This window comes from Dermochelys coriacea, chromosome 6 (genome assembly GCF_009764565.3).
Source record: "Dermochelys coriacea isolate rDerCor1 chromosome 6, rDerCor1.pri.v4, whole genome shotgun sequence".
Lineage (NCBI taxonomy): Eukaryota > Metazoa > Chordata > Testudines > Dermochelyidae > Dermochelys > Dermochelys coriacea.
In genome coordinates this window covers 99,815,607-100,035,073 of record NC_050073.1, presented here as the reverse complement: position 1 = coordinate 100,035,073, position 219,467 = coordinate 99,815,607, and the positions used below count along the sequence as shown (strand labels likewise).

The 219,467-nt window shown below is 41.9% G+C and overlaps 1 protein-coding gene and 1 long non-coding RNA gene across 2 annotated transcripts; both read right to left on the bottom strand.

Moving 5' to 3' along the window:
• Positions 1 to 35,158: 35,158 nt before the first annotated feature.
• On the bottom strand, positions 35,159 to 187,731 carry UNC79 (unc-79 homolog, NALCN channel complex subunit). The gene is given in 67 exon segments (XM_043517886.1): positions 35,159 to 36,184; positions 37,123 to 37,164; positions 42,937 to 43,014; positions 45,271 to 45,468; positions 47,093 to 47,279; positions 48,718 to 48,893; positions 54,074 to 54,163; positions 57,328 to 57,405; positions 66,807 to 66,911; positions 74,924 to 75,034; positions 75,624 to 75,692; positions 77,019 to 77,192; positions 78,180 to 78,265; positions 78,356 to 78,468; positions 79,838 to 79,876; positions 85,704 to 85,844; positions 88,120 to 88,222; positions 90,605 to 90,688; positions 92,570 to 92,686; positions 96,674 to 96,781; positions 99,268 to 100,473; positions 101,842 to 101,991; positions 104,016 to 104,178; positions 105,089 to 105,271; positions 109,535 to 109,821; positions 115,465 to 115,530; positions 116,592 to 116,771; positions 121,380 to 121,584; positions 124,207 to 124,388; positions 126,096 to 126,253; positions 131,796 to 131,944; positions 132,034 to 132,053; positions 132,056 to 132,115; positions 132,541 to 132,660; positions 132,663 to 132,684; positions 133,526 to 133,753; positions 136,548 to 136,709; positions 136,711 to 136,766; positions 138,197 to 138,219; positions 140,266 to 140,405; positions 141,888 to 141,904; positions 141,907 to 141,982; positions 141,984 to 142,010; position 142,124; positions 142,999 to 143,189; positions 144,680 to 144,865; positions 144,867 to 144,911; positions 149,743 to 149,917; positions 150,287 to 150,372; positions 150,374 to 150,491; positions 150,969 to 150,980; positions 151,197 to 151,207; positions 151,734 to 151,762; positions 155,093 to 155,133; positions 156,247 to 156,340; positions 162,824 to 162,883; positions 164,991 to 165,059; positions 165,062 to 165,106; positions 165,109 to 165,118; positions 165,849 to 165,871; positions 165,874 to 165,903; positions 167,908 to 168,000; positions 172,036 to 172,155; positions 172,158 to 172,205; positions 174,683 to 174,987; positions 180,635 to 180,755; positions 187,418 to 187,731. Coding segments are annotated over 67 exon segments (8,115 nt in total). The 5' UTR covers positions 187,440 to 187,731; the 3' UTR covers positions 35,159 to 35,983.
• A 12,624-nt stretch (positions 187,732 to 200,355) lies between these two features.
• On the bottom strand, positions 200,356 to 206,536 carry LOC122460869. Its single transcript, XR_006282452.1, has 3 exons — positions 206,118 to 206,536; positions 205,050 to 205,185; positions 200,356 to 204,458 (listed from the first exon to the last, which is right to left on the bottom strand). It is a non-coding gene; the product is annotated as an uncharacterized LOC122460869 (long non-coding RNA).
• Positions 206,537 to 219,467: the final 12,931 nt, after the last annotated feature.

The following is a 219,467-nucleotide window of genomic DNA, read 5'->3' as shown; positions in this document are numbered from 1 at the left end:
CTAGAGAAATACAACCTAGATGGAGCTACTTTGAGGTGGGTACTATAAACTGGCTTGAAAACAGTTCCCAGAGAGTAGTCAGTGGTTCACAGTCAAACTGGAAGGGCATATCAAGTAGGATCCTGTAGAGATCAATTCTTTGTCCAGTTCTGTTCAATATCTTCATCAATGATTTAGATAATGGCATAGAGAGGACACTTATAAAGTTTGTGTACGATACCAAGCTGGGAGGGGTTGCAAGTGTTTAGGATTAAAGTTCAAAATGAGCTGAAGCAAATTGGATGAAATTCAATAAGGACAAATGCAAAAGTACTCTACTAAAAAAAGAACAATCAGTTACACTCATACAAAATGTGAAATGACTGTCTAGGAAGTATTGCAGACAGGGACCTGGGGGTCATAGTGGATCACAAATTAAAATGAGTCAATCAACAGCAAAAAAACAACCATTGTTCTGGGATATATTAGCAGGAGTGTTGTGAGCATGACCTGGTAATTTTTCCGCTCTACTCCCCATTGATTAGGCCTCAACTAGGGGGTATTGTGTCCAGTTTTGGGTGCCACATTTCAGGAAAGATGTGGACAAATTGGAGAAAGTCTAGAGAAGAGCAACAGAAATTATTAAAGGTGTAGAAAACATGACCCATGAGGGAAGATTGAAAAAACAGTTTAGTCAGGAGAAGAGAAGACAAAGAGGGGACATGATAGTTTTCAAGTACACAAAAGGTTGTTACAAGGAGGAAGGAGAAAAATTGTTCTCCTCAACCTCTGAGAATAGGACAAGAAGCAATGGGTTTAGGTTGCAACAAGGGCGGTTTAGGTTGGACATTAGGAAAAACTTCCTAATTGTCAGGGTTGATAAGCACTGGAATAAATTGCCTAGGGAGGTTTTGGAATCCCCATAGTTGGAGATTTAAGAGCAGGTGAGACAAATACCATACAACCTGCCTCAGAAAAATCCTCTGTATCTTTTGGCCCAGAACAATCTCAAACCAAGATCTACTGACACAGTGCAGCCAGACGGCATTGGAGATGGATCGGTCATGTGCTTCAGATGGAAACTGATTCCATCACCACAGTAGCAATAAGAGAAACACCTGAAGGCAAGCGAAAATGAGGCTGCCCTAAAACAACATAGCGAAGAGCTGTGGAAGCTGACCTGAAAAACCTGGGGTACAGCTGGGGAACCATTGAAAGATGTGCCAGAAACAGACAGGAGTGGAGGAACTTCGTCACTGCCCTAAACTCCAGAGGCATAATAGGAACATGACAATGATTGACAAATACCTGTCAGGGATGGTCAAGATAATACTTGTCCTGCCATGAGTGCAGGGAACTGGACTAGATGATCTCTTGACATGCCTTCCAGTCCTATGATTCTTTTGTAAAACCTACTCCCTGGCCATCCAGCATCAGCAGTATCTGTAATGGACATCTCCCTTATACCAGCTTCAGTGGACTTAGCCTTATAGTGAGGGTAACCTCAGGCAGTTAATTTGTGGCAATTAGTTCAGGACTCACCCAACACTTTTTCTAGTATAAGAAGGATTGTTTTACTCAAGTGGAATGGCTGTTTTGAGATACACAGGCACAATAACAGGTTTCAGAGTAGCAGCCGTGTTAGTCTGTATTCGCAAAAAGAAAAGGAGTACTTGTGGCACCTTAGAGACTAACAAATTTATTAGAGCATAAGCTTTCGTGCATCCGATGAAGTGAGCTGTAGCTCACGAAAGCTTATGCTCTAATAAATTTGTTAGTCTCTAAGGTGCCACAAGTACTCCTTTTCTTTTTACAGGCACAATAAGTGATTCAATACCCATTGAACATCTCCTATTTGGTCAACGTAGCTCTGAGGTTAGAGCCTTCAGATCTCTCAAACATAGAGAACATCATTGGTACCAAGACATTACAGTGATGGGCATATTATAAACATAAAATAGAGGAGCCATTCTTTTTATCCCATTTCCAAGTCACGCATTTCATTGGACACAAAACTTAATGGGAAATTTGGCATCCTCCCCTAAAACAGTTTCATTCAAAGCATTCAATATTTACGAATTGATTCTCTCTCCAGTGCCCCATTTCTCTTTGCATTTCTTCCTTTCCACCACACCCTCCTTGCTGCTACAATTCGTATACCAAACATGGGGTGTTCAGCATGTGGCCTATAGGTAGCTGGTGAAGTTATTATACAGAGGGTGAACAATGCTCCCTTTTGCCCCAGATTTCTCAGATAGCTTATAACATCCTGGAATCTTTCATTCCCATGGGGCTTCACTCCTTTAATAAAGATGAAGTAGCTCTAACATACTCCCTTTTCTACAAATTGTGTGAGATCTGCAGTGTAAATAAACAGTGAGTTTAGCCCATTTGCACCATCTCAGGCCTTGGTTCACCAAGTTGCCCAACTGAGACAAGTTTGGGCCCCTGCTACTCTTAGTGGTGGAAGTGTAGAAATTTGTGTCTCTGCACAGCATTGAGCGTTCCCTGTAAAGCTTCAGAATGTTCTCCCAGCTCCCAAAGCATTTTATTACCTTATCTCCATTATTTAAACAAATGCAGAGCACTTCTCCAGACAGGTTCCAGGGCGCCACTTTATCAACATTAATGCAATAATAACCCTTTATCCACTGGATCCAACTTCTCCTTAAAAAAAATCACTGACTAATTAAAGTTCTGTAGATAATGGAATTTACATGCTACAGTACTAGATATACCATCCTCTTCATTTGATCCCATTCAGTTATGTTTCACCGCTTTGTTTTATTTTTCTTATGAAGTCATCTTGACACTTGCCATTTTAGTTTATTTTTAAATATCCTGTTTGAGGAGTCAGGGGTGATCGGCTTAATGGATACAGGCTGTTTTACACATTTGATGAGTAACTTCAGAAGCACTAACTCAAATGAATGGGGCAGTTGCAGCAATCCAGCCTTTGCGAATAATGACCTGTATAATTTGGCACCATTGTTTTGCTTTCCCAGATGTCTCAGGAAACCAGCAGTTCACATAGAGATAAAAATCAAGCCCTTCACTCTAAAGAGGCTGGATCCTCCAGAATACAGATGAGGGAGACTTAGAAAAAAAATTACAAGGAAGGTGCTTGAAGATAGTTGGGGTTTGCAAGATAAAAGAAAGCAAACAAACATGCATCCGATGAAGTGAGCTGTAACTCACGAAAGCTAATGCTCTAATAAATTTGTTAGTCTCTAAGGTGCCACAAGTACTCCTTTTCTTTTTGCAAACAAACAAAGTCCTCCTAGATTTATATCTTTGTATTTTCAAAGATCCAGTAACCTCTTGCATTTATCATATTTGCAAGATTGATTCTCTAAAAGTGATATTAAGAATGCACAGTCTGCCTTTGTGATCATCATTTGATTATAAATCCAGACATGAGGACATTATCTGGGCTGTGGGGCTCATAGAAACATGACAGATCTTCCCTCCAGTGAATTTATGGAGCTCTGACTTTCTTGGAGGCTGGCAGCACATTGCACATGCTGCTTGCTGTGAGACAAAAATGGAATGCTAACTGAGAATGGGAGGCCTGTTATTCAGCTGTGCTGAGTCAAAAATTCAAATAAAAAAAAGCTCCTGCCGAGAAAAAAAAAATCACATTTAATTAGTAGAGAATAAAATGGATGTGCTGAATAAAATAAGACCAGAGCTATTGCAGAAAGAAAATTAGATTAATCTGTCTGAGAACTGTATGACTGATTATTATCAATAAGTCTACTGAGCACTTACATAGCACTTTTTGGGCAAAGGTGAATCCCACTGTAAGCTTTCTTTGAAGCCAATGGGAGTGCGACATAGATTGAAACCTTCAAAATTGATGCAAAATGGTTATTCATAATAATGAGTCGCTTCTAATGTATATTATTTAAATTATTGCTCTCATAGATTCTAAGGCCCTATTGTAATCATCCATTCTTAACTCATAGCACAGGCAATTGAACTTCCCCCCCAAAAAAAATTCCTAGAGCACATCTTTTAGGAAAAACATCCCATCTTGATTTAAAAATTGTCAGTGAAAGAGAATCCACAATGACCCTTCGTCAATTGTTCCAATGATTAATTACTCTCACTTTTAAAAAAATTTACACATTAGTTCCCATCTGAATTTGTCTAGCTTCAACTTCCAGCCATTGGATCATGTTATAGCTTTCTCTGCTAGACGGAAAAGCCCATTATTAAATATTTGCTCCCCATGTAGGTACTTAAGGACTGCAATCAAGTCAACACATAACCTTCTCTTTGTTAAACTAAATAGGTTTCAGAGTAGCAGCCGTGTTAGTCTGTATTCGCAAAAAGAAAAGGAGTACTTGTGGCACCTTAGAGACTAACAAATTTATTAGAGCCTAAGGTTTCGTGAGCTACAGCTCACTTCATCAGATGCATTTGGTGGAAAAAACGGAGGGGAGATTGATATACACACACAGAGAACATGAAACAATGGGTTTATCATACACACTGTAAGGAGAGTGATCACTTAAGATAAACCATCACCAGCAGTTGGGGGGGAAAAAGGAGGAAAACCTTTCATGGTGACAAGCAAGGTAGGCTATTTCCAGCAGTTAACAAGAATATCTGAGGAACAGTGGGGGGGGGTCGGATGGGGGGGAGAAATAACATGGGGAAATAGTTTTACTTTGTGTAATGACTCATCCACTCCCAGTCTCTATTCAAGCCTAAGTTAATTGTATCCAGTTTGCAAATTAATTCCAATTCAGCAGTCTCTCATTGGAGTCTGTTTTTGAAGCTTTTTTGCTGAAGGATAGCCACTCTTAGGTCTGTAATCGAGTGACCAGAGGGATTGAAGTGTTCTCCAACTGGTTTTTGAATGTTATAATTCTTGACGTCTGATTTGTGTCCATTCATTCTTTACGTAGAGACTGTCCAGTTTGACCAATGTACATGGCAGAGGGGCACTGCTGGCACATGATGGCATATATCACATTGGTAGATGCGCAGGTGAACGAGCCTCTGATAGTGTGGCTGATGTGATTAGGCCCTATGATGGTGTCCCCTGAATAGATATGTGGACAGAGTTGGCAACGGGCTTTGTTGCACCCAGCAATATTGTTAATCTATACAACTATACTCTTAGCCCAGCAGAAGAATCTGTCCTATCTCGGGGCCTCTCCTTTTGCCCCTCCACCCCCATGAACGTGATACAGTTCTGTGGTGACCTAGAATCCTATTTTCGACGTCTCCGACTCAAGAAATATTTGCAACACACCTCTGACCAACATATTAACCCACAGAGACCTTCCTAACAACACTACAAAAAGAAGGATTCTGGGTGGACTCTTCCTGAAGGTCGAAACAGCAGCTTGGACTTCTACATAGAGTGCTTCCGCCGATGTGCACGAGCTGAAATTGTGGAAAAGCAGCATCGCTTGCCCCATAACCTCAGCCATGCAGAACACAATGCCATCCACAGCCTCAGAAACAACTCTGACATCATAAATCAAAAAGGCTGACAAAGGAGGTGCTGTTGTCATCATGAATAGGTCGGAGTATGAACAAGAGGCTACTAGGCAGCTCTCCAACACCACTTTCTACAAGCTATTACCCTCTGATCCCACTGAGAGTTACCAAAAGAAACTACAGCATTTGCTCAAGAAACTCCCTGAAAAAGCACAAGAACAAATCCGCAGACACATCCCTAGAACCCCGACCTGGGGTATTCTATCTGCTACCTAAGATCCATAAACCTGGAAATCCTGGATGCCCCATCATCTCAGGAATTGGAACCCTGACAGCAGGATTGTCTGGCTATGTAGACTCCCTCCTCAGGCCCTACATTACCAGCACTCCCAGCTATCTTCAAGACACCACTGACTTCCTGAGGAGAGTACAGTCCATTGGTGATCTTCCTAAAAACACCATCCTAGCCACTATGGATGTAGAAGCCCTCTACACCGACATTCCACACAAAGATGGGCTACAAGCCGTCAGGAACAGTATCCCCGATAATGTCACGGCTAACCTGGTGGCTGAACTTTGTGACTTTGTTCTCATCCATAACTATTTCACATTTGGGGACAATGTATACCTTCAAATCAGTGGCACTCCTATGGGTACTCGCATGGCCTCACTGTATGCCAACATGTTTATGGCTGACTTAGAACAACGCTTCCTCAGCTCTCGTCTCCTAACCACCCTATATTGGAAACCTACTGACCGCTATTCCTACCTACATGCCTCTAGCTTTCATCCAGATCATACCACATGATCCATTGTCTAGAGCCAAGCTCTACGATATAACCGCATTTGCTCCAACCCCTCAAACAGAGACAAACACCTACAAGATCTCTATCATGCATTCCTACAACTACAATACCCACCTGCTGAAGTGAAGAAACAGATTGACAGAGCCAGAAGAGTACCCAGAAGTCACCTACTACAGGACAGGCCCAACAAAGAAAATAACAGAACGCCACTAGCCATCACCTTCAGCCCCCAACTAAAACCTCTCCAACGCATCATCAAGGATCTACAACCTATCCTGAAGGACGACCCATCACTCACTCAGATCTTGGGAGACAGGCCAGTCCTTGCTTACAGACAGCCCCCCAATCTGAAGCAAATACTCACCAGCAACCACACACCACACAATAGAACCACCAACCCAGGAACCTATCCTTGCAACAAAGCCCGTTGCCAACTCTGTTCACATATCTATTCAGGGGACACCATCATAGGGCCTAATCACATCAGCCACACTATCAGAGGCTCGTTCACCTGCGCATCTACCAATGTGATATATGCCATCATGTGCCAGCAATGCCCCTCTGCCATGTACATTGGCCAAACTGGACAGTCTCTACGTAAAAGAATGAATGGACACAAATCAGACGTCAAGAATTATAACATTCAAAAACCAGTTGGAGAACACTTCAATCTCTCTGGTCACTCGATTACAGACCTAGGAGTGGCTATCCTTCAACAAAAAAAGCTTCAAAAACAGACTCCAACGAGAGACTGCTGAATTGGAATTAATTTGCAAACTGGATACAATTAACTTAGACTTGAATAGAGACTGGGAATGGATGAGTCATTACACAAAGTAAAACTATTTCCCCATGTTATTTCTCCCCCCCCACCCCACTGTTCCTCAGATATTCTTGTTAACTACTGGAAATAGCCTACCTTGCTTGTCACCATGAAAGGTTTTCCTCCTTCCCCCCCCTGCTGCTGGTGATGGCTTATCTTAAGTAATCACTCTCCTTACAGTGTGTATGATAAACCCATTGTTTCATGTTCTCTGTGTGTGTGTATATAAATCTCCCCTCTGTTTTTTCCACCAAATGCATCCGATGAAGTGAGCTGTAGCTCACGAAAGCTTATGCTCTAATAAATTTGTTAGTCTCTAAGGTGCCACAAGTACTCCTTTTCTTTAAACTAAATAGATTGAGCTCCTTGAGTCTATCACTGTAAGGCACGTTTTCTAATCCTTTAATCATTCTTGTGGCTCTTCTCTGAACTCTCTGAAATGTATCAACATCCTTCTTTAATGGGCACCAGAACTGGACACAGTATTCCATCAGTGGTCACATCAGTGCTAAATACAGAGATTAAATAACCTCTCTGCTCCTATGTGAGGTTCCCCTGGTTATGCATCCCAGATCGCATTAGCTCTTTTGGCCACAGCATCACACTGGGAGTTCATGTTCAGCTCATCATCATCATCAATGACAACTCCCGCCCAATTTTTTTTTTGAGTCACTGCTTCCAAAGATAGAGTCCCCCATTCTGTAAGTATGGCCTATATTCATTGTTCCCAGATGTATACATTTACATTTAACCAGATTAAAAATGTATATTGTTTGCTTGTGCTAAGTTTTCGAAGTAATCCAGATTGCTTCAGATCAGTGACCTGTCTTATTTATCACTCCTCCAATTTGTGTGTCATCTGCAAACTTTCAGCGAAGATTTTAATGTTTGCTTTCAGGTCATTGATAAAAATATTAAATATTGTAAGGCCAACAACTGATCCTTGTGGGACCCCAAATGGAAATAAACAGGGAAACATTATTGAGGAGTTTACAGTTATAGTTTGAGACCTATAAATTAATCAGTTTTTAATTCATTTAATGTGTATCATGTTAACTTTATATAATTCTAGTTTTTAAATCAAAACATCATGCGGTACCAAGTCAAACACCTTACTGAAGTCTACATATATATATATTGTCAACAATGTTACATTTATCAACCAAATTTATAATCTTGTTTAAAAAAAAAAGATATCAAGTTAATTGGACAGGATCTATTGTCCATAAACTCATGCCTATTTTCATTAATTACATTACCCTCCTGTAGTTCTTGATTAATCAATTCCCATATCAGCTGCTCCATTATCTTGCCCGGGATTGATGTCAGGCAAATTGGCTTATCCTTAACTCTACTGGCCATAATTTTTTCTTTGTGTCTTTTGGCTTCCCTTATCAATTTTCTACAATTCCTAACTTTTGATTTATATTCTCAACTTCCTCTTTTCTCAAATTCTTATATATTTATTTTTAACAGTTGCCATCGCTTCCCCTTCAAATCAAGTTGTTGGTTGTTTTTTTTTTAAACCATCACAGCTTTTTCCTTCAGTTGTGGGATTATGGCTTTTGGGGCATCAAGTAAGGTGTTCTTAAATTATTCCAATTTTTTTTTTAAATTCTTCCTCCCAACCGATTTGGCTCAATTATTTTCAGCTTTATGAAATTGGCTGTTATAGCACCTAGTATACACATTATTGGTCTGGACTTTATTCTGCTTGCACATTATAAATGTAATCAAGTCATGATTACAGTCCCAGTTTTGGGCCCTGCCACTACAGAAAGGATGTGGACAAATTGGAGAGAGTCCAGTGGAGGGCAATGAAAGTGATCAGGGGGCTGGGGAACACGACTTACAAGGAGAGGTTGAGGGAACTGGGCTTGTTTAGTCTGCAGAAAAGAAGAGTGAGGGGGGGATTTGATAGCAGCCTTCAACTACCTGAAGTGGGGATTCGAAAGAAGATTGAGTTTGCCTGGCTGTTCAGTGGTGGCAGATGACAGAACAAGGAGCAATGGTCTCAAATTGCAGTGAGAGAGGTGTAGGTTGGATATTAGGAAAAACTATTTCACTAGGAGGGTGGTGAAGCACTGGAATGGGTTACCTAGGGAGGTGGTGGAATCTCCATCCTTAGAGGTTTTTAAGACCTGGCTTGACAAAGCCCTGGCTGGAATCATTTAGTTGGTATGGGTCCTGCTTTGAGCAGGGGAGTTGGACTATATGATCTCCTGAGGTCTCTTTCAACCCTAGTCTTCTATGATCACTCGCACCTGGACTACCATTAACTTTTAGTTCTGTCATCAGTTCCTCTATCTATTAGAGGAAGGTCTAATAAAGCATCCTAGACAAATTGGAGGATTGGGCCAAAAGAAATCTAATGAGGTTCAATAAGGATAAATGCAGGGTCCTGCACTTAGGATGGAAGAATCCAATGCACCGCTACAGACTAGGGACCGAATGGCTCGGCAGCAGTTCTGCGGAAAAGGACCTAGGGGTGACAGTGGACGAGAAGCTGGATATGAGTCAGCAGTGTGCCCTTGTTGCCAAGAAGGCCAATGGCATTTTGGGATGTATAAGTAGGGCCATAGCGAGCAGATCGAGGGACGTGATCGTTCCCCTCTATTCGACACTGGTGAGGCCTCATCTGGAGTACTGTGTCCAGTTTTGGGCCCCACACTACAGGAAGGATGTGGATAAATTGGAAAGAGTACAGCGAAGGGCAACAAAAATGATTAGGGGTCTAGAGCACATGACTTATGAGGAGAGGCTGAGGGAGCTGGGATTGTTTAGTCTGCAGAAGAGAAGAATGAGGGGGGATTTGATAGCTGCTTTCAACTACCTGAAAGGGGGTTTCAAAGAGGATGGCTCTAGACTGTTCTCAATGGTAGCAGATGGACAGAACGAGGAGTAATGGTCTCAAGTTGCAATGGGGGAGGTTTAGATTGGATATTAGGAAAAACTTTTTCACTAAGAGGGTGGTGAAACACTGGAATGCGTTACCTAGGGAGGTGGTAGAATCTCCTTCCTTAGAGGTTTTTAAGGTCAGGCTTGACAAAGCCCTGGCTGGGATGATTTAACTGGGACTTGGTCCTGCTTTGAGCAGGGGGTTGGACTAGATGACCTTCTGGGGTCCCTTCCAACCCTGATATTCTATGATTCTATGATTCCCCTGTGTTGGCTGCAACAGTTTTTGGTTTAGGAAATTCTCATCTATAACATTTAGAAATTCCAATGATGTTTTAGTGCTGGCAGCATGAGACCTCCATCGTATGTCACTCAAATTGAAATCTCCCATGATCACACACACTTTTCCCCCTCTACACATTGTAGATGGTGTAGAAGGAAGTAGTCATCCTGTTCCGTAGTATGATTTAGTGGTCTGTAGCAGACACTAACTGGTTCCCCATCTTGTGCTTTATCTGTTAGACCATTGATGCATAAGTATTCAAGGTCTTTTTTTCCCCCAAGTTAATCAGTGACTTGAAAACAGGTGATGCCACTTTTGTCACAGAGTGCCACTCCCCATCCCCTTTTGCCCACTTGATCTTTCCTAAATAGTTTATAACCATTGATTTTAACATTCCAATTGTGCAAATCATCCCACCAGTTTTTAAATACAGAGTGTGGATGCGGACCATATAACACAGAGCTGCATATGCAGCTCACAATGGTAAGCTGAGAACCATTGAACTAGACAAATTCATAAACCCACATTATAGTACACAAGTCCTCTGACAACTATTTTTGTGCATGTTCTTCTTTAAGGCCTTGGGGGTTTTTTTGGGGTTTTTTTTTTTTAAAAAAAGATAGTTTATTTCTTTTAATTTCCAGAGTTAGAGAAACAGGGAAGAGAACTGTATTTCAGCGGTCCTAACTGTCACAAACCAGGGGAAAGCCTTTCAAACATTTAATCTTGTAATGTAGTCATATGTGCAAATAACATTTGGAATGGCCTTCTGTAATAGTTCTAGTTGGTGTACTTTTTAGAGTAGGACTACACTATCCAGAATCCTTAAGAAGTGGGGGTAGTCAATATTTTTGGAGAGTAAAAATTAAACTAGGGTTGCTGCTTAGCAGCAAACTTCAATGCCACCATTTTTCCACAATATATTCTGCATTCTCTTTTTGGTTGTTGATATTTTATTTTTAAACACCAACACGGGACCTTGATATTGGTTTGCAATTATGCTAGGTGCTGTACATACACTGTCAAGGCTGATTCCCCACTCTGGCACTTTAAGTGCAGAAGGTGGGGGCCTGCAAGAATTTCAAAAATTAATACTGGCCACTCCAGGCTTGTATTAAACTCCCAAGATTACAGCTTCTCTGACCTTGCATGTAGATAGGGTTTCTGTGATCCAACCAGTCATAGTTTATACAGGGTAAACTCATAAATTGTTCACCCTCTATAACACTGATAGAGAGATCTGCACAGCTGTTTGCCCCCCGCCCAAGTATTAATGCATACTCTGGGTTAAGTGATTTTATTAGATACAGAAAGTAGGATTTAAGTGGTTCCAAGTAGTAACAGATAGAACAAAGGGAATTACCAAGCAAAATAAAATAAAACATGCAAGTCTATGTCTAGTACAGTAATAAAACTGAATACAGATAAAAACCTCACTACTTCCAGTAAGCTCTCTTTTACGGACTAGTCTCCTAGTCTGGATCCAGCAATCACTCACGCCCCCTGTAGTTACTGTCCTTTGTTTTGGTTTCTTTCAGATATCTTTGGGGTAGAGAGGCTCTCTCTTTAGCCAGCTGAAGACAAAATGGAGGGTTCTCTTGTGGGTGGAGACCCCCCCCCTCCTCTCTCCTATGCAAAGTCCAGCTACAAAATGGAGTTTGGGAGTCACCTGGGAAAGTCACATGTCCATGCATGACTGAGTTCCTTACCAGCCAAGCCACATTCCTGGGAAAGCCCAGATGTGGATTGGCATCTCCAAATTCATTGTTGGCTTAAGGGCTTCTTGACTGGGCACTTACTGAGAATAGTCTTTTCTCAGGAAGCTGACCAACTGCTTCACTAAAACCTACTCAGAATCAAACAAGTATGCAGCCAATATTCATAACTTTGAATACAAAAATGATACATGGATACAAATAGGCTTAATAGATTCAGGAGATCATAACTTCTACAGAGATATGTTACATGGCATATATGTCATATATACATTTATAAGTATATTTCCATAACACCTTATGGGGTCACCATCACAGTGGTAATTTTTGAATAATCATTTTTGGTTTTCAGCTGAAATCTTTTAGGTTTTGGGCCAAAGCCCAAAATCTTTGGCATATTTGGATTTGACCAAAAAGTTTTCCATAGAAAGCAGAAAGCAGACATTTCATAAAGGGATTGTTTAAATCAAAAAACAATTTTTTTTGAAAGTCTGTATTTAAAAATGTTGACCAGCTGTAGCTGGTGCATTTTACTTCCTTTGCAGCAGGAAGGAAAGCAGTGACTGAGTTACAATTCAGAGCCACAACTTGGACCACGCCCTACTCCCGGAGCACAGCAACTCCATGCTGCCCCTTATGCAGGTCAGGTTGCCTGTGACGATCCAGCCTTCCATGACTAGCCCTGCTGATGTCAAAGGTTATAACTCAATGCGAGTATCAATCTGGCACTTTAATATGCACAAGGCCAGATTTCGATCTCACTTACACAATCATAGATCCAGAGCATGGAGCTACTCTGGATTCACAGTGGTGAAACTGGGATCAGTGGCATTACATTAGTGTATCATAGAATCATAGGGTTGGAAGGGATCTCTGGAGGTCATCTAGTCCAACCCGCTGCTCAAAGCAGGGCCAAAAGCAACTAACTCATCCCAGCCAAGGCTTTGTCAAGCCAGGACATTAAAACCTCTAAGGATGGAGATTCCACCACCTCCCTAGGTAACCTATTCTAGTGCTTCACCACCCTCCTAGTGAAATAGTTTTTCCTACTATCCATCCTAGATCTCCCCCACTGCAACTTGAGACCATTGTTCCTTGTTCTGTCATTTGCTATCACTGAGAACAGTCTACCTCCATGCTCTTTGGAACCCCCCTTCAGGTAATTGAAGGCTGCTATCAAATCCCCCCTCACTCTTCTCTTCTGAAGACTAAATAAGCCTAGTTCCCTTAGCCTCTCCTCCTAAGTCACATACCCCAGACTCCTAATCATTTTTGTTGCCCTCCGCTGGACTCTCACCAATTTGTCCACATCCTTTCTGTAGTGGAGGGCCCAAAACTGTAAATCTAAAGTAACTGAAATCAGAATCACTCAGACTAAACATGGACACATCAACCCACAGCTTAAACTACCGCTAAATGGTAGGATACACACACCCGTTCTGCTATACCTCAACTGTAAACACTTAAGCCATGCACTGGATACATGAAAACACTTTGTGCTAGTTGCACTCATCTGCCATCACATCCCAATGCTTAGAAACTAAACAGTCTTGTCAACAGCAAAAAGAAAAGGAGTACTTGTGGCTCCTTAGAGACTAACAAATTTATTTGAGCTTAAGCTTTCGTGAACTACAGCTCACTTCATCGGATGCATTTGGTGGAAAATACAGTGGAGAGATTTATATACACACACAGAGAAAATGAAACAATGGGTTTTATCATACACACTGTAAGGAGAGTGATCACTTAAGATGAGCCATCACCAGCAGCAGAGGGGGGAAAAAGGAGGAAAACCTTTCATGATAAGCAAGGTAGGCCATTTCCAGCAGTTAACAAAACATCTGAGGAACCAGTGTGGGGTGGGGTCGGGGGGAGAAATACCATGGGGAAATAGTTTTACTTTGTGTAATGACTCATCCATTCCCAGTCTCTATTCAAGCCTAAGTTAATTGTATCCAGTTTGCAAATTAATTCCAATTCAGACTTCGTTGGAGTCTGTTTTTGAAGTTTTTTTGTTGAAGGATAGCTACTCTCAGGTCTGTAATCGAGTGACTGGAGAGATTGAAGTGTTCTCCGACTGGTTTTTGAATGTTATAATTCTTGACGTCTGATTTGTGTCCATTCATTCTTTTACGTAGAGACCGTCCAGTTTGGCCAATGTACATGGCAGAGGGGCATTGCTGGCACATGATGGCATATATCACATTGGTATATGCGCAGGTGAACGAGCCTCTGATGGTGTGGCTGATGTGATTTGGCCCTATGATAGTGTCTCCTGGCCTACCTTGCTTGTCATCATGAAAGGTTTTCCTCCTTTCCCCGCCCTGCTGCTGGTGATGGCTCATCTTAAGTGATCACTCTCCTTACAGTGTGTATGATAAAACCCATTGTTTCATGTTCTCTGTGTGTGTGTGTGTGTATAAATCTCCCTACTGTATTTTCCACTAAATGCATCCGATGAAGTGAACTGTAGCTCACGAAAGCTTATGCTCATGCTCAGATAAATTTGTTAGTCTCTAAGGTGCCACAAGTACTCCTTTTCTTTTTGCGAATACAGACTAACATGGCTGCTACTCTGAAACTTGTCAACAGCAGTTTGCTCAATTTGCTCTCCCTCACTGTTCAGAGATAACTGAAGATCAGCAGCAGAAATATGAATTTTTTTTATTTCAATGCAAATGACTATGGAAACTGAGGCAGAATGTGCATCCATTTTCACTGATGGGTGTGAGGGAATATATAAGTTCCTATAATTTCCCTACAGATCCTCTATTGTACATGGGCTCATTTCATGCACCACATGCAACAGTTATTGACAGTATTCACAACTGTTTCAAGGGTGAAGTAAATTTATGTACACATATATATCAATTTAGTGAATACATCTTCCTTTAGTGATTTTGTATCTCTCCTATCAGGCATTTAACTCTTTATATTATATATTTATCTCAAAGTCCTGAAGAGGCTAAACTCTGTCATGTGCCACAACAGAGAGATTTAAAAAAAAATAGGGGGAAAGAAACATTATACCCAACACGAGGGCTTTCAGCAAGCTCAATACCAGTTCACTCACCAAAACATTTCAGTTTAAGTGAATTAGTTAAGGTTTTAAGTTTTCTTGCTTGATTACTAGAGAGAGTGAATGAAGGGCTCATGGCTATAGAGTGCTTTGAACATCTACTGCACTGCCCAAGGGCCAAAAGTGATTCTATTGGAATAATAATTTATTGTCTATTCCTTCAGGGCATTCCTTTCTGGAGTTGTCAGTGTGCTTTACAAAAATGATCAATTAGCCTCACAAAACCACTGTGAGGTTGTCTCACCATCAGCACGCCCCCTCATGGCTGGGCATGACATAGCACCTCTTACCTCATCCAGCACTCCCTGATGACAGTCGCTCTGCTCTGCAATGGTCTCTTCAGGATTCAGCCTTCTGACCATGGCATCCAATAAACTAAATTCAAGCACCCATAACTTCACCCCTTCCCAAGCTCCCTTCTCCAGACCTTTCACCCTTTCGTGCATCAGCAGAGTCATCCTCCTTCTCTTGCGCAGAGCAGCACTTCATAAGGCTTTGTCCAGTGGTCCCTAGTTCCAAACTCAATGGTCCTTTTCCTCCTTGTAGCAGGGTGTTTCTGCACCACTTTTTCCAGTAGCCAGTAGGGCAGTCCAGACCTTTCTCTCCTCTAGTTTCCAGTACAGGGACCTTGTGACAAACAACTGTCTACTCCCTTAGACTCCTTGCTACATTAACCTTCCTTCAGGCCCTTTCCCAGGCTACTGCACTTCCGCCTCTAGGCCCTTCCTTCACACTTTGGAAGCCAGAGAGAGACTGCCGAGCTCTTTCCCTACAGCCACCTTCTCATCTGGGTTTCCTCCTTTATGCTCATTACCCACAACTGGGCTGCATCTTCAGTTGGGCCTGACTAACCCTCCAGGTGCAACCAGGTACCTTAGCCAGCTTTAGTTAACCCATTTAGTACCAGTGGGCAATCCTCCTCCTCCTCCCCCACTACAGAATGTTCATTATCTTCATTTTACAGATGAAGAAATTGAAACACAGATGATTTGTCTCAGGTCACAAAGAGTCTAGAGCACAGGCAGGAATAAGCCCTATTTCCTCTCTTCTACTTCAGCCATGCGAGTTAGCTACAAGACCAGTCTAACCCAGGTTGCCAATAGTTATTCAAATCCATGTAACTATGGTACCTTTCTCAATTAATACTTACCCAAATGGAAAAAAAGATTGTTCATTTAAAGTTATCACATACAGGGCCTATTTTTCAAAGGGCACATCTAAGTCCTAGAATTCAGAATGACTAAAACATAAAGTGGTACTTTCAGTGTCTAAGGGTCAATTTAAGCATCTATAGGCAGGATTTGAAAATCCTATCAAGTATACACATTTGAAAAAAAAAAAATAGGGCTGTCCATGATAAAGGAGATCAAAGAATTTGGGAACAAATCAATTTAATTCAACATCAATATCATTTCTTTTGTTCCCAATTTTTTGTTCCTTAGCATTAACTTACAAGAGATTTTAACTCAACAAATTCAATGCAGGCCAATCAAAGCAAAAACCAAAACAAAACAAAAAACACTATCCTGAAACCCTCCCCTCTTTCCCACCAGCCTATCCACAATCATGTTTTAACCTCTAGGGATAAATCATTCTATTCTCACTCATTATATTCTCTCTGTTGGCATTCCCCATCATAATCTCTTCCATCAACATGAGTGCTTTGCAAAGAGTAATTCTTTCCTGCCACAGGATATTCTGCAGCTGTCTTAGCCAATGAATCTAATCAACATGCTGCAGTGAGCTAAATTACTACAAATGTGAGACTGATTGAAATTAGTGAGTCCTAACACTTGATCCTGGTATGAGAAAATGAGGCTTTGCCTATTTAAACACCAAGCAATCTCAACAAGCTACAGAAGAATAATATTCTGAGATGACTGGGTTGTGCTGTCAGTGTTGGATGAATTAATAAAACACCTAGTAAATCAATTGGAAGTGATGTGATAGGTATTGGGTTTTCACTCTTGGTACTATTTCTGCATATGAAGTCTTAAAAAGTTAGTCATCCCCTCTCTTTATTAGAGATGGGTCCCAAATTCCAGGTTCAATAATGGGGAAATTCAGATCAGCCACCTGTCTTCACAGATGTGGTCCACTGTTCTTTCTTTATTTCTGCTACAGTATGCTATGCTAACAAAGAGGCCTTGATGAATTCCAGATACCCCATCACAAGTTCACAACCCAGGAGCAGTGCCTCCTCCAGACGTTACACTTGGTTTGAACACTCCCTGAAACAACGCTGCCATAGCATATGGTAGGGACTGCAGAGATCTTGTTCACGGTGATCTGCTGAACCTGTTCAGCTCTATCACACCCCACTGCCATTGCCTAAAGGAGCAAAAGAATAGGGAAAGCGATATCTATCTTGGCTGTTTGTGTGAGAGACTTAGAGCTGTGAAAAGGAAAAAATATTCCCATTTGCCATGGGCAACAAGAAGCCATACAGTTCATGCCAAGTAAAAAGCTATATTCTTTAGTGCCTTAATGCACCAATTTAACAGCATCCAGGGTATGTGGAACTTCTGAAGATGGTGATTATAATGTAGGTGCAGGAGTTCAATCATTAATGGCCAGATTCTGCAACTCTTGGTCATACTAGGATGTCTATACTAGAGAGTCGTATCACTTTAGCTATACCAGCGTAATTAATGCAGTACAACCCAGCTAGAGGAGATGAAGATATAACTGAGTTTTATACTGTCTTCGTAGGGTCCCAGCCCAGAGCAAGTCCCACATGACTCTGCAGCCAACACATCTCATGACTGGATGTGGGGATGCTGGGCCTCTCTCTTGGCTATCTTCTCCCAATGGCTATTCAGACCCTGTGGGGGTCTGGTTCATTGACTTGGCTGCCAAGTTCAGTCCCCTTCCAGGATACCCAAGTCCAGCTGTAACTGGTCAGGTCCAGGCTGGCTTCTCCCAGCTGGTTTCTGCAAAGACCCTTCACCCAGCTCCCCCATAGACCTGTAGTAAAGTCCTACCCCATCAAACAGAATCACACTCTTCTTTCCCCGAAAAGCAGGCTTCTCCCTAGGCCTCTCAGCAGAACTCAAAACCACATACAAAATTAAAGCATCTTTTCCCCTCTCCAGGCTTGATCTTCTCATCTCTTGTGAGCTCCTTGTCAGGTCCCTATTCCTCTTCCAGAATACTGGGCCTAGCACCGCCTCCCTGTAACCTGGCGTCTTGTTTCAGGACCCACCTGTGATGCTGCCAGGCCAGGTGTCAGCTCCTGCCAATGTCCCCATATCTCAACTGAACATTGACAAATACATAGTTGGAAGAAGTCTTGCTTGCCTGTGTGTTAGTATTGTTAAAATGGGTATTATTATAATCCTTATAAGAATCTGTTTAGGCATTTAGAGTTCATTACATGCTTGTGAGCTACTGTATACATTGATCTCACCCCTAATATCTGTAGCCCATGTTGTAAGATAATATTTGAGAGGTTGTATTATGAGCCTTTGTGACTGTAAATCACCAGACGGGAGAGAAACATAATTGGTGCAAAGGACTGATCTTCCCAACAGGAAGTGTCAATTGAGACCAGATGGACTATTGCGGGACATTGCAACCAAGAGACTTATTATTCTGACTCCTCCCCATGAAGAGGAGTCATGCAAGGGACTCCTCCCATCAGCTGAGCTTTGCTACCAAAAGCACGTAGGAAGAAGAGAATAAAACCCCTAACAAGAAGAGACTGATTATCTCTATGCTGCTTGGACTCTGAGGGACAAAGTGTTTCTAAGCATAAGCAAGAGGTGCCAGCTGCTTAGCCTGGGCTAGCTCTAAAGGACACAGAGCTTGAGGATTATAAAAGCTTCTGTTTACCTTTTGAAATTTAAGAGAGTGTAACTTATTTGTTTATCTATCATGTAACAGGGTGGCACTCACCTCACATAAGCATCCCATTGTTCAGGTTGAGAGCTGCACCTCTCATAATTTATGGTGACCCATCACCAGTTTTGCTAACTCAGCCCTCTGGCCAAGTCACACACCGTCCATGTGAAACACAAACAAAGCAGGCCCCTTCCGGAGTAAACAGTCCAACAGAGGCCTGTCACAATACCTGTCTTTAAGCAGTTTCACAGTCTTTGCATAGTCCCAGCCCTGGTATCAAGCCATATCCCAGGGATTCCTCCCTGGAGGCAATGGTTTCACCCCCTCTGGGTCCTTCTGGACCCAGCTCTCCAGGTGGGCCATTAAGCAGTTCAGTTCCCCTTCCAGAGACATATCCTAGTTCAATATTCACTAAATTGCTGACCTTCTTCAGAATCTTCATTCCCCTCTCTAGGGTTAGGTTAAAAGAAAAGGAGTACTTGTGGCACCTTAGAGACTAACAAATTTATTTGAGCATAAGCTTTCATGAGCTACAGCTCACTTCATCGGATGCATTAGGTTAAACTCCCTTCTCAGAAAGTGGACCCACTCCACCTGTAGCCAATGGGGGAGACCCAGACCCTCCCACTACTCCAGGGACCCTATGAATAGCAGCCACATGCTACTGTGTCCTTTTGACCACTCACAATGCTACTACAGTTCCCTGGGCCACTTCCCCAAAGCCACAGCACCTTCACTCACATATGCTTCACCCTTACCGTAGGGCTGAAGTCTTGAACTCAGTCCTAGCAGCCAGCCAAAAGCTCCTTCGTTCTCCCCCAGTCCCTGTCCATGGTATTACAGCTCCCTTGGGCAAGCCAGGAGCACCATCTACACTCCTGTTACTCCAGCACACAAAAAAACAAAGCTATCTGTCTCCAGTTTTGCAGCTCCTTTTATATGGCCCTCCTGGACCCTGATTGGCTGCTTCTTGCAGCCTTTCACCAGTTGACTGCTTCCCATGCAGCCCCTCTTGGCTGCTTGGAGGACTCAACTCCTCCGCTCCTTTCTAAAATGGCATGTGGTAGGACCCTGAGGCCTCCAGCAGGGGGCCTCTGAGTCTGGTACACCCCATCATGTTTACCACTTTAATCTTGTAAATAACTAATATTTTCTTATTTATTGACAATCCTATAATAAACTATAAAAAGATTTATTAATCATTTTCTTCAGCATGAGATCTAAGGTGAAATTGACTTGGGGTAAGTGACTGGTCCTTTGGGACTTGGAGTAACCTGAATATTGCTGTGATTCTTGTTATAAGGAACTAGCTATCACATAGGCACACACAACTTGGTGGTGAGATAAAGCGGAGTACCCCACTACAATGGTAAAGGGAATAAGCATTACCAGAAAAAGGCAGCTTTATATGCATATAACTGTATCCACAGTTGGGTTTGCACTGATTTAACTATTTTTGTTTAAAAAAAAAATCACACCTCTAAATTATAGTTATACTGGTCCAAAAACTGTGTGTAGACCAGGCCTGAGTAGCCTCTTACTTTCCCAGAAGTCTCAGTGGAGCAATTCACAAAGTAAAGGCTGGGTCTCCACACAGGAAGAATTTGCACTGGTCTATCAGTTAGGGGTGTGGTCTTTCAGTGAAATAGTTAAACCATAAAACCCTTTCCCATAGAATATCAGGGTTGGAAAAGACCTCAAGAGGTCATCTAGTCCAAGCCCCTGCTCAAAGCAGGACCAATCCCCAATTTTTGGCCCTAATTCCTAAATGGCCTCCTCAAGGAGTGAACTAACAACCCTGGGTTTAAGCAGGCCAATGCTCAAACCACTAAGCTATTCCCCTCCCCCCATTGAATGTTACAAAGTGGCTCACATATAGTGGTCGCTGCTGTAAATGGATAGTAATACTTTTATCATCCATAATTGTGGTGTCAATGTTATTTGCTGCATGCTGTGGTTTTGTTTTTGTTTTTTTTTAAAAATCTCTAACAAGAATGTCAACTTAGCCGACATGGCAGCCCTTCCTTTTCTCAGGATATCATAAAGCATAAGCATTCTGAAGGTTACTCCACTGCCAGCTCAAAAGATTGACCTTGATGTCCTATCCTTTACAATAATCTTTAAAATCCATCATCTGCAAACTAAGTTTAAGTCAGAAACCTAATTAGTAACAGAGAAAATGAACAAACAAGCTAGGGGGAAAGAATCTCATGCAGGTGGCCAGAGCTTCCCTGAATAATTCCTTGTGCAATGGTCACGCTTCAGAAATTTAATTCTCCATAATTTCATTTAGAATGGAAAAAACCACAAGTAAAGTGATACAGGATTTTGTTTAGATTTTGACAGGCACATTCATCTAAAGTTTGTCTGTAATAGCTGAAGCTACCAAACATTGCTTCCAAAACATTTAGTGGTGTGAAACACGAAGCAATACAACATATGGGACCTACTCGGCATTTACGTCCTCTATTTTTGTCTATCAAGAAGCAGCACAAAAAATAAATCTCCCTGCTGCCAAGTTGATTGTATTAATCTGATTTCTGTGGTACTTCAGGCTTGATTGCTTTCTGATTCTTATTTATTATAAGTGATCTTAAAGTAGCTGAAATTTCAGTTACTGTTCAGAAGACAAAGGGGAGACCACTTGAATCTGCGGTGGGTTGCATGTTTCATTGCTTTAATTAAAAGTTGTTCTAAAAAGCCAAACACTTCTGCTGTAATTTCATTTCCCCTGAGTGCAAAAAAGTGTGCTTTACCATTCAGACTATTTGGATGCTTGTATTGGCCCTCAGAGCTTTTCAGAAGCTCTGTCGCTTATCCTCTCTGAGGCACAGAACCAATTAAAAGATGTGAAATTTCCTTTCAGCCTTGAAAATCCTCTCCTTGCTGGAACTATGTTTACCTTTGTGCAATACTTTAAAGATTACCCATTTTAGATTAGTATACCTACAGATGGGAGATTGCATTTATGGAAGCATATGGGAGAGTTAGATGCCCAACTCCAGATGTTTTTTTTCATGAAAATTGGATATCTAACTTCCCATTGTGCCTTAACTAGAGGAAAACAGTCTCCCTCTTGTTTGCCCTTCCCACATGAGATGTCAGCAAGCTTACCTTTCCCGCGCTCCATTCCATGTGATATCTAGGGGATGATTACTTCATATATGCCCCAAGCTGCTAGCAACAAGGTCATGCCTTCAGAGAATGATCAGTCAATAAGAGTTTTTTCTGGCAATGTAAGTCTTGCAACTGGATATCTAGCTACACCTTTTAGTAAGAGGAATTTCTGCTGAAATAGTCAGAACTGAAATTATTAGCTCTTATCTGTTTTTGCCAAGTTAGTTGCTATTCAGTTTCAGATCAACTTACCTCTGTACTACTATTAACTTTTACTCCAAATCAGGGGTCAAAAATAAATGACAGTAGCCTTCCAATTTCAACCCCTCCCCTCAACTTGTGCAGCTTTGAAAATTCTGATCATCCTTTTTTTTCTTGTATGCTTTTATCAGCAATGAAATAGTTAACTTTGAAACCTAATGGTGATGATTTAAATGGTAGCACAATTTTGAGATGAAATCTCTATCTTCCTAAAAAGATTTGGAAGGGGAAACAACTCTACATTCACACTCTGCTTCCCGCCATTCCCAGCCAATTGCTCCAAAAGCATAGGTCAGACCAGTTGTTCTAAAGGAGACTCTTGGTTATCTGTTTGTAATTTTAGGGCCTTTATCCCCTGAGATCCAGCCAAAAGGAAGCATCATCATACACATGTGGCCTGACATTCTCTCCAGTAAGCAGCAGTGGTTCATGCACGTTCCCCAGCATATTACCCAATCCTGTAAACTATCCAGCGCTTACATTTTCACTGAAAAATCAATATGCTTCAATGGCATTTTTTTTCTTATGACAGCAGTATTGTGAGTACCATTAATACCTTTCAGAGTAGCGGCCGTGTTAGTCTGTATCCGCAAAAAAAAAAGGAAGACTTGTGGCACCTTAGAGACTTACAAATTTATTTAACAATACATTTGTTAGTCTCTACGGTGCCACAAGTCCTCCTTTTCTTTCATTAATACCTTATTGATATTAATATGGGTGGACCAAGGAGGATGTGTAGGATCTAGATCAGGGGAGGGCAAACTATGGCCTGGGAGCCGCATCTGACCCGTCAGACCTTTTAATCCGGCCCTCAAGCTCCCACTGGGGAGCGGGGTCTGGGGCTTGCCCCACTCTGCATGTGCCATGGCTCCCAGAAGCAGCAGCATGTCCCCCCTCTGGCTCCTATGCATAGGAGCAGCCAGGGGGCTCCGCACACTGCCCCCACCCCAAGTGCTGGCTCTGCAGCTCCTGCGGCCAAGGGGGGATATGCTGCCGCTTCCAGGAGCTGCTTGAGATAACGCCACCCAGGGCCTACACCCATGACGTCCTCCCATGACCCATCCCCCTGCTCCAGCCCTGATCCCCCTCCTGCCCTCTGAATCCCTCGGTCCCAGCCTGGAGCACCCTCCTGCACCCCAAACCCCTCATCTCGAGCCCCACCCCAGAGCCCGCACCACTAGCTGGAGCCCTCCGCCCCCAACCTCCAGCCCCAGGCCAGAGCCCTCTCCCACACCCTGAACTCCTCATTTCTGGCCCCACCCCAGAGCCTGCACCCCCAGCTGGAGTCCTCACACCCTCCCACACCCCAACCCCCAATTTCGTGAGCATTCATGGCCCACCATACAATTTCCATACCCTGATGTGGCCCTCGGGCCAAAAAGTTTGCCCATCCCTGATCTAGATCCATATTGGACTGAAAATAGGGTTCAGGTTAAATGTTTTCAGTTTAGAAGCATTAAGTTTAAACAACACTAGGTTTCAAATTTCATGCTAGCAGAATCTTGTGAGTTTCTTTTGAATAGTGGAAATTTCACAAGTTCAGCTGTTCTCTGCATCCAAATGGGAACCAAAAAATAGACTCCCTCCAATTTTAGATCCAGCCTGGAACCAAAAAAACACAGAGATAAATTGGATCTGGAGAGTCAAATATGAAACCCATTAAAATTCAAAGGGTTTTGGATTGGAGGTTCCAGTTTTGGCTCTTCTCTGCTGTTTGTTATCAGCAGCTGTATCCCTTTCAAGCCAAAGCTTTGAATAAAGAGAGAAAGCAACATGTCTTAACACAGAGAACCCAGCCTGCTAGCTCCTCTGTTACACAGTGTGCAAGGGTTAACAGGAATGTAAACATCGCAAGATCAAAGCTTTGTGAAAGGTCAGTCCCTAGTCTCCAAAACTTTCCATTACTGAAGGGAGTGAGTCACTGTCAGGCTCCGTGCTTGCCAAATCCTTCTCTGGAGGTCAGAACTGTGCAAACCTTACAATTTTCACCTGCTGAAATCTGAACGGGGAAGTGAGGACCTCAGCTGATTTAATCTTCCTTCTAGTCAGTTTTTCCCCTGGGAAGCACCAGCCCATCCCCTTAAACAACAAATAAAAATTAGAGTCAGAATCATTGCTTCCCTTTCCAGAGGGCACCCAGGGGACATAGCGCAGCCAGAGCATCTTCATTTGCTAGCAGGTACATTCCTGGTGACAGAGGGTAATTGCTTCTATAAAGTAAGCACCCTGAGGGCATGGTAAAATCAGCACAAGTGTGCACAGATCTAAATCTTGCAGTCCTTACTCAGGCAAAACAATCCGTTGCCTTCATAAAGGAGTTTTGCCCAAAGAAGGATTGCAGGACTGGACACACAGTTCCTGGAAAGCTGCTACCAGTTCAGCATGCTCCTGTTTCCCTATCACTGGAATTTTCCCCTTTGATGGAACCAACACTAACAAGTATGGCCCCCAGTGCTTTGAGCATTCCCATGCAGAGGCCCACATGCCCACTGTGTAAGGCAATGACATGCAGTACATGGGCCTATGGATGGAAATCTGACCCAGAGCTACATTAGGACTCCCAGGAACTTCAAAAGCCATTTCCTTACAATAAGCAATATTTACCTGCAAAAATGGTACAATGTTGACTAAACCAGGTGTGTTTCTTTCAAATGCTTTCATCTTAAGTCTTTAGAACTATATTGTGGTTACGTTAAAAAAACTACATTGGAATCTTACCTGATTGTGGTTTGAAACATTACCTGCCCTCCTCCAAAAACTAACAATTGGCTAGAAACCCTAAAAATTAACAATTCCATTAAGGCTCTAGCTGGAACTACTGGCAGTGCCTCACCTCATATGGATCTCCAGGAACGATTGTGTCTCAGGCAGACACAAAGCTTCCCAAAGATCCTGTGAGGCACAAGAATGGCACCATTCTTCACAAGGATACAGATGTTGGCCCCTCCTTGGCCATGCAGCTGTGAGGGACAGGGGAGGGCAAAGCCAGGGCCTCCCTGCCTCTTCCTCCGCACCCTGCTTTTAGAGTGCTAGTACAGAGACTGCAATTGTGGTTGGCCCATAAACAGGGGGCAGAGGGGCACTAGCTCTAGGTATATTCTAACCAGCGCTCACAATTGGGCCCTAGACGTAACACAGTAAACAGACGAACAAAATAGCTTGGGGCCAAACAGAGCCATGTTGTGTTGCTGTAGATTTAGTTTCCCAGTCACATCATTCTGCTCAGCTTTGTGATACTTCAGGCAATTTTATTAAATTCCCTACTCCTAACGTCCTCATCTGAAGCAAAGCACCTTCAGCAGCTTAACGTTTGATCTCAGCATCACATATGGGGAAAATCAGTAGTCGTCTTGTGATTCAAAAGGAACAGAATAATTACCCACTGGGGCTATTTGTTCAGTATGTAGATGGGCGAATCGAATGAATAATTGGACAATGCAGATCAATTAAGCATACCTTAGGTAATAGAATTAATGTGCAAATTAGTATATATTAGGTGAATCAGACGCAATTCACTTTTGACAGGAAGGTTAAAAAAATATTGTAGCTAAAATATTGTTGCTGAAAAGGTTTGGGGACAGGAACTATCAGATAGAAGTTGCTCTCCTTAAGATCTGGGGTTCAAATCATTGAAGATTTATATAACCCTCGGGGCAGGTTTTTGCTCTAGGTTTGTACAGCATTTGTCACACAGACAGCTCTCACTAGATCATAAATAATCATTAGAGATGGGACTGAGGTATAAGGTTCTGATCAGGATCCAGAGAGCTACAGTGTTTGCTGGAGCAGAGATGCGGTGGATGGGCACAGGGAAGGAATGCCGAGAAGAAGAATATTATAAAGTTTGAAAGCTGTCACTAGATAATCAGCTGGCATAATAATATAGCTGCCCCCTGTAGCACTTTCTATAAATGCTTTGAAAAATCCATAAGAAGTGCTTGAATTAAGTGATATAGGATTTAATACAGAAAAAGACAGTGCCAGAAAGTTCAGCAGCTCAGCCAGCCTGGTCACCTAATGGTGGGGGGGCTGCTGAGAGGAATGTACACAGCAATGGCTCTTTGCACACCTTCTGAAAGTTTCCAAACACATTCCCTGCAGTTGCAGTCTAGCATGGGTACATGGGAAGGCACAGGCCTGGCTTTGCCTCCCAACTATACCCTGTAAGTGTGCACCATAGCACTGGCCAACCCCACCCCTTTGTGTGTGCACTTTGGCTCCAGGATGGGTGCCCTGGAGTGAAGGGGTTCCCCCTCTGCTCTGTCCTCCATCTCATATACCCACACAGGGCCAGCCACAATTTGGCTCCCATTTCACTTCTATTCAGTAACCAGGTATAGTTATAGATCTCATGTTCTTCTTAGCTCAGAGACTGCTGGCACTCCAGGGATACTACCCACCCCCAAGGGAATAAGGAGGAGGCAGGGCCATGTAGGGTGCACAGAGGAAGTGAAGGAGGCAGGATGTATGGGGGCATGCTACCCCTTCCTAAAGATGGCATGGCTGATCCTGTGCCCTTAGGAGCACTGCATCATCCCCAGCACTGTCCTGTTCCTTAATGGCACAGTCTGGGCTTTAATAAACACATCTGCAGGAGGAGGACTAAGGTATGGCAGCATTTGTCAAAAAGCATGCAATATAATGCACATCTATAATAGGGTAACACTAGAATCTATTAAATTTATTTGAGCATAAGCTTTTGTGAGCTACAGCACACTTCATCGGATGCATCGGATGCACTTCATCGATGTGAGCTGTAGCTCACGAAAGCTTATGCTCAAATAAATTTGTTAGTCTCTAAGGTGCCACAAGTACTCCTTTTCTTTTTGCGAATACAGACTAACACGGCTGCTACTCTGAAACTAGAATCTATATATACTATGATATCATTTGCCTGCATCTCATCCCCACTGTGACAGTCCTTATCCCTCACAAGCTAAAAACACTGGGCCAGATCCACAGCAGGTGTAAATCTGGGTAGCTTCATTGACTTCAATGGAACTACAGCAATTTACACCAGATGAGGATCTAACCCTTTGTCAGTATTTGTACAGAATTTCCTCAAATCCAGCAGCATAACAAAGATAAAGTTTTCAATTAATAATAATGATTTTTAAAATATGGGTTATTTATAATCAGCTTTATTGACATTTTCCAATGAGGCAAAAATTCTCAGGTTCAGAAAAGCTTTTGTAGAAAACCTGACTGCAAGTAATTTGATTTCATGGGAAAGCCGTAGAGCTGTCAGAAAAGCAAACCTGCCGAAAGAAAGACTTACCTGTGACATTTTTATTGTGTGTAAAACTTTACACACACGCTGTTGTACCTTTTTGAAAGGATCTAAAATATTACACAGCCTAACCGTTTTTGTTTGCCCTGCTACTGAATTATACATAGACAAAGCTGACCTAGAGTTACACTACGTCTATCAAACGCAGAGCTTCCCAGCCCATAGTCATGGTTTGTCAGCTTTGATGGGCAACTAGTTAAAAACAATACCAAAGTGTAATGTTAGCCGGTGCAGCTCCCGGATTGCTCAATAGTGAATTAGTATATTAGTAACATTTATCAAATCCAGCAAAATATTGGCAATTAATTGAATAATTTCCCATCATTTGGATCACAGATTTTTTTTATGTTAAATTTCCTTAGCAGTGAATGAAAAATCAGCCACTTATGAAAATAGTGCTTTTGTCTTTACTATTTGATACATACAGGGTAATAATACATGGCTTATTCACTGCTGAAAAAATACTAAGCACCTCTGCCCACACCCTGGTTCCTACTGAATTGGAACTGAACTCCTTGGAGCTAATCAGGTCCAGCAGACCTGCCTTCCTCCGAGCTGGTCCCGCACCACCTGACCAAATGCATTTCTGACACCAGCCTATAACCTCCCAGAAGCAAACACAAGAGGGGGCAGTATCTGAACCTTTTTTCAGATTCAAACTCCTTCATCAGAAGTGAACAGAGTAATTCTAGATTTTTATCACTGTAGCCGGAAGCAGAGTGTCTTCTCACAAGCTCTCCTCCTAAACATGCGCACACAACCTCTCCACTTAAGCAGGGACTTGTCCCTCACGTCCTAAACATGTGACATTGTAGCCCTAATAGTCTTGACAGCATAGTTTGCTGGAACTAGGAATGCAGGGAGTGCAGCAGCCCTCCCTGGCTTGAAGTGGTTTCCACATATACAGGGTTTACAGTTTGGTTCAATGGCTCTCAGCACCCCCACTATACAAATTGTTCAGCACCCCTTCTTGCCAGTGTCATAACCTGGTTTTAGGCCTAACACCAAGTTTAAGATCCACTCAGTTCACCAAAGCTGGGATTTTTAAAGGGGTTTAAGGGAAAGTCAATCGGGGGTGGGGATGGAATGCCCTTTGGACCCTTTGACAATCCCAGCCTAACTGGAGAGCCAACTACTGAGAATCAGATTTCCTGGGACTTTATGGAGGTGCACAATGGAAGAGCAAAGTGAAAATAGCCTTCCTGCCCCGCCCTGACACATCCTGAAAAAGGGCCTGATAGAACTGCAATCCCTGGGCTCTTGTGACCTTCCCAACTTTAATGGGGCTGCACAGGCTGTAGTTTAGAGAAGCATTTGGCCCCGCAACAGGTTTATCACTCCCATGGCATGTCAGGCCATATTGCATCATCACTTTTTAAGCAGAACTGAAAAAATGATGACATATTATGGCCCCTGGTTAGGACTTTTAACCAGTGACAAGTCTGTAATTAGCGGTCACTGAATGGGCCAGATATGACGTCAGAGTAGAAATTAAAATCAACTGAAACACCATTTTATCTGAAGTGTATTTTTCGATGTGGATAAAACTGTGAGGTGTTTAAAGAAACTTGTGCAGAAAATTAAGTAACTCCAGGTGTTCAGAGCATCCAATAACATTGTCATGCAGGACACAGAGTATGCAATTTACCAGTTGTGCTGCCTACATTGTGGTTTTAAAGTCATTTGATCCCAAGTGCCTGTTTGTGTTTGAAAATTTCACAGTTCAGTGCAAAATAAATTGATTCTTTTACTAGGTCAGCTCTGGTAACAGCCATTGATTTAAGAAGCTTATCACAACATACGACCAAATACTATTTCTAAGCTCCAGCTCTTTAAGAGGACCCAGAAGAGAGACCACAGCAATCCAAACTGACTCTTCTTGACAGACATACAAAGAGATATGAATTCTGGGAGCATAACAGAACAAGAAGATTAGTTTGTGTTATTTGGTAGCATTTTTATGGAACACCAAATGTTATTTACTTCCTAATCTGCCTACAAAATACAAAGAATTGCTACTCTGAGCTATTTCAGAGATAATATGAATGACTCACTTGAGTTGCATATTAGCCTCAAGCAGCCTAAAGATATATTTTAAACTGTTTAAACACAATTAAAGTAGATCATTCTCTTCTCCTTAAGGCTGCCTACATTGTTTCCAGAGATTTATATTACACTGTAAAAATTTCATTTTGTATACACTTCATGTTAAAGCACACATCTAGCCAAGTCAAATGTATGAACTATCAGTATTAGCTGGCATGATTAAAAATATCCCTAATAATCTGTCACTTCTGTCATCCCCCTTGGGGTTATCTGTTCATTTTGATTTTATGCCTTCTTCCAGGCTGTCCCTTACGCTGGAACAGCTTCCCAATTAATATATTCAGTCCTCACTTCCCTGCTTCAAAAAGACCCATTTGTTCCATGATGCATTTTGATTATAGTTAAAGATGGACCAAAACCAAAGCCTTAGATACTGACATTCAGATCTTACCTTTGTAGGGGGCTGAGCCAAAACTTTGGAAGAGTCTGGAAGTGAATCTGGATACAAACTCTGCGGCTCTGATCCATTTCTAATTTTATGGACTGTCCACCAGCATAGTTTGCATTACATTGTTCTGTACTGTAACTCTGGGTGGTTAGGCCTCTGGGGTAGGTTCTATGCACAGTGCTGCCTACGCTTACCACACAATAGAAATGATAATGATTGAGCAAATGTGGTTCTGCTCTGGATTGCAACTGTGTAAAAGTAACACTGTGGAGCTCAATGGTTGTCTTTCAATGACTCCAGATCAAGTACATTTCCCTTTACAAGTAAACTTGTGGGGTTTTTCTGAGCTGTCCAAATCACAAACTCACTAGGGAATCTAAATCAAAATGGGATCCTTTCTATCTTGCCCATTATCACCAGTAATACAGGTTCTGCAACCTACATTCTGCCCTCAGTCACACCTGTACAGAGTGTAGTAATTATCTCCAAAAGGTTGCAAGGGAAGAGGCAGAGACACTCCCCCCGTCATGAAATCCCCCTTCACTGCACCCCCCCAAAGAGTTCCAACACAAGTGCCTTTCGCCCACCTTCCTTTAAACAAAAAACAAAGACGATGCCTCCCTCCCACAGCGTTTACTTTGCTCTGCTCCCGTCTTTGGTTGTTCCTGTCCTGTGTGGTAGCAAGCTCTAGGTGCTAAGTGGAGTTTCAAGTCTCCCTCTCAACTACCTGCTTTGTCTCCTCTCTCCCCTACACATTTGTCTGTGTGTGAAATCTTCTCACTCTCACCTGTTTCACACAAACTCCCCCAATGTGTCCTTCTCCCTTTCTTCCAAGCCACCTCTCTCCTCTTGCTTCTGAGACTCTCATTCCCCAAATCCCACCCAGTCTCTTTTCCAAGATCCCCCTCACACTTGCCCACCGTATCACTTCTCCAAACTCACCTCAAACTCACCTCTCTTTCACCCCATCACTCACCCTCCTCTATATCCTGCCATCATCTTATTCCTTTCCCAACTCCACTGAGAGCTGCCCCTTAGACAGCTGTGAAGTGAGAGGCACTAGGGGATGACACAGTGTTAGGGGTAGGGTCCTGGTTAGGTTTGCCAACTTTCCAATTTCTTAAAACTGGACACCACGGCTTTCCCTCCTGTCGTTCGCTCCCCTCCTCCCCCTGGTCGCTCATTCTCACACACTCCCTTTCCCCCTCGGGACTCACTTGCCGCCTACAGAGCCGGGCTGGGGCTGACACAGAGCCTACCTGCCTGCCCATAAGATACAGGTAGGAGGCAGCCCCAGCTGAGAAGGGGCTGGCGCAGATTGATGACATGGTTCCCCCCCACCCTGGCCCCTCCTCAGCCCCACGTCCAGGGCTAGACTGGCAGGGGACAGGCTGGTGGTGGTGTTTGCAGGCAGCACCCCCCACACCTCTTTCCAGCACCCCTAAAGGCGGTAACTGGATTTTTGGTGTCCGGTCAATACTTCTGACTGGACATCTGACAAGTTCCCCTTCAACCAGACTTTCCGGGCAAAAACCAAGCAGCTGGCAACCCTATTCCTGGTGCCAGTCCCCCCATAACTGCCCCTTAGTGCCTATGTTACTTGCCTCCCCCCAGTGCCTGCCTCCCCAGTGGTGTCCCCTAGCACCCATCTTGCTCCCCAGTGCCCACCCCTCAGAGGTGCCCCAGTGTCCATGTCAACCCAGAGATGCCCCCCAGTGCCTACTCCCCCAAAGGTACCCAGTGTCTGCCCCCAAGTGTCCCCCAGTGCGTGCCCACCAGAGGTGCCCCCTAGTGCTCATGTCAGTCCCTAGTGCCTACGTCACCCTCTCGTGCCATGTCAGCCCATAGAGCCCGCCCCCCAGAGGTGTCCCCTAGTGCCCATGTCACCCCCTAGTGCCCATCCCAGCTGTCCTCCCCGGTGCCTGCCTGCCCCTCACAGCTCCTCCATGCCTGCCCCCCAAGGGAACAACGATTGCTGCACATCCAGCTCTACAGCGGCTGGGGCCAGGGGCCAGGCACAAACCCTAAGGGGCCCATTTCAGGCACCAAACCACAACTGGTTCCTGTCTGTCCTGCAGGAGGAGATGGCAGCCCCCTTCTGGCTGGAGGCTGCAATTGCAACAGCCTCTTGCTCCTAAAGCTTTTAACAGCTGAACAGCAACTTGCAAGAGGAAAAGGGGGGAGAAATAGGATGCTGAGCCCAGCTGCACTAAGCCACTCAGAATCCCTTTCCCTCCCACCCCTTCACAGTCTGCCAAAAGTTGAAGGAAGGCATTGCTGTTTCCCCGCCCCCTATCCCACCCCCACAATGAAAGTTGGGGAGGGAGATGTCTTCCAAGCCTCCCTCATTACACCCATTATCTTCAATGGGGTTACACAGGTATAAGCTTTGCTGTTGATAATGCGCCACAGGGAATGCATTTTAATACAGCCAGATGTAAAGTTATACATCTAGGAACAAGGAATGCCGGCCATAGCTACAGAATGGAAGACTCTAGCTAGGAAAGCAGTGACTCTGGAAAGGATTTAGCAGGTCATTGTGGATAAATAACTCAATAGAATATCCCAGTGCTGTGATACAGTAAAAAGGGCTAATGTAGTCCTTGGGTGTATAAACAGGGAAGTAGTGAGCAGGAGCAGGGTGGTGATTTTACCTCGGTATATGATATTGTGAATCCAATACTGGAATAGTGCATACAGTTCGGGTGTCCACATTTTTAAAAGGATGTTGAAAAACTGGAGAGATTGGAAGATCCACACAAAGGATCCAGGATTGGAAAAAATGCCACATAATGAGATTTAAAGAGCTTACTGTGTTTGGTTTATCAAAGAAAAGGTTGAGAGGTGACTTGATTACAGTGTGTAAGTACCATCATGGGGTGAAAATCCTGGGTACTAAAGGGCTCTTTAACATAGAGGGGAAAGGCATAACAAGAACCAATGGCTAGAAATGAAGCTGCTCAAATTCAAATTAGAAATATGGCACAAATTTTTAACACTGAGATGATAACCACTGGAACAATCTACCATCTCCTGATGTTTTAAAATCAACACTGGATATCTTTCTGGAAGATAGTCTTTACCCATCCTCAAGATACGGGGCTCAATACTGGGGTAACTGGGTGAAATGTAATAGGTTGTGATGTACAGGAGATCAGACTAGATGATCTAATTGTCCCTTCTGGTCTTAAACTTTATGTGTAAGCGGGGGAATAGTCCCGCTATTGTGGGGAGCTTTCCTAGCTTCTGCACTACTCCGTGAAGTGGGCTAGCGAAAGGATCCAAGTCCTCGCTCTCACTTCCTTTACCCAGTTGGCCTCCCTGCCCTTGAGGACTCCTCTTCCACTCTCCTGTCTGGCAGAGTCCTCGTAACCCTAACAAGGCTGGGCCCAGGATTCCTCGGGGGCTCGACCCCCAACCCTGCTGTGGTCACCTAGGACAGGGGCTAGGGTGTCCCCACTCCGGGGTACTCTCTCTGCACTGGGCACTTCTCTGACCCACTGACCATTACCTACAATTTAAGCAAATGCAAGTTATTTAATCAACAATGGGAAAGGTTAAAGGAACCCGCTCTGTGGCAGGGAACATCACAAACGGTGTCTCTGGAATGTCCGGGCCGTTCACAGTCTGTTCCTTGTAAGTCCCAGGCCTTCTTCTCAGGCCCCGGCTGTGCTGAAGGGATGCTGTGGGTTGGATACTTGCTCTGGTGGTGGCCACACGCTCTCAGGTTCTAAGTGGTAGGACCCTTCTTCCCAGTGTCGCCCCCGCCATGTCAGGGTTACGATCCAAGTCTGGCCTGCAGAACCTTTTGGCTGAGGCGTCTCCCTGTGCTGGGCCTGCTGCCCAGGGTCCCCCTCGGTCTCCCCAGCTGCTCACCGCACCCAGCTCCAGACTGCTCCAGCCCCAGCTGCACCACTTGGTCTCTGCACTGCTGCTGCTGCTGCTCTGCCTCCAGCTCCCTGGGCTGCTTCTTTGGGCCCTCTGGCTCTGGTTGCTGCAGCTCTGCTCCCAGGACTGGTCTGCTCTGCAAGGTGCTTCTGTGACTCTGCTCCCAGCACTGACCTGCTTCCTGGGCTGCTTTTCTGGTCCCCCCTGGCTCTGGTTGCTGCAGCTCTCCTCCCAGGGCAGCTCTGCTCTCTCTGGGCTGTGCCTCTGGCTTTGGGGGTGCAGCTCTGCTCCCAGGACAGGGTCTGCTCTCTCTGGGCTGCTTTTCTGGTCCCTCTGGATCTGGCACAGCTCTGCTCCCCAGCTTAGCTTGGGCCCCTGCTTTCCCCTTAGCTCGGCCACACTCTGTCTGACCCAAGCAAATCCAGCTCACACGGAGGACAGGACGGGACCTCCCTGGCCTCCTGACTCTCTGATTAGTCTGCCCGCCCCGGCATTCAGGCTGACCTGGAGCATTGGCCTCTCTCCATCGCTCCTGGGGGCTGTCAGTCTCAGGGTCCTGATTCCCCATCGACCCTTCCCCTTTTTTAGTACTGGCAGCTAGCCAACCAAAACACCCCCACTGAATGTTAGTAGGGGGGCAACATATGAATCTATGAGGGAACAGAATCTAACTCTCTCTCTCAACTGTGTTGGTTCTGCAAGGCTAACAGGAGTAAAAGAAATAAAATCTTTACTCAAGCATTTATTTTCTGGATCCCTGTCCCCCTCCAAAGGAGCTGGAGAAAAACACATTGATGCTGAGCATGGTAGTAAAGAGTACGTTTTAAATAGGATTTTAATATACAGCTGACTAATATTTATTCTTCTTTTAGTCAGTGCATTACAGTAATAAATATGAGAGATTGTTTATGAATCAACAGAATTAAATATTAATTACACGAGGTGATAAATTCTGGTCTTTTTAGAAATTCACCAAAAGCCACTGAAGTCAATGAAAGTCTTTCCATTGACTTAAATGGGCTTTGGATCAGTCCTTCAATGCTGTTAAAATTCATTTGTTATTAAACAAACTTTCTATGCAATATTATGCCATAGCTATAATTTGTTATCAGAACGCAAATTCAGGACCAAACCTTCTCCTACTGAACTCTATGGTAAAACTTCCCTAGATATGAAAAAGAGCAGAATTGGGCTGTACACTTTTTAATTGCACTGTAAACAAATATTCACAAAAGACTAAAAATACTGTATTCACAAAACTCAAGAGGTTTCCATGAAGCTTACAGGAAAGTACAGCACAAAATCAATGAAGTGAAAAGTAATTTTTTTCAAAAAATAATAAACCATACTTGATAGGTGTGGTAAACATAAAACAAAATGACAAAGGAACTGGCACAATTTAGCATCCTCATTTCTAAGTGTGCTTTGTAATAATGCTCCTCCCAAACTGCTGTTTTCCCAGAACATAATGAGAAAAAGCCTCATTGTAACATCACTGTTTTACAGTGACAAATTTTATTGCATTGCCAACTGTGAGTTTAAAAGAAAAAGCTGTAGAAAGGATCCCAAAACACCACCACCGCCCTTTTTTAATTTATTTTTGTGTGTGTGTGTGATCATCATCCAAAATAGCAACATAGCACTTTCACATGTCGGTGAATACGCACTAGTTTAAAAAAATAAAAATTAATTAAAGAAAAGTGAGTTTTGTTTTTGTTTCAAAAATAATATAAGGAACCATTTCAGAATCAAATATTTCAATGATTAGAAATATGTTTAGCATGAAAGATAGAGCCCAACCCTTCAAAAATTCTTGAGTGCAATCTCAATGACTTTACTGGGCCTGCTTGTGTGAGCAAGAATTTATATGTGTGATTACGAATTGGCAGGATCAGTCTCTTAGCTTTGCCCTGTGCAAACTTTTGCACAATTGTCCTAGGCTAAAAAGCATAGATAAAGTACTAATATATATAAAAATGAGCTTCTGTCTTATAGCTTTAACCCTATTATTGCTAGACCAAAAGTGAGGATTTGGAACAATTCACATAATTCATAGAGGATAAAACTGAGATGCAGCTTCAGATGACTGAATTTCCACTTGAGCCATTTTAAACTGGGTACACTGCAGCCACTTGCGGAGTACGGATGAGCTATTGTTCATTTGTCCTGACCCTTGTAACATCCTCAGGCTGTGGTGGTTCACGTTATTCTGAATGGCTTGAAGGCGCAGTTGGAGTCCAGCAGATAAATGCTATTAAAACCAGCAGAAGGTTGAATTTCTGTCTTTTATTCAATACATACATTAAATCAGGATGATGCAAGATTTTTTGCCAGGCGCTGATTTCGGGAGGAAAGGCTTCCCCCTGCATGACCCACCCCCTCCATCCCAGGTGTCTTTCTACCTCATCTCCAACCACCGACAAAGATGTTGTCACAATGAGGCATGGATTTCAGGCCACCATCCCCAAAATCACTACATTCTCAACAGCAACTTTAGGTGGAGCTTTCTGCACAGCCTTTATTCCCATCCACTCTTGACTGATAGAACCCATTGTGTATGCCTCATCCTCGTTTCTGTCACACACAGGGCCACTGAGCACTATTATCATCCAACGAGCAGACCACAGCAGGTCATCGTTTAGATTGACCTGATTTAGTTCGGGATTGGTCCTGCTTTGAGCAGAGGGTTGGACTAGATGACCTCCTGAGGTCCCTTCCAAACCTAATGTTCTATGATTCTATGAACGTCAGGTGCAATAGAACTGAAAGCCATCCTCTGAATCATGGGTTCTCAACCTGTGGGTCGATGTCAGGGGGTTATGGACCACTCTGTTTTCGTTAGCTAGTTAGATGAGAGCGAGGAGGGCTTCTCACCTAGATCCTAGTTAGATGGAAGTCATGGGTGGCGCAGTGTCTCAATACGGAAAAGGTTGAGAACTACTGTCCTAAATGATGCCTCAGCCCATTCAAATTTGGCATATTCCATGCTGGGCCACTGAATGTCCCCAAATACCAAACAGTTTGCATATTAAAACGAGATGTATGTTGAAAAAATAATATGGAGTTTTTATGATGCATTGTCAGATAGTTGGGAGCTTGAGCCCAATAGTCTTATTTCTAGAGTACATTCAGACAAAGCAAAGAACAGAAATACCAACAAGCATGAAAGAACAAGAGAAAATAACTTACCTTTAGATTTGACTGAATCATTGGCAACCACATGGGTATTAGCTGTACGAAGAGACAACAAATGTTTTGTTAGTATACTATATGGGCCTATAAATCTGTTCCAATTACATTGAGTCAGAGCAGGGTATATCTAACTCATTTAGCCCTTTGAATGGATGGTGACATACGCTGAAAGGACTCATCCATAAATATGGAAATGTCTTTGTAAAAGATGGGCATGCTGGACATGTGGCATTCAGAGGTTAAGAGCCAGCTTTGATCATTTGTATCCTATTTCACAATAAAGAGCCATTAATGGTACTATTTTAAGACAATGTTGATAGTTTAAAATAAAAATCCATTTAAAGGAATATTTCCCTGAAGGTGTTTTCTTAACACCCCGGTGCACAGGTATTGGAATGGATGTGGTCCGAGCACTGCGCAAAAAGGTACACACTGTTGCAGATGTTGAAGAGTGAAAAGGATTGAGGCAGAAATTCATAATGATGCAGAACATTTTATATTCTGATCACTGACCATTGTTTTATAGGTGAACAATTGCAGGCATCCATGCTATACTCACACATCTAATTTAGGCCCAAGACCTCCTTTCACCATGTAGCACGTATAGCAGGCAGTGAGCTGGGCATCTTAGTGCTGGGGCAGTGAAAAAGGAATTTTCCCTTCAGTATGCCAAGCAACTGTGGAGTTGCTGTACAGCTGTTACTGCAGCCCTCCATGGGGGGGGACGGGTGAACCCATGTAGCAGTGGATCTTCCAGCCTCACCCTTGCCTTGCCATGTCCTTATCCCTCATCTCCAACTGATCTATGTGCATTGGCCTAAAAAAGCCCTCCCTGCACCCTACTCCCAAGAGATGGAAGGCTCATTCATCAGGATGAAAAAGTACCTCTTAGGCTTTGACCTATGCCTGGATTTATTTTCTCCAGGACAGCGCCTCATCAATCTGCACTCAAACCTCCCACTGACTTCCCTGGGAACTCTATTTGCAGAGCAACTGCAGGATCAGGGCTTCATATGGTCATACTCCAGACACCAACAGGGTAGGAGGGCTCTGGGAACCCATAATCCAAGAGCTGATATTTATTTCTGGCTATATCTCTTAACAGAACTTTTATTTGAGAGTAACTTTACATGACAAGCCTACAGAAACCATTTCTATCCATGCTCTCCAATATTAGTTTAACCACTGGGCATATTGTTCTGAAATGCTTCTCCAAATGGCATCAGAATTTGCAATTTACCAATTATGCTACTGAGAGTTGTGGGTTAAACCTAATCAGTATTGACAGCATTAGATAAAGCATCATTCCCCCGTGTTCATAGAATGCTAATTGTTTGTCTGGCTGCATAACATACATTTCAGTGCTTTTTTGCTAGTGGATCATATGCAGCTCTGTCAGTACTAATTACTTGGTCCACCAAATAAAGAACCATATTCAATTCACAGCTTCTGCAGGCAGATGGATGCCAAAACAGATGGAGCCCAGCCAGAGAATAGGGGAGCATTAGCTCTGTAATCTCCTTCCCTGGGACCTTGCAGAAGCTCCTCCACTGGAGCTCTGATGACTCAGACCTATGTGGGGTTTTTGAGAGGCAGAAATAGGACAGTTAAAAAGAGTACCCAAATTCCATGGCATGCTCCCCCTGCTAACCTCACAGACTTACCACTGGAAATCTGATCAGGTGCTCATGTTGTTCCTATGGGAGCTAGCCAGTGGCAGCATGTTTCCTGCCAAAGGGGAAGGAAAACTGGTCGGGAAGCTGTGCAGAAACACAGTGTCTCTTATGTACCCCAAGATCCACACAAGGTTTAGGAGGATTGAACCCTCTGCCTTGGGGGAGAGGGGTGGTGTTAGAGGGGAGCAAATCCTCTCCCTCCCACTGCCACCTAGCTGGATGGAGGATGAAGAAATTGAGCTGGAACACTTGGATTTTTTTTCTTTCCATCTCTCAATCAGGTTTTTCTCCAAAAGGGGTAATATGGATTAAAAATCAGGCCAAAAAGTGCTATCTGACAATAAAAGGGAGAAGCTCTATCCCAGGGGGAAACATACACAGTTCAAGTGGGTGGGGAACATAACACCAATGGCTAAAAGTAGATGAAATCAGGAGGTGAAACTCTCGCTGCACCAGTCAAGGAGGAAGGGGAGTTGTGAGAAAGTGCTGCTCCCTGCCAGTGAGATGAAAGAAAGCTTCTCCTCTGCTTTTAGTTTAGGAAGATCTACAGTCCCCTATCTTGCTCCACTTTCCCTGGCTTTACCCTTCTCCCATCTCATTCCTAATAAGGTTCCCCACCACATCAGCATCCAAGTAAACACACTTCCCATAATCCACCTGGCAACATGTGACCCTCTGACTCCCCGTTGTGGTGGTCATTACAATTACACATTTTTCTTGTGTCTGTTGTGATGAAGTTGTACAGTGGCCTTCTTGAACATTTTAATCGCATCTGATTCCCTATTTAGAATAAGAAATACAGCAATAAACTTAATTAATGAAGATGGTAAGTATGCAGGTTTTAGTGGCAACCACTGTGCTAAAAAGGGGTGAGGTTGGTGGTGGTGATCTGATCTGCACAATGCAAAAAACTCAGGAAAAGTATACTAAGAATGTGCTGAAACTGAATAAAAAAAATAAGATTATTTTTCACTCCACTCTCTCCTCCTCACCATTCTTTAGTGATGACTTATTTTCGTTTGAAAGGCTTACATCTACATAAAGGACAGGAGCTTTGAAACATAAAATATATTCTGTCCCCTGCACTTAATTAACAACAAGGTCAAGGCAATACAAGATTTTCTAAATTGTCTGAAATATAATAAAAAACAACAATCAGCCAACAATCAGAGAGCTGTTATCTTTGCAACCTCTTCATGTAGGTTAGGGCCATGAACATTCAGGTCTTCTCTGCAACCCCTGAAAATAAGACAGTTTCAAAGCTGATTTGAGGTAAATTTCATATTTGTATCTCAATGTTTTCCAACCTTTTTTCATTTGTGGACCCCTAAAAAATTTCAAATGGAGGTGTGGCCTCCTTTGGAAATCTTAGACATTGTCTGCAGACCCTCAGGGGTCTGCGGACCACAGCTTGAAACCCACTGCTATAAATTATGGAGGTGCCAGTCATGGCTCCATAGTTAAAGTTGAGCTCTGAACTTAAAGCAGGGATTGAATCTCTTCAAAATGTTTTTAAAATACAGTATATCCTCCCCACAATTATGGAACTTACTTTTAAAGTAGAGATTGAATACTGACACAATGCAAAATACTGTGTTTCTAAAGATTGATTTAAACTAATCTGGGACTACAAACACGAAAAAGCCTTAATTATAAACATATGGTTAATGCATGGTGTCACTGCAGGGGAGAGTTAAGGTTGTTTGGTTGCCCTAACTGTGTATTTCCAAACCATAACATACTTGGATTTCTTTTAAGCTTATCTCAGATTTCCTAGATTTATAATGCTTGTTTTTGCAATAATTACAAATAATGTATTTTACTGTAAATTACTGACATATACTCTCAATCTTAACTCTATTGTAACAGTTTTTGCTTGGGAATTTATTGCAGAATTTGTGCTAGACGCCTTTTCTTTGGGTGGGAAGGCAGCTTTAAAATCCACCCTGGGCTTCATAGAATCCTGATTCATAGGTGCTGAATCAGTGCACCTCCTGGGAACCCTGTCCATGACCCATCCTGGGACAGCCTTGCCCACTTTTAGGGCCCCAACCCGCAGAGCTCAGGTACTGAACTGAGCCCTTTACCTTATTATAAATCTGAATTTTAACATTTGCTAATAGAACCTGAATCTTTTCAATCCAATCTGCTTCATGTTCAGTCATCCACTAGGAAGTGAAAGGCTATCTCATTCCAATGTCACCACCTCCAAGAGAGGATCTAAACACCACATTTACTGAAGGGAAATACATGAAGTGAGGCAGTGAGAGAGTATGTCTAAAATCTTTTCAGAAATTTCATTCTTTGATCGAGATATTGTCATGTAGTGAATGTTTAAGTAGCTCTCCACAATACTACAACAATATAACTCCATCGGCCATTAGTTTTAAAGGAGGCCTGGTAACAGGGGGATTGCCTTTCAGTTTTAGCTATTGTGTTACTGCTGGACACTAATGGCATTGCTATACTGCAACATAAGCCTGTGCTTGAGCCCGGGCTCAAGCCTAACCCCCCCTTGCATCTACACTGCAATTGTACTAACCCAGCATTTGGACCCAGGGTCCCAGGACCCTGCAGGGTTGGAGGGTCCAAGCTCAAATTAAGCCAGAACCCAAGGTACGAGCCCTATTGCTTTGCAATGTAGTGCAGCCACGCTTGACTTGGGATCTGGGAGTCAGCCGGACATATCCCACAATTCCATGGGACAATGTCCGTAGTACTCTCTATCCCAACAATCTGCAATGCACTCTATTGAAAATGGAAGCCATGCCCCCTTTGTAAACAGCAGCAGGTCAGCGTTAACTCTCAATCACCAATCTGCAAGCACACATTCAGAGAGCCTCCTGGGTTTGCAATGGAGAGTGAACTGATCAAGTCTTTGGCAAAGCGAACTGCTTTCTGGTAACATGCAGGGCAGGCAGTAAAGTTTTCCCACAGTGCATCATGGTCCTAGGGCTAGAGCAGCCACATTTCGGGGGGGAGGGAGGGGATGGGGATGCTAGGGAATCTGAGATATGGTTACTTTGACTCAGGTCTGTGCACTGCAATATGGACACCAGAGCTCTAGATTTCAGCATAGGTTCGAAAAGTCTTAACATAAAGTCAGCCCCAGAGCTTCCTAACACGGGTCAGATAACTTGAGTCCCATTAACCCTGTGCTTACTTTGCAGTGTAGACATACCCTAAGAGGCTGAAAAAGAATAATACACAGTGGCTTTCTCTAATGCAACGCAACAGCTCAACTGTACAAAGGAACACAACTCATCTAGACTCATAGGACTGAGGACTGCTTTGCTTGCTGTTATGTCATCTGAAAAACAGTTATCCAGAGGACTAAGTGGAAAAGCATCTATAATGCTAGAAGACTTTATTTATCCTATATGACCACCCCAGGTCTTTCCATTTCTTCTTTGGTTTGACTTGTTTTACTCAGATCAATGCAGGGAACACTGGTCATCCACAAGGGGAAAAATACTACTTTATTTAAACTTTGTACCAAATGCTGCAGGCCACTGATTTCCAAAGGAGTTTTGCACAAGCAAGGCAAGCAGGACTTGGCCCTGGACTGGTGAATAGCCTATTGTGCTTCCCTAAAAGAACAGGATTCACCATCTAATTATATTCAGTTAAGAAAGAAACACACACACACACACACACACACACACACACACACACACAGAGGCATTTAATAAAACCAGACATTATTCAGGCACAAGTCTTGTGTTATCACCCTGAAATAATCTGAGTGCCAGGACATAAATGTGATCTGCAAAGGAAGCTGAGTGACACCAACATTGTTAGGAATTACAGATTGGTCCAAAATGGAAATTTAAAATCTAGATTTTGAATGCTGCTGCTTGCAAAGTTCAGAGGTGTTTGAATGCAGACTTTGGATTCATTCTGTTATAGAAACTAGGAGTAAATAAGATACAAAGTCAAAATTCAAGGGCAGTTTGTGCTCAGGGTTTTGGTCTGTGCCTCTATGTTAGGAATTTTACTCTTTTAATGTTGTGAAGAGCTATATTCCTGCACTGACATTTAACCTCAGCCCCTTCTAGTTTCCCCTTCTAAGAAGTCTGTTGGAAAAAAGGTCCCTACGAATCCTTAAAGAAGTATTCACATGTGATTCACCTACCTTGACAAAGATAGTGGAATTGCATTCTTGTAAAGCCTCCATTAAACTAATCACATGCAGACACACCATTTCCACCATCTGAAAGAAAAAATATTAAATAAATATCCAGTGTAATAATATTGTGAACCCAGCCAATAGTTTCTAGGAATAGTCTCACTCCATTTTCTTGGCAGCTACACTGGGGCATAAGCTGTATGTTTTTTAACCACTGACATTTCAGGTTAAATATCACATGATGACATGCCGGACATTTCTATTTAGTAAGTCTTTCTCTGATGCAGAGAACCTATCTGGTAAAGTGCTCTATATATTTTAATTCCTATTGCACACCAAGACAAACGGTCTTCAGTTTTCTTCCTCTCAGTCATTGTTCCTTCTATATGTCCCTGTTGGATAGTTCTCATCAATCATTGAGTCAGAAATTGGTATTTTTATTGACTGAATTCCTTTTAAAAATTAACTTAGTCACAAAGATCAGATTTTATATTTTCCATCTGAAAGTGATTTATTGTTCTGAATTGGCAGAGGGGCCATGAATATATAATTCTTTGATTTTATAGCATAACATATGGCATATGTAAATATTAGCTCTTTGGTAGTTAACAGCATTTTATGTTTTATGTTCTGTAAATGCATAGGTTCAACAAGACAAATATCTTGAGATGGCAGTGAGTATTTGCAGTGCCTGTCTGAACTATGCATGTATTCCCCCTATATAACAATAAATTTAGCTTTTCAGTATTGCTTGTCTTCTTCGAAGAGCTTTACAAACACTAACTAATTGAACTTCAAATACCCCTGTGAGAATAAGTATTATCCACATTTTACAGAGTAGGTAGCCAAGGCAGAGAGTTTAATAACTTGTGCCAAGGGCCACAAAATGAGTCATTGTTAGAACTGAGATTAAAACTCAGGGGTTCCTAGTCCTGCACCTTTCCTCTTAGATTTGACCAAGCATCAGGCTAGTCAGAGGTAGAGGTCATGCAGAATTTCAGTTGATTTCACCAGGCTTACAGCAGCAGTTCCCAAACTGTGTTCAGTGGACTACAAGTGGGTAACAGAGCACTTAACTAGTAGTCCATTGACAGCGGGCTGGTCACCCAGGCTTCTCCACATTTCCAGAGGTTAAAATCACATTAAAGGACAGCTATAAATATATTAAGTAATTGCCTAATGTGACTTTAATGTAAACAATTGCTGTAGTTGGCACAAAAATATTCCAACTGCAATCCATGTGATTGCAAACGAAATGAAAAATGCCCAAACAGAGGGAATGGGAGGTAGTCTACATGATCATATATGAGCAGGGAGGTGCTCCACAAAGCAGTCTCTGCATAATAGGTGGCCCACATTCTAGAAAATGTTGAGAACCCCATGCTTAGAGGACCGGGCTATATGTGAGGAATCTCTTTGTCTTGGGCCTAGAATCATAACCTTCAGAGCCAAACCAGCAATTACCATTTCAGCTAATGGAGAATATCCATCACATTAGTAGAACCAGAAGCTCCTGATGAGTCTGGCAAGTGAGAGACAAGACCGCTATGTACCTTGCCCATCTTAAGCAAGCTGTTAACCCTGAGTGTGCAAACAGAGAGAACTATTATTCTAGCACTGTGCATGCTTTAGGGCCTGAACCTATGAGGTACTCAGCAATGGAAGTCAATGGGAGTTTATAGCACTTGGCACATATCCGGAAGCGCCGGGAAATTTGCATAGCATTGGGTCCTTAGTGAACTGCACCTACATTCTGCACCTGCATGGTAAGCAGTGGAACTGGATGAATGATTCATAACAAATAACTAATTAAACAAATTTGTTTAATTTTCTCTTTGTGAAATGTCTGAACAGACAGCAGTCTTCTCAAATCATTCATTACTCAAAAATATTTGCTGAACGATCTCTGTGGATTATGCTCACTCAATAACTTCTTTGCAACCAGTTGACTGTGAGAGTTCAGTATTGATCATTTGAACTGTTTTGACTGAATACATGTGTCACATGGCAAAAACTCAAACAAATATTTACAGAACCATTCTGAAGTATTTGATCAATTTTGCGATGCAAACTCATAAGCTCTAACACTGAATAGCACTAAGATCCAATAGAAGTGAATAGCACTAAGATCCTTGTTCAGACCACTAGAGGGTAAAACTATTACTAGCTATCTTTCCCTTTGAACTCTCAAAGGTAACATATACTGCACAGCCAAAAATAGCACAATTGCTTCACAAAATTATGCATAGTCCCATGTATTCAGTTTTAAACTTTAAACCTAGAGGGTTTGGCTTTATATACATCTGTAATAAACAAATTTGTATACAGCATCTGACTCACCACTTTGTTATGTGCCATAAGCTGTAGGATACTAGGTGTCACTCGGCTCCAGAACTCCAGAGCTGTAAGGATGGCTGTAAAGCTAAACTCATTTTGATTTTGGACCGTAGGGGCTACTGCTGTTTGTTCACAATACACTGTCCAGAGCTGAGCAAATATAAACGCATGGAAGAGGGAACACATGTGCAGCACTGATGTCTGTGGAAAGAGTAACAAGAAGAAAATGTTTTTCTCAAAAAAGGATAAAGTACATTCCCCATCAAAGTACCCCCATTAACATAAACCTCCATCAAATTAAATCCCCCAAGAAGTTCTCCCCCATCAGGTACTCACTAATCAAATCCACCATAACTATCAAAAAGTGTTTCTCTCATTGCAGTAAGTGAAAGGCATCTGATAACAGCTCATGCATGTTGAAATAATATGTTTATATTTACAGCCTAAAAGCCCAATCCTGCAAACATATCTGCACATACAGGCCCTTACCTGTGCAGACGTGTAAACCCACACACCTTCTGAGTGTGGTGTTCTGTCCCATCTAGTGGCACCGAGACCACTTAGAGAGAGTTAAATGAGTCTGCTCTACAGTCTTAGCTAACAGCCAGTTGGCTTTTAGCTCATGCTGTAGAGGTTCATGCACTAAGCTACAGAAGCCTCAGGTTCGATCCTGCCCGCCAACGACAGGGGTCTGTTGGCATTACAGATGCACTACGGGTATTAAAGTAAGGGTCAGAGTGTGAAGACCACTTTGTCCTTGGGAACCAATCCTGCTGAGTTTATTGGGGTAAAACTCCCATTGCCATCAATGGGAGGCCTGTAGGAACATGACCTTAAACATGCTACTGCCCAAGTCAGTGGGAGTGTGAGTTTCCCAAGGAAACATGTATCCATACAAAATAAATCATTTTACATCAATTTCTTTTGATCTGCAACCCAGCTCCATCTTACCAGAATATAATCACCCCAAAACACCTCCATGTTACAATCCCATAATGGGAACTTTGCAAGGCTTGCTGTGTAGTCACTAAAAGAAAAGGAGTACTTGTGGCACCTTAGAGACTAACAAATTTAGTAACTGTTCATCTTCAAATCACTTGACAAATCAAGCTGGGCTTGAGCCCATCTGTTTGCAAATATTAAGTCTTTTTTTAATCCTCACACTACCTCTGTGATGTAGATTAGCAAATCTTATTAGAATAGAATAGAATAGAATAGAATAGAATAGGAGATATTTAGTCACTTGCTAAAGGGAGAGTCAATGTGGAGCTGAGAAAGCTAGATTTAGAACTCAGAAATTCCCATCTCCCACTCCTGTGCTCAGACCACTAAACAGTGGTGCTCTCAGACAATAAAATATCTCTAGCAAGCTGATTTTTAGTGAATTTATCACTATGGATTTCTATGTCTATTGGGGCAGTTACCTTAAGAAAGACTGGGCAGGTTTGGGTTTTCTTTTCTGAATTATGATCATAAGTTTTTTATTATGCTTCCAGTTTCCTATATCTTATGAAGACAACAGCCTGCTAACTTTGGGCAGTTTTAGTATGTTGGGACCATTATTGAACTAGAAAGTGGGCAGTGTAATTTTAAAACATTCAAACAATACTGCTGGAATATTTTACATGTACAAGAGGTACCATCTGGGAATTTAAGCCACTTTAAATAAGGCATTAACATGAAGTTGCTTTTAAAATATCCAGAGGAGGAAAAGTTGTAAAATGCATTTTCACCTCCCTGAAAAAAACCCACAACTGGTTAAGTGTTTGCAATACTAATTGCATTGCATATGGGTGTATCATCTTAAACCCCTGGAATCCCTTACCTTTGATTGCTCTGGAAACCCAATCAGGATAACAATAAGGTGGTCTGCGATGTGGGAGCCAGCATCCAGAGGAATTGGCAGGCAAGATGAGGGAAAATTCGGACAGACGACATTGTGCGTCAGAGACCCCAGAAGTAGCCAGGAGAGTAAACGAATATGAGATACACATTCGATGAATTCTTTGGGCCTGTCAGAAAACAACTGATTTTTACAATGCAAGTAACCTTTGCTTTCTCTCATTAACCGAAATCCCGTATGTTTGCAAAATGCTGCTGTGCTTGCTAGAGTCGAAATCATTTGGGCAGCCTGTGGGAATGGCAGGTAGAGCCGCGTGTGAATGGGCTGCCCTGGCATGGCACTAACATGCCCAGCAGCACTTGTTCTGTCCTTGCAAAGCAGAAATTCTGCACCAGGCTGATGTGGCGAACTCACAGAGCCACACACAGTGATTATTGGGATATACATCATCGAAGGAGCTGTATATCATGATTCCTCTGTATATTAAAGACTGGGGTTATGGCACTGGGCTGTGATTCATGAGATCTAGATTCAGTTCCCAGCTCTGCCAGAGACTTCCTGGATGACCACGGGCAAGTCACTGGATCTCTCGGGATCTCACTTCCCCATCAGTAAAATAAGGTTAATAACACTTCCTTTCTCCCACCCTTTGTCTGTCTTGATCCATTTAATTTGTAAGTTTTTTGGGGCAGGGGCTGTCTCTGATTAAAAGATCATACATCATCTAGCACAATGAGACCCTGATCTTAGCTGGGGTGTCTAAGTGTTAGTGTAACACAAGAACAACAATAGTTTCCATAAATTTCATCTCAATCCAAGTTCCCCTGGCTTTCACAAAGCTTGGAATTTAGATTACTTAGTCATCTGAATTCAGAGGCACTGAGAAGAAACAAATTTCAGGTCAGAAAGCAGTTGCCTAGCAGACCTCTCTCTGCTATTTTTCATTATTAATTTAATATCAACAGTGATTCAAAACACCAATGAGGCATAACAATAATACATTTATTTTATTCATTGGCTTTTCTCTGGTCTTCAGCACCTAGGACCTGGGGCTTCACAAATATTAATTATCCTCATTTTACACATGGCGAAAATAAATTAAAGTATATGTTCAGCTTCACAGGTTAAATCCAAAGAACCTCTCATATTGTGAAGTCTTTTTTTAACAGATCACCTTCAGAATGGGCCCAATCCTGATGCCCCACTCATTTACATTCACTCCTTACACAGGCAAACTGTAATGAGTAAGGGAGTCAGGAGTTGGGCCCATCTAGCTAGGTTTACAACCAGAACTGATCTAATACTTTCATTCTGTTTTACTATGAACTCATATTCTCCCATCCTTATTCAAATTCATCCCTGATGTAACTTCACTGAAGCCAATGGAATTACATCATGGATCCATTTGGGACCATGATGCAACACTACTGAGTGATAAAGTTGGGATTGTTGAAACATTTAACTTTAAATTGTCTTTGTTTCAACATCCATCATCAAATCACACCCATTATCATCACTAACTGCATTCCCTTTAATGAATGAACCCCAGAATTATTGTGGGAATTTCTGCCTCATTGCTCTTCTTTTGGGAACAAAAGTGCTCTTACCCCTGTTGCATTGCAGAAGGAGGATGGTACAGCCATGGCAAGTAACGAATCACAGCTTTATTATCTCTGTGATTTCCTCGTGTAATTTCCATAGCTGCAATCTGAGCTAAACCAACTTTGAGATGTCCACCAAATGTGTCTTCATGCAGTGGCTGGGAACATGTCTTCATGTGACTCTGCAACGTAAAGAGCTGATTTTCTATCCAGTAGGGTATTGCACTAAATCCACTTTATGCAAATTCTCACATATTGTCTGTTCATCTTCAATCACCCATACAAAGAAAGAGTTAGACAACATGTGCATGCATCCCTTCTATCAGCAAACCCTGTAACTATGTATGCAAACTAGCTTTTGCATACTCAATTTAATTAATTGCACATCAAAGGACTCAATCTTTTCACAAGGTAATATAATTTGCACAAGAAATTACCAGCTTTACCCAGGCAAATAGCCATTTGCCTTTTAAAATATAATATTTTGCCTCTTCAGTGGGTGAGAGACCATTTTGCATGGCTCATTTATTGTGAGGACATTTAGGCCCTGAAAATCTAAGGGCAGTGTTGTATCAACTGAGTGACATATGCTTATCCCTGAAAACGTATTTTATAAAACACTGTTGTGAGCTGTAATGCTTAATTGGTGCTTCTTGAGATTCCTCCATATTCCCAAATGTGCTAACTCTGAATTGTCTATTGCTATTGCAGATGATGGCAGTGCCAATTGGTGTATGGTTTGCTTAAAGGGACAAAATGTCCTTTGCACAATAGAGGCCATATTATCAGTTGGAATAAATTGCTATAATGGCACGAAAGTCAATAGACCTATGCTGATTTTCATCAGCTGAGGATCTAGCCCCAGTAATTTTAGTTCAACAAATGAAAATCATTTAACTGAACTCCTATTTCAGGAGTGCAAAATCTTCCAGCACAGACAGACAGATCTTTTGCTTATGTCCAGATAGTGACATTTATAAATTCAGCTTTCCTGACTTTCTAGAAATTTAAATTTTATTCCAAGAGAAAACAAAGACCATAAATAACTGAACATAGAAAATAAATGAGAATATGGCTATGCTGAGAAGTTATCATGTGCAAGTCTAATATAATGCACTAGTTACTAATACAGGGCTGAGAAAGAAATACATAATTAATGTCTCTTCCACAGAAAAACACTTTATTACAGCTAAACTAACAACGTTTAACTAAATATTTATTCAGCAAACTTCACCTCTTTTTTTGTTCATTGAATGTCTGCAAACAGTGCTTTCCTTAGATTTATTCATTAGCTGATGAACAATTTCCCCCTTTCAAATTCAAAGCCTTGTTATTAACAATTTGAAATCTCAAATCAAGTTGTGCTCCTAGGCTGTGATTGGTCATATAAATCACGATATTGTTCCCATCACCTGGATTGGCTAGTGTGACTCTGACCAACAGAGGGAATACTTGCAGAAAGCAAATGTACAATGTGGACAAACTTAAAATCCACTTTCCAGGGACATTTGCGTTAGTGAAACCCAGTCAATATGAACATTCATGTAAAAGGAGTATGAATGAGCATGAACATGGATGATGTGGACTTGTTTAAAATGCTGACTGAACATTTGCAGGTTTTTTTGGTTTGGTTTGGTTTTTCCAGTGTTTGCCCAGCTATATAGGAGATATACAATGTGTTTCTGTCTGCATCCCTTAAAAAGGTAAATCCAAAAAGGAAGAGGCTACAGCTTTTCCACATACAAACATTCCAGACTAAATACGTACTTGCCTTTACATTTTCCAAACTGAACCAGAACCTCAATAAGCCATTAATTAAAATAATGGTCATATTAGCTGGCTTACTACTGTATTCCTTCAAGCAGTCTGACCCATATCTCATATGGGCTGAATCCAAGCAACCTAAAATTTGGAAATGCTTTGATTCTGATCCAGATTTCAACCCCCAAATCACAAAGTTTAGGAGTTTGCTCCTTGGTTTAATTTTGCCCAGTGAAAGATATATGAAGAACAGAGCAGGGGGCTTAGTTCAGGTCCATCGCTTGCTATACAAGGACTAACAATAAACATGAAGAACTTTTAGATTGGGCAAAGACTTATGCAGCTGTGTAATTGAAGCAAGTCAAGGTGGATGAGGTGGTAATATCTTTTACCGGACCAACTTCTGTTGCATGTAGCGGTCAGAGGGCTATAGATGGTGACACCTCTGGGAATGATGTTTTGTTTCTTGCATTTGCTCAGAAAGTAGATGTCGCTGTTCAGTTTTTCTTCCTTTTTCTTCATGTGGCAGAGTTTCCATTTCAGATGGAAAAATTTGATATCTTCCATTGTTATTTGCAATGTTGTTGTAGCCGTCTTGGTCCCAGGATATTAGAGATACAAATTGGGTGAAGTAATGTTTTATTGGACCTTTTACCTCACCCACCCTGTCTCTCTAATATCCTGGGACCAACACAACCACAGGCACCAGTTTCTTCCAGGCACCAGGGGTGCTCAACCTCCTGCTCCGCCCCAGGCCTTACTCCCACCTGACCCCTTCCTCCAAATCCCCACCCCTACCCTGTCTCTTCCTGCCCCCGCTTGGCCCCAGGCCCTGCCCACACACCCACCCCACCCCTTCTCCCAAACCCCCATCCCTGCTCCATCTCTTCCTGCCCAGTTCCACCCCTTCCCCCAGTGTACCCCATCCCCACTCCTCTCCCCTCCCCCCCCCAGCACCTCCAGCACACTGCAGAACAGCTGATCAAAGCAGGCAGGAGGCACTGGGAGGGAGGCAAAGGAAGAAGCGGGCTGCCGGTGGGTGCTTAGCACCCACCAGTTTTTTTCCGTGGCTGCTCCAGCCCTAGAATGATGCATTTGCATGGGCTTTTGCAAGATTGGAGCCTTAAAGAGATAGCAACAATTTAGTAAAATGGGAAAAGGGAAGAAGGGGGAATAAAATAAAGTATGCAAGAGAGCAAGCTCTTTTTAGGAATATTTCACAAAGAGAGGTCATCTGAATATATTTACAAAGATACGATTTCTATTTATGGTTTCAATCAAATTCATGTTTTCTGTGGGATAAGTGTACAGGATGAGTGTCTCTTAGTTTCACCAGGTTTCAGAGTAGCAGCTGTGTTAGTCTGTATTCGCAAAAAGAAAAGGAGTACTTGTGGCACCTTAGAGACTAACAAATTTATTTGAGCATAAGCTTTCAAGTGAACTGTAGCTCACGAAAGCTTATGCTCAAATAAATTTGTTAGTCTCTAAGGTGCCACAACTACTCCTTTTCTTTTAGTTTCACCACTGATTCATTTTTTGATATATTTGGAAAGTAATTTAGAATGTGCAAATAATTTTTAACAGGGAAAAATTAGAGTGGGATGGGAATTCAGTTCAGTTGAAAATTATTAATTAGTTCATGCTTTAGAGTGGATCACTACTCCAGTGCAAAACAGGAAAAACGCAGCTTCCCCTACTGGAGCATTTCTAAAAGCTGAATAGGGTTCAAGGCAGACATTCAATAGGGCAGGAACTGGAAGCAGAGATATTTCTCTCTTTAAAAAATTTCTTGTGGGTTTCAACAGGGGCATTTTTTTAAGGTTTTACCCAGGATTCCTCCTCATGTGTGTGGCTGACATTCTCTCCCTGCAAGAAGACATTTATGTGAAGATAAAAGATGAACTGGTAGCATGAGGCGATCTAGTGCACTGTCACTACTTTTCAGAAAAAGATTGACACATTCCAAACCTTGGCATATAAGGGAAGCAGCAGGCTTTGCTCATTCCGTGTCCCTTACAGACTGACCTGTCCTGCAAAATGCATTGGAGTAAATCAACAGCTCTATAGGCACAGGCTAGAAGTGAATGTGGGAGATTAGTAGCAGAGCCTCCCTAGAACTATGTGCATGTCAGAGCCCAGGGTGCAATGTGTGAATGATGGGAATATGTTTTCTTGCTAGTTAGAATTAGGCAACACTAGCTGTACTATATCTGTTAACTGAGCTTTAGATCACACAAATACAATTTGGCAATTGCTTGATTTGACTGTGTTCAGTGATGGAGTGACCTCTGATTCTGCTGATGAACTTCCCCTTGGATCACTGAGTTCCTGTTGTTCAAACACTAACGGCCTTTTGCCAGATTTTAGCATTGGCTGCATCTTTTACAGCTTTTGGACTCTCTTCTGTACTTTGGAATGACCTCTGTTCCATACTCCCAAACCATCAATTTGTCTTGCAAGCTTTGTATGGGTTACAAGTAGAAAGACCTGCTTACATCCCCCTCCTGCTTTACTTTATGTGCTAACTGGATAAAATCCACTCCTGCGCAAGGAAGCAGCACTAGATCAACAGGCCATTTAAATCCCCCTTAACACCATTTTTGAGGATGTAGGATGTATTTAAGCAGTGCTATTGATATACCTGTACTTCCCCTCTGCTCAGAGGTGAATTTCAACCACTGTGCATGTATTTTCAGCTCCAAACTATATTCAGAGACTTGTTTAGAGGGACAATGTTACAATTTAAGTTGTATAAATAAAAATAAATTATTAGTAGTTATTTATTTTACAAAACATAATAATATATATATATATATATATATTTATATGGGATTTTTTTAAATTAAAATATTGTATTTTGATGTAAACGTTTCTCTGGCATGTTTGCTGTCCAAACATTGCAGCATCAGGCTAATGTATAAGAATCAGAAAATAACTGGACTAGAAATCAAAGAGAAAGGTTTGCTAGCAGTTCATCTTTTATCTTCACACGAATGTCTTCTTGCAGGGAGAGAGTGTCAGCCACACAAATAAGGAGGAATCCAGGGTAAAACCTTACTAGTCTATTTCCATTATCCAAACTGAATGAAATGCATCATCATACATGAGGAAAAGAAAACTGGAATTTTAAAATTATTACAATTTTAGTAACACATGGTTAAAATCATACACCCTTAACAAAGACAAGTAATGTCTGCACGTGTGTATAAGGCACGCAGGATTGGTCCATTAAAGCAGAATTAGTAACATGGATACAGAAATTTATTTTTCTGTATATGATTGTTTAACCTGACTGTCCCTTCCAAAGCAATCTTTGTATGATATTATTTTATCAGCATCCACATTTCAAAAAATGAAACCTGTGTTTTTATTTGTGTGCTTTGCATATTCAAATCCAGCCCTAACTTCAGCCCTTTCCATAAGCTACTTTCTTGTTTTTCTCTAAGGAAGTGACTAACTTGTGATAACACTAGCTTTAAAATGGAAATCTCTCTGTTGGTCATTTTCATAGAGGTCTCTCCAACTATGCTATTTACAGAAAGGATGAAAGTCATAATTAGCAAATACAATTTGGGTCAACATATCCCCGTACCGTACTCACCTTTAATTTGGTTAAGGTATGCATATCAGCAATAAAATCCAGCACATCATTAACGTACTGCCTCATGCACTCCATTGCTGCTGTTCCACACTAAAAAAAAAAAACACACACACACACACACAAAAACTGAATTTAATCATCTGATTTTTGACATATTCAGGTTTCTGGATTTGCCTCATATTCACTGAAAAACATCTGTTTCTTGACTGCTTCTGGTGTTGTACCGTTTAATCTGAAATATTCCTTGGGAGTCTTCTTTGCAGTGAAGTTTTCCCCATTATCCAGAAGCATATATATAAAGCAGCCAATCTCAGTACCTACTTCATCCATCACAGAATTTCTCAGCAGTGACTGTAATAAAAGGTTAAGTGAAGACCTTTTTAAGAATATTAGTACAGTGTCCTCCTTGAACTTTTCATGGGGCCTGAATCAAAGTTCACTGATGTCAATGGGAGTCTTTCCATCAGCTTCAATGGACTCTGAATAAGACCCCCAAGTCCCACAACTTTTCAAGCAGCTGAGCTCTCCTCTGAGCCAAATTGGTGGGCTGAGCCCTAAGAAACTGAAATAGAACCACAGGCACGGATCCTCTGTGTTCATAAGAACGAGTCCAGTTCAGGAAGCTTATGTAAAGAACACAGTCATTCTTCCTTGCTCACAAATTCCCAGTGAAGATGGCACCAGAAAAATTGCTTTTTAATCAGTGCTCTCATGCTTTTCACTTGTTAACAGAGATGAATGCGTGCACCACAATATTTGCTAGCAGAAGTTAGTGGAATATTTTCATTGACAAAGTACTCAAAAGATCAGCACTTTGCTGCCATTTCAAATTTACTAAAAAAAAAAAATTTAAAACATGCTAAATTTAGATCATAATAGTTTTTACTTCAAAACATGTAGGGTTTAAAAAATGTGTTTTCAGAGTAGCAACAAAAGTACTGTCTTCACAACACTTTGGGAACATGCAAAATCCTGGGAGTCCAAACTGTACAAAGCAAAACTGTATAAGACTTTTTTTTAAGAAACTGAAACAACCCCCCCTCCATAATTACAAATAGCCTTATGTAAATAGACACAATAAAGACAGTTTCTTTCCTTCAACTTCTATTTAAATGAAGAGGACAGATGGCACATTGGGCTCAATCATGAGCCAACCTACACACCAGCAGCGCAGGGGAATTAGAGGGTATAAAACATGTCCCTATGCTCTTGCATGAGCTATCTGCATTTCAGTCACAGGTGGGTAAGCAGCTGTGCCAGCATACAGGGAGAAGTAATCTGTGCCAGGAAAAGGGCTAGCTTGCATTACCTTCCCCATGGAGCAAAAGGGGAGCAGGGACCAAACTGTGATGCAATTCACAATTTAAAGTCACAATTTAGTCTGTGCTCTGTTCCTGGGAAGTGCAGTTGTGCATGGCCCCTTACTCAAGGCACATTGCCAGCTGCCAGTCTAGCCCTTAGATAGTAAAAGATCTGCAAGGCACATGCCAAGTGATGCAGTGAATTAAATTACTAAGCTAAACATAGGTCATGCCAGAGAGCTCTTCATAAAAGCTTTGTAAGAAGGTGCATACAACAGGTGGATTATTCACCTTCATCCAAAGGCAGAATCCTCTGAATCTGAGGGGTTGATTTTCAGGAGTAGTGAACGCCCACAATTTCAGCTGAAGTCTGGGGGAGCTCTGGCTGCTCAGTACCTCTGAAAATCAAACTTCTATAAATTCAGGATTATTCTGGGTCCAGTACACTTACTGCATTACATGACACCATTGTTTTATCAAATTTCATATCTTGCTTCCCAGAGTGGCCAATACCTCTAGCTTTAAAAGAAGAAAAAAGTCATAATGCACCTTCCCTGTAATGCAATACTGTATGTTGGGAAAGAATATTCCTCTTTGACCCCTCTAGTAAATGGTGTACATCCTAAACATGATTTAGTTGGGGTTGGTCCTGCTTTGAGCAGGGGGTTGGGCTAGATGACCTCTTGACGTCTCTTCCAACCCTAATCTTCTGCGATTCTATGAACTGATCACCCTTTACTGAGCATGAATAACAGCCAGTGTTGTTTTTGTTCATAAAATTACTCAGCCATAACTGAGTTTTAGTCACTGAAATTTGAGAATCTGCTCAAATGCTATATTTAAGCAGCTGATCCAAGTATTTCTCATTTTTCTATGTTAATATAAATCTACATGGTGCTGAACTATAACACTTTCTGCCTGTTCAAAGGCTATGCCTGTCAGTTCTCGACAGGATAACAAACAGTAAAATAAGGTCACTGGCAGCCCTGTCAGTGTCCCCTCCATCCAGTTTACGTGGACTAAGGATTCCACATTGGTTCTTTTAAACTGAGTGATGGAATTATAAAAGATATTGTGCGCAAACCTCCTGAATAATAAACCTCTATTGCAAGAGATTTCTCTCCTACTGTTTATTCAGTTTCCTGTTTATTCGGCAGGAATATGTTGCATTCAAACAGCAGAACAACTTTCTCTTCTGTTAGTTCTTCTAAAGTGATCAATTTATTCCATGTCTTGTTATATCGAGACCAATCTGGCTATTTTGATCAAAATAAAATTAAAAGGTTCTGTTAGGAGAGGTATTAATTATCATTGCGGCTTGGAGTTAAAAGTCATAGAATCACAGAAGTTAGATATAAAAAAGATCTGTTTGGTCATCTATAGTGCTGGTGAGACTTGCACATAGAAAGGCAGTCTGCAAATCCTGGAGCAGATTTGGGATGACTAAGGATGGGCCCCGGACCCTATCTATCTACTGGTATTTGTGCTACACCCAGCATGATAAATATGAATACCTTACAGGATTATTTAACTTCCTTCTTTACCTGTGTCTTTCTTTTGGCAAAGTGGGGGCAATAGTCTGAAGTCTCCCTCCCCTATGACAACTTTTGGGGCATTCAGTTGGTCTGCTCCCCAATTCAGTTTTCTGGAGACTAGCAAGGTAACTCCTACTTGAGTGAGAAGCCCCACTGAAGTCAATGGGACTTGTCATGTGAGTAAGAACTACTCATATAAAGTAGAGGCTGCAGGATCAAGTTGTGTTACTTTAAATTTTTCTCAACATTCTATAAAAACGAATCATCCAAGCTTCTATTTTCAATGCCTTGGTAAGTCAGAAGAGAAACAAAAGTAAGAGAAAGGACATTTCCATTAACAATCTGAACATCAGAACTGAGTGAGACATATTTTTAAGAAAAGCAGAAACAAAGAGATGGAGTGTGGTTCAGTACTTACTCCAGGCATAGATGCAATCATCTGTTTGTGCAAGATTGTTGACTCAGCTAGTTTTGTTCCAGCATCTGCACAAACAAACTAAGAAATTAAAGATGAATTATATTTGTAGGAGCCTGAAGTAATTTATGATTTTATTAAACTCAGCTCAGATCTTTTTTGCTTACTTTTGTGGTAACTTGCTTTTGGACACATTATAAACAAGCTAGTTTGTCTGTTATAAACAAGTTAATTCATCAGATAGAAAAACTGACTTTAAAGTATATGAATTGACATATATATATGCTGATTGTGCAGTAATGGTTTGAAAAAAATTATAAGATAATATAGGAAATTTTCAATTAAACCTAAATATATTTGTAATCAATAGGAAAAACTTTTGCATTTCTCCAAATAACTCTTCAATAGACTCTTCTTATTGTGACTGATATCAGAAGTAAAAGAGAATGGATCAATCAGCAATATTCAACTTTCATGAATCATCACTGGAGTTACACTAAGGATGAATTATATTAATAGATTTTAAATTCAGAATGGACCATTATGATCATCAACTCTGACCTCTTGCATAACACAGGCCATAGAATTTCACCCACTAATGCCTGAATCAAATCCAATAAATTCTTGTTTATCTAGAGCAGCTGTCATTGAACATTATCATGATTAATTTTTCCTTGTTTTTCTTGATTCTGTTTTTAGACTACTATTTACTCTTCATTCCCCTGCCCCCAAAACCACTGATGTCCACAATATTCATACACCAGGCCTTTTAATATTGTTATTTATTCTTTATTTATCTCCAACACTGTGCTAGACATTTTGCAGACAAGACAATGAAATCCCTGCCCAGAGAGTTTACTATCCTAACAAACTTTGTCCTTGTACTTGAGCAATTCTTGTAGTTTCTGTCCATAGATATGCAGTATGTCATCCCCCAAAAAGCAGACGCAGAAGCAAGGTTCCCAAGCTGAGGTGTCAACCTGTATTTCCTCAGTGTATGTTGTGGTTTCACTAATTTGGACAACTTCAAACTACAGAATATATCTATTAACTGTTTGACACACAAGTCTGGCACCATTGTCACCACTGATTGTCCTCAATCTTGGCCCCAGATCGCCCCTGCAGTGCCTGAAGTTGCATTTCTAGTCAATCTCCCATGACCTATATCTTTTGTAATGTATTTTAATTAGAATATTCATATTATATACCAAGACTTGGAAACATACATTAAACTTAGATCTTTGACGTCAGTCTGTTCTTTGGGGATAAATGCCATGAAGAGAAAACGATGTGTAGGGTAACATTCAGACAGGGTCTCCCCATATACATGGTGTGATTCTGATCTCATTTACACTAGTTTCACACCAGCGTAAAGCCAATGGTTCCAATTTATACTGAAGAGAGATTATGAGGTGACCCATACCATTACAGTGAGGGTTGGTCAGAATCTGTTCTGTGCCAGAGCTCTGTTTGGCATACGGAAGGACGAAGAAGGCTTCTGAGAGCAGTTATGGTATGCACCAGCCACAGTGATATTTAAAGTAGCTGTTAGGCTGCTCTAAATTATGCCACAGGTAGAGGAAACTTAATGGGCCCTATACGAGTGGAGGATAGGCATACTCCTGACATGTCCCCCAACACACCCTCAGCACATCCCCTACTCTGAGAAGATATGCCAGTAGGAAGTTCTCCTATGCCAGAAGAATTGTTTCTTGAACATTTGTGGCTGTATTATGGTCCTTTTGCACCACACGAGTGGCACAAAGGGGACATAACTCATTAGAGAATCAGGCCTGGTATTTCTAACACATTATGGTAGGTTATGTGCATTGCTATAGGTAAAATATTGTGTAAATATTCAGTAATTTCAAGTCAACTGAGAACATCTGCTAAAGTGAAACGTTGATTTTAAATATTATTTTCCCTTAAAACAAAAAAGCCTTATTAGCATCCTGTTAACCTACTAAATGCAAAGCATTCAACAAAGATTAATATAAATATGAACAATGGCTAACAAAATCCATAAGGTTTGTATTGAGCAATTAGCTCCTCTTCAGCTTATAATTTTGGTTACCATCTGGCCTGCAGCTGCAAGGATTCTTCCAGAGCTGAACTGCAGGAAAGAAGGGCTGGATAAACCAAACTAACACTCAACTAAAATTTCTTATTTTCAGTTCAACTCACTGACATTCATATTCGGAATGCATCCGATGAAGTGAGCTGTAGCTCACGAAAGCTTATGCTCTAATAAATTTGTTAGTCTCTAAGGTGCCACAAGTACTCCTTTTCTTTTTGACATTCATATTAACTCCCTCCCATTATCAAGATGCCACCAACAATAGATTTAGTACCAGTTATACGTAGGATCACATTGCAAAAGGATGGGAAATATATGGGAAATATATGTTGGACCTCTTCCTAACATTGTCTGCTAAATGAGATAAAGTGGTTGGGTAATGAATAAATCGACATGTCTGCTGAATTTGCATGGGTAAATATCTATCTGTTCATGCTCAGAGTTCTAAAAAAATATTTGCGAGAAATATCTTAAAATGTGACCTTCATCTTTGATCATTTCAGTCAGTTATGCATTATGATTAAATTCTGAGGACTAGAGCCTCAACTGACGTAAATCAGCATGGCTACATTGAAGTCAATAGAACTACACGTATATACAGCAGTTGAAGGTCTGGCTCAAAATGGTGCCACCTCATGGCGCTTGTTGTTAAAAAGGGGAAATAATAAAATATGTAAGTTAAAAAGAAATGAAACATCGGGCCTGATTCTGAGCTCTCTTACACTTCTTTAATTGCACCGACTTCCACAGAGGTAATGCAAAAAGAAAAGGAGTACTTGTGGCACCTTAGAGACTAACAAATTTATTAGAGCATAAGCTTTCGTGAGCTTTCGGATGAAGTGAGCTGTAGCTCACGAAAGCTTATGCTCTAATAAAATTGTTAGTCTTTAAGGTGCCACAAATACTCCTTTTCTTTTTGCGAATACAGACTAACACGGCTGCTACTCTGAAAAGAGGTAATGCAGGTTTACACTGGTGCAAGGAGGACAGAATCAAGCCCTTGGGATTTAAAATATTAGTAGAAGAAGCAGTTCCTATACAATCTGCATGGGCCACACCTCCATAATGAAGATATGGTGTGGGGACTGCAAAGCAGGCATGGCCATTGGCTCCTGGCAAGATTTCAGTGTTATCCTGTGATGAACAAAATTTGGATGTTGGGCAAAAAAACCCCAAGAAACCTTGCAATAAATAAATAAATCATCAACATTTAAAAACCGTGCTTAAATAGATGCTTAAACTGATCTTGTGAATATCAATTTTCAGAATACAATTAACCCTAATAGAAAGTTTCACTAATTAATTTAAATATTTGGATATAAATGTTGATCAACATGTAAAACAAAAAAATAGAACGAAGAGAATATAATTCTGAGGAACCCAGAGAATTTGGGAAACTACATTATAAGAGTCTAAACCAACAGTTTCTGAGTCTGCAAACAATCGTTTGTGAATTGTTGATATGACCATATCTACCTGCCAAACTCTTCGGTTAGACCAGTAACAAAATGAAAGTAATAATACGCTACAGTAGACAAGCATGTTTCACATTCAGTTAATGACTAAATTCTAGGCCAAAGTCAAACCTTCAACTTTTCTAAGAATGACAGTTGAGAATTACAGCAGTACGGATTTGTTCTCTGAATTATTGGACTTTTCAGATAAACAAATCTCTGCTTAACATAATGCAGAATAGCTACTGAAGAAACTAGGGCCCAATCCTTAGAGGTGTTGAGTGACTCCTGAGAAGGGTATTGTAGTTGTAAGAACGCTTAATAGAGATCTTGTAGGTGTTTGTCTCTGTCTGAGGGGTTGGAGCAAATGTGATTGTATCGTAGTGCTTGGCTGTAGACAATGGATCGTGTGGTGTGGTCTGGATGAAAGCTGGAGGCATGTAAGTAAGTATAGCGGTCAGTAGGTTTCCGGTATAGAGTGGTGTTTAGGTGACCATTACTTATGAGTACCAGGAAGTGGATCTCTTGTGTGGACTGGTCCAGGCTGAGGTTGATGGTGGGATGGAAGAACAAATCCGCACAGACACACCCCTAGAACCCCGACCAGGGGTATTCTATCTGCTACCCAAGATCCATAAACCTGGAAATCCTGGACATCCCATCATTTCACGCATTGGTACCCTGACAGCAGGATTGTCTGGCTATGTAGACTCCCTTCTCAGGCCCTACGCTACCAGCACTCCCAGCTATCTTTGAGACACGACTGACTTCCTGAGGAAACTACAATCCACCGGTGATCTTCCTGAAAACACCATCCTGGCCACTATGGATGTAGAAGCCCTCTACACCAACATTTCACACAAAGATGGACTACAAGCCATCAGGAACAGTATCCCCGATTATGTCATGGCAAACCTGGTGGCTGAACTTCGTGACTTTGTCCTCACCCATAACTATTTCACATTTGGGGACAGTGTATACCTTCAAATCAGTGGCACTGCTATGGGTACCCGCATGGCCCCATAGTATGCCAACATTTTTATGGCTGCCTTAGAACAACGCTTCCTCAGCTCTCGTCCACTAATGCCCCTACTCTACTGGTGCTACATTGATGACAACATCTTCATCATCTGGACCCATGGAAAAGAAGCCCTTGAGGAATTCCACCATGATTTCAACAATTTCCATCCTACCATCAACCTCAGCCTGGACCAGTCCACACAAGAGATCCACTTCCTAGTGCTCATAAGCAATGGTCACATAAACACCACCCTATACCGGAAACCTACTGACCGCTATACTTACCTACATGCCTTCAGCTTTCATCCAGACCACACCACACAATCCATTGACTACAGCCAAGCTCTACGATATAACCGCATTTGCTCCATCCCCTCAGACAGAGGCAAACATCTACAAGATCTCTATCAAGCATTCTTACAACTACAATACCCACCTGCTGAAGAGAAGAAACAGATTGACAGAGCCAGAAGAGTACCCAGAAGTCACCTACTACAGGACAGGCCCAACAAAGAAAATAACAGAACGCCATTAGCCATCACCTTCAGCGCCCAACTAAAACCTCTCCAACGCATCATCAAGGATCTACAACCTATCCTGAAGGACGACCCATCACTCTCACAGATCTTGGGAGACAGGCCAGTCCTTGCTTACAGACAGCCCCCCAATCTGAAGCAAATACTCACCAGCAACCACACACCACACAACAAAAACACTAAGCCAGGAACCTATCCTTGCAACAAAGCCCATTGCCAACTCTGTCCACATATCTACTCAGAGGACACCATCATAGGGCCTAATCACATCAGCCATATTATCAGAGGCTCATTCACCTGCACATCTACCAATGTGATATATGCCATCATGTGCCAGCAATGCCCCTCTGCCATGCACATTGGTCAAACTGGACAGTCTCTACGTAAAAGAATAAATGGATGCAAATCAGATGTCAAGAATTATAACATTCAAAAACCAGTCAGAGAACACTTCAATCTCTTTGGTCACTTGATTACAGACCTAAAAGTAGTAATTCTTCAACAAAAAAGCTTCAAAAACAGACTCCAACAAGAGACTGCTGAATTGGAATTAATTTGCAAACTGGATACAATTAATTTAGGCTTGAATAAAGACTGGGAGTGGATGGGTCATTACACAAAGTAAAACTATTTCCCCTTGTTTATTTTCCCCCCTTCTGTTCTTTTCAACTGCTGGAAATGGCCCACCTTGATTATCACTACAAAAGGTTCCCCCCGCAACTCTCCTGCTGGCAATAGCTCACCTTTCCTGATCACTCTTGTTACAGTCTGTATGGTAACACCCATTGTTTTATGTTCTCTGTGCATATAAAATCTCCCCACTATCTTTTCCACTGTATACATCCGATGAAGTGAGCTGTAGCTCATGAAAGCTTATGCTCTAATAAATTTGTTAGTCTCTAAGGTGCCACAAGTACTCCTTTTCTTTTTGCATGGAAAGAGAGTCTCCTGCAATGGTCCCCAAGGAAGGGACAGTACGTCAGGGAGGAAGGCAACATTTTCAGATGTTCTGGGAACTTTGTTAATTTAATAAAAAAATCAGACCCCAAGAAGTGCTGCAATTGAGCAAGGCTGTGTATTGTTTAAGGAGCCCTGAAGGGGAAAACAGGGGCATTGCAGAGGCACCCCTGACCACAAGGGGGTGCTCCAGTGGATAACACCATGTGACAGAGGAGTTAAAAGTGCCCCACACTAGGGGTAAATGTCAGCCCTGACCTGAGTGCAAGGGGAGCTGGCAGAGCTGCAGAGCCAAAGAGAGTTTTGTAGTGCGGGTTGGTGGTATCTATCCCTATGCAGCACACAGCAGCTGGACAGCAGAACTAGGCAAAACACCTTTTACAAAGTGCTGTAGAGAATCATTCAAACTAAGCTCTACTTGTCAATTAAATCAGCATGGTGTAGTGCGTATTTGCTTTTTAAAATGGTGTTTATTTAGCATATTCCCAGAAAGCACAAGCAAACACATTATAGCTGTCCCTTGCAGGGGCTGTTCGGAGGAAGAGACTCCCTGTACCGCTTCCAACCTTCTCAGAACACCTGTGACCCAGTCAGGCATAATTTGGCCTAAAGTGTTATCACCCTCCTAGTAAAGTGTGAAAAAATGATTCTCATCACATTTAGTATGTATGTCATCAGTAACACTGACGGCAGCGAGTAATCTGAAATTAATGTGGGTGTCGAATATACATTCCAGTAATTCCTTTGTTATTCAGCCCACGCTTGATCTATCATTAAAATAAAAGTGTTCCTAGCCCCCACATTATCTCGATCATTTGGAGTGAATCCCAATGTACTCTATACATCACACGCAGAGAGATGTATATACACGTTAACAGGTTGGGGTGGGGGGTTGCAGGAACCTTTGTGCAAATAAAAACTGTCCTTGTGTTCATTTCATGCTACCCCTGCCACAGGTTTGATTAACATAAGATAATACAATTAATATGAATTTTCTACAGGCTTCTCTGTGGTAAAGTGGGGAAATGAAACATCTCCTCATTTCAAGGATATTGAAGTAAATCTAAAATAATTATTTTAATGTACATGATGTTACTAGCTGATTACTTTCAAGGGTGTTTCTGTGAATTTAGTGTATGGGGAAAGTGCTGGGTTAGCAGCAATTGTAGCTCTATATTTACAAGTAGATGAGAGGGAGTTTTGTTTAGCAGCTGGAGCATGGGATTGAGTCAATAGCTCTGGGTCCATTCCCAGCCCTTAGAAAGCATTCAGACCCTACCTGGATCAGGCACTTGGATAGGTGGTTACGCCTTACACAAGATAGGTTGTCCAGTTCCTAGCAGACAAGTCATTACATCATTAAACCACCAAAACTGTCATTAATTGGCACCCTTTCCGGCAGTCTCAACAGAGGAACTCAAACTTGAATCAGCTTTGGAGATGAAAGTATCTTGTCACAGGTCGAGATAGGCCCAGGACTGAAGTGAATAGATACAGCAATGTGGAAAAGCTGGAACTGCTTAGCCTGTGATGTAGTGGCAGTCAGGCTATGTCTACACTAGCACTTTAATCAGTAAAACTTTTTGTCAGTCAGGAGTGTGAAAAAACACCCTCCTGACCAACAGAAGTTTCACAGACAGAAGTGCCAGTGGGGACAGCGCCATATCGGTGGGGGAGCGTCTCCTGAAGACACAGCCACCACTGCTTACTGGGCATGGTTTAATTATGCCAATGGAAGAGCTCTCTCTCATCAGCATAGAGCGGCTACCTGGGAGATCTTACAGCAGGACAGCTGCAGTAGAACCTCACAAGAGCAGGCCCTAAGCACTGCACAGCCATCAGATGGTAACTTTGTTCACTACCACCCCAGGCTGGATTTGGATCAGTGTTTTGAAGAACACTAACAATTCTCTGAGACATCCAGTCTCCTCCTTTTTAATTTCTTTGGGTTTTTGGATGACACTACCTGAAGTCCCTGCTTAAAAAACACATTTCTGATTTTTAATTAAAGTGAATAAAATCACTTTTCCTCATACACACAAAAAAATCTGTTTTTTCAATACTGATGTTATAATAGTTGTTTTCATAGTTTTTCTAATGGCTCTGTAATTTAAGCTGTCGATTTTACTGTTCTGTCAATAAGCAACTGCTTATTTTCTACAACTCATGTACCAGTGAGACTCAGGAGAGGTAATATATGCACTGTGCGGCATTGGCCAGATAAAAGGGGGAAGACACTGTGATGAGCGGGACATTGTGAATGACCCAAGGAGGGCATCTACAGAGCACAACTTCCTGCTTTTGGCCATGTGTGTCATTTTAATGCTGACTCCATCATTTTAAAGCTATTTAATGCAAACATTGGCCAGCTCATTGTAAAGCAGAGGACAGCTACTGCCAGCTGGTTGTGTTCAAAACTGCTGGTCCTCAGGAGGGGGTCTTTGTTGGATGGCGTGTTCTTTCAGTTTGATTCCACAGGAGTCCTTAAAATTCATCTGCCGTTAAAGTGGGATCCAAACTAGGACACTGGATCTTTCTCACGCCCTTGAACCTGAAAGAAGTCTGGATCCAGGTTTGCATTTCACAACGGAGGCTCATCTCTAATTTAGTCACATAGGTAGCTAGGACAGATGAAGAGTTCTTTGATTAAAATTGGGGTTTTCAAAGGAATCTCTGGGAGTTAGGCACCCAACCCCAATGGACTTCCAATAATATTTGAGTGCCTAACTCCCTTAGATCCCTTTGAAAATCCCAGCCTAAATCCTGTCTTGAGCCAGCAGAATAGCAAGGAGGAGGAGAAATGTTTCCTAGGCTTGGTCTACACTACAAAGTTAGAAGAATGCTTTCAACTAGGGGACAGAGTAGCAGCCGTGTTAGTCTGTATTCGCAAAAAGAAAAGGAGTACTTGTGGCACCTTAGTGTCTAAGGTGCCACAAGTACTCCTTTTCTTCTTTCAACTAGGGGAGGATCCTTAATGGCCTGGACGGACATGCTGTGGAGACAACTTTGAGGCTCCTCGAAGCAGGAACAAATTGAATCTTTGCCCATTAGCATGCCTTGCTAATCACAGTCTATCACCTGGTTAGCTGTGGGGCTATGATATGAATCCTGCAGACTGAGACTCCTTTGAGATGGGATGTGCAGGCTAGCGCATTAGCAAAAGTGCTGTGGGTCATCAACACCTTTGACAATCAGGCCACTTATTTAGGTGCATAAATATGAATTTAGGTGTCCACATTTAGGCATCCATGTTTTCAGATGTCATCCTTAGTTTTGAAGGCCCTGATTCGGACAAGCACATATTTAGCTTCACATATTTAGCTTTTATTTGGAATGGTGAAGAGCTGAATCACTACTTCGGTGCTTTGCTGAATTGAGGTCTGAGCACTCACAATATGTTGATAGCACAAAATATTTTTAAAGGCTTATCTACTGTACCTGTACCAACAGCAGCAGGTTCGTATCTGGTAAGGGTGACTTTAACTTCAGTGCCTGAAGTAGCTCTAAAATGACACTGCGGGACAAGTAGAACTTATCCCTTTCCTAAACAGAAGAAAAAATAAAATAAGCGAAGATGTCTAGAAATTCACCGAAAGTGCACTGATACAAAACTCTGCACCACAATGCTCCCCATAGCCTCAATTTGTTTTTCATTTGTTTTTAATTGAGAAATTTTAAAAAATGAGTCAAGAGAAAAGAAACACGTGTGTACCTTTGGCCTTCCCTCCCAGAAAGCATTCAAATAACGCACCATTCATTTGTACAATACTATGGGCCTGATCCAAGGCCACAGAAGTCAATGGAAAGACTCCTATTGTCTTCAGTGGATTTTGCATCAGGACCTGTCTAAGTGTTTGTATATTTTATATGTAAAGTATAGATATAATAAATTATATATCTATACACGTATAAAGCTACATGGTTAGAGCTACCTTATAAAGTAAAAAAGAATATGGAGGTCAGTAGCTAGGTCTGAATCAGAAGAACAAAATTAGCACTAGACTCACGTAGCATAAGTCTTCTATTAAGCCTATCATAAAAGCTCCAAATTTGATCATGAATTCTTCAATTGTTTTCCCCACAAAATGAGTGTCTCTGTTAAGCCAGCTCAGAGATCTATACAGACTTCATCAGCCAAGCAGTACTTTTCCAATTTCACAATAAAACTGTCTTAGTTACAGCTATTGCAACAGAAAACCATTTTAAAACATGAAGGAAGATTAGGAGATGGAGATTAGAATCTGTAGGACGAGAACACAAATTCTGGAGATGGGATAGATGATGAGATTAGCCGAAGATATTACAAATCTCTATCTGATATTTTCTGACCTTAGGATATAGGATATATGGAACCAATTTGTAAATTGTTATTGAAGCTAGCAACTCAAGGGGTTTTGATCACTACTGTGCAATTTGAATGAGGGAGTCCTTTTCCTAGCTCCGCCACTGAGTCACCAGACCTTGGTGTCACTGAATCCTTGATCCTGCAAACATTTAGGGATATAATTTACGTCATGCAGGGATATGAAAAAGCCATCCCCTCTGAACAACGCAAGTTATATCGACCTAAGTGCTGTCCACAACAGCGCTTTGTCAGCAAGAGACGCTCTCCCACCGACTTTGCTTCCCCTCATTGAGGTGGACTAATTATGCCAACTTGAAAGCGCTCTCCCATCAGGACAGTGCACTTCATCAGACATGCTACAGTGGCGCAGCTGCATTGATGCAGTTGTGCCGATATAGCAGGGTAGTGTAGACTAGCCCTTACACAAATGATTAATTTATGTACAAGAGTAACCCCATTGAAGTCCATAGAATTGCTCATGTTAGTAAAATTTAGCACGTGCATCAGTGTTCACTGCATCAGGGCTTTTTGCTCTTTATGGCATCTGTAAATGGTTATAATTAATATTTGCCTCTACCACACAAAAGTCTTGTGAGGTTTCATTAACCAGCAGCCATGCAAGGTAGTAAGTACAATTGAGAGGGAAATCGGCTGAATGAGTTGGGGACTGGGAAGAGTCTTGGATTTGCCCCCACAACACTGAAGGTTGCATAGCTCTTCCTCTTCGAACAAGCCTTTCCCGTATAGCAAGAATGATACTCACAACAGTAGAGTTGGTCAGTGGATGACAATTCCATTGCACAGCAACTGTCAAGGTTTCGAAATCTGTTTTCATTACTTATTGGAACAAATCCAAAACCTTTTGAACGTTTTAGTAAACAATGGCATTGTACCGAAATGTACGTTTTTTATTTGGGAAGTGGTGTCAAAATGTCTGAGGTGTTTATCTGTCCTAATGGGTAGGACACTAGCCTGGGATACGGGAGACCCAAGTTCAACTCCCTGCTCTACCTGAGTCAAAGGAGAGTTTATCATCCCAGAGCACTCTGATTCAGGAAGCTTCCCACACCAGTGCCTTAACCACCAGGCTACAGAGCACAACAGCTCTTTTCTCTTAACCCCAAAAAACTAACTTGTTGAAGCCAAAACATTTTGGCTTTGGCAAAACAGCATATTTTGATCATAAGAAATTTCACTGAAAATGTTCTGACCAGCTCTATGCATTGTTACTTTAGTCTATGCAAAAGTGGCCCCATCCCCAAACCATTACCACTAATAATAATTTAAAGAGAAAAAGGAAAGGAAAGAAAAACTGTAGCAAACAAATCAACTATCATCAACAAACAGAAAATACCCCAAGCAGAGTTTTTACCCTGAAAGGGGAGCAGAACAAGAGACTCCATAAACTGGACTAGGGGATTAGCTACTGTTACTGATTTTATATGCTAGGCATTCAGATACTACAAGTAATGAGCAGCAGCATAAAACCCTACAATAAATAGACAAAGAGCACTTTGCTAGACACTAATAATCATGGACTGAATAGAGACACTGGATTTATGGCTTATGACAACAATCTGTAGCTCACTAACCCTCCTTTTTGTCCTATGACTGCAGGGTTATTTACAGGCCACTTCACCTTGAATGGTCCCTCAGAATATGTGCTAACTTCTTATGCTAAACTATCTGTTCAATCTTGTATTTAGCTGTGACACCCTGAGTACCTTTCCCAGACCTGAAGAAAAGCTTTGTGTGGCTCAAAAGCACCTCTCTTTCACCAACAAAAGTCGGTCCAATAAAAGGTATTACCTCACCCATGTTGCTTCTCAGAGCGCTTCAGGCAGCGTATGCTGCTCTGGATATAGATCTGGTACAGTTTACTCCCTCCCCAGAGCAGTGGGGGAACCACAGTTTCTGTGAATCACAATCTCCCTCTCAAACTATTCTAAGGACAATACAACAAAGCACTACCCTTTACTCAGTGCAGATTTTTATCTTGTGCTCTAGTCCTCCATGTTTGTAAAGCACTTTGAGATCTGTGGATAATGTGCAAATGTAACGCCAACAGACCTCAGTCATCGGGATTGAACTGGGACCTCTGACGCTTAGTGTATGAGCCTCTACTACATGAGCTAAAAGCTACATGGCTCTTAGCCGAGGCTAGCAGACTCAGATATTTAGATGGGCTAGGTACTACTAGAGCAGGGCTTGCTCCAGGCACCAGCTTTCCAAGCAGGTGCTTGGGGCGGCATTCAAAATGGGGCGGCAGTTCGTGTCCCGCAGCGGCAACTCGGTGGCAGCTCCGCCGCTCTTCCAAGCGTGGCGGCAATTTGGTAGCAGCTCTGGCGGTATTGCGGCAGCAGCAATTCAGCAGGGCTGCTTGGGGCGGCAAAATTGGTAGAGCCGCCCCTGCACTAGAGGAGGATAGAACACCACACCAAGCAAGCATGGGTACACAAACAAGGCAAATAAACTCTGGAGAACTTCCATCATTTGAAGATATATTTCTGAAATAAACTCCTCTGCTCATACCCAATATTACAAAGAGAGCACAGCAGTGCAAATAAATGTATGCTGACTGATTTATTGATACCCTAGATAAAGAGCTACAGTTCTTAGATATCTGAATTAAAAACTGAATTGAACTGATTCTGCTCTCATTTACTCCATTGTACATCAGGAGTCACTCCATTGAAGTCCATGGGCCAGATTCTCTTTCTCACTATGGCGCTTTACACCACTCCATTGGTATACATTACACAAATAAATGTAATAGACACCCACATAAGCCCCCTTTACACTGCCAGAGTGGTGTGAAGGGGCTGTAGTGTAAAACTGAATAAGGCCCTATTCAGTTACATAAGTGTAAAACTGGTATAAAAGAGATTGGAATGCAGCTTTGTTCAACTTTGTTCTATCAAAGCTCACTCCCTCAACAAAATGCAGTGGGCCTATATAAGGAAAGGCAGCTTAGCAAGCCTTATATAAACCCTACTAGCAGTATGTGTGGACAGGGTGACCTTGGAGAGTCATAGGTGTGGAAACTTTTGAGGTTTATCTTATCACTAATTCTAATGACCCCCACTCAAAAACAAAAAGAAAAAGTCCCCAGAATTTATTCAGTTCCTTAATAGAATAGTCCATAACCCACAAAACAAGCCAGGAAAGCAAACTTGATTTTTCTGTTACTTCAATGGAGTTACACTAAATTACAACAGTTGAGGATCTGTCACATTATAATTTGCTCATAAAGTTTCAATAGCAAGATGATGTCATGTCCAATTTAATGCCACATTTATTTAATATGAGTTCTATAACTGTTCGTAAAAGGCTAAGTTGGGGTTCAAACTTGAGTGGCTGCAAGAGATAAGAAATCCACAAAGCATCCACTTAAGACTTGAAGAGACAGAGGGAAATTGAAGATATTGAGATTATAATCCTCAGAGACAAAGCTATTCTCATGAGAGTACCATAGGCATTGACAAATCAGATGGTGACATGGAAAATAAACTCAGATAAGGAAATATGAGACTGATGTGAGTCCCAGGAAACATAACGACAAGAGAAACTGAGATATTTCTCCCACAGAGGATTAGGAAAATGTTGGATAAAAAATGTTGACCAATTCTACAACTTTGACCTCTAAAATGTGTTCTGTGGGGGAATGCATTGCTCCTTGGAAAGGGATAAATACCAGCCCATGGCATAAGAGAGACAAGGTAAGTGAAGTAATATATTTTATTGGACCAACTTCTGTTGGTGGGAAAGACAAGCTCTTTAGTTACAAAAACCTCTTTTTCAGGTCTAGGAAAGATACTCTGAGCGTCACAGCTAAATAAAAGGTGGAACAGATTTTTTTTAGCATAGGTAGTTAGCACGTGTTCTAAGTGACCATTCAAGGTAGAGTGGCTCACTAACAATGCTGCAGTCATAGGACAAAAAAGGGCAGAGTTAGTGGGTTACAGTTTGTTGTAATAAACCATAAATCCAGTGTCTCTGTTTAGTCCATGATTTTTAGTGTCTAGCAGAGTTATGAATTTAAGCTCCCAGGCTCATCTTTTAAGTGTTGTGCAGGTTTCCTTTGAGAATGAGGACTGATCGGTCAGATATAGAGCAATCGTTTCATGAAAAGTGTTCACCCACAGGTGATAGGAAAATGATAAAAGACAAAAACAACCTATGTGAGTTCATTTGAGATAAAAGCTTTTATGCTCAGAGTACCTTTCCCAGACCTGAAGAAGAGCTCTGTGTAGTTTGAAAGCTTGTCTATCTCACCAACAGAAGTTGATCCAATAAAAAATATGACCTCACCCACCTTCTCTCTCTAATATACTAAAACCAACTCAGCTACAACAACACTGCATACCCCGTAGCATACACATAGACTGAGTGTGCTATTGTTGCTATGGTTGGTTCTAGCAGAGAAAACTAAATTGTGACATGGACAAGTGAATCTGAGTAGTTCAAGGGTTCACAAATTGTATTCTGTCCAGCATGCAGTGCTGTGTGGTATTCTGTCAGAGAAATTAGTCCTTTAGATACAGGGATTTCCAGTATAAGAAACACAAAGAGCTGAACTGGTAAGTTTCTCCTAATGGCAGTCATAAATTCGCTAATTCTAATGAAAACATATGGTAAAGATTCAGCAATAATAAGGATAATGTAGTGTGAAGTTCTACTAAATGAAGCATTTTCTGGGTATAAATTGCAGAGAAACATTTGCTAATGATCCCATTCTGGGTCTCCAGTTTCCATTAACAAATTCAAGCAGGAATTTTCACCAAGAGATATAATCCAAACTTCCTGTTTGTAATGAAATAAGTCAATATATTCTTAGAATATGTGACTGGCAAACATAAGGGAAAAAATGCTAATGAAGATCCACACCAGAAAGAGAACTTTATTGAAATGAGGTAGCGATAGTGTGTATGTGAGGAGAACTGGATATTTCATACACTCCAAGATTTACTCTGGTAGCTCTAGATAAATTCTTTTATCACAGACCAAACACAAAATGATTCAGGTGTGCTATATTGAAAGCGCCAAGTATTATTTTGGGACAAAGATTTTCAGACAGTTTCTCATTTTAAGAAATGGTAGGAATCTATCCTATCTATACATTATAGTATCCGAATTCAGCCTCGGAACACCTCTGTCTGGCAGGGAAGTATCATGGTCTCCATTGTAAAAATTGGAAAAAAGCGAGTGTGATGGGGCGTCTGCCCCATACTGGCCTATAAAGAGTTAAAGGAGCCCTAGGGAGGCTGTGTGAAAGGCAGCCAATAGGAGATGTCCATATAAGAATAGATGCTGGGAAGGGCAGGTTCAGTTGCTCCCTGGAACTTGAGGCTCCTGCCTTGCAGGAGGAGAAAAGCTAGCACCTTGGACAGAGCAGTGCTGGGCAGGACCAGGGGAGTGAGAGCCAGCTCCCCGCTGACTGCTGGCATGCTGAGGCCCTGAGATAAGGGCGGAGATGATGCTGAGGCTGCGAGGAAGTGGCCCAAGGAAGTAGGCTGAGAGGTTGAAGAGGATGCAGAGTATGGCTGCCATCTATGGGGTCCCGGGCCAAGACCCAGAGCAGTGGGAGGGCCCAGATCTCCCCTTCTCCTCCACTCGCCACTGAGGAAGTGGCTGGACCATCAGACTGCAGTACATTCCCCCGCAGAGGGGGGAGCACAGAGTGTGGCACAGCCAGAGGGCTGTGTAATGAAAGGGATGTCGTGGCTCTGGGAGAGACGTGGGTCCTGAAGCAGACATGACAGCAGCCAGACACCACCAGAAGAGGCCGCACTGGCTAGCAGAGCTAATCTCCATGACAGCCAGCAGGAGGCACTGCAGTGGTAAGTTGCACCCTGTCACAGCAAGGCACAGAGATTTTAAGGGACTTGACTAAGGAAGTCTATGGCAGAGCTGGGAGCCAATTCCACATTCCTGACTCTACTCCACATGACCCATCCTTCTGACCTTTATGCCCTTGGAGTAATTATTTCTAAGGCTGGACAGGACCTCCCAGATATAAGATCTCTTCCTTCGTAAAAACTATCTTTTACATGACACATAAAACCAAGGTACTGTCCACTTGCTGTCGCTAGAGATAGAAACTTTTTGCAAGAGTTCACCTGGGTGTCTGACAAATTCCATCTATCTGAAGTTCCCCCATCAGTTCAGCTGATAGAACGATTTTCTATTTTCTTGTCATTAAATTGTTGATGTTATTGATATTACCTTTATTATGGATGCCGCATCCCCTTTCAACAGGTAGCTATATTCTGATGAAGGGTAATGTGATCCCTGGTGTATGTGTGTATTATTGAATTGGTAAAGCATGTAGTTACTTATGAAATAAATTATTTCCCTGGTATTAATTATTGTTATGATAATAATGACTAAGTTGGGAAATAGTCTACTTTAAGGCTGGATAAGGCTTGTGTTTATTGCTTTAACAACTGAGTTGATGGCCTTTATGGAACTCTGCTAAAAGTTTTGTCTGTTTTCTGCTGTTTGTGTATTGTATATCTTCTTGTCAATAACTGATATAAAAATGCATTTGGCTAAATATTCATTATTATTATTTGTACATATTGTGACAGGGTCGGGCTGGATGGCTACAGAAGAGTAATAGAAGGCAGATATATTAGCCCCAGGTTAAGTAGGTCCCTTTTCCCTGGGTAAGGTAACAGGGGAGGTTCCAGAACAACCAGATTTCTTGACTCCCAGTCCTCTGTTCTATAAGTCCACACTGCTTCCCTATGAACTTTCCTGTCAAGACATGCTACCAGTCATAGGACATTTGCAAAATATTTTGATTTTTTTGACTGCCAGCGATGTGTGGTTGAACACACATGCTAGGGGATATTTGACAGGATTTACATTTTCTCACACATTTTTAAATCATGCCCAATACCAGACATGAACTAAACAGGAGTGAATTTTCAAAGGCATAAAAGGTGTATCTTTGTGATCCTGTCCTCACAACCTCTACAGCAAGTTCCCTTTATTTATGCCTGTACCAGAAATATGAAAGTGAATATTATTGATAGGCACTGCATCAACCTAACTACTGATTAGACACGCTATATTAAAACTGCTGACATGACTGAGACTTAACATTGATTTCAGCTTTTACCTATGCATTTCCCACTTAGTGAACTAATAATTTTTCTTCTCCGTTTTCAGTTATCCCTAAGGAAAAACATCAGCTCATTATTACCTTAGTGAAGGTTCGGTAGCATAAGCCGCACAGTTCCACCAGGTAGGCCAGAGTGAAGACATCATTCTGAATGACAAAGCTTAGTAATTTTGAAAATGGCTCAAGAAGACTCTGCAGTGAAATATGATTTTAGAGAAATCAATAACCGAATCATTCAGCAAAATAAATAACATTCAAGTTCTGAAAAGCTTTAATGGAACCGAACCTTTATTTTAACTTGGAGGATGTGTTGCTGTGGTGATTATTGCTATGAAGACATATGTGCAGACAAAAGGTTGTTCTGACATATGTCTCATGTTTACAAAACAAATTAGAAGCAAAGGAATAGAAAACAGAGTTTCACCTTTAATCCAGTGCTTACTTGATACCAGTGCTTACTGGTAGTGCTTACAAAAAATAAACTCCTATTGACCTCCACAGGAGTTGCACTAGTGAGTGGACTGCAGGATCAGACTCTGGGAAAGTTTATCATTACAGTTGTTTTAGAAAAACATCAAACCTTTCGGAAGCTATACATTCGCACACACACTTTCATGTGACCTAGATTCTGAAGCTTCTGGCATTCATTATAGAATACTAGATTGCAAATTTTCATGCTCACATATAATACTTCTCTAGCTAGGGGATAAGGAACAAATTTGTAGTACAGTGAAGGATGGATAACTCTGTTAGAGAAGAGTTGTGTATTTCTGGAACTTACCCGGGTAGCACTAGTGGTAGGTATCTTCAACAGGCAAATCATTATTCTTAAACTGGAATCTAAAGAACACTGTGGAAAGAAAAAAGTTAATGTCTTCCTCTGCACGCCTCTTGTTCGTAATGGTGACTGATGTAAACATACAGTAAGTGAAGTCAAAAAACCATCACTTCTAAATTATCTTTAATGGGATGCTGCCATTTTAAATATCACGGGCTGTATCGTCCCCTCCAGCAGTAAAGCCTATAAGAGGCGGATTGGGAGGAGGAAATCTCAGTAAGGCTTGGCTTGCCGTGTTCACTCCAAATTGCTCTGTCAAGGATGCTGATGTTACCCTTTGTAGAACAGAAAATCCCCAAGTTTTCTAATCCAACAGAATTTGATTAGTATGGGAACATGTTCCCGGGGGATTAAGAGGAGTCCAGTGTCCTACGTTTCTGTAGCTGCTCTGGGCCCCAGTGTCTCTCTCTGCCCTTCTTCAGCTCTGTGTAGCTCGAAAGCTTGCCTCTCTTACCAACAGAAATTGGTCCAATACAAGATATTGCCTCACCCACCCTATTTCTCTAATATCTTGGAACCAACATGGCTACAACAACAGAAGATATATCAAATGGTGTTTTACTGCCAGACCGCTTCAATGGACCGCTCGTGGAGCAACTTGTTTTTCAGTATAAGTAAATGTATCAGAATCTGGACCTTAAACGCTGATCCAAAACCAATGGAAGTCAATGGAGAGAGTCGCACTGACTTCAGAGGACTTTCAATGAGGCCTTTGGAACTTTGTTTACTGGAAAAGTGCAGGCGCCATGAATGTTCACAGCTCAGAACCCAGAGCTGCTGAAATCAGTCTCTATAACTATATCCTGATTAGGTTCCTCTGATGGGATTATAACCTAGTCAGTCAAGCAGGATGTGTTCAATTTCAGATGGCTGAAGGCCTCTCTACCTGACTGGCTATTATGTATTCCTTAATTTTAAGGAATTATTTAGAGGTAGCTTTTCTTCCTATGGTATTTAATTCTTCTTAAGGAGGTAACAGTGAATGAACTTTTAATGCCAAGAATGTTGATTATCACTAATTTATTGTCCTAATCTGACAAAGAGAGGACCTGGAAGGTAAGGAGGAGAAAAATATTGCCACCCCGGCCATAGTTATGATGGCTACTAGATGGAGGGTATAGACAGAGGGACGGATCAGGCACTCTGGTGCAACCTGATCTACTGGAAATGTCAGGTAATTTACAACAAAATATTACAAACTATGCTCTGTTTGTATACAACTTTCAAACAGTTTGCACATGCCTTAGCCAATAGTAGCACAGTCCTTGTGTCAGATGTTTTGGTTGATCAGTTACAAATTACCCTTATAAATAAAAAACTGCATTACATACATCATACCTTAAGTGGCAAAACACAAGGCAGTTTGGTAAAGAAAGTCTGAAACTGGTTACTAATAGTGGTCCAGAGGTTACTAGGAGAATCCATTGGCAAAGCTTCCATAAATGTAGCAATGTTTTCCAAGCAACGTAGCATTGCGCCCCCTGCTGGCAAGTTCTTTTTGTTGTTTAAACCCTAGAAAACAAAATGAATAATTTGAAAACAAATTAAACATCCAAAAAGACCATCTAAACAATATTTTAAAACACACTTACAATAGCCAAGGTCAGAATAACAATGTAATTTCTGTCTTCTCCCACAAATAATTTAAAGTGCATTGCTTCTCTACAGCATCTACCACTGATAAAGTATGAGGCAGATCATCAACAGGGATACTGGTAAGGAAAAGATTAGAGCAGCATATATTTGCGGAATCATCTTTAGGCAACTGAAAGATGCATCCATTAAGAACCAGCCACCAGCACGTCTCTGACCCAGCAGACCTCGTGTGATGAATTGTCTTGTACATAACTATCATTTTCCTATATTGGAAAGAATGCCAGACTTATGCGACTGTTGATTACACTGCAATTGTTTTAGTTTCTAGTGGGTGGCCTGAAAAGATGTAAGCACTGCTAAAGTATTGTCAAAAGCTTTGCTTATAGGGCTACTACTGGAAGGAAAAGAAGCAATCCCCACGTTCCTGGTAGTGCTGAAAGATATGTACCCTGACTATCAGTGTAGAAGTGAGACTTGAGGTAGAGATAAGTTGGGAGGAAAAGTAGAAAGGAACAAGCAGAAGGACTAGACTTTAACCTCAAGGGATTCCATAGAGGAGGATTGCAGAGAGGAAATTGCCATTAGATACAGAGGAGAAATGGTTTTACATGCAGCAACAGAACTATGACAAGAACCATGCACAGAAATGGAAACAGTGCAGGGGAAAGGAATAGCCTGCAGCAACAAGGAGAAGGGAGGACCCAATAGCTGTCAGGAGAAGTGAGAGCAAAACTCTGACTGAAAATGGTGGAGGATATTATGGCTTGATTCTGCTTCCATGTAAGTCAATGCAAAAATTCTCATTGCCTTTAATGGTATAGGATCATGCTCTTAGTATGATAGAGGAGGACGGAAAGATATACTTGGTAGTACCTAATACAGTCAGCCTTATTGTGGACATACCTCTAATAGTTGGCTCAGTGCAGCTACAGAGCTCAGCTCACTGAAGTCCATAAGAGATGTAGCGAGGGTCCATAAAAAACTTCCATCTGGAAATCAGAACCACATCTTTTTTATAAGTGTTGGAATGATTGAGATGATTGATGGTAGCAGAAATGCACTCAGCCATTGCACATTACCTTTGATATTGCTCTGGAACAGCTGTGGAAATATACCATTGGGAGCTAGCTGATGGAAAATGCAACGGAGGAATTGCTTAGCCACACCGGCAGCATTACCAGGGATCATCATGCTGAAATGAAGGAAAAAAGAGGGAGAAATTCCCTAGTGGATGAAAAATATTTCCCAAAGCTGAAAATTGGAGAAGGTAAAGAAGTTCCTATTCTTTCTAGTAACTCATAAAGACAAATTCAGTTATGAATACAAGATGGTAATAATAATAATTCCTAGCTCTTATAAAGCACTTTTCATTATTAGAACACAAAGGAGGCCAGGATCATTATCCACATTTTACAGATAGGAAAACTGAAGCACAAGGAAGTAAAGTGACTTGCCAAGATCACCCAGCAGGCTAGTGGCAGAGCTAGGAATAGAACACAGGCCTTCTGAGTCCTCCTGGGTGCTCTATGAAAGGTCCTGATCCAGCAAAGCATGTAATCACAGGCTTAACTTTCATGACTTCAGCAGGATTATTTACATGGTTTAAGTTAAGCAAGTGCTGTGGATTGATTCTGGCCTCAACAGTTAGTTTAATTTTTCCTGATTCTCTACATAGTGTCAGGAATGTTATTGCCATTGAGTCTTCAGGATTTGAAGCCCAATCCTGCTCTCTTTTAAGTCAATGGCAAAACTCTCACTGATTTCAGGGATGCAGAACTTCCTGGAGAACTTCCACACTTGGATGCAAGCTCCCTTAAAGCTCATTCATTTATTCCTCTCTAGCACCTTCCAATTAAAGATTTCAAAGCACTTTCCAATCATTAATGAATTAAGCAGCACAATCTTTTTACAATTTCCAAAAATGAATGCAGCCCATGTGATGTCCCTGTAGAAGGACAGTAGTCTAATTGCATGATGGGACATCACCAGTAAGTGTTCTCCAGAATTATGGATGACTGACTTAGGCTATGTCTACACTACTCCGGTAAGTCGACTGAAGTTACGCAACTCCAGCTACGTGAGTAACATAGCTGGAGTCAACATAGCTTAGGTTGACTTACTGCAGTGTCTACACCATGCTGGGTCAATGGGACACGCTCTCCCGTCTACTGACCTTACTCTTCTCATCCAAGGTGGAGTACTGGGGTTGACCGGAGAGCGATCTGTGGTCAATTTGGCAGGTCTTCGACACCTGGTGCATCGATCACCAGAGCTTCGATCCAGTGGTAGTGTAGATATAGACTTAGTTAAATGCATACAGATGAAAACCCTTCCCAGGGCCATAAATTTTATTCACCAGCATAATGGGAAAACCACACATATAATGAGACATGGGAATGAGCTACAAAGGTGTGGAGTGAAATCTAGGATCCGTAAAGTCAATGGGAGTTTTGACTTTAAGGAGGCCTGGATTTAATCCCTGATCCAGGTATGAATTTTTCCAAAGTTCAAGGAGGTTTGGATCTGGGCTTTTTGGGGGGGGAAGTGGGCGGTTACTGTACCTTTCTGCTTGATTAGAAAAACAGGTACTTGACGCCAACCTGGAGTAAACAGCAGAAAACAGCAAGTCAAACAAAAGTACTGTTCATTATATTTTTAATCAAGCCAATAAAATTACGAGTAAGTAAAATTTAGTAAGTAGACATTTTGGAGAACATGTTTTAAAGGTCACAGGAGATTCTTTGATCAGATGCATAGGGGACTCAAATTCATTTTGTAAGGGTAAAAGTCAAAGTCAGTCTTGCAATATTGTCATAAATATTTGCCAGCTGAGACAAATTTTACTTGCCCTCCCTTATCACCATAATGATAATGAAAGTATCTTGTATTCATACATCAAGAACAATTACTCAACCTGGCTAATTTGGAGAGCAGAAATTTGCAGAAATAATGTAGGAACTGCATGCTGACTGAAATCAACAGGAGTTAGGCCCCTAGGTGCTTTTGAAAATCCTATTAGGCATCTATCTGCATCTTTGGGCTCCCAAATACCTTTGACAATCTGGCCCTAAGTCGCTTTAGTGCTTTGAAAATTTTGCCCTAGATCTTGGGTCTCCTGACTCCAAGTCCTCTGTTCTAAACATCAGACACTACTATCTTCTCTAGCAGTAAAACAGTAAGTCATTCACTTGTGATGCACAGGCATAAATATCATCTGTGTTAATAGACTGGATATAAGGAGGCAATGTACCTCATAGCACTTGCGCAAAAATAACTTCAGAAAAAAATTGAAAGTTTACTAGGAACGTAAGAGCAAGTACACTGAGGCCACCTGAATGTGTTTATGCCCATATCTACTTCTAGGGGGAGTATGCCTTGTTCTGCATCTATTCAAAGCAATTCCTTCATGGGCCTGTAACTGCACCTTGATTAGTAAAAAATGGAGGTGACCCAAGACTGAACGCTAGGAAATGACAAAGTACGTTCACCATACTGGAATGCCCCAGGTTGTATACCATCTGCTTCACTAACAGACTCAAATGTGTCTCACTGAGGATGAAGTATTTCCACTTCAGTGAGAAAAATGTACCACGTTCCCCCCACGCTTTGATAACTAATCTTCAGGAGCTTAATTGTTCATGGCTTCTCACTGGCCCTATTATTTATGAGTAACAAGTAGGATGGATGGCATCAGTCTAGATTGGAAACTCTACCTCTCCAGAGTTCATTATCACTGACAGCAGGGAACTGCAGCCTCAGAAGGAAAAGGAGTACTTGTGGCACCTTAGAGACTAACAAATTTATTTGAGCATAAGCTTTCGTGAGCTTATAAATAAATTTGAGCTTATGCTCAAATAAATTTGTTAGTCTCTAAGGTGCCACAAGTACTCCTTTTCTTTTTGCGAATACAGACTAACACGGCTGCTACTCTGCAGCCTCAGAGTTAATGAAAATGAAGGGCTTGATTCTCCACTATCTTCAAGTGGAATTCAGAGAGAGAGGGAGGGCTGCAGGGAGCCAGCTGCAGTTTCAGGATCCTTGACCACCAAGCCCCTGCATAAATTAAAGCTGTAGGGGAGTAGCTTTAATTTAAACCACGGACATAAGATTCCTCAGGGGTCTTATGCCAATGGAGAATCAGGTATAAGAGAGCTCTGCTTCACAACCACCACAACCTGTCCTGCTCAGGCATCACTCCTGGAATACCCTGACAAACACCTTCCTTCCCTCTTATCCAGGGGGTTGTGAAAACAGTTGGCAGAGGAGCCATCTCCACCAACCCTCTGCTAGCACAGAGTTCTCTGTACATGGAGAATTCTCCAATGGTCATCTCTGCAAATGGCTTCATAGCACTCAATGACCTTAGCTGACTAGAGCGTCTGGTCAAGATAGATCATTTCCCAGGTTTTGGGTAACATAACAGAGCACGAACTGCATGAATATTATACACTCAACAGCATAATCTGTAGCAGCAGGAGAATTTCAGTTAGGTGCAAGATATTCTCCAACAATCATTCTTAGGATATGTCTGCACTGCTCACTCCTCATGTGGCATGTAGAGTACCTACACTGCGTGCTCCCCCTAGCACAGGTATAAACAACAGTGTAGCTAGTGAGGCACTGCTTAGAAAAGTGGAGTAAAAGACATTCCTGAACCCTGTGGGTATGTGCCCTACATGGCTCTTTACATGCCCAAGCAGTGCCTCCCACGTCTACTCTGTTATTTTTAGCAGCATACTGTCTTGCTGTTGAAGCCTTTCACCACCACAGGGAGCTGCCAGAGCCATTCCCTGACACAGGGAAAGGCTCTGGCAACGCCCTGTGGTAAGGAAAGGGCCCAGTAGCAGGGAGAAAGAAGGGAAAAGCTCTGGCAGCATAAGGATGGCAGGGACTAGAACCCAGGTCTGAAGAGCCTGGGATAGCCGACATTCCCACCAGGAGCCTGTGCAGAGCTCCAGCCAGGGAGCCCTGTGGAGAGTTGGGCCCATAGAAGTACTACCCAAGGGAGCCAGAGTGACAGTATCTGCAACCTTCTGACTGGCCAACCACCCAATTTAGCTCTGAAGGATGCCCCAGAAAGCTATCCGAGCAATAGCACAGATTTTGGGCCTGCTGTGATTCCAGACCTCTCCTGATCTTCAGCCTCTGATCCGAGCCTGACCCCAATTCCTACCTCCCAGTTCCAGCCAGGTACTACCTCTGATTTCTAATCTCCGACCCTGGCCTGACTTTGACCCTGACTCTTGCTTATTGAACCCAACTCTAACGATTCCTCTGACCCCTGGCTCACTGACTGTATGGACTCCAGCCCAGCTCTGACCACCTGGCCAGACTACCTATGCCCTGATCCCTTACATGCAATTCCCTGTGGCTTCCTGCTGCCAGAGCCTTTCCCTGCTGCATTCCCCGCCAGAACTTTTCACTACCATGTATAGTTACAAAACTCAGTGTGGACACAGCCTGCTGTGCACTCAGCATTAGCTACATGTACTACCAGTGGCATGCAATGTAGACATGCCTTTAGACAACTCTCTATGTCCTGAATCACTTACACTTCTCAGTATAGCTCTTCAGGGCATTGCTGTTGTTTCATTTTAACATTTTCAAAGCCTTCGGGTATAAGCTTTCTTCCATCTGTTATCCCGGCAGAGTATATGCTATGGAAGTTCTCATCTCTGAACTAAGTGTGATTGCAACTAGTGAAATTTATCATGCTCTACTTCACCTTCATTTTGGGCTGCCATTTTTCAGCTACACAGCAATGACCACAAAAAAAAAAAAAAAAAAGACACCACCTCAAATCTAAAAAGAAAAGGAGTACTTGTGGCACCTTAGAGACTAACAAATTTATTAGAGCATAAGCTTTCGTGAGCTACAGCTCACTTCATCGGATGCATTTGGTGGAAAAAACAGAGGAGAGATTTATATATACACACACAGAGAACATGAAACAATGGGTTTATCATACACACTGTAAGGAGAGTGATCACTTAAGATAAGCCATCACCAACAGCAGGGGGGGGAAGGAGGAAAACCTTTCATGGTGACAAGCAGGTAGGCTAATTCCAGCAGTTAACAAGAATATCAGAGGAACAGTGGGGGGTGGGGTGGGAGGGAGAAATACCATGGGGAAATAGTTTTACTTTGTGTAATGACTCATCCATTCCCAGTCTCTATTCAAGCCTAAGTTAATTGTATCCAGTTTGCAAATTAATTCCAATTCAGCAGTCTCTCGTTGGAGTCTGTTTTTGAAGCTTTTTTGTTGAAGTATAGCCACTCTTAGGTCTGTGATCGAGTGACCAGAGAGATTGAAGTGTTCTCCAACTGGTTTTTGAATGTTATAATTCTTGACGTCTGATTTGTGTCCATTCATTCTTTTACGTAGAGACTGTCCAGTTTGGCCAATGTACATGGCAGAGGGGCATTGCTGGCACATGATGGCATATATCACATTGGTAGATGCGCAGGTGAACGAGCCTCTGATAGTGTGGCTGATGTGATTAGGCCCTATGATGGTATCCCCTGAATAGATATGTGGACAGAGTTGACAACGGGCTTTGTTGCAAGGATAGGTTCCTGGGTTAGTGGTTCTGTTGTGTGGTGTGTTTGGTGACAATGTATACCTTCAAATCAGCGGCACTGCGATGGGTACCCGCATGGCCCCACAGTATGCCAACATTTTTATGGCTGACTTAGAACAACGCTTCCTCAGCTCTCGTCCCCTAATGCCCCTACTCTACTTGCGCTACATTGATGACATCTTCATCATCTGGACCCATGGAAAACAAGCTCTTGAGGAATTCCACCATGATTTCAACAATTTCCATCCCACCATCAACCTCAGCCTGGACCAGTCCACACAAGAGATCCACTTCCTGGACACTACGGTGCTAATAAGCGATGGTCACATAAACACCACCCTATATCGGAAACCTACTGACCGCTATTCCTACCTACATGCCTCTAGCTTTCATCCAGATCATACCACTCGATCCATTGTCTACAGCCAAGCGCTACGATATAACCGCATTTGCTCCAACCCCTCAGACAGAGACAAACACCTACAAGATCTCTATCATGCATTCCTACAACTACAGTACCCACCTGCTGAAGTGAAGAAACAGATTGACAGAGCCAGAAGAGTACCCAGAAGTCACCTACTACAGGACAGGCCCAACAAAGAAAACAACAGAACGCCACTAGCCATCACCTTCAGCCCCCAACTAAAACCCCTCCAACGCATCATCAAGGATCTACAACCTATCCTGAAGGACGAGCCATCGCTCTCTCAGATCTTGGGAGACAGACCAGTCCTTGCTTACAGACAGCCCCCCAATCTGAAGCAAATACTCACCAGCAACCACACACCACACAACAGAACCACTAACCCAGGAACCTATCCTTGCAACAAAGCCCGTTGTCAACTCTGTCCACATATCTATTCAGGGGATACCATCATAGGGCCTAATCACATCAGCCACACTATCAGAGGCTCGTTCACCTGCGCATCTACCAATGTGATATATGCCATCATGTGCCAGCAATGCCCCTCTGCCATGTACATTGGCCAAACTGGACAGTCTCTACGTAAAAGAATGAATGGACACAAATCAGACGTCAAGAATTATAACATTCAAAAACCAGTTGGAGAACACTTCAATCTCTCTGGTCACTCGATCACAGACCTAAGAGTGGCTATACTTCAACAAAAAAGCTTCAAAAACAGACTCCAACGAGAGACTGCTGAATTGGAATTAATTTGCAAACTGGATACAATTAACTTAGGCTTGAATAGAGACTGGGAATGGATGAGTCATTACACAAAGTAAAACTATTTCCCCATGGTATTTCTCCCTCCCACCCCACCCCCCACTGTTCCTCTGATATTCTTGTTAACTGCTGGAATTAGCCTACCTGCTTGTCACCATGAAAGGTTTTCCTCCTTCCCCCCCCTGCTGTTGGTGATGGCTTATCTTAAGTGATCACTCTCCTTACAGTGTGTATGATAAACCCATTGTTTCATGTTCTCTGTGTGTGTATATATAAATCTCTCCTCTGTTTTTTCCACCAAATGCATCCGATGAAGTGAGCTGTAGCTCACGAAAGCTTATGCTCTAATAAATTTGTTAGTCTCTAAGGTGCCACAAGTACTCCTTTTCTTTTTGCGAATACAGACTAACACGGCTGCTACTCTGAAACACCTCAAATCTACAATACCATTGCATAGGGCCTGGTGTACTAGATTGGTACACAGAGCGCTGTCCCCTTCCTCTAGAGCCAAGATCCATCTGCTTCAAATGTGGTTTTGAGCTATCTAATCTGCCATCAGGACATCCCTTTCAGTTCTCCTAGTGAATTCATCACAATTCAAGGGCATAAAAATCTTCCTTCCCTCATAAAAGAGAAGGAGAGAGGTCCAAAGGTTACCTTCCTACAGACTGCATGATGTCCAACAACAAAGGAGCAGCCAAATCTGGGCTGAGGTGAATGAATGTGGAGAGAACAACTATGGCCAGACCTAGTGTTTCTTCATCATACTCTTCGAGGATAGCCCCACAATCATGGCATCTGCAAGGAAAGTTATTAAAAATGAATATTATTTGTTCAATTAATTGGAAGAATCCATGTTACATTGAACTTTTTATGGCTAAGAAAATAGATCACTGTGCTTTAAACCCTGTATACAAAGCACTTTTCACGAGCCCCATCAACAGGCAATATTGATCTGTGGCAGGTGGTCAGTTACTCCAGTCTGTGCTTTGCATCGATCAACAATAAAGCAATAATTTGATGAGATCAGATTACAGCTGTGGTTATAGACTTGAAGAGGAAATGATAGAATTTTTATGTGGGGAGGAGGCCAAGGAAGAGTCCCTTTGTTTTTAGAGATTTCTCTTTCTGTTCCAAACCAGTTTTGCTGCTGAATTGCTGCCCCCTCCTACAATGCTGAGAGACAACTCTGAACGCTCTGAAATAGCTTTGTAATGTCTAATCATAAGGGAGAGGTCAGCTGCAGGAGAGATGAGGCAGGGTTTTAAAACCACATAAAAAGACAAACAAACCAGGGAAACTGGTACATCTCAGTCCAATAGGGAGGATTGGTTAATTTGATCAACCAATCACTAATGACTCCAACAGATTGACATTTTAACTTAATGGGATGCTACAAGCAATTTCTCTCCCTTTGCATCGCAACAGGAGGAGAAGATGCTAGGAAGGTTATGAAAATCAATCTCATCTGGTTTGGCATCTGATGCCAAAGCTTTTGGAAAAAGGCCAAAGAAGATGCATGAAATGAGCCCACTTCTTGGGATGTTTAGCATTTACACAACATAACTTCCAGTTCCACTGAAGACTCACACAACAGCCTAGCCCTTCTCTAGTAAGCATCTTGGCAGTTCATCTAGTGGCTAGAGCACAGGATTGAAAGCCACAACTCTTGGGTTCTACTCCCAGTTCTGCCATTGAATTAATGGGTGGCTTTAAGCCAGCTACTTTGCCATAAAACAAGTACCCTCATATTTACTTACAGTGCCTCAATGGGATTTTGATCAAAGAATTAATGTTGGCAAAAGGTACTGGGGATCCTTGTAGAGGAAAAGCAAATAAGTGCAAAATAGCAGTAGTGGTGGTAACCATAGTATTCAAGGTTCTGACTTACAGTTATGGCTTTACATTGCAATGGCAAAGCCATAGCAATTCAAAGAAGTGATAACTTTCATTTTAGAGAGAAAAACAAGTTTTCAGTGGATTACAATGAGCCCTTACAGTAAAAAACAGAGAAAGCTCAACTGCAGAATTAAAGTCTTCGTTAATTGTGGATACAGTATTATTTCATCCATTTACATAACCAAATGTAATAAAAATCCCTTCCTAGATCAAATCCATAGAAACAAAATGAGTCACACACACAATGTGTAGATTCACATCCATCTTAGGTTAAGACTACCATTTTGAGTTTGATTAAGGCCAAACAAATAAAAACCACTCCCAGTTTCAAGGCAAAAAGCTTTTAGAACCAGCCAAGTCCCCAAACTTGCTTACAGAAAATTCTACTAAATCAAGAGATTAAGTAGAACGCAAGAATTAATGAATTCCCTGATCGCTGCCATAGAAACTCTAATACTTGAGTGCCTCCTCCCATCCCACTATTCACACAGATGGAAATGGTTCTCAGAAACCTCATGACGTGAGCTTTTCTCACAAGATTTCTTTCAGTTTGGACCTTTTCCAAATCAGATCTAGGAAAGAGACTCCTTCAGGCATTGGATCTGACTCAGATCCAAAACCATTGCAGTGAATTCATATCCAAGGATTTGGAGTGCAGGTCCCAGTTCAGGCCTATCTCTATATCATTAAAAAAGCCTCTTTAAAGTAAGATCTCCTTTCTCCCAAGGATACAGTTTTTATCCTGTTTATGTTCCTTTAAAACTGGAGGAGTCCCATGCAACAGGTACCATGGGTCTTATCTCACTTGTACCAGTTTTACACTTTTGCCTTTAATAGCATTCTTCTGGTTTGCACCAGGGGTAAGTGAGAAGAGAATCAGGCTATACACCTTTCTCTATGTACAGTACTAGGCAAACTGTCAACACTCAAATAATAAAACAGTACTACTAATACTCACAGCCACCACTTTGCACACACATACTCATGTCCCAGTATATTCATAGCACACCTGGTTTGCAACATTTTGAAAATTTTCCCTTTCTACAAAAAATTATGCTGCTTAGGAGAAAATTTGAGAATGTTCTTTCACTGTGTCAAGGCCCATCCAAATATGTTCTGAAGCTCAATGGTTTTTAACTACCAAATTATTTGAAATAAATAGAAACTGGCTTACTTGTCAGTCATCATAGTAGGTTGGTCATCGGTAAATTCTTCTGGGGCTGGTACAAACATACTGACTATACTGGGTGCTGACAGTAAGCTGGATTTGGTGGCACCTTGAAGCCATTAAAAGAAAAGAAGCAAGGTAAATGGAAATCTGGAATGGATATATGTGAACAAAAAAAGCCTTTGCAGTGTATGTAAATAAAATGTATCTCTCTGGAGAAAGATACAACACATTCTTTGGTTCTGTCAGATTACTCCAATTACTTGTGCTTATTTTATTTTTTAAGGAATTATTTTAAAAATTGAGATCCTAAGGAAGTAAATGAAACAAACTGAAGGTGGTCTGACTGCTTCAGTGTTAAATTGTCAAGTTTTTATCCCCTCATTCTTTAGGTAGAGTGGATGATCCTACAGTTAGTATGAAACTGGGTGTCAGGAACTCTAGATTCTTCCCCAGCTCTGCCCCAGAATTTCTGTGTGACTTTGGGGAAAGAAGTCACTTAACATCCTCTTTGCCTCAATCACCCGATCTGCGAAATGGAGATGATAATGCCTCAAGGATGTTGAGGCTTAATTCATCAAGATTTGAAAAGGCTTAGAGATAGTTGGATGGAAGATGATTTAGAAGTGCAAAGTATTATTAGTGTTATTTTCAGTTAGAAAACTTTTAAAGGCAAGCTATACCGATGAGGCGGAACTGACCGCCTACAGACCTGGTCACAGAGGCATACAAATAGTGCAGTCACATGTGGCTCTCCCTTGCCCAGGGGGCACTTCTTCTGTGCCCAAATCTTGGGAGATGGGAGCAGATTCTTGGTTTAACAGGAAGGGTTGAAGGCAGTAGGATCCTCATTAGGACAGGTATTGAATAGGTGGAGTATCCTGGTTGACAGGACTTGGATTGATGTTATAGGACACCATGTCTCTGAAACAGCTAACTTGTTCTCCAGAATCACAGCTTTCTTTTTCTTTAAATTATTTTTAAAGGTATTTCTCTAGCTGTTATGGTTGTGAAAAAAACCTCTGGAACAATAGCACAGAGAGGTGTGAACTGCCCCATTCATCGCAATGAAGTGTTAATGCAAGTGCCCTGTGATGATATTTTAATATCAACATTGTTAATTATTTCTTTTCTCAGGTAAGAAAGAAGAGGAAAGGTCACACATCTGCACAACCTACTATCAAGTACTGTCTCATTTTGAGACATTTCAAATGAGTGGCATTTGTGGGACAGCACCACTTCTTTTTCCCCAAAGTTAATTAAGTCCTACTGAGAAGAGCCAAACGCAAGGAACCCAGTGGAACTCAGATTATCAATATGATCACACCTGCATGGTCCACGCTGAGTGGCACCTCATTTTGAAGTTGCACATGGGTGGAGCTCATTTTGTGGTTGAGCTTGGAAGAATACCAATGTCTTTTTCCCTCCAGTTTGACCCTTGCAGATATGGAAGGGCTGGAGGGTGACTGAAGAAGCCAGCAAGAAAACAAACAGCAATCTGAAGGCCTCACAAACAGAATTCACAGCTAATGTTGAAACCAGCCTATTATAATCCTCATCACAGGTTAAAGACACAAGAGGTGGATTGTCTGACTAAACCTGGTACAAATGGAGTATCTATTGATACGGTTACAATAGCTGCTGTTACAAAGGCAAGCTCAGACCAAATGATCTATATGAAATTCCATTCTAGACTAATAGGGAAGGTGCTGAGTGCTGCTTTAATGAAAACAGAAGTGTCAAACAATTGTTCTGCTGAGTTTGGAAGGAAACAATTCTTTTCTATACAAGCTAAGGCCCTATCCTATATGTTGAGTAATGGTCCCTGTGAGATTACACTGGATGCAGCAGACAGTTTAGAAAGTCTTAAGAAGTCTTCAGTGATATGGGAAACCATCGAGAATGCCAGAAATAACAGTTTGTTTGAATATGTCTCGCTAGTCTTTGCTTCATAAACTGATTCACTTTACCTTCCATTTTATCATCATGCTGGAAGCTTAAGTGATGCCATCTCTAGCTGTAGGTTACAGTATAGCATGCAAATGCTGGACGTTGACATAACCATGGCTACATATCTGGGAGTAAGGCTAAGCTGCTAATAATAAGATCTGTGCTGTGGTGATCTTGTGGTGAAAAGTGAGAGGATGCGATTCAAACTGGAGAAAGGCTAGTTCATGGCGCCATTAAAAAGCTGTAAGGAAGACTGAGCTGTTTGGATGTCAGGAATGAGTGTTCAAATATCTAGGAAGTGGGGACATGGCGACTCAGGGAATGGGGCATACAGTTTTCACTTCTAAGTCATCATTAAGTCCAGACGAGCTAGGCACTGATGAAGGCGTCTAGGCATCCATGTCCTATGTGAAATGAATTGGTGGTGTCACTCTAGTTGAACAGAACACAAAGCCACCATCACAACTGGTACTAACTGGCAACCTTGTTAGTAGTCTCAACAGAGAGACCAAGTTTGAATGGACATGGACACTGAACTAACCTCTTATTCTCAGTGGTGGTCCCTCCAGGTCAGGGTTTAGGCAAACTGAGACATTGCACAGCCGCTTCCCATGCTGTATCTGTTCTGTGGATAAACAGACGACTTCAGACCGTGGTACTGTTAACGCAGCGCCTATCACCAGCACCACAAATTCACTCCAACAATTAAAATACCACCATCACCACACACATACACAACAGCTGGAAAACAGAGGGTTAAATCTCTGAGCATGAAAAGAGAAAAGAAGAGAAGAAAAGAAGGTAAAAGATAGGTCCATAGAGGAAGCAAGAACTAGATTTAGCAATATCAAAGGAGGCCTTTTAGGAAAGCTCAAAGTCAAGGTCATTTGGTAAGAAATATAGGGCTAATTGCAAGGATTCAGCAAGAAATGGTATATGTAAAGAGTCACAGAAAGAGTAAAAGGTAATGCTTAGGGACACTGAGGGATCAATAGTTCATGGACATGCTTGTGTTGGCATAGGATAGACACACAATGAGTTTATTTTTCAGAGAAAGAGATTGGGAAAGAGCAGTTTGAAATGATAGATTATGAAAGAGAGGCATGGTACCCAGGTTAGCTGGACTGATGTAGAAAATATAAAGCAGCCACAAAATGATGTGAAGCTAGGGATTGCAAAAGTTCCCTTGAAAAGTTCAGGTGGTGTCTCAAGCCATTGGAGGAAGTGACCTGAAGTGAGGTCTTTTGGAGAGAAAGGTGACAGATGTTGAAAAGAATGCTAGTGGATTCCCAACAAGAACATTAAGATGGAGTTCCTCAAAGATATAGTGAATAGAATATTGACTTGCCCACTTGGAAGACAGGTTGAATAGCTCATGTAAGAGCTAAATGATAAACTATATGGTTCTGAAATACTAAATGGGAAAACAGGGTTACTGTGTAAGTTATGCTAACTGAAGTTTCTGCGTGAGATAAACTTATCTGATATTCAGAAGGCTACCATGGACCCGCTACCAATGACAAATTCTGTGCCTAATGATGTGGGGAAGGTTAGAAAGAGAAACTGACAATCCATTTCATTCTGAGGATGGATATCACAAGAAAAGCCATGCCTCAGAGTCACAAATGGAATGGGACTGATGGGACTTAAAAGTGAAAAATGAATTAAGCACAATTTTTTAGACCAATCTCCCCACTAAGGTGGCAGTGGGGACGTTCAACAAAGCACTACGTTCCAGGTCACTGTTTTACAGTTCTTTCCCTCCCTCTTGTCACCTCCTGGTTTGCTAGTGAAATTCTAGCAAGCATCATCCTATTACGGCACAGTGAAACATATGCCAGAATTCATCATTCTGTGACAACTTCAATGAACTATAGAAGATTTCACACAAGACAAAAAGAATGAAAAGAAGAGGTTAAAACTTTTTTCAGGTGGTTAGTGGGGACATTCTGTACTTAATTCAGTTTTCACTGTCTACTTTGCATTTCGCTCTTAATGAGAAACATGGAAACCCAGTATGAATTACTGAGCAGAAACCCCATGAGTTCTGCATGAGCTGGCAAAAAACTCCCAAGCCTCTGCCTATGGGGAAGTGAGAGTCTCCTTGGCATAAGGTATAAATGCCTGATGTCTCAATATGATTGTGGGCGGGGGGGAAAGGTTTGTCTTTATAAAAATGATTCACACAAACCAGGTGAAATCCTGGCCCTGCTGAAGTCAGTGGCATACTCAATTTAATCTCAATAGGGCCAGAATGTCACCTAGCTGTATACAAAACAGTAATGGCCATTATTTCAAAGGAATAATATCCCACTACAATGGATCCATGCTGATTCACACCAGCAGAGAATCTGGTATAATTCCACTGTAGACCTGAGCTTGGTTACTTTTCTCCAATGGAAGAATGGCAATGGCTCACTTATATTCTCAACAATTGATCACCACAGAAAGAGGCAGTAACTGGTTTAAAGGGAATGGAAATAAAGAATAGAGAAGCATAACTTACCAGTGTCCCAAGTGCTGATATTATGGGGTGCACTAGATTGGTGTTCCAGCTGTCTCTTCATTAGTTGGTTCATTGTCAGAGCTCCCAGGGAGCCCCTTTTCATCTGTCTGAACTGAGCTGCAAATCAGAATTTGAAAAGAGTCCAGAGAATCACACAAGCTGCTCTTATTCCCCCGTTTTTGTCCATTAGCATGAAGGAGGTACTGATATCATCCACAAAGACCAGCTGCTTGCTCAGAATTTTATTCAAAGTAATCTGCTCTATTCACATAGTTGTACATGGTGAAATTCTGGCCCCACTGCAGTCCATGGCAAAAATCCTGTGGATTTCAGTGAAACCAGGATTTCACGCATAGTGTGTACTATCAATTCCTTTGCCTGTAATCTTTATTCTAAAATACAGTGAAATGTGTTCATTTTTCTTAGACATCCCTAATGCTTAAGAAGCCATCCTAAAGTATCACCAGACATCAAGCCAGACTGTGACTAGCCCATGTGTGCACATGCTGGGGGATGGTGTCTTCCCCAACAACCCCCTTTCATTTGCACACACTATTCTAGAGTTAATCGAATGACAGTCTCTGCACCTGGAAAAGCATGAGCACTGCTCCCTCTAGGCACCCCAAGGAAAAGAAAGTGGTGAGGATCATGGCTTTGTGCCCCACCCTCTGCAGTGGCCTACAGAGTGCAAGACACATTATGTGACTGGTGCATCTGCAGTCTCACTGAACATCCTGCCACTCAGGAAAGGATTGCATCTCTCTCTGAAGCTCTCCAGGGGTGGGGTGACTCCATACACCTTGTAGACAGGCCAGCATCTAAATAGCACTACATGGCCCTTTGTCCCCTCCACTTTTATTAGAAGACCTCATTCTTTAAGTAGCCAACTTCTGCTGGTATATCAAGTTGCCAATTCCTATATTTTTTAACCTACATTGCTGTATATTTTACTGAAAATGACTAGTTGTGGACAATACTCCCTGAATAAACCATAATATAACCAGCAATTAAGACCAGTATTGTAATATATTTCCCTAATACTCAAATGGAAGGAGAAACAGGTGATGGGATGCTCCCAACCTATCTTCTTTTGCCATCCCTTCAACAGGAAGCACCAAGAAGGATGAGCATGGCTCCTTTATCAACCCAGTCTGAGCAATGTATTTCCCCCAGTGAAACCAAGACTCGTTGCCTGAAACTGATTCTTGGGTCCTGAATCTGAAAAGCACTTGAGCATGTTCTTAAATCCATACCTATTCTGGAAAGCTTTTAACCATGTAGATTTAAGCATGAGTTTAAATATTTTCTTGAAGTCAGGCCTACATGATATCAATGTGAGACCTCTTTGTCATGATCATTTTCATTTGCAACTAAAAGAAATCTAACATAGTACTATTTTTAAACTAACATGACACCTGACAGTGCATTTATAAAATGCCCAGTAGTAACCAGCTAAGCTTAAAAAAAAAAAAACCAAACAGCCCTTGATATTGTTAACTGAAAAGGCAGAACTGGAGATGAGCACAAGCCATAATGTTCAGATCCAAACTTTGTTCAAAGTTTTGAGGCACTTAGATCCCAGGTCTTGGGTTAGAGCCATCTCAATGTCTAACTACAAAGAAGGTTCAAACCCAAATGAAATAGAATAATGGAATCATAGATAATGTAGGACTGGAAGGGACTTCTTTAGGTCATTTAGTCCTGTTCTTTGATCTGAGGCAGGCCTAAATATCATCTAGATCATCCCTGACAGGTCTTTGTCAAAACTTCTTGAAAACATCCAATGAGGGAGATTCCACAACTTTCCGAAGTAATTTGTTCCAGTGCCTGACTACCCTCACAGTTAGGAATTTTTTCTTAATATCTAATCTAAATCTCCTTTGCTGCAATCCATTACTTCTTGTCCTGATCTCATCTCATAAGGAGAACAATTTAAAGAACTTTCTAACAGAATAAGTACCAGTATCCAATTTACAATAAACAGAGCGATAACATCCACCGGGAATCTGCTCATCAAAACAATTTCATACACATCATAATGAGAAGCATTGTAGGTTTCCCCCCATTTATACAATACCCTTTCAATATATCAAAGCACATTTAAACTCCATTCGGATTCAATAACAAAATTATCCAACTCTGCAGCAAACCAAACCTTGCATAAATGATCTTCAGGAACTGAACCGAATTGTGATTCCATTTAATATTTAACTTTTTTGTTTTGTTTTGCAGCTGCCTTTCACAGCAAATTAGCAGAAAAATCTAATTTCAATCTCTTCCAGTGCAAGGGATTTTAAATAGATGCTTTATCAGTTTATCAAAGACCAAATTTCCCAGTGAAAGAATGGCAATTAATTTCAGAACTGACAATGTTGCTTGGAGTGCAGAAGACTGTCAAAATCTAGGAAATTATCTCTTTGAACTTCCTTACCAGCTTTTATGATTGTAATTCAAAGTTTTTTTAATGCATATTCAACATTATCAAAGTGGTGTTGAGCTGGTTCGTGTTTCCAGAGTTATTTACCTGGTTTCTTAAGGACAGCTGTGATTTCAAATGTTGAAAAAACAAAAAAAGCTGCCTCCAGCCTTTGAACTGTATTGGAGCCAAGTCGGTCGCTAGAGAAAAGCATGTGACATTTCACGGAGTAGGATTGTACCAATAGAAATATTATTTCCATGATCTGTTTTCTACCAATAACTTGAAAAAGTCTAGGGAGCAGATCCTCAGCTGGTGTAAATTGTCATAATTCAGTTGGACTTATGACAATGAGTATCAGCTTAGGATCTACCCCTATGTTTCTTTCTGTCTGTGGAAATTCCAATGGGAGAAGACAGGCTCCATGGGAACTTTTCCTGATCAGGATTGTTTGCAAATGTATGCGTCTATAAACCAGCAGCCTAAGTATAATTATGTATTCTTATTACAGTAGTGAGTAGTGTCCTCAACAGGGGTCAAGGCCCCATTGTACTAAACACTGAACAAACCCATAGCAAGAGACAGCCCCTGCTCCAAAGAGCTCACAATCTAAACAGACAAGAAAGACAAAGGAAACATTTTTATCCCCATTTTACAGATGGAAACTGAGATACAAAGAGAAAAAGGGCCAGATTTACAGAGGTGTTTAGGTGCCTAATGATGCAGAAAATTACCTAGTGGGGTTTACACAAACATCTCAGCAGGGTAGGCACCTCATGTCTAATGACATCAGTGGGAATTCAGCAGCTAACCTGCCCCAATTTAGTTGCTTTTGGAAATCCCCCTTAATGCCTAGCTGCATTTTTAGCTGCTTAAATACTTTTAAATCTGGCCCCCCGGACTTGCCCAAGGTCACACTGGAACTTGGTAGTGCAGCTGGGGAATTGATTCCAGCTCTGCCTGAGTCCTAGACTGATGTGATAACCTCAAAACCATCCTTCCTTTTACAGGCCTGATATTACTTCCACTGAAGTCAGTGGCTCTTGGATATCACTAAATAAATAAATACTCGGCATTTTTATAGCATCCTATGGGCTGGTTTCTCCTCTCACTTAAACCCCATTTGCATCACTGTAACTCCATTGACTCCAAGGCAGTTACATCTGATTTGCATCAGGCCCAAAATCTTCAAAGAACTTCACTAATATTAAATGATTAATGCTCACAGCTCTCCTGCAGAGTAGTTATTATCTCTGTTTCACAATTGGTTAAGTGGCTTTTCTGAGACCACATAGCTAGTAATAGAATCCTGGGGAGTTTGTGTCTCCTGGTCCTGTGCTTAGACAACTAGATAATGATACATCTCATTCAAATCGCACACACAACATCAGCAAAAGGCTGCGTTCAGCCACCACCTCCTCAAAATTCCACTTATTGCTTAAGGATGTACAGTGCATATGCAGCAAATCAATGTCCATGAAGTTTGCTATGTCACAATAAACTGTGTAGTCCTTAACTGCAAACATCAAGCTGGCATTTGGAGAGTTAACAAATCTAACAATGCACCACATAAATATGCTTCCAGTCGCGTAAACTTTGGAGGAAGATAATGTGCCAGATGCTGATGCATATTAGATGTACAAATGCAGTAACCGAGTTTCAGTTCTTCAATCTAGGGGAAAACTTACTTGATATGGAAGAGTGACTACTCGTCTCTGGCACACCTGCTTCAAGTGTTGGAGCAGAAGATGATTCTCTTGGCATTTCCAGAGTTGAAAGTCCTTTAGCAATGGGATCTGCAAATGGAAATGGTGCTTAAACTCCGAGTGCATTATTTAAAAATCAGAGAACATTTTTTCATCAGCTTCCTTCTCTGATTGCCATTTTCACATCTTTTCAATGTTCTATTTGCCATCTGGCACCTCCAGTGATGTTACAGGTGCACAGGAAGTTGTTTCTAAATCTCTTTTTAAAGAAGATTTGTGGATAAGCCTCTTGGAGACTATTCATATATAGTACATACTATAATGAATAAATGTACATAAAGCACCTGACTGATCTCAATTACAAAGTGTACATCAGGACTAACTTAATGGAAGTCAATGGAGTAACACTGATGTAAATCCAGTGTAAATGACAGAATGCCACAACTCTTGCAATATTTGGTATTATTCTTAAAGCTTCAGTTCCTAAAGTCATTTGATTGCGGGAGAATCTCCGCTTTCATTTTAAAAAAAAAAGTGTATTGCCATCAGAGTTGCAGAGAAAAGCTTGAAAATATGCATCCTAAAGTTTAAAAAACTGGAAAAGAATCCCAAATCTATTATTTTAAAAAAATCTCATGATTTTTAAGCTAATCTCATGATTTCTGACCAGCTGAAGTTATCAAAACTGAAAGAATCAAACCCAAAGTTTCTCCAGGCATCAGTAGCTGTCTTGTGCAAGCACGAAATAACTAAGAAAATGTGAAGTTATATATTATTACAAAAAAAATTTCAAGCAGGAACCCATGGGTTGCTCATTTGAAAAAACAGATCATCTGGACAGTCCACTGGGAAATACATTATGTCAGAATCCTTTCCAAAGATATTAAAGCATGCAAGCGTCAGCATTTTGCAATAGGTGCTTGAAATTGTAACCAGCAAATTATGATAACTACATCGAGCCTACTTTCCTAAACTATAATAAATGTATCCACAAACTAATAAACTAATCAGGATGATAAAAGAAACATAAAACCCTTAGACAACAATATATGTAACTCATTCTGGTCACTACCAGCAACATACAGCATTATAAACCAAGATCATTTAATGGGACATTGTGAATGTTTTATGCGGCTGTATAATAATACACTCAGCAATGTGTAATCATGTCGCTCTTTAGTGGATAAATATTCTCTTTAGTGGATTAAGAGGTATGATGCTAACATCTCTGACAACCCTTCCAGTTCAGCAGATGTTTGTGAATGTATGGGTGAAACATTGATTTGCCGGCTCTAATGGTGAAAAAGGGATTTAGTCTGAACAAATCCAATTTTCCCGTGGCCACCTCCCTTTGCAAAGCTGTACGAAGGGTTTAGGATCAGTTGGTTCATTTTCACCTGGTTGCACTGGCTCTTTGGCTCACTGGAACCACACGTGGGACTAGGCTTCAGCCCTGACTGAACACTGACACTGATTGCAGCTAAATACATTTACCCTTGCAAAACTGGAATATAGTTATCACATCAACTATAACATAAAATAATGAGACCGTTCTCATTAGTGGGGGGATGGAAGGGCAATTACAGGAGGTGAAGCTAGACATACACAAAAACTAGGCTTCACTTCTCATGCAACAAGATAACTAGTCATAGGGATATTTTCCCTTTTAAATCTGTGAGATCATTAATTACTGTGTGTGACCCCCAACTGAGCAACGAGTCCCCACTAACTGAAAAATACTGATGGTATTAGGCCATGCCTCCAAAGTCTCAGAGAAGTAGGGGCCACCATACATTTTTTTAAATTCTTTCTGGCTTTTCTAGCTGGATCACTGCATGTAACTTCTCTCTTGTGGAGAAACCAAATGAAAATACTTTGTGCTGAGATCAGTTCAACCAATCACGCTACAGCGAAAGTATCCTGGGAATTCTCCCAATAAACTGGGGCTGAACTTGAAATATACCACAAACGATGGACCAATAAAGTTGATGGATACCCAGATACAGCAAAAACAAAAGTATTTGCAAAAAGCTTCATGGGAACATTTTGTGAAGAACAAATTTCAAGGAAATCTCTACTGGTTCCAGGCTGAACTTGGAATTAGATTCCAAAAGCTAACAGTCTGCACAGCCCTACTCTATACCATCTTCTTGCCATCTATTGACTACAGCCTGCAGAGGAAATAAGTTCTAAGAACAGCGAGTGAATGTTGCACAGATTACACTGATAGATTTTAAGGCAAGAAGAGACAATTGTGATCATCTAATCCAACCTCCTGACACACGCCATAGAATTTCATCCACTATTCCTATATCAAGCCCAACAACATCTGTAGTTGAACTAGAGCATCTCTTTTAGATATGCTATCACCCATACACGATACTTGTGTAGAGAGTACATTCCCAATTGATTCCAACACGTTCAATAGCAAAATTCACTTAGAAGCAGACACTCTGGAAGGGTACATTTATATGAGATCAGTTCTGACATTTTATATTCTACTGAGTGATCAAACAGATACATTACTAAAAACTTAAGTAATAACAGCTTTTAGTTTGGTTTGTGGTTGTCCTCACCTGTCTCTTTCTGTTCTCCCAGCTTGTCTAGAACATTAAAGGAAACGTCAAGATATTCTCGCTGTATAGCACTCACAGCAATCTTTCTCTGTTTTCTTTGCCTGGGAACAATCTGAATCTTAAATTCTGACTCCTCAGCTTCTTCCTCCTGTTTCTGTTCTGTATCAGATTCGGTGCTGGCATCAAGCTTATCAGATTCTGTTTGGTTTTCAGAGTCTTCAGGAACCTTAATAAGGACAGTTTTTACATTTGAACTTGGAACTGGTCCACTAGGTTTAATTTCTTCCATACTAAGCTCAGAGTTATCAAGGGACATCTCAGGGAGCGCAAATGACTTTTGCAATAAGTCTCGCTTTTGCTTAAGTGTTAGTGGGCTCCCGCAGGACACATCTTGAAGCTCCTCTGGCTTAGCTAACTCTTCTAAGTCTTTTTGAACTTTGGGAGCTGTGGAGGGGATTTCCTTTTTTCCTAATGAAACATTATTGCTCGCATCTTTAGATGTAAAGTCTTTGGAGCAATCCTCAATGCTGAACTGTACGAGGCGGGTTGCACTGAGGCTGAGGGCAGAGGCACCAATGGGAGATGACACAGCAGTTTTGCTAGAAATACCATAATTTAATTGGTTCATTGTTTCTTCTTCTTCTTCTTCATCACTCTCCACTATTCTCAGGGGAGGAAGTGGTTCAAAGACTAGAGAGTCACTGTCTGAAGTGGAAAGGATTGAATGTTTATCAGGCCCTGATGTTGAGTCAGAGGACAAATCTATCAGATCTAAATCCTCTCTAAGAACAGGAGGTTTCACTGGAGAATCCACTTTTACTTCATATGTTTCCATGCAGTTTAGCCTGACTTCTGGTATGACAGGTCTCCTTATTTCCTGGAAGCTTTCCATGACAGAAGGATTTTCTTGTGTCTCTGTATTTTCAGTCCTGGTAGAAGAATTCTGTCTTGGTCGTCCATAATAATTCTGTCTATGCATGGTGTAAGCGGCAGTGGCGGGTGGTTTATCTAAGTCACACCGGTCTATGCAGGACTTCCTACGATGTTCATCTAATGTAAACAACAGGGAGTCTGCATTCCCTATATCAAGAGATTTTTGTTTTAGAGAGCGCAGTTTTTTTTTCTGAATGCTTTCTTCTCTCACACAGTGTAGAATGCTGTCTTGTAAAGCCCCAGTTTCTCTATATTCAGCCAGTTCTATTTCACCTGATTAAAACAGAAAAAGCTAGTACTATTTCACTGGGAGATTTTTGGCAGAAATCATGTCTTGATCTCATATTTCAGCACACGACTGACAATTCAGATACAAACCCAGTGTTACAATAGTTAATCTTCAATCAAAATCATCTGAGATTTATTTTCATCTCAGAGTCACACTACAAAGAATTTTGCCACAGGCAATGAAAAAGCCACTGCCCAGACCAGTTTACTCAGATCAGTTTCAGAGTAGCAGCCGTGTTAGTCTGTATCCGCAAAAAGCAAAGGAGGACGTGTGGCACCTTAGAGACTAACAAATGTATTTGAGCATAAGCTTTCATGAGCTGCAACTCACTTCATCGGATGTGCTCACGAAAGCTTATGCTCAAATAAATTTGTTAGTCTCTAAGGTGCCACAAGTACTCCTTTTCTTTTTTACTCAGACCAGTCGATTGTAAAAGCAAATTCTCAGCTTCTACCAGATGTGCCCTTCATAGGGTCTATTTGGCCCTATATATTGAATAAAAGAAGGTTTTATTGGCATCCATTTGGGACGGCTGCATTACTTATGAGTGGTGAAGCCACCCAGTAGTTATATGGGTCATCCCAAACATACGTCAATATCACCTTTACACCATACCTCCCTGTATTCTGTATATGGCATATATGTTAGAGGAAAGTGGTTTTAGAAATATTTTATTTTGTTGTAATACTGCTATAGTACTGTGGAGACCTGGTCATTACTGGTACTATAGATCATTCTGCCTTGGAAACCTAATGCCAAAAACAGAAGGAAAAATTACTCCAAATGTTCAGCCTAGAGTTTGTCAGAAAATTATTTTTTTGCCACCAAAAAAAAAGGGGGGGGCGTAATTAAAACCAAAAAACTGAAAACTGAACATTTTTCAGGTTTGGGCAAACAATAAATGATTTTTTTTAAGCAACAGAAAACCAAAACATTTTCAACAACCTTGGCATTATTTCCACAAATATTTCCATTTAATCAAAAAGCCAACTTCTGTCAAAAGAGAAGCTTCAACTGAAAATTTTCAACCACCTCCAGTTTAGCCATTAGTAGAAGAGGAAAAATTTAGAAACTTCTCAAACTGAGCTTTAAATAGCGTTTCTATAAATTATAGAGTCACATTTTAACAAGAAACTATTGATTTTGTGGCTCAACATAAGATGCCTTAAAGAGGCCTTATTTCTGGAAAGTACTGAGCACTCATTCTCTGAAAATCAAACTCCTACGAGTGTGTGAACGAGAATATTAAAATGATGCATAGAGACAGTGTACATAAATTAAGGTTTTAGCACGATACAAGCAGCAGATTATCGTATTTCTTCACAACTTAACTCTGATAAAAAAATTCATACTTCTCTGGGCATTCATCTCAACTGGTTGATATTTCACCATTTTGCTGCCACCAATTCTTTTCAGTCTTGCAAAGAATGTTTGAGACTCTTTATTGCAGGGTCCAGTTGGGGTGTCATGAATATCAGATTCATCAAAGACACTGTCTTCCTCTGCTTGGGAAAGAAAATCATAATTACTCCTCAGAGTCAGGCCTTGAACAAGAAACAGAGCCTATGGACCAAATCCTCAGCTGCTACACATCAGTTTTTAAAGTAGAAAATTTAAAACACTCTACAGGTTTGTAAAGAAACCCATATCATGGTAATACCATTCAAAACACACTTTACAGCTTGAACGATTAAGGTCTGAAAAATAAGGAACAGTATTTTTTTCTAAGCAATTAGTGCTTGTTGTAGCATTCACCATGCACAGTATACGGAGAGATCCTCAGCGGGCATAAATTGGTGCAGCTCCATTAAGTCAACAGTCCTGTCACAACTAGTACAGTGAAGTACAGCAGAGATGTTGGGAGAGATAGTGGATGCTGGGCAAATGCATCCTCTGCATCAGGAATATTGCTGACTGAGACAGGATTACTTCTATTGCTGGTCCTCTGAGCAGGAGTAAAATGTACCCCTGCCTAGCATTTGCTGATGATAGTGACATATGCATTAGCTGATTGGAGGCTAAATATGACTGTTAATCTGCAGACAACACACATACACACCCTGGGGATGTGGGAAAGGGCCAGCCCTTCACTTTTCCAAAACACTATGGAATGATCCTGGCCTATTTCTTGCAGGTTTGGGAAAAACCTTCCTGTACCCCCTTCCTGCTCTTCCACACTAGTAAGTACAGGATGAGATTCATCCCTCAGTTTAATAATAATACTCTGTGCTAATATAGTAACAGTTTGTCCATATACAGACCATTTCATTTGTGCATTGCAAAGCATTTCCCAAAAGCCTAGCAAAGTAAGTAAGTAGTATTCTCCCTACTTTACATAAGGTGAAACTGAGATGAAGTGTGGTCCAAGGCCACACAGTGGGTCTAGGTCCATAGCAGAGACAAGATTAGAACTCAGGGTTTCTTCAATCCTTACAAACTGCCCATTCTCCTAGACCATGATGCCACAAGTATCTAGACATCCCTTAAAGACATCTTTTAGAAATACTAAATCTCAGCCTGCAAATGTGATTCCATTTTATAGGCTGGCATATTGCCAGTTCTCCCTGTCACTATAACTTACTTGTACAGATAAAGGCAAAGACAAACAGATGGGGAAATTAGTCCAGAGTCATCTGAAGAAACAAAATAGTCTGGGCCTGATTCTCAGTAACGCTAAGGCCGCTTTGTGCTGCCCTAGCAGCATAAAGGTGTCGTAAAGTTGTTGTAAATATAAAATATATAATTCACATCCATTTGAAGGCCCCTTTGCACTTGCAGAGTGGTGTAAAGTAGCCTTAGTGTAAATGAGAATTTGGCCTCTGTTTGACAGACACGTTTATCATTCAACTTTTCAAAATGCCAAGCACTAAGCAACATGCAGCAAAGCAGAAAAGGTACTGACAGAAATAAAATGACAAAATGGGCAGAAAACGCATTCTAATTTTACTCGTTTTGTCTTTTATCCTGCAGGAATAGTCTTTCACAAAAGTCTTGAGTAGATCTTAATCACATTAACACTGGATAAACTCTAGGTATCCAGCCCACACTCAGTAAATGAAAGGTTTTAGAAACTGAGGGTAAATTTGCCCCTTCTGTAAGTATTTTTCTGATGCAAGAAAAACAGATTGCTGCACACCAGGAAGAGTCTTTGTGAGGTAAGAAGGTAGTAGCAATTCCCTAAAAGGCAGCTATGTTTTATCATCAATAGAACCCCTCTAAGAAATTATTGAATTGGTTTATAATATAATAATAAAATTTGCAATTGTATAGATTCTCATCCAGGGATATCAAACCACTTTTCCAACACTAATTTTCACATTGCCCCTGTATTACTGTACCGATTTCATAACTGGTAAAGTGAGGTGCAGAGAAACTAGCTCCCCTTCCTAAGAGCAGACAGGAAAAGCTGGGAATAGAATCCAAGAATCTCAGTCCTACCTCTAACTGCTAGATCACACTCCCTCATCACCCACGGCTTAATGAATTAAATCAGTGGATACTGCAGAAATTTAAATATTTAAAGTACCTTTTTCCTTTTCACTATATCGGCTTATGTTACTGTTGTCACTGTACAAAGGACCAGCGGTGGCATGTGGCTTGCAGCTGTGGTACTGGGCGTTGAGCGTGTTGACTGTTATGTAGATCAGATGCAGCACAATCTTGCTGATGTCACAGTCTCTGTACGGATACTATTCAGTGAAATAAAAAGATTTTACCTTAAAAACTAACTTTTCCTATTGATTTGTCTATAGTAGGCCCTTCCCTTGAATAAATATTTAGGTAATAATATAGAACTGGCCAAGCATATTGTCTTCTGGTGGCCCTTGGCACTCCTACGATCTTATGTTTCTAAATACATCCTTGAAAGCAGGAATATTCTTCCACTTTGTAAAGAATGCTTATAAAAAGAAACTGTAGGTAACTATAGATAAAACATTTTGAAGGATTCCCTATGAGGATAGTTTAATATATTATTTCCTTGGTTTTTATATGATAAAGCAGGCTGTTAATGATACCTCAAGAGGTCTTACCAGACCTATTTGCAAAATATTTGCTATTTCACTGATTTCCAATTTCTCCATTTTGTTCTGTATTTCTCCATGTGTTCTGTATGTCAGATTACTGTCAAAGCTTCAGATCTCAGCTCCAGTAGGTACTTTACTGAAGTTATGTTCATTACAACTCACATAAAAATATTATGTGAATTAAGAACTCCAGTTGTTAAATTGACACTATTAACTTAAAATTTAGTCAATTTTTAAAGTAGCATCAGATATGACAACTGAGTCCACCTGCCAGTTTTGTGGTTTTACAACCCATTTTCCTGTATTCAAAAACATTTTTCTTGCTCAGGCTGTTAGATGAAAGATCCACATCAAGAATGAGAGAAACTGACTAGCTAGTTGACTGTATAGGGTAAACAGTGAAACTAATTTACACAAATTGAAATTAAATACACAAAGTAAACAAACTGAAAGAAGAGAGAAAAATGTTTCCCTCTAATCCCTTTTGGGTTTAGTAGGTTTAGGCACTACTTGAAACAAAATTTAGACTGAAATGTGAATTTTAAGATAACAGCATCCCTTCAAGACAACGAACCTTGTAAAGAATGACAAGTAACGCCTTTAACCACATCTGCCGAATGTGAGGTTTGATGGACCAGAGGGAGCAGCGGGGAGGCTGATGGAAGTAATGTCTTAGTTGAGGACAAGTGCAATACTTCAGCACCTGAACCACTAATGGGAGGAGATGTTTTCCCAGGTTAATGTTGTAGTCCATCACCTGAAATGAATATTCATTTAGATTTTAGTGCACTGACGAGAAAATCAACTCCACATATATTAGCAATTGCCATACTACAACAGCAGTTTAAATACTGGGAAGGTGAAGGGAAATAAGGGCCTGCAGGGAGTTTCCACAATCACCTAGAAAGCTTTCAGGAAGTTTGCTATTTTGTTAGCTCTTTGCATGGTATCAGCCTGATGAGTCATTTACTACAACACTGCCACTATGTTATTTATCATTTCAAAACACACTATTGGCAAAATTTTCAAACCTCCCCAATTAAGTTGCAGAGAAAATATTATATATCAATTATGCTGTGGTTGCTAAATACCTTTTTGGTGTGCAGAAATTGAGGATGTGCATCAACAAATGTGTGTTCACGCACACAAATGCCCAGTTTGCAACCAATAAGTGTAGCCTTGCTTATAAAATGTAGCTCAGCGGATCAAATTCTGCCTTCAGTTACAATAATATTTATCAACAGGTTGGCACAAGAGCAAATTAAGGCAAAAACTGGCCCTTTATGTTAGATCATGAGGCAATGCAAAAAAAAAACTGCTTGGGGGATCAGTTAGCCATGCAAATAGGTTTTGAACTATAAACAACTGAATGTTGCACATCTCTTGCTTAAATACCATCCTAGTACTGAAGGATGCAAGCACATTTTACTCTTTTAATACATTGTTCAATTAAAACAATTTTACATTTATAGCATTGAAAGTCAATGCACTCTTAAGTGCCTGAATCACTTTTGAAAAACGGCATGTAAGCTCCTAAATCACTTAGGCACATTTGAAAATTTTCTCCAAAGGCCTAACTATGTTATAAACCACTTTCCAAACAAAAATGCTCAGTGATGTAAATCAAGTAAAATGGTTCATCCTGTAATTAGACCCTGTTTAGCTAGATGGGGAAAGTGTGTTAGCAAGAGGGGTGTTTAAAAACTGCTCTGGCTAGCACAGTCTGAACTGCAGTGTGCACAGAGCCTGCTCATACTACAAAATATATCATGCTGGGTCACACTTGTGTTATAAGACAGTGTGATCATGGATGGACGAACAGGACCAAACAAACTTATACCCATGTTAGTTAACCAGCTACATTTGCCAACTCTCATGATCTTAGCACGAGTCTTTTGATATTAGGTGTTTTTCTTCAGTCCCCAGGTCCTGGAGTCATTTAATCAGCCAAGACTCTCGTATCTTATTTTTTACAAAGTTTCTAGCTCTCATAATTGCAGAGAAAAGCTTGAAAATGTCAACTTTAAAAGGTTTCAATATCAGGAAGCTAATAAAATTATCCAAGTTTTTTAACCTCATGATTTTTAAGTCAATATGATTTTGTGGGCCTGACTTATGATTTTTAAATATTTTGGCCTCTCATATAAATGGGTGGATTAATCACCTCACTCTCAGCCCCTACACACACACACATTCACACACACAGAGTTATTTTCTAAACTTACCCACTGTTGGGATTTGCATTCATTTTTTGATTAAAGTAGCAAAGCCCTAAGTCAGGACTGTATATACAAACACAAGATTTAGCTCCTAAGCTCCGGCACAAGTGGATTGACTAGGCTTTTCTATGCAGAATTTCCTGTTCTTGTCTCTGTCTCTCTATTACTTTAACATTTAACATTCCTTGAGTCGAGCTAATGAGATCCACCTTGTCTGTCTACCAATATACATAAACTGTCAGATGAATATATAGTGCATCTCCATATATGGTCCGAGAGCTTGACATCTGATTGCAACAAGGCTATAATATGGTTCTGTAACATGATTATATTAGGTTTTGACCAAATCATCACCACAGGTAAGACCAAACTGTGTTATAACAAGTTTCAGAGTAGCAGCCTTGTTAGTCTGTATCTGCAAAAAGAACAGGAGTACTTGTGGCACCTTAGAGACTAACAAATTTTTGAGCATAAGCTTTTGTGGGCTACAGCCCACTTCATCGAATGCATAGAATGAAACATATAGTAAGAAGATTATACACATACAAAGAACATGAAAAGGTGGAGTAAGAGGCTAATTAATTAAGAGGAGCTATTATCAGCAGGAGAAAAAAAAAACTTTTGATATGATTATCACTACAAAAGTTTTCTCCTGCTGATAATAGCTCCTCTTAATTAATTAGCCTCTTACTCCACCTTTTCATGTTCTCTGTATGTACATATATATCTTCTTACTATATGTTCCATTCTATGCATCCGATGAAGTGGGCTGTAGCCCACGAAAGCTTTTGCTCTAATCAATTTGTTAGTTTCTAAGGTGCCACAAGTACTCCTGTTCTTTTTGTTATAACAAGGTGCCTTAATGCAGTCCATTTTGTATTTCAGACAGGCCCTGAAGCCAATGGCACTTTTCTACATGTTATATTAAGATTTGGGAAGTCTAAAGTTATATATCCTAACTATAGCTCAACCATAGGACCTAAAGCACAGTTTTACCAAGTATTATCAAGGCCCATCTGTGCTATAGTATAACCTCCAAAAAGAACTGTCCAATATCACCACCTGGTGGGATAACATCAAAATGATTTTACCTTACAGTGTTATCTTATTTCAGTGTTTGCTGCGAGGAACAAAAGGTATCTATCTTACACAAAAATAGCAAAGCAGCAATATTAGGGTGTAAGGAGCTGAATACTAACAATCTTTGGAAATAATGTTTTATTGAACTAAACCTTCTAAGTTTAAGCTCATGAAAGTTAAAGCTAATAAACCAGCACATTCATCCAGTCCCACCACTTGCAGAACTGGTCGCAGAAAGTAAATATTTATAAATTTTGTGTTATGTTAATGTTGTATTTTACAAAGTTCCCTCTTCTTGTGAGCAAATGCCAGTGCTGCAATAAAGAGTGTGGCTCTAACAGCCAAGGAGATTCCCTACACTACAGAATGCTCCCTTATATCAGAAGTAAAACAAAAAATCATAAAACAAATTCCAAATGAATATTTTCACACTAAAGACATGGAGTAAAATCCTGGCCCCATTAAAGTAAATGGCAAAGTTCCCACTGACTTCAGTGGATTCCACCCATGGATCTAAATTTTCAAAAGTGAATAGTGCTTTTGTGAGCCCAACCTGAAACACCTTTAAGAGAACAGATTTTTAGAGAGTGGGTGTTCAGCACTTCTGAAAATCAAGCCTTTCAAAAGGTGTCTCAAGTTGGGCACCCCAAATTGTGGCAAGCACAATTATTAGTTACTTTAGAAAATTTAGGTTATGGTTCTACTGTCTAACTTCCACCTTCTGTACCTTCAAGCTAAACACAACACAATTGGCCTGAACCTCCTTTCATATACACCACTATATCCGCAGTAAGTGAGAGGTAAATCAGGAACAATACACTGTGATTGCATCTTGATATGTCTGGTGTGCAGTTTGTAGAAATGCATCGTAATCTAACTGCCCATGTGCACATGGACCTGATCTGCATGTACAAATGTCTGCATGTTTTGCCTGAGGCTGCATGTGAATTTCTGCAGATTCATCCATCGCACCCTGCTTTGGAAAAAACAGGTGCTTCCTCCAATGCGTGTAACAAAAAAGCAGATGAAAAAGGTGATATTCTTGCATCTTTATTGGGCATTTTTAATGTTTTATGGTTATTTGAACTAGTGACCATTTTTCTCCCTTAAAGTTCACGTAACAGGGAGTTTTAACAAGGAGCTATGGGGAAACATGGCAGCAATGAAAAGACTTTGTCATCAAAAGCAATAATGATACTCTGCAACCATGTAGCACTTTTCAGCCAAGTATCACTTTACCAGTGTGAGTTAATTAAGTCCTTGTGAGATAGGGAATTATTGTGGACCCCATTTTACAGATGAAGAAAGTAGTGCACAGAGAGAAAAACTGACCTGCTTGAGGTTATATAGCATGTCTATGGTGCAAATGGGCATAGAACCCATTAATTCTAACTTGCAGTCTCTGTCTTTAACCACTTTCCTTCCTTCTCCAAAGCAATAGCACTAGAAAAGATACTTCATATGTCTAGACTGAGCCTTTTGAAGGATGAACAAGCAACACAGCCCTTCTCGCTTTCAAATTCATCCATTTATTACAATGAGAGCATACATTTAAGGTATTAGGTTTGTTTACTGAACACTCAACCAGCATTTTTAACACTGTAAAGAAGACTGCCTTGCAGACATTTCAGGAACTCCAGATAACGGTAGCTGGATGGGTGAGGTATTTTGGTGCCAGCTCATTGGATCACATGTGCCCAGTGAGAATAAATCACACCTACTTGTGCTATTCCAGCGATAAATGCATTAAAACAAGTTGAAATGCGCATTTTCTGAGGTGCAATCATGAAGCATCCTTCCTGTTGATCATAGCCAAGCAAGACATACAGATGGCGCTTCACTGTGTTGAAGGCTTTAGCACTGCTGATATCTGACTCAGCACTACTCTCATCCTTTGCCATAAACTTCATTAGCACAGTAATCAGCTGGTGGACGGTCTGATGATCAATCCCAGCATCCTCTGGAAGCAGGTCCTTTATTGTATTGTCATTCTCTGGGGATGGTTGTCCTATCAGCACAAGAAAGACACTGATGAGGATGACTGCAGTGCAAGGCAATAAAGAATCAGGTCAGAGACATCTATCCAAGAGACTTTTGACCCTATATGCACTTTTAAAGGTCTCACTTCTGACCCTATATGCACATGTGAAGTCAGTAGGAATTGTGCATGCATTTCTGAGGGCAGTAATCTATTCTTGCCATTAGGTACTTTAGGTATATGAAATTAACTCCGTATTTTGTTGATGTCAAAAGCTTTTCAACTCCTCAAACATCCTCAGTGAACAGTCATACTGTATGGGACTGATTCTGATTTCTGTTCACACCAGTGTAACTCCACCACGTTCTGTGGCCTTACTCTTGGTTTACACTACTGTGAGTAAAAGAAGATTAATATTTTATGGGTTAGAGCCACAGTTGGTGTAATTCATCATAGATCCATTGACTTCAACGGAACAAAATTTACTCCAGCTAAAGGTAATCCCAATAAAACTTTAGAGCAGTGGTGGGCAACCTGCAGCCCATGGCCCATCAGGGTAATCCACTGGTGAGCTGCGAGACAGTTAACATTGACCGACTGCAGGCACAGCTGCCCACAGTTCCCAGTGGCCGTGATTTACCGTTCCCAGCCAATGGGAGCTGCAGGAAGCAGCGGCCAGCATGTCCCTGTGGCCCGCACCACTTCCCGCAGCTCCCATTGGCTGGGAACAGGGAACCGCGGGCAGCCGTGCCTGCGGATGGTCAATGTAAACAAACTGTCTCGCAACCCGCCAGCAGATTACCCCGATGGGCCGCATGCAGCCCGCACATGGGCCACAGGTTGCCTACCACTGCTTTAGAGGATAAGAGAGAGGGGAAATCCTGGATTTGATCAAATAGAGAATGAAGGATTCACCTTCTAACATGCTTAGTGCATACTTCTCTCCAGACAGAAGAATAGCGGATTTACCTGAATAGTGCCATTTTAGATTTATCCAGGAAAGCCACAGCTTCCAAAGGAACACGGAGACCCTAACTATCATCTAATGCTGCTAAGTAAATCCCTAAAATCTACACAGAGTGTGTTAAGGTATGCTGTCCGATAGTCTAAGCCAAATTGTTGCTTATACTGTAGCATACTATAGTATCATATCATATATATATGGTTTTACATAAGTTAAATATTTAGTACAAATATTGTCATTATTATTTTCCAGTGAAAGAAGTTGGATTTGCTCATTCCCCTGCAGTGCACACAACCCAAACAGTACTGCATGACAATCTGAACAAGAGAGAAATTGACTAACTGAGCATCATTGTCCATTCTGACTGAATGCAAAAAGGAAACAAGCAGCAAAAAGAACAAATAGTAAATAAGATTTATAATATTCTTTCCATTTTCATAATCTAAAACTTTTTCAGCAACATTTTTAGGTAAGGAATATTTTTAACCCTTATGATTTCTAACTCATAGGTGCACAGGGAGCACCATGGAAAAAAAAATGGTGGGTGCTGGGGCACCCACCGGCAGCCCCATCAATGCCTACCCAACCTTCCCTACACATGCCTCCTACCTGCCAGCAGCCCCATCAATCAGCGCCTCCCCCAGCACCTCCCACCCATCGTGATCAGCTATTTTGCAGCGTGCAGGAGGCACTGGGGGGAGGAGGAGAAGCGAGGGCGAGGCACACTCTGGGAAGGGGTCAGAGCGGGGTGGGAAAGGGCGGGGACAGGAAGAGGTGGGGCCTTGTGTGAAGGGGCGGAGCGGGGGCAGAGACTGAGGCGGAGCCAGGGGCAGCACCCCCCGGCCTATTAGAAAGTCGGTGCCTATGTATAGGTAATGGAATTAGGTGTGCAGGGGGTGCTGCCGCACACCTCCTGGCTTGAAGTGGTTTTCATCATATACAGGTTTAGTTTGGTGCATTGGCTCTCAGCACCCCCACTATACAAACTGTTCCAGTGCGCCTGTTTTAACCTGTCAGGGCCCCTTTATTTGGCCCGTGAAATATCGTCCTACATTTTACCATATATCTAAACATGTCTTTATTATTGAGATCCTTCACACTAGAGATGAAGTATCAGAAGTACTGAGTATCTACAACTCCAACTGAAGTCAATAGGAGCTACAGCTGCCCAGCACCTCTAAGCATGAGGGTTTTGTTTTTTTTGTTTTGTTTTTTTTTTACAAACAACAATATGTGAAGGTATAAAGCAGAAGTGTTGGTAGAGAATGCAATGTTCTGTAATTCCAACACAACCTGTTTAAATATTGATTAAAATAAAGTACTTGCTGCATAATACAAATTCACATTCTTTTTTTCAGGTATGAATTAGGGCTGCAGCAGTGGCTCCTGTGTCCCATGGGGCTGGGGCTAAGGATTGAGAGTGAACCCAACCTGCACTCACATCAAGCAACGGTAGCTCCTGTGTCCTGCAGGGCTGGGCCCAGCTCCACACTCCAAGCATTGTGATCTGGCACACAGTCTCAGCACCGCTCTCATTCAAATTTGGCCCCAGACCTGAGGAAGAGCACTGGGGACCTCGAAAGTTTGTGTCTCTCACCAACAGAAGTTGGTCCAGTAAAAGATATTACCTCTGCCACCTTGTGTCTCTCTTATCCCTGACTCCTTTTGGTCCTTTAGAATTCAACTGAGAGTGATAACCTTTCCAAACAATTCCACAGCAGAGATATAATTCTCTATTAAATTCTATTGAATACTTTCTCTAAAAAGGATATCAGTCTCATTCAGAAGATTTTACAGTTTTTTCTTTAGCCCCCTACTGGTTTCATCTCTATTAAATTCTGCGTGACTTTTCCATAACATAAAAAAAATGTAACTATGGAACTGAATGAGTCATTAATGTCGGTCTAAATCTATCCCAAAACTTCTACATACAATTAAATGAGGAAGGAATCTGATAAAATGATCCCTTTTACTTTTGCTCATTGAGCTGTGTCTTTCAGAAACTTGAAGATAAGGAAATATTCAGCCTTGCAATGGGTATACAGTCATGGCGTGAGTTAATGGATACTTCCAAGGACTTTTTCTGAGCTTTCATTCTCCAGAGTTAGTGTTATACTCTCATGAGCATGCAAAATCTCATATCCGATATTTCTCTCTGTTATCAGCATCCATTATGATGCCTCTGTAAACTACATCAGGGAAACCAGAGGGGCAGATCCTCAGCTGCTGTAAATTATCATAGCTCCACTAAGGATCAGCCCCAGCGTATGTTAGTTACATTGTCCTTCTCCTAGTGGCTAGAGGTCTGTTTCTTTAGCCATTATTATAGGGAAATTCATAAACAATGACTACTGGGGAATGTGAGTGGTATTTGGTTTGTTATTTGTTTTAACTATGTAATGTAACAAACAGATATTTCGATATTACCCACCAGTTTGTAACAGTTCTAAGGTATGTCAGATTTGGAGACTAAACTTCTTGCACACATACAAAATGGAAAATGACTGCCTAGGAAGGAGTACTGCGGAAAGGGATCTGGGGGTCATAGTGGATCACAAGCTAAATATGAGTCAGCAGTGTAACACTGTTGCAAAAAAAATCCAAATATCATTCTGGGATGTATTAGCAGGAGTATTGTAAGCAAGACACAAAGTAATTCTTCCACTCTACTGTGCTCTGATTAGGCCTCAGCTGGAGTATTGTGTCCAGTTCTAGTGCCACATTTGAGGAAAGATGTGGACAAATTGGAGAGAGTCCAGAGAAGAGCAACAAAAATGATAAAAGGTCTAGAAAACATGACCTATGAGGGAAGATTTTAAAAATTGGATTTGTTAGTCTGGAGAAGAAGACAGAGAGGACACTAACAGTTTTCAAGTACATAAAAGGTTGTTACAAGGAGGAAGAAAAATTGTTCTTCTTAACCTCTGAGGATAGGACAAGGAGCAATGGGCTTAAATTGCAGCAAGGGCGGTTTAGGTTGGACATAAGGAAAAACTTCCTAACTGTCAGGGTGGAAGCACTGGAATAAATTGCCTAGGGAGGCTGTGGAATCTCCATCAATGAGGATTTTTAAGAGCAGGTTGCACAAACACCTGTCAGGGATGGTCCAGATAATACTTAGCTCTGGCTTGAGTGCAGGGACCTGGACTAGATGACCTCTTGAGTTCCCTTCCAGTTCTACGATTCTAATCTGAGACCCTTTCACCCTCAAATTACCTCATGACCTATCAAAATATATCATGAAACCCCAAACCATGATTAGACTGCCTCATACTAAACGTGACCTCTGTCTTTCAGTACAAGCCACTCAGTGGAATTCCTGCCTTCTTTGACAAAGTGGGTTGGAATGCTGAACAGAGTTAATAATTAATAAGGGCCTGATCCTGTGCCCTTGATTCCCACAGAACATCCACTGATTTCAACAGGAGTTTTGACTGAGTTGGGACTGCGGGTTTAAACCTAAAATGATGGAGTAGATGGGGACAAGGATCAAATCTTTACTTCTACATTTTCTCAGTGTAAGAGAGAGGTGTGTTTTTTGATAGCAGATGTGCAGAAAGTATTTGGAGCCATATTGGTTCTTTGGAAAGATCAGTCAAGTTCTGTATCACTAACCGGAAGAATTCATGAGTCAAACCTCCAAAAATCATGAGTTTTTTTTAAAAATAATAAACATTGGGCTCTTTTTGCCTGCAGGATTCTTTGGGATGCATTCAGGTCATTATTTCAGGCTTTTCTTCACCATCAGGAGGGCTAGAAACTTCCAATCTTTTAAAACCAAAGCTGAGATTCTCACAATCACCTGAATCCAGAAGCTGAGTCTTTAAGAATAAGATCAACTATCACGAGACTCATGACACAATCATGAAAGTTGGCAACACCGTAAGTTAGGTAATGTTAGGCTATACTTCCATGTGCAGGAATGACCTTGGTAACCCTGACCTCCACCAGGTTACTGGGGCCTGGGAATAAAGAATAGTCACTTCCAACCCTCCTGCTTATCACACCTGTTATCAGATTGTGACAAAGTGTAAAGGCGCTCTGGCATGTAAAGACTCACCTAGTCTCTGCCTGCCATATGATTGATCTGCATGGGGCTATGAAAGGAAGGGGGTGCTGGTTCAAAGGAGGCTAGCATCGAGCAACGTTGTGCCCCCTGCCCTTCCCAGGTTGCTGAAACTGGGAAGGCCTAGCAGGTTGTCACTCAGTAGTTTGAGTTGATTTGTTCTGGTTTTGAGCTTATATTTTAGCAAATAAAGCTAGTCCTGAAGAAAGGGACATGAAGAGATGCTGTAGCTGGGACTTTATTTTTCTGCACACTGATTTACACAGACCAGCAAATAATATTACTACTATTATTTATTGTGCAGTGACACTTAGGAGCCCCAGCCATTGAACAGGACTCCATTGTGCTAGGTGCTGTACAAACCCAGAACAAAAGATCAGTCCCTGCCCCAAGGAGTTTATAATAAGTATAAGACAAGAGACAATAAAGTGGAGACAGACTAATAGACTAAGAGTATATAACTTACCACAACTTGCAGGCTAAAATTATTCCTTCTTCTGGCACTCAACATTTTAAGAAAGAACCTTTTTGATAAGCTAGTGCCTGATGCAAATTATATCATGATCCAATAAAAGAGATAGCATTCCCTCCCTTCTTCCTGTATCCACTATACACCCCTCTCCTCAACAGAGGAAGTACCCACCTGGCGTTTGTTCTGGTGTTCCACCAAGTGCAGGAGCAGACTGTTCATGCCTGGTCAACCTCACAGCTAAAAACCAAGAATAATTCTGTTTAAATAATCAATAGAGACAACAAACTTCAACATATGCTCAGCATTTAGCTGAGTTTGATCTAAGAGCGTTCTCAAGTGTATGTATTAATTGTTATTATGCAGTGAATGTAACATTTTAGAAGATTTATTTTTGTGGAGTTGTGGTTTTATACTCTTTATCCCTTAACTCTAGTTTCCTTTATTACTCAGTTTTTCTGGTCCAAGAGTCATTAAACAGAAGGACTCATGCAGGATCCAGAGTTAATCAATAGAAGTCACATAAGATTCACAGAAAACTATAAGCAAAATAATTTTGGTTTTAATTTGGTTCTCTACTAATTTTAGATGACAGGTTAATTTTAACAAGTATTATATTACAGGTTGGGGATATTAAGTGTGGCTGACGTATCTTTTAAGTACAGGACTAATTAATATTTGTAAAGTCCTCTAAAACGAAAAATAGATGTAATTGTCATTTTTCCTATAGCATATTAAAAATATTCTAATCATATATTTTTACAGAACATGCAACCCAGAGGATTTTGAGAATCAATTTCCTCATATGTAAGATAGTTATAAAAATGCTTTGTATACACATTATTATACTGCTAAAGGAAATCTGCAAATACAGAATGGCCGCAGCAAAGAATTTGTTGTTTGAAAAGTGCCAATATATAGTATAGTGCTGTATAAATTGACAAAACATATTAATTAATAATAAATCAGTAATAACGGAATCACTTTCCAAAAGCTACCTTTAGTTCTTGTCCAAGTAAGCAATACATTAGCCACCTTACATAGGTTAAAAACTACAAACTTGTGTCAGAGCATTTCATTCTACCAATAAAACAAGTATAGCACAAAACTGGAATGTTGTCCCTGTTATTTGCAAAACTCACTGACTTCTAACTACCTGAATAATGTCCGAGTCACAACCCAGATATGCTAAACTGTCCCAATTGGATGAATACTGAAAGTCCCATTGTGTACTCAGCAAAAGGATGCAATCTTAAGGGAGAAGATGCAGGCTTATCACAAAATATAAATGGATACTCAACGGATTTTGGTGGTTAAGGTTTCTGGAAGGGAGAGTGCTCTCTTTGATTCCCCGGGTCCCTTCACACTGTCCCTCAGGGAACGCACGCTCTTCTGACGATTACGTGCAAAACGAGCCCTCTTGATCTTCCACATTGCTGTATCACTGAGGTTGGCAACATTTGTCCGGACAGCAGTGATAGCTTTACAAATGCAATCAACCAAGTTAGGATTCATTCTACAGCATATTTACTGCAATCCTGAAAAGTGCCACATGCAGGCAGATCCCAAGTCCCACTGAAGTCAACAAGCCTTTGAGTGGCTTTGGGTGCAGGGGCTCCACCTGCGAGGACCTCATTGCATGATCTGAATCATCAGCTGTGAAACCCCAAACAGTTGACATATATATTTTAAAAAGTAACTTTGATCCTTCTCTAAATATTAGAGATGGGACAAAATGAGGCCCTTGAATCCAAACCCTTTTGAATTGCAGATGATGATGAATGAGGACTTCACCCTTTAAGAGAGCAGAAATCTCATGAGAACATCTCAGAAAGTTTCAGTGCTATCAAATACAAGCTTGGATTGTAGACCTGCTTTGGTCTCAGACTCAAACTCTGAACTGCCTACACCTAACTCAGATCTGCATCTGAACACTGCCCCGAGTCCTCTGAACAGGGTTCTCCTCTCCCAGGAGATTATTACCATGAACAGAGGTGAAAGTAAGCCAGTATGGTACAGTATGGCATACCGGCAAGAGCTGGTACACAGCCGACCATACCGGCAGAGGCAGCTTCCCCAGGCGGCAATTTAAAAGGACCCTGAGCTCCCGGCATTGGCTGGAGCCCCTGGCCCTTTAAATCGCCGCCAGAGCTCCGGGGCTGCCAGCCATGGCCACTACAGCTACCATGGGACTTCAGCGGCGATTTAAAGGCCCCACCCCTTCCGTCTGAGGCCACTCCTCACCTATCTCCTGCTCAGGACCCCGGTCCTGCATACTGGTAAGTCCCTTAAGTTCCTTTCACCCCTGCCAGCACACTTCAATTAGCTTTAATGGAGTCATTGATGATCTGGGCACATGAGACATTGAAGCCCTTTGATTTTTACAGTAATTAGAGATCCAAAAGAAAATAATCAAATCCCCTAAACACCATATGGTTATGTTTGGAATGACAAGAAGCAAAGGGGCAAAAGGTGGACATCTGAAGCATAGTTTATATTAAATTCTTCCAAATATTTTTTACTTTAAGTTACTGATTTAAAAATTACAAATCAAATAAATCATGTGAAAAAATCATACAAAGCCAAGTGCAATTATTATTTTGTCTTAGCCCATTAGAGGATGGAAAAACCCAGGATCTCCATGGGTATCTTAACAGGAAGCCAGGTATGTGCAGTACCTCTGGTAACAAATGTCTGTTACAGACACAGTGGGAATTATTAACTGTTGTATGAGCCCCAAATACTGTTGTATGAGCCCCGACATAATATCATCGTTCCCATTCATCCATTTATGTCTTTTGGGCTGTTTGGCTTCTGGGCCAGGGATTGTCTCTTTACCTATCTTTCTACATCCCCCAGCAGAATGAGGGCCAAACATGACTGGGACCTTTAGGAATAATAATAAATACATAATAATAGTATAATTAATTCATTAATTAATAAAATAAATAATAAATAATAATAATAATAATAATAGGGCAAACTAAAAACCCCTCTACACTAGGGCTCAAGAACAGTGTTTGGGGGAACTGGTTCTAAAGAACATTCAGGCTAACTCAGTTTGACCTTGTGGCACCTTAGAGACTAACAAATTTATTAGAGCATAAGCTTTCATGAGCTACAGCTCACTTCATCAGATGCATTTGGTGGAAAAAACAGAGGGAGATTGATATACACACACAGAGAACATGAAACAATGGGTTTATCACACACGCTGTAAGGAGTGATCACTTAAGATAAGCCATCACCAGCAGCGGGGGCAGGGAGGGAAAGGAGGAAACCTTTCATGGTGACAAGCAAGGGAGGCTATTTCCAGCAGTTAACAAGAATATCTGAGGAACAGTGGGGGGTGGAGTGGGGGGAGAAATAACATGGGGAAATAGTTTTACTTTGTGTAATGACTCATCCATTCCCAGTCTCTATTCAAGCCTAAGTTAATTGTATCCAGTTTGCAAATTAATTCCAATTCAGCAGTCTCTCCTTGGAGTCTGTTTTTGAAGCTTTTTTGTTGAAGGATAGCCACTCTTAGGTCTGTAATCGAGTGACCAGAGAGATTGAAGTTTTCTCCAACTGGTTTTTGAATGTTATAATTCTTGACGTCTGATTTGTGTCCATTCATTCTTTTACGTAGAGACTGTCCAATTTGACCAATGTACATGGTAGAGGGGCATTGCTGGCACATGGTGGCGTTGTTCTAAGTCAGCCATAAAAATGTTGGCTTACTGTGGGGCCATGCGGGTACCCATCGCAGTGCCGCTGACTTGAAGGTATACATTGTCCCCAAGTGTGAAATAGTTATGGGTGAGGACAAAGTCACAAAGTTCAGCCACCAGGTTAGCCGTGACATTATCGGGGATACTGTTCCTGACAGCTTGTAGCCCATCTTTGTGTGGAATGTTGGTGTAGAGGGCTTCTACATCCATAGTGGCTAGGATGGTGTTTTTAGGAAGATCACCAATGGACTGTACTCTCCTCAGGAAGTCAGTGGTGCCTCGAAGATAGCTGGGAGTGCTGGTAACGTAGGGCCTGAGGATGTCTACATAGCCAGACAATCCTGCTGTCAGGGTGCCAATGCCTGAGATGATGGGGCGTCCAGGATTTCCAGGTTTATGGATCTTGGGTAGCAGATAGAATACCCCAGGTCGGGGTTCTAGGGGTGTGTCTGTGCAGATTTGTTCTTGTGCTTTTTCAGGGAGTTTCTTGAGCAAATGCTGTAGTTTCTTTTGGTAACTCTCAGTGGGATCAGAGGGTAATGGCTTGTAGAAAGTGGTGTTACAGTATGCCAACATTTTTATGGCTGACTTAGAACAACGCTTCCTCAGCTCTCGTCTCCTAATGCCCCTACTCTACTTGCGCTACATTGATGACATCTTCATCATCTGGACCTATGGAAAAGAAGCCCTTGAGGAATTCCACCAGAATTTCAACAATTTCAGCCTGGACCAGTCCACACAAGAGATCCACTTCCTGGACACTACGGTGCTAATAAGCGATGGTCACATAACACCACACTATATCAGAAACCTACTGACCGCTATTCCTACCTACATGCCTCCAGCTTTCATCCAGATCATACCAACGATCCATTGTCTACAGCCAAGCTCTACGATATAACCGCATTTGCTCCAACCCCTCAGACAGAGACAAACGCCTACAAGATCTCTATCATGCATTCCTACAACTACAATACCCACCTGCTGAAGTGAAGAAACAGATTGACAGAGCCAGAAGAGTACCCAGAAGTCACCTACTACAGGACAGGCCCAACAAAGAAAATAACAGAACGCCACTAGCCATCACCTTCAGCACCCAACTAAAACCTCTCCAACGCATCATCAAGGATCTACAACCTATCCTGAAGGACGACCCATCACTCTCACAGATCTTGGGAGACAGGCCAGTCCTTGCTTACAGACAGCCCCCCAATCTGAAGCAAATACTCACCAGCAACCACACACCACACAACAGAACCACCAACCCAGGAACCTATCCTTGCAACAAAGCCCATTGCCAACTCTGTCCACATATCTATTCAGGGGACACCATCATAGGGCCTAATCACATCAGCCACACTATCAGAGGCTCATTCACCTGCGCATCTACCAATGTGATATATGCCATCATGTGCCAGCAATGCCCCTGACATGTACATTGGTCAAACTGGACAGTCTCTACGTAAAAGAATGAATGGACACAAATCAGACGTCAAGAATTATAACATTCAAAAACCAGTTGGAGAACATTTCAATCTCTCTGGTCACTCGATTACACCTAAGAGTGGCTATCCTTCAACAGAAAGCTTCAAAAACAGACTCCAACGAGAGACTGCTGAATTGGAATTAATTTGCAAACTGGATACAATTAACTTAGGCTTGAATAGAGACTGGGAATGGATGAGTCATTACACAAAGTAAAACTATTTCCCCATGTTATTTCCCCCCCCCCCCCACCCCCCCCACCCCACCCAACCCCGCATTGTTCCTCAGATATTCTTGTTAACTGCTGGAAATAGCCTCCCTTGCTTGTCACCATGAAAGGTTTTCCTCCTTTCCCCCCCTGCTGCTGATGGCTTATCTTAAGTGATCACTCTCCTTACAGTGTGTATGATAAACCCATTGTTTCATGTTCTCTGTGTGTGTATATCAATCTCCCCTCTGTTTTTTCCACCAAATGCATCCGATGAAGTGAGCTGTAGCTCACGAAAGCTTATGCTCTAATAAATTTGTTAGTCTCTAAGGTGCCACAAGTACTCCTTTTCTTTTTGCGAATACTGACTAACACGGCTGCTACTCTGAAACCTGTCAGTTTGACCTTGACTATTCACAGAACCAAATTATGTTTCAACAAAGTCTGAGAACCATGTTTTAACTAAGGCAGAACATGGTGTTCAAAAACCTTTAAATATAATGTATCCTAATCTGGTCTAGGCATGTTTACACTGGGTTATCCACTTCTAGTTTAAAATGACTACGTCAGTTCAGCAAACCTGGTTAACGCCCCACTGCAGATGGGGCCTTCACTTCTCTCCTTCCCTAGTTCAGGGAGCTGAATTCCAGCAGTGGTGAAAGGTAATGTGTTTCTGATTCTGCTTACTTTTGGAAAAGGGAATTCTTTGTTGCAGTCCAGATGAAGCTGTGCTTCCAGAGACAGTGTCTCAAAGCGATTCACAAAGAACTCCCAGCTCAAAGCTGGAATGTCCTGCTTTAGAAAATGAAGGAGCAAAAGCTTGCTGAGAATTGTGGGTCTGTCTTTGACAACTGTATCAAACTGGAAATCAAGGCAGAGGCACAAACCCTGTGGAGGAAAAAAAAGAACACAACTCAGATGTAAAGAGTATAAAAGTGTTCTTTAAAAGAGAGGCAAACCTCTCAACTTCTCTAATCATGGGTAAGAAAGAGCCTGTTTCTGGTCTCTCACACATGTCAGTTGGGAATAACTCCACTAAAGTTGATGGAAACCAATGTAAGTGAGGGAAGAATTAGGCCCATCATTTTGAATGGGGGATTTTCCATTTTAATTTTTAAAAATACATAGAGTAAAATGTTGCCTGGTAACCTATTACATGAAACACACAAAATTCTCCCTGATCGCACCCTGCTGCTCTATTGGTTTCAGTGAGTTATACCAGTGTAGTGGCCCCAAGTCATTTTAAAGTGGAGGAAGCAACCCAGAGTTCTGACAAGCAAAGAATATAGGAATCAATGCAGTGCATCTAGAAAGAGTTTCAAACCCAAACCCCTCCGTTGCTATGACATACCTGTCAGGCAGAAGGACATTGTGGGTATTACCAATGCAGATATGCATACCATGCAAAACCCTTTGTCTCAGAATTCTTAGGCCGAATTCTACCTTCATTTTCATCCATGCAAACCTATTGCTTTCAAGGAGTCTTCAAAAGCAAGGGGTTCAGGGAATTTGGCCATTTATTTCCAGCGGAGCCATAAAAGTATGAGCCATGGGGGCTAGTGCATTTAAGTCAAAATCATGTACCATATTCTGATAAAATAAAATGAATGGAAGCTAATGGAAAGGAATTTGCTTGCAAACAGAAATCCAAGGAGTTTGATACAGTTTTCATGGAGAGTGGAGACTACTGAAGCATGTACCACTAGAAACGTATGTTACCTCCCATTAATTCAATCAATGAAACATGATGGGACTTTAGCAGCAATTCTACTGGTTCAACTGTTTTAAGTAATCAAAAATGTTATTTTAAATGTTTTAAATACTTTAATAACTACATAGCTCAAAACGATAGGTCTGATCCTGACCTTCTAGTGTACCCAAAATTCCCATTGATTTCAGTAGGAGTTTTAGGTAGGCAGGCTCAGGCCCCAAATGAGAAAGATATATTACATGGTTAAAAGTATTCAAAGGCACTAATCTCGTAAAATGCTGCTGTGTTTTATTAGCACAAGAACTTTGAGCTTGGTGTCAACATTCATGTTTGAAAAAGACAACAGGAATTAAATATTTAACAAGTACAGCATATGTGGGACAAGTCTGTCTTCCTCAACAAGAACCACCTTTGGCTAGACCACAAAGAAAAATCTGGTTTAGGCAGTTATTTGCAGCCTTTGGTATATGCAATCAATTTGTCAAAGCACTAGGGACACATCTCAAAGGATTTACACAGGACTGGAGCTGGGCAACTCCCACTGTCTTCAGCAGAATCCACAGTCCCTGAGCTGTGCTTTGAAAATCTGCCCCACATATCGTATAAAATAGCAAACTCTTAACTGCATTTTATGGGCAACTATATTGGAATTATTACTTAAATACCATTTTTGTTCTATCTACCAGAAATAATTTATACCAGATATTGCACTAAACTTTATAATGAGATTTTTTCATCTTGTTTATAAATGTAGGTCTTGACCCTGCAAAGATTTATATATGTGCTTAATTTTAAGCACGAATAGTCCGATCAGTAGGTCTTCTCACATGCTTAAAGGTAAACGTGTATAAATCTTTCAAAGATCAAGGCAATAGGTAGCTTTGTTTTCATAAATTTTCCGCTATCAGTTTACCTGTGAGTAAGGCCCCTCATGTACAGTTTTTTTTGTTTAAAAATTCCTAGGAATTTATCAGTGTTTACTACAAAGATGAAAAATGGGTGAAAATCAGTGCAAAAAAATTAATTTTACTGTTTTTTGGTAAATATTGGGGGACAAGAGGAGAAAAACAATGTATAGAGAAAAGTAAAAATACTGAAAGTAAAAGGAGTTTAATGCTGTGGTTTATTTCATAAAATGTACATTAACAATTCGTACACACATGCACATGTGAGTGTGTGTATCTTCCACTACTTTGCCTTACTTTAACAAACAACCTTGCAATTACACTTAGACTAATTTATTATTGACATAAACACATTTACCATATAATGTATTAGATTTTCTTAATATAAATAGTATTTTTCTGTACATGATTGGTCCAAACTTAGGGTGAAAAATCAATTAAAACTGAGTAATAGCTTTTGTAAAACCTGGGAAATTTTCAGTAAGAATCAGTAAAAACTGAAAACAAAGGGCCTTCCTGTGAGTTAGTAGATTTTTGAACTCTATTTTTTTCCCCAGCATTAAAAAAAATCACCCCAATTTGATTTACCATTATAAAATAATTATATTTTTTCGAGTAATAGTTCAGATGCTGTAGAACCCTATTGAAAGCTCTAGTGTTTTGGACCAGAAGACTGGCACCTCTAGAATCTGTAAAGGGCATGTTGTCTCTGTGTCAGTTAGCTACTGAGAACCCTAAGATGCTGTGTTTTCTGAGGTTATAGTGATGGGCCAAACTCCAAACTATGAATCTGAACGCCTTTGAACTTTGGGGAAAAAATGGGTCAAGATCCTGTCTTTGTCACTTGGACTCATTTCTAGCTTTGATGCATGTTTTTGTTCCATATGAACCTACCTGCAAAGCTGGCCTCTTTATGGTGTCAAGTAATAGACCAGCTCTTGTAGCCACTGCTGGGTTGACATCTTCCACAGCAGTCAAAAAAAGGCAGAATGCATGAGCCAAAGAATACTTCAGCAGGTGATTTTTTGTCACTGAGTGAATATCCAGAAACCTGCACAAAACAGCCACTTTCTCTACTGCAGCAGACAAGCACGCAAAACAAAGAGATTATTTACATTAATTCAGTCAGTGACCTGTGTTTTGAATAACATACACAGGCCTGTATCTCATCGAAAACAATAAAAATAACTGAAACATCAACTTGTTTCCACTTCCAGCTTTGTGCGACAAGTGCACATTTTTCTCATCACCCCAATTACTTACAGGTTCCCAGATTCTCCCCTACACTACAGCCACTTTGTTTCATACCATCGGTGCAAAGTAGCTTCAATGTCAGCACAACCAGCCACAGGAAGATCATTCCAGTGCAGGAGGATCTTTTGGAGGCACAGAGCCAGCACAGCTGCTTCTACACCACCCAACCTGCCTATAGCTGGCAGGGCTAGAGGAAGGGGCTTCTAACTTCATAGATTTTAAGGCCAAAAGGGACTATTATGATCATCTAGCCTGACTTTCTGTATAAAACAGGCCAATAAAATTTCACCCGGTTCTCTGCATCCTAGCAATCGCAAGCAGCTATAATGGCCCTTTAGAGGAACTAGCAAACAGCAGAATTTAGAGCAGCTTTTAGATGGACTGTCCTGGTGTACCGCTGGCCAAAGACTTCTTTACACCACACCCCGTTTCCCAAGCTGTCGTGTGCACTCCTTGTCTGCAGCCAAGGATGTGGGCCAATAATTCCAAAACCAAAATCCAGTGGGCTTGAGTCTCCTCTCCCTTACACCAGTGTAAATTAAAAGTATCTCCACTGAAGTTAGTAGATTGACACCAGTGTAACACCAGGGTAAGAGAGGAAAATAAATAAGGCCCATTGACTGTAATAGCTGCTCTTTTCTTTTCATTCCCCTATTTCAAATACCAGGATCATTTTGATTTGAAATTACTCCTCTTTTAAGGAGCAAATGGGAACAGTCACTGCTTCTTGGCATTAAACCTGAACTAACATCATGGGCCTTGACTGACAAGCACAGAGAATATCAATCCAATGGGTAGTAATATATATCTATCTGTTTTTTCTGATAACAGAAGGGTAAAACTATGCGTGGAGATTACTAGAAGATTTATCATGCTACAAACATACACCAATAATGGAGAACTAAGTTAAATAACATTTAAAAGGCGATCCAAGGGGGTACACAGTGAGTAATGCTCCATGACTGGAGATATGTAAACTAGGTTAGCCAGAGCACTAGGAAATGGACTATAAGGAACAATCCTGCATTGATGAGAGAGAGAGATGGACTATGTGTGGAGGACCTACTGGGTCTTTTCTATCAGTGTGGTGTATGATTTTATTAAACCAACCACCAGAGCAGCCAATGAAAACAATGAATAGTTTAAAAAAAAAACAAAACAAACACTTATGGGTAGCAGATGGAAAGAAACTGTAGAAAATAAAAGGACTTGTGGCACCTTAGAGACTAACAAATTTATTTGAGCATAAGCTTTCGTGAGCTACAGCTCACTTCATTGATGCATCCGATGAAGTGAGCTATAGCTCACGAAAGCTTATGCTCAAATAAATTTGTTAGTCTCTAAGGTGCCACAAGTACTCCTTTTCTTTTGCAAATACAGACTAACATGGCTGCGACTCTGAAACCTGTAGAAAAATAGCCTCTCTACCTTAAACAGCCAGTGTCAACTACAATACCTACAACTGACAAAGCCCCTTCCTCCATGCCATAGCAACCCGCATGCAAATATCATACACTTCTCAGACCTACCTGCTTCAAACCTCATCTTCCAATCTTTGCTGTTAAAATTGCTGTTTATGATTGTCCAGAAAATATCAGCTCCATGAGGAAGCGACAGAGCATGTAGAAGGAGGGGGACAGCCAATGAAGAAAGTTGAGAGAAATCGGACTTCACTACTCTCCATAAGCTAGAAGGACCAACAAAAGCAAATCTGATCAGAGAATCTGTCTTTTAATTCACAGAACATCCTTCATATTAAATGTCTACATTACGTTGCTGGGGGAGGAATTTGCTTCATAAAGAAAAGGGGTACATTTGTGAGTTACACCCAGCACCCATGTTAACAATTCAATATTGCTGTATGTGGAAGTCCCATATACACCTGCATCTATATTCATTTTAAATTATTTTGGGGGAGGAGGGGAGAGGTTCTAGCAGTTTTTGGAAATTGTCTATCATAGCAGATCATAGCAGATGACAGAACGATAGCAGATGACAGAACGAGGAGTAATGGTCTCAAGTTGCAATGGGGGAGGTTTAGATTGGATATTAGGAAAAACTTTTTCACTAAGAGGGTGGTGAAACACTGGAATGCGTTACCTAGGGAGGTGGTAGAATCTCCTTCCTTAGAGGTTTTTAAGGTCAGGCTTGACAAAGCCCTGGCTAGGATGATTTAACTGGGACTTGGTCCTGCTTTGAGCAGGGGGTTGGACTAGATGACCTTCTGGGGTCCCTTCCAACCCTGATATTCTATGATTCTATTCTATGATTCTATGATTCTATAGACATTCACCAGCATAACTGAGCCAGAAACGTATTACTCCACATGAGAAACATACATCTGGCTCATAAAACAAGCAGTGTGTGGAACATAGGAACTGCTATGCGTGATCAGATCAAAGGTCTATCTCATTTGGTGTCCTCTCTCCAACAGTGGTGCTTTTGCATCTGCTTACAGTTGGTTACTCCTCTTAGGTTTTATCCTAGCCAAATGACATATTTCTCAGCTAATATTAAGAGGTGGCAGGGAATTTTCCAACAATTTTTTTTCTGATAGAAAATGTTGTTCCTGCAAAATCTAAGTTGTCCTTGGTAAAACTTTAATTTTACCAAAACGTTTTTGACTTTTTTTTGGGAAAATCTAAATGAAATATTTTGTTTCTGATTCTTTTCAGTTTTTTTTAACTGAATTAAACATTTTGTTTCAGGTCAGTTCAACATTAATCTGCATCCACGTGAGCAGCTGCAGTGCCTCATGGAAGCTGTAGTTCAGGTGCTTCATGCCCTCTTTCTCCCCTATGGGCTTGGCTCCCCAGCCAGACTTTATCTCCCATGGTGCACTTCATTCTCCCTTCTAGATGCTCCCTTTATGGTGAATTACAGGAAATGTAGTCTGTGACAGGAACCTGGTCCATAGAAGAGAATGAGGAGAAGGATGTACCCAAATTACAACCCCTTTGAGGCACTGCAGCAACTCTGGCAGACATCGTTCCATGTCAAACTGAACCTAAACATTTTAACATTTAATTCCAGTAAAAAATTCAATATTTCAATTTTTCATCCAGATTTGGAACCTAAGAACATAACAGCCATATTGGGTCAGATCAATGGTCCATGTAACCCAGTATCCTGGCAGTGGCCAATGCCAGATGCTTCAGAGGGAATGAACAGAACAGGGCAATTAGCAAGTGATCCATCCCCTGTCATCTTGTCCCAGCTTCTGGCAGTCAGAGGTTTAGGGACACCTAGAGCATGGGGTTGCATCCCTGACCATCCTGGCTAACAGGCACTGATGGACCTAGCCTCCCTGAACTTATCTAAAAAAAAAAAAAAAAAGGTACTTGTGGCACCTTAGAGACTAACAAATTTATTAGAGCATAAGCTTTCGTGAGCTACAGCTCACTTCATCGGATGCATTTGGTGGAAAAAACAGAGGGAGATTGATATACACACACAGAGAACATGAAACAATGGGTTTATCACACACACTGTAAGGAGAGTGATCACTTAAGATAAGCCATCACCAGCAGCAGGGGGGAGAAAAGGAGGAAAACCTTTCATGGTGACAAGCAAGGGAGGCTATTTCCAGCAGTTAACAAGAATATCTGAGGAACAGTGGGGGGTGGGGTGGGGTGGGGGGAGAAATAACATGGGGAAATAGTTTTACTTTGTGTAATGACTCCCATTCCCAGTCTCTATTCAGCCTAAGTTAATTGTATCCAGTTTGCAAATTATTCCAATTCAGCAGTCTCTCCTTGGAGTCTGTTTTTGAAGCTTTTTTGTTGAAGGATAGCCACTCTTAGGTCTGTAATCGAGTGACCGGAAAGATTGAAATGTTCTCCAACTGGTTTTTGAATGTTATAATTCTTGACGTCTGATTTGTGTCCATTCATTCTTTTACGTAGAGACTGTCCAGTTTGACCAATGTACATGGTAGAGGGGCATTGCTGGCACATGATGGCATATATCACATTGGTAGATGCGCAGGTGAACGAGCCTCAGATAGTGTGGCTGATGTGATTAGGCCCTATGATGGCGTCCCCTGAATAGATATGTGGACAGAGTTGGCAATGGGCTTTGTTGCAAGGATAGGTTCCTGGGTTGGTGGTTCTGGTGTGTGGTGGGTGGTTGCTGGTGAGTATTTGCTTCAGATTGGGGGGCTGTCTGTAAGCAAGGACTGGTCTGTCTCCCAAGATCTGTGAGAGTGATGGGTCGTCCTTCTGGATAGGTTGTAGATCCTTGATGATGCGTTGGAGAGGTTTTAGTTGGCAGTCAGTAGGTTTCCGATATAGCCCTTGAGGAATTCCACCATGATTTCAACAATTTCCATCCCACCATCAACCTCAGCCTGGACCAGTCCACACGAGATCCACTTCCTGGACACTACGGTGCTAATAAGCGATGGTCACATAAACACCACCCTATATCGGAAACCTACTGACTGCTCTTCCTACCTACATGCCTCCAGCTTTCATCCAGATCATACCACACGATCCATTGTCTACAGCCAAGCTCTACGATATAACCGCATTTGCTCCAACCCCTCAGACAGAGACAAACGCCTACAAGATCTCTAACATGCATTCCTACAACTACAGTACCCACCTGCTGAAGTGAAGAAACAGATTGACAGAGCCAGAAGAGTACCAGAAGTCACCTACTACAGGACAGGCCCAACAAAGAAAATAACAGAATGCCACTAGCCATCACCTTCAGCACCCAACTAAAACCTCTCCAACGCATCATCAAGGATCTACAACCTATCCTGAAGGACGACCCATCACTCTCACAGATCTTGGGAGACAGGCCAGTCCTTGCTTACAGACAGCCCCCCAATCTGAAGCAAATACTCACCAGCAACCCACCCACCACACAACAGAACCACCAACCCAGGAACCTATCCTTGCAACAAAGCCCGTTGCCAACTCTGTCCACATATCTATTCAGGGGACACCATCATAGGGCCTAATCACATCAGCCACACTATCAGAGGCTCGTTCACCTGCGCATCTACCAATGTGATATATGCCATCATGTGCCAGCAATGCCCCTCTGACATGTACATTGGTCAAACTGGACAGTCTCTACGTAAAAGAATGAATGGACACAAATCAGACGTCAAGAATTATAACATTCAAAAACCAGTTGGAGAACACTTCAATCTCTCTGGTCACTCGATTACAGACCTAAGAGTGGCTATCCTTCAACAAAAAAGCTTCAAAAACAGACTCCAAGGAGACTGCTGAATTGGAATTAATTTGCAAACTGGATACAATTAATTTAGGCTTGAATAGAGACTGGGAATGGATGAGTCATTACACAAAGTAAAACTATTTCCCCATGTTATTTCTCCCCCCCACCCCACCCCCCACTGTTCCTCAGATATTCTTGATAACTGCTGGAAATAGCCTCCCTTGCTTGTCACCATGAAAGGTTTTCCTCCTTTCCTCCCCTCCCCCCGCTGCTGGTGATGGCTTATCTTAAGTGATCACTCTCCTTACAGTGTGTGATAAACCCATTGTTTCATGTTCTCTGTGTGTGTATATATCAATTTCCCCTCTGTTTTTTCCACCAAATGCATCCGATGAAGTGAGCTGTAGCTCACGAAAGCTTATGCTCAAATAAATTTGTTAGTCTCTAAGGTGCCACAAGTACTCCTTTTCTTTTTGCGAATACAGAAACACGGCTGCTAGTCTGAAACCTGAACTTATCTAGTTTTGTTTTTTTTTTTAAAAACCCAGTTATACACAACATTCCCTGGCAACAAGTTCCACAGGTTGACTGTGCGTAGCGTAAAGAAGTACTTCTGTATCTCAGTTTTAAACCTGATGCCTATTAATTTAATTGGGTGACCCCTGATTCCTGTGTTGCGTGCAGGGGTAAATAATACTTCCCTATTCACTTTCTCCACACCATGTATGATTTTATAGACCTCTAGCATATCTCCCCTTAGTCATCTATTTTTCTAAGATGAATAGTCCTAGTCTTTTTAATCTATCCTAATATGGAAGCCGTTCCATAGCCTTAATAATTTTTGTTGCCCTTCTCTGTTCCTTTTCCATTTCCAATATATCTTTTTTGAGTTGGGATGACCAGAATTGCATGCAGTATTCAAGGACTGGGTGTACCATGGATTTATAGAGTGACATTATGATATTTTCTGTCTTATTATCAATCCCTTTCCTGATGGTTCCTAACATTCTGTTAGCTTTATTGACTGCACCTGCAAATTGAGCAGATGTTTCCAGAGACCTATCCATGATGACTCCAAGATCTCTTTCTTGAATGGTTACAGCTAAATTAGACTACATCGCTTTGTATGTACATAAAAAAGAAAATGTCAAATACCAGAATTTCCTGATTTTCTACCAGCTCCAATTAATGTCTAATACAAACACTGCCATATGCACTCTTGAGAACAGAGATATTGTGTAACCCTTCTTATTATTATCATTATTTATACTGCACCACAAGTGCACGTGGTGCCTTTCCGACAAATAAATAATCCAAGAAAGCTCTGAAGATTTAACAATTTAAGATGAATCCTGCAAGTCCTTACTCACACAAGTTGTCCCACCAAAGCTGATTGAATTGCTTATGCTAGTAAGGTGTTTACATGATTGGGTCCCAGAGCAATAAGACTTGACATAAGGAGAGACGATAACGGACAAAAGGGAAGGGAGGAAAGAAAGGAATGAGATCTACATAATGTTAGTTTCTTATTAAATGAGATGACAAGTCTGTTGTTCACATGGCCAAACTCCTTGAAAATAAACCACAGCAAGTGTTTCAGCCCACAGCACTCAAAACAAAAATTATGATTTAAAAATAAAATTCACATGCTCTACATAATTCTGATCTGCTTTTCCTTGAACTGTTTTTTTTTATTGTCCACAAATCAGTTTCATGGACAATATATGACCATTCCTGGAACCAAATTTGCACTGCAATCAGGGAGACACAGTGGTCTAGCAAATGGAGCACTGGACTGGGTTAGGATACATGGGTTCTGTGTGACCTTAGAGAAGTCACTTCACTTTTCTGTGCCTCTGTTTCTCTTCCCCCCTTTGTCTATCTTGTCTATTTAAACTGTAAGATCTTTGAAGTAGCAACTGCTTCTCACCGTGTGTTTGTACAATGCCTAACAAAATGGATCTCTGATCCTGGTTGGAATTTAGAAGCATTAACTGTAATACATGAAAATTACAATTCCTGGGTTAAAAGCATACCTTGCAATCAGCATGTGATCTTGAATGTAAGCTAAGAATTGTGGATGGTCCTTTCTTGCAATGTACAAACATTCCCCATGAAGACAGAGAATCTTCAAACAGTTCAGCATGTTAAAAAGAATGTCCGGCTCTTCAAATCTGGCCATTTCCTGTGCAAGCAATTCATGTAATTAATACTACTCTCAAAGCAGGGATGTCATTAAATCAAATATATAATTTAAAAAGTAATCAGCTGTACCTGCAATATAGTGTATATAGCCTCAACGTAACTGGAAGTTGCTGGTAACAAAATTTTCTTTCAGTGTCATTTTTTATTGATGCTAAAATCAAGTTACATTAGAACCATTAATATATCATCTCTTTTGCTGGTTGGGAATGAAACTAGAAAATAAACCAAGGGAAGGTGAGATTGCTACAAAGGGCAAATGCATCCCAGCTGTATCTCTACTGCAGTCAGTAGAATTATATCAGGAATTAATTTGACCCATAACATTTTTCTGTATGATCAAAGGAATGGGGTTTTAAAATGATTTTTTCTTGGTCCAACAATTTTGATATATAAAAGTGTATAAATGGGATGAACTTTCCCATAAAATGAACAAATTTTAAAGTATTAAATGCATGAAAAACTATCAATTCTGGGTTGTTGGACTTGCAAGACTATTTCAAATTTGTTTGTTTTTTTTTAAAGGAATAAATCCAAACCAATGCTTCATTTAACACCTAGTTCAAATGTCCTCCTAACTTACTACATTTTCTGTTGTCTCTGTATGATTTCCTGGGTTTTCTCCATGTTTTGTTGCAGATTTATTTTCCTCTTCCCCTTCAGTTCCTATAATAAACTCGGGTCTAGTATACAGAAGATATCTTCAAGGTTGTCTGTGGGCTCCTATAAGAACACAATAGATATACCTAGCTCTTATTTAGTACTTCTCATCAGTAGACCTCAAAGCAGTTTACAAAGAAGGTCAGTATCATCGTCCTCATTTTACAGATGGGGAAACTGAGGAATTCAATTCATTTCTTGATTTACAGACTTCAGTATCTAGGCCAAAACCCGATCTTTAAGTTAAATCCTGCATGCATAAACGGGGCCCAAACTGAGCATGAATGGACTGTACATTTGAGTGTGGTAATGTCAGCATTCTCAAATCTGGGCATTCCAGTGACTCTCATAAAAAGTAACAAAGGATTGTTAATGATCACAAGTGGCCAGGAACTTTGGTTAAGATATTCAAAAGACTAGTGATGTGGGATGCCCAACCTGAAACAGCTTCGAGGGACCTGACTTTCTAAAATCAGGCCCCTTTAAGGGACCTCAAATCAGACACTTGAAAACTGAATCACACAAATCACTAGTCACTTGAAAATCTTGGACCTGGGTTTTAACTAGTTTTATAAACAACTTTGAAGACGAAAAGCACTAAGCAGCATCCTTTTTATCTGAAACATCACCTCCAACAACAGAGCCCTGCCAGCACTGGTTCAATGCTGATACAGAAAGAAGAGTGCCAACTATTGTATGAATATCATTGCTACCGAGTGCGCCTTGAAGATTCCCATCCAAGCTTATAAGATCTGACAAGTCAAAGGGAATTTTGCTCTAGAATTCCTCTATGCATAAGATCAGTGCAGTTCACTTCCTTATGTCAGGCTAATTAAAACAGGAGTTTGGGAGAACTCTCATAATTTGTCATTTAATTACATAAGCTATTTGTTTCACTACTTACCACCAGCCTGATTTCTTCTTTTGGAGCTAGTCGCTCCAGCAGCTCACAAGCCAGCTGGTAACAGAGAATGCTAGACTGGCACAGGTTACATTCTACTACTTTTTCATCTTTCTGACAGGTATGAGAGCCACCCCAAGGGGCCTGAAATACATTGTTTATGATGGAAATTATGTCCTTCGAGAGACTGTTCTCCAAACCCAGGGTGATGCCATCATCTTGGAGTTCCATCTGAAAGTCAGTGACAGAACGGTAAGAAATTAACTATTTGATTAATGATCTCTGCTCTTCCTATTCTGCTTATTCTCACATTACTGCCAGTATTAAATTAACGAGACAGAGAAGAGTATGACATGTAGTGTGGCTCACAGTTTCAAAAGCAGCCATTGATTTTGGGTGCCCAACTATAGACACCTAGGGTGGGATTTTCATAGCCACATAGGGGATTTGCATGTCCAATTCCCATTAACATTAATAGGAGATGGGTATCTAAATCATTTAGACCACTTTGTAAAACTCAGCCCTAGTGCCATCCTTGGGTCCAGCATAGATGTATTTAGTGCAGGACTTGAGGGGAGAGACAAAGATGGCTTTACACTAACTTTGTGCTTTCCCCGATCCCTGAGTCTGTGGGGTCCAGTTTGACTCTCGGCACAAGTCACCAACCTCCTGGGCTCCTTTCATTTATCCCAGTTAGTAACAGTCCCCAAGGGGCCATTACTCCAGCTGAGACGTCAGAGCACAGCAGCATTCTGGCCACATCCTCTTTCCTTCTTACACTCTTGCCATGCCCCTAAATCAGTGGCTGTGACAGCAGGCTGTGTAGAACTACCTATGACAACTCTATGACACCCTGGGACTCCTCCAACCAGGAGCATCCTAATTTGTCCACTCAGGGTAACTTTATGACAGGTTTCAGAGTAGCAGCCGTGTTAGTCTGTATTCGCAAAAAGAAAAGGAGTACTTGTGGCACCTTAGAGACTAACAAATTTATTAGAGCATAAGCTTTCGTGAGCTACAGCTCACTTCATCGGATGCATCATTATGTCCTCTCTGAATAACTAGAGTAGCACAAAGGGACTTCAGCAGAGGCTGGGATCTGAAAGCTGAGCCTGATTTTCAGAGCTGCTAATCACCTACAAATCAGCTGTTAATGGGGGGAGGGGATGACCAAAAATGGAGACACTGCAAATCAAAGCCATTTCTGAATATCAGGACCTATATCAAGAGCATTATACTGGGATATGCCGTTTGAAGTGAGCTGTAGCTCACGAAAGCTTATGCTCAAATAAATTTGTTAGTCTCTAAAGTGCCACAAGTACTCCTTTTCTTCATCCTGATTAAGTAGCTGTTCTGAAACTGAAAGGAAGCCACTTAAAAAAAAAAGGTTGGGAAAGACTTAAATGAAATAAAACACATAAAATAAAAAAGACAAGAATGAGAAGACATTGACTGCACTTTATCTTTATTGCTGCTCCTAATCTTCATTTGGTAAATTCTATATTAAAAGGTCAGAGCTCAGAATTTCACACCAATTTAACACTTGGTTAAGTGCCACCGAATCCCTTAACATTGGATGAAGGCATCCCCATTAAGGAGGTGTCTTCACTAGGAAAAGAGATTCATTTCTAACCAACATGAGGTAAAACCCTAGTTGAAAACAAGGCAGTTTGTTAGCAGTGAGGCTCCCCCAGTCTTTAACTCAACTTGCTAACTAACGTGAAAACCACAAACTGCCTTCACTAGGATTCTACCTCATGTTAGATAACTCAAGTTAAACACACACCTTTTTCCTAGGCTATGTCTACGCTAGCACTTTTGTCAGTATAACTTATGTTGCTCAGGGGTATGAAAAATCACCCCGAGTTACACAGACAGAAGCACCATGTGTATAGTGCTATGTTGACAGGAGACATTCTCCTGCTGACTTAGCCACCGCCGCTCGTTAGGGGTGGTTTAATTATGTCAATGGGAGAGATCTCTCCTGCTGGCATCAAGTAGCTGCATTGGTAGACATGGCCCTAGTGAAGATAGACCTTATGGGGTTCTTAACACATAAGTTTGCAATTAGTGCAGCCACTTAAATAAAAATAAATTTGCTAAACTAGTGCAAATCCGTGTGCACACACTTATTTTAATTGAAAAGTGGTTTATTTTGGTTTTGTTTATTTCTGTTCTTAAGGACTTGTCTACCTACAGAAGTGTCTACACTTAAACACTGTCGATGTCCTGCTGTAGCACTTCAGTGTAGACACTCACTACAGCAATGGGATGGGTTCTCCTATTGCTATAGTCAATCCTACTCCCCAAGAGGCAGAAGCTAGGCCAAAGGAAGATTTCTTCATCAGTCTAGTGCTGCCTATGCTGGGGGTTAGGTCGACATAACTACGTCACTCAGGGATGTGGTTTTTTCACACCCCTGTGTGACTTAGCTGGGTCAACCTAACTTTTAGTATAGACCTGGCCTTAAATCAGTTTATAAAGTGACTTAATTAAATCAATACAAACTTCTCTGTGAACCTTTTATTCTGGTTTAAGTGTGGCTTATTTTGATTAACCTAATCAATTCAACAACTTGTCCACAAGGAGTTTCCATCAGTGTAACTAAAGTGATTTAAAATTATACCTTAAATTAAACCTGTGCAACTTTCTTGTACAGACAAGTGCTGACACTGACTTAAAGTAAACTAAAATAAGTCTGGTTTTAAACCAAAACAAGTGTCCACTAGTGCCTTTTGTACCAGTTTAACCAAATTAGTTTAAAATCACACTTGCAGTTAATCTATGAAACTCTGCATGTTGACAGCTGTAAATTGATTCTACAAAGAAGTCCCAATAAAGTGACCAGCCTGATAACACTGTTTAGATCCACATATTTTTCATGTCTTTTGACTTTTGTGTTCATCTAAACATGGGAATAGTTAATTTCCTTTCAGGTCACTCAGAAAAAACATAGGTGGGTTTCAAGTATTGGAGCTGTATTTTTACATCAGTTTAACAATAGAAATTCTTTATCTGCTGGCACCTGCTTCAGAATGAGATCAAACATCAGTATGAAGCAGTTCAGATTCATTTCATCTTCATCACAGTCAAAGTCGATAGTCCTCCCTCCAGGATGTCCAAAGTTCTTGAAAGGGCTGCGGAAAGGACTGAGTATGGGGCTGCGAAATGGGGCTTCTGGAAAGGACTTGGGAAGGACTCAGCATATTGTGCTGAACCCTGCGCCCAGGATCAGAGGCAAACACTCACCTGAAGAAACAAAAAAGTGGATACACGCAAGTCAACTTTAAACACTTGGGCATTGGCTAGTACGATACTAAAGGAAAGGAGGGAAAGTGCTTTACTGGTTCCCTGTAAGGGCTGTTTCTTGTACATTTCAACTGGTCCTTAATGCCACTAACGTTAAAATATATTATAAATACAATGGCCAAATTCTGCACTGATGTACATGTTGGTGTATGCAGACAGTCGAGGTCAAATTAATGCTTGGTGTAACTCTGCTGATCTCAGTAAAGTTACATCAGAGGGGAAATTGGCCTCCTAGTGTAAACTGGCCAGAAAATGAATACAGGTGATAAAGGAGCCAAGTTAAACTGATATGACATTCTATGATAGGCAAAAGGAATCTAACCCAAAAATGCTCTGGAATGCGGGGTAGTGGCTGATGAAAAAAAAGAGGGTATATTAAGAAAATAGTTTTCAGAGTAGCATTAGTCTGTATCCGCAAAAAGAACAGGAGTACTTTGTGGCGCCTTAGAGACTAACAATTATTTATTAGAGCATAAGCTATCTGTGAGAGGCTAATTAGTTAAGATGACAGGTTTCAGAGTAGCAGCCGTGTTAGTCTGTATTCGCACAAAGAAAAGGAGTATTTGTGGCACCTTAGAGACTAACAAATTTATTAGAGCATAAGCTTTCGTGAGCTACAGCTCACTTCATCGGATGCATTTGGTGAAAAAAAAAACTGGTTTTTGAATGTTATGATTCCTGGTGTCAGATTTGTGTCCATTCGGACACCGGTAGGAGAACACTTCACCCTCTGTGGCCACTCAGTAAAAGATTTAAGGGTGGCAATTTTGCAACAGAAAAGCTTCAAAACAGAGTCCAACAGGAAACTGCTGAGCTTGAATTAATATGCAAACTAGATACCATTAACTTGGGTTTGAATAGAGACTGGGAGTGGCTGAGTCATTACACATATTGAATCTATTCCTTAAGTTAAGTATCCTCACACCTTCTGTCAACTGTCTAAACTGGCCATCTTGATTATCACTCCAAAAGGTTTTTTTTCTCCTGCTGATAATAGCTCATCTTAACTAATTAGCCTCTCACAGTTTGTATGGTAACTTCCAACTTATCCGTATGTATATGTATATTATTCTATGTTCCATTCTATGCATCGATGAAGTGAACTGTAGCTCACAAAAGCTTATGCTCTAATAAATTTGTTAGTCCCTAAGGTGCCACAAGTACTCCTGTTCTTTTTTAAGAACATAGTGTCAACTAAGGTGATCCCTAGATGTGTAACATAGCTGAAAAGCAACTCGCAAGAGAATATAAACAACGCAACAGACACAGGAAATTTACATCCACACCATGATAGGCACCCCACATCACTCCCAGTAACACACACAAAATCCCATAGTGGTGCAGGGAAGTACACTGTCAGACCACACATTTGCCTACTTTTAAGCCAACTATTGTCTGAAATACAGTATAGTCAAAAAGAAAAGGAGTACCCGTGGCACCTTAGAGACTAACAATTTATTAGAGCATATGCATCCGATGAAGTGAGCTGTAGCTCACGAAAGCTTATGCTCTAATAATTTGTTAGTCTCTAAGGTGCCACGGGTACTCCTTTTCTTTTTGCGAATACAGACTAACACGGCTGCTACTCTGAAACCGTCAGTATAGTCAAACTATGTGTTTCTTCTGTACGGTGTTCAACAGTGGTCCTGGACTGGCTGTGTTATCCTCTATGAGTCTGCTGTCTGCAATGCCAGTGCTACAACAGATGAGGATCCCTCTACAACCCAGGGATTCTTCAGTTGTCCATTTGGGGCAGCTTTTAGCCCCTTGCACTATTAGTGGAGCTGAGGATCTGACCCTTCTGAGTTAAAGCTGCCTGACTGTCACATGAGCTGTGTGTGTGGTGTCATTAGCAGTATTCCTGTTGCCTCTGAGTCAGGCTCCAGTGTAATAATCACATTGTTCTCTCCTGAATATTCACTGTGCCTGTGGGCACCAACCCTATCTTCTTTTGCTCCACAGAATCCAAATTTGGAATTTTTAAAGCCTGAACAACATTTTAACAAGTAGCGTTTAGTTTACATCCATTTTGCACCTCTACTGCAGAATTTGGGCCCAATATAGGTGTGCTATAAGGTGAAAGAAACATTCCATACCTCACCTGCGAGTACCAGCAAACAAACATTCACTGCTTTCATAAACATTGCATGCAAGTAACTGCAGAATCCTTCCCATTGTTTTTCTGTAACTCAACTAAAAAGTAACTAAATAGCAGCAAAAATGTAAAGATAAGGAAGTGATGTTTAAAATATGAAAATCAGAGGATAAACTCTACAGTTCTGGAGTCACAAGGAGCAGAATTCATAAGGGCTGATGAAAGCAAAAAGGACACGCTTCCACTGATCATTATTTATGACACAGCGTGTTGTTTCTGTTACACAGGAAACAGTATAGTGTTTTAGAAATTAAGTACTAACAGATTTCAGAATTTATGCACAGGTTTCAATAAATATGTTCGCTTTATTTTTCACATTTTCTCTGTGTAAGACCAATGAATTATTTTGGAAGCCAGAGTCAGATAGAGGAATCCATTGCAAATGGAGGAGCTGTTAGAGAAGCATTCAGTCAAATGTCTGATCTATTGCTGCTGGTCGCATGAGTTAAATATTGGCCAGTTTGGATTTGGTGCTGCTGCAAACCGGTTCATTTGATTTGTACAGCAGACAGCCTAGAGATCAGAGTCTACATTGTCTGCTGACATATTAGCAGCAGATAACACTTTAAGGACTAGAGGAGAGAAATTGAGACAGGATTGATTTAATTTAACTGCAATGACTGAATATACATCTGCCACCAAAAAGGCCCCTCAAAAAAGCCTCTAAGCAGGTTTGCCTATTGGACAAAGTGTTAGCTCTTAGCAATAAATCAAAGGAAGCTGCTTCTCTCTTCTTCCATCAGAGGTAATATTGGAGAGTGTAGAGGCAGGTTAGGTGAATACAAGGAAAAATGGAGGGACAAGGAAATGAATTTTGCTCCGTCATCACCACCAGTAAGTACCTAGGCCCTACTAAACCGTGTGCGACATGAATATGAAAGCTCACCCTAGATGACCAGATGTCCATTAAAAATTGCTGGTTGATAGTAGTGGACAGAAGATACAGAGAAATGAAAATCGTTGGTAAAGTTAACAACACCAAAATAAATACTAGTGCTTAGCTATTATATAATGCCATACACCAAGTGAAACAGTTCACTCAGAAAGAGATTTCACAATTACACTCTACCAAATTATTAATTTATAAACTTAAAACTGATCAAATGGGAGACTGGCTTTAACTCAAGCTGTGTTGATTTTTATCACACTCAAAATCTCTACTTTGTTTCCAGTCAAGTGCTAGAGTATTGGCAGCAAGTTTTTAAATCTTCATATGCAAATTAAAAGGGAAACTGTTTTAAGGAGAAAAAGAAAAACAAAACAAGATGAAAGATAATACCCTTCGAGCTCCAAGATTCCCTGCCAGCCACTGACTCTTGATTTTCTTTGATTTGCTAACTCTTTGACAGAATTAACTCCATCGGAAAACATACTGATCAGTAGCTGAAGAGGAACCACAATGTCTAACTCAGATAACACCTAAAGAAAGATAAAATAAAAAAGCGTGAGTTTTCAGCTCGGACCAAAATACTAACTACCTTTATAAATACTTTAATACCGCGCCCCTACTTCAACAAGTACATAAAAATGTAGTAAATCAAACTACTCATGTGATTGAAGTGAAAGTCAATGGGATTATTTGTGCTTAAAGTTAGGCACATGCCCAAGTACCTGGCTGAATCAGAGCCAAGCAGACCTGTCTGAGTACAACAAAGAGCACTTTCCAATATGCTTGCAACTGAAACCTGACAAATCTCTTTGCTGATATTTAGGCCCCATTTACTTACAAACAGTCTGATGTGAGATGTTTTCACAAGATGTTTTTGTGAAGCAAAAATGACAACTACTAGCATGAATAACTATTCACTAGGTGATACCATTAGTACTATTTATTATGTGTATTGTAGTAGTCACCCAAGGGTCCAATCAGCATAATTCCTGTGGCCATTCTGAAAAGCTCTTTCAATATTCCTCAATAGATTGATCAAACAATTTCAATATTGGTGAACAGACCAGGGCCTCGTCCGTTCTCAAGAGACCCATCACATGTAGCAAATCACCAAGAGGGAATTTTCACAGTGATCCCTTCATGAACAAACCAACCATAGACAAAACTAGTGCTCGCTCAAACTAGTCATCGAACAATGTTAATAAGCAATCTGCAAAGTCACAATCTGTTGGTGGAAAAATTTGCCAACAGAAAAAACTATTACAGCAATCAACTAAATTGTTCTCTGCAAATAGGTCACCTAGCAATGATTGCAAGTAAACTCTCATCGGGGCAGGAGCAATAACATGGACATAAGTGTTATTCACAAAAGGCCAACTATTGTAAAATGCACATGGCCTTAAGGGGAGCTGTACTCTGCAGGTGAATCTCTGAGGGACAATCGCCAAGTATGCAGGGGAAGCACATATGGGTTGCAGTGTATATTCTTCACTCCAGCCGGCCAGTTTCATGGGTTGGTACACAGGAGCAGTGGAGTCAAGGCAACAAGTGGTTTGATAGACTCCAAAGGGAATCCAATCCAGCTCTTCACACAAAGGACCCTTAAAAAATTGGTTAAGTGTTCCTGAAGTCATTCGGCAGTCTACGAAGCCAATTAGGTGCAGACCCTAGAGTACAGCTGGGGAAAGGCAGGGCACCAGGCCCTACACCTCAAGACACAACCTACAGCCAAAGGCAAAAACGGGCTTCTAGCCTTCCACCAAAAGGTGAGACCTATCACCTGAAATGGAAGAGTGACATCTAGCCTCCCTTGTAGGCAGTGAGTTAACCTATCTGCTTGCACTGGGGGGTAAGCGAAGAGGAAAAAGACTTTCTGACCCTTAAAAAAAAGGTGTGATTCAGAGATGCGGTGAAAGTTACATAGCTCTTTTATGTCTGAACCATTTCACCCATTTCTAATTACAACCCCAGTAATGCTGCTTCAGCATGACCTATCCATAATAGTCACTTACATGCAGCCAGAGCAAAGCTGCTCCTGCACAGAGGAAGGATAGCCCGTGAATCGACAACTAATGAAGCCAAACATCTCCTCCATGGAAAAAGGGACGTGGGCAAAGCTCAATATCAAACATTTGCTGCAAAGAAGAACAAGATATATGATCATTGGTTTTGCTGTTATATGCAGTACATAGTAGACTATACATGGACAATTAATAGAATACCAATCACAACTAAATAATGCAAACACACTCAGTAGCGTATCACTTGCATGCTCATTTGCATTACACAAAAAGTATGTCACCTGCAATTGCTCATTCTGACTCCTGGGAGTCATTCTGAGTTTGGTGGGTCTGTCATACATCATAACAATTCAAATTAAATTTCAAAGAGAGTTCAGATAGGTGATGCAGATGGATTGGAGAGATTAGTGAACAGAAATATTTTCATCTGTTAGTGATGAACTTTCTCTACCTCCAACACATAGAAATAGCTCTCCTTACCTTTCCCCCACCAAAAATGTATTTCATACTGGATGACAGCCTCAGCCACTAAGGATCGACTGTAAGTTTAAGAGGCACTGTGTAGCTGCACTGTCCCAGAATGCATGAAACAGCACTGGGACTCTGAAAGCACACACCCTGGCTTCCCCTTTACGCCAGAGGGTAAGTAATTTGCTAGACCAGTAGCAGACTACGCCGCTTCTGTGCTACCTCAGCTGTGCTGGGGTAGCATGAGCCAGGGCTCTCGCCATTCCCCACCCATGTATACCCATTCCAGACCCACCGGAAGGGAGGAGTAGCACTTCCCTTGGAGGCTGCTCTCTCTACTCTGCTGGAACCCATGGGACGTCGTTGTCCGCTCAGGGCAAAGGTCAGTCCAGCCCTACTTTTGATCATGATACAGATCCAATGATACGTGTGATACTTTGGATCAAATGTTCTAGTTAAGGTCCAACTTTAATTATTAATGATGCAGCTGCATCTAGTCACTGTCTCTTCTATTGCATATAAACAAAGCAGTTCTGAAAAGCATTTTTACTCAACGTCACCAATTTCTTGTGCTTAAAACTCTTGTTGATTAATATACTCACCATGGTACAGCTCAAAGTACCGGTTTACCTACCTTAGTGACTTCCTGAACTCTTTCAGTTGATTATCAGGCACTTCTGTTCTAATGGCTTCCAGCCATTCTGGCATAATACATTCCCCACAAGGCTGGTTTATTACATTGTATGGAATCAGGCAGAGGATGCGATTCAGACCTTCCTTTAATTGTGTCACAGTGCTACAGGATTTGTCCCAGTATCCACCAACCTGAGGGCATTTCCAGGAATAGTGTTCATTAGCTTCTATTATAATTCTTGCATTTGTTATTTGTGTAGCATCATATATTTGCATGGCACCTTACAAACATTAAATCATGATGACTGATCAATAGTAAAGTTCTGTGGATATTTCAGATTCAGCCATGGGAACTGCTTTTTTTTTTCCCCCTCTTCATATGATCCAGGGCAAACTGAAGTGCAGCTGATAGATTTAAATGCAGTTCTCCCTGTTTGGCCCAATGACTACTGAAGTATTTATCCACAGTAGAGAAAGACTTTGTGGTCCAGTGGTTAGGGTAGCCAGCTGGAAGGTGGAAGACACCAGGTCCAGTCCACCTGTTTTAGTCACTCTTTCATTAATTTATCCAAACTTCAACAGGAGAGAGTGAGGGAGTCCCACACCAGAATATCCCATAGCTCAGTTGACAGAGCCCTCTTCTGGGTGGTGGGAGACCCCACTTCAAATCCTTTCTCCCCACTGGCAGAGATAGTGAATTGAACCTGGGTCTCCCACATCACAAGTGAGTGCACTAACCACTGGGTTAAAAGTTACAGGGCGGGTAGTGGTACCACCAACAATAATGGCATAGGTGCCTAATTTCAGGAGTGCTCACAGCTGAGAATTGCAAGCAGACATAGGTGCCTATTTCTGACAGTAGGATAGGGCTTAGCACACGCCTGTCTTGTTGGCACCTCCTATTGACTAGTTGCCTTCCTGCCTAGCACGCTGGGGGCTTTTGTTTTATTTAATTCGAAGGTGCCTGCCTCTGCACATTCACATGTATAGGAGTTTAGGTGCCCTAACTCAGGCATTGTGTATCACAGTGATTTTCTAGGTGCTTAAAAGTTAGGCATTCTTTCACTCAGGCATAACCATGCCTAACTTGTTTTCTGAATCCAGCTCTCCGGAGATAAGGAAGAGTCCCAGGGAAAGGCAGCAAGGTGCAGGAGGGAACCACACCTTGACTGGTGTTAGAGGTCCCTGAGCTGGAACATGGAGTAGAGGGTGGGCTCAGGTTCCCCATTAGCTACTGAGGGAGGGGCACCTGGGGCATGTGAATAGGAGGACCTGCCTAAAACTGCTGTGAGCAGGGACTTTGGTACACAACCCCGGAAGAGAGAGCAAAGTTGAATGTCCTGGCTGGAGGGCCGTCATGAAAAGACAGGCAGCAGCTCCTGGAATGAGAGAAGGGTTGCAGACCAAGAGTAAGAGGACAGAGAGATGGAATGCACCACGAAGAAGGCCGTTGGCTATGTTAAGCTAATCCCCAGATAGCCAGGAGGAGGCACCATCCTGCAGTGAGTAGAGCACCCTATCTCAGAGAGTTAGGTGCCTAACTACCTTATGGATCTGGGCCTGTATGCCTTGATCTGAATGCAGAATTTGTTCCTTAAAGGTTTCTGAATATACCACAGTAAGATTTCAAGCTTTATGGCTTTTATAGAATCTTTAGATAAAATACAGAAAAATATTCTTACTCTGGCAAACTCCATTGGCTTAGGAAGTAGGCACATAACCATGACATCAAATCGAACATCACAAACGGTCTTCAGCCACTTGGTGACAAACTGAGGTTTGAGTTTTTCCACCAGGCTACCAACTTCATCATCCATCATATAAGCTGTGGAATGAAACCACTGGAAGACCATACTAACCAGGCGAGCTTAAGCTCTCTGTGGGAGTATTCTCACTGGGAGTACAAAGGCTCACCTGGAAGACAGCAAAAACAAACACTAATTTTCCATTTATCCAAGATACTGTGTAACTGCTGGTGGGGAGGGGACTGTACCATTTTCTATAAGATTCTTCATCTTCTCTGAGATTCCACTCTGCATCGGATATGGGGTAATGGAGCTACTTGCTTCTCAGTATTGTATGACTAGAGCTCAGGTGGGGTATTAACTGAAAAGCATTATCATCTGACAGTCCTCTTTGAAATGAATTGCTGATCTCTGTCCAGTTCCTAATGGACAAGTGTTCACTTGATGCTAACTGGCACCATTGCGGTCAGGAGGCCTAAGATTGCACAGGCATTCAGTAAAATCATTGATTTTTCACATCTACCATCAAGAGATGTTCCCTCAAGGTCAGGACAGGCACATGACAGAACAGAGCAGGGAAGTTTGTATTGCTGTTGCCTATATGCTACACCTCCTGGGACTATAAAGCAGCTGTCAGCTTTCAGAGAAAACTGTTTTAAGCCCATTAGACGGAACACAACTCTATACAAAACAAGATTGGAATCTCTGCCCCAAAGGCGTACCCTCAAGTTAGACAAGGAGATATTAGGAGGGTGACGACAGTAAGGTCACATCGTCATTTGAGTCAGTAGTGCAACACCTTCAGACTAGGGGGCCTAACTCTCAGACCTGCCAACATTGTAAACAAAAACTGAAGTTCTCATTTACATATACTGCATAAATGTCTCTGCCTTCCTCCCACCAATACCTAACACACACATCCCAGACTCCAGCTCCCCGTCCCCTTTCCTCAGCCTTCTGGAAGAGGCCTTGTAAATGGGTGCTGGGCCCTTTAAGGCCCAGAGAGGTAGTCACCCATTTCATGTCCTGGGAAGCAAATGAAGCAGTTATTGGGGGAGAGGAAGATGGTCCCCAGGGAGTAGTTAATGTTGGAGACAAGAAGATAGTCAAGGGCCAGCCCAGACCAGTGTTCCTTTAAGGACCTGAGACTAGGAGCCTCATAGAATGGCTAGGGCAAGACCTCCTTGTAGCCCAGCCAGCACAGAAGAGTTTGGGGTTCTTAGACCCACATGGGGGAGGCCCAGAGTGTAATTAGTTGACTGAGAGCTCCAAGCCCAGTCAAAGGGACAGGCTGATGCCACACAGCTGCTGAGGAGGAAGAGCTCAACTGGGACACCGCCCCAGAAGGAGGCAGTGAGAGTCCCTGAACCAGAGGAGAGAGTTACAAGCAGACTGGCAACACAGTCCCAAAGAGGACTGTGACACCTAAACCTTAGGGGTGAGCCAGAAAGGGGCCATCTAGGGATCTGGATGCTACTTAATAAGTTAGATTCCAGAAGAGGGGGAATATGGTTTCAAGACCTTGTTGTGGCTGGATTATTCTGGGAACTCAGTGGGAAACCTGAGGCAGGGTACCTCCAGGGCCACCCAGATCACGTGGAGGTGCCCTGTCTATAGGCCTCAGTAGGTGGCCCTCCTCTCCTGCTGCCCCCCCAATCTCTAGACTTTGGGGGGGCTGCCAAGGGCAATCACTACATCCCGCAATTCAGAGAGAGAGAGAGAGAGACGAGAGCACCCCAGGATCAATCATCGGGGCTAGGAGATACTCTTTCTACCCTCACCCAGAAGTCCCAGCCTGCTTAAACTCTGGGCCCTGCCTGTTCCCACCCTGAAGGCTTGGGGCATATCTACTTCTTGGGCAGGGCTTCCCTACCCACCTCTCAACATCAAACCCCTTTGGAGCTACTCCCCAGGCCAGCAGGGACTCAGTCTTGTGAGCATGGCAAGGCGGGTGAATGGACTCTGTGCCATCCCTGCCCTCCTGCCCCTACTGATTGATCCCCATGTGCTCTCTCTGGATTAGCCGGTGAACAGTGACCCTCCCTTGATGGCCCCCTGAAGACTAGAGATTGGAAAGGGCAGCTGGGAACCTTTGAAGTCAGGAGGGGAGGGCAGCCTATCAGGGCCCCTCCAGAAGGACTCTGACCTAAGAGGGGAAGCTGGTACCCAGGGTTTGCTATTAGGACAGAGGGTTCAGAGACATGGTGGGGATCAGGTTCGGGAATCACAGGGAGGTCAGTGGTATATAGTGGATTGGGGGGTAAAATTGGGAGGCTGAAGGCAGCAGAGAAATATGGGATGCTGGAAGTGGTAAAAAATACATGGGGGATAGGGATATGGGGAGGTGCAGAGCTGGCAAGGCGGAAGACTGTATCCCAGCATGCTCAGAGATCAAAGGCCTGGGGGGGTTTCACCAGAGCTAGCCCCTTTGTTTACCCAGCTGGGAGGCCAGGGGCAACCTCTGCCTGCTCACCGCTGGATGGAATGAGCTGTCCATTAGCCTATGCAGCAGCTCTGGGTTGTCCTTCCCCAAGGTGGGTAAATGGGAAAGGACAGCCAAAACAGAAGGGATTTCCTGGTACCTATGAGTTTTCCTCTAGCTGAGTCTGAAACCCACGCAGAGAGTTAGTAGAAGTGGATCTCCTTTCATACCCATTTTACAAGCAATGTATTCATTTGATTCAATGAAGTACACTCCTGTTTTTCACTAGAGTCAGTGGAAGACTGAATCAGGCCCCAAAGCAATTTTACATTTCTTTTGTTCTATATAAAGCATATATTTCAAGACTGTAGTTTATCAATGCCCTTGAAGAACTGGACTCAGTGGTACAGAGGGTGGAGGCATGGTGGCCCAAGTCTTGAACGGGGACCAGACATACAAGGCAGCATGAAAAAAAGGCACAGAGGCAGGTGTGGCATGAGGAAAGAGGGTACTCAGACACACACCTGGGGACTAAAGGAGACAAAAGGAGAGAGTCCTTAGGCAACTTCTTACAGCCACACACAACAGGGCTGAGTGGAACCACTAACACACCACCTTGGTCTCTCCTCCAAAAGGAACTCTGAAGCAGGAAGATTTACTCCATACTCTACAAATAGTTTTTTTAAAATAGGTTAACTACTGGTAAAATGCCTAGAGCAGAAGTTCTCAAACTGTGGACCACAGACAGCTGGCTGGTTACATGGTGCTGTCGCCTCATCCTTATTTCCACATTAAAAGACACTTAAATCACATTAAATATTTGTTTAATGTTACTTTTCCATATGGGCAATTGCTGTGGTTGTCACAGTGATGTTATGCAGTCCAAATGGGAAGGGAGAAGGCCTACGTGATTGCAAACAAGAAGGGAGTGTCCACAAGATAATTTCTGTTTTAAGATGTGGTTTCTGGCTATGGAAAATTTTGATCGCTCCTCAAGGACAAGGAAAGAGCTTTTGGCTAAGTGTGTACTGGTAGTATAGGCCCAGATAGTAGAGATGTATGAACTGAGGGTATGTCTACACTGCAACTGGGAGCATGCTTCCCAGCATGGGTAGACCCACGACTACTTGGCTATTTTTAGTGCACTAACTGAAGCAGAGCTAGCATATGTCCAATATACCCACATGGGAAACATACTCCCAGCTGCTGTGCTGACATACCCTAAGTGGTTACAGCAACTAATACAAACCTTTCCATCAGCTTTAGTCAATGTGGAATTTGTACCTCCCGAGTTTCATTCTGAATTGCAGGTTTTAATCAAACCAAAATTCAGAGTGAAATTCAATCAAAATCTGTTTCACCTGGTTTCAGATTTAAAAAAAAAAAAAAAAAACCTTTGAAGCACAAATGCCCCATTACTTTGATCCACATACACTAGGCTTTGGGGGGATTCATCAGCACAGATTCAAGCAAACAGTGCATGAACCTTCGCAAACCTTGAATTAACATGGGCTGAATTTCAAATTTGTAATAAACAAAACTCTCAAGTGGATGAGTTTAATTTGGACTGCGAGGGTGTGTTGCAAACGTTCACAGAGTTTTATTTGGCAGAAGCAGGGCAGAGGCTGGAAAGCATCTTTTCAAGACTGAAATAGATTTAAAAGTGAGTGGGGGATGGTGAAGAAGAAAATTAATTTGGGAAATGTGTAGTGGCAAGACATCAAGCAATGGAGAAGTAATGAAAAACAAATTAAAATTAAATGGTATCTAAAATTATATGCATCTTGTGCTTCCGCATTCTGGTGTATCGCAGAAATGCACCTGTTACGTTTGTCATTAAAACTACTACTGAATTTCTGGAAACTAAACTTAAGGAAAAACCTTCTACCACAGGTGAGAAGAGAATGTGAACAGTGCTGGGAGCACTTCAATTAATAACTTCTGTGTCTGAAACAGAAGAAAGGGGCAGACTGTTGAAAGCAGAGAAGAGTGAAAACAGATTTCTTCTTCTCCTCTTGTTATCCAGTCATGCAAATCATGAGAAAAGAAGGTAACGAGCCTAAAGTATTTGCTTATTATAAAGATAACAAATCTGTGGTGCGGCATCCTTCGTAATGAAAGGAGCAATAATACCATAGTAACAATTCATTGTCTGGGATGTGTCAGCAGAAAACACAAAAGTTCTTGAAGACAGTGGGAAAGCACCAGAGACTGAACTCTTATAGACTAGTTATGCATATTAGAAAAAAAAATAATGAATATCTTTGCCTTTACTAGAATAGTATAAAACATATCAGTGTAGAAAAGTACAAAGATACGGTACGTAACATCATATAGAGGTGCACTGTAATCCAATGATTACAGCAAGTAACTCAGTCAGGGAATCTTGATTCTCCTCCCAGCTCTGCTATGTGGCCTTACAACTTGTCTGTATTATAAAAATGGCACCAATTTAACTAGATCAATCCTTTCCCGGATTTGACTGAATTAAGCTAAATGAATTTAAGAGTGAAGTCAATGATAAGACAGATGACCCTGCAGAAAGAGGGGAGAGGGAGAAACAGCAAGGAACTCTTACCAAGAACCAGATTCCAAACTGGCTCAGGATGCGCTGGTCATGCTTGTCATCATCTTTGTTATCAAAGTCAGTGTTGTCCAAGGAATGATGGGAAGAGGAGAGGCCCATCTGCCTCCTGCGGTTGAGTTCATACTCTCTCTGCTCAGCATGGAACTCTGCTTCTTTCAGCAAGCTGCAAAACAAGGGCAATGTGGCCCGTAATTTAGCCTTCCTACACTGGAAGATAGCTGGTCAGTGACTATTACAAGTTAAAGCACTAGATTTCATTCATCTCCCTGTGCACAGTGTCCTTGAAGGGTAAAAAATATACTGAAATAAGATAACAGTTCCAGCTTTCAAGGCCAAATTTTGCCACTCAGACAATGTGTACCAGTCCCTTGGCCGGATTCTCATTTTTGCTACACAGGATGATTTCAGTGCAGTCCTTCTAGTCTTAGTTTATGCTGGTGAAACTAGGATCACAACCTGGCCCTGGGATTTAACCTAAGATTTTGCAAGTACAAGTGTGAAGGTCAGGATCTTGTGTTTGTTTGCCTCATTACTGATCACAGCTTCCACAGTACAAACTAGTTCCTCAGCCCACACTCCCCGCGTATTGATTGGGGGAGGAGATGTTGATAGTAGGTGGGTCCTCTGCTGCTGTCCCCAACTTCACTGCTGTGATGGTCGAATGGCATCTTTTGCAGTAGCGCACCGGCCTGTTACCATGACGGCCACAGCAGCCTGCTGAGAAGCAGGTGACGACAGCCCTCTCTGACATGTGAGCTACCGTTCTGGAAACAAACAGATTTTATCATGCCACATGTGGCAGTAAGTGGAACTGAAAACCAAGAATGAAAATCAACATAACAGAGCTAGCTATTACGTTGGCATTTTTTAAAAATCACTAGCGTGGGTCCAAAACATACCCCTGGAGCCCAGCATTACTAAACTTCAAGGAAAGATACATGTAGACCTAGACCTGAACGTCATGGATAGTCTCCTTTCTCTGGAATGGGCCAAAATCAACGCCTCAGCCAACAACCTCAACTTTCTGGCTTGGTCCAATCTCTAAGGTAAAAATAGCATCTAATTTTCAGTTCACCTGTACCCAATTTATTTCTAAGCCCACACATACTCCGATTCAGAGCAGTGTGATTCTCAGAAGCAAACTAGAAATACAGGAAAGGAAAAGGAGTTCACTTTGTTGAATATTTAATACTTGTGTCCCTGCAAAATTCTCTCACTCCCTAATATGGCTAGAATTTTTGAAAGTTACACATAACAGGGCCAGATCCTTAGCTGGTTTAAATCCATGTAGCTTCATTGATTTCAGTGGAGATATGCCAATTTACACCAACTCATTAGAGGTAACTTTCAAAATTTCTGAAATATAAACTGACTTCAACTGAGCTATGCCAATCTATACCAGCTGAGATTTTGGCTCGATGTATAAGCTTTCTCTAGCACGAGACCTTGAACATGTCTATCCATACTTATTAAATTATTATTAAGAAAATTTTGCTAGTATGTTTTGCAAGCAGATTGGTTTCTCCGTACTCTGTGTAGGGTCCAATACTGAAGACTGAGTTGGTTTTTACTTAAGCAAAAATCCACTGACTATAATGGGAGTTGTGCCTAATAAGGACTAATTCAGTACTTCAGTATTGTGGCCCAGAATACATAGAATGCTTGGATTTTAAATTAATAGTTCATACTCTCCTCTTTATAAGTAGTATTATACACAGATTGGTAAAATCAATTGCACAATAAGACTGCTTTGTTAAGCTATCATTTTAATGAAAACACCTCAAAATCAAAAGTCAAATTGTAGCAATTCTGAGCCAAAACAAATCTCAATGATAAATCACCTTCATTTCCCCTTAACAAATGTGACAACGGATACATAATGAAAAAACTTCAGATGGCAAAAAATACCACACAGTAATGGGATGAAGTTACGCACAAACACACACAAATCATGCCCCATCACAGAAACAACTTAGTCTTACCTTCTTCTGACATATAGCAGAAATTTCAGCTGTAAGGGGAAGGTATACAAAATATCAACACAGTACTAACACTTTTCTCCTTTACCACGGCAACCAAGGGAGAAACAAGTTTTTAAAAAAAGAGCCTCCAGGGTTTGACTTGACTTTCCAAATATTATCCTTTTCCTCCAGCTAAATGGTAGGTTTCCCTACTTGTATCTGGAACACATCAGATGATTGACGTCAACTGTACCCAGCCAATGGGCCGAATTCTAGTGAAAATTCCAGTGAAATTAATGGAAGCTTTGTCTGCCAAGGGACTGCAAGTCAGGGCCTGTAATTTGAAGGAAAGTTCTTCATAATACTCCAACAAGAGACTGCTGAATTGGAATTAATTTGCAAACTGGACACCATTAAATTAGGCTTGAATAAAGATTGGGAGTGGATGTGTCATTACATAAAAAAACTATTTCCCCGTGTTTTCCCCCCACTGTTCCTCACACGTTCTTGTCAACTGCTGAAAATGGCCCACCTTGATTATCACTACAAAAGGTTTTTTTGTTTTGTTTTTTTCTCTCCTGCTGGTAATAACTCACCTTACCTGATCACTCTCATTAGTGTGTTTGGTAACACCCATTGTTTCATGTTCTCAGTGTATATAAAATCCCCCTACTGTATTTTCCACTGCATGCATCCGATGAAGTGAGCTGTAGCTCACAAAAGCTTATGCTCAAATAAATCTGTTAGTCTCTAAAGTGCCACGTGTACTCCTTTTCTTTTTATAATTACATTCACTTTCTATACTAGCAGAATTTAAACCAGTGCCTCTTTCTCTCAACCAGCAAATCAAAACAAACACCTGGGTACAAGGGCTGATAAAATGCAGACCACTGAAATCTAAATGTGAGCCACAACTGCCTCTCTCTCCTGCATGGATGTGTCATCCCACACCCAGACTATATGTCACCGAATGCAATACTTCAGCCCCAATGCCAGGCTGCTTCGGTCAAGTTAGGTCGCTGCATGCTGTAAACTATAGGGTATGCAAGAGATGCAAGCTGGTAGGTCCTGAAGTAGGCAAAGCAAGGAATGCTCATGCATGCCAACTCTTGTGAATTGATGGCGAGAGTTGTGATTTCTGAGTAAAATTAAGCCTCACTCATGGTCTTGCAAGAGAACTCTCATAGTCAGGGTGGATGAGTCATTACGCTAACTAAAAACTATTTCCCCGTACTAATTTTCCCCCAACTGTTACTCACACCTTCTTGTCAACTGTTTGAAATGGGCCATCCTGATTATCACTACAACAGGTTTTTTTAATCCTGTTGATAGTAGCCCACCTTAAATCGATTGGTCTCGTTAAGAGTCGGTATGGCAATCCCCATTTTTTCATGTTCTCTGTATATATCTTCCCACTGTATTTTCCACTGCATGCACCCAATGAAGTGGGTTTTAGCCCACAAAAGCTTATGCTCAAATAAATTTGTTAGTCTCTAAGGTGCCACAAGTACTCCTGTTCTTTCTGCTGATACAAACTAACACGGCGACCATTCTGAAACAGCATTTTTTTTCTCAGCCATGGCACAAATCATGTTTTCCAGGTAAACAGGAGATACCCCATCCTAAACAAAGGAAGGTGTTTTCTCCATAGGGCAGTTTATTCCAAAGTACTTTGAAAGATAATGAGAATTCATTTAATAGCAGGTAAGCAGAGCTATCAAATTAACAGAGACATCTGGCTGGCTACACCCCAGCAGGGGGAGAGAAAGTTCATCTGATAGAAGGGGAGGAGGGCCAAACCTCAAATAAGCTTCAACTGAAAAAAATCCTAACATTTGAGAGTTCTAAAAGTGAGGCTTAATTTTAAATCCTGTCAACCGTCCCAGGCATAGCCAGGCTCCAGCTGTCAGCCCTGGCTGCTGGTCCCCTGACAAACTAGGAAGTGGAAGAAGGGACCCCACTGCAGCCCCCAGGTCTGGGGAGGGTGAAGAACCTTAAGAAGCAGAGTGAGGCTGGAAGCTGCCAGAGCGGGGTTGAAGTGAGGAGGGTGAGGGCTGATGGTGGGTTCTGAGCAGATGGGGTTAGTGCTGGAGGGTGAGGGCAGTCAAGGTGGATGGGGTAGGGGGCCGAACTGCTGGGGCGGTGATGACGAGGGCTGGGAGACTGAACTGGGGGGGGGGAACTGAACTGAAGAGGTTTGGGTGGGGAGAAAACTGATGGGGGACTGGGATACAGGATTAATTGCTGGCAGGAGAAGAGCAGATGTGGGGTGACAGCTCCTGCAGCAGGGGCCAAAATCACCTTATCCATTACTTGTGGGGAGTGGCAACAAGCATACCTGTAAGCATACATGTTACAAGCATACCTCCTGGGAATGAACAAGGGGTTCAGAAATCAAGAGACTGGCCTAAAAAACAAAATATAATCTTTTTTTTAAATGTCATGATTTTGGGGCCAACGATTTTGGGATCCGACTCGTGATTTTTGATCCCTTGAAGTTGGCAATACTGACTGCTGCACTGGAGAGAAGGGATCAAATGGGGCCCACCCAGAGCCACCCTTCCCCCAGCATGCCTCTGCACCCAGAACTGTGCAGGGAGACCACTCCACACTGAGGGCATTGGGACCCAAGTAGTGACTCCCATCCCCTCACCATGTGGGCTTGGGAGAAGACAGAAAGAAGGCAGGAGCCAGCCTGAGACTGCAGCTGGTGGGAGTAGAAGCAGCCAAAGAAGGGTCCTTTGGATGTCTGGGCATTCAGAGAACTTTCTAGTTTTGTCTTGACCTTCTCTGCCTTGTGCTGACTGGCTGTTTGCTCCATCCCCTCCTCCTCCTCCCTCTCCTTCACATTCTCTTCACCTCAGCTTCACTCCACACCTGCACCTCTTCCCCTCTTCTCCCCTGCCCCACCCATACTTTCCCTTCCCTTTAGCTAATCCCCTCCTAAGTAAATCCACACGCACCCCAAATGGCAGAATTAACATGTTTGCTGCCCTCACAGCGTTCATTCTGCTTGTGTGTTCTACCCCTTCCCTCAGCCTGTCTGTCAGTCTTGTCTATTTAGATTGGATGCTCTTTGGGGCAAGGACCATCTGCTAGTCTGTGTTTGTACAGCACCTAGCATAATGGGGCCTCACTCTTGGTTTGCTCTTCCAGACTACCATAATAAACATGATTAATAACAATAATAACTAGCTAATGTTTGCACACTACTCTGAAGATGCTAAGGAGCATTTAAGTGTACACAATTATTATTTTCTAGGATTCTGTGTGGTTTTCTTGGAAGTATAATACAATACTTCAGATAACAGAGAAAAATAAACAAACTTATGATTGTAGAGTCACAATTACTTGTTATTCATCCTTAAAGTAAATCTTACCTTGTGGCAGGAGAACATCAACCAACCATTCACTGTGGTCCCTAAAATAATTCAAATATTTAATTAACATTTTTATTTTATTTTTGCACAAAAGAAACATCAGTGACCTACACTGTTCTGAAAAAGCTTTTCTGTAAATAGCACATAATAAATAACGAGCTGTTTTAAATCAGTTCTCTTTGTTATGCCCTATTGATTGCAAATTACCACTGTGCTGATATCTGTCCATGTTCAAGGCTTTTAAATATTACTTTGAAGATATTAATTTAGCAATTTAGAAAACACGTGTTCTGTATGTCCTGAGATTAAAAACTGATGGTGAACAGTGTTAGACAAACATGAAAAAAGGAAAAGTACCTGTTCCATACACTGTATATCTGTTTAGAAGCCATGGCTGCAATTAAATTTGATTACTTTTCCCGGCAGCTTTAAATCAAGGATGACTTCAAAACCAAGGTGACTTCTGTGAAATTTAATTACTTTTCCCTGCAGCTGCTATGATACAGAGGTGTCTGTTAAACAAGGGCCAAAAATAAACATATACAGCTTCTGAACTAAGCAGAACTTCGTTCATTTGCACTAATGATTGGGAGACACATTGCAAATTAGTGGATTTTGTAAATTAACAAGTTTCCAAACAAAACTTAAAATGTGAGGATAATTCATGTCAGAATGTATTTCTCCATGTACTTCACAAGTGTGATCTAGTTTTAACTCCTTATGCAGCCGCTTCATGGTATGCACTAGAGAATGTTCTGAAATATATTTTCCATAAAAGTAATGATGCCTCAGCAAGGGAGACCTCACTACAATGCTCTTAATGGTAAAGAGAAAGGAGACATTGTTCTTGTGCAAAAAGGGTGTGGATTCATAACTTAAAATCATAACATTCACAAATCTTATCTTTAAGACTCACTAATGTGAAAAAAGCAAATGCTGTTCACTTTGGGCCAGACTCTGCTACAATTACGCGTACCAGGTAGCACCTTACTTTACAGGTGGGTCCATTAACTTCAGTTGGATTATTTGTGGAATAAAATTCTATTCAACATGATTGAGGGTGTTAGAATCTGGAGCTGTAAACTCATTGTATGTGGCTGTTTTTAACCGACTATTTGTGATCCTCATTCATCTCTGAGTCTTAGTCTACCCACCCTGCAATCCTCTGGCTGCATTCTTCACACAGATAAAGCGGGGGTGGCTTATCACCCAGAGCCACAGACAAGGAAGGTTCTATGCACATCTGAAACACACAGGAAGAACAGAATGAACCTCTCTCTCCACGAAAGTGCTCTGGTTTCATAACAATCCAAGGGGCCAATGCTACAAGGTAATGAGCATCCACTGGCGTCAGTGCTTGTGGAGGGCATTTGTCATCTTGCAGGAGACACTCGGCACCTGCCAGTACTGTGTCCCAAATGGTTTCCGCCAAAGACAAGCTCAAAACAGGGAACCAGTCCGTGTAAAAGGAGAGCAGTGTCAGTCCTGTTTTCTGCATTCTTGCTTTAAATGGGCCTATGGGAGTGATCTAAACACAGTAACACAGGTGTGTCTGTTACATTACTATAACTAAACACATGTATTATATTTCATGGTCATTGCAGTGCTTTAAGGGCTTGGCTACACTTGCAAGTTAGAGCGCATTAAAGCAGCCCCGGGCACCCTAGCTCACTACCCATCCACACTGGCAAGGCACATAGAGCGCTCTGACTCCATGGCTACAGCGCTGCTGGTACTCCACCTCGGTAAGAAGATTAATGCTTGTTGCACCTTGACTGAAACGCCCAGATGTCAGTGTGAACGAAGTGTTGCATTACTGTTCTCTGATCAGCCTCTGGAAATGTCCCATAATCCCCTTAAGTCAAGTAGCCACTCTTGCCATTGTTTTGAACTCACTGTAGGAATGTTGATATGCCCTTTGAAAGCTCCGTTTCTGACAGCCGACTGCTTATCTGCTCTGAGATAAAGCAACCATTACTGTGGAATGCAGTGTGTGAGAGACAGGCGTGGGGGGAAGGGGGTCTGTTGCAGTCTGAAATTAGAAGACAGCATGCTGACATGCTCTCAGCCCCCCCCAAAAAACCCACTCTCTCTCCCCCCAACACACACACACTCACTATCAAAGTCCACCCCCCCTCATTTGAAAAGCACATTGAAGTCACTTGCGTGCTGGGATAGCTACCACAACGCACTGCTCTCTGTGGCCGTTGCAAGAGCTGCTAATGTGGTCACGCCAATGCGCTTATAGCTGTCAGTGTGGACAGATTGCAGCTCTTTCCCTACTGCGCGCTACGAAGGCTGGTTTAACTCAAAGCACTCTACATCTGCAAGTGTGGCCATGCCCTAAGAGGCAGACTCTCATACAGGAGAATTTGGCTCAATATTTTTAGGCCAAGCTAAGGTAGAATTCCAGATCTTTCAGTCTCAGTGGTGTCACTTGTAATACCTATACGCTGCAAGTATACACGCAACATGGCGCTTGGCTATACAGCACATATGATATAACAGAGATAGAACCCAGGAGCTCTGGCTCTCATGCAGGCCTCTGTCACCAGAGCTAAAAGAATAACTCCATTTTCTTATACTAGTGGTGAGGCTTTTATCCCTTTTGTGGGTTAGCCATTAGTCGGCAACACGATCACATATTTGAGCAGATGCATTACACTATTTAAATATTTGGAAGCAGGACAGTCGTAGGTCTGGACATGGACACTGTGACGGGTTGATCTTTCCCTTACGGTTAGTGGTACCCAGAGGTCAGCCCACCTCAGTCACCTGGCATGGTCCTGTGATGGGTGTCCATCCCGCACAAGGCCTGAAGGGGGTAAAGTGGCTAGGTGGACCAGTTAAGCGCCTAGACTGCACCTGAAGGAGGAATCAGGGAGCAAGCACTAATTAGGGACGAGGTTCAGAGGAACAGGAATGGTGGGGTGGGAGTGGTGTCTAAAGCCCAGTAGCTGAGAGAAGAAGGGGGCAGCAGAGAGCGAGGCTGCAGTCACTCTCTGGGTGAGGGAAGGTAAGGCAGGAAGCAACCCAGGGATACAGTAGTAATGTTTAGGACTGTACAGATCTTGACTGTTTGCTTCAGTGTAGAGGGTGGGCCTGGGTTTCCCTACCAGCCACTGTGGAAGTGGCACCATTAAGGGACAGTGAAAGAGAAGACTGCCTGGGATAGTGGGTCCTAGGAGACTTTCCCCCTGGAACGGGAAAACTATAGTGACCTGGCCAGAGGGCCAAGCCTCAAAGCAGGAGCAGTTGAGTCTCGAGAGAATGAGATTGAGAGGGGACAGAGCGCAACCACAGGAAGGGGCATCGGCCTGGCACAGCTAATCCCCAGATGTGGCCAGAAGGAGGCGCTCCAGTGGTAAGTAGACCATCCTTGTGACAGGCCCCCTTTCAGATTTTTTTTGGGGGGGATGGGGAGATGATATAGAAAGACCAAGCAGATACTGGGGACAGAGGAAATGGTCAAGGGAATAAGTAGTGTTTGGGAGGAATCACATTACTGTCTCTTTAAAGGCCCAGGACCAGGGTCTTTGCAGATTGAGTGGGACAAGACTCCCCTCTCCCCCAGCCAATTGGGATGAGCTTTAAGAAGGGGACCATCTTATATGCTGCTTCCCCACTCCTAGCAAGGCCGATATCACTAGGAGAAGGATCATGTGCTGGATGGGGAAAAGTGCCCAGCTGAAGGTGAAGTGGCTAAGACCTGTAACTGGCCTAAATCACAACTCCCAGCTCCACAGATGAGAGGTGAGGGAACTGCTGTCCCGAGGAGCAAATTAACTACCTAAACAACAGTCCCAGGTCCATGCAGGAGAGTTAGAGAGATTCCTGTTCAGTGCCAGATTAAAAAGAGTTTTGGGGCCCTGTGCACTATGGAAATTGGTGGTTCACACACACACACACCCCCGTCTTCATTAAACTAGAGCAGGTGATATACAAGATAATCACCGCTCTAGGCAAAACTTCATTTTGCTGCCCTGCTCCAACCCTCTAGAGCAGAGGTTCTCAGGCAAGGAGGTGCACCCCCCTGGACTTTTGGGGGGAGAGGGGGAGGTACAGCAAGCCTTCTGCTGGTCCAGTGATTATTGTAAAAGTGGGAGGCTGAGCTCCAGGTCACAGGACCACTCACTCCAGTATGACCCAGCTTCCCTGTGGCATGACACGGCGGTGGCTGGACCAAATTTGAGTAGAATTGCAACCTGGCACACAGGGTCAGAGCACCAATCAAGTGTGGGATTTGTGTGTCGGGAGGTGGGGGGTGTGTTTTGTGTTCTGGTAGGCCCTGTGCAAGTTCACCAAGGGCACATTGGTTAATCTGGGCCCACTCCTGTCTGAAACAGGAACATGCTGATGGCTAGAATTACAGCCCCAGTTTCAAGAGGAAGGCTGGGGGGACACTCTAGATGTGGGAAACCAGAAGGGAAACCAAAAGGACAGTTTGGAGTATAGCCCGGGGAGTGCCAGAAAGGCTGTAGAGCCACAGAGAACAGAGGTCTCTGTAACAGACCAGTGAGAAGCCACCCAGGAAACCAGACCCTCTGGAGGAAAGGACCATAAGATGTGAACTAAAGGAACAGTCTACAAGAGCAGTGTCTTAGGAAGCACACCAGGGTAACAGTAAAAGGTTGAAAGAAATTGACTTCAACCACTTTATAGAGGGTTCTTAGCCTGGAACCCAGAAAATGGCCAGGCCTAGGCTCCCCTACCAAACCCATCAGGATGGTTTACTAAGGCCTTGAGCAAGTGGGCCACACTCAAAGAAATCAATGACTGTATGCCCCTCATCTAAGGTGACTGGCCTGCTGAAGCACTGGACTCTTTAGCACCCTGAAAGGGGGAAAGAACTGCCAGCCATCCAGCCAGAGGGCTAGGGTTATGACAAAGGACCGATGAGCAGGCTAGATGGTAAGGGGTCCATCAGAGTAGGATGCAAACTGAAGAAGCCTTGCTGTGTGTCACCCAGTTGCATCACAAGGGGGCAGTGAAGACAAAAGGCAATCGCTAACAGACATCATAATATCACTTCTAAATTAAATTAAAAGTTTCTTAATCTAGCCAAGAGCTTGATCTTGCTGCAAATGACAGGGTATATTATTCTTTGAATGTAACTTCCATCCTCTCTCTATTAACAAGAGTTGTGGGCATGTATTGAAGAAAGAATAGGCCTCAGTTCATATATCTCTACATAGCTCTGATCTTCATTCTACAAAAAGTAGTTCAGATGAAAGTCCATTCGAGACTCCTAAGCATTAAGCATTTTCATGTACAAACCTTAGAATTGTAAATCTCACTAAGAGTTACTCTCCCCACTGAATGGCTGGAGTCTTCAGGTCACAATGCAATACCTACCTGTCATCTTTCTCTGGTGATGGGAGGACCTAACTGGGGGCGACTGGGAAGGGCTGGATGAGGAGTTGGAGTATGCTGGGTGGGAAATGTTGGGAGCTCTGAAGTCAAGTGTGAACATCTTTTTTTTGCAATTATAATATTCTGGGAGCCTAGTTTGCTGGGAGGGAGAGATCTGTCAAGTGTCATTTTGATCAGTTTAATTGTTTTAATGTTTATACAGTGCCTGGAACATAGGTTAGGTCTATAAATAAATAGCTTTACTACTGGCAGTGTGCACCAGACTTGGACTCAGTAAATGTGGGTTCTATTCCTGACTCTCCTACTGCCCACACTGAATGACCCTGGGGTCTGAATGACTTAACCTCTCTGTGATTCCTGTTTCGTGTAAAACAGGGATGATGCTATATATCTCCTTGCTAAAGCACTTTGGAGAATATAATTAATAATATTTTTGAGAAAACATAACACTGGGGTAGCCAGAGACCATTCCAGAGATTTTCCATGTGGATAGGGTTGCCAACGTTTTAATCGCACAAAACTGAATACCCCTGCCCTGCCCCCACCCCGCCCCCCTTCTCTGAGGCCCCGCCACTGCTTGCTCCATTTCCTCTACCTCCATCACTCACTCTCCCCCACCCTCACTCACTTTCACTGGGCTGGGGCAGGGGGTTGGGGTGCAGGCTCTGGGAGGGAGTTTGGGTGTGTGAGGGGACTTTGTTCTGGGGCAGGGGGTTGGGATGCGGGAAGAGTTGTGCGGTCCTGGTGGCATTTACCATGGATCCCAGGAAGCGGTTTCCAGGTCCCTGCAACCTCTAGATACATGGGCGGCCGGAGCGGTTCTGTGCCCTGCCCTCACACCTGCAGGCACCACCCCCACAGCTCCCATTGGTCATGGTTCCTGGCCAATGGGAGCTGCAGAGCCGGCCCTTGGGGGAGCGAGTGGGGGGGGCAGCACACCAAGCCTGCCTGGCCCATGCACCTAGGAGCACAAGGACCTGGCGGCCACTTCCAGGAGCTGCGCAGAGCTAGGGCAGGCAGGGAGCCTGCCTTAGCCCCTGCTGCGCCACCGACCAGACTTTTAACAGCCTGGTCGGTGGTGCTGACCGGAGCCGCCGGGGTCCCTTTTCGACTGGGTGTTCTGGTTGAAAACAGGACACTTGGCAACCTTACATGTGGCCCGCAACCATCCTTATATTTAATATGGGGACATAGCTCATGGAGGCTCCAGGATGAAATACTCCATCTTCATCTGTGCAGCCAGGCTACATAGGCCATCTACATCAAGATGAATTCTTAGGCCCTTTAGTTTCCACAGGCCATGCTGCCATCTTAGTTCCTGTATCTGATCTTGTGGAAGTCAATGGGAGTTTTGCAACTGACTTCAGTAGAAGCCAAAGGAGGCCATTAAAGATATGGGTAACTGCAAGCAATTTCCATGCCAAACTCAGCCCTTGGTTACATACAAGTCTTACCGACTTCAGTGTGTGACCAGAGACAAAATGGGGCCCTAGCTTCAACCCATGGACTTACAGAAATTTTACAGTAAGGTCCTGTCATAAATATAAAGGGAAGGGTAAACACCTTTAAAATCCCTCCTGGCCAGAGGAAAAACCCTTTCACCTGTAAAGGGTTCAGAAGCTAGGATAACCTCGCTGGCACCTGACCAAAATGACCAGTGAGGAGACAAGATACTTTCAAAAGCTGGGGGGAGGGAGAAACAAAGCCTCTCTCTCGGTCTGTGTGATGCTTTTGCCGGGGACAGAACAGGAATGGAGTCTTAGAACTTAGTAAGTAATCTAGTTAGATATGCGTTTAAATGGCTGAGAAAATAAGCTGAGCTGAATGGAATGGATATTCCTGTTTTTGTGTCTTTTTGTAACTTAAAGTTTTGCCTAGAGGGATTCTCTATGTTTTGAATCTAATTATCCTGTAAGGTATTTTACCATCCTGATTTTACAGGGGATATTTTTTACTTTTCTGATATTAAAATCTTCTTTTAAGAAAGGAATGCTTTTTCATTGTTCTTAAGATCAAGGGTTGGGTCTGTGGTCACCTATGCAAATTGGTAAGGATTTTTAGAAAACCTTCCCCAGGAAAGGGGGTGTAAGATTGGAGGATTTGAGGGGGGGAAAGACGTTTCCAAATGGACTCGTTCCCAGTAACTGGTGTTAGACATTTGGGTGTGGCAGCGAAAGTCAAGGGCAAAAGGTAAAATAGTTTGTACCTTGGGGAAATTTGAATTTTAACCTAAGCTGGAAAAGTAAGCTTAGGAGGTTTTGTGCAGGTCCCCCACATCTGTACCTAGAGTTCAGAGTGGGAAGGAACCCTGACAGGCCCTCACTGGGCAAAGTTCTGGTCGGAAATGACTGTTACCTTCAGCTGGTTTGTTAATTGCATTATGGCATTCAATGTGCTGGCAGTGGATGGGATTCCAGGCTGCAAAACCAAAAAACAGCTGATTAACAAAAAATAAATATTATCATAGATACCATTTATGCTAGTGCCGGGGCCCCAATCCAGACTGGGCCTCATTGTGCTATCTGCTGTACAAATAAAAAGGAAGACATGACCCCTGCCACAGGAAGCACACTAGTAACAACAATAATTTATAACATGCCTGCCGGATTAGGAGGTGGACTGTATTCCCACAACAAGGCTTGTTATAAGGCGGGATAAGGAACCCTCCCCAGCAGCCCTTTCATTTCTTTCATGTACCCAGACTTTGGATTAATTTATAACTACAGGAGCCTAGGGAGCAGCCTGGATATTGTGATATCTAAAGCACAATTCTTTCACTGAGCTGTCCGAGGGCAGCTCAGCAACACGCTATCCCTTACTAAGAGCTGTGTCCTCAATGCTCAGATTTTGTCACACATTCCAGCCCTCTAGTCTAGGGAATTTGTGCCCTGCCTAGTGGGAACCCCTCTGATCAGCTGTCTTCTCCACTCGCCTACTCCTGGGGCTGAGCAACCAATCAGAACTGCTACAGGAAAAGCACTCCCCATCACCACCCCATAAAACCAAAACTGTTCTGACAGGAGGGGAGGGGGAAGGAGGGAACTAAACTGCTCAGGGCAACTCCATCCCATGAGCAATGTGAGGGACAGGACAGCATGAGTGTTCCTCTTCAGCCCCTCAAGCTGCCCCCTGCTCACAACCTGAAAGGGGAGAAGGTACCCTGCTGCAGTCCCCCAGGCCTGGGAGTGGGGGAGTGAAGAACCATGAAGAGCAGAGAGGAAGCTGTGGGGCTGAACTGAGAGGAATAGGGTCAGAATTAATTGCTGGCACGGCACAGGCAAATGTTGGGCGGCGAGAGCTCCTGTAGTGGGAGCCAAAAATCACTTTACCCAATAAATGTGGAATCGTTTGCAACACTGTCATGCACACACTGGGGCTGGGCAAGAGCAGTTCAAAAACCAGAAGACAGACCAAAAACCACAGAATGGAATATTTTATTTTAGAAAGCCTATGCTTTTTGGGGACAATCTCATGATTTGTTGGAGTCCAAATCATTATTTTTGCTCTCTTGAGGGTGACAATACTGTGGCCCAAACACACAATCTAGCACTAAATGAGCCGCACACAATTTAAAATATAATAATACAATGAACAAGATCATAGACCAGCAATATACAAACCAGAGCGATGTTTAAATCCCAATAATCTGACTTCATTAAAAAGGGGAAGGGAATGTTATATAGGAGGTGACAGAAATCAAATATTAGAGGTGTGTTCCAGTGGCATAATTGGATTCAGACCAAGTTCACATTCTGAATGTCCCAAAGTTCAGGGTTATTTGAGTGTGGGGTTCTGGTGCCAGTCCAACTGTACTCCAAATGGAAAAAAAATCCAAAAGGTAACACAATACAGTATTGAAAATATGATTCTTCAAAGCAGAGAGATAGGGTTAAGGCCAACAAGCAGCAAAAGGAAGTTCCCCACCTAAAGAACCACCCCAGCAGAAGCACAATCCCCTACCAATACAAGATGCAAAACTGCACAGAGGAAGGCAGGCGTGAGACCTGTGCCATCCACCTACTCAGCTTCGTCTCTCTTCTGCTTTCCCACATCCTTCTTTCCAGTCCTGGGAACTTTCCTACTGAGCTCTGTTTGCACCTGACTCCAGTGACAGTAATAGCTAAAAGAGGAGTCATAGCAACAGCAAGCAGTATAACAAATGAGGCATCACTAGCATCCAACGTGACAGTAGAAAGGGACATGGAAGGGATTCCTTCTGGGACCTACAGGGTACATTTATATCCTGGTTCAGGACTTTTAACTGTAGGTTTATGGGGAGACAGTTATCCAGTTAGTGTTGGGACTGACACACTGTATTTATTGGATCCGATCCCAGCTTCTACTACCATAATCATCACCTTTTGAAAGCACACGGAAATAGACATTGCTTATACTTAATATATACCTATAGAATATTGTAGTTAGGATCGCTCTGACAAGAGTTAACAAAAACTAACACTAGTACACACCAGACCACCTTATTTATTGTATTTATTTGGGTTTATACAAACATTTTTGCACTTACCTGTGTACTGCAATCCTCTGTACTCACTTATTGCCCCTGGCGGTTTTAAATTGGGCCAATAGTGGAAAACATTTGTACTGCCGGAGGTTTTACTTGAGAAGGACCATAAGCTATTAATACAGCAAGTCCTAAGGAAAAACATGTGTAGCTGTTTAGTTTGCATGGTGAAAACACTACTCATTTCATAACATTACTTGATGTATGTTTTCAAAATGTGCATACACAGATAAAAACTGTACACATTTTACACCCTGCCCACCACCTTTTGCAAACTCTTTGGGGGAGATTAGATGGCAACTCTACTGGTGTGTTTGTAAAGAACCTAGCATAATGAATATGTGATTTTGACTGGGGCCTCCAGGTGCTACCACAATGCATATAATATATAATAACTTCAAGCAAATTAAGCCTTCTGTCTAGATACAGACCAAAAAAGGTGGAGTTTGGATCCATAACTGGATTCAGATTTGGTTCAGGCTAAGGATAAGAATCCAGACTTGAGGCTGAATAGGGACTAAATTACCTCTGGCCTCAATGATACTACACACAAACCGTCCTCATAAAAATTCAGTCCAATATGAACTAGTAAGATCTCTTGCTCTTACAAGATTTTTCCCAACTTGAGCCACATTTAAGCAGGATTCAGAAAACGGGCCCTGATCTGAAGAGATGGAACAGCATCTATAAATTCCAATGCTGAGCAAACAACAGCTGCTTACCCCAAATTCAGCAACAGGATCACATATGGAGATCACGACTTCTGACTTTCTGGCTCAAAGGGACTAGTTTTCAAACCATCTGGTTTTCATTATTGTAAACAACATTGTCTATGTAAGGTATATTTGATCACAAACTTACTTTCCATACTTCTTGCTTATATTCATGAGGCATTCCAGTAACTGACAATGATACACTGAGAGAGAAAAGACCATAAGCATGACACTGAAATGGAAACTCAAGTTCAAGAAATGGCTTGTGTCCCATTTAGTTTAGTTTATTGAATCTACATTCTGTTTAATTCAGTGTTTATAAAGTGAACAATTTGCTATGGACTCATCACCCTGGGGTTAGAGTAGATAATTGAAAGTCAGAAATTAAATGTCAGCAGGTTGTTGATGCTGAGGAATGCAGTAAATGATGAGAATTACTAGTGTACCAAATTTTGGCACTTACTCTTTACATAGAGATGGAGTAGTTCCCCTTGCCTACATCTGATTTATCTGCCTATTCACTTAGACCTTGTTTTTATGGCAGTATGTGAATATATAATGCCAAATTCAGCTCTGGTGTAACAGTGTTGTGGCTAGAGCAGGGATCTGGGAGTCAAAAAGCAAAATACTTCATACAAAACTCTCATTCATATTTAAAATTTGTCATAAATAGCTCATTTCTAGGTCGTGGCCTACTTTTATTCAGGTTTGGTTAATTAGGTTTGTATTGTGGGAGACTTCTTCACATGCTCATGGTACAGATGGCCCAGTGCATTTCAATATCTACACAACTTAACAGAATAGGAGAGAGTTGTTTATGGCACAGAGAGTCAATTCCTATGGGTCAAATGTTGTCTTCAGTTGACAGTAGTGTGACCTCACTGACTTCACTGGGGCTGTGCCAATGTCAGAGAGAGCAGATTTTGCCTTCAAGTGCTTTTCAATTACAATTAAATTAATTACAGTTTATTTTGGAGCCTGTAGACAGCCATCTTGCTAAAAAAAAAGTGACTACAATTGTGATTCTAGCAGTATAGGAGTCCAGTATATGAGACAAAAAACAGTATCTACCTGATAGTGGTTAGTAATTCCCTGTTCCCGGCTAATGGGAGCTGCAGGGGGCAGTGCCTGGAGGCGCAGCCAGGCACACAAACCAGACCCGTGCCCCTCCCGCAGGTTCCGGCCGCTTGCCGGAGCGGCGTGGGGGCAGGGAGCCTGCCCTGCCCCCATTGCGCGCCAGGCTGGAGCCCGCCCCCCTAACCCCTCCTGCAGCCGAATCCCCTGCCAAACCCCTTCTGCACCCCAACCCCCTGCCTTGAGCCCCGTGCCGCACCCTGCACCCCTCCTGGGAATGGGGGCAGGGAAGGAGTGGGAAGAAGTGGGGCCTCAGGGAAGGGGTGGAGTGGGGGCAGGGCAGCGGGGTGCCAGTGATGCGGCCCTCGGGCCAATGTACTAATCCTCATATGGCCCTCGTGATCATTTGAGTTTGAGACCCCTGTGTTAGAATGTTCCATTTTCTGGTGTTAAGCTAAAATAAGCAGGACTGCTTTAAAGTCCCAATTTCAAATATTTCCATCGATAATAGTCGAAATTTACAGATAGAGAGAGTAAGAAGAATGCTGCTTGAGAACTTATTAGAGTTGGATTTAAGAATATTTACTTTGTTTTGACAAGTGGTGACAATTTGTGTTTTAATGATTATAAAGCTGTTGCTTTTTTCAGTCTCAACATCTACTGTCACTAAATATTTATTGTCTGATTCCTGACCCTGTTCTCTGACCCCCCCCCCCATACCCACAACTGTGAACATTTAAATCAATAGAAATTAATAAAATATGCTTAAAACACATCATTTTGTACATCTATGAAAATTTAATTTGATAAAAATAGGAAAAAATGCTTACAAATAACCGACATTATCCATCAAAATTATAAACAAATAAAATAAAAAAGGAATCCGGACAAGCCTAGCTGTCTGGAACATTGCTGCTTCAAATACCAGTCTCAGAAATGCCAACTTTTAACTAAAAGGATTATTTTAAAATCCCATTTTGCAATACCAGCATGGTGAGGAAGAGCATTTCCAATCATTTGAAATTCCAGCAAGCTGAGTTCTCAAACACTTTCTTTGACGTAATATTTCATGACTCATACCCTTTACAGAGACAGAGAGATACAAACAGTGGTGCATATTTATTTATACATACCAGGATTTGATGTGTACTGCATTGCAATCATTAGCATTGAAGATGCAGACAGATTGACGTGTGCAGGCACTCCTTCTCTCTTCGAAGATCCCACTTAAAGGGAAGCAAAAAATATCTCCTAGTATACAGCAAGAAAAATTAGAAACCAACTGCACCCAGTTTAGATTTTGAGTGACGCAAATAAAATGCGTAGGGCTGCATGTATTTTTTTTTAACACAACTGTGATGGGGTAAAAGCTCTCTGATGGCAAAAGAAAGACTATTGTAGATGTGGTGTTTGCTCACAGGGTTTTAGCCTAGTTCCCTGAATAGCAAGGTTTCTGTCAGAGCTGTGCTAGCAAAACCCTGCTCCAGAACCGTGGTTCTCAAATTTTTTCAGTCTGCAATCCACAAAATGGCCAAAATATCAGCTCACAACACACCATATCCTACAGTCCTTTGCTGTTAGGATTTAAGTCCTTGTGGCAAACAATGGGAAGCTTGGGGGAGCTACTGAGTGGGGCAACAGGAACAATGAGAGGAATGGTGTTGAGGAATGGTGGGTGGGGTTGGAGTGGAATAGCGTGCTGGCTATTGTTGGTCTATAGCAGGGGTCGGCAACCTTTTAGAAGTGGTGTGCCGAGTCTTCATTTATTCACTTTAATTTAAGGTTTTGCATGCCAATAATACATTTTAACGTTTTTTATAAAGTCTCTCTCTCTAAGTCTATATATTATATAACTAAACTATTGTCGTATGTAAACAAGGTTTTCAAAATGTTTAAGAAACTTCATTTAAAATTAAATTAAAATGCTGATCTTATGCTACCAGCCCGCTGCCAGCACTAGGCTGAGCGGGACCAGCGGCTAGGACCCCAGACTGGCAGTGGCCGAGTGGCTCAACCCGTGCCACTCGGCCCACTGCCAGTCTGGGGTTCCGTCCGCCGGCTCCTGCCAACCAGGGTCCCAGCTGCCGGCCCCGCTCAGCCCGCTGCCGGTCTGGAGTCCCAGCCCTGTCCACATAGAGTAGGTACCTACCTTCTCCCTGGTTCTAGCCATTCTTTTTCTCTCTCTAATGCACTGAGATGAGGGTGGGAGTGCGCTGAGTACAGGCCTGGAGGTGAAGGAGCAGGCTGGGGTGCAGGGTCTGGCCAGGGGCTAGAATGAGGGAGGGGGGCTCAGGGTTGGGGCAGAAGGTTTGGGTGTGGAGCGCTTACCTGTGCAGCTCCCAGTTGGTGTGAGGGGTGAAGGTGGGAATGTTGGGGCAGGGGGGTGTGCAGGAGCTCCCGTTTGGTGCTCAGGGGGGAGTGGGGATGTGGGGGGTGCAGGAGTCAGGGCATGGGGTGTGGGGGGGGGCTAGGGTTGTGTGAGGAGGGTGCAGGAGTCTGGGCAGGGGGCTGGGTATGTGTGGGGTTGCTAGAGTCAGGGCTGGGGTGGGTGGGGGGTGCAGGGTGAGGGCAGAGGGCTGTGTGTGTGAGGAGGGTTCAGGGGTGAGGGCAGAGGGCTGGGTAGGTATGGAGGGGTGCAGGATCAGGGCAGAGGGCTGAGGAGTGTGGGTGTGTTCCCAGCCCCCTGCCCTGAGAGGCTCACAGCAGGGGGCTGGAGGGGATAGGCCCTGATTCCACCCCCTTCCCAAGGTCCCTGGAGCAATGAGCGTTCTGTGGCTCCGCTTTTACCTCTCCTGCTCCGTAGCAAGGGCCATCAGCTGATGGGCCGCAGGGAGGGAGAGAAGGAGGGGCAGGAACCCTGCACCCTGGGGGAAGAAGCGGCGGGAGAGGGAAGCTTGCCTGCCCTGCAAGGAGAGAGCAGTGGGCAGGGGGTGGAATAGAGTGGGATGGGCCTGACAGGATTTTTAGTGGCACACTGTTGTCTGCCCGGGTCCAGCAGACTGCAGCGTGCCATTAAAATTGGCTCACGTCCCATCTTTGGCACGCGTGCCATAGGTTGCTGACCCTAGTCTATGGTATAGATTTGGCCCTAGGCAGCATAATTTTAAACACTATTCTCAAACTAAATCCCATTCCTCACTAGCTGGGATAACTATACTAGGACACTGATACCAACAGCAGTGTTTAAACATGGGAGCTGTGATTTTGATTGTAGGGGATAAGACCTAATAGACCCTAGCTGAAGCTTCTGCTGCTAGTGGGCTGATCAGTGTTGAGCTAGTGGTCACCACCAGCTAGGACCCTGGGAAAGCCCTGAAGATTGAGGGTATTTATTGGACTGCCATCATTCATCTCTGGATATCGATGGCAGAAACAGAGTTACAAACCAAAGGCTTAGTGAAGCCCGTTGCTGGGGTTATGAGCTGCTTAAGCAAGTGGGGTTAGTGGAAGAGAGGCTGTGAAACAGTTCAGCAATGTGCTATAGATGGCCAGACCCATAGATCATAGCACTCATATAATGAATATAATTGATACCCTTGAATGTACACACCACAGTGTAATTACCTCTGATTTAAATTACTGCTCTGCTGGAACTATTCTCTGCCAAGTTAGTATCCCAGTAATTACATGCCGCTCAAAACAATCCCCAAATTATTATGGCACGATCTGTTTGTGAGAATTTATATTGTGAAATATGTATTCTCCCACAGTTCTGACTTAGCATTTAAAATACAGTCTACAGAGAAAAGGTACCATGCGGTATTAGAAACAAATAGAGACTTGGATTGATTTATACAGTGATTTGAGAAAGCTGTGTGAGAAAAAGGCAATTGGCTAACTACTGCTCTCAGTTACATATGTACAATATCTACTGGGGGACTAGTATCCATTTAACTGAAGAGAGAATTAGGCTTAATAGGTTGTTCTGGAGAATAGTTTCAGAGATTTGAGGAAATTCAGGATTGGAAAAGCACTCTATAGAAAGTTCTGCATTGGATACATTTTTCACAGACTAGCGTAATGGATAGATAAAGGCTTTAGTTCAAGATTCTTTAAACTACAGTGAGACTATTGCATATTGATTTGTATTTCTATAGGACCTTCCATCCACAATATCAAAAAATTTTAGAAAACATGATAGAATCAAGCCTCACAAGACTCTCATGATATAGAGAAGTATTATTATTCCCACTTTGCAAATCAGGAAACTGAGGTACAGAGCTGTTAAGTGGCCTGCCCAGGGTCACACAGCAAATCTGTGGGAGAGCCAGGAATAGTAGATAACAGACCTCCTCAGAGTTCTAGGCTTTAGGACACTAGACCATACTTCTTCCCATATTCTGTAGACATTTGTGTGCAAAACTCCCAGTACCATTAATGCAGTTCTGAATGCAGAAATAGTTCATATTGTTAGATAAAGGACTCGAATGTCCTGGGACCAACATGGCTACACAACAACACTGCATGCAACAAAGATCTATAGGGCTGATAACAAAGGGTTACAGTGCAACTGACTCTTGTTATAGTCCCCAATCCAAATTTGTGAAATGTGAAAAAAAGACAGAGTATTTACAGCAGCTACTGAAAGGTCAGCAAGCTTTTATCAGGTACACATAGATGAGTGTTCAAAACACAGATAGTCAATACTGCTTTGGACCCAAAGCTTGCAGGGATTTTAACTTTATGCAGTAATTCAATATCCTTTCAAAGAAAAGCAGAAAATCAACTACCTATCAGATTAATTCCGACAATTACAGTTAGAACAGATTCCACTGGCACCCACAATTGCTCAGTACAAAACAATAAGATAAATAGAATAGAGCCAAATTCTGCCACTGGATGTCCATCAGTTATATTGACCGTAGTTGTTCATGTGCATCCCGATGCAAATGTTACATATATTGCTGGTGCATCTGTATTTTCAGGAACATATTGTACATTTGCTCTGTATTCAGGACTCCCACTGCTGCCATTGGAAGCTCTCTGTGTAATAAGTACAATATATCACCTTAAGATGTTTTATTTCACTCCTTAAATGAAAAGAAATAACCTAGTAATACAACATAAAAAGTAGACACATTCTGTATAACTACTTCCTCTGGTAAGAGCAGCCACATTGAATTATTTTTGTAGGCAAGCAAGTGGATTAATATGTAACCACATCCCCATGGTAAATAAAACATTAATAACTATGGTCTAATGTTATTTCAAAACCTATGTACTTTCTGAAATGTAACATTATTAGAATGAACTCCACTTACATATAGCCATAGGCAGAAAAGAGGTACTGAGATACTCTATAATATCCTTGTGCAGAAATGGTGGAAAGGTGGCTAATGTTGAAATCATTGTATAAGGCAAAGTACTCAGGATGTCATCATGAGAAAAGGAAGCAAACATGTGGTTGTGTAAAAAATTGACTGTCCAAGATCTGTCAAAGAAAATTCAATAAACAGAGCATCATTATATTACAAAAAAACATGATGTATTTTTGGTTTATGGACTGTTTACAAAACTATCATAATAACTTAACTTAAATTGTGCCTTTCTCCCCAAAACTGTTTAGAAATTTAGTTGATATTTAAACAAACACACAGGAATCACTTCACCCACCGTTATAATGAATTTCCTTCTAGGGTGGAAGGAGGCAGCTGTTTAACAGCATATAGCAACAGTTTAGAGGGAAAATGAACTCTGTGAAACCAGCACAGGAGCATGGATGGGGCATGGGTTTAGGTAGTGAGAATGCCACTATCAAAGTTAGAATTTGGCCAGGACATTGGTATATTAACCGATCTATTCTTGCAAAAAGTGCCATAGAAGCTGTCATAGCCACAGGATATCAGAACCTAAGTTTTAAATCTCATTCAAAGAGCAGCAAAGTGCCTCCAGAACACCAGACCGGGGCACTGGTTCTGACTCAGAGGGAAGAATGTCACTGTATTTTCAACATGACAAGTGATTAAACTGTTGAATTCATTACCACAGTAAGTCATTGAGGCCAAGAACTCATCAAGATTTAAAAAGAGATTGGATATTTATATGGATATCAAGTATATTCAGAGTTATCATAATTAATTATACCCAATATTGTGGAAGGGATATTAAACCTTGTGCTTCAGGACTTAAGCCAATCTTTAGATATCAGGATCAGACCTGTGAGGAGGGAGACAGATTCTCCCACATTTGCCTTCCTCCAAAGTATCTGGTGCCGGCCACTGCCAGAGACAGGATACTGGACTAGAGGTACCCTTGAGTCTGATCCAGTCTGGCAATTCCTATGTTCCTATGAATCACAAAAACCACCTCCTGCAGCACCTGGGTTTCTAGTCCAAACTCTACGACTAACTCAGTGTGTGTCCTTGGGCAAGTCACTTGGGCAGCCTGTACCTCTGTTCCCCCATCTGTAAACTGGGGATATTTATACCTACCTTTGTAAAGAGCTTAGAGATCTATGGCCAAAAAGCACTCTATAAGCTCTAACAATCATTACTGTATTCCATTTTAGTGTTCTTCAAAGGTCCTCCATGCAAGGGCCAGCTACTGCAGGACACAGAGTGCCCCTCTCTTGCAATTAATGCTCAGCATCTTGCAGAAAAAGTATTAAGTAAAAGTGTGGCCTAGCTTGTGAAATCTGACAGGATCAAAACACAAGTGGTCTGGCTGAAGGCACAACAGCACTGTTCTTACCCAACAGATCTAAGTTGCTCTGATAACTAAATTCTATTAAAGAAATTACTAAGCTGAAGGAAGGAATAAATGACAAGTTTCATTGCAAATTTTAATCCACTGTACATACATCATATCATCTCTTTCTACATCTCTACTGGGATCAAAATATCAATCCAAAAGGAATTCTGAAAGCAATAGGGAACTTTCCTGCTAAATTAATTCATATACTTAGCAGCCTGGAGCACAGTTCTCTCCACCTCAGTGTACAAGTAACACCCATTGAAATCAAGATAGATACTGGTATCCTGAGATGGGGAGAACTGGACCCCAGGCTTTCAGTAAAGATAACCACAGTCTACAAAATTGAATACTGGAGGAATTGACTAAGAACAATATAAATAGCAACATGTGACCAAAATCTAATAAATTTGTGATGAGATGATTCAAAGCACTGTGCAAAAACCCCCTATTTCTGTATATTCAGACTTACAATCCTTTCTTTTTACCCAGTTACACTTTAAACCAGTCTCTATTAAATTGTTAAAATGTTGTTAAGATCTTTTATTAAATCCACTTTACATTTTACTCAGAGATGGGCCTGATCCTCACATCCCTGAGCATTAGTGGGCTCCAGAATCCAAACCCAAAGCCAGGTCCGCAATTTTCAAATAGGCCCTGACTCTTCAATGGAGTCAAACCAAAAGGCCAGGTAAAAATACTTCCATTTTTGGAATAGGTTCAAAATCTAGATCAGTTTAGGCCCATCTCTATTATTTTATTAAGGCCATGTCTACACTACAAAAATGTTGATCTAACTTACATGAGCAATTATTAAATTGCTTGTGTGCGCACACACTTGGGTCCTTGTGTCAGCAGTTCACTTCCTCACCAGGAGCACTTGTATCGATTGAATTGTCAGTATGGGGAATTGTGGGACGTCCCCTGAAAGCCAGTAACAGTTAATTTAACCAACACAGCATCTACACTGACACTGCGTCAACCTAATTACATTGACCATGACTCTACGCCACTCAGAGAGGTGGTGTTACCAAATTGGCATAAAGAGGCACTTACGTCGGGAGGAGCCAAATTTATGTGTAGACACTTCCACAGCTAGGTTGACACAAGGCAGCTTATGTCAACATAACTGCGTAGCGTAGACCAGGCCTTACATACCACACATGGATTCAAAGCACTGGATCTACGTGTACGGTAAGGATTCAAAGGCCTGCTTACCATGCTGACCATGCTGTAGCAAAGGAACTAGATCCAGCAGAGTCACCAATGTCACGTAAAGTCCTTGATAGTCCAATGATGGGTAGTCTGATAACTGAGCATCACGACTTTGCTGGCCGCGTTCAGATGGAGCATCTCGCAGGACGCTGTAAAGGAGGGAGCGAGTAACAGTAGGGTTGATGGAACTGACCTGTGGTCTTAGAGATGGGGTGAGTGGGAATGGCACAGGAAAAAGACACATGGTCATGGGCACTGTCAAATTGGAGGCATCTTGATTCTCCTTCTTCCCTGTGCGGGACAAAATGCTGTTGGGGGGACAAAGAAAAAAAAGAGACAACAAAGACACAAAGAACAGCACATTACATTGAAATGACACTATAAAACAAATAATAAAACACCAGATACACCCCACATAAGATGCAATTTCTACCAATACCAGTATGTTGGCAAATCTAGCAACCATTCACTTCCATGCTTCCAGATAGTAAAATTAAAAATTGCTGTTTGTAAAAATTTTCATTGCATCTCATGTGTTATCTGGTTCATAAGGAGCAAAAATATAAAAATGCATGTTTCAGTGCCATACCCATGTTTCACAGTTAAGCAAAATTTGGGAATTGAGCTGCTTGCTATGAAAAGAATAGCTGTGTCCAAATAGTTGGAGAGTTTGCTTCTGAGAAGGTTTGGGGAAAATATTTTTCAGTAACATTGTTTGAACCAAGGGAGTGAAAACTTGTAAAATATAGGTGTGGCACTTTCAGAAACATGTTTTAGCAAAGAATAAACATGTGGGTTTGTTAAGATAGTCTTAAAAATCACATGTTTATCGCATCAAAATAATGTCCGTATGTATTTTATGATACTGTTTCATGATATTCTGTCAGTATCATTTGAGATAATGAAGTTTAAACAGGCACATGGATTTAGAAATATAGTATTTCTAAAATGTTAACTAAACTACATTTGGAGAAGCTATAAAATATATAGTAGATGATCTTTAGCATATGTTTGAGAGCTAATGATAATGGTTGTTTATGTGTGTTTTTAATTTTGCCCATGTTTGGGGAGGAAACATTTTATTTTATGAATACAAACACTCTTTTGGTAAATAGGTACTTCCAAATCTAAGGGCTAAGCAAGCAATATCAGTTATAGAACTGCACATCAGACAGTGTGTTATCATACATTCCTGCTGCTACTTATGTTATTATTCAACAAAACTCACTACAAACTAAAGGAAAGATAATTTCAAAATTTAAAATGGTTTAGTGGGCATCAAAATAGAGACTAAAAATCAGCCAGCTTCCTATGTCTTTTTAAAATTGTTAGAAACACATTAGTCCAATTGTTCTGAAATGTTTAATAATTTTAAAAATAGAATAAATTGCTGCTTAAGCAACGAAGGTATATTTTGGCTAGCCTAGCAAAAAATGAATATGCATTACAGGGTCTGCTAATAAACTTTTTCATGCTCCTATAAAATATATTAAACCATAGACCAACTTGTTTTACATGTACTGTACCTGTAGGGTGAGCTTCCAAAAGTGGCCAGTGTTGGCATACCTCTACTCCCATTGAAGTCAATGTTAAAACTAGTAAAGTATAGGTGTGGCATTGAAACATCCATTGACTTCAGTGGAGCAGAGTTAGGTCAATGGTAAGCGCTTTTGAAAATTCCATCCGCCTACACAGAATTCAGGCCCCAATCTTTCAAATACTTAAACACACGTGTAACTTTACTCGCGTGTTGTCCCATAGAAGTCAGTGTGACGACTCACATGAGAAAGTTTCACTCATGCTTATGTGTTTGCAAGAGAGGGCCTGATTTATTTGCCATAATATTACAATTTTAATAATTACAACTCTGAGCAAAGGTGGCTATAGTTAGGCATGCCTGATCTGTCAAGTATGCAGATGTTATAGATACAAATATCTACCCTAAGAAAAGTTACTGCATAGTTGTTTTTTTCTTATTGTGCCTTGTATGCCTGTAAATTATTTTGGTTTCTGTTACCCAATGTCCAGTCTAAGAAAAGTGGTAACAAGACTGTTCTGACAGTTTTTATGAAATCATGTCAGTAAACCAACCAAGATCTATTAGGATTTTAAAAGTGAATTATCAGAGTGCTGATTCCTCTTTTTGGATTTGCTTTTTTAAATTTGCTTGACTTTCATATGATACATTTTGCAGCTTCTGATTTGAGATGTGGAGGTATTAAATTACATTCAACCCCTCTCTGTGAACAGATGCTACCCAGTTACCCACCAAATTCAGTTCCTTCACTTGCCAACACGTCACTCCCTAGAAGTGCTGCCCCCGGGAGCAATATTTCCAGGAGGGACATTACAGCATTAATAAATCCTTGTTTTGAAAAGTGTAAGGCTGAGATAGCTAACACTCATCTCAGGGCCTCCCTCCTCTTTAATATAAAGGTGGGACTCATGGAGACTACAGGTACCGGCATACAATACTCCATCTTGATCACAGAGGCCTTCTATTCAATTCAGGTATTAGAGATGTGCCCCTACCAAAGTCCCAGTTCCTACCACCCCCAAACTCAGAGGATCTCTGGATCTGGATATGCAGCTGACCCCAAGTTCTATAATGCAACCAGTCAAAATTCCAGATCCAATAACAATCCTGAACTTTGAGAAAGTTTGGCTGCAGATTCAGATCTGGCCACGGTAGCTCGTTCCCTTTTCTACTCAATATGGAGGACTGTACACTGGGACCTGTAGTATCTGCAGGCACCTCCGTACTGAATCTGTCCCACTGTATGCAAATGAGTTGCCAATGCATCTCTTAACTGGTCAAAGTTTGGGCTCCCTTGCTGCAACTTAGGCCACTCTCCAAATTACTACCTTCCCGAGGTGTTTCTTTGAGAAATGGTGCCAGAGAAATTGCATCTCTCCACACCCAGGAAAAGCAGTAAAAAATATCTTGTGCATTAATAACTGTTCATTAAATAAAGAATTTTGTCTATAGTTAAGAAATGCACAGAGATTTTTTTTTCTAAGAAAACAAGAAAGAAGCAGGTATTCTATAAGAGGCTTATTATGTTCTAGTCAATCCTAAAGTGAGGGAGGAAAGTCTGGAAATGAGAAATGCATGAAACTTAAATTCATGCTGTAATGTAAAGAAATGCTTCTGCCCAAAGAGAAAATTGAGGAGGAGCTAAATGAATCAATATGTTATGCATTGTGTATGATGATTTTATGTGATGTTTATTCATAAAAAGTAAATGCCTTACTTTTTTCAACCATAGCCACTTCTTCCCACCCCATCCCTGAGCCTGTTACATCATTGAATGTATTTAAACCAAAGGACCAAGTTAATCCCTGTTGCAACTAAACTGAAGCTACTGGTATTACACCAGATATGACTTTGACCCAAAACAGTAGGACTGCCCCACTCGGAAGAACTTAGACAATAGGTTTATAACACAGAAAAGTACCTGTACTGTCAAGGTACAACAGGTTGCAAAAGCTACACCTGCTAAGGCCTAGGACGCTAACAACTGAATGGGGTATATTTGACTGTGTTTATACTCCATTGTGCAATAATAAGTGTGGACACGGTGATACTGTGAGAGGCAGAAAGAAGACTTGGGATGCAAGCCATTCAGGGAAACTCTTGAACAAAATCTGGAGAAGCCAGGGTCTTGAGATGTTTATTTAGGATAAGCCTACTTAAGATCCCTAAAAGGGGAATTGTGTGCACTGGACAGGAGTTTCCTTCTTTCCACTTGCCACACTCAGTGTAGGGTAAGGTGTTTTGTCTAATCCCTGTCTTGGTGTGACCAGGTGCATGAAGTTGTGGTGGGCTCACACCACAGCATCCAGGTCTAGAACCAGATTTCAAACACTCCAAAGTTAAAGGAGGTCTGGATTAGAGATCTGATCTGGCCTATTTGAGGATACAGGCAATGGCCTATATGAAATTCAAATCTGGATCCAGGGCCCTCTCCCTAATTTGGGGGATGTTCAGATTCAGCATTTTGATTTACCCATTATAAAGAAAGAGGCCATCTATGAAATTATATCCAAATCTGAATATACACTGTGAGTACCACCTCAAATCTTATCAAGTTCAGGGTAATCAGTACCAGGGTTTTGGTTCAGTCCAACCTCTAGCATGAAATGAAGAAGTTAAATGGAATTGCTCTCTTCATATGGAATTAACAATTCTGCAGACTTAAAACAGTCACACATAAAAGAGAGTTGTGCAGACCTCTAAATTCTGCTTTTGTACCTACAAAACTAGCTGATTCACTCAGCCCAGCAACATGAATGCTCATAAGGTGTGAAGAACTTCTCACCAAGAATACACAATGCAATGTACTGCTCTGCGCAGAGTTAGGTGATGCACTGGTAAAATGTTTGCACCTTTTCTATGCTGCAAATTCCAATGGTGCTGCCACTGATGGAGTTCCACCCAAATGGGGATTATCCTAGTGTATACCTTTGAGCAAGTCACTAATGAGTGGTGAGAGGGAGAGTACATGCTCAGAATCCAGGACAATTTGCATGGCAGAATAGCTTGGGAGGCCCACTGAGTTGATGCTGAGGCTGCTTTGCTGCACACAGAGTCTTTTGTGCAGTGTTTCCCTGATTTTCAAATGTTTTCATTGTTTGATTAGCCAATTAAAAATACACTGACATGGAATAAGAACCACATTTCCCAGCTACTCTCAATATCCTCTAAAGATTTTTTGGTTATTAATGTAACATATTAATTGAACATCATTCCATTTGTTGGACCTAAGTGTGTTCATCACCTTAAATATTCAGTGAGCTAAAAATTCATGATGGTTAAATGTTCCATTAAATCTGGGAATGTGAACTATAAACACAGCTCCTGAGAGTTTGCAGCCAAAAAGGGATTCTGCAGGTAACGTGTATTTCTATACGTATTTTTCCCTTTAACACAGAACATGGGGTGTTTCTGAATTCCATGGTCTCTGAATGTGGGTTCTCAACGAGTTTTTCATTCAACTTTAATACTTGCTTGTTAACATATTTTAGAGCAAGAGAGAATGTTTCTTCTCTCCAAGACAATACAAATGGCCAAACTTCCAATGCAGCCTCTGAAAGTATGGGTGCAATTTTCTAAGCGTATATATTTTGTAGGTGCAAATCAGGTACTTATACACAAAAATGAACTGTGAACTCAAAACTATCTGCATATGAAAAAAATATGCCACAAAAATGTAGGCATACAAAAATTATATCTGCAGTGTCAAAGGCCATCTGAAGGCCACTTTGAAAATTTAGGTCAATTAATCCATTATACTGTGGGAAAATTGGAATACAAGTAATGCTCCTAATGAAATCCCAAACCTATAACAGCTCTCTTTAACAAGTTGAAAGGTCATATCACCTATCATACTTCAAACTTATTTGTTTTTATATTGCAACTAGAGTGGACTAAACCAAATCCCTAGATCAGAACAACTCTGAACTGTTAAGGTCATTCAGATCCAGATCTGGATCCAAACTTGGTGCCTATGCCCATTGCTATAATAGGTTGAACCAAAAATCCAGATCTGAAAGCCCACTGAACTATGGGACAACTCAGCTTCTAGTTCTGCTGCTCAGGCTCATCTCAGTAGGATCCTACAGCTTTAGGATTCTCAGAGCGGTCACAGTCAAACTTGTGAAATTTTATAGCAACCTTCTCTCTTCTTTACTTCAAGCACGTGTGCACTCCACTAACCTATAATAGGTCCAAGCAAACCAGATTTTGTTTTAGAATCAGCCACTCAACAAGCAGCTCAACTGGGCAAATTGGGCAACAGCCAATGCTGTAATTTATTTATACCATATTTTTAATTAAATTAATCTCTGACTCCTTCTGGTTGAGCATTGATCCATAAGATCCATCAACCAAGAAGAAATCAATACATATCCCCTAACATTTTTTTCTCTTGAAGAGCATAATTTAAAACTTACCTCAATAAAGTCTGAGAAAAGTATTTCAGAGTGTTTGCAATGTCAGTTCCAGAGGGCACAGGGTAAATGTTGTGAAGAACACGGTTATGATATTCCTGTAGGTAGCGGATCTTGGAAGCAACTGGATTAAAAAACACATAGAGAGACTTTCATTTAGCTTAGTTCAGATTAAGACACCATATCAGTTTTATACCCCTACTGTATTGTTAAAATTCATGTAGTGAGATAAAACTAAGAGACAAGTCTTTCCAATCTTTATAGTGGCTGAATGAATTGAATATTCTGATGAAGGAAGGAAGAAAAGGGGAAAATTTTATATAGTATTTTTAAATCTGTCCTACTCTGTGCTAAAAGATCAAACAAACACTTAGTGCCTGTCTCATGTTTTCCATTCATGGATCTCAAGCCTCATTTATAATGTTATGAGCTGGGTGAAACCTTGTCATGGGTTGAGTTCAAACCTCATTGAGATTGGTAGATGTGAACTATAACTATATGCATAAACCCCACCTAAGACAAAAGGTGTGTGTGAACCCAGGGAGCTGCTGTCTGAGTATTGTTTTGGGTAGGTGTGTGGGTATAAGGGAAGAGAGATCACACAGAAACTAAGGTCAGCCAAGAACAGACTGAGTGAGAGAGCACCTGCAGCAGCAGCTGAAGGCATGTAGCTAACCCAGGAAGAAATCTAGGGAAAGGTTTTTGGGTCACAGGCTCAGGCTCAAAAGAGTGCTCTTGGTGCTGGGAACAAAAGAAGTTGTTTGCTTCCTTCTGCGCTCAGAGACACAGGACTTTGTACATTCTTTGTAAACAAAAATAAGCTATATCCAAGAAATACCTGACTACCATCAATTTCTCCTCCCATTGGAACACGAACAGGGTTCCACATTTTGACTAGCCACTTAGGTCAAAAAGGGGGAGCAATAATTATTTATTCAGTAAGTCACACAAAACTCACGTGAGATGGATAAGTATTACTACAGTCAATTTATGGATGGATAACCTGAGGCAAAGAGAAACTCAGTGGTTTGCTCTAGGCCATGTAGTGAATCAATTGTGTAAGACTGTGTACGGTTTCTTTACATCTATAGCTGGCAGCCTGGTCAAAGTGGGGTGGGGTCAGGGATGGTTCAAAGCAGCTTTTCTACAGTGAAGTGTAGGGGAGAAATCGTAGTTTTAGAAAGCATAGCATTTTCCTTATTCTAATAAGTTCCTTTCCCTAGTCATTTCCCTAGTCATGACAGAATACCTGCAAATGGACTGCTGGTCTTCTTTTCTAACATAAAAGTCAGTGTTTGGTTAATTGTAAAGAAAGCTCAGCGCATAAATCAGTTATAGGCCTAAACTTAGAAGGCACCCCTATTTTCTGTACAATACCACAGCAAACAAATACAATATAGCTATAGAAAAGTTCAACATTTTTGTTAATATGAAATACTAATGCTACTTCATTATGTCACTTTGTTGTGGTCATTCTCTGAGAGTGGACAACATGACATAATAAATGTCAGCACAGCTTAAGATTTTAAATGCTTTAACTCTTCTTTAACAAAGCAAGAGAACTTCAAAGTGCATGTTCACTTTTCTCCCTGCAATGAGGAACATCACGGGGGATTTTCCAAGCACTCAGAACTTGCCTGACTCTGCTCCTATTCAAGTCAGTGTTAAAAATCCCATTGACTTCAGTGGAAGCAGAACTGGGCAATGCTAGCACTGGTGAAAATCCTGCCCTATAGATACATAAAACAATTTAGGAACCAGGTAAGGCCATCCACCACAACATGCCAGACTACAGCTAAATGTAGGTATCTCTTGAACAGATTTACTGTATATATTTTGCTTTGATCAGCTCCCCCAAGTGAACTATTCTATACATTTATTAAATACAAAAACTATGGTAAAAATATTCAGATTGCAAAGTCAAGTCTTAAAAGTTAGGAAATACCAGAATTAAGGTTGCCTATACAACCTGAATTCAGCCCTGTTGGATGTATGCATTATGATACTGATTTTAATTACATGATCACATTTTATTTTTTCCCCATGACCCCTACACAAAACTGTGTATGCCTAAAGGGGAGCTTAGGTTGAGGCTGTATCTCTAATTTTATGGATAACTTTCATAATTTAAAAAAAGTCCTTTTTTTCCAGTGTGCAATTTTTCATGTTTGTATCTTTGCACTAGCAAATTTTTTGCATAAACAAGCTACATTTGTGCATCCAACTGGGTATTGATGGCCTTGAGGGTCATACTGGTATTTTGTCCTCAACTATCCATTCAGTGGACTCAATACAATGATATACAGATGGGTGGGACCAACAAAATAGAAGGCTAAAGAATTCAGTAGCAAAAATCATGTTCTGAATTCTGAATTACTACAGAATAAATGTGTTAAATCTTATTCAGTGATTATGCAAGGCAAGGAAGACTTTCTTTCCCTCCGCCACAATATCTATGACATTCTGGTTAGCAGAACTGGTACATTTGGGTTCTCCACTTGTGAGCAAAATAGGCACCTCAGATTTAAATGGATAAAGCTTTTCTAGTACAACATATATTCTCCCTGCGTATAACGTATGTTATTACTGTTTACTGACACAGCCTTATAGGTGTAAATGGTCCTTTACAAATATGTAAGAATATGGATCCCTGTTCCCAAAATCTCGTTAGACAACTAGACTAGAGAACATCCTTTGCGTAGATGCTCAGATTCCATGGTAAGGAGAGTCAGACAGTATAAATACATGGATTAGATTAGGAGAGAGCCTTTTCTATTTACTAAATGTTGTTTGTGATGCCAGTCTCCCTGGTGTAAAGAATATGAAGCCTAGTAGATTTGTAAAATAATCAGGTCACAAATCAGAGTTCCCAACCAAAGAACAACTCACAGCTGGATTTAGGTTCATTGCAGGTGCCATGCTACGCAGTCAGATGTCCATAAATGAAATAGGAAAACCAATGCCAGAGATATTAGTCACACTGTATTTTAAAGAGCCTCGTCCATCTCTACAGCCAGTTGTTTTCAAGAGAGGGCAAAGCATGTCAGGAGTGCTGTTTTGTGCAAAGTAGGAAACCTGTTTATTTCTATTAAGAGGGTTAGTGCCCAAATGAAATCAATCAACATAAAAGAACATTCATAAACGCAATAGCTAGATAATAATTGTGTTTGTAAAATGAGTCACTTCATGTTGCCTTTGCTATCAGACCACACCTCCCATAGAAATTTAATTGTTATGTCCCAGGTTACTGAGAGCTTTTTTCAATGAAAGCACTAAATCAAATTGCAAACCTTGGTACCTAAAGATAAGCTCCTAAATCCAGTGCAGGCATTGGATTATAAGTAACTGATTTTGAAAAGTCTTGAGCATCCACAAATCCTATTATCTTCAATAGGAAATGCACATGTTTAACACTTTAGAAAAATCAGGCCACTTGTATTGATGTGTCTAAATATGGACTTAGGAGCCTAGTTTTAGTTATCCATATTTTAAAATGTTGACGTAAATATCTGCTAGCTTCAATGTCTACCTCCACACTGCATGTGCATCTAAACTCCCAAATTCCTCTTTGAGCCTCTGACACAAGTGTAAAATCTGGGTTGGATTCTTTGGAGATGGTCTCCTTGGTTGTTTCAAAGTCCTGGGCAGGAAAATAGAGGATAGCGGGCATTCCCAGAACATTACCTACCATGAGCAGATGCCAGTTTTTATTACCGGAGGAAAAAGGAATTAACGGGTGATCTCCAGGCTGTTTGCTGTCAGTGGGTGCAATAGCTCAGCTCCATTGGAATGCTGTTGTGATAGGCCTAATGATGAGTATCATTGACTTTACTTTTCAGAATGGGCTCAGAAGGAGACCCAGTTAGAGAATAAAGAAGAGTGCCGTGAGCAGGTGACATCCTGTGACCCTCTGTTGGCTGTCACCTTTTGTTAGGATGACCTGGTATTGCTCAGAGCAGTAGGGGACAAACTGTTGCTTGGTCATGTATTCCTGCGAAGTTCCACTCCACCAATGATTAGGATTAGAATTTTTGCTCTTCTGATCTGGGTCAGTGTATTCTTTCACTTTAGTTTTTTCAGTTGTTTCATGGTAAGTTCTGGACTCATCATTGCTTGTCGCACCTACATGAGACAATCTGGTTCTTGCCTGTCAGTCAAACAGGACAGTAGCAGTGGCAGCATCAGTTGAGGCTTGAGGGGTAGCCTGGTAGTAGTGCATAAACCAGGATAATTCTTGTTGGAAATCATCACCATTTGTCAAAAAGTGCAGGTGAAAGAGAATTGGAATTATGCAAAGAGCAAATAAAAACACTTTACAATGCCAAAAAGAGTTAGGCAAGGGAGGAGCTTTGATAAACATATTTAAAACAGAAATTCAGTGCGTTAGGAATTTCTGTATCCCTAATCTTAAGCATCATGAGGAGGAGAAAGCCTGCTTCAGGACCGGAACAGAGGACAAATCCATGATCTGGGTCCACAAGTGAATTCCATTTAAAACCAATGTATACACCAAAACTGAAAAAAGGGGCAAGTCCTTAAAACTAAAAGAAACAGGGAGAAGGCGGTACCAATGTGAGGGTTCCAGAGCAGCACAAGGGGAGAAAGAGTAAATAGCAGCCTGCAGAGTGAGTGAAAGAAGCTCAAAGTAGAACAGACCAAGATGATTAGGGGTGAGAGAACGCGAAGGCTGATAACAGCAAGGGAAAAACATCAAAAATGATGCTGGTGGCGAGGGTGGATGAAGCAGAAAGAACTGTTCCATATATCAATGTAAAGTAATCAGGAGGTGAGATACAGAGTAGCATGAGAAGGGGAGATGTTCAGAAAATGTGGGAGAGACAGAGAAAAAAGTAGCACAATGGGCGAGAGCAGAACATTGCATCATTCAGAGAGGGAGTACAGAATTCTCTTTCATTTTACATAAGAACATAAGAACGGCCATACTGGATCAGACCAAAGGTCCATCTAGCCCAGCATCCTGTCTTCTGACAGTGGCCAATGCCAGATGCTTCAGAGGGAATGAACAGAACAGGTAATCATCAAGTGATCCATTCCCAGCTTCTGGCAAACAGAGGCTAGGGACACCATCCCTTGATTTATAAAAATGCACCCTCCATAAAGGATGCATCTAGGCCATCAGCACAACACTTAAAAGACAAAAATATCAGCTACTGTAATGAAGAGATTAACCCCAAAAGTTTAAATTAAAAAAAAGATGCCCCTTTGTCCTAATTAGGCAAAGGCCCGTAAAAACACAAAGGCTTTGCACTATAACCTGAAGATCAATAGACATGGACCAAAGAATGAAGTGAATTTCAACATCCAAAATGACAGATGAAATTACTCCAGCTGGGCTAGAAGCACTCTAAGCCCTTGATCAAAGAGCAATCCCGACACACCATTAAGATAGTGCATCAGGAGAAAAGGTTATATGGATTCAGTGTTGGTCTACAGTGGCATTTTTCTTAAAACTTCCTGCTATTGCACTAGCAAATATGCCAGTTATTAACAGTAGTAACAATAGTCAGAGTGCTGATGCGGGCCAGCTGCTTGCATTCTAATGACCATCATCTGACTTTGCTGGCAGAGTAGATCTAGAAAACATGGCAGTTAAAATGTCAGTGGCTACTAGCAGCCACTCTAGGGTATAAGTCAATGGAGCTCCCCTGGTGTTTGTTAGCAGCAGTGGGGAATTGTCAGAAACAATCGCGTAGACAAGGCAAGAGAATGATGACTTCTGAATATACACAGAAGATACATAGCGTGAGTCACAGCAGCAGGCCAGCTTCCCTGCTCTGTCAATGAGCTTCTTCATGGGTAGACCACTTCTAAGACTGTGAGGGGCAGATCACATTCTATGTTAGTTCAATCTGTGGCCTCTCTGCTGAGACTCTTGGGACAGTTAGTTGGGTGACTTTTTGATACAGTCACTAGGACCTAAGCTAAACCCTCACTTCAATTCATACAAACCAATGAAGCTGTCAGCTCACTTTGGGTCACTACTGATCAGGGCTAGTGATCAAGAAGTGTTAGGCTCTGTATTTTATCACTAAATCCACAAGCCAAACCGAGCCAATCAATCATTTCCTCCCCTTCCGCCCCCAAACACATAATTATGTTGCTTGCCTTTTAATGGAGCATGTAAATATTATCTCATTGGTAAGCATGCAAAGCAATAGGTGAAACGTTTAAGAGCTATTAAAAGCAGCCAAAACAGTTTGGAGACCGGGGTTAGTATCAGTACGGGTATTGAAAAATCACCAAGTGCAAGACTTCCTAGGGAAGAGGACAGACACTGAAAATGACGTACAACAGCATTGAACAAAGGCTGGGAAGCTTTAACCCGCAGCTGCCATTTACAGCAAGGGAGACTGATCAAACAGCTAAAACCAGGCCCTCACCAGAACTAGGTCGCAGGGCCTGGCTTCCCTTCTCTCCTCCCGTCTTGGAGCAAGGCAGAAAGGCCTCCGGTTTTTAACTCCGATGTCATCGGAACGCAAACAGGCCACCCTCGACAGGGTTTCTCATCAGCTGTGTGAAATAAATCGCACTGCGGAGACAGCCAGACCCAGCTCAGCGCGCAGGGACAGGCAGCGGGTCCACTGCAAGGCGCCGTGTAATAGATCCCGCCTGACACCCCCTCCTCCTGCCACCCGCCCCCGTGGCCAGCTCCCAGGACCATGGACAGTGCAGCCCCCCCTCCGCCGCCGCACCCGCAACCCCCCAGCCCTGGCTGCTCCCTCCTTCCCCAGTGGAGGGGCCGGGCCCCGGGCGCCCGCTACTTACACTGCTCCGCTTTGGTGGACATGCTGCTGTCCGGCTGGAAATGTTCCGCTCCGAGGGTCGGTGGCCTTCGGGTTCTTCTCTCCCCCCCTCAGCCCGCCAGGAGCGAGCGGCGGCCCTGCGCCGCCACCATTCTGGCCACGGCCAAGCTCGCCCCGAGCGGCCCTCCGGAGGCCCGGCCTGCCGCTAAAGGCGCCCGGGCAGGGGCAGGGGCAGGGGCAGGGGCCCCGGCCGCTGCGGCTGGCGTGAGGGGAGAAGGAGGCGTGAATGGGGAGAGGGGGGGCCCTGGTGTATGGCACAGGGAGCTCTACCAAGGAGGGGGAGGAGCGATTCCGTGCACAAGGAACAGCCTCTTAAAGGGGAAGCTCCGCTCAGCCCTACCCTGGGGCTCGGAGAAAACTGGGAGATTAAAGCCCCATACTCTTTAGAGCTGATGTTTTGCAACCGACCCCCTCCCCGCCGGCCCCACACACGCAATCAAATGAGTTAATGCATCCGATGAAGCGAGCTGTCGCTCACGAAAGCTTATGCTCCAATAAATGGGTTAGTCTCTCAGGTGCCACAAGTCCTCCTCTTCTTTTTGCGGATGCGGACTAACACGGCTGCTACTCGGAAACCTTTCCCCCTGGTGTATCATTTTGGCATTTCCTCCTGCCAAAGGCAGCGAGACCCGAGGGACGTCAGTCAGTGCGGGCTGGGACTGAATGGGTGGGGGTCGTATGAAAAGCTCTTAAGCACAGGCTTGCCGCGGCTGCGTTTTGTTCTGGACCTGACTTACTGAGCTCTCCTGACACCCCCTCTCTCCTGGGTGCTGATAAGGGACAAATACAGGGGCCCCTGCACATGGGCGGCGCTTGAGCCCCACCCTTCGGGGAGACGAGCCAAGGGGCCCCTCGCCTTCTGCCCCAGCCTCCCCCCACCCCGCTGCCAGAGGAGCCCCCAGCTGAACAGCCCCAGGCCCTTCCTTCTTTAGTGCATTGGTTTTATCATTTCTGGAGGGCTCGGGCTCCCCTCCCTCAAGCAGTGGAGGCCTCTGCTTCCCTGCAGCCCCAGCCCCTTCCCACTAAGGATAATTTCCCAGGCCCCAGTTCCCAGCCAGACCCCCAGCTTTCCATTCTACTTCACAGTTCCTCACTCCAACCTCTCTGCTCCCCCGAATCTCCCTCAGTTCTGGACAAGGGCGAGATGGGCGGGCTAGTCAAGGTGTGGGAGTGTCATCTCCCTTCCATTCGTTTTTTTGGGGGGAGAGGCTAATTCCGTGGGTGAATCAGTGTTCCACGCCCCCACTCGTTACTTGTTCCAGGCAGGGCTAGATTAACCCATAGGCTAATAGCCTTAGGTCCTTCTATTTTTAGGCCTACCCATTTTTAGGTGCTACCGGAGGCCCTCCATTCCATATTGAAGTAACAGCTGAGCGACGGTAGCAAGGCACTGGAATTCTTTTTGTCTCATTAGATCAGGGTGGCCAACCTGAGCTTGAGAAGGAGCCAGAATTTACCAATGTACATTGCCAAAGAGCCACAGTAATATGTCAGCAGCCCCCCATCTGCTCCCCCGCTCCAGCCCCCAGCACCTCCCCCCATGCCTCCTGCCTGCCATGATCAGCTGTTTTGCATGCACAGGAGGCTGGGGGGGGTAGAGGGTAGGAGGAAAGGCACAGCACGTTCCAGAGAAGGGGTGGAGTGGGGGCACTAAAAAGCAGTGCCCCCAATTTTTTTTTTTTTTTTTTTGCTTCATCCAAAATGGGACAGGGCGCAGTTCGGTCCTTTCCCCAAGCCGCCTTCCCCCATAGCTGGGTCTCCCTCGCTTTCTGTCTCTTCCACACACTACATTGGGAAGCTCTGTCCCATTCTGTGTGCAGGTTGCCTCATGGCAACCCAGCCGTGCATGCAAGGAGGGTTCATCTTTGTTCCTTTCTCCTGCCAGGGAAAACCTCTGCCTGGGGCAAATAAATCAAGGAGCCGGAATCAGAGGGCTTGGGAATCGCCCCCATGGGAAACTTCCAGCCTCTCTCTTCCAGGGAGAGGTTTGCGGCAAGGCGTGGCTGCTCACACTTTATCACAAGCCCGTGCCCTGGACCCGAGGCAGGATGCATCTTCTCACGGGCGAGCAGGGCTGGCTCTCCGGTGACCTGCCTCGGTTACATTTTCCAGGCACTTCCCTTGGCTATGGGGAGGGAGTGAGGGAGGAAGATACTGGGAGGAGGAGGGAAGGAGACACAGCAATGGAGGGAAGGGGGGGGGGGGAGAGGACGCAACGGACAGGGAACATGGGCTCAGAAGGGAGAGGTGGAGCACGCAAGGCTGACCCTCCAGGGTGCGCCTCTGTCTCCATCCTCCCCCCACCCCTGCCTACCCTCCCCTGGCAATCTGCTTCTCTCCACTCAGGTGGTGCTTCTGCCCCCCCCCCACACACACACACCTAGAGCTCCCCCACGTGCGGGGAAGAGCCTCTCCAAAGCAAGCGAGCCACTGTGGTCCCTGCGCTTCGCTGCAGCCTTCCCTCTCTCCGTCCGGGCACCGTGCTCCGTCCGATCCCACTTCGCGTCCAGCCCAGCCTCGCTGCGGCCGCAATCTTCCCGGGAGAGAGAGAGGGGGCGTGTGTGTGTTTGCCTGCCTGGGCTCCTCACCATGATGACACTTGAATTTGCTGATTTATGTGTAATCAACAGCACAAGCACTATCCACCACTGCCTCTCCCCACGACCCCTCTCCCCCTTCATCTCCTAGCTCCCTGGAGGAGCAAAAGTTCTCTGGAGAGGCTGCGCTGCGTAGTTCTGAGCACTCCCTTTGCTACTGCAGCTCTCAGGGGCACAAGGTGGAAGTTTCACCTAAGGCGCAAAATATCCTTGCGGCGGCCCCAAGTGGGGGCAGGGCCTGGGGCAGAGCAAGAGGTTGAGCAGCGAGCACTCCCTGGCACATTGGAAAGTTGGTGTCTGTAGCTCCAGTCCCGGAGTCAGTGCTATGCAAGGAGCCGCATATTAACCTCTGAAGAGCCACATGTGGCTCCAGAGCCACAGGTTGGCCACCCCTGCATTAGATATTGCTTTGTACAAATCCATCAAGATTGTGAATTCAATTTATGGTGGTTGTGATTTTGTCTGTGGGCCAAGTGTTTGTGGGCTAAAACAATATTGAACTTTGTACACGGTAGGCCTAAACTGGACAATAGAAACCATGTCGAAGAAAGGAGGATGGCAGAAATTGAAGGAGGCCAAAGAAAGACAGCAAAGACAAGATGTAGTGCTGAAAGATACTCCTTCTCTCCTAAAGTTTTTTCTGCTACTAAGTCTGGTGGTGAGGAAGTCCAGGCGAATACCAGCTCAAGTGAACCTGCTGTGCCTGCACCTGATGAAAAGGAGCAGCCTCTTGTGACTTCTCTAGCTGTAGTCTCACCCCACTCCTCTGAACCCTTTCCCAGCGATAGTAATACAAAAATATCTTTCTCCAGTGATCCAGGTGAGCGGGACATGATTTCTCAAGATCTCATTGCATACTGGACTGAGAAGGTCCCACAGAAAGCCAGAATGTAGATGCTGATTTTTCACTGACAAAGCGAGAGTACACCAATCGAAGTAGCTATCTGACCAAATCAATGTTTGAATATGTGAAGCCTAACAAACAGATTGTCAAGCGAGAATGGCTCATTTATTTGCCTTCTAAGAAGAAAGTGTAATGTTTTTATTGCTGCCTGTTTTCTGATACCAAAGTGGGGAATGTTCTGTGAAGGCTTCAATGATTGGAAGAATACTGCATACATTACCAATCATGCAATGGGTGAGCAGAATACATTGTCAGTTAGCAGCTACCATGCCCAAAAGAAAGTTAGTGGCAGAATTGATCATCAATCATCACTCCCATAACCACGTAGGTCATTGGGACACCATTATTGATGAGCAATCAACCAATTGTCTCCACCCCTGACGATTATGTCTCAGTGCTTGAGTCTCCACGAAGTCCATTCCTGTCCACTCTTATGTTGGCAATCCATCTCTTCCCCTGTATTGTCCCTTGGAGGATGATCTTTGATAGGCCAGATAATCTTGTTACCTGGCCATACCACTTCAGCTTGCACTTCATGTTCATCAGGAGGTCTTCATATGGCCCAGCACATTGGGTGATGATGTTGGTGACCTCTTCATTAGCTACATGGCCAAAGTAGGAGATGCCCAGGATTTTATGGAAGCATCTCATCTCTACTACCTGTATTTTATGTTCAAGTTCTGCCATAAAGGGTCTATGTCTCACACGCATACAGAAAAATGGAGATGACCCATGTGTGCAGCACTTTCAGTTTGGATTCCAGGGAGATGATGTTCTTATTCCTCCAAATTGGCTTTAGCTTTGCTACTGTTGCTGTTGTTTGGGTAGTTTTTGCCCGAATTTCTGCCTTGGATTCTTCATCAGTGATGATTGCCCCCAAATCCTTGAACTGTTTCACTGTCTCCAGCTCTTGTCCACTGACAGTAATATGTGAGCTGATCCCATCATGTTTGTCTGTCATCGGCTTGGTTTTCTCAGCACTGCTTTCCATGCCATATTTTCATCCAATCATTTCACAAGGTTGGCAAGTTCATCTTTGCTGCTACCAGGCCATCAATGTCATCAGTGTACCGAAAATTTGAGATTGTTCGCCCCCCAGTGGTGACTGTGCATATGTAATCTTCTGGGGCATCAGTAATTATGCGCTCCAAGTAGATGGAGTCTGACAAGGCTGCCTTCTTTCGCCCACACTGTTCACCAACAGTGGTGCGAAACCACTCTCCTATTGTGCCATTGATGAGAATTGCACTGTTGGCCTTGGCATACAGTTGTTTAATGGCAAGAATAAACTTACGACCAACATTGTACTTCTTCATTGTTGCCCAGCAAGCTTGGGCAGAATTGATACCCAAATGGAAAGCCAGTTTTTGGAAGTTCGTGCTTATTGGAAGAATGTTTTCAGACAACTAGTTGAAACCATAGTTTTCTTGCCAAGTGTGGTCTTCCATTCCGTGGCTCAGATGAGACTGTTGGATCAAAAACACAATGGCAATTACCTTGACATTCTAGAGCTAATCGTCAAGTTCGACCCTTTCTTAGCTCAGCACATCAGTGAACACGCAGAATTGTGGAAAAGGCCATACATCATATCTATCAAAGAATTTGTAATGAATTCATTGCACTGCTGGCAAAGAAGACACTATCAGCCATTGTAGATGAGATTAGAGATGCGGGATATTTTTCAGTGTCCATTGACTCAACACCGGATATGTCATGTAAATCAGCTGACTGTCATCTTGCATTATGTGCTACCCAGCAGACCAGCTGAGCATGTCATGACATTCATAAACTTGCCTCGTACCTACTCGACTTCCTCACTGAAAATGAGATTGACATCAGCCTTTGTCATGGCCAAAGCTATGACAATGCAAGTAATATGAGTGGCAAATATTGAGGGATGCAGGCAAAGATAAGAGAGCGCAATGCTTTGGTTGATTACATACCATGTGCTGCACATTTGCTCAACCTTGTTGGCCAGTCTGCCATGGATTGTTGTTGAAACGATTTTTTTTTTGGAATTTGTCCAAGAATTGTACAAATTTTTTAATCTGCATCAATGAGTCATTAGATGATTCTTAGAGATTCACTACCAAAGGGATGCCCAGTGCCCATATCACTCTCAGGGACATGGTGGAGTGCCAACGCTGAAGCTGTGAATGCAGTTGTTCTGGGATACCCCAACATCCTTGAAGCGCTAGAGAGCATCAAGGATGATGAATCTCAAAAATCATCAACAAGAAAAGTTGTGAAGATCCTGAGTGATGAAATGCACACTTGGGAAACTGGTATTTTGTGTGAGCTCTGGAATGATGTACTTCAATCATTCAGCAGGTGCTGTCTAAGCTTGCAAAGTGCTCAAATTGACCTTTCCATTGCTGTAAGCCTAATGCGGAGTCTTGGAACTATTCTTCAACAAATGCAGGATAGTTTTGATGAGCATAAAATTCAAGGGGCTGCAAGGACTGCTAACCATGAATATAAGTCAGCCAAACACTGCAAAACACAGAAGACATGCAACAATGCAACTGCCCACTCATTCAGTGACAAGGAGGCCTTCAGAGTTAATACCTTCATTACAATCATCAACAAACTAAAGAGTTCATTAGAACATTGGATCGAGGCTTATGAAAATATTGACAAAACCTTTACTGTACTGACAAATTTTTTGCCTAACTTTTCAAGTTCTGAAGTCAGTGAAGGAATTAAATGTCTGTGTCAGAAGTACCCAGATGATCTTCCAGCAAATTTTACTAAAGAATTTCTTTAATTTGTTGAATTCACATCACTCTCAGAGAGAGAAAAGATGATGAAAGCAAATCTATTTGGATGTACTGAGTTATCACTGAATCCAATGTGATAGAATGTTTCCCAAATGTTGAAACTGCTTTACGGCTGTATTTGTCACTAATGATTACTAACTGTAGTGGAGAAAATTCCTTCTCTCTTCTAACAAGGGTCAAAAATGTCCTCCGATCCACCATGACTCAAGAGCATCCCAGTGCTTTGTCCCTCTTGAGCATTAAGGATGCAATTGGCTGGTCTTTGAATTACGATGACATCATTCATGACTTTGCCACAGCTAAAGCTAGGAAAATTTTGTTTGAAGAATTGAGTATAGTGAGAGTAGAATAAAACTTGTTAATTTTACATAAATATGTATGGTTTCAGAGTAGCAGCCATGTTAGTCTGTATTCGCAAAAAGAAAAGGAGTACTTGTGGCACCTTTAGAGACTAACAAATTTATTTGAGCATCAGATGCATCCGATGAAGTGAGCTGTAGCTCACGAAAGCTTATGCTCAAATTTGTTAGTCTCTAAAGGTGCCACAAGTACTCCTTTTCTTTTTATAAAAATGTATGTAGATAAATGCTTGATGACTTCATAATTTTTTTGCAATATCCAATTCATACTTAGGCCCTTCCCTCCCATTAGCCTTAGGCCCCTCATAATCTTAATCTGGCCCTGGTTCCAAGAGGTAGGGGGCCATGTTCCCCCATCTCCCAGCTAGGAGTGCTGGTTATAAGGCAGTAGGGAGGAAAGTGGGTGAGGGATATTCTTCCAGCACTGGGGGAGCTGCCGAGTTGGATGGGTAGTTTAAGAAAGTTCGGGACATGTGTTCCAGATGCAAATGTATCCATATGTCCTGCTGTATCTCTTGGGTTATTCCATGACAGTTACCACCTGAGCTGTAAATTCAAGAACTTTCCCATTGTCCTTCTGGGCTCACTAGGGACATTTCTTCATTTCTGCCATCCAGGACATCACTAGAGACTCTACTCTGCCCTCCTGTGGAGAATTTCATAGGGAAGATCCATGTGACAGAGCAACAGGATTCCATCTGCAAAGGTCATGGGGGAGCTGTAGGTTACAGATAAAAAGCCTGCTGGAAACTGCCTACCCCCAAATAGCTGATAGGCAAGAAAAGTGAGGCCATGGAACCAAGAGGGCTGTGCTGCAGAAGCAAGGGAGCCTGAGTACACCCTATTTGCACAGTCAACACACCAGGGTTGATGATGCCCTGGGCCAGGCCCTTGGTGGCGTTTGCAGGCAGCAGTTGTGAAGGGGCAGGGGTTTGTCAGTCTGCCTGGTGAGCTGGGCCAGGCTGGGGAAATGCCATTTCCTCTCCTTGCTGTGTGTGCGCGAGCTGAATGCCAGGCTCCACAATGAGACGCATGATCTGAGCTTTAAGGGTGCTGCTCCCCCACTCTCCTGGGCTTGGCCAAGCCCCCAGCCGAATGGCACAGAGAGGGAGGTAAAGCGGGAGCTGGTGCTTTAAAGTCACCTCCCTCAGTTGCGTCTCCACTGCTGGTCACACATGTCTCAAAGCATCTGGAATGGCTTCCCACGAAGATGGAGTGAGGGCAGAGCCAGAGAGGAGAGTAGAAAATAGGAAATTATCCAAATGCAATCCTGTGGCATGGATTGGCACCCCCCTGGCTCACAGCTGCTGCCCCAGCTCTCTGCAAGTGCCCCCGCTGTGGATCCACACTCTGCAGTGGGCGGTGCCTTCCCCCCCTCCGTTCTGGCTCCCCTGTGGCAGTAACTGGACTTTTGGTGTCCAGTCAGTACTTCTGACCTGACATTGTTCAGGTCCCCTTTTGACCAGACTTTCTGGACACCTGGCAACCCTAACAGCAGGCACTTCCAGTATCGGGGGTCTGTGTCTAGTGGGGCTGGAAGTATCATGGTACCTTAGCAGCTGCCTCCATCCAAAGCTCATTGAAATTAATGGAAAGAGTCCCATTGACTTCAGTGGGTTTTGGATCACCTCCCAACTGCCTATTTCTAATAAAAAGGCATGAACTTTGCAGCATGTGCTTCACCTCACTGCACCCCCCCCCACCAGAGATTACAGGGACAAACCATCTCACTGTGTAGAAAGAATAGTAAATATGGCAGGCAACCAGCTTGGCTTAACACGAAAAAGAAACTTACAAGAAATGGAAGATTGGACAAAGGACCAGGGAAGAGTATAAAAATATTGCTCGGGCATGTAGGAGTGAAATCAGGAAGGCCAAATCACACCTGGAGTTGCAGCTAGCAAGAGATGTTAAGAGTAACAAGATGTGTTCAGGTATGTTGGCAACAAGAAGAAAGTCAAGGAAAGTGTGGGCCCCTTACTGAATGAGGGAGGCAACCTAGTTGCAGAGGATGTGGAAAAAGCGAATGTACTCAATGCTTTTTTTGCCTCTGTCTTCACAAACAAGGTCAGCTCCCAGACTACTGCACTGGGCAGCACAGCATGGGAGGAGGTGACCAACCTCTGTGGAGAAAGAAGTGGTTTCCGGGAACTGAGGCAAGGCTGACTAGCCTGTAGTTCCCAGGATCCTCCTTCTTCCCTTTTTTAGAGATGGGCACTACATTAGCCTTTTTCCAGTCATCTGGGACCTCCCCCAGTCGCCATGAGTTTTCAAAGTTAATGGCCAATGGCTCTGCAATCACATCCGCCAACTCCTGGGCCCCTTACTGAATGAGGAGGCAACCTAGTCCAAGCTGGTTGCCTGCCATATTTACTATTCTTTCTACACAGCAAACCATCTCACTGTGTAGAAAGAAGTAAATATGGCAGGCAACCAGCTTGGACTAGGTTGCCTCCCTCATTCAGTAAGGGGCCCAGGAGTTGGCGGATGTGATTGCAGAGCCATTGGCCATTATCTTTGAAAACTCATGGCGACTGGGGGGAGAGGAAAGTGATCAGGAACAGACAGCATGGATTCACCAAGGGCAAGTCATGCCTGACTAATCTAATTGCCTTCTACGAAGAGATAACTGGCTCTGTGGATGAGGGAAAGCAGTGGACGTGTTGTGTCTTTAGCAGTGCATGGGATTGCAGCTAGCAAGAGATGTTAAGAGTAACAAGATGTGTTCAGGTATGTTGGCAACAAGAAGAAAGTCAAGGAAAGTGTGGGCCCCTTACTGAACGAGGGAGGCAACCTAGTGACAGAGGATGTGGAAAAAGCGAATGTACTCAATGCTTTTTTTGCCTCTGTCACTAGGTTGCCTCCCTCATTCAGTAAGGGGCCCACACTTTCCTTGACTTTCTTCTTGTTGCTAACATACCTGAACCATCAGTACACAGTGAGATGGTTGTCCCTGTAATCTCTTGGTCTGGTGGGGGGGGGTGCAGTGAGGTGAAGCACATGCTGGCAAAGTTCATGCCTTTTTATTAGCAAATAGGCAGTCATTGTAGCTGCAAACTCCAGGTGTGATTTGGCCTTCCTGATTTCACTCCTACATGCCCGAGCAATATTTTTATACTCTTCCCTGGATGTGTTCAGGTATGTTGGCAACAAGAAGAAAGTCAAGGAAAGTGTGGGCCCCTTACTGAATGAGGGAGGCAACCTAGTGACAGAGGATGTGGAAAAAAGCGACATACCTTAACACATCTTGTTACTCTTAACATCTCTTGCTAGCTGCAACTCCAGGTGCTGATTTGGCCTTCCTGATTTCACTCCTACATGCCTTCTACGAAGAGATAACTGGCTCTGTGGATGAGGGGAAAGCAGTGGACGTGTTGTTCTTGACTTCAGCAAAGCTTTTGACACAGTCTCCCACAGTATTCTGCCAGCAAGTTAAAGAAGTATGGGCTGGATGAATGGACTATAAGGTGATAGAAAGCTGAATAGATTGTCGGGCTCAACGGGTAGTGATCAATGGCTCCATGTCTAGCTGGCAGCCAGTATCAAGCGGAGTGCCCCAAGGGTCGGTCCTGGGGGCCGATTTTGTTCAATATCTTCATTAATGATCTGGAGAATGGCGTGAATTTCACCCTCAGCAAGTTTGCAGAGGACACTAAAACTGGGAGGAGAGGTAGATATGCTGGAGGGTAGGGATAGGATACAGAGGGACCTAGAAAAATTAGAGGATTGGGCCAAAAGAAATCTGATGAGGTTCAACAAGGACAAGTGCAGAGTCCTGCACTTAGGACGGAAGAATCCCATGCACTGCTAAAGACGAGGGACCGAATGACTAGGCAGCAGTTCTGCAGAAAAGAACCTAGTGGTTACAGTGGATGAGAAGATGGATACGAGTCAGTGTGCCCTTGTTGCCAAGAAGGCCAATGGAATTTTGGGCTGGCATTGCCAGCAGATTGAGGGACATGATCGTTCCCCTCTATTCGACATTGGTGAGGCCTAATCTGGAGTACTGTGTCCAATTTTGGGCCCCACACTACAAGAAGGATGTGGAAAAATTGGAAAACATCCAGCGGAGGGCAACAAAAATGATTAGGGGATGGAACACATGACTTATGAGGAGAGGCTGAGGGAACTGGGACTGTTAGTCTGCGGAAGAGAAGAATGAGGGGGGTTTGAGAGCTGCTTTCAACTACCTGAAAGGGGGTTCCAAAGAGGATGGATCTAGACTGTTCTCAGTGGTAGCAGATGACAGAACGAGGCATAATGGTCTCAAATTGCAGTGGGGGAAGTTTAGGTTGGATATTAGGAAAAACTTTCACTGGGAGGTGGTGAAACACTGGAATGCATTACCTAGGGAGGTGTGGAATCTCCTTCCTTAGAGGTTTTTAAGGTCAGGCTTGACAAAGCCCTGGCTGGGATGATTTAGTTGGGGAATTGGTCCTGCTTTGAGCAGGAGGTTGGACTAGATAACCTCCTGAGGTCCCTTCCAACCCTGATATTCTATGATTCTATGATAACCCGCACCAGCCCCTTCTCAGTCAGGGCCAACTCCTACCTGCATTTCATGGGCAGACTCCACTTCACCTCCCCACCCATCTCTGCAGTTGGCAGGTGAGTCCCAGAGGGAGGGAGGAGCGAGTGAGTGGGGGGAGTGAGTGATTGGAGGTGGGAGGGGGCTGTAGTAGAGTCCAGTTTTAAGAAATTGGAAAGTTGGCAACTCTATGCGGCTGTACATATAGAAAGATGCACTGCAGATCTGATAGAAGCAGGCCACTTCAGGCAACTTTCCTCTGCAGAGTGAGTTTCCTGCCTGTTATAACAGTGAATTACTATGAAGAGGGCCCTATCAAATTCATGGCCATGAAAAACGTGTCACGGACTGTGAAATCTGGTCTTTTCTGTGCCTTTACCCTCTACTATACAGATTTCACCAGGGAGACCATGTGTTCTCAAATTGGGGTCCTGACCCAAAATAAAGTTGTGGGGGGTTGCAAGATTTTAGGAGGGTCACGGTATTGCCACCCATACTTCTGCACGGCCTTCAGAGCAGGGCAGCCAGAGAGCGGCAGCTGTTAGCCGGGTGCCCAGATTTAAAGGCAGCACTGCCACCAGCAGCAGTGCAGAAGTAAGGGTAGCAGTACCACAACCCCCCTACAATAACCTTGCACCCCCACCCCACACACAACTCCTTTTGGGTTGGGACCCCTACAATTACAATACTGTGAAACTGCAGATTTAAATAGTAAATTTCATGATTACAGCTATTTTAAAAATCCTATGACCATGAAATTGACCAAAATGGACATGAATTTGGTATGGCCCTAACTATGAACTCCAGAGCACAGAGGAGCACATGGGGCAGAGAAAAACAGATTCTGGGTGTTTCCTTTAAATATATATAGTGTCCACATACTATAGTGATGGGGCATTATAGAAATCTAGACAGATAGGTGAAGCAGGAGGAGGTGGAAAAAACGTGTTCTCGTCTAATATAACATTTATTTCCTCACAGAGTGCAGGAAAATTACAGATATTTCTACATGATTGTACAAGGTTTTACACCCATCAGCCTGTGATTCATGTATATGGAAGATAGTGTCTAGGCTTGCACAAAAATTATGGGTAGCAAAAACTATCTATATCTCAACTAAATCCTGTACAGATCACATGTTCTTTGATGAAACTAGGTTGGACTAGTTTATTAATGTCATTATAGAGAACAAGTCACTCAGATGTTTTAAGCTGTGCTCTAATATCAGCAGGCAGCAGCTGCAGGAACAATGTGAGCTCTGGGGATTTATTTTTCATCTGTTGCCACTGAAAAGAGGTCATTATTTTCCAGTAAGTTCCCCATGACTTTGTCTAATAGGCTGCACAGAACTCCTATGGGAACTTTTTAAAAAACAGTTAATGGTTTATTTTCACATCCCTTTTACTGCTTTGTGAAAACTAAAAACTAACAGGAAAAGCTTTAGTACTAGAAAGTTCATAAGTAATTAGTACAAGACATATTTTTAACAAAAAATGAATGGAGAAGCAAAGACATTTGGATCAATATATTAAAAATGCAAAAGAATAAGTGATACTTGCCTCAGATAATAAGTGAAATTTTGTGGATGTTAAGATGCAAAATACAATTAACAGAGCTGCAAAACCTGCCTCTATCAGAGAAATTTGTTACTGGCCAAGTTCAACTTTGCTGTCCCAAGAGACACATTTAATTATCATATTTTTCCATTCATTGGTATGTGTGGTCCCCCCCCCCCACCACATATATAGTTGCTTTAACATTATCTCTGTTATAACAGTGGAAACTTTGATTTCATTATAAGATGTAAGAAGTGGACTGGGTTTACAAAGCTACATTCTGTATTTATTTGACTGTTACAGTGGATACAATTTCTTGCTAATAAACTCTGAACAACCACATAAAATGCAGTTTTATTTATTTGATTTTAATCCACTGTGCTGGCAAGCATGCTCTAAGGAAGGCAATTCTTATGGAAAAATACAAAAGATCAAATCAAACCATTTTACCTTGACTTATATGGAAAATTCCATGAAGTGTTTTTAAAGTAAATGTCAACATGTAAATTTACATACATACAGTATTGCTAATTCTTGCAATTGTGTCACAAATCTTTGGTATTTTCCTCAAAGCTCCAGCTCCTGGAGACATGGGATTACAAGAGAATCTCAACTTTCATTAAAAAAAAAAAGTACACATTTCTAACCCCCATGGTTGAAGACCTCAGTGCACCATAAAGATTCAGGGAAAGGAGGCAAATAAAAGGATCTAATTAAAGAGAAAAATCTCATGATTTTTGTAGAGCTGACTTTTTTTTTTTTTTTTTTACTTGGGGTTTGCAATACTACATATGACAGTGGGATAGGCAATTCACCAGCAGGAAACCCCCTTGAATCTGGTCACAGTGGGTCTGGCTGTAGTTATTCATTTGGAGCTCACAGGCAGGACATTAGCTCCAGAGGCTCAGTGACATTCTATCCTCCAACCAGGTCACATAGGGCCTTGCTCCATGCAAGATGTACAAAGCAGTCCAGCCAAAGCCTAGTCATAGGCTCAGTCAAGATGTTACCTGGCCTCCCCCAAGTATATGTCTCAACATCTCTACTCCTCTGGTTTCAGGAGCCTTTTTTGCCCATCCAGATTTTCCCTTGTCAGGGTAGGCTCACAGCTCTCTGCACCCTTTAGGTGAAGGTAGGGAAACCCAGGCCCACCCTTTCCACCAGCTTCCAGGTCAGGGCTTTCTGGAAGGCAGCTAAAGTCAGCACCCAAAGGTGCTGTACTACTGCTTTCCTGAATTACTTTCTACCAGTCCCTTTCTCTCCACAGGCAAAGTAAGACATTATACAACACATATCAAAAGGAAATCACAGACCTGCTGAGTGTCAAGAATCCCTTTGCTCATTTGGACTGGTGGAGTCACATAGTCAGAGATCCCAAGCAGCTGCACACCCACACAGTACTCACTACAAAAAGCTAACAAAATACAAGTCTAGTATCCTCCACTGCTACTGAGCCAGTCTGTTCTCCTTTTAAGCTTCTCCTCCAACCCAGGCATGCTGTGCAGGTGTGGTGAGGAGGGGTCAGCTGGGCTCAGAGTAGCTCCTTAACCTCTTCCTTTGTGGTGCAACGTTTGTACACCCCATCACACGCAACAATGGTCAGATCCTGTTTGATTTTACTTGTCCCTAAATCCTAAATAAGCATTAATTTTCACTGCATGCCTATAAGGTAGATAAGTATTATCATTTACAACTGAGGAAAGACATCAACGTAGGGCTAAACTGAGCCATTAGCCTCAGGCCAGAAAAAGGGGCAACATGTGTTTGTGCTGACTCAGGAGGAGCTATGGGAAGGAATTGTTCCTTTGGGCTCATAGTCTCTGGGTTAATGTGACCATCAGCAAGATGAATGCCTGGGCATCAATAGGAGTGGAATCTGTTAGTGACCATAGAGAGTGAAATTCACTTCTGTGCAGAGGACCGGCATGTGTTTGTGCATCACTTAAGACTTCGAAATAGGACTTAAGTGGGTTAGATCTCATGTTGGCTCCCTGTGGAGAGTGAATTTCACCCAGGGAGAAATGTCAGTATCTGTGAGCTAAAAAAACCCAACAAGTATGATAAATGCTCTAAATTATTGAGTAATTTCTTTAGCCATCAAAAGAACAAAATGCTTAGTTTGTTGCCATGGTAGAGGGGTTCAGAGAAGTAAGTGACATCCCACATTGAGAATTAATACCATCCTGATTAACATAGTCTTGGACTATTAACAGATTTGCTTTATTAGTCCTAAGGAATACAGTACTAGTAACTATCATTTAAACATGCCATGTTTGTGCAAATTTATGTTACCCACAAGATTTTCTCCCAAAGCCTGAATTTCATTTTTTTTTTGCTATGCCTCTCTTTACTCAAAATTGGCCAAACCAGCTATTTATAGATCAAAAGCAGACATGCATTTTATGAGTTGAAAGGGAAAGTGTTTAAAAAATCACCCTCCTCACTCTTGCTTTGGCCCCTTTGTACCTGGTAAAAGCACCACCCTGGTGTAAAGAACCACTAAAAGCTTAGTTCTGAGCTGGCACAGGAACTGTGGCAGACAGCCATAATGCTGCCTTCTGAGGACTCCCTAGCAACTCCTGGCATAGGGGTATCCCAGAGCTGGGGCTAAGGAAGGGGACACACTGTGTACAGTTCTTCAGCGATTCCAGGTGGCACTACAGCACCTATGGTATTCCAAGGAGGTTGCTGTAACTTAGACAGGCACCACAGCTGACTAAAGTTTGTCAGGAGCCCCACCAGTCCCTAGAGCAGCCTAGGATTGGGAGGGCACAAAGGTCGTTTAAAGCCACCATTCCCCCCAGCACTGGGCTATGAGATCTGTGCTGTGCCCTTTAGAGACACAGAACAGAATCTTATCCCTGAGTTCTAATCCCAGCTCTACCCCTAAATTGTTGTGTCACCTCGGGCAAGTCTCTTTGCTGCAGCTTCCGCATCTGTGATGTGGGTTACAGGACAATGCTATTCATCTATCTTTGTAAAGGACTTTGAGCTCCTCTCGTGGTGACAAGTGCTGTATCAGAGCTAAGGAATACTATTAATGAACCGTGAAACCCAATTCCCATTGCAGAAAGAGAAAAACATGTAAAGATGGGCTGAAAATTTGAATGTTCTTTTATTTCTGAAAAATGCTTATATTTTAAACAATCCTCCTGATAACTGCTCTGATTTCTGGGAAGCTTTTCTACTGAAAGATAAATATCCCTATGTTCTTATTTCTCCAAATGTTATACAATTTTTTTACCAGACTTTCATCTAGTGCCATTCCAAATGCTTCAATGAGCTGTTGACATACTTTATTTACTTTGTTATAAACAGGCAACCTCATTAGATATTATCATATCTTAGAAGGACAAATACAGTAACTAAAATATGTCATGTCTTGCTAAGTTATTTCTTGTATATTAAATGAGGTAGGAATAACCAAATTAGGCCCCTGATCCTGCAAGCATATATGCACACTGAGTAATTTTACACAGAAGAATAGTCCCATAGACTACTTAAGTTTGCAAAATCAGTGCTCCACAGTGTCTTCCTGCAGCTATTTTTCTGTTTTCATCTAATCAGTACTGGCATGGTTTGTTCTCTGGATATCAAGAATCTAGGCCCCAATCCAAAGCTCATTGAAATCTGTGGGAATCCTTCCATAAACATCAATGGACATTGAATCACGCTGATAGAATTACAGTGACAGGACTATATTTTTCTGCAAACAATAAAACAGCATCACTATTTATAAGCTATCAAGGAGCCCCCATTCTCTCCAATTCATAAATGTCTAAAAGCATTTAAAGTGGAGGAGAAGAACCAGACAGTTCAGCTTTTTAGAAAATCATATTTTAGAAGCACACTAAGAATTTATACTTTCACTTAACTGAGAAAGAAATTGCATTGAAATTCCTGTTTTCAGAAGCTGTGTTTTCATGTTACCCTGAGTTGTTTTACCCTTAATGGAGATGGACAACTAGCAAAATATGATTTGTATCAGGCATCATAGAGGGTGGACTCTATATTTTGGCAAACCAGAAATGTAATCATTAAGAGATCTGACTTGAACCAAGAATAATACCGTGTAAATATGACATATTGAACCATTATTATACTTATTTAAAATGAAGATTAGATTTTAAAATATTTGCAATACATCCATTATAAACATAAAACATGGAAAAATCCTTCACATACCATAAATCTAAACATAAAAGTTTAAAACAAATTGATGTTTCTGCCAACCGCAATTTTCAGGATACATTTATTCGAGTAGAAATGCACAGGTTTTCTATTGAAACAGAAGAGACATAAAAAGTTAAAGAGTTAAAGTCAACTTAAAAATCACCCTTCTCTGTCAATATTTATTCTTATTGTTAAAACTAACCCCTAATATGTGTAAAGCAGAAAAAGATTTTAAAAATAATGATTTCTCTGTATTTTTTCAGTTAGCTTAGCTTGAACTTTTGAAAGCACACTGGGCCAAACTCAGGCAGGGTCTGCTCACTGCAACTCCTGTTGAAGTCAATGTAGTTGAACCCACTTAGATCAGGCCACACTATGGCAATTTGTGTCAGTTTTACTGTTTTCCCTATATAGTCAGGCCTCCCTCCTGCAAATAGTTATGCATTTGCTTAACTTTTAACCTTAGCCCATTGGAGTCAATGGGACTGCTCAGAAAGTGTAAACTTGAGCACCTGCATGAGGCTTTGCAGGATGGGGACCTGAATTAGTAATTTTCCCTGCTTGTGGGAGTTTTTCACACAGTAACAAGGTGGTTGATGTAAAACCTGAAACTACGTTTAACTCATTTATTTTTTTAGTTGACTAGACTTCAGGTTGACACTCTCGCTTTAAAGATACTCCATAAAGGAATATTTACAGCAGATCTGAGGCTCCAGATCTTAAATAGGAAAGCACATCTTCTACTTCTTTTTATAGCTTGGAAGGTGGAACAGGAACCATCCAGCTGGTCCAAGGACAGCGAGGGAAAATGCTGATAAACCAATGACAGTCTCCTGAATCAAAGGAAAGAAGGTTAAATGAGGCTAGAAAAGTTGGAACGCTTCCAAAGGAAGCAGTCTGTTGCCGACCAAATGATATATTACTGAATTACTACCACTCTAATCCCAGTAATGTGATAGATTCTAAAGGAAAAACAAACAACAGAGGATTGTTATACAAATTTAAATGAGACTTACTAGCAGAAGTACTTCAAGTTATCCAAAAAACAAACTGTGATTTTAAATCTCAGACCACTACAAACGCAAAGAACTTTCGAAGTGTCCCCAGGGGTTAGCAGCTTTGCAGCTATTTCTATAGATACAGTGCATTTTCTATGTATTTTTTCTGCTTTCCATAAAATCTATACAGAAAGAATATCACTTTGGCTGAGAGCTACATTTGCACAGATGTTTACCTCAAAATGAGTCACACAAGACAGCCTTGTGCATCCATGAAACACGGTGGGACAAAACAGGGGATGCTACAATAGGGAGGAGTTGCTGGGTAAGGTGTTTATGGTGGGGGGATGTAATTTTGACTTATCGTCTAGTGTTGGGATAATTGGGAGCAGTTACTGAGTGATTTCTGTTGGGAAATGTAATCAAGACTCATATAAAAGGGCATTTCAGGCAACCAGACTTTTGCTATATATCTCTATGTTGGTGTGAGAGGAGGATTCCCTTTCCCACAGATGAGGAGCCAGTCCTTCCAGCCTGCAGGGAAAGAGGAAGCTTTGGGTGGAACTCTCTTTTCCCTAGAAAGAGAAGGGTGCTCTGGGGAAGAACTGGCCAGCCCTTCCACCCTGTGGGGAGAGGAGTGCCTGTGGGAAAACATTTTTTGGCCCCTTTATATGGAAGGTGTAAGAGGAGCCTCCTGGGGATGTACCGACCACCCCCGCAGCTGTGAGTGAGGATTGAAGTCAGGAGGATGAAGGAAAAGAACTCACCACTAGTCCTACGTTGTCCTCGGGTGGTTGGCTGTGGAGGAGGCGGCTGCCCCTGCTGACAGTCCTCCAGAAGAGATGGATGGAAAGGAGCCGGGATCCATGGTGCACTGGAGGAGCCAACATCCTTTCCAGGTGAGAGAGGAGGTCACAGCTGGGGAATCCTGACCAAGCAGCAAGTATTGCTGTGAGGAGCTGGATGGCTCTGTCCCCTCACCTACTGCCAGGAGCTTGGTGTTGGGTGCGGAGTTCTTCTCAAAGAAGTAAAGAGTCCTTGTGCTCAACAACCAAGTCCTTTTATTTTTAAGATGCATGCATGAAAGGCCAACAGAAACCAGAACCTACTGTGGAACTGCAGCCTCTGGCTCAGCATCTGCCGGAGTGCTTGTGTCTGCTCTCCAAAGCGAAGAAAGACCTTTGGATTACTGCAGCCACCTCCCACAAGTTTACTTAAGCTACTGAGCCCAGGGAACAGGAGGAGTGACTCCCTGCTGCTGAGAGAGACTGACAAAGGGGAAGGGAGCCTAAACTGTAATATCCCATCACCTCACAAATATCTGTCCCCCATCACTATTAGGCCCTTGAAATCACTCCCCCCAACAAACCATCACTCCCCAAAATTATATGTTCCCTGAAATTCCCATCTGTCCACAACTACCAATAGCCCATCATCTTCCCCCACAAAATTATCTGCTCAATGAACAACCAGCCCCCTCAAAATGTTTCTATCCTCCATTGCAGGCATTCAATATACTTCCTTCAGCACTCTCCCCCAAATATCATTGGGCTCAGTGGTGCAAAAGGGCTGTAAAGTGGCCTAACTGGGCAGTTAAAAGATTTCCGTAGTGGCTAGGAATGCCTAGGCCCCTCCAGCTCTAGGCTTGGCATAGGAAGTATGTCAGGAGCATGACTAAAGGAAAAGGGGCATGGCCAGAGATGCTGGGAGGAGATTATTCTAAATTGCTAAAGAAGCCTGAAGCAGACAGGTGTACATGGACACATGGGGTCCACACACTACCGTGTCCTTTACATTGTGTACTGGAACATCTTAGAGAGCAACCTTTTCTTGAGTTATTGTTATTATTCTCCAGAAGTGGGCAAGGAAAATTGCAAACATGTATGAAGATCAAAGAGATAACAATATAAATAGACAAGCACAGAGACAAAGGTTAGTGGGTAAGGGAACCACACAGAGGCAAAGTGACTAAGCAGAGCTCTCTGTCACATATTTTAACAATTCTGCTTTTTTTCTCTCAGTAATTTTACCTTCTTCCTGTGTTTGGGGAATCATAGAATATCAGGGTTGGAAGGGACCTCAGGAGGTCATCTAGTACAACCCCTGCTCAAAGCAGGACCAATCCCCAACTAAATCAAAGGGAGACGGACAGACAATGATTTCCCCTGCACACTTCTCTGGTGTCTGTCCAATATCGATATGCAATGAACTGGGGCGAGTAAAGAATTTGTCCAGTATCAAATTTGCCTGACAAAGGCATACAGTTTTTGCAACTCTGTTAGATGTACTTTGTCACCTTAACATTAAAAATGCCTCATTCATTATTTGAGGCAGGTATAATTGACTTGTTTGCATTTTAATAAGTTATTCCATATGTCTTTGATTCTCTGTTCAGTTTTGTTATAAATATAGCTTATTAATTACTTGTGCTCTTTCTAATGCATAGAGCTTTTGTGTTCCCTATTAGTCTTCATTTTGTTTGTATATAGAAGGGAATGTGGCCATAAGCCCTGGCTAGTTTACAAAGATCCCACAGGAGTTTTGCACGTGCTGTACTAGATAGTTGTAGGGAAGATGCTGGAAAATAATGACCTCTACTCAGGGCAGAGACTTGAGAAACTAATTCCCAGATCTCAGTGTTCCTTCATTTCTTGTCTTACATTCATTCTTGATATTACAGACTTTATATCATTTTACACCATTTTGCACAGATGTAAATGACTACACAGGATGCAGTGGTAATCCAAGCCATTGTGGCTGATTCTTACACACAATATGAGTAGAGAAAACGCCTCTTTCTTAGGCCCTGATTCAGCAAAATACTTAGACATGTATTTAACTTTTGGCCCTCTCCTTTGTCCTCATTTCCCACCATTTTGCCACTGAAGGGAAAGGGGGAAGAGAGAAAAAAAGAGAGGCGAGGAGGAACCAGAAACTGAAAACCCAAAACTTCTTGATTTCAAAAACTGAAATAATTTCCTTTTTTCCCACTAAATCAAATTCAATTTCCTTCTAAAGGAAAATTTTCTGCAAAAATGTTCATTTTTGAAAAAGTTTGTAGTTGTTACAGAAAAAAAATTGAACAAAATAAGTCCTCTATTTGTAGGCATTTTACTGAGCAGAAAAGCAGTCTGATCCATATGAGGAATCGGACGTAAAAGGTTTGGCAACTACTTACCAGAGAACTTATCAGAAAGTTTCTCATGCTTCTCCAAATTACACAAAACATTTTGACTTTCAGACATGAAATCCATGGAATGTTTAACTTTTTATGAATTCTGAAAAGTGTGTTTATGTCTAAGTTTCTCATATTCCTTAGCATGTTCTTCTGTGCCAGGAACTTCACACTTACGTGGTCCAGGGCCTTCAGAATTAACCTCTGCTGATTCAGTCTAAAGCTTGGGCTAACCGCTTGATTACAAACCTATCAGGACCCCCGGGTACATCCTTTGGTGGCTAACCTGAGATGCCACCTTTACTACCCCAGGCTACATTGCTATTTTTAGTGTGCTAGCTGGAGCCGAGCACATCTGTCTATTCAAACTGGGAAGCAAGCTCCCAGCTGCAGTGTTGACGTACTCTTAGGCTATGTCTACACTTATGGTTGCAATGTAGAATACCGACACTGCACATCCAGCTAGCATGGATATAAATAGCAGTGTAGAAGGTGAGGCACAGCTTAGGTGAGTAGAGTGCTGTGTCCTACACACCTGAACCCTAAGGTATGTACCCCAAATAGTCAGTGTGTGGAACATGTCTCCAGGGGACGTTGTAAAGGCCAAAAGTGTAATTGGGTCAAAAAAGAACTAGATAAGTTCATGGAGGATAGGTCCATCAAAGATGATCAGGGATGCAACCCCATGCTCTGGATGTCCCTAAGCCTGTGACTGTAGGATGTGGGGACTGGACGACAGGGGATGGATAACTCGCTAATTACCCTGTTCTGTTCATTCCCTCTGAAGTATCTGGCACTGGCCACTGTTTGAAGAATTGAAAAACATTTTGCTTTGGCTAGTTTCAGCAATACTTCTTTCATGGGTTGCAGGGAGGTTGCGTGAGGACGTTAGTACTCCACTGCATTCTTTGAGGTTGATGCAGATCATCAGCTCACCTGGCTTTCTCACTGCCACTGTACTGCTGATCCACTCTGTGATTTTTTTCGCTGCCTTTCTAATCCCACAAGGCTGGTTTTTCTTGTCTTTCTCTTTTTTTTTTGACAGGTTTCAGAGTAGCAGCCGTGTTAGTCTGTATTCGCAAAAAGAAAAGGAGTACTTGTGGCACCTTAGAGACTAACAAATTTATTAGAGCATAAGCTTTCGTGAGCTACAGCTCACTTCATCGAGCTCTGCTTCCAAAGTTGCTCACACTTTATATGGCTGAAATTATACTGGCTTCACCTTCAAGACCACCTCTAAGTGGAACACACCTGGCAGGTATTCAAGATCATGAAATAGATCCCTCTAGTTAGCCATGTTCTTTGCATAGAGGTCAACGATGTCCTATCACTGAATAAATTGCAGCAATTTGGCTGCTTCGTTTGGAGGTGTCCTACAGATGACATCTTCCATCTTCCATCTTCTAGTTCATTGTAACTAGTACAATTTCCTCACATTTTAGCTGCGAGGATGGGTTATGAACCCCTTGCATATTCTATATTATTTTATACAGGTTCTTATACCACCCTTATCACCATAGTATCTGATGGCCTCCCACTAGTGTCTCCTCTCCCAAGAGGAGATCTGTGTCTATAGTGCAGTATTTTATTTGGGCTGTGTTTTTATTTGGGGGGATTTTATTAAAATGTGCACACCGCTATATTTATTTTATGGATGGCATGGTCACAGAAATGCGCCTTACATTTGGAAGAGAAAGTCAGAAAATTTGAGATAGTCCTTTCAAGACCATCTTTCATTTCTGCGTCTAAATGTTTCACATAAAAATCATGATACACTGTCATTCTAACTTGACACTGTTATGAGGGACAGCTGGACTCCCATCTTGTCTCATTTTCCAATAATCGGTGCATTGTATTAGGTTGCATGAGGAACCACGAGCCACTTGACTAATTCTTTGGGAAGGTAACAATTAGTCCATGAGTTTTGTTTTTAGCTCTGTTCTGCATGTCTGCTGTTATATTTTCCCTCCTGATTAGGATTTGCTCAGTAGTGGGGTTGGTTATGTATCAAAAGGCTTAAGGAACCATTTTCTTTGGGGCATGATTTTATGCTCCGATTATTTTGATGTATAAAGGTCTTGGGCATCTATCAGTCAGAAGGTTAGGTACATCTTGATCTTATAATGCAGACTGCAATGGCAATACATACATTAATAACATGTTAAGAAAAATGAATTGCACAACTTTTCTAATGTAGTAATGGCAAATACCTACAAATCCATCAGAAATCATGCAAAATTGATATCTCTTTTTCTATTCTTTCCTCTTTCTGATCCATCTAGCTTTAGTAACTCCCCTCAGATATGTTCTTGAAGATTATCTTTGACTCTCCCTTTCCAGTTGTCTTTGCTTTTTTGCAGAAGGGGACAGTTGTGTAGAATTAGATTTAATTAGATTCGGAGACATCACTATCTTCCAAAAATATAAGTTCAAAATAGCTGCCTGGCTCATAGGATTAAAACAATGATTTCACAACCATTTAAAGCTGGAATAATTCCATTGAAATCAATGGAGTTTCACCAGAAGAAATCTGCTGGGATTTAGGCATCCAGTTTCAGAAATTTTGGCCACAGTACTTTTTGTTTGTTTGTTTTTTAAACTGTCCATATTTAGCCTACTGTAGTTTGAATGAAGACAAAGCAAAGCAGGCCAATTTCAAATTCTATGGCTTTTCCGTTGAGGTTTCGTCTTTAAGAAAATCTAAGGTCTGTTTCCCAGGGAGATCTCTGGTTATCTAGTCTTTGTTCAACTATTATTTTAAAATATGGTGCTAATTATTAAGCAATCAAATTGAAAACACCTAGAAGATAAAAAGGTGATAAGTAACAGTCAGCATGGATTTGTCAAGAACAAATCATGTCAAACCAACCTGACAGCTTTCTTTGACAGGGTAACAAGCCTTGTGAATGGGGGGAAGCAGTAGATGTGGTATATCTTGACTTTAGCAAGACTTTTGATACTGTCTCACACGACCTTCTCATAAACAAAATAGGGAAATTCAATCTAGATGGAGCTACTATAAGTTAGGTGCATAACTGGTTAGAAAACCATTCCCAGAGAGTAGTTATCAGTGGTTCACAGTCAAGTTGAAAGGGCATATCAAGTGAATTAAGGGTCCAGAAAACATGGCCTATGAGGGAAGAATGAAAAAAATTGGGTTTGTTTAGTTTGGAGAAGAGAAGACTGAGAGGAGACATGATAACAGTTTTTAAGTATATAAAAGGTTATTACAAGGAGGACAGAGAAAAATTGTTCTCCTTAACCTCTGAGGATAGGATAAGAAGCAATGGGTTTAAATTGCAGCAAGGGAGGTTTAGGTTGGACTTCAGGAAAAACTTCCTGTCAGGGAAGTTAAGCGTTGGAATAAATTGCCAAGGGAGGTTGTAGAATCTCCATCATTGGAGATTTTTTAGATCAGATTAGACAAATACCTGTCAGAAATGGTAATACTTAGTCCTGCCATGAGTGCAGGGGACTGAACTAGATGACTTCGCAAGGTCCCTTCTAGTCCTATGATTCTATTAGGCTGAAAAGTTTGAAGTAACAGTGGTTGCCAATATAAAGTCCACATTTACCAGCAATTACCACACAGTGATGTCAAGGATACCAGACTTTTCCTCTGAAATTCAGACCTGTAATAGTTGTGGTCAAATGTTGATGTTTTAGTGGTAACCCTTCCCCTAGCTGGTATGTAATAACACACATTTCATTTTACATATGAATAATCATTTCAAATTATGTTTGCAGGCTGTCATAATCCAGATGACAGTTTTAATAGGAGTTACGTGAATTCCTTTCAATAACCCCTAGGAACCATTTGCTTGATTAAGATGGATGGAAACAAGCAAATATTTTTGCTTAAAGTGTTTTTATAAATGAAGCAAAAAGATTGGGTCAACTTCAGCCCCAGCATAACTCTACAGGTGCCAGTGGAGTTATATTAGGGATTAATGTGGCCCAGTATCTTTAATTCATGGTGTAATATTTATACCTCTATCCATCACCACACTGGAGCTTGTTGTTTCTTTTCAGTGCAAACAGTGCCACCTGGTGGACTCAAAAAGAAAAGGAGTACTTGTGTACTTCATTGGATGAAGTGAGCTGTAGCTCACGAAAGCTTATGCTCTAATAAATTTGTTAGTCTCTAAGGTGCCACAAGTACTCCTTTTCTTTTTGCGAATACAGACTAACACGGCTGCTACTCTGAAACCTGGTGGACTCAGTGGATCTGATTCTTCTTTCACACCAACTTCATCAGGGCATAACTCCATTGAATTGAATAAAGTTGCTCCTGATTTGTGTAAGTGAGGAGGGAATCAGGTCCTGAGTGTTTACTAGAAACTCCAGAGGAGAAAATCCAGAGTAAAATATCGCTTGTTCAAGAGCATTATGAAAGCAGCCATATTAAACAATGGAGTCATCATTTCACTTTGAACAAACAACTATTTTCATGTTAATTACATTATTTCTGTTAATGATCAAGTATTTAATGGGAACTAGTTTATCATCCATGGCTAACTAATTGAAGATGTTGTCTTTTCCCAAGGGTAAAGCATTCTTTGATGTCATATATTCTAACTTAATTATCTACGCCCAGAAGTTCCCAAACTTTGCATGGTGAAGACTACATCTTAATAGTAAGATTGACTGGATACTCCCCTCCCCTTTGTAATGAGGGACTAAAGCTGTTGCAGAAGCATTTTTGCACCAAAACATGAATTTACTTTATGTACAATTTTCCTGCCTCCTAAATGAGTATTCATCCCCTTGAGCTATGCAAAACTTTTGTTGAATAGAACTTTTCACATTGCTTCATGAAATTGGGCACACAATTCATGGAAATCTCTAAGGGTATGTCTACACTTTGAGCTGGGGGTGTGATACTTGCACTAGCTGGCCTCAGGTTAGCACACTAAAATTAGAACGTAGCCATGGCTGCATAAGCTGCAGGATGAGCTAGCCACCTCAAGTACATGATTAGGGTGTCAGATGAGCAGATACTCAGGGCCTATCCCATAGCTTCCAAGGCTACATTGTACTTTTAGCATGCTTGCTTGTTCTGAGCTAGTGCGAGTGTTTCCTTGAGTTGGGAATCCCTCCCCCAGCTTTAAGTGTTGACATACTGTGACGAGTTTCCCGGGGTGAAACCTGGAACTAATGTACCGCGGAACCCTCTGTCTTACCAACCTGGGCTTCCTCACACACTGTGACAAGCTGCAAACCTCTGCAGGTACTGCTCTTAACACAGACATCCACAGGCAGGGCCACACCCAGCTGTGTTACATGAATGCTTTTGCCAGCCACTCATGAACCAACAATAGAGAGGCTCCAGCCAATTCCCCCCAGCACCTTAGCCTAGGACCCCAGAGCTATATTGTCCTGCCCTGGTCAGAAGCCTGACCAGTGTAAGTTTATTTCCCAGTCTGCCACTTCTACAAAGTAAAGTGAACGTGTAACAGCTTTTGTACACTTCAAGCAAAACACACTGTTTTACATAAAATATAAAACTGATTTATTAACTACAGAAAGATGGATATTTTGTGAGTATAAGTAGTAAGCATACAGACCAAAGTTGTTATCTAAGAAATAAAAAGTAAAATTGCAATCTTAGTTCTATTAACTAGACAGGATTTGAATCAAGCAGTGTCTCACCCTGGTGGTATAGTTCCTTACTACGCAAGCTGGGATTCTCCTTTCCAGCCTGACACCACTGCCCCCATTCAAATTATTTGTTCTCCAGGCATGTTTCCAGGTGACAAGTTGTTGGGGGAGTGAGGACAAATGATGATGTCACTTCCCCTCCTTTATAGGTTCTTCCAGCTTGCTGGAAAGATCTTTTGCTATGACGTGAGTAAAGCAGTCTCCATTGTTTATGTGCTCTCTCAGAGAGGTCTCCATTATGTTCAGTTCCTGGGGTAATCCTTGTGAATGCGTATTCCCCCTAGTGGGCCATCATCAGTGTCTGGCTGCCACATTGTTTTACCTGAAAGGCTGGTTGTGGGTGTTTCCAAATTCACAACATATTTCAGTAACATACACATAGCAAAACTTCATAACTCCACATACAACGGTAACACATACAATTTAACAGGATATTAATTGTACAAAACATATCATAATCATATCACTATGGTAAATATGGGGATGACAGGGTGTTGCTTTGGGGTACAGAGTGTCACACATACCCTAAGAAAAGTCTGGTTGGCATCTAGTCAGTTCAGATAGGCTATCTTTCCCATACAACCCCATTTCTGATTAATTGGACCTGTTTCTCCCTTACCTGTTGCCATCATTTGAAATCTTTCCTCTGAGTTCATGTGCCAGACAACCTCTTTCCCCTCCACTGCTAGGATCTTCTTGGGGTTTCTGATCGGCCTGCTCCTCTCACCATTCTTCCCCTGCCCCCAGAAGCCTTCAGCAGCCCAGCAAAAAAGTTCTGCTACTCCCATATGTAGGTTTGGAAGGATTCCATGTTTTTTGGTAAATATCAATAAACAGTGATTTCACCAATCACATACATATTTCTATCAATAATGATCAAAATTTAAAGATAGGCAAAGTAAGAAAAATGCTGTTTGAGAACTTTAGAGTCCCACTATAATGTGTATGAAATGTGTTGTAATGCTGGCATGAGAGGAACTGGAGCAGGGGCACCACTCAGGTAGCTTTAACTTTTTGAATCTCAACATCTACCATCATTAGACAGGGTTCAAAAAAGAACTAGATAAGTTCATGGAGGCTTGGTCCATCAATGGCTATTAGTCAGGATGGGAACGGATGGTGTCCCTAGGCTCTGTTTGCCAGAAGCTGGGAATGAGCAACAGGGAATGAATTACTTGATGATTACCTGTTCTGTTCATTCCCTTTGCAGCACCTGGCATTGGCCACTGTTGGAATACAGAATACTGGGCTCAATGGACCTTTCTTCTGACCCAAATGGTCATTCTTACATTCTAAATAATTATTGCATGACCCCCTCCCCCCAGGATTTCCCACAACTGTAATAATTTAAATTTAAGTTCTTTTTAAAATGCTTTAAAATAAACATTGATATTATCTGTCAAAATTATATTAAAAAATCAAATTCAGCCAAGCCTACTCATATCTAAACACTGTATTCTTTAGTGGGAGAAAGAAGCAGGCAAAATGCACCATCATCAAGATCTGGACATGCTCTTCTGGCTCTTTGCTATTCATGACCTCATTCTGGGTGGAAGTCCACACCCTAGTGCAGAGGACCAATCAAAGCTCTATACACTACTTCAATCTCCCTATTGGGACTTAGTTTCACTTAAGTAAAAAGTGGGGCCTCATATTAATAGAAAAGAAGTAGCAGGCCTAGTGAGTCAAAGATGTTAATGACACCCCTATTATTGTTATCATGTTAAATAGTTAAATACGGGGGGGGGTTGTAAACACAGAGGGTTTGCTTACTAAGCAAATATTGTACATTTTTAAAGTGAATTAAGAATAAAGAGGCAAAAAAACCCCAAAAGCCCTTAAAATATATTTTAACAAAGTCTAAAAATGGAAAGTTTATTCATTTAAAACAGTCTTATTTGAATTTTAGCAAAATTCTTTATACAGGGGATATTGATTAGAATCCCTTGCTTCTTTTTTTTTAAATGCTCCCTGTTAGTAAAAAGAAGGGGAAGGTTAATTTTGCTGTTGATTTTGTCTTTAGCTCCAAGTCACTTGTTATCTCTGCTTTTTAGACACACAGGCTTAAGTGAGTAGGATGGAGAACGGGATAGAGATGGGATTTAAAAGAAGATTTTTCCAGATCTCTCTCTCTCTGTGCATATGGGATGGCATGATATAAAGTATGAAGGTGCTTGAGGGAAATCTAGAATTGGCGAGTGATGACTGCTGGTGTTGGTAGCAGAGAAGGGGCAGAGGTCAACAGCTTGGTAACATGGACAAAACATCAGAATTAGACACATTATTAAGATAATCAGGTATATTTTTTCCACTTAACTTCACTGGGCTAAGGCTTGACTTCACTGATCGAGTCCATCTCTATATGTGGGATCCAAGCACTGTCAAAACTTGGGTCAATCTTGAATTGGATCCCAAACGTCATACCTGGAGCTCATTTCTAATTAAAAGTGTCTCTTTAGTACAGCTGGGGAGGAACCAGCTGATCAGCTTTATGGGAAATTTCACAATTTCTAATTTTGTTCCATTCTGGAATGACAACAAAAATTTGAAATTTTCCATGAAATGCAATTCTGAAAAAAAGTTCATTTCACTTTGAGTAAAAAGTTTCATTTCAGTAAAATCAAAACATTTTGTCTGATTTTGACCTTTTAAAATTATTTTTATATAAAACCAATAGTTTTATTTCAAAAAGGCATTTGTAACAGAAAATGTCAAAACAGCACCGTTTGATATTATCAAAACACTTCATTTTGATTTTTTCAAAACATGTTGTCAAAAACAGCATTTTTTGTTGAAAAACAATCTTAATAAAAAACTTCTGAAATTAGTCAACCATGGAATGTTTGCAGCTCATTTCTATTAGTTCTGTTCACTAATGCAATGTATATACCTAACTCCTCAGGCACTCCTCAGATGTATATGCAAACCCAAACATCTTACCATGGCACATGTTACTTGTAAAAAGAACATCATCATCACCATAACCAGTAAGGGAATCTTGACCTTTAGATACACCGGGACAAATTTTAGAGTATGCAGTTTTAGGGGCCTAATGATACTGACAGTGTGCTTTTAATCTTCATTTATATAGATCTACATTTCAAACATCTCTCCAGGGCCACATTCTGAGGACTTCATTCTCAATTGTTATTTAAAAGCCATTCTTCCTTACACTTGAAAGGCCCCCTTTTATTTCTTACTGAATGCTTTCTTATATTCTTACTTTTCACCTTTAAAAATTTTGATATTTGCCTACCCCTCTACTATCTCTAGGCTCAGTGTCTGAAACTCATTTTCTAACTGGATACCTGTGTTAAAAGAGGAATTAATATGAAAAATGTCTCAGAGTAATCATCCATTCTAAATGCTCAGCTCACAATGTGCCCATGCAGCACATTCTAGCCTGTTATTGTAATGACTTTGGACCAGAAAGTGAGCCCCTTATTCCCATTAATGAGTAGCTCCCATGAGTAATCCCACTGAAGACAATCGGACTACTCCTGTGAGTAACTACTCAACAGTGTGAGTAACAGGTTCATATTACAGCCTTTTAGGGTTTTAATGTAGGACTTTGATGTAGAAGACCATTCACTCTACCCATTTTTGGCTCTATAAATCCTGAGATGAGAGCAATGTTAGCGCTCATGATTTGATCTCTTGCAACATGTGGTGTTCTTTTTAAAGCCCCAGCCCCTAAACTCATATGAATATATGTGAATAGCAACTTTCATTAAAAGAAAAAGTTTCTAGTCCTTGTGGTTGCAAAGAAAACGTGAAAATGTGACCCAAATGTATCCAAAAGGCTCAAAAATCAGAAAGCAAATAAAAAGAATCCAAATTTATTTTCTCTTTTTAAATCTCATAATTTTAACCCAATCTCATGATTTTGGGGGCCTGACTCCTGATTCTTGAATGGTTGGGACTGGCAATACTGTGAAAGTGTTAGCTATATAGATAATTTTTCCATCTGTTTACATAGCCAGAGTTTGGATTGCTTTCCCATTCAGAGATTATGGGGATACAAATCCCCAATTTGTAAGTAGACAAAACAAAGGAGATGATATGGTTGTTGTGTAATATACTTGTCTGACCCTGTCTGGAATACTGTGTTTGCAATATTGGACAGGATTTCACAAGAACCCTATTAATTCTGTAGCCAGCAGTGATTTTGGGGGACAGCAAGTGTGTCAGGGAGATTGAAAGGTAGGTGGAGAAAGCCAGGAAAATTTCGCCTTTAAACTTCATTAACATTAAAAAAATTTCTATCCAGGGAATGCATTTTTGCTTTTTCTCTCTTTTTTGGTGGCTTACATTCACTTGATATATATGACCCACTAGCTGCTTGTTCCACAACTCCAAGATCTTTGTGTGGCTTCTGTCATACTATCTTGAGGCATTTAACAAAAGAAAGCAGGGCATAAAGCAACCAGTTATGTTACTATATTTCCTAAGATGTGCTGAGCACTTGCAACTCCAATTGACTTTAAATGGACATGAGGGTGCGCAGCACCTCTCCAGATCAAGCCATAAATTATTAAAACAGATTAATGAAGTAATAAAAATGATTTTTCACACCGGTAACGGATGGTCTACAATACATGGTTTGGTCAATGTAAGCTGCCTTGCATCAACCTAGCTGTGGAAGTGTCTTCAATTAAATTTGGCTCCTGCCAACCTAAGTGCCTCCTACACCAATTTAGTTATACCACTTCCCCGAGCAGCACAGAATTAAAATCAATGTAATTAGGTCAACATAGTGTCAGCACAGACACTGCACTCCTTACGATGTTAACTGTTATTGGCTTTCAGGAGCTGTCCCAAAATGCCCCTCACTGACAATACAATTGATACAAGGTCTCCTGGGGAGGATGCGCATCACTGACACAGGAAGCCAACCATGCGCATACACAAGTGATTTAATAACTGCGATGGCTGTATGCTGACATAAGTTAGGTTGACTCAATTTTGTAGTGTAGATATGGCCTTTTGAGTGGGAATCAGTGGATTGGGGGGAAAAGGTGGAGTGGGAAGGAAGACAGAACTGATGAGGATCCAGGGGAGAACTGGGACTGGGTGGGCAAAGAGACTGGGACAAAGAGTATTGGGGGGCAGATAGAATGTTAGTGAGGAGCCCCGGGAGGGAGATTAGGACTGGGAGCCAGTGGGGATGGGAAACATCGATGGGGAAGTGGCAGGGAAAAGAGAGATGTATGGAACATGGAGCTAGGAGGAGGAAAGATGAGCAAGGAGATTGATACAGGGAGCAGGGTGGGAAGATTAG